At 41.3% G+C, this 288,358-nt stretch overlaps 1 protein-coding gene across 2 annotated transcripts; it reads left to right on the forward strand.

Moving 5' to 3' along the window:
* The first annotated feature begins 3,271 nt into the window (after positions 1 to 3,271).
* Positions 3,272 to 221,649, forward strand: LOC126297775 (neogenin). Of its 2 annotated transcripts, none has more exons than XM_049988952.1 (25): positions 3,272 to 3,706; positions 38,221 to 38,383; positions 45,321 to 45,460; positions 62,741 to 62,905; positions 64,664 to 64,783; positions 73,464 to 73,614; positions 80,155 to 80,297; positions 80,434 to 80,709; positions 81,115 to 81,364; positions 88,330 to 88,612; positions 96,678 to 96,887; positions 108,639 to 108,930; positions 111,856 to 112,014; positions 112,098 to 112,303; positions 127,224 to 127,379; positions 130,869 to 131,031; positions 146,156 to 146,350; positions 158,152 to 158,281; positions 158,393 to 158,652; positions 169,233 to 169,328; positions 182,434 to 182,550; positions 199,452 to 199,530; positions 199,619 to 199,770; positions 211,168 to 211,292; positions 214,606 to 221,649. In XM_049988952.1, the coding sequence occupies exons 1-25, from the start codon at positions 3,622 to 3,624 to the stop codon at positions 214,702 to 214,704; spliced, it is 4,215 nt and encodes a 1,404-aa protein (XP_049844909.1). In that variant the 5' UTR covers positions 3,272 to 3,621; the 3' UTR covers positions 214,705 to 221,649. The 2 variants fall into 2 exon arrangements, with proteins under 2 accessions (XP_049844909.1, XP_049844910.1); XM_049988953.1 differs by having other exon boundaries at positions 3,283 to 3,706; positions 81,187 to 81,364.
* The last annotated feature ends 66,709 nt before the right edge of the window (positions 221,650 to 288,358 follow it).

The raw sequence follows: 288,358 nt of genomic DNA on the forward strand, positions 1-288,358 counted from the left end.
AGCGGGAGCACCAGAGTTGAGGATGCACAGTTCTTCAGACATCATGAGGCTTTCCAGAATGCGACCCCTGGGGCAAGTAGTCGGAGAGCCCCATAAGACATTATGAGCATTGAAGTCCCCCAGAAGAAGAAATGGGCAGGGGAATTGGTTAATAAGGTCTGTGAGAACCTCATAGTCTGTTTCATCCTGAGGCGGTAAATAAACTGAACAGACTGTGAGCCTCCGACCCACAAGAATGTCAACTGCAACTGCTTGCAAGTCGGTGACGAGAGGGAGCTCAGATGAGGGCTGCATGTCACGGACAAAAACCGCAACACCACCCTTTGCCCTTTCCTCCGTCAGATCATCTTTTCGATATACAGTATAGCCCCGTAAAGAAGGAGCATCAGTGGCCCAGAAATGTGTCTCTTGGAGACATAAGCATAAAGGGCACTCTCGTACAAGGAGTTGTAATTCGGTCACATGCGTCCTGAAACCATTCAGGTTCCACTGTAATATGGGAGCCAGTGATCAGGGTCGCTGAACCTTCACCCTGCCTCTGTGCTTTAGAGGAGAGCCCGTACTGGCCGGAGATTTATTCCTGGGGCGAGAAGATCGCCCCTGGTCGACATCAATGTCCATAAGCTTCGATGACGACCCACGAGAGATGTCAGATAGTACGATGGCCTCGTCATCGCACCCACCCTGACTAGTCTCCTCAGGTGGCAAAACCTTCACTTCCAGCGTCTTTGTCTTGGGGGGCTTAGAATGCAGAGCCTAGTCAACAGTTGGAGATTTACTCGCCTGGGCAGAAGGCGCCATATGTGGAGAGGCAGGAAGTACCCCAATGTTAGCAACCACAGTCTTGTCCGACGTAGCGGGGAGAACCGCAGGTTGCAAAACAACCGCAGCAGCACAAGTGCAGTGGCAAACGCAGGTATTAGTGCTAACACTAGCAACCTCCATTTGTGTAGCAACAGTGGCCATTTGTACCGGATTTTTCAGAGCGGAAGCGAAAGGTGTTAAAAACACAGGAGGTTGCATGGCCTTAAAGAGCTTCTTGGCCTCACCATAGGGGATGTGCTTAGATGTTTTAATCTCCTGTACCTTCCGTTCTTCGAGATAGATGGGGCTGATCCGGCTCCAGACAGGGTGACTCCCAGAGCAATTCACGCACTTCACAGGCGATGAACAATCGGCTCCGTCATGGGCAGGCTGACCACATTTACCACAAGTGGCTATCCCATTGCACCCCAACGTAGTATGCCCAAAGCGCAGACATTTAAAACAGCGCATTGGGTTGGGGAAATATGGCCGTACTGGCGAATGTAAGAACACCACTTTAACATGCTCTGGGAGTTTCAGGCAACTGAACGTGAGAATAAACGAGTCAGATTTGACGAGGTCCCCATCGACTTGTTTCATAATTTGCTGCATGTCAACAATACCTTTGTCAGCCAACTCAGATTTTAACTCGTCTATGGGGATATCCACCAAGTCCCTACACGTCACAACACCCTTACTATAATTCAAAGTGGGGTGGAACTCGGTCTCGATAGCGTACTCTCCTAGACAGGTTGCTTTCCTAAGGGAAGCGACATGACGGGAACTAGAAGTCTCAACTAACAGAGTCCCATTGCTCAGTCACTTCACAGATTTCAGTGTTCCTGCAATTCCCCCAAGACCCTTGTGGATGTAAAAGGGAGAAACCCTCTCAAAGCTACCCTCCTTCCGTTTAATAATCAAAAACACATTCTGATTATCAGTATATGCTCCGTTACGACAGTCTGTTAAATCTCTAGCAACACCAGGCGCTGGAGGACTCGCAGCGCGTAGCCGCTTTTTCGATGGTGTGTGTTTTCCTACCAGTGGCCCACCCAAGCCACTGGTAGGGGGAAATGTAGAGGTCGAAGGGTCCATTGCGGTCCCACGAGCAACTAGGGAACTAAAGGTCCGCTGAGACAGAGCCCCGCGTGCCTGAGTAGGCCTTATACAACTGGGGTGCGGCAGGTACCCCAGAGGTTGCCCGCTTGCGACTGTTCCACCGCAACGGCCATGCATCGTCTAGGCGCGGAGCACACTGAAAGATTGAGGTTTTTTTTATAGAGGTTGGCCTTCCTCGCAATCCAGGCGGTCAAGCCAAGATTACCATTCCTTTGAAAAAGATCGAGATGTGGTATTCTAAAGTCTTGTATTGCAAGGATAATTTCTGCTATTTTATGGGCATGTGTTTACGAGACAAGTTCTAGATATTTTGCAAGTGTGTGTGAGTAAACAGCGAGTCAGTGTGTAGATACTGATGCTATGTTCGTAGGCCGCTAAAGTTTTTGCATGGCAGTCTGATTAATACCCTCCAGTTTACACAGGTTCTCAAACTCATGTCTGTATATAAGTATTTAAGCATGAGGCAGTCCCCTATACAGTGTCACTGGAAAGTAATTAATTAGAACAGATTCGACGAAATGAATCAGTGCAATAGAAAACCTAAAAAAATATTATTGGGTGTCACTTCTTTTATTACTCCAAAATTAGAGGACTGATCTTGTATTTTTTATGTTTTATGCGTAGCATATTCTTTTACTTTTCTGATGACATGGCGAAAAAATGTTATGGTAGATAAAGAGCAGAAGAGTAAATAAAGAAGCGGTGATAATAATAATGCACAAGCAGGTGATACAAATCGCTTACTGTATTTAATGTACCAATTTCATAGTTCAGCTGCGTTGTTTTTTCGTCAAACTTTGGCACCATCTACGACGTAATTGTAACGTAGTTAATTAGAACAGAGACTCGACAATATAAATAAAAGCAATAGAAAAGATAAAAAACATTGTTGGCTGTCACTTCTTACGCCGAATCTGACATATGATACTACAGCGAAAAAGCACAGTACCATAGCTCTTCACATCTTTAGCCAACATTAGTTCCTGGTATGAAATTGTTAAGACTTCTGAAAAAGGCATACACAGTTTCACAGTACTTTTGAAGGAGATCTGTCTGTAGCAGCGAAATAGTAACTCTCAAAATAAGCTAAGCTCTATACTGGCTACAATGCCCCATCCCAAAATCACACGACTTGAGCTGCAGAAGATGTTGCAGACATAATTGTCGTTGTTTGTATCCGAATGCTCACTCCATAGATATTTATACTCTGTGGTGAACCCATGGAGGTAAAAATCTACCTCCATGGGTGTACCGCATAGTGTATGGTGTATCCTCCCGTTACTTATACTAAGCTCTACGAATACCAGAGATGTTTAGGTGTGAGAGTAACTAGTTTATCTCTGTGACCATAGATCGCGCTTGCATCGGTTGTTGCAGTAATCAAAGAGTGTGTTGTGCGGGTTCTGTAATGTTGACGTTTGTATTATTTAGTTATTGTTTGTGGCAAGAGAAAAGAAAATGTGTGTGTTCATGTTAGTTTTTTTAAAATGTACTTGTGAACAAAGCTGAAAGCATATGAATACAATGTACGAAGTGAGAGTGTGGAAACTGAAGTGTGAAATAGTAGTCGAGTGCAATGGACGCTGTTTACCCCTATTCAAATTGTGGAATTTTGAAATTGTTTACAAATGAGAGCTGTCGCGTTGTATGCAATATTATCTAAATGCCACCTTACTGCCGTGAACGTCTTTAACCACAATGAGGTGGCTAGTGAAGATAATAATAGTCATGAAAATATGGACAGGCATGGTAGAGTTCGGTCCCTCGTCGCTAACGTATGCAGGTAAGCGATAAAAAATGATTAATCTTTGTACTTTTGCCGTTTGATTTCAGGCAAATTTACTTTCCAGTGCCACGTCTGATTTGGGCTACCAGGAAAGATCCAAACATAATAGCAATCTATTCCGTTATTGAAATATTAATCTATATATTATGTACTTCGTTTAACATTTGACGTTTGTTAAGTTGAATTGTTAATACACTGTCGAGTGTAAAATAAAAGCTTGTATATTATGGGGTTCCAAGCTCCTAAAAGTGCCCAGTATTTTTGTCTTGTGATTAAGACCCTTATAAGTGACACTAACAGTGCTGCATTTAAAAAATACCTAAAGTCGAAGGTAGATGTACAGTTCGCTAAGTAAATTCTTGGCCATGTCAATTACAAACCGGTGCATACTATGTTGACGATTATAGTCGGCAGTTTTTCACCTGGCAGTTCACTAGGTTGTTCTTGCTCTTCTTGTATTCCTTAATAACATACAAGTGCTCTACAAAAATATGTCTTGTGTCTTGGAGTAGGAATGGAATCTATGTTCTTCCTTTTCTTCCCAGATGAGCGTAAGAACAGATTCAGTTAAAATTAAATTGTGGTTAAGTAACCGCATCTGTTATCGCTACGAGTGTTTGTTTACATGGAAACCCATGTAGCGTCGTGGTTAGGGCCCTGCGTCAAATTTGTAGACATCCATATAACTGGCTGCGTCGGTAATTTCAAATGGTTGAAAGAGGTTTTTACCTGCCATTGGCAATAAGACTCTACTTTGTGAGGCATTGTGGTATTCAGACAACCTCAGATTGACAACAGCTTTACCATGTACCCTTATGCAGTGATCAGATTTGTTCTCCCAGATACGATAGCATAAAGTAGACCTATATATGGTAATTGCAGTGGACTATTGTCACATTATTTATGGAGGTGATACAACATTCTCGTACAGTTTTGTAGTATGGCACCTACACTAAAGCAAAGTGTGCTTTTCACATTCAGTTGAAAAATTAATCTGAGATGCTTGAGACATAAGTACTAGGCCTGCAATTTTGTGCAAACAAACAAATGTAGTAAGCTTTCATTCTTCCCAAATATATGGTACTGAAAAGTCAAACATGTTTACTGTACCAGGAAGTTTGCCATTCTTTTTATTTGAAGTAGGCCTGTATCACTGTTGTGGTTTCCTTTCTTGTTCCACTCGCAAATAGAGCCAGAGAGAAATGAATGTGTATATGCCTCCATAATTCTCTAAATTTTCCCAATATTTGTTTCTTGAAAAGAATGTCACCTTCCATCCAGGGACTCCCATTTGAGTTTCCAAAGCATCACGTTAATATTTTCATTATGTTCGAACCTTGTGCATCTTTTATTCTGAATGTGTTTTCAAACTAACAAGGTTTTTTTGGAAAACTGGGAAATATAAAGTAATTGTACTAGATGCAACAATTCTACTGTAACTGTACCCAGATGAAATATTCAGTCGCGTAAATCTTCAGAAAGTTAGAAGTCATCATTATTAACCTGGTAAAGTCTTTGTGTAGAGTTATACCAAACTGTTTAATAAATGTTATGAGTGTTTGTTGAGTTACAGTCAAACATGTGGCTAGGTGAGTATTTAATTGCAAGAAATTTAACTGTGGGCATTGGGGTAAAAGCTATGTAGTACACTGTGACTCACAGTTTTTGCAGTTTATCTATTATGTTTGTCTATAATGTGCCAGAAAATACTTGTCAGAGACTTGCCCATTATTTAATATACATTTTCTGAATGTTGCTTAAACATAATTAGGGGCCTACTAGGTTATGCTACAGGTCAATCTTTTACCACAACCTTTATTTGGCATTCAGATTTCTTGGCTTTGCCAACTCACAATCAACCTTTCAAGCTAACCTAGACCTCTGGCTATGCAATAGGTCAGTGTGTAATTTCAATTAAGATTTAAGAGGGGTTCAATCACACTCTAGCAGAATGTTGGTATTTGTTAGATGTATAAAAGATCTAGAACATAATGTTTATCTGGGTCCTCAAGATTGTGTGTCATCGATTATATGTTAGACAGAGGAACAATCTCTTAAAAGAACTGTTATGGAATTCACAAAATAATGTAAATTTGACATAGTTATTGTAAATAGGGAACCACCCCAACATTATTTGGCTACAGCCTCACTGATAAATCACTTTGGTCAGTGACATGAGTCAAATAAATGGGATTGAATGTTCACAACCATATCAAGTGGAATGAACATTTTGGTATGGAAGGGAAATCACAGTGAAACTGTAGTTATGTGGGAAGATGTTGGGCATCTGCACCCAGTTTGAGTAGATAGTATTATATGATGCACATTTACACCTAGTATGAATATTACTTGTGTCAGCCTTTCTTATAATGATCAAATGATTGAAGAAATTGAAAAAGTTCATACAAAGTTGTTTTATTAGTGCTGCATTTATTTGGTAGTCATGGGAATTATGGAGATGTTCAGCAAACTCCTGGAAAAAATGCTAACAGGAAAGTGAAATAGATCATTTTATTGGCCACTTTTAATTCAGAATATCTGCCTTCACAACATATTACCTCTTTTACACACACACACACACACACTTACACATACACTTTTTTACCTAAAATCTGTGAATGGCACAGGAAACCAGGATAGTAGTGCTAAGCATCCTTGGCATGTAGTACAGTGTCATGAAGAATTTATATGTAGGTGCTGCTCAAGTAACTTTCTTGGGGGAGGGGAAGGAGAGGTTGCCCCCCTTCAAAGAGAATAGTGGAAACTTGAGGATTCTTCTAAGTAACTTCAAATTCTTTCATTTGACAATTTTAATTTCTTGAGGTCTGTTGCCATTGTGGTTTGATGCATAATTGTGTTTTTTTAAAAATCACATCCATATTGTGTAAGTTTTTATACAAAAGAGCTGTAGCCATTACCATTAAGCACGGTAAGGCTATATTGTTACTACTGCTATATGTATGGTTTTTTGTACTTTTAATTGTTACTTGAACTAGTCATTTATGTGTATCTGTATATATTTAAAATTACAAATAATACACTTCACACATTTAAATATTTATATAATACACTCATTACATTTAAATAGTCTTCAGTGGTGTAAAAGCAGTGGTGCTCTAAATATAATTTTATCAAAGATTTTCCAAACATTTTGAGCTGATTATCTGCTTTTATGTTTTCAGGAAGATTGTAGTAAAGTTTAACTCCGATGTGAAAAGTACCTTTTGGCCCAGTGATGTTCTTTTTTTGGTCATATATAAGTTTTTGTTTTGTCTGGTAAAGTTATTGTGAATACCACAGTTGTTTTGCACTTATTGTTCTTATCTGTTCCATATATTTTATAGAATTTAACAGTTCCTATAATGTAAAAACATGTCAAAGGAGGAATACCAGAGGTCTTAAATAGTGCTTTACATAAGTATCTTAGTAGTTTACATCAAAACACAGTTCTAATGGCCATTATGTGCAATTCGAATGTACTGATAGTTGCTTTAGAGTTTTCAAAAATGTGAACCCATGATTAAGGTGATATGCAGGATATGCACTCTTTACCACTTTCTCAGTACAGTAAGGTTTTAATCTGCTAAGAAGATAACAGCTCATGCTCAATTATCCATTAAAATATTCTATATGCTTATTGTGTCGTACATTGCTTTGCAGCCATAATCTTAAGAATTTCATTTCTGTGCTGTTACAAACTGGTTCATCATTGATAGAGAAAAATTGGTTGTGAATGTCCTTGTTCAGACCGTTGTAAAATCTAAGTGCAGTGGTATTTTTTACTGTTTATTAAAAGCTGATTTTCCTGTGCCCAGTCATTTTTCATACTTCAAATGTAATGGTAGCTATGTAATTTAATACATTATTTCCAGCATCGTAAGTTCAAAACAAAGAGCTTAAGGTGCAACTAGCATAGAGAAAAGATCACTCAACAGATTATTAACATCTTTTTCACACCAATAGAATCTTACTGTCCCCACTTAACGTCGCAAACCAGTTTTGCTATTTTTCACGCTCTAATGCTCCATCCTCTGCATCATCTTGATTCCAGTAACCTATACTGATTGTATATTACATTTAAACTTAATTACTGAGCCATGACTTCTTACAGTATGAGTTGAGTATATTCAGTTTCAATGAAAATTTTCTTGGTACATGACATGGTGACTTATCTGGAATTTTTTAAATTGAAGTCTTCATAGGATTGTTTTGTAATCTTTAACTGAAGAAGGATGTACCTGCATGTTGGTAGACCCCTGACCACGGCAACTAAGCTGGAAACTTTCTGCGTATGCCAAGGAGTATGTGCTTGTCATGCCTGAAGAATGGGGTCTCCAGATAGCAATTAACCGGCCAGATTGCCATTGCTGTGGCTGGGTGGTGCCCATGGGGAGAGCCCCTGAGTGAAGGGAGTGGCAGTAAGATGGATGATTTGCAAATGCAGTGGATCAAACTTTCTTCCACTTTTGGCCTCACGGCCCGAAGAGTCTCTTCTGAAGGAAAGGACTACTACAATGTGGAGACATATGAGCCCACAATGTTTCATTCCCTGGCTACATCGTGGGAGAAATATAGAGCTAAGAGAGAAAGGGAGACATACTCCCCACAATACTTAGTTTGCTCTAGAATTGATGAAGATTCCTTTTTAACCACAAAGCTGTTATTCTTTATTGAACACCTTGAGGATGGGTTTGGGGAAGTACAGTGATTTTAGAAATAAAAAATGGTTCTCTTCTGATTGAAACGGCATACACCTTTCAGTCGTGGGTACTTCTTACCTGTAACAAGGTGGGTGACCTTCCTGTAACCATCACCCTCCGTCATCCTGATATCAGCCTCATTATGGTACAAGGTATTATCTTCCACCGTGACTTCCTTTTACAGACTGATGATGAGTTAGGTGCCAGTTTATAGCAATGGGGTGTGCATTTCATCCGTTGTATCCAGCGGGGACCAAAGGACACTAAGGCTTTATACCGGAGCCTTCATCTTTGCCTTTGAAGGCGACTCATTGCCTGAAAAAGTCAAGGTGATATTGTATCTTTGCAATGTGAAACTCTATGTTCTCCTTCCCACATGGTGCTTCAGAAAATGTCTGAGATTCAGGCACACGTCTTTGTGTTGTAACACCAGCTCCGTCTGTAGGATTAGGGATTGTGACTGTCAGTTGCACACATTTGCTCTTTGTGTGTCCCCCTCTGCATCAGCTGCGGAGATCACCAGACCCCCTGGTCACCAGACTGCACTGTCTTCCAAAGAGAAAACAAAATCCAAGAGTACAAGACTCTTCTTCACTGACTCATATATCAGGAGGCCAGGAAGATATATGATCATTTGTATCCTGTACATATGACAGTGATGTTAGCTACAACTTCAATGATGTCCTCTTTTCAAGCAATGGTACGCTCACTCTTTGTGCCTTCTATGTCACCCTTGGAGCTGTTCAACTACACCCCTTATTGTGGTGGTTAGGGCCCTCCTACTGTTTCCCCCATACCCACTTTGGGCGTGCTGACTCACAGGAGATGTCGATCCCCCCACACCCAGCTGGAAACCCAACACCCTCCTCTGGCATGTCACGTGAGAAAGGTGTCCCTTGGCGTGCTCCCCTCCCAGGATTCTGCTGATCAGTAAGTGGATACCAGCCAGCAGCTAAAAGAGGAGCAGATTGCTGGTTGTAGAGCTTTGCATTCGTCCTCTGTTCCTGAAACTTGGGCAGACAAGCTCTTGTGGATATCAAAATCATCTGAGGAAAAGAGGGACTGGACTCTGTGTGTTCCACCTTGCAGAGTTCCTGGTGGCACCTGTGGCACTAGATCCCCCCACATGACCAGATTCAGAACCAATGTGTATGGATGTCATATATTTGTGCTAGGTGGTAGCAGGTGACTCTGGGGCACGACCTGCCTCCTTGGTTCTTGTGCATCCCCCACAGGATACAATCAGTGGTGCTTACTGTGTAAGAGCACGTAAACACCCTAACTTTCGACACTTCGTGGATTTATTGGTTATTTTGTTTGAATGCTGTTAAACGCAACATAGATGCTGCAGTCTGAAAGATACGGCATTTAAATCTACCACGCTGCTGCTCTTCTACACTGTGTGAAACTTGGCATCAGGGCCATGAGCACACCTTCGGTTGTGCATGTTTGAGGAACTTTTGCACTTGTGTAACTTGCTTGGCGTAATTATTTATAAAGCAAATAAATACGAATTTGATAAACTATGTGCACAGTTCACTCAGCTAAAAATATGTCAGTGTCACCAAGTTGTAGCACACTGCTGTGGACTTTTATCCCCACTCACTCAGTGTAAACGCTGCTACATCATAGCACACTCCTCAGATATGCTAATTCGCTCACTATATACTGTAGTAAAATTAAATTGGATGTCAGTATATGTTAAAGCTGTACTGACAGTAAACATATTTTATGTGTTTGTGAATGAGTTATAGTGTACTAAGTTATGAATTTTATCATACAATAATGCATTTGAGGCATTGAGAACCATAAGAGCCTAAAGCACATGACTGTAGATGGTGAGATTGTAGCATCTATTCATGTTTCTGAAATCTGTTTAACTTATGGTGAGTCAGGTTTATCTGTGCTGTAGGCCCACATTTCATATATGAAATTTCATGAAAAGCTGTATCACTGATTTCTCTGGTAATCATGTAAATGTGGGGTCGACGGCGATGTGCTTTAGGCCCTTATAGATCTCAGTGCCTCATTTGTATTCTATTCAAGTGACTATGTTGGTGGACATTACTACTTGAATTTAATAATTTCCACAAATGGCTCTTTGTGTTTTGAGTTGCTTGTTTACTGTGCGAGAATTGGCTTTCGTATTCAGTGCGAACATGAATTATGTTGAATCTATTTTAAATTCTAACAGAAAAGTAAAGCTGTGAGGAGAGGTTGCGAGTCGTGCTGGGGTAACTTTCTTGATACAACACTTGCCCACGAAAGGCAAGGGTCCCAAGATTGAGCCTCGGTTGGGCACAGAGCTTTAATCTGCTAGGAAGTTTCATATCAGCGCACACTCCTCTGCTGAATGAAAATCTCACTCTGGGAACAGAGAAGTAAAGTACCAGGAAAAGTTAGCCGCAAATGAACCAGGACCTCCGAGAATAGATGTTTTGATTGAGAGAGTGACTAAATCAAATAAGTGTGACTGTAAGGAAACATTTAACAAGGAAGTGTACAGTTCGCACAAGTTGTTGTGTGGATGCAGCGTAAGAGTATCTGATTTTCACCCCAGAAGTAATTTCATGAACTAATACATGTGTTAGGGATCTTATACATTTGTCCAAAAAAATAGGAAAGCACGAAAACTCCCACTTACACAAAAATTCAAAATGGAGAGTTGCAAAAGCTTACTCATGATTTTGTTATAGCCCTATTATTTTGTTATTGCCCTAAACTGTACTTAATTATGTACAAAACAACAAAATTCCACAAAAAAAGTTCTTTCTTTTGTCAGGTGCAACTTATTATTATTATTATTATTATTATTATTACTGGCAGTGGCTGTAGTTGTATAAACTTGTTGATAAGCATAACTGTTATACAGTCACATTCTCAAATTTATCTAAAAGTTTGTGAGCACCCAGCATGTATACTCACGAGCTGCCACTGATACAGATAGTGTGATCCTCCAGTGGAACTGTAGTGGGTTCTTCCACCATCTAGCTGAGCAACAATGTATCTCATGCATTTCCGCATTGTCCTCCAGATACCTGGTTCCTGGCACTCTGAACCTCTACCCTGCTTGGCTATCTGTGCTATTTTAAGAATTGAGGTGACTGTGACAGTGTTGGCAGAGTTTGCAAATATGTTTTGGACTCGTGTCTACAGTGAACACATGCCGCTCGATATGAACTCAAAGGCTGTGGCTGTTCTTGTGAGGATGTCTCTGGGCCGGCCGGAGTGGCCGAGCGGTTCTAGACGCTAAAGTCGGGAACCGTGCGACTGCTATGGTCACAGGTTCGAATCCTGCCTCGGTCATGGACGTGTGTGATGTCCTTAGATTAGTTAGGTTTAAGTAGTTCTAAGTTCTAGGGGACTGATGACCTCAGCAGTTAAGTCCCATAGTGCTCAGAGCCATTTGAACCATTTTGATGTCTCTGGACTTTACCATCTATAATGTGAAGTGTCTCAGATCACATTGTTTGCACTGATTTCTCAGCTCCCCCCCCCCCCCCCCCCACACACACACACACACACACACATGCACTTCCTCATTTTAGGTGACTTCAGTGCCCACAGCCCTTTGTTGGGTGGAACGGCGACCACTGGCTGCAGTAAAGCTATTGGAACTTTGCTTGCAAAGCTCGATCTTTGTCTCTTGAATACCAGTGCCCTCCACACACATCGGTGTGGCATATGGATCTTATTTGGCCATTGCTCTTTCCATTTTCAGTCTTGGTCTTCTCCCTTCCATCCATTGGAGAGTCCATAATGACCTGTGTGACAGTCATCATTTTACAGTTTTCCTGTCCCTCCCCCAGCATTACTAGCCTGGGCATCCACCCACATGGGCTTTCAACGATGCTGACTGGGTTGCCTTTGCTGTTCGATTCTGTTGGAAGCAGACTTAATGATCCCCTATTCCTTGGGATCTGCCCCCCCCCCCCCCCTCCCCATTCTCAGAAGATAGTGCCTTGGTGGACTTTGGGGAGAACCTCATTGCCTTTAAATGCCTCTGTGCCAGGGTGAGCTACTTAATAAAAGACAGAAACAAGAATGCTATGTTACTATTGTTGGATAGTGTACCCCTCCTTCGGACAAAGATTCGACACCTCTGTGTACACCAGTCCTCCACAGGTGTATTCAGTATTACTGTGGATGGTGTTGTCTACACTGACCCAGATCCTGCCGCTGAACATTTTGCTCTGAATTATGCTTGAGCCTCTTTGTCTGACAGTTATCGCCCTGCATTTCGTGTCCTCAAACAGTGGGTGAAATTGATTCACTTATCTTATACTACGCATCACCCTGAGCGGTAATGCTCCATTTCGAGAGTGGGAATTTAGTCCTTTGCCCTGGCACAATTTCAGAATCAAACAGCACCCACAGTCAAATGTTTGGACACCTATTGGTAGATTGCTAACATCATGTCATCACCATTTTCAACCGTTTCAAAGCTAGTGTGAGTTCTGATCTACGTTGTGAGAGTCTGTGATCATCCCGGCACTGAAATTGCCGAAACACTCTCTTCAAATAGACAGCTATTGCCCAATTAGTCTTACTAATATTCTCTGCAAGTTTCTCGGACTTATGTTGAGCCAATGGCTGCATTGGTACCTTGAGTCTCGGTATATTTTTGACCCCATGTCAGGGTAGTTTTTGCCAAAGTCATTCTACTGCTGACAATTTGCTCTGGCTGTAGTATGCCATCCTGTCCACTTTTGTCTGGCATTGACTTATTACTTTCTTCTTTGACTTGCAAAAAACTCATGATACCACATGGTGTCATCACAGTCTCATTACCCTACATGAATGGGGCCTCGAGGTTGTGCTCTTGATTTTTATCTGGAACTTCTTGTCATGCCTTACTTTCCAGGTTCAAGTTGGTACTTTCCACAGTACCCTCAATACACAGGACAATAGATGCTGCGTGCTCTGTATTGAATGTCCCCATATTTCTAGTGGTTATCAGTGGTCTAGCTGTAGCTGTGGGGTATACAGTGTCACCCTCCCTGTCTGGTGAAGATTTCTGCATTTATTGTTGCTCCTCCACTGTGGATGTTGCTGTATGTAGACTGCAGGGTGTCGTATGAAAATTTCTGGATTGGAAATGGTATACACTGACTGCTCTGTGGTTTGTCGACGAAACCAGTTTTGCCTACACACATGCAAGGTGCAATGAACAAAGCTCCCTGCCTAATGGATGTAGTGTATCAGCACAGAATTGGTGGCAGTTGCTCGAGACCAGTCACATTTGTTCTTGCACTGGCAAAATTTTCTTTCTCGACAATCACTCCCTGAGTAGTCTTCACGCTATTGACCATGCTATCTTTGACATCCAGTTGTCATAACTATCCAAAATCTCCTTCTTGACCTCCATGAAGCTGGGCAGTCGGTTATCTTTGTTTGAACTCCACGTCATGTTGGGATCCCTGAGCTTGAATATGTTGACCAGGTGGCCACCAGGATGCATATTTTGGAGATATGGGTACCAGAACCAGACCTTCGGTCAACTGTATGTTGTCAACTGTTGGAAACTTGGAACACGGATTGATGTGCGCTGGTTTCCCCGAACAATCTATGAGCAATGAAGGGGATGAGGACAATATGGCAGTCTTCCCTTCATGTTTCTTGTAGGGGATCTTCCGTTCTGTGTCAACTTTCTATTGGTCACATTTGGCTGATCAATGGCCACATCCTACGTTGTGAGAAACCTCCTCACTGCCAATGTGGTGCCCATCTGATGGTGGTCCACATCCTACTGGACTAGGCCACTTTATGGTGAAACCTTAGACTTTCTGACACACTTCATCTGGTGCTAACAGACGACACCAAGTGAGTGATCTGCTTTCATCAGCATCATTTGATATTGTGATGTTATACATTAGCAAGCTCACAACTGTTTTTAACAGTAGCAGAATTTTTGAAAATGTATGCACCATGAAGTTCTTTGTGTGGGCCTAGTATTTGTTAATTTTACAGTTAAGTGAAGAGATATTCTTAATTATAGGGTATGCCATTTTTTCTTGTTTGTGTATTATTGTCAGTGGTCTTTGGCATGGGATATGTGGATTCATCATTTTTAGCTGATCCTCCCCCTTCTCACCTCTCTGTGAGAAGGAAAAGAGTATTGTCTATCTTTCATTTTAGATTGCTGTGAATACTTTTCATTGGATCTTTCTGAACTTCGCTGATACCATTGTGCAAAAACAAAATTTGAGTTTTCTTTGTATAATCTACATCACAGATAACCAATGCTGTATTGCCATTATCCACTATCGACAGTTACTTTTTTTCATCCCCAAGCTTTATGTGCAACATCTTAAGAACATGGTTCTCAAATTTTCTGTGTCAGTTGTCCTAATTGGTCCTGGGGTAATACATTTTTCAATTTGGATTCTACTTGTACAGCTTCTTTACACAATACATCTGTACTTTTATAGAAGTTGCACATTTATAGTTTCAACCCTCAAATTTTGCTTTCATTATTTGATCCATCTTAGATCTGTTGCCTATCTTAACCCTTGTGTAGTTTGGTATGATCTGCAAATCCAAAAATGTTTTATGAAAACTGATTTAATCTGTTCTTTGGCAATTTTCTGTCTAAACTTCAAGAGTTGTTTGGAATCTCCATTCGCCTGACAGGTTATGTTTGAGTTGTTTCCTAGCTTGGTCAGGATAGAGACAAGCAATCTATGAAAATGTTAAATGTTACAGTGTTTTATATAAAATGCTTTAATAGTCCAGTTGGCAATATTTTAATGATCACTGGTTACCATTATCAGCTGAGAATCAGCTGTCTTCAGATCAATTAATAAAGTAAGTGCAGTGTTTTATCACAAGATTGGATGCCCCCACTTTGTCATCAATATAACTTATGCTTATGGACAAAAGTAACCACAGAAAAAGTTTTGCATTTTATAGACAGGGGGAGGGGGGGACAAAACTCAGTAATAGCAACTGTGACACAGTGCGCCATTACACCACTATAAGTTCATGGATACAAACCTTCCATGTTAAAACACGTAAGAATGTCATACACATTGTATGGTAACATTGTACTACTAGTAGCAACATGTGTTAATGTACACAATACAGGACAGTGAAGAAACTTATAGCTGTAACAGAGTATCAGTCAACAACAGTGATGTGCACCCAATTTGGAGCAATGAGCAGATTTCTTCTTCTTCTTCTTCTTCTTCTTCTTCTTCTTCTTCTTCTTCAACTTTTACTTTCCCCACAAACACTACTACTAGAAGGAGAAGAAATCTGCTCATTGCTCTTGTGGTTAGACACTGCACTCATTTTATTGCTTGATCTGAAGATGGCTGCTTGCTCAGCGAAAACTGGTAATCAATGATTGTTAAAAATTGTAATATGGACCATTAAAGGGGTTTATATAAGAAATCTTTAATGTTTAACATTTTCACAGATTGCTTGTCTCCACCCTAAGAATGTTAGGAAACAACAGATTCTTATTCATTCTTCAATCCAGTTTGTCACTGGTCTTGTGGTGACCTCATTCACAGGCAGTACTTCCCATTTGCTAATTTTAGTATGTGTATGAGTTTCTGTGGAAAATGATTGATGGATTTATATCTCCCTTTTCGAAATCCTTTTTGACCCTTTGGATCCTGGATACGGTTATGACTTGTTTTATGCACGTCACAATTTTGCAAATCTTGTTGAGAGTCTGTGAGTATGTCTATAAAATTTCAGTTTTTATTGCTGATGTCTGCCATGAGATTGGATATATTGTCATGTAGAAGAAGGTGTAAGTAGCTGAATGACGAACACTAACTTCACTTAACGAAGGTTTATTCAGCTCTTGCACATACAAGAGCGCGGAGCGGACTGCCTCTGACCAGAACACACACAGTATATATACAGCTACAGAACATTCCAGTACAATGATTCTTGACATTTGTGGATACTTCTAGAATGTACTCGAACCGAATATAGAAATTAAAATTTTACAGTCCAGGTGAGTTTTAAACTCGGGACCCTCTGTGCAATAGTTTAGCATCATAACCACTACACCGCAATTCTACTCAGCTTCTTCGTTTGTTTGGCGCCAAGATCTTTCTCAGAATTTTGCTTTCTTCTTTGAGGAAATCTTCCATATCATCTTTCCTCTGGAGTATAAGCGTTTCACTAGTGTAAAAGCATGACTGTGTTTTATGATTTGGTGTTCTTGTGTATGGGCACACAGTTTTTGTTGCAGAAGATGTAGGTTTTACCACAAGCTCCCTAAAGTTCTTGCATGCAAATTTTTGTGCCATTTTCTCTCCCTGTAGGTTTAAGGATTTTGCTGAAATACACTTAATTTGCCCATATTTTGTAATTAGTTTTTGAGTAGGATGTTTTGAGTAATTGTATTTTGTTTTCTTGGAAGGATATTTGGAGTCCAGCTCTCTCATTGCATTCCGGGAAAGTTTCTGTCTGTCTGATATCTGTTGTCTCGCAGTCTGTGAAATCTTGGCAAGAAGGTTGGATGTTAGTTTTAGGTCTTCCAAGTAGTATGGTTTTCCGACAGTTTTGATTTTTAAGTTATTTTTCCCACTCTCAGATGACTTTGTCCAAAACCAGATTACAGATGACAAGAGTCAGACTGTCTTTCTGCTGAACACCAGTATCAAAAACGGTCCTGATACCTCACCCAGAGATTTCACTTTGGAAGTTGTTTTTGGTGGGTGTTTCATGAGAATTAGGGTTTTCAGATCAAGTCCTTGTTCTTTGGGAATGATGAAGAGGGGTTGATGAGCGATTGAATCAGCTGCCTTCTTGAAGTACAGAAAGGAGCATATGATTGGGTTGTTCCCGAGTGCTTTGTATTTTACTGTCACTTTTACATGGAATATTTATTCTATACAATTTCAACCAGTGGCAAAACCAGCTTGGTATTCACCAATTTTGTGATCGAGTTGCTCCTGAACTTGCTTGAGCAGACAGGCTGACAGAATTTTGTATGTAACTTGAAGAGAGATTCCTCAATCCACTTTGGCACCATTTTTGTGCAGTTGCTGAATTGGGGGGGGGGGGGGTACATTTCCAGTCTTTTGGGAGTTTTTCTGTCTGCCAAATCTTTGTCATGATTTGTGAGAGTTCTCCGAGGAAATTTATCTCAAGATTTTTAAGCAGTTCTGCAGTGGTATCATCATCTCTCTGAGCTCTGTTATTTTTGAGTTTGAGGATATCTTGTGACATTCTTCTTGTGAGGGTGGTGGGGTTCATTGTAGGTTTAAGTGTAGCTTTCCCTGTGGAGTCTTGTAAAGGAGGGGAGGGGGGGTGGGCTTTGGATCAGTTGAGTTCAGGAACGTATTGTGCCAGTTCCCGACAGTTTTACCGATTGGTCAAGGGAAGCCTTCTGTCAGATTTTCTGAGCCATAAATTTTGAGGGGTGTATCGTTGGATTATTCCTGTAGAAGTCCTGTAGAAATACCACATGTTGTAATTGAAGAATTTTGTTTAGTGAAGTCCACTTGTTTCGTCATGTATTTCCTCTTGGTTTGTCTGATTAGTTTTGGGTCATTTGTACCTGCTTTCATAGAAGTGTTGATTATTTTTTACTGTTACACTTAAGAAAAGCTTCTTTGAATTCTTCCAGCAGTTTTTCACATTTGGAATCCCACAAGGGACGTATGGAGTTCTTTTTCAGTGACATTAAATGTTTGGCGTTTTGTATGAATTTTTTCCCATTCTTCTTTGAGGTTGATATCTCTGATTTTGCTTGTGTTGAATTTTTGCAGGTATTCTTTTTTCTGATGTAGTTTCTATGGGGTAAACATCACTTCAGTTGTTGTTAAATAGTGGTCTGGGTTGATGTTTGCCCTCTGTGGATGGATTCCTTTGTGTAGGAGATATTCATCATTTTTTTTTTATATTGGGGACCTTAAAGTCTCTTGTTTCCATGCAACTTTTCTCAGAGAATGAAATCACAGTGAAATCCAGACCTTTGTAGCTGCTTACAGTCATTGATAAATATCAACGGGGACAGTTGAAAATGTGTGCCCTGACCGGGATAGTGTGACTGGCACATTTCTTATTAGACCCACATTCCCAACTTATTGTCAACACACTACATTTGTAGTGCCCCTGTTCACTGTACTCATTACTCAATCTTCCAAATCCCGTAAAAGTTTGAGCAATGTGAGTGCATCAGCACTACAGATGATCATTGGCCGGTAAGCCCCATCTATATGAATGTGGTGTCCGAAAGAACAGACACCATTAGTGATCTTGCAGCTCTCAAAGAATGAACTTATAGTGAAATGCAGACCTTTGTAGTTGCTTACAGATGTTGATAAATATCAACAGGGATAGTTGAAAATGTGTGCGTCATCCAGGACTCGAACTCTGGATCTCTTGCTTACATGGCAGATGCTCTATTCGACTGAGCCATCGAGGACACAGAGGGTAGTGAGCAGGGGCACTACAAATATAGTGTGTGGACAATAAGTTGGAAATGTGCCAGAAATAAGTCCCTGTATTTTTGTTCTGATTTTGCACTAAAAGTGTAGTTTTACATAATGTGTTTGTTCTCACTCCCGTTTTTACACATGATCAGAACCAAGTCATCATTTACATCTCCTATTCCTAATGATTTTTTCATATTTAAGAGAATCTTATGGTTAACAGTGTCAAAAGCCATTGAAAAGTCAAAGAATATGCCAGTGACACACTCATCCTTGTCAAGAGCATCAGGTACCACTTTTGTGAATTCTGTTGGGGCTGATTCTGTACTTCTGCCACTTCAGAACCCAAGCATAGTCGCTTAGAAGGTTGTATTTATTCAAGTAATTCATTAATATGTGATTCATAATTGATTCTATTATTTTTGAGAACGATAACAGCAAGGGAATGGGCCTTAGTTAAAGTTCCTCTTCTCTTGTAAAACAAAGCTGTCATTTTTACATATAACCCGATACATCCTTGAATTACTGCTGGAGGATCTGTTAGTTGGTGTATTTAAGCATTTAATTTTAGTCATTTCAAAAACTGATGTTCAGTATTATAATTGGTATATAAACTCTTACTGGTTTTGTTGTTCAGTGAAGGAAAGTAAGAGTTCTGCAAATGGAATAAATCACTTAAGTGACTGTGTGTGTGTGTGTGTGTGTGTGTGTGTGTGTGTGTGTGTGTGTGTGTGTGTGTGTGTGTGTGTGTGAATTGTTGACAAAGAGAGAGAAGAATAAAGCAAGAGTATCCCATATTAAATGAGACTGTTTTGTGACAGCAGCTTTGGTTTTGAATTGTCATAAAAAGTCGTCTACAACATCACAATTGTAGCAATGTTAATTGCACTGCACAATATAGAACTTCACTGGACAGTTATTTCGCTGAGAGTTTTAGGTTGTCTGATTCTTTTGGTAAAAATTAATTCAAAAAAAGTTAATTCACTCCTGTACACAGATAACTACTCTGAGAATCCATGGGAAAATCTGTTCAAGGTTATTATGCATAAGTCACCAAAGCATCTTACAGAACTCTGAGATTCAAGTTAAAATAATTACTGCTTTAGTCTATAGCTAGGGTATGTGGAGCAAGTCTTATCAGACTATCAGAGCTGGTATTTAGCTGTTTCTGTAAAGCCTTCCAGGGCTCAGCATTGATTTTCTGGGTACAGGCTTGATGACCCCAGGGCTCCTGAGATGTGGACTGGTGAGTGCCGCCAACCCTCTTTGTCACTGTAACCTCTGGGCATGCTCCAGTGACCACCATGTGGTGTGGTGGTTGAATACTGTATGTCAAAGGGACCTGGTGATCTCAGCTTAACCATAAGGGTTGTGATGACAGTAAAAACCTCTCTAAAACAAACCCTCAATCTTAAGGTTTGCTGCACGTCAATGAGAAGCATGGCTATTAAGATGGTACAGTCATTAGCGCTCGACCTCTAGGGACTTGCTGCACCCCAGTTGTGTAAGGCTGACTCAGGCCCTTGTGTGAGTGGACCCCACTTACCTACGTGCTTGTGGGACCGAGATGGAACCCTCGAACTTAAACTTATCAACTTCCAGCATGATAAGTGTACCATTTGGGAGTACTCATGCCCACTCATGTAAACAAATGTGGAAGCTAGTCCTGATAATCAAATTTTATTTAGTAATGGGGCTCAAGGAATCATAAATCAGAATGTCTTTGCAGTGATAAAGCAGGAGGAGGGAACATTTGAAAAAGTGTCCCTCTTCTTTATTCGTAAAGGCTTGGAAGGGTTTGCTGGTACCTTATAGAGTCTATTAAGTGGTTATGATGTGGTTCCATATTGGGTGGGGTCAACAGGGCAAAGCACGTGGGAGTTATTAGGAAGTTAAAAAAAAAAAAAAAAACTGGATGACTATGACATAATTGTTGAGTTGTATAACTCACCCAAATCAAGCAACGTGTGGTTACATGCTGTGATATTGTGGACATAGACTTCTCAGAACTTAAAAAAGAACAGGCATCACAGGGTATATTGGATGTGGAACAAAGGACACAAAGGTATAACAGAGAAATTGTGAAGACTGTCACCTTCATTGTGACCATCAGTTCTCCAATGCTGTCTGAATCTATTATGACAGGGTTTCTCTGACTTTGACTCATGCCTTATTTACCTAACCCTATGTGGTGCTACAAATGCTACTGATTTGACACTCCATGTTGTGGAGGTGAAGTGACCTGTGGGAAGTGTGAAAAGGCAGCCCATGAATCTGGGACTGACTGCCCATCTCCAGCAATATGCATTAACTGCTCTGGGAGCCACCCAGTCTGGAGCCAAGACTGCCCTGTTTCTACTGAGTAACGCAAAATTCAGCAAATAAAGGTGACCAAGCAGATCCCCTACGCAGAAGCCAGAAAAGAATATAAGGCAAAAATAAACCCTGTGTTTGCCACTTCATATGATTCCATGGTGCAGAAACCTGTTCCCAAGGTGGACCCTTCGACCCAGATGATGTACAGCACACCACCACCACCACCAGTGCCTGTACTTGTACCTGTATGTACCAAAACAAAGAGAATAAAGGTGCAGTGATCCAGGCAGCTATGGCAGAAGAGACCAGGAACATTTTGCAGTGAGCATTGAAAAGGCACTCCAAAAGCAGAGTGCCTGTCAGTGCCTCAGTTCCTTATCGTCCTCAGAAAGGGAGCAGGAAAGGGTCATGGCATTCAGATCAAAAGCTGTGCTGGGTGCCATCAGACGTCATTCTGGCACAGCTGACTGATAGAGGAGAATATAATGGGTTTTGATGCCATATCACTGGACCAAGGCAGCCCCTCCACTCCCTCTTGTTCTACAAATGCCTCAAAATCACAGTGCACGTATGGGAGTAAATCAAAACCACTCCACTGAAATGGCTCCCATGCTCCAATGGAATATTAATTGGCACATGACTCTTCTGGAGGAATTGAGACTTTGTGTACAGGACAGATCTTTTGACCTCAATCTCTGAGACTCATTTTAAACACACTTACTTACCTTTACTTGGAGGTTATCACCTCTACAGAAAAGACAACCCTTTACTTGTGATACGGAGAAAGGTGGGGTAGCAGTGTTATCTACATCTACATGACTACTCTGCAATTCACATTTAAGTGCTTGGCAGAGGGTTCATCGAACCACAATCATACTATCTCTCTACTATTCCACTCCTGAACAGCGAGCGGGAAAAACGAACACCTAAACCATTCTGTTCGAGCTCTGATTTCTCTTATTTTATTTTGATGATCATTCCTACCTATTTAGGTTGGGCTCAACAAAATATTTTCGCAATCGGAAGAGAAAGTTGGTGACTGAAATTTTGTAAAAAGGTCTCGCCGCGACGAAAAACGTCTATGCTGTAATGAATTCCATCCCAACTCGTGTATCATATCTGCCACACTCTCTCCCCTATAATGTGATAATACAAAACGAGCTGCCCTTTTTTGCACCCTTTCGATGTCCTCCGTCAATCCCACCTGGTAAGGATCCCACACCGCGCAGCAATATTCTAACAGAGGATGAACGAGTGTAGTGTAAGCTGTCTCTTTAGTGGACTTGTTGCATCTTCTAAGTGTCCTGCTAATGAAACGCAACCTTTGGCTCGCCTTCCCGACAATATTATCTATGTGGTCCTTCCAACTGAAGTTGTTCGTAATTTTAACACCCAGGTACTTAGTTGAATTGACAGCCTTGAGAATTGTACTGTTTATCGAGTAATCGAATTCCAACGGATTTCTTTTGGAACTCATGTGGATCATCTCACACTTTTCGTTATTCAGTGTCAACTGCCACCTGACACACCATACAGCAATCTTTTCTAAATTGCTTTGCAACTGATACTGGTCTTCGGATGACCTTACTAGACGGTAAATTACAGCATCATCTGCGAACAATCTAAGAGAACGGCTCAGTTTACACCCAGGTCATTTATATAGATCAGGAACAGCAGAGGTCTCAGGACGCTTCCCTGGGGAACACCTGATATCACTTCAGTTTTACTCGATGATTTGCCGTCTATTACTACGAACTGCGACCTTCCTGACAGGAAATCACGAATCCAGCCGCACAACTGAGACGATACCCCATAGCTCCACAGCTTGATTAGAAGTCGCTTGTGAGGAACGGTGTCAAAAGCTTTCCGGAAATCTAGAAATACGGAATCAACTTGAGATCCCCTGTCGATAGCGGCCATTACTTCGTGCGAATAAAGAGCTGTGTTGCACAAGAGCGATGTTTTCTGAAGCCATGCTGATTACGTGTGAATAGATCTTTCCCTTCGAGGTGATTCATAATGTTTGAATACAGTATATGCTCCAAAACCCTACTGCAAACCGACGTCAATGATATAGGTCTGTAGTTAAATGGATTACTCCTACTACCCTTCTTGAACACTGGTGCGACCTGCGCAATTTTCCAATCTGTAGGTACAGATCTATCGCTGAGCGAGCGGTTGTATATGAGTGCCAAGTAGGGAGGTATAGTATCAGCGTAATCTGAAAGGAACCTAATCGGTATACAATCTGGACCTGAAGAGTTGCGCGTATCAAGCGATTTGAGTTGCTTCGCAACCCCTAAGGTATCTACTTCTAAGAAACTCATGCTAGCAGATGTTCGTGTTTCAAATTCTGGAATATTCCATTCGTCTTCCCTGGTGAAGGAATTTCGGAAAAGTGCGTTCAATAACTCCGCTTTAGCGGCACAGTCGTCGATAACAGTACCATCGGCACTACGCAGCGAAGGTATTGACTGTGTCTTGCCGCTTGTGTACTTTACATACGACCAGAATTCCTTCGGATTTTCTACCAAATTTCGAGACAATGTTTCGTTGTGGAACCTATTAAAGGCATCTCGCATCGAAGTACGTGCCAAATTTCGCGCGTCTGTAAATTTTAGCCCATCTTCGGGATTTCGCGTTCTTCTGAACTTCGCATGCTTTTTCCGTTGCCTCTGCAACAGCGTTCGGACCTTTTTTGTGTACCACGGGAGATCCGTTCCATCTCTTACCAATTTATGAGGTATGAATATCTCAATTGCTGTTGCTACTATATCTTTGAATTTGAGCCACATCTCGTCTACATTCGCATAGTCAGTTCGGAAGGAATGGAAATTGTCTTTTAGGAAGGCTTCTAGTGACACTTTATCCGCTTTTTTAAATAAAATTATTTTGCGTTTGTTTCTGATGGATTTGGAAGAAATGGTATTGAGCCTAGCTACAACGACCTTGTGATCACTAATCCCTGTATCAGTCATGATGCTCTCTATCAGCTCTGGATTGTTTGTGGCTAAGAGGTCAAGTGTGTTTTCGCAACCATTTAAAATTCGCGTGGGCTCGTGGACTAACTGCTCGAAATAATTTTCGAATTTTCGGAGAAAGCATTTAGGACAATCTCGGAAGACGTTTTCTGCCTACCACCGGTTTTGAACAAGTATTTTTGCCAACATACCGAGGGTAGGTTGAAGTCCCCACCAACTATAACCGTATGAGTGGGGTATTTATTTGTTACGAGACTCAAACTTTCTCTGAACTGTTCCGCAACTGTATCATCGGAGTCTGGGGGTCGGTAGAAGGAGCCAATTATTAACTTAATTCGGCTGTTAAGTATAACCTCCACCCATACCAATTCGCACGGAGTATTTACTTCGACTTCACTACAAGATAAACCACTACTGACAGACACAAACACTCCACCACCAATTCTGCCTAATCTATCTTTCCTGAACACTGTCTGAGACTTCGTAAAAATTTCTCCAGTACTTATTTCAGGCTTTAGACAGCTTTCTGTACCTATAACGATATCAGCTTCTGTGCTTTCTATTAGCGCTTGAAGCTCAGGGACTTTTCCAGTGCAACTACAACGATTTACAACTATAATTCCGACTGTTCCTTGATCCAAGCATGTCCTGTAATTGCCAAGCACCCTTTGACATTGCAGCCCATCCCGCACTTTCCCGAGGCCTTCTAACCTAAAAAACCACCCAGTCCACGCCACACAGCCTCCGCTACCCGTGTAGCCGCCAGCTGAGTGTAGTGAACTCCTGACCTATTCAGCGGAACCCGAAACCCCACCACCTTATGGCGCAAGTCAAGGAATCTGCAGCCAGTACGGTCACAAAACCGTCTGAGCCTCTGATTCAGACCCTCCACCCGGCTCTGCACCAAAGGTCCGCAGTCGGTTCTGTCAACGATGCTGCAGATGGTGATCTCTGCCTTCATCTCATAAGCAAGACCGGCAGCCTTCACCAAATCAGATAGCCGCTGGAATCCAGAGAGAATTTCCTCAGATCCAAAGCGACACACGTCATTAGTGCCGACATGTGCCACCACCTGCAGCTGGCTGCACCCTGTGCTCTTCATGGCATCCGGAAGGACCCTTTCCACATCAGGAATGACTCCTCCCGGAATGCACACGGAGTGCACACTGGATTTCTTCCCCTCCTTAGTCGCCGTATCCCTAAGGGGCCCCATTACGCGCCTAATATTGGAGCTCCCAACTACCAGTAAGCCCACCCTCTGCGATTGCCCGGACCTTGAAGGCTGAGAATGATCCTCTGAAACAGGGCAGGCAGCTGCATCTGGCTCAGCCAGAGACAGTGCCTGAAACCGGTTTGTCAGACTCACCGGGGAGGCTTTCTGATCAACCTCCAGGGACGCCTTTCACTGCCTGCCACGCCTTGGAACGACCTCCCAATCAACCACAGGCGAGGGCTCAGCCCCACTGCGGGCAGCAACCGGGGCAACCACAGCGGCAGACCGAACTGGGCCAGACGGGACGAGGTTGACATCCCCGTGATACCCAAGTCCGGCTCCCCACAGTGGTGCCCATTGGCAACAGCCTCAAGCTGCGTGACCGAAGTCAGCGCCGATTGCAGCTGTGAGCGAAGGGATGCCAAGTCAGCCCTCATCCAAACACAGCAATCGCAGTCCCTGTCCATTCTAATCGATGTTGAACAACAGTTACTGAAACACGAGTCTGTGCCTAGATAATGCAAGCGAAACACGCAAAGAATGTATCAACTAAGCTGTACAAATGCCTAACGACTGCACTACAATCTGCTGAATTTACGATTACAGTAACTAAAACTCGAAATTGCACCTCCTATACGAAACTCACACGCAATTTAAATAAGAATCTACCAAGTAAACACTAAAGCGCGATGCTACAACTGTCAAATACTATAATACGCCCGAAATATATGAATTAAACAATGCAAGTACCCAAAAACACGCAAAGAAATTAATTAAACTATGTAACAAATAAGTAAGCTAGGGTTATACGACTTGCTGCTGCAGCTGCTTATCCAACGGCTTATCCAAGGACACATTCCACTCCTCACCTGTGCCCATAACCACAGCACTACAATTGGTCGCTATATGAATGGTGGACCATATTGCTGTCATGGTGTGCCCTGCTTATTTACTACCCCAGGAGCCTGTTGACCGTGAGGCCCTTACACAACTTCTTGATGAACTACCCTGTCACTTTCTGCTTTGGAGACTTTAAAATGCACATAGTGCACTATGGCATTCTAACGCCACTTAACTGGAGCAGTTGGCTACTTGAGGATCTGACATAAATTATAGACATTGTGTTAATGAACATGGCTCAAGCTACGAATTTTAATACCGCTACTGGCTTGTTTACGGCCAGAGAGTTCTCCTTCTGCCCTCTCCCCCTTTCCCTACCCTTGCAAACATGACCATCATAGTAGTGACCACTACCATATTTGGATCCATCTGTCCGATGGAGAAGATCCTGAAAGGAAGCGGCCGAGATGGTGGTTCAGAAAGGCTAACTGGATGCTTTACAGACAGTTTGTTGTTTTCAAGCAGTGTGACGACGTCCAGGACTGGATGGATTACATTAGAGCCATGATCCACCATACCACTGGTGCATCCATCCTGAGGTCAGCAGGAGCACGTAGGAGGCAGCCTATCCCTTGGTAGAATGATGTATGTCATTCTGCAGTCAGGGACAGGAGGTCTGCTTTTGGAAGAATCAATTGGTGACCTATAGATGCAAATCTTGCAACCTTTCAAATGGTGCGGCCAAAAGTGAGGAGAATAAGCATAGGACTTGGCAAGAGTTTCTGAACTCCATCGATAGAATAGGTCTACGTACACAAGTAAACTATGAAAAGACATCTGGAGGATCTGAAGGCGGATTTCGCAACTGTCAATTGCAGCTTTATGGGGGCAGGAGTGTCTCTTAACATCACCAAGAGACATTGTTTAGATAATGACTCAATCATATAGGACCATTATGGCCCATTCTAGCCAGGATCCAGCTTTCCACCAATATCTGAAGACACAGGAGAGTGTTGGTTTTGATTTCCATTCCACCAACATTGAGGAATACAACCAACCTTTCTCTCTGTGGGAGTTGGATTCTGCATTGTCAGTAGCACGTGATACTGTGCTGAGGTGGCAAAAGTCATGGGACATGATATGTACATACATGGATGGTGTTAGTATCATCTACACAAGATATAAAAGAGCAGTGAATTGGCAGAGCTGTCATTTGTACTCAGGTGATTCACATGATTATGGCCATACAGTGGGGATTAAGAAACTTTGAATGCGGAATGGTAGTTGGAGTTAGACACATGGGACTTTCCATTTCAGAAATCTTTAGGGAATTCAATATTCTGAAATCCACAATGTCAAGAGTGTGCTGAGAATACCAAATTTCAAGCATTACCTCTCACCATGGACAATACGACCGAGAGCAGTGGTGTTTGCATAGTTGTCAGTACTAACAGACAAGCAACATTGTGTGAAATCATTGTAGAAATCAGTGTGGGACATACAATGAATGTATCCATTATGACAGCAGATGACTGACACGAATGCCTTTGATAACAGCACGTCACCACCTGGAGCATGTCTCCTGGGCTTGTGACCATATCGGTTGGACCTTAGATGCCTGGGAAAACTGTGGCGTGATCAGATGAGTCCTGATTTCAGTTGTGGCCCAGACCCGACGAAGCCGTGGACCCATGTTGTCAACAAGGCACTGTACAAGGAAGTGGTGGCTCCACAATGGTGTAGGCTGTGTTTACATGGAATGGACTGGGTCTCTGGTCCAACTCAACTGATCATTTACTGGAAATGTTGCGTTTGGTTACTTGGAGACCATTGGCAACTATTCACGGACTTCATGTTCCCAAGCAACCATTGAATTTTTGTGGATAACAGCACGCCATGTCACCAGGCTACAATAGTTTTGATTGGTTTGAAGAACATTCTTGATATTTTGAGTGAATGATTTGGCCACCCAGATCGCCTGACATGAATCCCATCGAACGTTTATGGGACGTAATTGAGAGGTGAGTTTGTGTGCAAAATCCTGCACGAGCAACACTTTTGCATTTATGGATGGCTATAGAGCCAGAGTGGCTCATTATTTTTGCAGGGCCTCCCAACAACTTGTTGCTGCACTACACCAGGAAAGAGGAGGTCCGACAGGATATCACGAGGTGTCCTATGACTTTGGTCACATCATTGCATGCTTGATCATGACCTGCTAATATACAGCATGTTGAAACAGTTGGACCCGCGGTCAAAGGAGGTCTTCCTTCTGTGTTTTAATGAAATTTCCGTGACAAGAGACTTTCCTAAGTTGTGGGAAAAACATATTTTTATCCCAGTTTTAAAACCAGAGGAGGATAGGACTAACCCAGGTAGTTATCGTTGCATTAATTGGTCAAGCTGTGTAAGAAAGACACTTGGAGAGTAAGGTCAACCAGTGCCTAGTGTGGGTCCTTGTAACCAGGTCCCTACTAAGTCACTCTTAGGGCAGGTTCAGGAGGTATCATTCCACACTTTATAACCTTACCCTTCTCAAAGTAGCAATTCAAAAAGCTTTTGTGCAGAAGAAACGGGTGCACAGTACTACCTGAAGGCATAATAATTTGCTGCAGTTCTATCAGTAGGTGTTCTGTCAACACGTACTCACTTTCACATGGTCCTTCCTCCTCGACAGGTTGTTTTTGATACAGGATTTGAAATGTCTTGTATGACCATTTTAAGCTGGAGAATGATGTCCCGCAAGGGGTCATTACAAGTTCACGGCATTCGCCATTGTGATCAGCAGTATTGTGTCTGCAGTATGGCGTCTTGTACTGTGTTCCTTGTTTGTGGACGACTTCTCCATCTTCTGTGTGTCCTTCAACCTTGCAGTGACTATTTAGCAATTGCATTTGATGATCAGACAGTAGAAGGAATGCTCTAACACCACAGGTTTTAAATTCTCTTTGGGGAACTGTTTGTGTTGATTTGAATCGCCCCTGCTGTCTTTTTAATTTACACATTTTAAAACGGAGGATTCTGTCCTCAGTTTTAAGGAAAACATTAAATATCTAGGCCTCACTTTTGACAGGTTAACGTGGGTGCCACAACTTAAAGAACTAAAACTTGGATGTCTCAAGGTTGCATGCATCAGTCATAGGGTTTGGGGAGCTGACAGGGCACATCTTCTTCAACTTTATAAGGCCTTTGTGTGACCCTAGCTTGAATATCGATTCCAGGTCTATGGATCAGCAAGCCTTTCCTACCTCAAAATGCTGGATGTGATTCATCATGATGGTATTAGGTTGTCAGCAGGGCTTATTGCACGAGTCAAGTTGCTAGTGTGTGTACAGAGGCTGGTGAGCCTCCACTGTCTATTGTATGTAAGCCAAGCATAAAGGGCTTCATTCTTTCCAAAATCATGAACATCCATCTTTGTTGCACAGCCACCACAGCCATTTCCTCACTGCCCACAGGCATTGAGGCCATTTGGTATCTGTGCAAGAGAGAGCCTTGATTTACTGCAAGTTGGGAGGGAGGGGGGGGGGAGTCATTAAGGTCCAAAATTAGTGGTAGAGTATGGGATCCCTCTGGCTACTACACAGGCGCAGGTTAATTTTTGAACTGGCTGCTTACAGGAAGAATTGGACATCAGGCTGTGTTTGTAAAATTCAGTTTAAGGGTATTTTACATCGCTACCCAGATTTTATTACTGTTTAGTGGATAGGTCTAATCTGGCGGATTTTATTGGCTACTCTCTTATGTTACCCCTGCATTGTCCTCAGGATAGGGCTCTTAGAGCAGTTTTCATTTAGTACGCATAATGTTTTGCTGTTAACGAGCAAGGTGGTGCTGTGGTTAACACACTGGACTTGCATTCGGGAGGGCGACAGTTCAAACCCATGTCCGGCCATCGTGATTTAGGTGTTCCGTGATTTCCCTAAATCATTGGAAGGAGCCACCAGTGTGTTACCGATGTGGGACACAGTTGTCAGTAAGATTTGTTTTAATTGAGTGTGTTTTATATGATGATGTGAGGGCTAATCTGGGTCTCCCAAATGACCTGCCTTCTATCTTAAACTGACTATGAGGCAAGTGTGGTTCGTGTTTTAACATCCTGTGTGATGTCTGCGATTCTTATTATCTTACCAAGAACAAATTAAGCTGGTCATATGTCTAGCAGTGCATGTAGATCAGTTTGCAGGCAAATTTTGTACACTAATATAAAAGCATTATGTTGTGCACAAAAAAGAAAACCAACTACTTATATCTCAACCAGTAAATTAAAGCATTCAAGTCTCTAACTCTCAGTTTAAATGTTAAAACATTAACTCCCGAAAATACCTTACCCAGCACTTTGCCACCTAAATGATGGTTCGATATCGGCATCCACTGACAAAGACCCTGAAAACCCCCTCCATGCTCTCATCTTGGAGACCAACTACTCTAGTCAAAAGTACATGTGCAGCCAACCACATTTTATCACACTCGTTTATTCTTAACATTTCAAATATATCTGTTGAAAATCATTTAGCACAAATATTTAAACGTTCTTTCGTTTTTATAAAATTCACTTTCTCATTATTTTTTAGATTATCATGTCACTAGAATCGATGCACACTAGTCAAGACACTTACTTTATTTACTGCTACAATTTCCACACTGCATTATTCAAGTGTCTTATTTTGTAACACTAATTTCCAACTTTTCATACAATAAACATAAACTCAAATGTTATTCTTGTACCGATAATTGCAGAACCCTAACTGTTTGTGGATGATTTGACTTGCCACACAAGATTAGTATTTATGTTTTTTGTTTATAACAAACTAACTTATTTTATTCTGTTGTTGATATACTTAGTTTCTGAGTCTTATGCATTGACAGTTTTGATTTTAAGAGCATTGGCAACATACTGTGTTGGCACTTATTATATTTCCAAATCAGTTTCTCCTCCTCTTGTTGGAAAGTTCTTGGCAAAATTCCCCACACTACACACGTTCAGCAGACGACACAGTGCCGTAGCTGTGATATCTGTGTTGTTCGCACTACTGTTTCCTGTTATCTTTCGTGTTTATTAATCCTATACATTCAACTTCTTCCATTGAAATCAGCAATATAAATAATCCTCTTAAAAACAAAAATTCTTAACCATTTGGTAATATTTGTAGTAAAAAATTGAAAGCATGTTTTTTTTCTGATCTGTCTGCTGTACTGAGCCATATATTTAATGCATTTAGATACCTTTCCAGATTTGCTAAGGTATGTCATTGTTAGACCCTGTTTGATGAAGATATTACGACAGATATTAATAACTCTTGACCCGTTTCATAACTTTGGTCTCAAAATGCTTCCGTAAAGATAATGTATTTGAGAATGATTGAGCACTTTTGATAAATATAATATTCTAAGTCAGTGACAAGTTGGCTAAGCAAAAGGGTCTCTCCACTGAATATGCCATCTACCATTTCACAGACTGTGTAGTAAAATAAGGGGTGTGCATAAAGTCCTGGAACACGTTCAATTACTTATTGCACAAGACCTAAACATTGTACATGTGTCATACAGATTGCATTTTGAAGAGAAACTCGGAATGTTTTTCTTTACAAACATTCGATATATGAACCACGAGTGACCTGGCAGACATCAATATGGGAATCGAATTCTTGCCATACCCGTCGCAGCATGGCATTGTCAACTGTGGCAGTCACTTCCTGTATTCTCTCCCGGAGCTCTGCTACATCATGTGGTAGAGGCGGTACATATACCAGATCTTTAATGTGACCCCACAGAAAAAAGTGCCACGGGGTGAGATATGGTGATCAGGGAGGCCATTTCATGAAACAGCTGTCCTCTTCTGTAGCACAGCCGATCCATCGATGCAACAGCTCCGTGTTCAGGTACCCATGAACTTTACAATGAAAATGGGGTTGAGCCCCGTCCTGCTGAAAGATGAATGGAGAGTCTGATTGCATTTGAGGCATCAGGCATCGCTCCAACATGTGCAAATAGGAATATCCAGTATCAGTGCTCTCGGCAAAGAAGAATGGCCCGTGCAGTTTTCAATGTGACAAGGCACAAAAAACATTTACTTTTGGGGAGTCACACTTAAATTCAATGCCTGTTCACTTTCCCATTAGTGTGGAAAGTCGCTTCGTCGCTAAAAATTAAGCAATCAACAATGCAATCCCCATCCTCATTCAGTTGTTGCAAAAAAAAAAAAAAAAAAAAAAAAAAAAAAAAAAAAAAAAAAAAAAAAAACTCAAAACGCTTGTCTTTGTCGTCATCATTGAGCTTCTGTGCTAGCTCCAATTTGAATGGTTTCGTAGACAGCTTCTGTCGCAGGACTTTCCACACTGTCATTGGAGCCATTTTCAGTTCATGGGATGCACGACGCACCAATTTCTTTGAGCGCCTTATGAATGTCTCTCGTACGTGCTCCACATTCTCTTCACTTCCACTGGGATACGCGCTTTTCTTTGTCGGGCAGAAGCAACCTGTCATAATGAATTTTTTGGGACAGTGGTAAATGGCCTTCCTTGTTGATGGCTTCTTACCATACTTGGTTCTAAACATCCATTGAACAGCTGTAGCACACTTATTTTTGTTGAACTGTAACACACAGAAAGCTCGCCATGTTTGCTACTTGTGCTGACTGTCGGCAAATTACCAAACTATGCTATGGCACTATACATGGAAAAAAAAAACTTTCAGGGTTTTTCTTCAAAATGATGTATACACGATATCTGTACAATGTTTGGTTTCTGTGCAATAAATAATTGCAAGTGTTCCCGAACATTATGTACACCCTGTATTTGAGTAACAAGATTTCATCTGCTGTAAGTTTTTTTGGTCTATCATAGGCATTGGACTGTGCAAATCACAACATTCTTTCAGAGAAACTTTAAGTTTATCTCTTCTGAGGTATGGTAAATAAGTGGTTCAATTTGTATTAACTGATGAAGTAAAGTGTCATGCTAGTTAATTAGCTCCTGTAGCTCTCTTGATGAGTGGAGACAAACTACTACTGGTGTACCATGGAGTTAAACTTTGGGACTGCTGCTATTCTTGCTATATGCAGAGTGTTTGACTGTTATAGTTACAGACAAAAGTAGCAAGCAGAGGATAATGAAACAAGCAAATAACCCAATAAACATAGGTCCGGAAACCAATGGTTTTCCCAATACAACATATGTACAAGTGCAGTCATGCTACAACACTGTTAAAGTCAAAGGGTCTGTTTATGCTGCAGCTTCACTGCTGGCTCATCACTCTCAGTTACTTGAGTACATTACTTTCATTGATATGAAGTGAAGAGGAAAGTTGAAGCGACTAATCTCAGCTGAAGCTTTGGGCTGTACTGGCAATACATGAGCAGCAAGGCTGCAGCATAAACATGGCCTTGTGTTCCATGTACAATTCTCTACTGTGAATAGCAAATACAGTGTGCACATGCACCATTTGAAGTGGTTGCCATCGCTCCACACATGTTTTCAAATGAAGAAATGGCTGACATCCATGTTATACATGGTCATTTTAATGTGCGTGTGTGGGAGACAGCACAGTTGTATCATCAAGTGTGTCAACAGAGATGATGACCAAGCAGCAGAGTATGTGTTAGTGCCCATAAGTGTATATGAGATACTTGTTTATAAATAAACCCGACACGCAGGTGGGCTATGAATGGAGGAATGCAAATTGTAAATGGATATCCTGGGCACAAGTACCAGAAGGACTGATACAGCAGAATGTATTTCACCCTCCACCATATGGCAAATATTACATGAGGAACAGTTGTACCCATGTCATATGTCACGTGTATCATCCTTGGCTTCAACTGACTTTCCACCTCGTGTTATCATCTGCCAGTGGATCCTTACACAATGTGGGAATGATCCACATTTCCTCATGCCTTTGTTATTTGCAGACAACTCATGCTTTACCTGAGGCGGTATTATGAACATCTACTACATACACATTTAGGCTTAAGAGAACCAACATACTACCACTGAGAAGCCACATCAGTGGAGATTTTCCGTAATGTTTGGGTAGATCCCATAGGTGATCAGTTTATAGGGCCACATTTCCTATCTGGCGTACCTGACTGAATAGTCAGATATCCTGTATAAATGACTGTCTTCATTACTAGAGTAGATGATGGAATCATAGGAATCAATCCCAACAGTGCCACAACACCTGAAGTAGCAGTAAATGACTGTAACTTACAAAAAACCACAAATTACTCAGTTCTGCAAAAGACAAGATTGATGATGGTACTTGCCAAAAACAATACAGCATGAGGGAGCAAATATGTGTGAAACTGATTTTTTCCAAATTTGTGGGTGTGCTTATAGACCAGAACTTGAATTAGAATCTCATATTACAGATCTTCTCAAACATTAGTAGATTACATTATATTTGCTCCATCTGTAGTTGTTGATTTTGATGGTGAAAGCATTAGAATATTAGCTTACTTCGTGCACTTCTATTCTTTGATTTCATATGAAACACTTGGTACATATCCACACCTAGACAAACAGTATTTGTTGCATAAAAACATGCTATAAGAATAATACCCAGTGTCCATCCCAGAATTTCATGAAGTCAACTGTTCAAAAAATTTGGTGCACTAACAGCAGCCTCACAATACGGCTGATGACGACTCAAGAACAGTTTTTTAAATAATTGTAGCATTCACAAATATATCACTATGAACAAAAATAGCCTCCACGATCCACAATTTAACTTAACTCTATGACAGAAAGGAGCGAAGTAGATATTATACTTAAATTTATTTGCTTTCAGTTCATGCCCATACAGCCATCTCAGCAGTTGGAAGACGATGTGACAGTGTGTTTGAGGCAATTTTCTTGTTAGTAATGACGATACAAATGTAAGGACTACACAAAACCTAGTTCCCAAAGGTAGAAAATTTACACAGCCATAAAGATATTTGACCACTTGCCTAGAAAATTTATTTTATGTGTAAACTTACTGACCATTCCACATCATATCAAGTTATTGTGAATATGATCCACAGAACATGTAAAAACGTGAACTGAGCTAAACTTAGGGCATGGGAGTTCAACAAATGGAGATTTTGTCCAAGTGTAATGCTATTCAGCTGTAATTGTTGTAAAGGTTTTTTTTTCATATTAAGTGTGCTTGTCACATGGATCATTTGGTTGGTGTTTGCATTACAACACTTGTGTAGAATATGTGATTATGTGAAGATCCTCTCTCCTGTAACCACCTTTCTGGGACTGTATTGTCAAATGTGGCTTGTAAGGAAATAATGAGTACAGCATCAAAAATCTGATTTAGAGATAATCAACAAAATGTGTATAGCACTTATACAATAGCAGTATAAAATTTGAGGCTCTCCGCACAAACACAAAAACTAGATAAACTTCTTGTCATATATGTGTTTTTATTGTATGTTAGTAGGTTTAAGACAATAGATACAAAATTTGAAGAAAATGAAATGTTCTGTGTGCAGTGGCTTTAACATAATGATGCAAAATTCATGCCCATGTTTCACTCATTTCACAAGGTTCTCAAAAAACCACTTATTCTCCTCTTTTACAAATAAGATCACTTCAGCTAAATCACTTCTCTTTTCTTCATACAACCAAGGTTCACAGAGTAGTGTTCCAAGCTGCACCTGTTGAAGATCAGAAGGCTGCACGTTGCTCATCAAGATGCAATATTCCTTGAGCTTTTCAGTTGCTTTGAAAGTTGACCAAACTTGCAGTACTCCTAGCCTTCAACAGTCAGTCTGATCCACTGTCGTTTTGAAATGTGGCACCTTGGTGAAATTCATATATTTTTCAGCAGCTGACTTAAAGTCATAAAAATCTACTTCTTGCATGACAGTCACTGTGAATGATGTTGTATGCTTAGCTTCAGTGATGAGGTGAACTAAACCTTTTGGAACTTCATATGTAGTTAGCCTCTTTCTTTTCTCAGTGTGAACAAAGTCACAATCACAAGAAGTAAAAGGATGTCCTTTCACAGAAACTTGTGTTCTATTTCCTTTAAGTAACTCTTTACTGTTAGGTAAACCCAAAGAAACATTTTATTTTGCTCTGCCCACAGCAGTTGTCACTCCATATTATCAGTTTTTTACAAGTAAGTTTCAGTGTAAAGGATTAGCACACACGGGAAACAAATTCATTCCCATACGTGCCACATATGGCCTCGTGTCAGAGAAACATGTGACTGGTTTGATTACCACAATGTGAAATCAAAAGTTGTAATTTGATAGTGGCCGTAAATACTACATTTCACTGTGCCTTAATGAAGGAAGAGCAATCACTTCTTGTAAATTCATTGCAGCTGTACATGCTTCAGAGTTAGGCCCTCGGCTCTTGGTTGTGTCAGCTTTCATGGAATCCCTAGCTTTCTTTGATTATCAGTAATGGAATTCTAACTTCAGTTTGTTGTCTTTATTATTGGTGCCACACCTCAATTCACCTTTAAGATGATCACATGTAGAACATGGGTTGCTTGACAAATGCCGAAATTTTAGTGTGGGGAATTTGTCTTCAAAGACTTTAACATAGAAGTGGTATGTGACTTTGGTGTCTACATGTTGTTTTAGAAATTCCTTGAATAAACTGAAAACAGTTAGGTCTTCACTTAAGTGTAACATTTTTAAATCAGGATATTTAGTTATTTGCAAGTAAGTAAATGATTCCATGCAAGCATTAACTGTAACCTCATAATAAGAATGATAATTTTTGTCAATAAGAAGTTCATTTCAATTATAAATTAAATGCATTGAAATTCTTGAACATTACTTACGTTGATTCCACACCTTATAATATATGTAAAAATGACAGTGAAGGCTTACCTGGGGCTTTGGAGCCTCTTTGGCTGGAATCACAATATTGCCTTTTCGTGTATATTCCTTTCCTTCAATGTGTAATTTCTTCCTTTCACTTTGAGCGCTACCTTCACCTGTCTTCTTCCATTTTCATGCAGTTTTCCCTACCATTTCACTATATTGTGTATTATGTGTCTGCTGTAATTACTTCAGCAATGTGCTATTGTTGAGAACAAACCACAGAGCTGCTTCAGTTGTCAGTAATTCATACAGCTTGGCTCCAGGACACTAATAGAGAACAGAGTGTTGGCACATGAATCATTATTTAGACATCAGTGTTGGTGTTAGACCCAAGTGCCATCTTGTAACAGATGTAAACACTTTTTCTGGCTGTTCTGGCACTTGTGTCAGAATATATATAACTGACTTTTGTGTTTATAGTGAAACTTCACTATTTCACCATTTTTGGGCACTTGCACATACTGTTTTACAAGGGGAGGGGCATAGGGCAAGCAAAACCATGTCGTCTACTTGAGATTTCACCTTCCTTCAACCACACTTCATACATACCCACAACAGTAGCATGCGAACTGCCAATGATTTACTGTTTAAGAAATGCTCCTTCTTAAATGCCAAACCATAACAGTCAAAATTGCTTGTGTCTGTGAACTTCCCCATTTTCAGCTGGTACCATTGCTAGAATGATTCCCCATTTGTCCCTGCTCTGCTTATATACTTTATTTATCACATCATGTACCCACAGTGCCACCAAGTGGCATTCGAACTTGCAGTGAACATTGGTCATATTGTTTTGTCTCATCAGTGTAGGCATTTAAAATAAGTATATATAGCACCATTGTTATCATAGGTGAGATTTAAAAATTCAGTTATGCTGATACTGTAGTTTTGCAGACTCATAAGACAAAGCGTACACTGTTAGAGTAATATGATGTCTTTTCCTTCATTTGCTGGAACAACAGTGACCTTATGTCTTGGCGCTATCGTCATGCACAGAAATGAACTATATTACTGTGATTTAAGGAAGAAAAAGTTCAGAACCAAGAAGTAACTGATAAGTTAAAACCTTGATTGGTAAAATATTAAGCAGTTTAATAAGACAATCTAGTATTAGATACGAGTAGTGAGAGCAATAAACTTGCCTGATTTGGGTTCTTTAATAAAGGAACTGCAGGAAATAAAGTGTGCATCAACATGAAAATGTGTCCAGAGTGTTTTTCTTTTTTGCAGCGGATCTTCGTTTAACAATAGAGCCAAAGGACACAGTTGTCGTTTTGAACGGTACAGCTATTCTTGATTGTGCTGCTGAGAGTTCAGATGTGACTGCGGTGCCAGAAATCAAGTGGAGAGCAAACGGTGACCAGCCTTTGACATTTATTGGAGACACACACAGGTAAATTTTTAATTTTTATGTTTTTTCTTCTTTTACAAAGCAGTTAAGTCTTCATTTTACTCTTAGTGCAGTGCGAAAATATGTAGTTAGATTGGTGTTGGTGTGTGTGAAGCAGGGCTAGTGTGTGATGTCTTCTGTGTCAAAATAGACAGAGACTGCTTTACAGTGATGACAGTTTGCTGCTTATCTTAGTCCAGCATGATTTGCCCTAGCTCATTTCTCCCCAACTAACTGGCAGTGCTGAGACATGCTTTGTGTAGATGTATTGTTTCTTGCAATTTTGTCATATGGTGACATGTTGGAGACCGTGTCTGTTTTTGAAGACAAATGTTATGATGGTGTTAGGACAGCAACCAGCCACAAATTTACTTTGAGTTCCTTTATTCAAAGGAAACCGTTACTGGTTTCGAATCGTTGTGATTCATCATCAGACGGTTTACACGCTTTCTTTCTGACATTTGGTGTATTTTTATAGATTAATTGTCCTAAAATATAAATAAAACATAATTATAAACACGCCACATACAGATGGTTGCCTTACAGATTTTCGTTGCATGTGACTTACGTGAAACGTCGGTTTCGAGTGATTGTTTTCATAATGTTCGTCCAATCGATGTAAATGCATTCCCACTGCATCGATTGGACGAACGTTATGAAAACAATCACTCGAAACCGACATCCAAATAATCGTAGCTAAACTTCAAAGTACATAGCAAATGTAATTTACAACAACTGTCTCTTCACTTCTAAGAGTTCACTAAATGATGTTCCCTGTCTAAGTCAGCCCTGGATGATGATCTATAGCCAAGTGAGTGAGAGCTGCTTTTCTGTCTTTTGAGTAGGCTTTTGTGCATAGTTGTCCAGTCATTGGCATATTGTACTTGGTGGGCAGTTGGCCGAGGCGAAGGCGATATCTTCATCTTCAGCGCCGCCGTGACACTGGTGGAACTCACAGAAGTGGCGAGTCTCTATGGCACTGACACCAGCTTGCATCTTTGCGCCTGTGGTGCTTTTTTCCTGTCTTGTTTGCATGACACAGCACTTACTTTCTTCTGATTGCAGATCCTAATTCCTAGTAAAAAAGTTAATTAAGTGGGACATATACGTCTCACTAGACTCATGGAGGGATGAGTTTAGGGAACCATTTATCCATCCTTGAATCCAGTGGGGTATTTATGTCTCGCTTAACAGTAATTATGAAACTATTAACAACAATCAAAATTAAGAAACCAGGCCTGACTCAGTATCCATTTCAAAAGCAGGACTCCAATTTTTACAGTAATATGTGAAAGTTTAATTAATTTAGCCATGAAAAGAATAAGAAACAATAATATTTTGCAGACGGTTAAAAGTTTCATGGAAGAACAAAGTAACTACCAGCCTTTGTAATGACTATCAGTCTCTGAATGAAATATCACAGAGCTGCTTATTTTTATAATACCATCTGCTTCATAATTAAAATTGACATTAAAAAAATTTGTCAACACTGCCATGAATATTGCCAGCTAAAAAGTTAAAAATTTCACAAAAACAAAACAGTCCTCAAATTATTCTCAGTTAGCAGTTAGCATAGTGATTCTAAGGAATTGTCCTGATATCATAGACTAGGTTCGAATCTGGTATGCTTCATTTGTCCAAGAAGAGGTTCTCTGCTGTACGGAAATTTCTTTCACTAGCCATATTAGAAAGTGAAACACAAAACACTTTTCTCATTGAAATAGATAGGTTTCGAAATAATCTATAGTTCCATATCTATCATTCTAGCAGATCATCACTGTTATCACCAACAGTTTGTGTTGAAGCAATTGATTGGGCATCAATTGGTCCACAGTGTAGCCATTTGGAAAACAGAAATCATTTTTTGGCTGGTGAGTGTGGCTGACTCTATGTAGATTACCCTAAATAAATATTTATGATTGTCACAAAAGCAGTAAGTTATTACTGTCATATTATAATTAAATATAGATTATTTCGAACTGATATTTCATCACACATTTGACACACAGAATTTATGCCTCACTGGAATTTGCAGTGGACACCATTTTTTAATAGTTAAAAGTGTGCCTGGGAGTCTTTCGTGGCAGCATGTCTGAATAAAATCTTCTTGGGATTCCAAGCCGAGTCAATTCGAATAAAATTTTTGAGCTTTTGATGGCTCTCTCTGCCACTGTTGTCAGAAGTAAAACTACTGACTGCCGGGGCTGGCATGATTTTCTGCTTATTTAGCCATGATTATGCTTACTAGCACCAGAGATGGCCATAGTGTTGTGGGTGTGGAAAGTGAGTTGAACAGCTGATAGCAGCTGCGGCCAGCCGCGGGACCAAGTGACGTCAGGTGGCGCGAGGGTCGGGTGACACATTTGAGACTGCTGCTCCTGCCTCCCCATAAGTGTTAAGCATCAGTTATTGCTTCATTTTGGCATCCAAAGCCCGCTCCCACCTTCTACTCAGTGTGTACCCGTGGTCTCTATTAAAACTGTTGCTATTCATTCTAATCTCAGCTATCTCTTTTATTATGGAATCTCACTATGTTGTCACATGAGTCAAGACTCTCGTGTTCGATTTACATACTGGTCTTGTGGAAAGTGAGTACATCATGTAATGTTCCTTGAAAATAATGTAGTGACAGCATGTCTGTGCTCCTCAGATTGCTGCTGAACTGGCGTAAATAAATCACTTGATATGCTAAATCTGGCCTTGTACCTGTTGCCGGTATTGAAGACTTCCAATTGTGTTTCTGTATTCTGATGCAGCCTGTTCCGTGAGCTGGCCTTCATCTGTCACATTTTGTATCTTTACGTTCATGACAAGAGGAGTTCCCACAGAGTTGCAGTTTTTCATTTGGAATTCCTTTTGCACATGTTGTTTGGTCTAAAATCTCTGTTCCATCTAGTGCCATAACTTGAATTGGCTGTACATGTCGCACTACTCCAAGGTCTCTTACTTCATATCCAGTGCCTAGGATATTTCATTTTCTTTACTTCACTTTTCTCACCATACAACATTATGTCATCTGCATGTACAGTTGCTATGAGTTCAGGGTGTAGGTTATAATAAATGCATGTGTCAGCTACTGATAGCATCATCCCTTGTTCGTGCAGGAATTTGTGGAGTGTTTCATTGCACCTTCTGCTGCTGGGCTGATGCAACCCGTAGATGCACTTTTCAAGTTTGCAGATCCACTCGCCATTATGCAATTCCTCTTGATATAGGATTTATGAATAAAAATGAGAACATTCTTCTGAGAAGGTTCTCAGAGCAAAAGAACATTCTCTGAGAAAGTTGTCAGCATATTCTCAGATGAGGGAATTCTTTCTTACTAATTCCTCCAGGTAATTTCAAACACACCAGGGAAATGTCAGTGAAATTTGGAAAAAAAGAAAGAAAAGAAAAACAATGGAAAATCTCGTTTTTGTCTCAGTAGATGAAATGGTTTGTTTACTGAGGTATTGTGCATCGTCGCTGGCTGGGTGCAGCTGTGTACGTGTGCCACTTCCCTACTCCCTCATTCTTGCTTCTTCTCCCCTTTCTATTGCTCCCCTCAGCTTGCAGTCAGTGCTGCCACCACTTCTTGTTGCTAGCCTAGCAGCTGCTGATGAAAGGCATGAGGAGTGATTGGTTTTGATCTGGTTCTCAGTGACTGTAAATGCAGTGGCCTTAGACAGTGGTCATGTGTGCATGAGTTGCGTCTGAGTGATTGTGTGAATGTATGTGTGCACTTGTTTTCTGACAAAAGCAGTGGCAGAAAATTTAGTTGTGTGAGGATGATGATGTTTTCTACATGCCTGTCTGTGGCTCAGCAATCATCTTTACAGTGAGTTGCTACCTATCCTCATTATTATTGATTCTCAAAGTATTTGAACATGTTACCTGTTGCACGGATTGATTACCATAGTCTCATTTCATCGACACACTGTCTGTGGCCCGTGAATAGCTGGCCGCATGAGTGGATTTCTGCGATGGGCTAAAACTGCAGGTATCTGTAATGGATCGGGCCTGCCAAATTGAAGCCATTCGGTTCCCATTAATGTGCATTCCCTGCCTGTCAGATCTATTGTCACTGATCTGCCTGCAGGCTGGGTCTGTTTGTGTGTTGAGTAGTGCAGCGGATTTTCGTGGTTTATCCATGGACCAAGGACCGCCGTGCTTCTCTGCAGGCCAGAGGCCACAGACTATGAATTTCAGGAATTGTGACTGTTTTTCCACAAGTACATTGTACAGTGTGGCATTTTATAGACTTTTATTCCTTTGAGTACATTTTGGCACTTTGAAAGTAGTTTATATAATAGAAAGTATGGTGGTTTGTACGCTATAGTCTCATATATTTCTCAAAAGAATAATCACACAATAACTGTAAAGTAATAGATATAACACAGTGGGTAATAACTGACAACAACGAACATAGTAGATTCGACATTTTATTGGCAGTCACTTACAGTGTTGGTTTACACAATTCTTCCCAGCCTTATTCACTTCTTTGAAGAGACCTACTTTCTGTAAGGTTATTTCTGAAATCGGCGAAGATATTTTAAATCTGTTTTGCAACTCCAAGGAAATCTGTATTTTTGTCACCAAATGTGTTTTGTTTTATTGAAATAAAATAACATCAGTGGTCTTAATGAAACATAACTATTTGGATTGCTTTCTCCATCTAAAAACAATTCATTATAAAAGATGTTGATGTTAGTACTTAAGATTTTTGCTCACCTCAGGAAAGGCCACTTGCTTGCATGTTTTTTTCGATATTTTCTCATTTGCACTATTGTTTCTTGTACCATATCAGCAAAGACAGATAGTTAACTTACGTCTTAACTTAACTTTGGACTCTGAAAATTTGTCAGGGAAAAATCCAAAAAATTGTCTGGAAACCAGGGTAAATATCAGGGAATTTCACTTGTGGATACTTGTGGCAACCCTGACATCTCATTTTTATTGTGGTGCAACTTTGATAAAATTGCTTTGAATCTTTCTCAATATCCAATATTTGCAGGAAAGGAATTATGAAATACTGATGCTTTTGACCAATAGTCACTGATTTTTAACTTCTTCAAAAGGCACTTCTGAAATATTGCCATGAGAAACAAGTAATTATCATCAAATTTTGCCATCTGCTCTTTTCCCGAACACCGTTTGGGTTTGACTTATTTTATCTTCTTTGCTGGACTGTTATTAATTCAGCCTACTGATTTTTAATGGGTTTTTTTCCATTTTCATTGGTATATCTGTGAGAAATAATTCATCTGTGCACAAGTCAATTCAATTCAAGTGATGCCTTCGCACTGGCAATTTACTGAAAAGGGTCCATAAGAAGAGGGTCATCAGCTGCACACCATCCAAGTATCTCATCTGCTGACTACAGTCTCTTAGGCAGTTATGGTGGCAGCTCAAAATACTCTACACTGTCATTTTCCTACCCATAATCCAAAATAACATAGTTTACTAACATAATAATTTTGCAAATGTTCATTTAGAGACTACATTATTCCTCTTTGTTCTCTTTGTTACTCAGCTACATAGAAATATGGATTGGTATCAGAATAATCCACTTCTCCTTTTGGATCAGAATCATCGAGCACAACTTCTAGGTCATTGAAAATGTGGCATCTAATTTAGTTATTTCAAAGCTATAGTTGTTGGAACAGTGGATCAGCAAAAAACAAGTAACTGCCAAAAGTAACATGAAACACCATAAAGGGAAGCAACACACAAATTAATGCTGTGAAGTGCAGGTACTTTAGAATCTGGTAACTAGGCAGTAGCACAACCTTCTGCAAACTAGATAATTTTCAACAAAGAACATGAACCACAGTGACAGCTAAATTTTTGTGCCTGACTAAGTGCTATCACCCAAATCCTACTTAGGTGCCATCCAAAATGTTTTAATTTTGTTTTCTTTAAGATATAATGACAGTCAGTTGAAATTTTGCTCTACCTACATTGTTAATCCTACACATATCATAATGAATCTTCCACCACCCAAGGGCTTCAGATTTTTTATATTATTGCTCTGATGAGATACAATTCTTGAGTCTGGAGTATGGGACTGTTTTGTCGCATTTCCTTCTATTCCTTAGTGTTGAGTACTGTGTGGCTCAGTGTGTCAGTACCAGACTACGAAACCAAAACTCTCTGGTTTGAGCCCCGATCAATCCTAGGGTTTTTATCTGTGACTTATTGCTTCTTTCACCTCGGCAGTGTTTGTTGACATGAAAAATGGTGAGTTGCACCATGGTTCAAACTCCACGTTAAACTGTGGGTCCCCCATAACTGGCTTGATAAATCAGTTCAGAGGTCAGAGGCAGGCAATAGCATACCATCTCTACAGGGCCATGCCAAGTAAAGCACTGTGGTGTTTGATACAATCTTCGGATTGATGACTGCTTTACTTAAGTATTGAATAATCTTTAGTGTGCTTTGAAGGACACTACATCTGCAAGACTTTCAGGCTCTTCATTACGTTGAAACCCAGTTCATGAGCTCAGAAGTTCACCAACATCAAATAGTTCATGCATGTGAACTAATTATATTTACACACAGTTCCTCACTCTTATTACTGATATTTATCTGTTATTAACTGGTCACTTGTTGTAATATCATTTTAAACTTTCTTCATTTTTGTAACTTATCATTTCTTTACATGAGAAAGGTAGATATCATAAAATTAACCATTTCATTAGAATAATGTAAAATTTATTTTAGACTTACATAAGGTGTTTTAATTTTCATGTGATTGTGGTCATTTATAGTTACATTCTTGCCAGGACTTGTGTTCTTCATTCTTTACTTTAGAGAGCTATACACTTTCCTTTACCCTTATTTTCTGCATGTAGACAGCTTCACAAACAGAGGTGCAAAACTGACTATTTAGTGTTTTAACCTCAAGATCAATTCTTGTCCTTAATATTCCTGATCTTGTGATATTCTTTTGTGTTTAAAGGTCACGGCTTGATAATGGGTCATTGTCAGTGCACATTGGATCAGCTGCCTATGATGAATTACAGGGAAACTACCAGTGTATTGCTTCACTTCCACATGTTGGATCAATTGTTAGCCGAAAGGCATCACTCACTCTGGCACGTAAGTACAGTATTTTAACATTTCAGTGGCATCTGTTGCCTGTACTAGTTGTATCTGCAAATCCTTACCCCACATAGCAATAATTATTATGATAACCTCTGGATTCCTGAGAAATAACTCTAATTAACATGCTAAAATGATCATATGTCAAATGATTAATTGGCCAGATGAACCATTTCATCCTCATAATGCCTGTGATTTTTTTTTTGCCCTGTCCCAATAAATCATAAAGTGAAAAGGCAAGGACGAAGTATTGACTGAAATCAGGTGAATGGAAATAGAAAAAGGCAATAGAATTTAAGGGAAGGATGTACGAAGGATTTGAGAAATTACCTTACTAAAGAGGACAGTTATCAGACATTATGTCAGTTTTCCTGAATTAACATTCTCACATTTCTTGCATGATGCTCTATACTGAACAGTATCACTTACAAAAACTATTACTTTTTTAGAAATATAGATTTTTCACAACCAGTAATGTTGATGATGACTGATGCCTAAGTAGCGAATACTTAAACATTTGACAGACAGCAAATATTACCCAACATACATACAAAACTTGGCTTATCCAAAACACCTTGAAACATCGCAAAACTAAAAATTAATACTGTGCTGCACAGAAATAATTAGAAAGTGAGAGTGTTCTATAGCTAGTGGGAAGAGAATGGTGCCCAGCCTTGAGTTGTTTCTCCAGCCACCGACTCTACACTTTCTACAGTAGCTCATTCAGGTGGTTGTTTACTTCTGTTATACATGTGTTTTTTGTGCTATGCCACCTAAGCGGGATTATAGTGTGACTATTTTTCCTGATAAATTAGTTGCTGTCAAAGAAACTGAAAAAGGAAGTTTATTGAAAACTGTTGTTGCTAATTATGGAGCTGGTGTTTCTGTTGTTTCTGAATGGGTGAAGTCTAACTTTCTAGAGCAAGCTGTAAAAAATCTTCACAGAACAACCCGGAAAACATCTCATCTACATCTACATGACTAGTCTGCAATTCACAATTAAATGCCTGGCAGAGGGTTCAGTGAACCACCTTGAAGCTGTCTCTCTACTGTTCCACTCTCGAACGACGCACGAGAAAAACGAGCACTTAAATTTTTCTGTGCAAGCCCTGGGATCTCTTATTTTATTGTGATGATCTTTTCTTCCTATGTAGGTGCCAACAGATTGTTTTCGCAATCGGAGGAGAAAACTAGTGATTGAAATTTCTTGAGGAGATCCCCACGCATTGACAGACAGTATATATTACCCAACTCGTGTTACATATATACATACATACAACATACATATGTACATACAGTAAAGTTTTTGTTTTAATGATTGCCACTGTAATTCACGTATCATGTCTGTGGCACAATCTCTCTGATTTCGTGATAATACAAAATGGCCGCCCTTCTTTGAACTTTTTCGCTGTTGTCCATTCCTCCTACTTGATGCGGATCCCACACTGCAGAGCAGTTCTCAAGAATGGGCGGACAAGTGTAGTGTAAGCAGTCTCTTTAGTAAATCTGTTGCACCTTCTAAGTGTTCTGCCAATGAATCACAGTCTTTGGTTTGCACTACCCACAATGTTATCTATGTGATCGTTTCAATTTCGGTTATTTGTAATAGTAATCCCTAAGTATTCAGTTGAATTTACAGCCTTCAGATTTGTGTTATTTATCGTGCAATCGAAATTCAGTGGATTTCTTTTAGTACTCGTGTGAATAACTTCACACTTTTCTTTATTCAGGGTCAATTGCCACTTTTTGCACCATACAGATATCTTATCTAAATCATTTTGCAATTTGTTTTGGTCATCCAATGACTTTACAAGACGGTAAATGACAGCATCATCTACAGATAGTCTAAGAGGGCTACTCAGATTGTCTCCTATGTCGTTAATATAGATCAGGGATAATAGAGGGCCTCTAACACTTCCTTGGAGATCAGTGGATATGACTTCTGTTTTACTGGATGACTTTCCATCTGTTACCTGTTACTACAAACTGTGACCTTTCTGACGGGAAATCACAAATCCAGTTGTACAACTGAGGTGATATTCCATAGGCATGCAGTTTGGTTAAAAGACACTTATGAGGAACGGTGTCGAAAGCCTTCTGGAAATCTAAAAATATGGAATCAATTTGACATCCTCTGTCAATAGCACTGATTATATCATGAGTATAAGGAGCTAGTTGTGTTTTGCAAGAACAATATTTTCTGAATCTGTACTGTGTGTGTGTCAATAAATCATTTTCTTCGAGGTACTTCATAATGTTCGAATACAGTATATGTTCCAAAACCCTACTGCAAATCGTCATTAGTGATATTGGCCTGTAATTCAGCGGATTATTCCTACTTCCCTTTTTGGGTATTGGTGTGACTTGAGCAATTTTCCATTCTTTAGGTATGGATCTTTCCGTGAGCGAGCAGTTGTATATAATTGTTAAATATGGAGCTATTGTACCAGCATACTCTGTGAGGAACCTGACTGGTGTAAAATCTGTCCTGGAGGCCTTGCCTTTATTAAGTGGTTTAAGCTGCTTTGCTACACCGAGGATGTCTATCTACTTCTAAGAGGGTTGAATGAAAAGTAATGCCTCCACCTTCATTAGCTGGGTTTGGATGCGTATATTTTAATAAATCAAATGCAGAAATAATCCTTAGAATGTCATCTTTAATTACCGATATTCACTTGTCCACATAATCACCAGCCAATTGGATACATTTCTGCCAATGCTGAACAAGTTTTCTGAAGCCGTCATGCAAAAAGTCTACATATTGTTTCCTCAACCACAGTCTCACAGCCTAATTTTACTATTAATAGGGTCTGCAAGGTCATTAATATACAACTTGAACAGCAAGGGTCCCAACACACTCCCCTGAGTGAGGCACATCTGAATTTCTACATGCAAGATAACCTGCTCTGTCCTCCCTACCAAAAAGTTCTCAGTCCAGTCACCAATTTCACTTAATACCCCACTATGATCATACTTTTGACAATAAGCATAGGTGCAGTACTGAGCCAAATGCTTTTCGGGAATAAAAAAACACTGCATCTACCTGGTTGCCTTGATCCAAAGCTTTCAGTATGTCATGTGAGAAAAGTGTGAGTTGGATTTCACATTTTTAAATGCTAGTTGGCATTGAGGAGGTCATTTTGTTAAAGATACATTCTCTTTGAGCTCATAATATGTTCTAAGTTTCTACAACAAATCAATGTCAAGGATATTGGGAGGTAGTTTTGTGGATCACTTCTACTACCCCCATTGCAGATTTGTATTACCTGTGCCTTTTTCCAAGAACTGGGCATGGTTTTTTGTTCAAGGGATCTATGATAGATTATAGTCAGAAGAGGCGATAACTCGGCCACAAATTCAGTACAGAATGTCAAGGATTCAATCGACACCTGGAGCTTTGTCCAATTTTAATGATTTCAGCTGTTTCTCAACACCACTGACACTAATACTCATTTCATTCATCTTTTCAGTGATATCGGGATAAGATGGGAGCAATTCTCCTGGATTTTCCTTTGTAAATGAGCATTTGAAAAGAGAGTTAAGCATTTCAGCTTTTGCTTTGCTACCCTCAAGTTCAGTTCCTGTCTCATTCACCAGGGACTGGAAACTAACTTTGGTGCCACTAACAGCATTTACATATGACCAGAGTTTGTTTGAATTTTGGGAAATGTCAATTGACAGTATCCTGCAGCAGTATTCATTGAATGCATGATGTGTTTTTCTGTTGACAGTCAAACAGGTTTCACTCAGCATATCTCTATCTATGGTCCTACACTTTGTTTTACATATATTATGCAGTAATCTCTGTTTCTTTAGAAGTGTCTTTACATTGACTGTATTCCATGGAGGCTCTCTCCCATTATGAACTGCTCTACTGGGTACATATCTATCCAGTGCTTGGTCAACTATTCTTTTAAACTTGAGCCAGCATTTCTCTTTGTGATCCTGATCTGTGCTGAAAGTTTCAAGTTCTTCAGTGAGATATTGACATTACTGATTCTTTTATCTAGTTTACACAAAATATAAATCTTTCTGCTTGTTTTTCATTGTTGTCACAACTGTGTCATGGTCACTGATACCAGTTTTGATGTGGAAATCCTCAAAGATGTCATATATATTTGTTGCCATTAAATCCAATATATTTCCATCATGAGTGGAGTTCCTAACTGTCTGTTCTAAGTAGTTTTCAGAGAAGACATATAGTAAAGTTACACAGTATGTACACTCCTGGAAATTGAAATAAGAACACCGTGAATTCATTGTCCCAGGAAGGGGAAACTTTATTGACACATTCCTGGGGTCAGATACATCACATGATCACACTGACAGAACCACAGGCACATAGACATAGGCAACAGAGCATGCACAATGTCGGCACTAGTACAGTGTATATCCACCTTTCGCAGCAATGCAGGCTGCTATTCTCCCATGGAGACGATCGTAGAGATGCTGAATGTAGTCCTGTGGAATGGCTTTCCATGCCATTTCCACCTGGCGCCTCAGTTGGACCAGCGTTTGTGCTGGACGTGCAGACCGCGTGAGACGACGCTTCATCCAGTCCCAAACATGCTCAATGGGGGAGAGATCCGGAGATCTTGCTGGCCAGGGTAGTTGACTTACACCTTCTAGAGCACGTTGGGTGGCACGGGATACATGCGGACGTGCATTGTCCTGTTGGAACAGCAAGTTCCCTTGCCGTTCTAGGAATGGTAGAACGATGGGTTCGATGACAGTTTGGATGTACCGTGCACTATTCAGTGTCCCCTCGACGATCACCAGAGGTGTACGGCCAGTGTAGGAGATTGCTCCCCACACTATGATGCCGGGTGTTGGCCCTGTGTGCCTCGGTCGTATGCAGTCCTGATTGTGGCGCTCACCTGCACGGCGCCAAACACGCATACGACCATCATTGGCACCAAGGCAGAAGCGACTCTCATCGCTGAAGACGACACGTCTCCATTCGTCCCTCCATTCACGCCTGTCGCGACACCACTGGAGGCGGGCTGCACGATGTTGGGGCGTGAGCGGAAGACGGCCTAACGGTGTGCGGGACCGTAGCCCAGCTTCATGGAGACGGTTGCGAATGGTCCTCGCCGATACCCCAGGGTCAACAGTGTCTCTAATTTGCTGGGAAGTGGCGGTGCGGTCCCCTACGGCACTGCGTAGGATCCTACGGTCTTGGCGTGCGTCGCTGCGGTCCGGTCCCAGGTCGACGGGCACGTGCACCTTCCGCCGACCACTGGCGACAACATCGATGTACTGTGGAGACCTCACGCCCCAGGTGTTGAGCAATTCGGCGGTACGTCCACCCGGCTTCCCGCATGCCCACTATACGCCCTCGCTCAAAGTCCGTCAACTGCACATACGGTTCACGTCCACGCTGTCGCGGCATGCTACCAGTGTTAAAGACTGCGATGGAGCTCCGTATGCCACGGCAAACTGGCTGACACTGATGGCGGCGGTGCACAAATGCTGCGCAGCTAGCGCCATTCGACGGCCAACACCGCGGTTCCTGGTGTGTCCGCTGTGCCGTGCGTGTGATCATTGCTTGTACAGCCCTCTCGCAGTGTCCGGAGCAAGTATGGTGGGTCTGACACACCGGTGTCAATGTGTTCTTTTTTCCATTTCCAGGAGTGTATTATCATGACCACCACTAACAAAACTATAATTTTTCCAATTAATTTTTGGACGATTAAAGTCTTTACCAATGATTACTGTATGATTATGGATCTTACGTACAAGTTTTTGGTTACATCAGGAGATGAGTATGGTGGGCGATAGAAAGGTGCAATTATTGTATTATAACTACCTGTGATACTGAGTCTTGCCCAATTAGTCCCACATGCAGCTTCAATTCCTATCTCGGTTGATTTGAGCTTGTCTACTGTGACAAATACACTTCCATTTCCCATTTTCCTATCTTCTCCATATACACTTAAATTTCCCCCAAAAGTCTCACTTCTATCAATTTCATTTTTCAGCCAGCCTTCTGTACATAGTATTAAGTGAGCTCCCCTGCTTTTCATAAGTGCTTCAAATTCTGACACTTTGTTGCGAATGTTGTGGCAGTTTACCATGAGGAATTTAATACTCTCCCCTGTGTGATGCATTTATTTCACTCTCATGCTGATACTTTTGCATTTTCTACAGCTATTGGTATCTGAATTGCATGGAGAGTCGCCTAATCTAAGAAATCCTTGCATGCGCCCTACACAGTCGGCTACCTGAGTGCAGCCTCTGATGTTTAGGCACACCTGTCCTATTTGGGGGGGATTCTACTGTTCTCAACCCTATAATGAAGCACTTTTTTCATTTTTTCAGCGAATCCATAATGTTTTCGTGCGGCGTATAGGGAAAATAAAAGTCTGTCGACCTTCTGTATTTCTGTTTTTCAGTTTTATTTCCGATACTTGCCGGAAATGAAATCTGAAAACCGAAACATCCGACATTTAATAACCGTTAATTCCATACACACATTTGCTTCATTGCTATAAGTGTTAGGAAGAAGAGTCCAGTCTATATCCAGTCCCTCTGCCATGAAGAGAAAATATGTGTTTTTTTATTTTTATTTTTTATTTTTCACAGGTCAAACAGTTGCTAAGTGCGTCTTTTCTTATGTGTCTGTTGTATTTATTACATAGTGTGTGCTACCATATGTAGTCTTCCATGTTCAAGTTTGAAATGAATTTTTGTTAAACTTATATTTCATCTTTTATACTACATACATAAATAAATTAATAACATTTATGTAAACATCTTTTGTTTTTGTTTTTTATTTTGTTATAGCAAGGTGTATTTCCTCAGTCAATTATAAATCATGTTACAGGTTTCAGAAATCATTTTAGTTAAAAATTGTAGGGATACAACAGCACTGAATTCGAAGTCCTCTGAACTTCTGCCACTTGCTAGAAATCATAAAGTAGTTAACAGCCTCTCCTTGCAGCTAACAGCTTCTCTCATGACTGCATTTTTGTTCGTTAAGAATGGTCTGATGATGTCCAGCAGCTCCAAAATGCATGGTTCATCCATTCTTAGATAATTAAGAAAATCGTGAGACCCAAACTTCTTAAGTAATAGAATGTGTGTGAATTTCTTTCCTTGCATTAGCCACTTCTTTGCCTACATCCTTCTCTCAGCTTTTTTGGCCTTGTTACCTCTGAAACACCCAAGCAAACCCCATTTTTGTTTCGATGTAAAACCAAGCAGAATCTCGTAGAACATAAACACATTGAACTTAAAATAAACAAATCACAACAACATGACTGTGCTGAATCGCTGAGTGCAGTCAGTTGGGATGAAATTGGTCAGTCAGTTGGCCAACAAATATCTGTGTGTGTGTTTGTGTGAGAGGGAGGGAGAGAGAGAGAGAGAGAGAGAGAGAGAGAGAGAGAGAGAGAGAGAGAGAGAGATGGCTGCCTGCTATGAAAGGGAAAAATACTGTTGTGCTTAAGAACTTCTGTCTGAAATACAGAAAGCACATGATTGCTATTTTTGTAACACACATGTCCCCATTGTAGAAATAGACACAAAATTAGTCAGTAGTCAACATTTGTTGTAACATATGTGGCCCCCCTGCGGGTTCGGGGGTACGAATAGGCCCGCGGTATTCCTGCCTGTCGTAAGAGGTGACTAAAAGGAGTCTTCAAAGTTTCGGCCTTATGTGATGGTCCCCACTTGGGTTTGACCTGCCATTTTCAAAATTTCCGTTGTTAGTGCGTGCCATTTGGGGAAGGACGCCTTACGTGGTGTTTTTCTATTGGTCCATCGTGCACCTCCATCTTGCATGCTATCTATTGTCGTGTGGAGGGATTTACACCCCATGTCTTCTGGGTTGCCTCCTCGTCTTGTGCTCAATCCCCTTCTTAGCGCCCACGGCAACTGTGGACCCTTTCAACACCTAAAATCCAGCACGGTAGCCAGTCCGTTGTGGTGGGGTCGTCATGTACCCTCTTGGTGGTAGCCCCCTGACCACGCAGGGATCGCACTACAGATGCCAGAGCTGTTTCCTCCCCATGCATGCCAAGGAGTATGTGCCCATCTTGTCTGGGGCACGGGGACTCCGGGCAATGGGATATCGGCCAGGTACCTGTTGCTTTGGCTGGGTGGCGCCCTTGGGGAGAGCCCTCATTCGGAGTAGGTGGCATCTGGGCGGATGTGGCGCAATGAAGCGCAATAAATCTCACCAAGCTGGTGGTCGCACTGCCACCAGCGTCTCTAAGCGAGGAAAAATTGAATTCGATGCTGCACAATATGATCCTCAGTCATTCCCCTCGTTGGCTGCGCCATGGGAGGGACGCAGATCTAGTGCCAAGCAGGAGCCTTATGTACCACAATACCTTGTCTGCAGCAGGACTGATGGTGACTCCTTTCTTTCGACAAAGCCTATGTTTTTTGTGGAACACCTGGAGGATAAGTTTGGGGAAGTGGCGGGTTTGTCTAAAATGAGGAATGGGTCCATCCTCCTCAAGACGTCCTCCCCAGCCCAGTCACGGGCGTTGCTCTTGTGTGATAAGCTGGGAGACGGCCCTGTTACCGTCACTCCCCACAGTAGCTTAAATATGGTCCAGGGGATTATTTACCATCGCGACCTCTTGTTACAGTCCGATGACGAGCTGAGAGCTGACTTGGAACGACATGGTGTGCATTTTGTCCGTCGTGTGCACAGAGGACCCAAGACCAACAGGGTGGCCACCGGTGCCTTTATCTTGGCCTTCGAGGGTGCTGTATTGCCTGAGAAGGTCAAGGTAATGGTTTACCGTTGTGACGTCAAGCCATACGTCCCTCCCCCGATGCGGTGCTTCCAGTGCTGGAAGTTTGGGCATATGTCCTCCCGTTGCCCATCCAGCGCCACATGTCGAGATTGCGGACGCCCCTCTCATCCCGATTCTCCATGTGCGCCTCCACCTGTCTGTGTCAACTGTGGGGAACAACACTCTCCATGCTCGCCGGACTGCCCCGTTCTTCATAAGGAGCGGAAGATTATGGAATTTAAGACCGTGGACCGGCTTACTTATCGCGAGGCAAAACTGAAATTTGAAAGGTTGCATCCTGTCCCTCTTCAAACTTCTTATGCTGCAGCTACGTTATCGTCGCCCTCGCGGGCGGCAGTTGTCGCCTCCTCTGTGCCGCCTTCAGTTGGCCCTCGGGGCCGTCCATCTCTGTCTGCCCCAATCGTGTCTGGGGGCAAGCCTTCCTCTGTTGCCCCCTTAGCAGTTGGGGGCAAACCCCCTTCTGTCACTCCCCCCGCACATGCTTCAGGAGTGACATCTGCTCCAAAACCAGGGGGCTCGATCCCTCCCCCTCCCCCTTCTCTGCCGGCGTCGTCTCCGCCGGCGTCGTATCTGCCGGCTCCTCTCTCGCGGAAGGGGTCCCTCGGGGCCCTCCCTTCTTCCGTTTCTTCTGCTACCCCGCCGGATGTCAGCCAGTGGCTGAAGGTTCATCCACCTGCTGGTCGTAGGGCTTCTGCGTCGTCGTCAGCCTCCGACGCTCCTTCAGAGAAACTCTCCCAGCCCTCTAAGCCAAAGGACAGACGCGAGAAGAAGGACCGGAACGTGTCCAAGAAGAAGGACGCTCCGGCAGTTTCAGTACCGCCTGCTGTCAATAGCTCTGGCTCTGGGGATGCGGTGGAGATCCTCGCTTCTGCCGCGGATCTCGCCCTCACGGAACCCTTGGGGACCTCTCCTATGGACACAGCTGACTCTCGCTCGGTGGCGGCCGTTGACTCTGCGGCGCCGTCTGCCTCTTAGTCCACTTAACGCCCTCCCAGTCCCTTTCTGCTTCCATTTTCCAGTGGAATTGCGGCGGTTATTTCCGCCACCTGCCTGAGCTCCGGATGCTTCTGAGTGTTTCCCCTGTTCTGTGCATTGCTCTTCAGGAAACTTGGTTTCCAGCAATGCGGACCCCTGCCCTTCGCGGTTATCGGGGATACTATAAGAACCGCGCTGACTGTCAACGAGCTTCAGGTGGAGTTTGCCTCTTTGTTCACCACTCTGTCTGTAGCTCACCAGTACCCCTTCTGACGCCTTTAGAGGCAGTCGCTGTCAGGATTGAGCTCTCGCCGGCTATTACTGTTTGCTCTGTTTACGTTCCTCCGTATGGGCAACTCCCCCGACATGTCTTGGCTGCGCTGCTGGCTCAACTCCCGCCGCCATTGCTGCTTCTGGGCGATTTCAATGCTTACAACCCTCTATGGGGTGGGATTGTCTCCGATGACCGCGGTCGCGCTGTGGAGCATGTGTTGGCTCAGCTCGACCTTAGCCTCTTGAACACCGGTGCTCCCACGCATTTCAGTGTGGCCCATGGCTCGTTCTCGGCCATCGATCTCTCTCTTTGCAGCCCCGGACTTGTCCCATCCCTTCACTGGAGAGTGCATCCTGATCTGTGTGGTAGTGACCATTTTCCCATCTATTTGTCACTGCCCCAGTGTCATTCTTCTGGGCGCCTGCCCCGCTGGGCTCTCAACAGGGCTGACTGGCCGGCTTTTACTTCCGCTGCCACCATTGCTTCTCTCCCACAGGGTGACATTGACGAGGTGGTCCGTGTCTTGACCTCGTCAATTATTTCTGCGGCCGAGACTGCCATACCTCGCTCCTCTGGACTCCCTCGGAGGAAGTCTGTCCCCTGGTGGTCGCCGGAGATTGCTGAGGCTATTCGCGACCGTAGGCGGGCTCTCCAGCGTCATAAGCGGCACCCGTCTCTGGCGACCCTCATCGCCTTTAAGAAGCTCCGTGCCTTGGCCCGTCGTCTTATTGCACGGCGTAAGCAGGAATGCTGGGAGAGGTACATTTCATCCTTGGGCTCCCGTGTCTCCCCGTCGCTCGTGTGGTCCCGCATCCGGCGGGTTTATGGATACCAGACCCCTATGGGTGTCCTTGGAATCTCCCTGGACGGCGCTGTATGCACGGACGCTGCCACCATTGCTGACCACCTTGCCACGCACTTTGCTACGAGCTCTGCGACTGCAACTTACCCTCCTGCCTTTCGCTCTCTAAAGGAGCGCGCCGAGCGGATGCCGTTATCGTTCCACACACGTCGTTCTGAAAAATACAATGCTCCTTTCAGTGAGAGGGAATTCCTCGCTGCCCTCGCCAATTGCCCTGATACAGCGCCTGGACCGGACTGCATCCACGCGCAGATGCTGAAGCATCTCTCCAGGGACTGCCAGAGACACATCCTCACCATCTTTAACCGCATTTGGAGCGAGGGCGTGTTCCCGTTGCAATGGCGAGAGGGTGTTATCGTTCCCATCTTGAAGCCCGGTGCGGACCCTCTGGCGGTGGACGGCTATCGTCCCATTACACTAACCAACGTTTTGTGCAAATTGCTCGAACGTATGGTGGGGCGGCGTTTGTGTTGGGTCCTTGAGTCGCGCGGTCTCCTCGCTCCATCCCAGGTTGGCTTCCGTCAGGGCCGGTCTGCTGCGGACAATTTGGTGCGGCTGGAATCTGCTATCCGTACGGCCTTTTCCCGCCGTCAGCATCTCGTTGCTGTATTTTTTGATCTGCGGAAGGCATATGACACAACATGGAGGCATCACATCCTTGCTACGTTGCGCGAGTGGGGTCTTCGTGGTCAGCTCCCAGCTTTTCTTCAAAACTTTTTATTGCGCTGCTCTTTCCGGGTGCAAGTCGGTGCCACCTCTAGTTCATCTTATATACAGGAAAATGGGGTCCCGCAGGGCTCGGTTTTGAGCGTTTCCTTATTTCTAGTGGCCATTAATGGTCTGGCTGCAGCCGTGGGGTCGTCGGTGTCTCCTTCTTTGTATGCCGACGACTTCTGCATCTCATTTAGCTCAACGACTACGGGAGTCGCCGAACGCAGGCTGCAAGCAGCCGTTCACAAGGCGGCATCATGGGCTCTGACTCATGGATTTCAGTTCTCTGCGGCCAAGACTCGAGTTATGCACTTCTGCAGGCGTCGGACGGTCCACCCTCATCCGGAATTTTACCTCGACAGTCACCTACTTGAAGTGGTGGACACTAGCCGCTTCTTAGGACTCGTCTTTGATGCCCGGCTCACATGGGTTCCTCATATTACTCAGCTGAAGCAAAAGTGCTGGCAGCACCTCAACGCCCTCCGCTGCCTGAGCCATGCGTCTTGGGGTGCAGATCGCAGCACGCTGTTGCGATTGTACAGAGCCCTTGTGCAGTCCAGGCTTGATTATGGGAGCCTGGCCTATGGGTCTGCATCGCCCTCAGTGTTGACGTTGTTGGACCCCATACACCACTGTGGGGTTCGGCTTGCAACTGGTGCTTTCCGTATGAGCCCCGTGGATAGTCTGCTGGTGGAGGCCGGGGTTCCCCCGCTGCGGATTCGCCGCCACCGACTGCTCGCCGACTATGCTGTCCACGTGCATTGCTCACCGGGCCATCCCAATCATCGCCTGCTTTTCCCTGCCAGGGTCCTCCCTCTGCCCGACCGGCGACCTAGGTCTGGGCTTTCCATTGCTGTCCGTGTCCAGTCCCTGCTGTCGGAACTGGGGTCGTTCACTCTTCTGCCGCCCTTCCGGGCCTGTGCACCCACGCCTCCCTGGTGTATGACCTGTCCGTCCGTCCGCCTGGACTTGGCACGGGAACCCAAGGACTCGGTTCCGCATGTGGCCCTCCGTCACCGTTTTCTTGCGCTCGTCGCCTCATTTTCAGGCTGTGAGCCTGTCTACACTGATGGTTCCCTGGTGGATGGTCGTCCTGCCTACACTTTTGCTCACGCTGCCCATGTTGAACAGCGCTCCTTGCCGGCTGGCTGCAGTATTTTTACTGCAGAGCTGGTGGCCATATTGCGCGCTCTTGAGCATATGCGTTCCTGCTCAGGTACGTCCATCGTCATCTGCAGTGACTCCCTGAGCAGCCTCCAGGCTATCGACCGCTGCTATACCTCTTCTCCTCTGGTATCCTTTATTCAGGAGTCTGTTTTTGCCATTACCCGCTCTGGTCGTTCGGTGGTCTTTGTTTGGACGCCAGGTCACGTTGGCATCCCGGGGAATGAACGTGTCGACAGGCTGGCCAAAGGGGCGGTCGACGCCCCCACTTTGGCGATCGGCCTCCCGGCTCGTGATTTGCAGCTGGCGTTGCGCCGTAAGGTGCTTCAGATGTGGCGTGACGAGTGGCGTAGCCTGACTTCTCCGAATAAACTGCGGGCTGTTAAGGAGACGACCGATGTGTGGCAGTCCTCCCTGCGGGCTTCTCGCAGGGACTCTGTCATCCTGTGTCGGCTCCGCATCGGCAATACCTACCTGACGCACGGACATCTTTTGCGTCAGGAGGATCCCCCCCTGTGTCAGTGTGGGTCCCGGTTGACGGTCGCCCACATTTTGTTGGAGTGTCCCCGCCTGCGCATCCTCCGGCAGACTTTTAATCTCCCGGGCACGTTGCCTTGGGTTTTATGCGACGATGCCTCCATGGCTAACGACGTTTTAAATTTTATCCGTGGTAGTCCTTTTTATGGTTCCATTTAGGGGGGACCTGTCCCTTTCCCTTTCTGTGTATCTTGTCCTCGAGTGTCTCATTGGTTGCAGATTTTAATGTGTGTATTCGGATGGTTGACTCTTTCCCAATTTTTGTTCCCATGGTCAGTCAACCAGTCTCCGACCCTCTTATTTTCTTCCGTTTCTTTCTGTCCAGTGTTCGTCTGTACTCTTCTTGTCTCTAGCGTTCGCTGCCACATTGGTGTTCTTTCAGTGACTGGGGGGAGGGGCGTCTCCTCCCCCCTTGGGGTTTTACCTGTTCCGTAAATTTTGTTTCGCCGGTTTTTTTGGAATGGGGGACTGATGACCTTAGCTGTTTAGTCCCCCTTAAACATCCCAACAACAACAACAACATAACATATGTGGTCAAGTTCATTGTCATTGTCCGTTAAATACTGAGAAATGTATTACCATAAAGTGGGGGTACTTTGCCCATAGGGGGTTAAAATTTTTCAAACTCTAACAGAAGATTCAGCCTTGCCTGGTACATATTCTAGTAAAGATTTCTGAACGGTTTTGATTCTGTTCAATAGTTGAAAGTTCCTACTAGCTCATATGTTTGAGTTATTCTGCGACTCACTATCTTGGATATTTTCTGCTAACAAAATGTGTACTGCTGTATTTTTGAGGTAATTGTTGTCAATAAAAAGTGGTATTTTCTGCTAGAAAACCACAACAGTATTTTCATTATTTTGTTTTATATCTGATTCAACTTGGGATGAATCTTATTACATTGAAAATGATTACTACTAAGAGATTAATGTTGTCATAGTATGATGTAAATGTAAATGGGAGGTAGGACCTCATCAATATGCAGTTTAAAGCACTGAAAATGTGAAAGACTGCCTGGAATCTGTATGATATGGAATACTTACTTTGGAATGTCACAAGATTTCTAAACTGGTGACAGATACTAGTAAACGACTTAAGACAAGTAAAAATACAGCCAGTGCATGATTATTCTAGTGATGAAGACTTATTAGAACAACAAATTCATGGGTAAATTTGGATGAAGATTGGGTACTGTACAGAAGAAATCAAATGGAAGTGTTAGCAACATCTACAGAGAATGAAGAGAGCCTATCAAAACCATAGGAAAAACTGAAACCAGTCAGAAAGGAGATTGGTGTGTTTGTCTTACACAGTGAGAAAATAAATATTAGCATGGTATTATTGAAAGTTTTAATGCACATAGTGCAACCATAAAAACTAGGATGCCATCTCTTGATAACTGGAAATGGCCTGTGAATAAAGATGTGTTTTTCGGAAATGAGATGATATAGTTGAAGGTATAAACCCCTCAGAATGGTTAATAGTTAAAGGTATAAACACCTCAAAATGGTTAAGTGAAACAGGCATTTTCTCAATTCTAAAGTTGGTTGATAGTGATGAATTTGTGCAAAATATTTTCTTGGTGTAGTCACTGACATTTTGATACACCAACATACCCAGTGAAACACTGACCTTTTCTTTGATAACAAAACAAAACTAAATTTTATTCATGTTTGTTACTTTTTTACATCTTAAATAAAATAAAAAGTTGCACGATCCTGAATATTCATTATTTTTGTTCCTTTAATACCAAAAAATACATAAATGTTGGTCCTATAAGATAACATTAAAAGCTGTTATCCTGTCATAAAGTAATGCTTATATTAAGTGGAGCAAAGTAACTCAATCCAGGGGCTATTTTGCTTCAATTTTTAAAACATTATAAAATAAAAAAAATAAATCTCTGATGTCTTTGTCTGTTATTAGATGGGTTTTTCTTTGTTTAAAAATAGATTTACCTCAATTTCAAAATTCATTTTACAAAAGTACTCTGTATTACATGATTTTGTTTCAAAAACTGTCTAAAAGTGGAGCAAAGTAACCCTGCTTTGCGGTACAACATTTAAGCTTTTCTCAAGACCATACCATATGCTACCAGCAAATTGGGGATTGCCTTAAATTTATTTATACAGATATTTTAAATGTAATTATTACTCTGTGCCCTTAAATTATTTTAATAGTGTATAATTGTTTGTCTGAACCTAGTGAACAACCTGCATATTTCATAAACACTTCTCTGTTATCACTTGGTGTGTGACACGAGACTCTCTCATTTGTCTAGGTGTCTACATCACTGTTACAGGTAGTTCATTGATGTCTCCATCCCAGAAAAGTGAAAACTATGAGGATTTATTCAAACTAAAATCAAAATCTCGATTATTATCAAATGTAGGGCCATGTCTGTGTTCATCACGTCTTTATGATAATGACTCATCCAACTTTTATTGCTTTTGGAATGTTTTTTAAGCATACTGTGGTAATACAATTAATGTCATAAATCATTGAGAAGGATGGCCTATCGTATATGATTCAATCACATATTCAATATTTCTTTGATAGCTCGTGCTGTTATCTTTTGCCACTGGAATACTGTTAATGTACAGGCTGGTTTCCACAGAGACTAATACAAAGAAGAAATTTTAAGAGAAGAAAGTGTAGCATGTAAACAACTGTTTTTCATTTACATAACTGTTTTTCACTTTCACTGGTTCCTAATTTGTGAAGGATCAAACCACTTTTAATAGCTTCCTTTATATCTGCTGAGTGTGTGCCAACCATGTCAGTTTGGGATGTAAGTGTATGACTAGCCGTCTGTCTGAGCATGCTTATTAATTCCGTCACTTAGTTTAGGATGGAAAATTTAGATAGCACCAGCTTCGATGCTACCTAAAATATTGATGTCGTCTGTGTGTGTGTGTGTGTGTGTGTGTGTGTGTGTGTGTGTGGGTGTGTGTGGAGGGGGGGGGGGGCATTTAAGAGTACCTATTATGGCTTATTTCTTTCCCCACCTTTAATATGGGCCATATTCCAGGGTAATTTGGCAACATCTTAGTAGTAGTAGTAGTAGTAGTAGTAGTAGTAGATTACCACATAAAACATAAATAAAAAAGGGAACAAGATGAGAATAAGCAAGCATAGTGGGAGTAGACAAACCTAGCTTCTTTGAAGCTACTTTCAGGATGGTAGATCACATACAACCAGTTCTCTGAAGTCATGTGGGCACATTCACATGATGACAATTTCCGGTCCAGAATGTGAGTGCAGCCAAGTATTTTACTGGCATGAGACACTCCTGACTGCTGTCTGAATACATTTGTGTGTGCTTCCATAGTGAGTGGTGGGTACCGAGTGCTGCTCATGCTGTTTCACCACACGGACTCTACTACTTACAGTTACTTTCATGAACAGACATACTTGACAATCATTCCATTAAAACAGTACAATTTCTGAAGTTATGATTAACATTTAACTTATCACTTACTTGGAGACAAGAAATCAAGAGCTGTAACTTTTGTTGTATCTATACATATTACAATTTGAGTCCCTCACCATGTTTTTCTGTCTGTATGTGAAGGCTTATTCTGGAAACTACTCTAGGAGTTTTGATATGGCTTTCACTAACAGGCAGGCTGATTCATGAGGAAGGTTTGTGTATGCAGTTTATTACCACTATGTCAGACAAGTCGCCTGGCTGTAGATACCTGTGCAAAGCTGGGCCAGGTTGCTAGTCACTGTTGTTACTGTTACAGGATACAGTAGTAGAGTCATGTTTGCTAATGTATAAGTGATTGTATAAATTATTGTTGTGTGTTACTGTATATATTCTAGGATATCTTGAATGAAACATAAGAGGATATGTTAATTATATAGCCTCACCTGGAGACATTCAGTAGAATAAAATTTTGTGCTTGTATCACAGTTCATAATCATGTGTACTTATATTTTCATTTGATATATACCATTTTCTTTTCTCTTCCTTTTAGCACAACTGCAGATATCAACACCTCCAAAAGACATAATTGTGTTTCCAGGGCAAACAGCTTTTTTTAACTGTTTTGTTGATGTGTCTTTAGAAGTCAGTGTCATGTGGTTGAAAGACAATCGGCCTCTCCTCTTGGATGAGACAAGAATGCTCATTTTGCCTTCTGGTAAGTTTGACAGTAATTTTGTTTTATGATGGATCAGTAATCCTAGCAGAAAAACGGAGAAGTGAACATTAAGAATCAGACACATTTTCATATAGGTAACATGATTTTGCTTGACTATATAGTGAATTATAGCTCAGTGGAATCACAGAAGCTGTAAAACTTGTCATGGTTTAACTGAAATTAATTTATTAAAATTTTGATGGTTCAGAAGGCAAATCTAACATCTGAAAAATCTGTAGGTATTTTACTTACATAAATTTGTTTTTGTGCGTAATGTGAGTAATCCATAAAGTGAAAACAATTTTCATCCAAAAACTTTCAGACCCACCGTTGATAAAAAAAAAAATGCTCCAATCATTCCCAAGACATTCTATGTTGCATGTGGTGTATTTCATAAAGTGCTTTTTCACAAAGCCATGTACACCCATGAGAAAGTAAATTCAACTGTCATAAAGAATGGCAGTACATCATCTTGATATCATACCAGTCCAGATCCAGTCTCTAGCATAATCCTTATTCTTGTTTATGCATATAGTTGTTCATTCTTCTCAATATATGTCAATCCCTGTTAATTGTAGCATTTGAAACCCATCAGAATAGCTATTTTCTTTCAAACATGCTTTGTTTTTGTTCCCCTAGCCAATATTAGTGATCCACCTGGACACCTAACAAAATTTGTTATCTGGTGGTGGGATGTCTTTGTTTTTGTTGGAAGGAAGTCATTGCAGTGCTTCTGTGTGTGTTCAGTTTTAAGCCATTTACACATTGTTGTTGTCTTCAGTCCTGAGACTGGTTTGGTGCAGCTTTCCATGCTACTCTATTCTGTGCCGCACATAATTTACAAGATTGTAGATCATCCCATGAAACAGTTTTTCCACATTTGCACATTCATGTTTTACACTCAAAATTGATACCAACTTTGTTGATAGATCATGCTCTGTCCTTCTGTTTGGTGCACAAAACTGACTTATGAGCTGTTCAGATTTCATCCATTGCACTATTTGTTTCTGCGTTGAGATTTTGTTTTCACATGAAGCACATTTCATTGACTCATGAAGCGACTCTGTACTATGTATACCTATTTTGACATCTCTGAAGTGATCATAGGCATGTGGTGCATGGCTTTCTGTTCACACAAAAAAACTCTGATTTGCAAAATTAATCACTTTTATATTATCAGTAATTCATATCTTAACACAGTGTATTTTAATCACATCAACAGAAAATTGTCATATTTCTGACATGCATGTATTTACTCTACAGTATATCATTGTGTCTTGTGGTTGTAAGCCAGTCACTGACTCGGCTTGAAGATCACTGTGCAGTTATCAACAAAAATATTGATAGAAGAAATATTGCTGTCCACGCACGAAAGATGATTGAATATTCTATCCACCTGGAAAACTGCAAGAAACACATTTTATATACCTACTAATGATAATTTTTCAACCTTTAAATTAAGAAATGAATGATTAAATTATAGCTGGTTTTTGTGACAACTTTCGATAATATGATTTTTATTTCTCTTAGAGACCTTTAATATTAAATATAATAAAACAACAGCAATATTACCATTGTTGATAATAATAATAATAATAATAATAATTAATAATAGTAACATAATGTCTGAGAAAGGAAAGAAATAATAATAATGTTCTGGTTTTGTGTCGGGAGTGCTAGTCATGAGAATGAATGGAAACATCTCGATTTCTTTTCATAGTGAGCTGTTAATAAGGGTGATCACATTTTCTGTTTCAGGTGCTTTGGAAATAGATGAAGTGCAACTGTTGGATGAAGGAAATTATCAGTGTAATGTAACAATGTTAGGACAAAATCAGATTAGTGAAAAGGCAGTTCTTAAAGTTGATAAAAATGCAGGTGAGTACCATGTAAGTGGGCCAAAAGTTGTAAGTAACTGATTTTTTGTGAATTCCATTTGTAGCTACAGTAAAACACCTTTTAATGAATCTCTGGGGACCTAAATATTTTTTCATTAAATAGGGGTTTTCCTTAAATGGTAGTTTTGCATAGGTACATGGAAGAAGTGACCATCATACGTTTTGCATAACATGTTCTTTATTTTCTTTAATCAATAAGAGTTGTTTGTTTTCTCCTTCCAGCATACTGTAATGACAGAAGTTGCTCCAGTTCGTTGATGTTTGTTATAACTGACTCGTCTACATTAAAAGGGGAAAGATAGTTCCTGACAGTGTCGGATCATTGCTCAGCAGCTGCAAAACTTGGTGAAGTGTCTTCCTTCACCTCTTCTTATTCACCACCACCACCACCACCACCACCACCACCTCCTCTTCCTCCTCCTCCTCCTCCTCCTCCTATGTAACTGTGTTTCTTCGCTAGGATTTCTCACATCTCACTCATATTCATCTTGGGTGTGGAAGTCAAATCATCTTCATCACAAGAAACAAAGTCCTAGAGTGTCACATTCTCATGAACATCTGTGACTCTACTCCATTCTTCTCATGGAACATGTCTTTTTCATCGCAGAACAGTTTAACACAGTCTGTTGTGTCACACAGTTCAAGGCAGCAGTAAACATGTGTATGGCCTGTAAAATGTTAAGCCTCATCAATTCCTTCCTCTCAAGGAATGTAATTGATTTCTGGACAACTGCTACCATGTATTTGGTTTTAACACAGTGTATTGTGCCCAGGTCCAAAGTCTGCAGATGACTTATGCAGTTTGGTGCAAGAAACACAACATTAATATTCCTCAGAAATGTTTCCTTGGGGTATACAGGGTGACAGTCAATCATAAGTACTATTTTCTTACTGCTGAACCCATTTAGGCATCTAAAGGGCTGAGAAATTTAGTGAAGATTTCCAATGTCATTGCTGTTGTACTTGTAAGTGCAAGGTAGTGTCTTTATGTTTTTAATACACCTGAGGATTTAAAATTTCCCTGTTAACAATGGAGGCAACTTCTCATTCCATCTTTATTTACACGCAATTGTGAACTCATTCTTTCATTACTTTTTTTACCTCTATAGCATGTTTCTCCCTTAATGAAATAAGCTTTCAAAGGAAGTAAATTGTAAAAAATGCCAGTGTCAGCTACATTAGAAATGTCTTTGGGCTCATAACTGTGAATTAATCCGGGCAAGGTAATGGGCTGTACAAAACCTGGGACAACTAGGAAACCTGGGAAAACTATGGGAATTTCTTCATTCAGGAAAAACCTGAGAATTTTTTAGAATCCTGGGAATTTTTCATTGTTTTACTTCTCAGTTAAATTTTTGTAATTTTTTCTCGTAAGAACTGATACGCTGACAAAGAGTTTTATTTTAGTCTGCTACTGCAAACTAATAGGGCATCAAAAACATAAGCAAGACAGTAACACCAAAATAAAACTTAAGTTGCAAAGAAAATACACCATTTACAATAACAAAACACAGTCTGCGCACAGTTGTCTGCCTACAGCTAAATGTGTCAGAGGCTATAAAGACCATGCAATACTCCGTAACAACCCAAAGTTTTTGATGAACGTGATGTGACACATGTTTGACTTTCTAACAGGTCGCAGAAAATATTGCAAATGGTGGTTTGAGAAGCATTATTTTCAAAGTAAATTCCTTTTACACAAGATGACTTATGTTATGCGAGAGGATCGGCAAGGAATTTCTGAAATCGTGAAGTGTTTCGCAGTCTTTAAAACTTAATGCTTTGAAGACCAGCCATAGAGAAAAATTTTGGGCACAGAAGACCAGCCATTTGTGTCATTTTTTAAAATTTTACTGGCACATTTGTGTTTGATATATCTTAAACCATAATACATGCTAAAAATACCAAGCTTCATGTTAGTTTTTCATCTTTATTTTAGTTCTTTCATGGATTACAAATTATGCTATAACAGTGGCAAAATATATTATCCTTAAAAAAAGGAGGTGTGAGGTGAGTTCTTGAACAGCTTCACTTACAATTGGCTTTTCTATGGAAAAGTCTAAGTGCTAGATGGAACATGTACTCATCTAGATAATCCATGAAATGTTCAGTGTATAAAAGTGACATTGATAACTGTTCTTGCCAGAAATTTCAGCTGCTTCAAATTTAATATGTGCTCTTAGGATATTGTCTAACTACATCCTTAAGGGGGGGGGGGGGGGGGGGACCAACAACCAGTATTGCATGTGAAAACTTAGCTTTTCTTGTAGCTATATTGTATGCATATTAACTTAAATAATTAACTTTTCGTACTTGTGTGTTCATGCTACTTAACAGTGATGTTCCTATTATCTGACTACATCATGTGTCTTACGCTCTGAATATTTGGACAGGGACATTGCTGGTGAGATCATGTGATATAAGCTACGATTGACTGACAAAAGCACATCACAATCTTGATTTCATTGCTTCGTAAGCTATTGTGCTGTATTTGGTGAAACTCATATTTATACTTTCGTAATATCAAAATATGCAGTGTACATGTTGCCATGCATTAAAGGTCTTTCCAAAGTGGTTTTTTTTTTTTTTTTTTTTTTTGCCAATTTTCATTTCCTAAAGTGCTGGAAAGTCTTATGCCAATGTCTAAAACCTTTGACACTCATAGGATTGATAAGTTTTACAGCTCCAAGGGAAAGTATATTCTCACTTACCATGGGGAAAAAATGTACTTTTACCCAGCATATACAGTATTTTCACCCAGGAAAAAGTATATTTTTAACTGGAAACTCAGGAATTTGTTTTTCTTGTCTACTTGTACACCCTGTGTAAAGTTCTTTCAATGGTTTACAGTTTCTATACCCATAGCCTCACTCTCTCCACTTACACTCGGAAATGAGAGATTATGACATTCCTTAAAATGATCTAACTAGCCATTCGATGCACTGAAATTTTCAACAGTGATCTTCAGGGCAGTTTGCTAAGCCTTCTCTTGTTGAATGCTTCTACTAATAGGAATGCTGCCTTTGAGACCATTTTAAAATAATTTTTCCATGTCATTTTGAATGTTGACATGTAAATGGTCATCTGTTTGCAGCCAGAGGAACCATTATGTTCAACATTTAACAACACTCTTGTTTTTGAGAATGCCGGACAACAATGATGAGCCAAGTCGTACTTTTTCAGCATGTCCGAAAGTTTTATGATGTGATTGTCTTCGACATTGTAGATGATCATCAGCTTTTGCTCAATCATAAGCTTCCTACATTTGAGGGCCATAACTCCACAAAAGTATAAAATTGTTAAATTCAACTATAACAAAGAGCACTTCATGGGTCATGCTTTGTAACTCCAGTGACTGCTATATCAGATCATGTGGCCAGAGTCACGTGGTAGGCTGGATGGAAATTGCTTTCCAATTTGTTCAAAGCATTTTTAGATATTACTACAATCAAATTTGATTTATACACATATCAACTGAAAGACTCAATCATCATAATACTGTCACCACATGACACAAAGTATAACTGTGCAAGACAGAAATGAATCAGAATCTCACACGGACATGTTAGGAATTGCATAAAAACTGGGGGGAGTTTCATTTCCTTAAAAGTGAGTTCGTTAATTTGTGGTTCGACTCTATACCAGTCTGAGGGGACAAGGGGGGGATGATGTGACTTACCAAACGAAAGTGCTGGCATGTCGATAGACACACAAATATTGTGTGTCAGCAAGAGACCTGAAGAAAAAAGAAGTGTTTCAGGTGTTCCTTCTTGCACTTGGTATAAAGAAATACTTATAGTATAGTCTGATGCATTAGCCCCCAAAATTAAGGGAAAAACTGTTGAAAGATGAGTAAGTTTAGTTTCTTGAATGATTTCTCTGCTGTGTCAGTCCATGTGTGAGACTGACTATCCTTCCTCTTGGTATTCTTGCATTAGTTAAAGAAAGCTTGTTGGATTTCTTCAGTATATTATGGTATCAATGGCCTAAAAATTCACCAGCCCTAAAAAAAGAAAAGAATAGTACTACTAATGTTTTAAGTGGAGGAAAGTTTCTGAATATTTTTAGGATATCTCTTTAACAAGTCTCAATATTTGTGCTGTGAGTCCATCAAAAACACTAAACTGGCAGCATGTATGAGCGAAGAGCCTGTCCTAGCAATTAAAACTTGTTAGTGACACAATTTTTTTTCAACAGATTGTAATAGCTCAAAAATTCAGCACCAGTAATTGGTTGGTGAAGATCTACAAGAAGAAATAGCCATGGATATCTTCTGTTTCGAAGTTCAGTAGACATTCGCCATATTTGTGTGTTACAGAACCATTTGCAGGATAGACTTGCTATTTTTGAATGTTTTTGCTATCTAATACTGTTGCTGGCAATATGGAAAGATTCACTCCGAAATCTATCAAAAATTGAAGAGTTGTGTTGCAATGAGTTATGAACAGATGGCGAGCTGATTTAGCCTTTGCAGATTGTTCTGTACCTAGAGGGAAACATACTAGTTTAGTGTCTGAGCATTAGTGGACTGTTGAGAAACAAATGAACATGGTGGAGCTGATTTAGCCTTTGCAGATTGTTCTGTACCTACAGGGAAACATACTAGTTTAGTGTCTGAGCATTAGTGGACTGTTGAGAAACAAATGAACATGGTGGTGCACATTTGTACATGTTCTGCCTGAATTTATGATGATACTAACACGGTATGTTTCTATGTATGCCACAGTGATTTTGATCTGTTTCTTGATTGTGTCCAAGTCCGCAGCTTCTGAATCTGGCTATTTAGTTCTGAAAATGGATTTTCCAGATGGGAAAGTATTTCATCTTGAGCTTATGGTGAAACTGTTCCAGCACTATATATATGAACTAACTGGGTGCCATGACCTCTAAGATTTTACCAGCAATAGAAGCCATTACATTGAGACTTACATCTTGACTTGCTGCTCAATTAGAATGTGCACGTGATTGGTAGTTGCTGAAGAAATATAGTTTTTAAAAAAAGTCTTTTTAATTGTGTTCAAGGAAGCATCTCTCTGAGCAAAGTAAGGCATGTTTTTAAGCCTGTATATGGGATAACAGTTTGGGCATAAAACCTGAAATTAGCTAGACAACTTCGCTATTTAGTGATTGTAAAATTTAATGATATTTTATCACTTCATTGCTTATATTTGCAGTAATGAATTGAGAGCCGTTCGAGGTGGTCTAGCGGTTGTAGGCGCTCAGTCCGGAACCACGCAACTGCTACGGTCGCAGGTTCAAATCCTGCCTCGGGCATGGATGTGCGTGATGTCGTTAGGTTTAAGTAGTTGCAAGTTCTAGGGGACTGATGGCCACAGATGTTAAGTCCCAAAGTGCTCAGAGCCATTTGGATTGAGATGCCCCTTTCAAAAACAATATTCCCTCATTTTTCCACCAGGAAGGTGGCATTTGCATAGCCATACATGATATTTTCATCTGGGTTTTGTTTGTCATGGAATCGTGTATTTAAATTGATTCAGGGAGAAACGCAATAATGTCAGTGCTTTTTGAGTACTAATGATCATGACACGGGTTCACCAGTTGTGGTTCCAGTTAAAATAACTATTTATTTAGCAACACGAAACAAAACTATAATGAATGCATGTATATTCTTACAGTCACATTGCAGTAGACACAATATACAGAAACAAAAGACTAACCACTCCGGAGTGTAGTGAATTTTTAACAGAGTTTATATTTCACTACATCAGTTACAGCCACACTGTACATTAGCTCTTCATTTTCAATGGTTAGGAAGTAGATGGCAGTATTCAAATGTATTTGTAATTTTCCTGGTGATATTCACATGAAGAACATCCAAGCAGTGCAGTCACAAATGAAAATGTCGACAAGGTGCACAATTTGATATTGGTCAATTGGCTATTAAATGTGTATGAAATAACTTGTGCCATAGGCATGTCAGTGGAAATGGTATGATGTATTTTACATGATGAATTATCTATAAGAAAGTGTGGTGCAAGATGGGTGCCTCATTTGTTGACTGCCAACCAAACAAAAATCCAGAAACTTAATTTCTCCACAAAGAAAGAACCTAACAGCTTTTGTGTTGTGACTTGTTATGAGTGATATCAGAAGGGTCAATTTCATCTGTTTGGAAATGTTTCTGGAAGTGGTATTGAGATTCTTCCTACTGATTACTTCGCAGACAAGAATAATAACTGATGAATACTATACTTGAGTCTTCCGTGCAAAATAAATGAAAACTTGGTTAACAAAAATTGTCATCTTCCTTTAGGTCCATTTTTTTTAGTAAGTTGGGCTCGTTGGAACAGAAATTGCTGTAAAATTATTTTATGGTTACATGTGATCTTATAGATTTTATTGTATTCATGATTTACAGTGAAAATTCACAGAGTAGTTGTAGGCATTCTTGGAATAGGGCAAATGAATGGTTATTTTGGAAATTTCAAATTTGGTGTTGAACATTTAGGTTGGAAATGTTGCACCAGTGAATGTAGCACACTGAGGTGGCTCATCCACAAACAGGCAGCTAATGCACTGAAGGATGAAAAGTTCCAGCTCCAACATGTTGCACCAATAGGCAGACAACAGAAAGTTGAAGCTGTGACCAATCACAACTGTGTGTGTGTCTGGGAGAAGACAAGTTGATATTGCGTAAACACTGTAGGTCACCATGACCATCGTAACCGCAGCCAAGCTAATTTTTTGTGTCTCATGCAAATGCTAGAATGGTTACTTCAGCAAAGGCGTGGACACATTCCTATGCTATTTTTGTTTAGGTGAACTGAAATGAAATTATAAAATGTTACTCATCATAAATATTGACTTTTGAGTGGACCAAACTATCCATTACAGACAATTGGTGTACAGAACCAGTGTGCTCGACTGCATTGCATCTGAACTGCATTTTCACTATTCCTCTGTATTTATTAAGATTAAAACAATAGCCAAGACCACAATATTTGTTTATTATTACCAGTTTTGGCTTATGTTAAAGCCTTCCTCATATTTTTTAGGTCCTATAAGGGTAGGAACAGCAGAGTTACAAACAATGCTACTATATGTGGCGTTAAAAGAAATTATAGAAATGCTGTAGCGTTTACCACTATGGTTGATGCTGGTGGCTCCGCAGGTCTTCTCGTGATACCACAGTTGTACACTGTGACTAATGGCTATGGAGCCACAGGTTAAATAGTGTGCATTTCCTGCGCCCACTGTCATGTCAACTTAAATAATCATGTGTACTTCATATGCTGCTCCAGATGTTTCTGTATGTCAATGTTAGAATGTTGTGTTATGTTTTTTGATAGTGGCTCTATGACTGTTCTTCATGATGTTTGAAAATGAGAATGAAACACTTGAAACTAATTGTCTCTCAAATTAACAATTTAATGCTAGTTCTTTGGAGTAAATTTGCAGCAAGTATCCAAATTCGAATTTAAATTCTTGAAAAAATACATTTGAAGAAATCTTGTCTGCCATTACCATATTTACCCAATTACAAGATGAGGTTTGTCCCCAAATTTGCCATTCAAAAAATGCAGAATTGGTCTCACATTAACAGATTAAAAAATTGCTGTTCAGGTCACAATTTTTACTTTGTGTAATACATTAATATATGGATTGTCATACATTTACAGATGAAGCTTTGACAATTGAGATCACATGAAGATTTATTTTGAAGAATTCAGAGGGATTGGACTGGGAGCAGTGACACTTGTTTGTCTGAGAACTAGGATGAATGCGATTGGAGGGGGAACAGTGACACCAGCTTGGCTGAGAACTAGGAGGGATTTCTATAGGAGACAGTAAAAGTCTAGATAGGGACCAGTGGAGTACTTAAATGTTTTGTGCAGCACTGAGATATGATGGGTGTCAGCTCGTGGTTCTATGCAGTCAATGAGAGAGTAGTAGGTAGACGACATTAAGGAATATTGTCACACTTTCGTGTGTATATAGACGCAAAATCCACCATGTATTTGGAAAAAGACAGTTATATTACTAGATTCCACCATAAGCACAACCTAAGAAATTACAACATATTTGGACGAAACGACCAAAAACTGGTGACAAAAGCAAGATTATAAATTTAATTCCTGCTTGTGTACCGAAATACATTGCCTCTTTTCTCACCTCCCATTGGTTAGGTGAAACTGCTATCCCATATGACAATACTAGTGATTGTGGTGGAGGTGATTGAAAATAGTGATACCGCAGATGGCTGGTTTAGATATTAATCAAAAAAGGAAGTGAAGATAAAAATTGATGTAAACCATTTTTTGTTTGTTATATTTATGCTTGTATTATCAAAATGTAGACAACCAATAAATAGCGTAAGTATAATATTAACTTTTTTTAGGCTGATACTGTACACCAATAAATGAGTTAGTAATTTTGATTGGTCAGACTATGTTAAAAATATCTTATATGTTAAAAATTAAATTTTCTCAACAAATCTCTTAAAAAAAAGTGGAGGGTTGTCTTATATTCAGGGTTGTCATATACTAAGGTAAATATGGTACTTTAGAAGAGAATAACAAAATGAAAACCCTTGAAACAGACATGTGTTGAAAGGTTTATAGTTTCATACCACTACATTTTTTGTTTTGTTTTATATTATGTCTATCATTTATTACTGACTGTGTCTTTTTATTTTTCAGGTATTCATGGTGTAACACCACCTGTTTTTGTAGCACTGCCCCGGCCGTCTGTTGTTATCGCAGGTAGCACTGTGACTCTTGACTGTGCAGCAGTTGGGAATCCTAATCCATCCATCATCTGGCTGAAGGATGGAATTGCTATTGATATGTCGTATGTATGATGCTACCATTTTGTGTGTTGCTTTATTTTACAAATCCCTTTTCTGGATGCATATATGAGAGTATTCATTCCAAATGACGAGCTAGTACATTTCGCTAAGGCAACACATTGTTAATTTTTTTTCAAGTGTAGTAACACATGAAGACACTTGGACCACTACTACTGGTTTTCTTATATCGAAGTAGCGTCTCCCAGAGTATCTACATCTTCAGACAATTGGAAAACCTAGGAAAAACTCGGATTTTTTTAGAATTCTGGAAATTTTTCGTTTGTTTGATTTTCAGTTAACTTTTTGTAATTATGACTTATGAGAACTAATTTTCTAGCAAAGAATTTTACTTTAGCCCATTACTGCAGAATAACACTGAAGCAATAAAACATGAAAGATAGAAAAAAATGAAACTTACAGCAAAATGCAGTGCACACACAAGCATCTGCTGACACCAAAATGAGTCAAAGGCTTTAGGATGAAAACTATGTAATACTTCGTAACAACAAACTGCTTTCGATGAAGTTGACGCCACAACTGTTTACATTACTTTTGTTTGATCGGTTGCCAGCAGGGTCATGTGCACGTGCAGAGCTGAAGTCGCATATGAGCAGTGCTTTCTCTTGCTTCTGGCTACTTGAAGTGTGTCTGTTAGCTCTATAAGCAGTAGTAGCAAGCAGTTGGATGCTAGCCCAAAAATTTTTTTCTTGCACCTCCAAGCTGTCGGAACTGCACATGCACAGAGCAATCCGAGTTGTAGAGGGGGTAGCCTCCAAGTGACCTGTGTTTGCATTTTGTTATTTTGCAGTATTGTCTTTGTTTACAGCTCTCACGTCCAATGAAAACAAAATGAATTTCTGTGGCTCGGAGCTATCAAGTGTGTTAATATAGAGTCACATAATTACAGAATTTATTGAAATTTTCTGATTTTATTTTATTTCCACATTATTGGCAATCATTAATCGTCTTGCTGTACAATGAAGTTATTTTTGATGGTTTGCTAAAGAAATTTCGCTTTTATTAATCTGTTCTGCAGAGGCAGCAAATTTGTTTGAAATGGTGTTTCAGTCCACATTATTGGCTAATTTCAATTGTTCACAAAATTTCAAATGCACATTTTCATCTTCTGGTACATATGGCATAATGCCATAATAGTGAATCAAACATGAGATAATACATTACTGATACTCATGAAAATTGTCATCCTGTAAACCACACTGTAAAGCTTAGCATCAGGCAGGGGCCTACTTCAGTGTGAATCTCGTCATATGAATGTGCACTTTTAGCTGAATTACGCATTTTGGCATTGTTTATGAAATTACGATGCTTTTAGAGCATTCTTATGTCCTGTTTCTTTTATGCTGTAATTTAAGATCTGTTAATGGTATATACATGCGAACATATGTAAATGTTCCCTTGAGGGTGACCAAGTGGGTGAATTTAGTCAGTAGTACTGAATAAAATGTTTTGTTTCAAATATATTACAGATCTGCCTTCCGTGAAACACTATGTTTCTTGATCAAAAGATGTGTTTCAACACTTGCCTGGTCCCTTCTCTAGGCTTGACATTATTTCTTAATTTGTGTTTACATCTTAAATTTACAGAACACCATTCTTTAGTAAATTATAGACTGGCAGCACACTATGTTTTATCATTGTAATTCCGAACAAGGCTTTATTCTTACACCTGGAGTAGAATATGAACTGCCAGTTATACATGTTTTTTGGCTTCAGAGATAACCTTGTTAATTTTTTACTCCATTAGAAAAAGTAATGAAAAACTTACTGTCCTTAGTTTTAGCATATACAAACAACTGTTTTTATTTAGTTTTATTTTTGCAAGAAACTTTTATTTCTTCTTCCTGGCTTTTTGCAGTGCTGTGTGGATGTAAACCTGATTGGATGCTAGATAACACTATTGCAAAGTATGAATAAAAAAAACCTCTATGTTTATGTCACCACATAGCAAAACATTAGGGTACTTTGAGTTGTAGAGTCTACTTTTGAAATGAATATTATGCCAAGGATTGCTTTCTTATTTTGCATTTCTTATCTGGATGTGATGTGATAAAACAATTGCTCTAAATACAATAACTCCATATGTTCTTTCCAAACAACATGGTGCAGTGCTGTGCATGGTCACATGCTGCCCCACTATGCACGAAATTCCAAACAGAAATGCGACAAAAGGTGTATGAACAGAGCAAACACCAAACATGGGCTTCCTAAGTCATTGTGGCTGTGCACGCACAGTAACACCTGTTTCTGGTTCTCTCTGGTACCTGTTCAAATGAACATATTTCTAATGGGCTGCAGGAAAATATTGCGTATGGTGTTTGAGAAGCATTACTTTCAAAATAAATTTCCTTTTACACAAGATGAATTATGTTGTGTGTGAGAATGTGCAATGAATTTCTTAAATCACAGGCTGTCTGACTGTCATTCAAAACTTAAAACTTTGAGGACCAGCCACGTAGAAAAATTTCAGGCCCAGAAGACCAACCATTTATGTCATTTTTTTTTTAAATGTTGCTGGCACATTTGTGTTTGATATATCTTAAAGGGTAAAATAAGCAAAAAAGGACCAATATTATATGTGAAAGCTTAGCTTTGCTTGTAGCTATAATATATGTATATTTAAACTTTTATTTTTTCCTCTTTGTGTGTTTGTGCTACTTACTGTAATGTTGCTATTGGCTGACTACATCGTGTGTCCTATGCTCTGATTACCAGTTATTGGCTGGTGAGATCATGTGATACTAGCTGTGATTGGCTGACAGAAGCACATATCAATCTTGATTTCAGTGCTTCGGAAACTAGTGTACTGTATTTGGTGAAATTTCTATTTACACTTTTGTAATAAGAAAGTATGCAGTGCACATGTCACTACACATGAAAGATCTTACCAAAACATATTGTTTTTTGCTATGTTTAGTTTCTCAAAGTTCTGGGAAGTTCTACACTGGTGTATAAAACCTTTAGCATTCAAAGGATTGAAAAGTTTTACAGCTCTGAGGGAAAGTAAACTGTTACTTAACACAGAAAAAGTGTATTTTCACACTAGAAAAAATGTATTTTGACTCATGAGAAGTGTTTTTTTAACCAGAAAATCTGGGATTCTTTTTTTCTTCTCTTGTCTGTGCAAACACCCTGGTCTCTGTTTACAGGAGTTACTTTACATGACTCTTTATAACTTATTGGTAACAGTGTCTGTGAGAACATTGTGGCACTCTTTGAACATCTACTTACTTTGATGTACTTTTTACTCAATAACCATTACTTTGAGCATGTACATTTGGTTACAATGGGAAGTGTTCTGTCTCCATTGGTGTTCAACAAGTGAAAAGAAAGCACTATACTTGGCAGCCTAAAAACCCTCTTGCTTTTATGTCTGTGCTATATGATGGCATTTGGGGCGTGGCCTCGTGAAGCAGACATATTAACCATGTTTCTTCAGCGTCTGAATTTAATTTTATTATTCAGGTTACAATGATGGTAGTAGAAGATTGCACATCATTGTTTTTGGATATTTTTGTATGGAGGAAACGCTGCATAATACTTGATATTAGCATTCGCAGGTAATGCAGTTGCACCAATATACATACGCAGACTTGTCACCACCCTCCACACTTTGGTGATGTATTGTGTACCTCTAGTCCAGAGAAGATATATTTTTCTGGTTCAAAAACCCTTATGGTTCAGCGTACACGTGCAATTATGATTTTTGTACAAAAAGAGTATTCAGAAAAACAAATTCACTACACATTCCAACTGAAGCTAGTCCAGTACACGGAAAATTTTGAAGAAATGGGAGCACCCATCATCTTGACGTTCTTACTGTAATTGAGTAAATCTTCAGGCTCTAGAAAAATATTTAATAGACACAACATTAAAAGTGTGTTTCATACATCTGTAGAGCTGAGGAATTTACTGAGTTATGTCAAAGGTGATACCATCCCTGTGCCATTTCAACATTCCAGGACTGAATTGTAAAGGAGATAACACATATTTAAATTAATGTGAACTTCATAAGTGAGCATTCTAAATTCCAATAAACCACAGCCTGCAACCCTGCATTTTCTACCATCAAATCACAACACACTTGACAAGAATTTCTGTCACATCATAGTGTAGGACCTACATAGCAGTCTATATTGTTTTAGCTCCTACCCAAAAGAATGCCTGATAGCAGCACTGGTGATGCTGCTGGTGGGTGGAAGGGCTCACCTCTGTTGTCTGTAGAGGGCTCTTGACATACTTCTCTGTCGTCAGTCTGATAGGATCTGAGTTGTCCTGCTCTCTGTGTGTCATGGCTTCCTTAAGAATACTACCACAGTGCTGACACACAGTTGCTGCTTTCCAGTAGTCATCAGCAGCAACCCCTCGAAAGTGTGAGGCATTTTTCTCATTGAAATATTTTGAGCTACACAATTTGACCCAGCAGCAGACCTAAGCACTGTAAATTTGGTAGAGCTGCTAAAAGAGTCGAAGTGTTACAGTTCTAGGATGAGAAAGAAGTGACAGCTTATTCTTGTAATAAAATGTCTAAGTCTTGTATGTAAGTGGACTTGCATATGGTAGTGTGCTCCTGATTAGGTATATTAAAGTATATTGCTCTCAGATCTGACACCAGATTGCATGGTGAGAGTTTCACTCTATTTTATTGAAACAATTAACGGGGACTCTCACTTAACTGTCCACAGAATCGCCACTGCTGCTACCTACTATGCATCACTTTGCCCATTTCATGATTCAAAATTTATGGGTTATGGGTTGTCCACTATCCTGTGACAGGGTGTCTATTGGAAAGTGTTGCCTTACTCATTGAAATCTGCTGTGACGAAGGGACAGCTGTGTATGAATCCGTAGTCCCTGTAACGGTACAGTCTTTGTCATCTTATAGATCTTACGATGCACGGTTGTAAAGTAATGTTCTTTATTACTCCCCCTGCTTTATGAGTAAGTGTCCGTAGCATTATTCCTGCACTTTCCAAATGTTTGGACAGTGTATGACAGTCTACATTGGATTCAAATCACATATACAACTTCTTTTCAGAGAATGTTGTTGTCTTTGATAGGGTCCACCAGTTTCTTGTGTACTATTTTGTCACAAAGGGCACATGGGTCTCTTAAGTAGTAGAATTACCCTCAAAGTGCAACAGAAAGGTACATGGCGGATGTCTCAGTTCTTTCACAGTGTTCCCATGGCCTAGACTTGCTTCAATTGGAATGCGTGATTAATTTGTTGTTGTGAATATAAGTTTTGCTGCAAAACCATCCTAGTATTGAAACTCACCGGGAAACAACACTTACTTTCTGGACCATAATGTGCAATGCACATCCACATTGTGCAGAATATTGACAGCTGAGTGCATGCTGATACAGATCAGTGTTATTTGATTTGTGATAGTTGCTGTATTCCAGCATTTTTTCAACTTACCTTTGCACTAACATTGCCAGAAATTGTAATTTACAATCTTTTTGTACCCCTTTCCTAAACTGAATAATTGTATGGAGCAATTTTAGATGTTGATCTATTGAGATAATCATGTGTTTTCAACAGCATTTGAAGTGAACAGTCGAAGAGATTTAAACAATTCACACGCTCATAAATAGATTGCCCCTGGGCATTTAAAGTTGATGTCATTTTCAACAAGTATAGACAATACTGACATTACAGAATAAATCTTTCACTCTGCAGTCAAATGTATGCTGACATATGGGGCTTTGACCAGATGACCTGTTCAGTCATGGCTCACCATAGGTTAAATTCTACTAACATATTTTTCCTACTTTCCAACTTTTCGGAAGCTTACCTGCAAATCTTGTTGGACTAGGTATTTCTGGCAAAAGTGAAGGATCTGAATTTAGGTCCTGGTCTGAGACAAAATTTTGATCAATCAAGTCATTTTTATAACTCTTCATTGGAGGAAAGAATGGCATGGGTGGTGGCTCCCACTCTTTCATCCTTCCATGATGACTTCATGGCATCTTTTGCTACTTAAACCAGTAATTTTGACAAGGCATGCACAGCAGCAGTAATAGCGACTTTCATTCCAGATGCAGAGCATAACAGTGACCATCAAAACACTGGATGATAGTTCACAATTTACATGGCTAGTATACATAGTCTTTTATATAATTTTGTGTTGTTTACTAACTACCTTTCCTATCTTTTAAGCATTGAAAGTTATTACCTTACTGACTCTTTCTGTGGTCACATTCACCTGCAAATCGTTCATATTTGTTTTCCTCATTTGGCTCAATATTTCCCTAGTCACATCTAGACAGTATTAATTTGCGCTTTTCATCATCATTAGAATAGACCTGTGTGTGTGTGTGTGTGTGTGTGTGTGTGCAAGAAGTATCATGCTGTTTTTGAAGTGTGGTTGCAAATTGTTAACAGACACTTTAGCAGTTAAGTTCTTTCATTGTTATGGCAAAATTTTTGTCTTAACCCACCCCACTCTCTTTCTCCCTAAGCCTTCATTTGCTCTGTAAATTACTTTTCTCATGTATTAATATTTTTTCTGTTGTTGAAGGAATTTGGATAGCCGATTCCAAAAAATTGGTCAAGGCAGTCTTCAGATATCTAATGTTCAGGAGGCAGATGAAGGAACATACCAGTGCCGAGCTGAAAATGGAGCAGATTCTGTAGATGCTGCAGCCACCCTTGAGGTCCAAGGTAATGATACATTTTTATAGATTTTTCAGTCTTACATAGGATGTACACAGAAAATGGAGAATTTAACACTGAATATAAATGGAAAGCAGTAAATTACCAGGTTGTTTTGTATAATGAATTACCTCCTTTATGTCAGTTCCACCACATTTTCTGAAGCGGCCTGCTGATACTCATGCTTCTGAGAAACAAGATTTGGAACTTGAGTGTAAAATGTATGGCAAGCCAGAGCCTAAGGTACATTGGGAAAAGAATGGTGATGTGATATGGCCAAATGAATACATTCATATGGTTAATGGCTACAACCTCAAAATTCTTGGACTCATGACAATGGATGCAGGAATTTTCCAGTGCATGGGATCAAACCCTGCAGGAAACATTCAAGCAGCTGCTCAGTTAACTGTATCACAGTCAGGTATGATTTATTTCCTACTTTCCAAACCATTATTCATTTGTATTGTATTGTATATTTTTCCTTATATAACAAATTATATAAATGTAAATAATATAGCTGATTAATTTTAAACACTTATTTTTACGTGAAACTATAAACAAATGATTAATTTTTTTTTCTTTTTATTTCCCCTCCTTCCTGCATTCTTTGCTTTCCATCTTCATGGGCATTTTCCTCACTAACTCTCCTTTGCTGTACAAAAACTTCATACTTTTAATTGTTTTGTACCAATTTCATTTTCCTTAATAATTTTAAAATAACTTTTTTTCAATTAACTCAAATTCTTCCATCAATTATCTGTTAAACTTGTAACCATCATATCCAACCCTTTTTCCTGTTTATTGCAATTGTTTTGCATGTTAACAGTGGATTTCCATGACAACTCTCTCTTTCATTCTGACGTTGTACTAACAAATTTCACCCAATCCCCACATTCAGCAGCCCCTCCCATAGATGAAGAAAGGGCACCAGTGCAAGATGTTCCATCAGCTCCACAATTCCTTGAAGCAGTCATTGTTTCCACGCGATTTGTTACATTGAGCTGGAAACCTCCGGCAAATGCTCGGGGTGAAATTCTTGCATACTCAGTTTATTATCGGCGTGAGGGATCACAAAGGTGAGTAATGAACTAAATTTTTGATGTACAGATGTGCAAAAGACTTCATGATGAATACTTTTCTAACAGTTTCCTGAAATGTAGCTATGTTGTTACATGTGTAATAATTAATTATCTATTTAATTAACACTTACACTATTTCTTCCGCATCCATACTAATTTTTGAAAATGTAGTGTGTGATGACGTACTGATCTTTAGCACAGCACAACGTTTAGGTTAGGCTGAAAGATGAAAGTTTGGTAGTGATTTGGCAAAGTCAACAATTGGGAATACAAAATCTTATATTTGATGACAAACTGATGTGTTGCATAGCACAAGTCTAGGTTAGGTTAAAATGTGACAGTTTGGTTGTCAGCTGGCAGAGCAGCATTGAACACTTCAGTTAATGTGCGTGTAATAGTTTAAACTGGTAAAAATATGATTTTGTCCGACAATAAGAATTATTATATCATGAGAAAAGTGTTTGAACTGATGAATCTGCCCAGATAACTGCACATTAGCATGCCCCTTTAGGGATTCAAGGAGGAGTGTCAGTCCCGAATCGAATCTACCTGGCAAATTAATGACAAGGGTTGGTGTGCTGTCCAGCGTGGATGTGTTTTTAGGGGATTTCCTACATCTGACTAGGTGAATACCGAGCTGGTACCCATGTGCTGCCTCAGCTACACAATTTGAAAATATTCTCAGAGTTTCACATGGGTCGACACTAGATACAGATAAATGGGGTACACAAATCTCATCCCAGGAGGGGGGAAGGAGTTTTGACAGAAAGGGCATCTGGCCACCCTCTACAACCAATATTGTCAAATTCAGAACAACATGCCAATACCATCAAGAGACAGAATAAGACCAGGAATAAGAAAAGGAAAAAATTATTTGAACTGATAAAGTAAAGCATATATCAATGTGTAAATACTTTAAAAAAACTGACAGTGGAGTGACATGATCCTTTAAATTATTAGAATCTGTTAGCCAATTACTGAGAATTAGTGAGTATTTTCAATTTTATGAGAACAAAGTCTTGTGCGGTGCCAAATGTAACACATTCTTGGACTTCTTTCCATGTTAGTTCAGGGTAAAACCCCAAGCTTTTGATGATTACTCCCATTGATTTCTTCAGGTGCCACTGGTTGTCTAAACTGCTGCTGTGGTGGCATTACGTAGCCCTTAGACGGTTTCTGATTGGTCAGTAACTATGCAATGCTGTTGCAGATGATGTCAGTGTCTGTGCAGGGGGTGCCACCACTCCCGTAGTAGCAAAAACATTGTGATGAATATCTCTGTCTCTTCTTTGCATTGAAAGCTTGCTTCCATGCACTGCTAAGATTATATCCACTGCCACTGTTAAAGTTCCTCTCGCACATTCTTGTTTCTAGAGCCTCTTTTATTACAGAATCCCTATATATAGGAGCCTGGGACAAAACTTTTGTTTCCATGAACAGTATTTTGTGTTTGTTTATGAGACTCTGCTCAGCAACTGCAGATTTATCCAGTTCTTGATTTTTAATATGCTGTTGATATTCTGCACAGCAGTCAAAACAGTACAGATGGGCTGACTGGTGTAATTGCTTCCATACTCACAAGGGATGTTATAAATCCCAGGGATTCTGAGGCCAAGTAGCATCTTATTTTGTACAGATTACCTAAAGTCCATGAAGAAGGTATTCTATTGAGACCAGTTGTTAGTGCTATTGATTCTCCAACCTATAGGCTAGCCAAATATATAACTAAGTTAATGACTCTGGTGGTTGACCACTGCGAACACCACATCGAAAGCTCCCATTGACAACATTAAATAGATAAGCATTGGTCCAAATGATATTTCAGTTAGTGTGCATGTGGTCTCACTATTTGCAGAAGTTGCTGTGGAGGATGCGTTGAAACTGTTGGCAGAGCATTTTCCTCCTGAAACGATAAAGTTTTTCTGAAATTTTATGATGTCCACCTACTTTTTGTGATCCACCAAATTTTATGAAATGACAGATGGAAAGGCCATGGGTTGTCCATCGTATCCAGCACTAGTCAACTATTTTATGGAACATGGGCAAAATTTAGCTCCTCTTCGTCCATTTTTGTTTTATTGTTATGTTGAATGACACATTTGTGGCTTGGCCACACAGTATAGAAGCTCTTGAGTGCTTCTTAAGCACATGAACAGTGAGCACTCAAACATCCAGTTCACTTTGAGATAGAGAAAGAAGGAAGGCTGCCCATTTTACATGTTTTGGTACAATGAAAGTCGAATGGAAATCTCAGCCACTCAGTGCACCACAAGCTGATGTACACTGATTTATATCTTAATGCCCAGAGTTTTTGTCATTTGGTCCAGAAGAGAGCAGTTTTAAATATGATGGTAAACATAGCAAAAACTGTTTCTGATGGGGACTACTTGGATTCTGAAATTAATCATCTGAAGTACATGTTCTGAAAGAATGGCTATGGTTCATATGATGTGAATTGAGTGGTCTCCAAGAAAAAGAAATGCGAAAATGTTGAACATTCATGTGATGAGCCACCAGTTGTATTCCTTCCTTAAGGACAGTCGTGGCCTCATAATCCCTGGGAAATGTGTCTGAGTGTATGAGTTATGCCACTTACTGCTCCTAATTAATAACTAGACTGAAATGTATGAAGGACCACGTGCAGACAGAACACCTGTTTATAAAGTGATGATGTATTCCTGCACAGGTTTTTTCTTGATCAAGCAGGTGGAAGCACTGAGGACTGTGTGCCATGATTCCCCTGTGGTGATTTTGGACTTCCTAGCCTAATTTTATTCCTGACTAGCCTTACTTTCCCCAATACTTCAATATCTCTTGTCAGATGAAGGAATATCCTATTGCAAAATCATTCGGTTTTGTCCTATATTGTTCAAGAATGTTTCTGTTGTTATCTTAGAAGGTTAATTGTGTCTATTTTGATGTGGGGGGTGCTTTTTCTAATTGCTTTGTATGATTTGGGAACTCCTGAAGTAGTGCAATGTGTTCTAATCCCCATCCAGTGGACATACTGCAATAGATATTTAATAGCAAAAGATAGAAATGCATTGTGATGTGGACAGTGTACATTGTAACATCCCAGCAAAATGCACAGAGTAACGTGACTGTTCTTTAGTGAAAGTAATACTGGTTATCCCAAACATCTAATTTCTTGTGAAATGTATAGACTGTAAGCTATTATTTCAGAGTCACAGGAGTTAAGAGCACTAAGATTTGTGGCAAAATTGGTAAACAATAAACCCTTGTCATAAGTTTTATAAATAGGATTACATTGAGATCAGAGGTGTGTGTCCTTTTCAAATACTTGCAATGATCAGCAGGTGGAAAATCGAATCTTCATTTAATTGTGTTCCCAGATTGGCTGTCATAGTACTGAGGTCACATGATTGTTCAGCAATTAATTTGTAGTACAATATGAGAATACTCAGAAGACTGACTCAGTGACTTTGCACTGCATACTTGCTGTTGTGCATTGAATGTTATAGGTGTGTTGCAGAAGAGGATCGATGCAATTGAATAGGAGCTGTTGTAGTACAAATGAAAGTTATGGATATGTAGCAATGGCTGTAATGTTATGGTGTAGCTGTATAGCTATGCTATCACACCAGTGGGCACAGTTGCTGAGAGGAAGAGAGCCAAATCTGTAGTCACGGGTTTCTTGCATAAAAGCTGGGTTGGGTTTCTTGCATCAAAGCTAGGCTGTCGTAGCACTAGTTACGCTTTATAGAAGAAGGCTTGTAAATCAATAATCGTAATAGTGTTGATGATATCACAATCTACAGTGCCGCCTAAGTCGGTGTGCAAAATTTCAGATAATTGTAATAATTGAGCTTCATTGGTCACATAATAATGAGTTCTCGTGGTGACTCAGGATAACTGTGTGGATTTGTGTCATTGAGTACTCTGGAGGCATGCTGCCACAGAAATTACATTCCTGTTGAGTAGGTCATGGCTATAACGACTGACATGTCATCAGTAGTTTTGGAAACACTACCTCCCCCAGTCATTCCCTGATTTGTTCCAGATTTGGTAAGGAGGGGAGGAATTTATGACAATTCAGTGCAGGCTCCATTTTGGTATCCTCAGTAGTCAGCAGCATGGTGCTGGCGGTGGCATGTAGTCAACTTCCATTGGCCCATAGGAAGGGTGACAGTGGAGTGCTACTGTGCACATCAGCCTGAAGCCATACTAGTGGGTGCTGGAAATGACCAGAACTTACGGTGTGCTTGCAGCAGCAGCTATTGGCTGCAAATAGGAAGTGGCATATGCAAGCAACTACCCTGTATGGCCATTAAATAATAATGCCACAGTTGTAGGATACTGTAGCTTGGGTTAATCAAAACTCATGGCCATTAAATAATAGTGGCATAGTTGTAGGATACTGTAGCTTGGATTCATCCAAGTTAATGATTATGTGTATATGCTCAAAGATAAGTGGCCAAACCATATCTGTGTGACTGGCACTGGATAGGCTCTTATAGCCAGTGCCACAGGAATGCTGTAGTGGATGGTGCTATTGTCCATGTAGGATCTATATCACACTCTTTTTCACCAACTGTTGTGGATCTACATAATTTAGAAACAGAGTCAGTGTTACTTTGTGGCTGTCTTTCACTACAGGTACCCTTTTTTGTCTGCCCTGTAGAGCAGCACATCGTTCACTGTCTCATCATTAAATTTAGGGTTATTATCTGGAACTAAGGTACCATACAGAATCTTAGCTAGTAGTCCTGTATTCTCGGTTATACTCCCAAGTCTTCCAAGCCAGAATGTTTGGATCAGGAAAAGCTTCAAAGCCACCACAATCTACATAACTGCCTCATACAACAGCCAAGGTCAACCAAGTACTACCTCCAAACACAGCTGAGACATCACAGGTAAATTGCATTAGCAGTCCACAGAAGACACATGGACTTTCAATAAACTCCTGCTTATTGAACTGCCCACTATGGTCAATATTTACTGCCTTCAAAGACTTGTACAGAGGAACACTGCGACGCCAACGTCGACAATGATAATGTCAAACAGGCATTGCAGCAGTACGTTAATACAAAGTGATGTTGACAAAGAAAGTGGCTTATCAGGAACCAAGGTACCATACGAAGTCTTAGCTAGTAGTCAAACATGCATGTCAATGTGGAATGTAACATGCCACATGCTGGAGAATGCAGTCCAAACTTTGGCAATAAGGGATGTAGTTAATATATAAAGTACTGATTGATTACAAAAATTCCTTATCTATCTGGAAACAAGCTACTTCGTGCATGTTGAAACTAGTGTCTTAACCTAAAGAAAGCCACAGAAAGGCATCTTTGGTAGGAGACACTAATAGACCACGCCGTTCTGTCCACAAAAATCTTCAAGATATGGGGCTGTAAACTGATGGTCATTAACAAAAACAGTAGTGAAGTGTAAGTCTTTATTACAAAAATTTCCATTGTGGCGGCTGTTGTGGTCTCGGCCGTAGTTGACGACAAGGTCTCCACATAAAGAAATTAATTTGATGCATCACTCACAATGAGTCCTAGTAAATGCTGACAGAATTGAAATTTAGATGTTGTCAGGGTTCTATTCGAACTGACCATTGTCATCATAAAGAGATATGGCATGTCAATGTGGAATGTAACATGCCATGTGCAGTCCGAAACTTTGGCAATAAGGGATGCAGTTAATGGAAATTACTAGCTGATTATAAAAATTCCTTATCTATCTGGAAACAAGCCACTTCGTGTGTGTTGAAACCAGTGTCTGAACCTAAAGAAAGCCACATAAAGGCATCTTTATTAGCACATTGGCTTATGAAGCATTTTTTAATGGTATCTGCAAAGATAATGAGCCACTTGAAGTGAATCTTCTTTTCTGGAAACTGGATTTTGTGGCCAAACAAAGCTATTAATGGCTCCTGATCTAACACCAGTTACAGGTTTTTTTGCATAAATGTTTCTATTTCTTCTTTTTGATTCCACAAATAATTTTGCTGCATTATCGTTAGTGTCTCTGATGCAAAACATCATTGATCTTGCATGACAGAATGCTCCTATGCTGGGCTAGATGCATCTGTTCTTAAAATAACTTGTTATCCCAGAGTTGTATTTGGCTAATCTGCCTTATATTAAGATTGATTTGAGGGCTTGTGATTCTTTCATATAGAGTAAATGACTATTTATCATCAATGGCGATAGTATCTCTTGCTATCAATATTGTTTTGCTTGCAATAATATCGACATTGATTGAACATTACACTATTAGTACTAAAAAAGCTCAGTTGCTGAATTTATTGTGCCTATTTTTGTTTTCTATCATACTCTGCATATATAGAACACAGCATATGATCAGTTACAATGGCGGCACCACAGAGACTGATGGAACAAACAGGTCAATCATTGGCAGAGTTTGCAAACTGAATGGCTAGCCAAAAAGTCCAGAGTGCTACAAGATCATAGTAAGCATGCACAAACAGTCCAGGGAGCAATCTGAATTGAAAACATCAAACGGACAAGATCAGTTACTCTACTGTTAATGTTTCATATTCAAGGCTTCATAGAATAGCAAAATGGGCTAATAGAAATGGAATAAATACATAACCGGGCAATCCCGCATACTCAGCTGGTATTAAGATAAAATTGACCATTGGAGCAAAACAAGATTTGAAGTATTATGACAGATTAAACACATGTTGTAATAAAATTCCATTTTATGATACTACGTTTTTGAATTAGTATTTCTCATTATCTTAGGCTGTTGAGCATTCCTGTTTAAATGCAACATTGCAGCACATAACAAGGAAAAAAATCATTTTTATATGTTCAGCTGGATTTGTGACACAGCACCATTATTAAGAGCCTTTTACCATTATTCATATTTCAAATTGTGAACATAAGTACAGTTAGAAGTTTTAGATTTCTTCAGTGAACATATTAATATTTATCTGTCGCATTGTTATACAACAAACAGTTTAATTTCAGGGAACGCATAATGAATACAACACGATCACGACTTGAGGAAGTCAACATACCTGGACTGATGCCAGATAAATTATACCATTTCCGTGTTGTGGCATATAATGAGCATGGACCTGGTGCAAGTTCAGATATTTTAAGAGTGAAAACTCAAGCTGAAGTGCATGTACCAGGACCTCCCAGGGGCCTAACAGTGATTGCAACGAGTCCTACAAGTCTTCTTGTTCAATGGCAACCACCAGATTTGACAAATGGGCTTGTACAGCACTACAAGATGTTTTACATGCAGGTGCAGTAATATGGAATTCTGAAATAAGCAGTATTGATTGATATTCATTTCAACTTTATGTCCTGTACATACTAGTTTTTCAAAAGAAATAAGTTTGTTCATTTGGACAGATGCTACCATTCCATGCGCAGTATTTCTGCACTTTTATTATATGACTGTGACATGCTACATGTATATAGTGAACTGTTCTTGCCAACCGTGTTCCTAAAAATACATGCTTCATTATTTACCTTTGATTATTTGTTAGTGTTGTCATTATTTGCTTCATAATTGTTTATAAACAAACTTCTTGCCCGTATTCATGTCTGAGAGATGCAATCCCCCACTACAAAAATAATGGTTAAATGCCAAACTGATACTACCTCAGCACCAAATAAGTGTTTTACTAAAGAATTATTTGTTGTGGTATATAAGTATGCAATTAAGTATGCAACTGTTTCATGACCCTGAGCTGTGCCCTAATACTGTGACAGGTTTCATGAAAGTCGATCAACTCAGTGACAGTGGGTAAGCAGTTTACTAGAAATATGTTATGTTCTGCCAGAAGTGTCAAGTAAGATGTCTGACAAAATACACCAGACCAATGCTGCAAATCTGTGTATTTAGCATCATAGGCAGACTAAACCTGTCGGAGATCCAGGGCAACAAAACTAAATGAGACCCTTGATCTGCTTAGAACTTGATCTGTCTGTAGCGTAAAGTTTGTAAAAAATGGTTATATGGTTGTAATGGTTGAGGAAAAAAGGAACTATTTATTATGTGTGTACTCTACATTCTAGTAATTGTAATATATACATATTTAAAGTTATTGGTGAGAAACTTAGAATACAAATCAGCATTTAGCATAACCACCATTAGGTAGAGTGCAAAGAAATAACAAAGAATAGAATAAGCAAAGTACCTTAGATCTTATTTGTCTGGAAGCAAGGCTTGTTCAGTTATAATATGAGTTTACTTTCCTGATCTTAGCACAAGATAGTAATTATTATTGATATTATTATAGTAGATGTTTTGGTGCCTTTATTTTTACAAAAAATCACAATAATGCCTGAAATTTATTTAATTTGAAACTTTTTTTTCAGTTGATTAAATGGACAGATTGTGTAGTTGTTCCAGATTCATTGTAGAGCAAAGATAATTTTTTATTAGTTTCAGTTAAGAGAAACTTTCGCAAAATGTGACTGAGAGACAAATTTTCAAGAATTTTGGATTTGTAAGTGGTGTACAGAGTAATGATTCACTGAAGTCCCATTTAATTATAAACTAAAGGATATCCTGGGCTGCCCACCTAGCAGCATGGTCTACACTCATATTCATTGCATGTAGATACCTATGATGCCTTTTTATTTCTTGCAGCACCTGCTCCTTCTCAAACTCACCATAAATTTCCACCAGATTCTCCAGTGCTACAATTAGAAAGTTTCATGTAAAATAATTTTGTTTAGCAAACAACTGATTATCTTTCTACAGTTTTTAAGTTCCATGGAATGTTTTACAAAACTTCTAACAATTCTGAACACTCACATTGACAAATGCCCTGGCCTTATAATGGGTAGATCGGTACCTAAGTTTATATTTTGCATATATATGGGGCCTCCTACACCTAACTGCCTCTTATTTATTGAACATATTTTAACCTTGTTGTGACTTTTAATGCCTTGCCTGTTGCAAAGACGCTTCTCAGATTTGCCTCCGTGTAGTATTGTGTAACTCGCACAATATTTCATCGATGCAACTGCTCAACATCATCAGGTGGGGGTAGCTGCTGCTGTCACTGCTGCAAGGCGCAACTGATGATAATCACACATCGTCGTCGAAATTTATCGTGCTGAGAGCACGCAATACGCATGCGCAGGAAGACGCTCGTAGTTGGACGAATCGGGCACTCCAAGTGCCACCTGCTGGGAGGCACAGAAAGACCATCCGAGCATGTGTGCTGTGGGCAATGACTGTGTTGCCAGACGCTTCTAAGGTTAAAAGCTGAATTAAATCTCAGTAGTGTGTTGTGTCGCATGATGAATCAGAAGTTCTTGTTTTTCCGGTTTTCATTTAATGGCAGCCAGGCGGCACTTAGTTGAAAACCTGCACCCCTGTTAATAAGATTGTTTGCCAAATGGATATGTGTGGCCTCCTTAACAACACAGTCCCAGACATGTCGCCAGGGGTAAAATTTCAGTCTTTTCGTAAAACATGTGGTGTCCTATGTCCAGACAATGCTCTGTTACTGCAAATATATCAGGTTGCCCCAGGCATGTATGATAATGATATTGAATGCAACATTCTTGCATGGTTTGGCATGTCTGCCCAATATAAGATTTTCCACATTGGTACGGGATTCCATACACGCATCTTTTCCTAAGGTCAAGTTTGTCTTTGACTGAACACAATAAATTTCTCAACTTTGCTGGTGTCCAAAATACTCACATATGTCGTGCCTTTTGTGGATTCTTTCTGTTCTTGAAGACATGTTGCCAAAATCGAGCAAGAACGCTTTTGCAGTTGGTACCTCCGCATCTCCATTTACATCCCTGCTTCAAATTTGCTTTGAACGGAATGCATGGCATATTTGCCTATCAGAATAGCCATTCTGTTGGTACGAGGGTGAGTCAAATGAAAACCTTAAATTTGTAATAACAAATCGAAATTTTGCACTGTTATCCTGTAAGTTGGTAAGCGTGCTATAAACAGTGTGCAGAATGGCCTGTAGGTGACAGAATAGTGCAGATGCACACATAATGTCACAGTATCAGTATAAAGATGGCTGCCCCACTTGCGACTTGCACCAGGGAAGAACAGCGTTCTGTTATTCAATTTTTGCATAGTGAAGGTGTGAAACCTATTGAAATTCATCAACGAATGAAGGCTAATTACGGTGGTGTATGTTTGTCACAGCAGCAAGTCTACGAATGTAGTAGGAAGTTTGCATATGGTGTGACTTCAGTGGAAGGTGATTCTCGTCCAGGTCAGTCACAACGAGTTGTGACTCCACAGAACATTGCAGCAGTTGAAGCCAAAGTGAAGGAAAACCGCCAAGTGAAACTGAATGACATTGCAGCATGTTTACAGATTAGTCATGGGTCAGCACACCACATTGTGCGTGATGTGCTCCAGTTTCACAAAGTGTCTGCAAGATGGGTGCCAGCAGCTGACTCCTGAAATGAGAGAATAATGTGTTGATGCTTGTGAAGAACTTCTTCAGCACTTTGAACGAGAAGGTGATGGCTTCCTTGCAAGAATCATTACTGGGGGCAGAACCTGGGATCACTTCCACCAACTGAAACCGAAGAGAGTGAGCAAGGAATGGCGCCATTCCTCATCACCAAAACCAAAGAAGTTTCGAACAAAACAATCAGCAGGGAAGGTTATGCTGACTCTCTTTTGGGATGAAAAAGGCATCATTTTGGAGCATTACATGCCTAGAGGGACCACTGTCACCAGTGCGTCATACACAGATCTAAAAAATCATCTGTGGCCTGCAATCAAATCAAAGCGACGTGGATTGCTGTCAGCTGGTGTCCTTTTGCAACATGACAATGCAAGGCCCCACATTGCCTGTACAACAGTTGCAACAATCACAGACCTGCATTTTGAGTATCTTCCTCATCCACCATACTCAACAGACCTTGCCCCAAGTGATTTCCATATGTTTGGACCACTCAAAGACGCAATGGGAGGAAAGAAGTTCTGTTCTGATGAAGAGGTACACCACGCGGTGCGTGAGTGGTTGCGCGGACTACCTAAAGAATTTTTTTCTAAAGGAGTTTATGCACTTTGTAAGCGCTGAAGGACTTGCATTGAGTGTGGGGGAGATTATGTTGAAAAGTGATACAGCTTTGTACCACTTCTGCACAATACATAATATTTTAAAAAATATTTAAGGTTTTCATCTGAGTCACCCTCGTATATTGTTCTTAGGTGTTGTAGTTCACCAGGTAGACTCTCAGCATCTGAGATCACATGTGCTCTATGCAGCAGAAAGCGTAATACACTATCATGTTGCACAGGGTGATGACAACTTCCGGCCTGCAAATATAGCTCTGTATGAGTTGATTTGCGATAAACGTTAGGTCCCAGTGTACCATCTGCTTTTCTTCTGACTATGACATCCAGGAATGGTAAAATTCCATCCTTTTCCACTTCCATTGTGAATTGTATATTGGCATGGAGTGAGTTCAGTTGCCAGAGAAACACAGGTAATGTCTCTATTCTGTGGAACCACACCACAAAAAACTACTTCTGGAGGACTTGTTAGAGCTTATCAGCAGCCAGTTTGATAAAGACATAGTGGCATTATATAAATTTGTGCTTACTTCAACTTATTTTGAACAAGTGGATGGTGTTGCCATGGGAAGTCCTCCATCTCCCATGGTGGCCACCTATTTTAAGGAAGACTTTGAGGAGAAAGCACTGCAATCGGCAAGTCTCAAACCTTCCTGCTTCTGGTTGTATGAAGATGATACTTTTGTGGCATGGCCCCATGGGATAGAGACATTACATGTGTTTGCCCGGCATCTGAATTCGCTCCATCACAATATACAATTCACAATGGAAGTGGAAAAGGATGCTGTTTTACCATTCCTGGACATCTTAGTCAGAAGAAAAGCTGACGGTACACTGGGACATAGCATCTATGGCAAAGCAACTCATACGGAGCTATATTTGCAGGCTGCAAGTTGTCATCACCCTGTGTAATGCTTTAGCGTATTACGCTGTTTGGTGTATAGAGCACATGCAGTCCCAGATGCCTAGAGTCTACCTGGTGAGCTACAACACCCAAGAATGGTATTCCAACAGAATGGCTATTCCGATAGGCAGATACGCGATGCATTCCATATTAAGCAAATTTGAAGCAGGGATGTAAATGGAGATGCGGAGGTACCCATTGCAACAGAGTCCGTGCCCTATTTTGGCGGCATGTCTTCAAGAATAAAAAAGAATTCTCGAAAGGCACGGCATTAAGTGTGTTTTTCGGCCACCAGAAAAATTGAGGAATTTATTGTGCTCAGTCAAAGATGACCTTGGCCTTAGAAAAAGTGGCATGTATAAAATCCCATGCCAATATGGAAAATCTTATATTGGGCAGACATGCCAAACCGTGCAAGAACATTGCATCGAACACCATCGTCATACATGCCTGGAGCAACCTGATAAATCTGCAGTAGCAGAGCGTTGTCTGGGCACAGGACACTGTATGTTTTACGAAAAGACTGAAATTTTATCCCCAGCGTCATCTTTCTGGGACTGTGTCATTAAGGTGGCTATGCATATCTGTACGGAGGACAATCTTATCAACAGGGAATCAGGTTTTCAACTAAGCACTGTCTGGAATCCAGCATTGGCTGCCATTAAAGGAAAGCAGGGAAAACAAGAACTTCCGATTCATCATGCAACGCAATGAACTACTGAGATTTAATTCAGCCTTTAATCACAGAAGCATCTGGCAGCATAGTCATTGCCCATAGCACATGCACTCGGATGGCCTTCTTGCGGCTCCGAGCAGGGGGCACTAGGACCACTGCTTTCCTCCCAACTACGAGCACCTTCCTGCGCATGCTTATTGCCTGCTCCTGGAATGATAGATTTTGACTCGCTATTATTGTCAGCTCCACTTTGCGGCAGTGACAGCAGCAGCTACCACCAACTGATGATGTTGAGCAATTGCAGTGATGAAATATTGCACGAGTTATACAATACAATCTGGCAGCAAACCCAAGAAGTGTATTTGCATGTTTTGGCCTTGTTTGGGATTTGATTAAAAATGTTCTGGTCCTGGAGAGAGCTTCTCGAAATTTGGAGGCCCCACAGGACTAGAGGCCTTCAGTGGGCTGCCACCTCTGCCCTGCCTCCCCCTCCCCCTCCCCAACTCCTCACTCTACCCTACCCCACCCTGTGCACCCCTCCCCCTACTTTGCCACTGCTTATCAGATATGTTTGGTAGGGGCGTTTGCCTTCAAAGTAGGATGGATTTAAGTCAACACTGATCTGAATTTCTTTTACTACTGCACAATACCTCTTTCTTTGTTGTTTTATACCTGATGGTGGAGTACTTTAAATTACTAAAGCATTTCCAATGAGTTGTGTGATTTTCATGAAACTTGTCACAGCATAAGTACATAGTTAAAGATCGATAAACATTTCTGCAATACTATGACACTGCAACTATTTCCTTACTATTGTGAACATTTCAAAGGAAATGGATTTCTCATTATGTGTGCCATCTGCTTGGCCTTATATGAGCAAGCTCTCCATTTCTGCTACAGGATATTTGTTCTTTCCTGGTGGTCTAAATTCCTGTCATTGCCATGAGTCAAATTCATATGTCACGAGCATTATTCAAAAGTCATTTTTTCATTTCCTTCATCATGTTCCTTAGAGCCCATCAAGAAGAACTTTCATGTATGTGAAACTGGTCAAGATAATAATTGTTGTTAAAAAAAATTTAAAAAAAACTGCTGGCCATTAAAATCGCAACACTATGAAGAAGCCATATAACAGCCATCAAATTGGCATGAAATATGATGTGTGCTTCAATATGCAACTGCGCATTCGGGAGGACGACGGTTCAACCCCGCGTTCGGCCATCCTGATTTAGGTTTTCCGTGATTTCCCTAAATCGCTCCAGGCAAATCCCGGGATGGTTCCTTTGAAAGGGCACGGCTGACTTCCTTCCCCATCCTTCCCTAATCCGATGGGACCGATGACCTCACTGTCTGGTCTCCTTCCCCAAAGAACCCAACCCAACCCTCAATATGCAACTGACACGTGTTTTAGCATAACCCCAGAAACTAGGCGGTGAGTAATGCCATCTACATTCTGTATGTAAGGAAAGATTGTGCAGTTGGTTTCTCATGCAGAAATCACAGATGAACATTTTTTGTTTCTGAGATTATGAGTCAGGAAGTGGACTTGTTTGTATTAGGAAATATATCCACACGGACAGTGTGACAGTGTGTCATGTATAGTCAACATGGTGGCCATTTTTGTGATTTCCCTTGACACAACAGCCAAAAGAGATGCTCCAACAATGAGCAGGAGTGGCACTTCATCATGTTTTCACTTTAGATCCAGTGTTATGTACAACATCACAGTCGAAATATCTTTGTTTGGAGGCTCTTAAGGAGAACAAATGTTGCCATATTGCATTTGTTATTGTCATGCAGGTTCAACACCTGGTGTGATGGTATTTGGTGGTGTTGGGTGCATTACTCAGTCACGTAGCTCTGTTGTTCACATGGCTGATTGTTTGTACAACAGCTGCTGCATTTCTGGCGTGTTTAGGCTGGAGGTTGTGCCTAATCTTTGAGATATCCATGACAGTATCTTTCAGAAAGACAATGTAAGGGTGCATGTTGCGCAAGTTGTGTTGACATGAATTGATACAGAGAGAGTATGACTGTTGCCCTGGCCAGCACACTCTCCAGATCTCTCACCCACTAACACTAAATAATTCATCTGAATTGGTCTAATACAGCTATATTTTTGTTGCTGCTGGAAACCAATTACTGCTTGGTAGTCCAGTTTATCAGTGGGGTGCGCCCCCACCCCCACCCCTCCCACCCCCAATGTGCTGCAGCACTTCAGCATAGCGATTTCAGTATTTACTAGGATTTCAAACAAACTAACTAACTAACTAACTTTATTTTTTGTGGTGATAGTTAAAAGTCAGACTATCCCTCCTGCACATGGTAAGTGCAAGGTAATGTCCATGACAAAGAAAGAGTATCAAATTGCAGAATTAGTGGAAAACTTGTAGAATACATAACATCATTTAAATATTTTAGGGTTAATACTAAGAAGAGATACAAAATTGGTGAACACATGAAATAAGTAGTATGTAAAAAAATAAAAAAATAAAAAATGGAAGACCTAAATTTGTTAGAAGAGTTCTGGGTATGGGCAGTGCATTTGTAAAGTCCACCAAGGACTTCCCAGTGATTAGCAGAGTGTATCTGTATATTTAGACCACAAGAGCTAAAAAATCTTACTTTTACTATAGGATAATGTGTGAATATATTTATAAGATGATGTATGAAATTTATTGTAATATAATCAGTTATGCTTTCAGGAAGGTTCGGTAGAAGAGCACCACATTGTTACACCAGACTTGCAGTATGAGCTGACTGATCTCAATAAGTTTACCGAGTACAGTGTTTGGGTTGTTGCCGTTAATCAGAATGGCCCAGGGTCAAGTACAGAAGAGAAAACAGCAAGGACATTGTCTGATGTGCCAACAGAGCCACCCCAAAACGTCACACTGGAAGCAAGCAGTTCTACCGTATGTCTCTCTCTCTCTCTCTCTCTCTCTCTCTCTCTCTCTCTCTCTCTCTCTCACCCACTTTTTGATTTCAAAGTTAATTGTTATTTCTGTGAAGAGCAGCTATGTTGTGTGCATTAGCAAGTGAACTGTAAAAGTGTTATAGCTTCACTACTTGTGGTAGCTTTGTCTTGTGTTTTCTGCTCAGTGCTACTAACCAATGCAGTACTACTACTACTACTACTACTACTACTACTAATAATAATAATAATAATAATAATAATAATAATAATAATGCTGTCACTGCCACCATCACAGTGTATGGCTGTTTGTACGGACTCTCATTGGTCTACTCATGAATGATATGGATTGATTTTGTCCAAAATTGTAGTTAGTGGCAGTTTTCCACTGTAAAGCTGTAAAATTCTTGTTGTATTTATTTTACGAAAATGAAATCTGGTATCCAAATACAGTCTGTGCTCTTTCTCAGAATGTACTTCATGACATTGTATGATGTATTTCAAACAATGGAAAAACCAGGATGGAACATAACAATATAAAGAAAAGGAAAGTTGCCACTCGCCATATAGCAGAGATGCTGAGTAACAGATAGACTCAAGAGAACAACTGTCACAAATAAAGCTTTTGGCCAGTAAGGCTTTCATCAAAAATAGATGACTGCTGCCACCTGCCAAGAAATCCCTTTCATGCAGCTTAGCCACCCATTATAATCGCATCTGCAGTGACAAGCAGTCCCTCTCGAAATATACCGAGGGTATCATTAAAGCATTCACAGACTGTAATTATTCTCCAAACCTTGTACAAAGCAAATCTCCCGTGCCTTATCTTTCCAGTCTCCAACCACCTCCCAAAGTGCCACTGTCCAGCCACAGGGGAGTATTCTCCTCGTAACTCAGTACCACCCAGAACTGGAGCAACTGAATTACATCCTCCGCCAGGGTTTCGACTACCTCTTGTCCTGCCCTGAAATGAGAAATGTCCTGCCCACTATCCTTGCCACCCCTCGTACAGTGCTTTTCTGCCCTCCACCGAACCTACACAATATACTCGTCCATCCTTACACAGCCCCTGCTCCCAATCCCTTACATCATGGCTCACACGCCTAGATGCAAGACCTGTCCCGTACATTCTCCTGTCACCACCTACTCCAGTCCGGTCACTGATACCACCTATCTCATCAAAGGCAGGGCTACCTGTGAAACCAGTCATGTGATATACAAGCTAAGCTGCAGTCTATGTGGGCATGACAACCAACAGGCTGTCTGCCCACATGAATGGCCACAGACAAACTGTGGCCAAGTAATAAATGGACCACCCTGTTGCCGAGCATGCTGCCAAACATGACATCCTTCATTTCAATGACTGCTTCACAGCCTGTGCCATATGGATCCTTCCCACCACCATCAGCTTTTCTGAACTGCGCAGGTGCGAACTTTCCCTGCAATATATTCTATGTTCCCATAACCCACCTGGCCACAACTTTTAGTCATTGTCCTCACCCATCCAACCCCTTCCCTATTTCCATTCCAGCACTACACAGCACTCATTCCACCGAGTCGTTTTAGTTCTCTCCTTTTCTGCTACCCCCCCCCCCCCCCCGCCCCCCTCTACCTCTCGCCTGCTCTCTGTGGAACCTGCAGCACTTCACTGTCCGCCACTCCCACCATTCTGTCCCTCCCCCTCTCTGCCCCAGCCTCCACGTTATCCCCACCCAGTCACTACTCCCATCATGCACTGGTGCTGTTGTTTGCTGTGTGGCCTCAGTTGCCTGAGACTGCAGTCGTGTGTGTGTGTGTGTGTGTGTGTGTGTGTGTGGTCTATTTTCGATGAAGGCCTTACTGGCCGAAAGCTTTAAGCTTTATTTGTGACAGTCTTCTTCTTGTGCCTCTCTTCTGCTATATGGCGAGTAGCAACTTTCCTTTTCATAATATTGTATGATATGTTTGTTGTACAACGACGGTTTTGATTACACTAAGATGATAAGATTTTTCTCAGCTGACAGTGCCAGTATCCATAGGCATAGGTGGTTTATGCTTCCCCTCACCCTCCCCTCCCCTCCCTCCCTCCCTCCCATCCTCCTCCTCACCCTTCCCATCCCGCACTCCATGTCACCCACCCTACCCCTATCCTCTCCACTCCCACACTCCAATGCACTCTCCCTACTCCCTCTCCAACGCACTCTCCCTACTCCCTCTCCAACGCTCTCTCCCTATTCCCTCTCCAACGCACTCTCCCTACTCCCTCTCCAATGCACTCTCCCTACTCCCTCTCCAATGCACTCTTCCTACTCCCTCTCCAACGCACTCTCCCTACTCCCTCTCCAATGCACTCTCCCTACTCCCTCTCCAATGCACTCTTCCTACTCCCTCTCCAGCGCACTCTTCCTACTCCCTCTCCAACGCACTCTTCCTACTGCCTCTCCAACGCACTCTTCCTACTCCCTCTCCTGCCCCAACTACACCTCACCCACCGTAGCACTTCCTCCTCTTCCCTACACCTTCCCCCTTTCTCTGCACCTCCTCCTCCCTACCCCTTTCTCCCCCTCCCTCCACCACCTCCTACCTACCCCTTCCCCCTCTTCCTCTCCCTCCACCTCCTCCTCCGTACCCCTTCTCCCTCTTCCTCTCCCTCCACCTCCTCCTCCCTTCCCCTCACACACCACCTCCCAACCCCTTCTCCTCTCCCTCCTACTCCCAACCCCTTCCCCTCTCCCTCCACCTCCCAACCCATACCCTTTCCCCTTACCCTCTCCCCCTGCCTCCCTCTCCCCCTGCCTCCCTCTCCCCCTGCCTCCCTCTCCCCCTCTCCCTCGTTCTTCTCCCCCTGCATCCCACTCCCCCTCAATCCTCTCCCCCTGCATCCCTCTCCCCCTCTCCCTCAATCCTCTCCCCCTGCCTCCCTCTCCCCCTGCCTCCCTCTCCCCCTCTCCCTCAATCCTCTCCCTCAATCCTCTCCCTCAATCCTCTCCCCCTGCCTCCCCCTCTCCCTCAATCCTCTCCCTCAATCCTCTCCCTCTCCCTCAATCCTCTCCACCTGCCTCCCTCTCCCTCAATCCTCTCCCGCTCCCTCAATCCTCTCCACCTGCCTCCCTCAATCCTCTCCCGCTCCCTCAATCCTCTCCACCTGCCTCCCTCAATCCTCTCCCCCTGCCTCCCTCTCTCCCTCTTCCTCAATTCTCTCCCCCTGCCTCCCTCTCTCCCTCTTCCTCAATTCTCTCCCCCTGCCTCCCTCTCTCCCTCTTCCTCAATCCTCTCCCTCTGCCTCCCTCTCTCCCTCTTCCTCAATCCTCTCCCCCTGCCTCCATCTTCCTCAATCCTCTCCCCCTGCCTCCCTCTCTCCCTCTTCCTCAATCCTCTCCCCCTGCCTCCCTCTTCCTCAATCCTCTCCCCCTGCCTCCCCCTCTCCCTCTTCCTCAATCCTCTCCCCCTGCCTCCCTCTCTCCCTCTCCCTCTTCCTCAATCCTCTCCCACTGACTCCCTCTCTCCCTCTCCCTCTCCCTCTTCCTCAATCCTCTCCCACTGACTCCCTCTCTCCCTCTTCCTCAATCCTCTCCCCCTGCCTCCCTCTCTCCGTCTCCCTCAATCCTCTCCCCCTGCCTCCCTCTCTCCGTCTCCCTCAATCCTCTCCCCCTGCCTCCCTCTCTCTGTCTCCCTCAATCCTCTCCCCCTGCCTCCCTCTCTCTGTCTCCCTCAATCCTCTCCCCCTGCCTCCCTCTCTCCCCCTCTCCCTCAATCCTCTCCCCCTGCCTCCCTCTCTCTCCGTCTCCCTCAATCCTCTCCCCCTGCCTCCCTCTCTCTCCGTCTCCCTCAATCCTCTCCCCCTGCCTCCCTATCTCTCCGTCTCCCTCAATCCTCTCCCCCTGCCTCCCTCTCTCTCTGTCTCCCTCAATCCTCTCCCCCTGCCTCCCTCTCCCTCAATGCTCTCCCCCTGCCTCCCTCTCTCCCTCTTCCTCAATCCTCTCCCCCTGCCTCCCTCTCTCCCTCTTCCTCAATCCTCTCCCCCTGCCTCCCTCTCTCCCTCTTCCTCAATCCTCTCTCCCTGCCTCCCTCTTCCTCAATCCTCTCCCCCTGCCTCCCTCTGTCCCTCTCTCCCTCAATCCTCTCCCCCTGCCTCCCTCTGTCCCTCTCTCCCTCAATCCTCTCCCCCTGCCTCCCTCTCTCCCCCTCACCCTCAATCCTCTCCCCCTGCCTCCCTCTCTCCCCCTCTCCCTCAATCCTCTCCCCCGCCTCCCTCTCTCCCCCTGCCTCCCTCTCTCCCTCAATCCTCTCCCCCTGCCTCCCTCTCTCCCTCAATCCTCTCCCCCAATCCTCTCTCCCTGCCTCCCTCTCTCCCTCAATCCTCTCCCCCTGCCTCCTTCTCTCCCCCAATCCTCTCCCCCTGCCTCCCTCTCTCCCCCAATCCTCTCCCCCTGCCTCCCTCTCTCCCCCAATCCTCTCCCCCTGCCTCCCTCTCTCCCCCAATCCTCTCCCCCTGCCTCCCTCTCTCCCCCAATCCTCTCCCCCTGCCTCCCTCTCTCCCCCAATCCTCTCCCCCTGCCTCCCTCTCTCCCCCAATCCTCTCCCCCTGCCTCCCTCTCTCCCCCAATCCTCTCCCCCTGCCTCCCTCTCTCCCTCTTCCTCAATCCTCTCCCCCTGCCTCCCTCTCTCCCTCTTCCTCAATCCTCTCCCCCTGCCTCCCTCTCTCCCTCTTCCTCAATCCTCTCTCCCTGCCTCCCTCTTCCTCAATCCTCTCCCCCTGCCTCCCTCTGTCCCTCTCTCCCTCAATCCTCTCCCCCTGCCTCCCTCTGTCCCTCTCTCCCTCAATCCTCTCCCCCTGCCTCCCTCTCTCCCCCTCACCCTCAATCCTCTCCCCCTGCCTCCCTCTGTCCCTCTCCCTCAATCCTCTCCCCCTGCCTCCCTCTGTCCCTCTCCCTCAATCCTCTCCCCCTGCCTCCCTCTGTCCCTCTCCCTCAATCCTCTCCCCCTGCCTCCCTCAATCCTCTCCCCCTGCCTCCCTCAATCCTTTCCCCCTGCCTCCCTCTCTCCCTCAATCGTCTCCCCCTGCCTCCCCCTCTCCCTCAATCCTCTCCCCCTGCCTCCCTCTCTCCCCCTCTCCCTCAATCCTCTCCCCCTGCCTCCCTCTCTCCCCCTCTCCCTCAATCCTCTCCCCCTGCCTCCCTCTCTCCCCCTCTCCCTCAATCCTCTCCCCCTGCCTCCCTCTCTCCCCCTCTCCCTCAATCCTCTCCCCCTGCCTCCCCCTCTCCCTCAATCCTCTCCCCCTGCCTCCCTCTCTCCCCCTCTCCCTCAATCCTCTCCCCCTGCCTCCTTCTCTCCCCCAATCCTCTCCCCCTGCCTCCCTCTCTCCCCCAATCCTCTCCCCCTGCCTCCCTCTCTCCCCCAATCCTCTCCCCCTGCCTCCCTCTCTCCCCCAATCCTCTCCCCCTGCCTCCCTCTCTCCCCCAATCCTCTCCCCCTGCCTCCCTCTCTCCCCCAATCCTCTCCCCCTGCCTCCCTCTCTCCCTCTTCCTCAATCCTCTCCCCCTGCCTCCCTATCTCTCCGTCTCCCTCAATCCTCTCCCCCTGCCTCCCTATCTCTCCGTCTCCCTCAATCCTCTCCCCCTGCCTCCCTCTCTCTCTGTCTCCCTCAATCCTCTCCCCCTGCCTCCCTCTCCCTCAATCCTCTCCCCCTGCCTCCCTCTCTCCCTCAATCCTCTCCCCCTGCCTCCCTCTCTCCCTCAATCCTCTCCCCCTGCCTCCCTCTCTCCCTCAATCCTCTCCCCCTGCCTCCCTCTCTCCCTCAATCCTCTCCCCCTGCCTCCCTCTCTCCCTCAATCCTCTCCCCCTGCCTCCCTCTCTCCCTCTCCCTCAATCCTCTCCCCCTGCCTCCCTCTCTCCCTCTCCCTCAATCCTCTCCCCCTGCCTCCCTCTCTCCCTCTCCCTCAATCCTCTCCCCCTGCCTCCCTCTCTCCCTCTCCCTCAATCCTCTCCCCCTGCCTCCCTCTCTCCCTCTCCCTCAATCCTCTCCCCCTGCCTCCCTCTCTCCTTCTCCCTCAATCCTCTCCCCCTGCCTCCCTCTCTCCCTCTCCCTCAATCCTCTCCCCCTGCCTCCCTCTCTCCCTCTCCCTCAATCCTCTCCCCCTGCCTCCCTCTCTCCCTCTCCCTCAATCCTCTCCCCCTGCCTCCCTCTCTCCCTCTCCCTCAATCCTCTCCCCCTGCCTCCCTCTCTCCCTCTCCCTCAATCCTCTCCCCCTGCCTCCCTCTCTCCCTCTCCCTCAATCCTCTCCCCCTGCCTCCCTCTCTCCCTCTCCCTCAATCCTCTCCCCCTGCCTCCCTCTCTCCCTCTCCCTCAATCCTCTCCCCCTGCCTCCCTCTCCCCCTCTCCCTCAATCCTCTCCCCCTGCCTCCCTCTCTCCCTCTCCCTCAATCCTCTCCCCCTGCCTCCCTCTCTCCCTCTCCCTCAATCCTCTCCCCCTGCCTCCCTCTCTCCCTCTCCCTCAGTCCTCTCCCCCTGCCTCCCTCTCTCCCTCTCCCTCAGTCCTCTCCCCCTGCCTCCCTCTCTCCCTCTCCCTCAGTCCTCTCCCCCTGCCTCCCTCTCTCCCTCTCCCCTCAGTCCTCTCCCCCTGCCTCCCTCTTTCCCTCTCCCCTCAGTCCTCTCCCCCTGCCTCCCTCTTTCCCTCTCCCCTCAGTCCTCTCCCCCTGCCTCCCTCTTTCCCTCTCCCCTCAGTCCTCTCCCCCTGCCTCCCTCTTTCCCTCTCCCCTCAGTCCTCTCCCCCTGCCTCCCTCTTTCCCTCTCCCCTCAATCATCTCCCCCTGCCTCCCTCTTCCCCCCTCCCTCAATCATCTCCCCCTGCCTCCCTCTTACCCCCTCCCTCAATCAACCCCCCCACCTCCCTCTTCCCCCCTCCCTCAATCAACCCCCCCTGCCTCCCTCTTCCCCCCTCAATCCTCTCCCCCTGCCTCCCTCTTCTCCCCTCAATCCTCTCCCCCTGCCTCCCTCTTCTCCCCTCCCTGAATCCTCTGCCCCTGCATCTCTCTTCTCCCCTCCCTCAATCCTCTGCCCCTGCATCTCTCTTCTCCCCTCCCTCAATCCTCTGCCCCTCCCTCTTCCCTACTGCTTCACCACTGCTCTCCTCCCCCTTCCCTACTGCCTCACCACTGCTCTCCTCCCCCTTCCCTACTGCCTCACCACTGCTCTCCTCCCCCTTCCCTACCCCTTCCCCACCCCTCCCCCTCCACTCCCTCATCCCTCTCCCTCCCCTCCCTCATCCTTCTCCCTCCCCACCCCTTCCTCACTCTTCCCTCTCCTCTCATCCTTCTCCATTTTCCCTTACCCTCCCACCCTCCTCCATCTTCCCTTGCCCTCCCACCGTCCTCCATCTTCCCTCCCCCTCACTCTTTGCTCCCCCTCTGCTTTGTCACTGCCATTGTCATGATATTTCATGGGTAGTGTCTGTTTAACACGTATGAAATGATAGATTGGATAGCAAAACTATAGAAAACAGGACCTCAACACAAAATTTCTTCTGTGAACCAGAATATATATGTCTGTTAATGCTGGGGCATATCGTCCAGTGATGTATTAGTGCGTTAAGGGGGGTAGGACGTCAAACGGGCCGACATGGAATAGGAGAGGCATCACAGGACATTTTAATTTTCAGTGTCTATACTTTTACAAATGAATTCATAAAACTTTGTCAGCATCACCAGGAAGGATTCAGGATTCACACTCATTGCAGTGGAAGTTCGAAAACAACAAAATAAAAAAATTTTACGTGTGTAATTTTATCATTTTTTCACTTACTAATAGCTGCATTTGTTGCTGTAGGTACACTTTTCTTCATAAGTTAGAGAGATTCTTCGATGAATTTTGCACATCACACATACGATACTCACAGGTGTATGAAACTGTAGAATTTATTCAATTTATGAAAAAACAAATGAACTGTTATATTTTAAACTTCATGTTTAGGAAAAACACAAATTTTATAGTTAATTACCTCAATTTTTACCACAGTTTTTAATAGATCAAAAATTCTACAGTTTCATACTCCTTTAAGTATGGTTTGTATGCTGTGCACAATTCATCGAAGAATCTCTCTTACTTATGAAGAAAAGTGTACCTATAGCAACAAATACTGCCATTAGTAAGTGAAAAAAATGATGAAATTTCACATGTAAAAAAAAATTATTTCGTTATGTTTTCAAACTTCAACTACTATGAGTGTGAATTCTGAATCCTTCCTGGTCATGCTGACAAAGTTTTATGAATTTATTTGTAAAAGAATAGACTGGAAATTAAAATGTCCTGTGGTGCCTTTCCTGCTCCAAGTCGGTCCATTTGACGCCCTACCCCCCTTATTGGTTTTTTTTTTTTTTATCGCTGAAGGTGAACATTTTGGATTGAAGAAATGCCTGAAGCTTGATTCTCTATGATCCACTGTGTGTGTTCATATGGTTCACTTTTAAAGTCTACAAAAAAAAATTCAGATGTTTTTACCTATATTTTTATCATTCATAAACCATATTTGCCTAAGTATAAGACTACCCTAAACTTAACACGACGCCCTTTTTTTTTTAAGAGGCCTCTTGAGACAATTTATTTTCAACATAGTCGTACTAATGAAAATTAGTAACTGTTTTATGGATCTAAAGTATGTCACTGAAAAGTTGGCATTATACTTATTCTAAACTTCTGCTATTATTGATTGTTTAGATTTTGATAATAAAAGGAGAAATAAACAAAAAGAAGGTTTACCTCAATTTTTATTTTCACTCCCTGTGTTGCTCACTAGCTCTGTGTTATTGGTAGTTTTAATCGTCGTCTTCATCACTGGTATCACAAACTATCTTCATTTGAAAACCTACTGACATTTCTTCCTGCCTAACACTTCTCCCATAGCCAGGGTTACCACAATATCAGAAAATTGTTTGTTTGCTGAGATGTTATGCTTCACCGCTGGCTGGGCGCAGCTGAGTATGTGCGATGATTACCTACTCTCTCATTCTTACTGCTTCTCTCATTCCCTTCCCTCCACTCACCTTGCAGTCAGTGCTGCCACCACTACTTGCTGCTAGCCTAGTAACTGCCAATGAGGGGCAGGGAGGCATGAGGAGTGGTTTGTTTGGTTCTGATTCTCAGAGATTGTTGACACAGCGGGTGGAGACAACAGTCATGTGTGCTGAGGTGTGTCTGAGTGATTTCATGAATGTGTGTGGGCTCTAGTGTTCTGACCAAGGCTATGGCCAAAAATTTAGTTGTAAGAATGTGATAGTCTTTTTTATGTGCCTGTCTGTGGCTCAGCAATCATGTTTACAGAGAGTTGCTACAGCATAGACACTGAGTCGCAGATAGGCACAACAAAAAGAGTTTCACACTTACAGGTTTCGGTCAATGGCCTTTGTCAACAATTCACACACACACACACACACACACACACACACACACACACACACACACACACACACACACACACACACACGCGCGCGCGCCTATTGTTGACAAAGGCGATTGGCCGAAACCTTTAAGTGTGGAACTCTGTTTGTTGTGCCTATCTGCAACACAGCATCTCTGCTATATGGTGAGTAGCAACTTTCCTTCTCATGATATTGTTACATTCCATCCAGGATTTTCCATTGTTTGATTTTAGACTTTGAGATATATATACCTCTGATCAGGGACTATTATTTGTGTTATTACTGTCTTTAGTGGTGATGCGACAATAAATATACATTGTAAGACTATTTTTGGAGTCGTCACTCTTCATCTTGACATTACTCCACTCGTACTGGATTGCATGTGAGGTTCAGATACACTAAACTGTTTGAACTTTGTTCTTGGTTATGCTACAGATCTGCAATGCTATGCTGGTCTAGAATGTTGTTACTGATTAAGGATCGCCTTGAGTTATTGCTTCCCTGTTGTTGTATTCTGTGCTGTCTGGCATTTGGCTCCATAAAAAGGGAACTGTTCTGCATTCTTTTGTATTGTGTGATGTAGTTGACGATGAGGATTATTGGTTTTACGATGTTTTTCACAGTACTGACTTCATGATTCTTGGGATTTCCTATCTTTTGTGCATTTCAGACTACGGTCCTCACAGTTGCTGAGTGCGAACTCAGCTTCAGGCCCTTTGAACTTTGCATGTGTTCTATCATCCAGCCTGTGACAATTTTTTGTACACTTTTTAGAACTGTGAACATTGATTGTCTGCTAGGACCTTGAATTCCTTAGTGCAGTGGTACGTGGACTGTGAACGTTTCTATAAGAAGTGGAACTTGGTCTTCTATGTTTTGTATGGCAATCAGTACATTTTTGTTTTCCCTTCTTTCCAGTCACCATGTACAAACCACCTGGCAGCTGTTCTGCCACAGCTGATTGGTCAGCAGATGGAAAGACATAAACTTACTGACGAGTTCCTGACTGAGGTACTGATTCAGAGACAGGCAGGCAAACCTTCACCATGGCCCGCTGCTGCACTTCTACTTCAGCAGCTCACCCCCACCCAGCTGTGACCCATCACCAAACATGGACACAACGACTTCAGACACTTTGCATTTTCAATTACACTTTAGAGCTGTGATCTGCCTTCGTTGATTGGCTCGAATAATCTTTTGTAGCCTTTGCCATCAACGAGGACTGTTGCCAACAAGGTCTTGTCCTCTCCTAGTCCGATGCTTTTATCACTTTCTTCTCTCTCTTTGTTGTGGAGTCAACCTTTCTTCCCTCTGTTACATTCCACTTGTGGGACCAGCTCGCTGCTCGTTATGCTGCCCCTGTTATCTCATACTTTGGCATCCCCTTGCTCTTTTGAGACATTGCCTCTCTCCTTTCAGGACTCCCAAGCACCCTTTATGCAAGTTCTGCTGCTGGTTGTGATTGGCTCCATCATGGCCAACTCTACTGCCACTCAGATGCCATGTTAGGTTCCTGCAGTCAATATTCTTTGTCTCAACATTCAATGCCATCATATCATGTCGCATGCAAAATTTAGATACACTATTTTGTTTGGACTTTGCTGTTCATTACACTATGGATCTGCAACACTACTCCGGCCCAGGACATTACTGCTGTCTCGGTATCACCTTGCTTCTATGTTGTTGTATTTTGTGCCATCTGATGTTTGGATCCATAAACAAGTAACTGGTCAGCACTCCTTTGTATTGTGTGCTGCAGTAGGTAATGCATCAAATATAGGTAGCATTGTGTAATAGAGTTGTGAAGCTGGGTTAATACAACAGTGTTGCTTTTGCATGTATCTTAGTAAAGGAAGAAATGAAACAAAACTGAGTGTTCTGTGTTAGCAAAGTTGGCAGGAGAAAATAAGAAACTTTCTGGAAGATGAAATATCTTTGCATTAAACTGAGCTTTACCACTTTATACAAGGGTGTAGGTATAAATACCTTTAAAGCACTATATGACTCTTTCAGTGTCTTTGTAAGGTGCTAAGTCAAATCAGAAACATAGTTTGATAAGCTGTTAAGTTATCCCTTGAGAAATACAGCAACCTATTGCAGCATTTAAGATGCTGACATCAATTGGATGTTAGGTTGTAAACTAATTACCTTGTGTAGCAATAATCATTGCTAAATAGTTTGTGTCTGCATTGAGGGGGGGAGCGTGTTTTCTCTTTCTTTTCTTTTCCTAAATCTGCTGATTTATAGTATTGGAAAGTAGTTGTTTTCTTCTTCTTCTTAGAAAAATCATATAAATACAAGCTGATGGGCTTCCTGCCACATTTGCTAATCAATGTTATGACCTCTCTCTGTTTTACAGAGTGTTATTGTACGATGGGAACCGCCTCCCAGAGAAAGTCAGAATGGAATAATCACAGGTTACAAGTTGAGATATCGTAAAAAAGACCGCAAACGTGGTGACACTGTCACAACACCTGGTGACAGGCGACTCTATGCACTAATAAATCTTGACAGGCGGTCTGTATATCAGGTGCGACTTTGGGCTCTAAATGTAAATGGTTCAAGTCCACCAACTGAGTGGCACACTACTGAGACATTTGAGAATGATCTGGATGAATCACAAGTACCGGACACACCTGTGGGACTCAAAGGTTGGTATCACCACTAAAAATAGATTCAAAGACCTCTCATCATATAGCTCTCATTGTTAGTGAGTGCAAACTAGCTGTATATTACATCATTTTATGTATCTTCTGCTATTTATTAATTCCAGAATGGTTATTAGTATCTTCACATTGTACAAGAGCCATTGTTGCAACTAAATAAAACACTGTATGTATGATTGCTAGACACTTTTCAACTTATTTTATTTTCTGAACATCCATAGGAGCTTGTAATGCATATTTTGCTTCTTGCTACAAGTGTATAAAGGTATCTGATGAAATACTTCTGAATATGTTTATTATTGTTGTTTTTGCTATTGTTAGGTTTAAAATACTTTTTTTTCCACAAGTTCCCCTAGGATTTAATGGTTTATCAAAAAACAGAAGAGTGCACTACAGCAGTTTGCAATGCTGCAGACAGCAAATGCACAGAGTATATCTACATTTTTGAAAATACTGAATGCATGTAATGAAATGTGCTTGCATTTATCAAGAATACTGTGTATGAACTTCATAGAACAACTATGCACAGCTCCTTCGTGGCACATATGTGAGGAAAGGAAAACACAAAATTGTGAATGGAACCAAAAATTGTTTACATCAGAAAGTGTTTTTAATATAACAATAGTGAAAACAAAATCCACTTTATTTTTGTATTCATTAATAGTAAGTGACAGCTCTTAGTCATTGCACAAACTATTGATTTCAATCCTCATGAATTTCACAAGAATTTTCATAGGATTCCACCATCTGTAGATAAAAGCACTATCTACAAACACTCGTGGTTAGATGCATAAGATACCTTATCTCAGTAATCTATATTGTAAACAACTGTGGATATGGAACTTTCTCTGGAGACCTATTTGATTTCATGCTCAGTGATAACTTTTTAAGTTCAGAATGACATTCTTCACTTATTCTACTTTCTCGGAATCTTGTATGCATTACTACTATTAGCTTTTTCTTCCTTATTTTTCTTTCTCTATTCACTGTTATTCTCTCTGCCAATGTTGATGTTCTCAGAAATGAAAATATGGTTTTGTTTTTATAATCTTATTTTGTTCTTGATGCCACTTATAGATTATACTATTATGAAGATTCTCTTCCTTCCTTCCTTCCTTTTCCTCTTTCTTTCTCCAATCTCCCCCCTCTCACTTTGTTTGCATAGCTTTATAGCCTTTAAACCTTTTTATTCAAAGTACACACTGTGTCGCGTATATGTCTCTTATTAGTCATGATGCATACTGGAAATTTGTTAGCTATGCATCTACCTCTTATACAATGTTTGTCTGGAAAGTAACAGAAAGTATTGCTGAGATAGGTTTAATAACTTAAAATTCATCGAAACGAGTAAACAAAAAAGAAAATTCCATTGGAGCCATGTTCAGACTATAGGGCAGCTGTGGCACTGTATTCACACCGATATGGATCAGGTAGGCCACGGCAACAAATGTGGTGTGAGCCGGCATGTTGTTGCTGTGCTGTTTTCACAATGCACAAATCTTCTGCATCACCCAGTCATCTTATACAATCTTACGAACAATTGTTTTTGGCAAGTCAATTAATTCTAACATCAGGTGAACGCTCATTTCACCGTGAGAATTCAGTAACTGGTGCACACGAGTCACATGGTCATCTGTTCACGAAGTTGATGAGTGTCCTATTCTGGCCTTGTCAGTGACCTGCTCCTGACCTCCTCTAAACATTTTGTGCCACTTGTTCGACTGCAGACTGGATAGGCAGTAATCCGCGAAGGCTTCCTTAAACATTCCAGAAGCTACCTGCACCATTTTCTTGAGCTTCACACAAAACTTAATTGCATAGTGTTGCTCTAAAGTTTTCTCCCATCATATGTTTGACAGAACCACTATGTAGAGGTTCACATAAGAAGCCATCCTAACCTTCCAAGAGCATGGAGACAGTTAAGTAACCTACTGCTGGGGACCCCTTGCCCAACAGTTCCAACCACTCTGTGTTGTATAGTCACGTCACCAAAAAAATGCAACATATTACTTTCCGGATGCACCCTGTATCTAACGCATCCAAAACCTTGGGTCTATGTATGCTTCAAGAAAAAGTATTTAATAATTGTGTAAAAAGTGTCTTCTGTAACTGAATGTAGTATCTCTTTTACTTAATTACTTTCACAGAAGTCATTACATCAAATAAATGGCTACTGGTATTAAATGTATTTCAGCTATTGAAAGTATTGGTGATAAATTGTGTACAAATTGTTTTTCTTAAGTTTTGATTGTAGTGAATGTTTAGTGCTCTTTATTATTTTAGCGTCTACTTTTTACTCTGATGTCAAAGTAGGTCCTTATGCTGAATGCTACTTTTTACTTACCTTTTATTTGTTATTACTGCATATGAGCAGCTAGGCCTCTTGTAAATTGCTGCAGGGTTGGAGCCGTTAGTGGTCTTCACAGTGTTTATTAAGATAATGACCTTTGGTTTTCATATATTACAGTAAATTACAGTAATTACTTCCATATTTTTTTCATTTCTTTGTCCAGTGTGTAATTTTTGTACAATTAATATTGTTACCCTAGATTATAATTTATAATATCCTGCAATTCCATGGACTCTTTGTTAAACAATTGTAGTAGTAAAACTGAAGTAATTAAATAGAGTGCACACATGTTGAAGATGTGTGTTTGTGTAAGGAAGAAATACACCCAAACAGTGTCCAAAATTTTGTTTCTATGATTAATGTGGAGGTTTTAGCTCATGTACCAGTGCTGTGATTGGGTACACAGTGGCTGCTCTTCGAATTTCAGGACAATTCTGTGAAATAGCCATTAAGTATTATATAAAACATTCCTTACAATTTAAATGGTGTCTGTTATTACAAATCATGTTTTTCTAAAAGAGTGGAAAAAGCTTTTATCTATTATTTTTTTGTTTCAACAGCAAGGCCAATGACAGATAGCATTACTGTCTCATGGAACCCTCCACGTAACCAGAATATTATGGTACGTGGTTATACTATTGGCTGGGGAAAAGGAATCCCAGATGCATATACACAGCTTCTAGATGGCAAACAAAGATACTATGTTATAGAACAACTAGGTAGGTTTATTGTATTCTGCTCAGTACTGTCATATACCATTTCTGTTGGAGATTATTGCCTGTATTGTAGTTTCTTTTTTCAGCTCCAAACTCAGAGTATGTAATTAGCCTAAGAGCCTACAATGAAATGGGAGATGGTCGACCTGTTTACACATCTGTACGAACGAGAGAAGAGATGGCCCCAGAACCACTCACTCCACTTGTTCCTCCTGTTGGGCTTATGGCTATCGTTCTATCTTCTAGATCAGTTGTTGTTTACTGGACAGATACAACACTATCCAAAAACCAGGTCTGTTTCATTATTATGTTATGATGGAAACATAACACAACCTCAATTTTAGCATGTAGTAGATAGTTTTTTATCTTTCTATTAAGATAAATCCTTTTGGACTAAAGGAGACCAATCACTGAAAACTCAGCACATTGAGTTGCCAATATGCACAAACAACAGGAAAAAAAAACTTGCTAGCTTTTGGAGTTATAGTTTGACTAACAATCCCTCCTCTCTCTCTCTCTCTCTCTCTCTCTCTCTCTCTCTCTCTCTCTCTCTCTCTCTCTCTCTCTCTCTCTCTCCCTCCCCCCCCCCCCCCCCCTCCCCCCCACACACACACACACACTCACTCAGACACCTACACACATACAACTCTGCCCCATACTTGGTGCTAGCTGGACTAATAGTGCCAATGTTTTATTTCTCTGCAGTTGGACTGGTTGGTGGGGGTAGTGTCAGGTGGGGTGGGAAGGCGGAGAAGGAGCTGGGAAGCAAGGAGAGGACTGGGAGTGGGTGACTAGCGGCTTGTCGGAAGGCAGTCGATTTGCCAGCTAGGAGTGCAGGAGAGATAGCAAGTATATGGACTAGGCATGTAATGCAACATTGTAGGGACTGGTAGCTATACAAACTAGCTAACCAAAAGAATAAATGGCCATTGCCAAATTGTTGTCAACAACAAAGCTGACCACCTAGTGACACAACACAAAGCTGAGCCTATCATGCTTAATTTCAAATGCTGCTTCACAAACCAGGCCATGTGGCTCCTTCATCACCAGCTTCTCTGAACTATACAGATGAGAGGTATCCTTACAACACACCCTCTGCTCCTACCTGGCTTCAATCTCAGGTAACCCACCTTCCCTACACCCTCCTCTCAACAGTTTTCCCTTCCTCCATCCTGTCACCCCCTCCCAGTTCATGTTTCCACTCCCCACCAGCCCCGACAATTGTGCATTACATGCTTGTTCAATATACGTGCCATCCCTCCCACCTGCATTCCTGACCAGTAAACTGAGTGCCTCCCTCTGAGCCACTAGCCACCCTCCCCCTAGTTCCTCTCCTTGCCTCCCATCTCCCTCTTCCTCTCCCTCTACCCACCCTACCTCACCCAACACTACTCCCCCACCCCACCCCCACACTCACCCTTCCCCCCACAACCATTCCACTTGCCAAGAAATGAAACATTGGCACTGTGTGTTTGTTTTACTTTAGCTCATCAAAGGATAACTCTGAAAGCTAGCAAATTTTCCTGCTTTTGTGTGTGCCTATCAACAACTTAATGGTTTTGCTTTTCAGTGAGTGGTCTCCCTTAATCCAAAGATATTTACGTGCTCCAAGAACTGTCTTATAACTTTTATTTAATAAGATAACTTTTGTAAATTTGTTTGAGACAACATTTTAATATTTGTCCACATACTCTACAACTTACCGTATGTTGCACAGTTCATTTAATGTTGTTATTAGTCACTCCCTGTCCTGGGCTATTTCTATATTGAATCAGAGGAAGATGACTGACTGTCAGCCTCTGTACTACAGTGTCTCTTAAGTTATTCTCGTGATCTGTACAAGAGATATGTGATGCAGGCAGTACCCAAGGGCATTTCTCTTACCCAGTTGTATGAGCAATAATAATTTCTTCCAATCCTGGCAAAGAATCTTTTAATTTTGTTGCTTCTGTTTGGGTAACTTGATAAAATTCCCAAATCTATAAGGTTGCACTCATCTTGTATGTGGGTTGCTTAACACATGGACTGCACTTTTTCCAGAATTCTCTCGGCAATTGTAAACTTTCTATGTGCCTTTGGTACTACTAATTTCTTGTGTTCATTCCATTTCATATTGCTTTGTAGCTTTACCCCTTGGCACACAGTATGACAGTCTGCAAAATTTCCCCACAAATGTTTTAATCTGAGGCTATCAGGTCTGTTCTTTTGTTTTTGTTTCTCACTGTTCAGTAATCAAGTAAAAATACTGTCTGTAGGTTTTTTTTTTTTTTTTTACAATCAGCCATAACATTATTTTCATAAAGCCAACTGTCATCAACAAACAATCTATAAATTCTACAGACTCTATCTGATTTAATGTCTATTTATTTGGAGAACATTAATGTTGCTATCACATGTGCAAACCATGAGTATCAATGTGGCAAGCTACACACCTGCTGTTCCCCAAATATGATACATCCAATAAGTGTGTTGTTGCATTATCTGTTAGCAGTGGGTTACATTTCTTCATCAGTTTGCAGGAGGAATCCATGTTCAAACTTAATGAATATCTTTGTCAGAAAGGTGTGAAGTCTCAAGAAAAGAATTGTTATGTCTAGCAGTTTGAATGATGCTATCAAAGATGAAATATCAGTATATGTGCTGTAGATAGTAATGCTAAGTTATATAAAACTATATTTTGACTATATTATATAAAATTATACTAGTGGGTGTTTATGCAAATGAATATTACTACACATTTTCTGTGCGGAAAATGCTCATGGAGATCATCCGTGAAGTGGTCAACGTTTTTATTGTTTTCCAGTTCTAAAGACAATGACAGATGGTGTTTAGAAAGGATAGATTGCATGCAACTGGTGGTGGCTTGTTTGTCGCTGTTAGTAGTAATAGTTTGTCCTGTAGTTAAATAAAAGTGGATAGTTCCTGCGAATTATTATGGGTGGAGGTTATACTCAACAACCGAACTAGGTTAATAGTTGGTTCCTTTTACCAAGCTCCCAACTCAGCAGCACTAGTGGCAGAACAACTGAGAGAGAGTCTGGAATACATTTCACATAAATTTCCTCTGCATGTTATAGTCTTAGGTGGAGATTTCAATTTACCAGATATAGACTGGGACACTCAGATGTTTAGGACAGGTGGTAGGGACAGAGCATGGAGTGACATTATACTGAGTGCACCATCGGAAAATTACCTCAAGCAATTAAACAGAGAACTGACTCGTGAAGATAACATCTTGGACCTACTGATAACAAACAGACCCGAACTTTTTGACTCTGTATGTGCAGAACAGGGAATCAGTGATCATAAGGCTGTTGCAGCATCCCTGAATATGGAAGTTAATAGGAATATGAAAACAGGGAGGAAGGTTTAGCTGTTTACCAAGAGTAATAGGAGGCAGATTTCAGACTACCTAACAGATCAAAATGAAAATTTCTGTTCCGACACTGACATTGGTGAGTGATTATAGAAAAAGTTCAAGGCAATCGTAAAATGTGTTTTAGACAGGTACGTGCCAAGTAAAACTGTGAGGGATGGGAAAAACCCACTGTGGTTGAACAACAAAGTTAGGAAACTACTGTGAAAGCAAAGAGAGCTTCACTGCAAATTTAAACACAGGCAAAACCTCTCAGACAAACAGAAGCTAAAAGATGTCAAAGTTAGTGTAAGGAGTGAATTCAAAAGTAAAATTCTATGTACCAACTTGACAGAAAATCCTAGGAAGTTCTGGTCTTACGTTAAATCAGTAAGTGGATCGAAACATCATATCCAGACGCACTGGGATGATAATGGCATTGAAACAGAGGATGACACGCATAAAGCTGAAATACTAAACACCTTTTTCCAAAGCTGTTTCACAGAAGAAGACCTCACTGCAGTTCATTCTCTAAATCCTCGCCCGAACAAAAAAATGGCTGACATCGAAATAAGTGTCCAAGGAATAGAAAAGCATCTGAAATCACTCAACAGAGGATCGTCCACTGGACCTGACAGGATACCAATTCGATTCTACACGAAAGAACTTGCCCCCCTTCTAACAACCATGTACCACAAGTCTCTAGAGGAATGGAAGGTTCCAAATGATTGGAAAAGAGCACAGGTAGTACCAGATTCCAAGAAGGGTCGTCGAGCAGATGCGCAAAACTATAGGCCTGTATCTCTGCCAATGATCTGTTGTAGAATTGTAGAACATGTTTTTTGCTCACGTATCATGTCATTTGTGGAAACCCAGAATCTACTCTGTAGGAATCAACATGGATTCTGGAAACAGCGATCGTGTGAGACACAACTCGCTTTATTTGTTCATGAGACCCAGGAAGTATTAGATACAGCCTCTCAGGCACGTGCCGTTTTCCTTGCCTTCCGGAAGGTGTTCAATACAGTTCCGCACTGTCGCCTGATAAACAAAGTAAGAGCCTACAGAATATCAGACCTGTTGTGTGGCTGGATTGAAGAGTTTTTAGCAAACAGAACACAGCATTTTGTTCTCAATGGAGAGACGTCTACAGATGTTAAAGTAAGCTCTGGCATGCCCCAGGGGATTGTTATGGGACCATTGCTTTTTGTTATATATATGAATGACCTAGTAGATAGTGTCGGGAGTTCGATGCGCCTTTTCGCAGATGATGCTGTAGTATACAGAGAAGTTGCAGCATTAGAAAATTGCAGCGAAATGCAGGAAGATCTGCAGCGGATAGGCACTTGGTGCAGGGAGTGGCAACTGACTCTTAACATAGACAAAAGTAATGTATTGCGAGTACATAGAAAGAAGGATCCTTTATTGTATGATTATATGATAGCGGAACAAACACTGGTAGCAGTTACTTATGTAAAATATCTGGGAGTACGCGTACAGAACGATCTGGAGTGGAATGATCATATAAAATTAATTGTTGGTAAGGCGGGTGCCATGTTGAGATTCATTGGGAGGGTTCTTAGAAAGTGTAGTCCATCTACAAAGGAGGTGGCTTACAAAACACTCGTTCACCTATACTTGAGTATTGCTCATCAGTGTGGGATCCTGTGGTGTATCGAGAGGTTGTAACAATGGAAAATTGTACTGAAATGCAGGAGGATCTGCAGCGAATTGACGCATGGTGCAGGGAATGGCAATTAAGTCTCAATGTAGGAAAGTGTAATGTGCCGCGAATACGTAGAAAGATAGAGCCCTCATTTAGCTACAGAATAGCAGGTCAGCAACTGGAAGCAGTGAATTCCATAAATTATCTGGGAGTACGGGTTAGGAGTGATTTAAAATGGAATGATCATATAAAGTTGATCGTCGGTAAAGCAGATGCCAGACTGAGATTCATTGGAAGAATCCTAAGGAAATGCAATCCGAAAACAATGGAAGTAGGTTACATTACACTTGTTCGCCCAGTGCTTGAATACTGCTCGACAGTGTGGGATCCGTGCCATGTGGGGTTGATAGGGGGGGGGAGAGGGTCCAGTGCGCTTTGTTACAGGATCATTTAGTAATCGCGAAAGTGGAAGACTCTGCAGGAGAGACGCTCAGTAGCTCGGTATGGGCTTTTGTTAAAGTTTCGAGAACATACCTTCACCGAAGAGTCAAGCAGTATATTGCTCCCTCCTACGTATATCTCGCGAAGAGACCATGAGGATAAAATCAGAGAGATTAGAGCCCACACAGAGGCATACCGACAATCCTCCTTTCCACGAACAATACGAGACTGGAATAGAAGGGAGATCCGATAGATGTACTCAGGGTACCCTCCGACACACGCCGTTAGGTGGCTTGCAGAGTATGGATTTAGATGTAGATGTAGAAACTGCATTATGGGATGTCATTAATGATACTTCTGATACCACAGTCTTTTCCACCCTTTCTTGTTCCATTCACACATGGTGTGGGGAGAATACCTGCTGGTGAGCCACTGTACGAGCACAATTTTATCTTATTTTCTCATTGTGGTCATTTCAAAAGAAGTATGTGGGAAGAAATAATATGTTGCTTCTATTAGCATTTGGATGTACAATCTCTGTCCTAGGACAATTCAAAATAAATTCTTTTGAGTGAATGCAGGCACAGACATTACTTTCACTAACAATAAGATTCTGAGGCAGCTGAAAAATAAACTTCCTCTGTTGACACTGACTTCTGAAAGCAAATATTGATAGTGTACAGATTAGTGTCAAATAAAATAAATTTTGTCTCTTGTAATACAGTGTGTGATACAACAGTCCATTACCACCATACAAGTCATAGTTTGTGTCTTTCTGCTCCTACTTTTTGCCAGTGTCATTGAGGAGTGAACGTTATGTTTGTATATACTACCTAATTTTCTTCCTTTTCACCTTTTTTCATTTGCGTTATTATTTAATATATCATTACCTAAATACAGAAACATAGTTGACGCAAGAACAGTGATATGATCAGAAATTTTTTGGACTGGAAATAAGCCACCCCTCTTCTGTACCTGTGTTCATTATATGAAATGAACTAAACATCCAATAGTATTTTGTCTTCTGAATTTTTGGGATGCTGAAACAGGAAAAATATGACCTAGGATTAACAATGTCAACGTGCGTAGAAAGTTACACATTGTACCGTCTAGATACGTTTAGTCTGTAGCCAGCGCAAGGCATTGAGTACGGAATGATTATGTGTTTTTCTCAGAACAACAGCATCAGAAACTTGATAACTGTAACATTACCACTTCGAGTGATTTCAGTATAGAGATACAAAAAGGGGGCTTTGAAATTAAATAGGTGTGTTCAGTGTACACAAGTATAACTTATTAGTAACTGGATGAAACACCTATACATCAACTATAAATCTATTTTTAAAAGAGTTTCTCTTGAAGAGGAATGTATGTCACATTTTGTTTAGATGTGCAGTAAATATATAACAGGTTTACCTGAGTGCTGCTGCTCAATTTTACTGACATTGGCCTCAGAGAATGGTCAGTAGCATAGTAATTACTGAAGAATACAACAAATTATTCACAGCCTGCACTACTCTGGCAAACACACAAAATGATTTAGTAAACCATGGAATGGTCAGGATATGGCTTTCACCCTGCATTTTACAGCATACAGTACGAGATATTATAGCAAAGTTCTGCAACACCCCTGTATTAGTGTATGTCTTAAAAATGATTTCATCTGCATTTATTTCATTTCTTTACTCTTTGAAACCACCAAATTAAAAATCCTTATAGGGTCATATTGTATGAAGCAATAGCACAGAAAATGAACCTGGATCAATCTTGACTTGTAAATATGTGTTGTACAAATGGTAATCTAAGATTATTTCACTGTAAACTAGGATCACCTTTGACTAAAACATTTCACAGACCATGTTCAGTTGTAGTCTTTAATCATAGTGACACTGAAGAGAACAAATTTCGTTTTGCACAAATGTAATATGGAAAGCAGTAAATAACAAGGAAGTTTTTGTTAACATTCTCAGACTGCTGAAGTTCGAAATGTTTCTAGCGATCTGTAAGGTAAGGTTAAGGAGAATGTTGGCAGTGTAATTAATGATTGCAAATAATAATTGCTCCCATACAAGCTCTTGTGGATAACTCATAATTAATGTGAAAAATCTTAAAGGCATTTCATAGACATTTAGTGGCGGGCCGAGAAAGAGAAATTTGAGCTATTTATTGTAAACAGTTAACTATATAGTATTCAGAGGCAGCTAGTAATGACCGAACAGCTACTACAAAAATGCTCTCTAGGCGTGAATAGCAGTAGCTACCCAATTCATCTTAAATTTTTAATTATCAAATGTTCTTAAATTGCTATGAGAAGTTCACGTGCATTGCTGAACATAAATAATAAGCACATAAAACTCAATGAACAATTGTTTATTGGATAATTTATGACTGAACTGTTTCTCACTAACTCAACATCCACATACAGGGCTGTGGTTGCAAAAGGCTGGAGTTCATTTCCAGGTCAACCCTTTCTTCTTAGTCGTATTCTTCCCCAACCTCCCTCCACCCCCACCCCCACCCCTACTCCTACTCCTACTCCTTTATCATTTCATTCATGTTTGGCCATGTTTGTTAAAGAGCAAAATGGCAAGTTGCATCATGGCTCAGAAATTTGAGGATGGCAAGAATATACCTCCAAAATGATTATGCCTAGTAAATGACTATAGTAGTACAGCCAACGGGTTCGGGGCTGAGCAGACAATGTGAATGGTATATCTCCTCCACTCTCTGTGTCGATAATTTCGTTAGTGTTGAAGAACAATGTCTCAAAAATGATGGAACTATTGAAACTTTTGTACGCACAAAAAGCTTCCAGTATCCTTCGCCAGCGTTCTGTAAGATGTTCGTATTCATAATGCTTAGCAAATTTCTGAAACACAGATGTAATGCCACTGCCTTCTTTAGGTTGTGTTCATTGTCAACTTAGCTCTGCCACCTAGGCAGTCATTGGTTATCAGTTGTCCACCCATTTATTCTCTATAAACATAATAGTGACAACACCCTTTTTTTCCCCCCAACCTCCTGAATATCCCACATGCTGTTCTCATTCTGTTGTAGACCATTGTGGTGAGCAGCATTCTATGTTCAAGATTGTTAAGTGCTGCGAATTATATTGTTTCTTTGTGTTTATTTTACGGACATCTAAATGTTTCAGTATTTTTTGGCTTTGGGAGAAGTTTCTTTCACTTATTTTGGTCCACCTTTACAACACAAAACCTTTAAGAAGAAATACTGTATATCTGCAATGTATGATTAACATTTGTGGCAGAAGCGTGATAATTTTGTTGATAGCTGACTTAACAGTGTTCTTAAGTGTGTACCATGCTATTTCATATCAACACTGAACCTTGCTCATATAATCCAAATGCAGTGTTATACAACATAACGTGTTCATAAACTGGCTTCATCTTCTGAACCGTTGTTGTGGTCTTCAATCTGAAGACTGGTTTGATGCAGCTCTCCATGCTAGCCTATACTGCAAAAACCTTTTCATCTCTGCATAGCTAGTGCATCGTACATCCATTTGCACCTGCATGCTAAATTTAAACTTTGGTCTCTGTTTACAATTTTTACCCCACACTCTTTCTCCATTACCAAATCAACAATTCCTTGATGCCTAAGGATGTGTCCGGTACTTCTTTTTTCCCCAGTTCATTTTTTATTTGATCTGCTCATCTAATCTTCAGCATTCTTCTGTAGCACCACATTTTAAAACAAATCTATTTTCTTCTTGTCTGAAATGCCTATCATCCATGTTTCACTTCCATATGAGGCTACCCTCCAGACAAATAACTTCAGAAAGGACTTCCTAGCACTTACATTAAACTGGATGTTACCAAATTCCTCTTTTTCAGAAATGATTTTCTTGCTGTTACCAGTATACATTTTATATCTCCCCTACTTCAACTATAATCAATTATTTTGCCACCTAGATACAAAATACATCTACTGCTTTTAGCATCTCGTTTCCTACTTCCCCCCGCATCATCTGATTTTGCGATCTGAAGTTTTCCTGACGTATTTCCAATTTGAACAGTTCTCGAGTATCCGACTGGGTAGTGTGCAGCTGGCGCGGCGGCTACTAGAGGTGGTGGGGAAAGTGGCACCTGGGTCTGAACTGGGGTCTGCAGTCTCCCTGCTGCCACCGTCAGGGGCGGTCCTCGATATCTGGGACTGCATCTTTCTCTCCAGTCTGAGTGCAGGGTTCCATGTCTGACTAAGTTGCAGGCAGCTGTCTTTATTAATTAGATCATCCTGTAGTCTGATTTCAATGGCCTCCTTAGTAACGCAGTTCCAGAAGTAGGAGGATTGACAGAGTATTTTTGTTTTTTCATAGTTCATAGTATGGCCAGTCTTTATACAGTGGTCAGCCACGACTGATTTAGTGGCCTGGCGTAATTCAGTACGGCGCTTTGGGGCTTGTGTTTGCGGCACCTCTCGTCTACAGTGCGGACCGTCTCCTCAATGTATGATTTTACGCACTCTTGTGTCGTTGGCGTGCATTCCGTTTGTCGGAAACACCTCAAGAAAAATTGGCAGAATCATGGGGAAACACAATGTGAAATGTGTATTCCGATCCCCTGCAAAAACCTTGACTCTACTGGGTTCACTGAAAGGCCTTTGAAAACCAGGCGTTTATCAAATTCCCTGTCAGTGTGGAAAATCATACATTGGGAAGACAGTCCGCTCTGTAGAAGAGAGGTGCCACAAACACAAGCGCCAAAGCGCCATACTGAATTACACCTGGCCACTAAATCAGCTGTGGCTGACCACTGTATAAAGACTGGCCATACTATGGACTATGAAAAAACAAAAATACTCTGTCAATCCTCCAACTTCTGGGACTGGATTACTAAAGAGGCCATCGAAATCCGACTACAGGATGATCTAATTAATAAAGACAGTGGCCTTCAACTTGGAACCCTGCACTCAGCCTGGAGAGAAAGATGCGGTCCCAGAGATCGAGGACTGCCCCCGATGGCAGCAGCAGGGAGACTGCAGACCCCAGTTCAGACCCAGATGCCGCTTCTGCCACCACCTCCAGTAGCCGCCGTGCCGGCCCCACCAAAGACACAATGAGAGGAATGGTGGAGGTGGTAACGGCTAGAATATATAGGGCGCCGAAAGGAACAGCACAGCATTCGTCAGGAACCACCTGAAGATGGCAGCGTGTATGTCTGCCGAAATATTGTGGAGAAATTACGATGCTACTCGATCGGATACCCGAGAACTGTTCAAATCATCTGATTTTATTCACTTTCCAATACCCTTGTTTTATTGACATTCATCTTCCCAAGAAACTATCCATTCCACTCAGCTGCTCGTCCCAGTCCTTGGCCATCCCTGAAAGAATTACAATGTTATCAGCAAACCACAAAGTTTTTATTTATTGTCCATGAACTGTAATTCCCTTTCGAAATTTCTCCTTGGATTCCTTTACAGCTTTCTTAGCACTCAGACTGAATAATTTTGGGGATAGGCTACAACCTGTCTCAGTCCTCTCTCAACTGTAGCTTCCTTTCATGTCCTTCGACTCTTGCACTTGCAGTCTGGTTTCTCTACAAATTGTAAACAACCCCTAGTTCCCTGAATTTTATATCTTCTAACTTAAATATTCAAATCATGTTGACCAGTTCACATTGTCAATATCTTTCTCTAAATCTACAAATGCTATAAATATAGGTTTGCCTTCCTTCATCCTATCTTGTAAGATAAGTCATAGATTCAGCATTGCCTCATGTCTTCCTATACTTCTCTGGAACCCAACTCATCTTCCCCAAAGTCAGCCTCCCAGTTTTTTTCTATTTAATGTAAATAATTTGTGTCAATGTTTTGCATCCATGAATTTTTAAACTGGAGATTCCATAGTATTCACACCTGTCAGATCCTGTCTTCTTTCTGTGGAAAAGGAGGACTAAGATCAAAATTTGATCTCCAGCTGGCAATGTTCATACAATCAACCTGAAGGTTCTTCTTGTAGAGGAGGATAACTTTTGCTGCATATCTGCAGGGGCTCTTGGAAACAAGTCAAAGTCACATGAGCTATGCATAAGGCTGCAAGGGGTATGGGTATGTTCAAAACATTTCATGTCTTCTGCTGCTGCTGCCAGTATGTGAAGCAGTGGAAGAATGTTCTGTTGATTCTCGATCTCACATGGATGCTTTTAAAAATGGGTGGCTTGAGGCAGACATTTTTCTATATATCCCTCTCTACATACAGGGTGATTAATAAAATTAAACTTTGAAAACACTGTATAAATAATACCACTGCTCAAAATGTCATCAAATTGCAACAGAATATTGTCGGAGAAGGGGAAAAACTTATGCCAGAAGAAAAAAAATAGTGTGAAAATTGATCAACAGATGGTGCTGTATGTGTCAGAAGACGTAAACAAAAACACATGTCATGCGCACGACCCATTGAAGTTGGTATTAACACGCCGGGTACACAGCTTTTCCTCCTTTCGAGTCTGCGATGTTCACCATGGCTTTCTCAATGCAGGATCGTGTTCTGCTTGTAAAGCTGTATTGCAAGAATGATGACTGTGCACACATTGCTCTGCAGAAGTACCGGACACCGAAGGGCTTCAAAAAAGCCGTTGGTTCGATGGGTATGGAGAAAATGATTCGGAAATTCGAAAAGACGATGTCTTTTGGTGTGCAACCTGGTAGGGAGAGGAAACGAATTGATTCAAAGTCAGTGGAAGCAGTGGCCACAGAAATGCAGGAGGAGATGAGCGGTGGTGTGCAAATGTGTAGTGCATGGAAAATTGCCCGAACATTGGACATACCAGTGAGCGTGGTGCTTAAAATCCCACGAAACATCCTTCTTTGTTATCCATTCAAAATTACCGATGTGCATGAATTGCTTCCTGTTGACCTGCCTGCAAGAGAGACCTTTACTTTAGAATTTCTTGCTCACATGGAAGTGGACAATGATTAGCCATGGAAGATTTTGTGGACAGACGAAGACCCCTTCCGTCTGACAGGATATGTCAATACACAGAATTGTTGAATATGAGCAACAAAAATCCACACGCGAATCAATCGTACCATTTCATCCTGAAAAGGTCACTTGTTGCATCATTTATTATAGGGCCATACTTTTTCGAAGAGGCAGGTGCTTCCGGTCCTGTTACCTGCACCATCACTGGTAAGTGCTCTGAGTGTCTTTTCTGCAACCATGTCATTCCAGCTTTCCAACAGCATGGATGTGTGGACGGGATCCTTTTTATGCATGATGGCGCACCTCTGCACATTGCAAATCCAGTTCAGCTGCTGAAGCGCCATTTCGGAATTGCCAGAATTATCAGCTGCCGTTTCCCTACAGCCTGGCTGTCCCGATCACCTGATCTTAATTCATGTGACGTCTGGCTGTGGGGCTACCTGAAAGATGTGTTCAGTGGTCCGATTGTAAACTTAGCTGCATTGAAGGCATGCATTGCGCAACACATTCTGAACGTGACCCTGGAAACACTTCAATCAGTTGTGGAACATGTTGTTTCTCGATTTCAACTTGTTGCAGAAAACGGTGAACAGCAATTGAAAAGGTTTTGCGCCAGTCACATGGAGATCAATTATCCGATTTGATTTTGATTGATGCATTTTATGTGGTTTTTGGCCTCAGGACAATTAAAAACCAATGTGTGTGATGTTTTTATAAGGTTTTTGGCCTCAGGACAATTAAAAACCGACTTTTCCCATCCGATGTTATATGACGTTGTAGTGGTGGATGGGCTAAAGTAACTTACAGTATCGCACCTGAACACCCATGTACACTGAGTAGTACAGTTTGTTTAATGTCAAACGTACACCTTAGGCATTGTTGTACGATTCGTTTGTCATGTGCAATCGACCACTATTAAATTATGATGCTTACAGTGTCATATATTGATACGTTTGGAAACTATTTATTTCTCTTGTGCCGTATGTTTTCCCCCTTCTCTGATAATATTCCCTTGGAATTTGACGTCATTCTGACCAGTGGTGTTATTTCTACAGCAGTTTGAAAGTTTAATTATAATCACCGTGTATATTGACTCTCCCGTTGTGGTGGTGGTGGTGGTGGGGGGGAGGGGGGGGGGGACTTGCTTTACAATAGTCACTATTTTCAGCTGTTATATAGACTCCTCTCCAAATCACCCAACCTCCATCGCCCTCCTCACCTCTCCATCTTCAGACATCAGCGTTTGATCAGAATGTGGTAATGATGTGAACTTGTCAGTCCAATAAAAAAAATATTGTAAGGTTACTCACAGCTTTTCTTCCATCTTCTGAGTACTCTTCAGATTGTAGCTGGTCAGTGGCTCTAGCAAAATAATTAAGAGTGACAAACTATTTTTATAGTACAGATAATGAATAGCTTTAAGTGGCCTGAAGTACGTTCTGACTTGTCCACCCCAAGTTTCACAATTCAAAACTTCCATTGTAACAGTTGTACATAACCTTCTCGGAGTCCATAAGTGTGGATGTAATGTTGCAGCCTGTCTCTCACACATAAATTACTTTAGATGTGATGGTTCATGAAATGTGGCTTCATGAAACGTGGCTTCTTGAAGACCAGTGGTTCCCAACATGAAGGTAATGACCCCCTTGGGGATAAAATGGAGTTTTCTGAGGGCTGAAAACAAAAATGGTTTGATTATGGTTTAACCATGACTAAATTATTTAAAAAATAATCTCTGGTATTACTATTTCATTAGGCTGTAATATATATTGGATCCTCATTGTCACCATAATCATCATCAGTCATTTGGTAACCGCTGCTTGATAAAAGCCTTCTCAAAACTTTTCCATTTTTTACAGTTTTCAGTTATACCCAGTAACATTGATAGTGTGTTTTTTAATGTAATCTACTCGCCTGTTTGTTCATAGTCCTGCTCTTCCTTTGTCTTTTAGAATGTGGCAAAGACCTTTTTGGCCTGTCCATCATCCATTTACCTGTTTACAAATCCTGTCCACCTGCGATTCTTTGTCATAATGGTTATAATTACATCTTCTTTCCTAGCCTGGTCCTTGATGTCTGTTTTCTTCTCTCCCCTAGTAACTTCCAACATGTGTGTGTGTATTGATCGCTTAGCAACCCCTCTTTTTTTTTTGTGTTAGAAGGCCATGTATCACTGCTCTGATTCAAAACTATTAATACACTCTGATTGTAAATTTCAATTTGACAAAATTTATGCTTGTTTTTTAAAACTGCATTCAATTTATGAAAAGAACACCAGGCAATTTTTACACTTTTCTGTTTATTTCTTTTGGTGTGTATCATCTTGTGGTAGTCAGCACCTGTCATCGTTAATTATTTTTATTAGCAGCTTTTCTCCTGGTTTAGAAAATCAACATTTTCATAGACTCCAAGACTAGATTGCACTGGAAATAGATTTTGTTAAAGTGGAGTAGACACTATTTTGGTGAAGCATTGGATATTGCAGCAATAAATACAAAAGTGAGGTACCAGACGAACATTGTGCACGACTTATGATGTGTATTGACCAATGCCAAACTGATTACAAAAAAGTTACATGGGATCAATTAGCACAAAACTTCTCATTGCCTCATTATTTCTTTGTTTAATCAAGAAACCTACAAAACTTATCAATTTTATTTGTTTCAGTTAAAGATTATTGAGTCACTTCAATTATAAGCATGTTAAACTTAAAACATTTTATATGGATTTGAATTTGTGACTTACAAACATGTTTAACCCTTTAATTTTTAATGCTGTGTTAATGTTGCACTTTTCATTTACAGTTTGTGACTGACAATAGGTATTATGTAGTAAGATACACATCTTCACATCATTCACCTAACCCTCGTTACAAGTACTTGAATTCTACAGACCTGAATCTAATGATAGATGATTTGAAACCAAATACGCAGTACGAATTCACAGTGAAGGTGGTCAAGGTAAGTAACTGTGGAAACAAAATTGTAAGCACAGTAATTTATCTTTGAGCCATAGATTGTCATTAACATTTAACTTCCAAAGCTTATCTTAACATGATACTGGTAATTACAGTAAATATGGGAAGTACCCCTGGGATACCCCTGTGGACTACATTTGTGGGTATCCTCTTAACTACAGTATCACTCTAGTTCAGTACTGATAATTTAATGTTGTGACATTTAAGTTATGCCATATTTTGTGATTATACATTTTATTCTGCTCCCGAAGTGAGAGTAGTCAATTCAAGAAAAAGTAGAGATTTCTCTAACTTATAGTGATAGACAATGGAAAGTTACATCTATGTAGTCTCTTCATCTTGGTTGTATTTCATTAGTAGACTCCTATAGCAATATGAAAATTGTTATTTTCATTTTTTATTGCTCTGGACTATATGGATGCACTTTTGAGTGGCAGACAGCCACGTTTAAAGTACATTTAAAAGTAGAGTAAGCTATCAGACAAAGTCCTCCTTCAAATCTTCAGATATGGAAAACATACATTTGCGTCCTCCCTTTCCTCCCACACATACACGCACAAGCAGCCACTGTTGATGGTCTCCAGTAGTTAAGGCGGGTCCAACTGTGGTGAGCAGTGATCTCAGCTGAGGTATGTGTGGAGCTTGAGAACAGGTGTGGAGTAGGGAGGGTATGGGATAGTAGGGTAGGGGTGTGGAGGAAATGCTGTAATAGTGTGCAGGGATGTGATGGGGACAGTATGGTGGACTGCTAGCTGCAGTATCAGTAAGCTGTGTTGCAGGCATGGGGAGAGTAGAGAATCAGAGAAGTGGAAAGGACTATGCTGGTGCACTGAGGGGCTAGCAGGTGTGTGTGTGTGTGTGTGTGTGTGTGTGTGTGTGTGTGTGTGTGTGTGTGTGTGTGTGTGGTTTTCTCCTCAATCAATCCTGTTCTGTATTATTGTTATTTCAGCCATGGTTTTTAATTATTGGGTTTTGCAGTTGCATTATTGAATTTTTTGGAACATTATAACTTATTTCTGAAATGTAATTAACCCTAGTAATTGCTGTCCTCCAGCTCGCTGTGTGCCGCTACTAATGTTTTGTAAGTATCAGATTACCCAGTAAACACCAGTGCTTGGATTATGGCAAGGAGTATCCATTCCTCCTACTAAAGCCTAGAAAATTTGCACCCGATAAATACAGTGGCAAATGTACAAAAATATTGACATCTTATACATTCGTTTTAAAGACATCCTTCTCACATATAGACTTGATTAATTCTAACCACAACATCAAAACTAGTCATCAATTTTTGTCCTGTCGTGGTATTTGTTAACTGAAAATTCACCAGAACTCTGATTTTCTTAAGTGAAGTACTGAAATAATGTTCATCATACTTTAAAATCTGATCTATAAATGACCTTGTTTGACATTATGATGGCCCTTCATTGTTTTCTCTGCTTCCTGTTTCATCTTCCAGTGAGCTTTTTGTGCATAACATGCCCAATACCATGAACGTATTTCATCTGTGAGGGGTGGAAGATACACTGCAGTACATAGGAAGTGATAGCAGTGCAGATATCCCTTGCATATACCACGAAATGCCAAAAGTCATGGCTTGTCTTCCTAATATTTTTATGACCGCTTTAAATGTGCTAAAATGCAGTATGTGGCATGGATTTTGCAATTTAGCAGTAGAAGTATTTTTACAGATTTTTGGCCATTCCCTCATTTAACATCATTAGATCACACATTTTAAATTAGGGAATTATTGAAATCATCCTTCCCATTTTTATCTTTTTGAATACAAACACAAATTAATAAACAAAACTTTATTCAGTGCACAGTCTGATGCAGAGTGAAAATTAATTCTGGAAAACTGAATTTACTTCACTCTTTCTCTTTTCTCTGTGGATACAATATTAACAAAATAATTTTTGTGCGTAAGTCAGCTATTTCTAAAGACAGAGAATTTGCGGTACATGTTTACAAAAACTCATTCATCAGTGAAAAATGCAGAAAATCAGTTTTAATTAGGGCAACTGAACTACCTGTTTTGAACTTCAGTTTAGTTGTGTGGTGCAAATTCTTTCCCTCTGTCTTCTTTTACTCCCTTCCCCTCTCCGACCTCCACACCTGAGATAGAATTATTATCTACCTGTTTCCCTTTTATTATTCCTCTCTATTTGTAGTCACTGCCTTATTTTGTTATTTGGTATCACTCATACTGTGCTGTGGCATCACTCGTACATTGCTGGCATTGCTGACATTGTAACACCATGATGCACGAAACAGACATCAAATTGATGTAAAGTGTGCTACATGATATGATATGCAAATGACTAACATTTCAGAGCAGCTTCACAAGATAGATAAGTGTAATGCCATCTACATTCTTCATACAAGGAAAGATTATGCATTAGGTTTCTCATTGAGAAAATTGTTTCGAGAAAATCAGTTTATGCCTTGTTTACCCCTATGTGTCAGAATTAAACAGCGACAGGGTCGTGGCCTATTGAGAGTGTGGTTTATCATTCATGATATTTATACTAACGTTTGTATGGATGTCAAGACTGTCATGAGCACACTCAACATCATGCAAGATGTCAACAGCTCAATGACTAGCACGTGAGAAGAGAGAGATATTATTCTCTCATCTGTGCGGGATTGTTGTACAGATGGTCACATACCAAGATTCAGAAAATGACCTATTTTTCAGGGAGACAGGTATCCATGATGACGTCTCGAGTGCCATGGACTGTCAGTACAGCATACATTGTTGCGCCTTACTTGAAGTGATGTTAGAGAAAGGTACTGACAGTGCCAGATCCAATTATAACTTTGGAAGTAGAAGTGGCACCATTTAATCTTTTTAGACGTATCGTCGTTCTATGTGGAGCTTCACAATGGACATATCCGTATGTGGAGGCTCTGATCAGGATGAATGTTGCCAGACTGTGTTCATTGTCAGTATACAGGCCCAGCTCCTGTCGTAGCGATACGGATTGCCTTTGGGTACATAACACGATCACCTCTGTTTCACACAGCTTGGAATTTGGATAGCAGTCATTACACTTCTAATGTGTTAAGGCTGATGGCTGTGCCCTATCTTTGAGGTCTCTGTCATGTTATCTTTTAACAAGATAATACAAAACAGCATGGTAACTGACTGACATACATACAGAGGGATATCGACTGTAGCTGTGGCAAGCATGTTTCTCAGATCCCTCTCTTTGGAAACATCTAGCTATTTGTTACTGGAGACTTACACACACTTACGAAACAGTAAGATTGATGAACTGTAGCATAGAGCTGAAATAGTGTGGAGTGACATATCTGTATTCTTAATATGAGCTTGGTATGACTTGATGCCCAGCTTGGTTAGAGCCATTGTTTTTGCCAGAGGTGACAGTTCTGGTGTTGTAATGTTGTGGCCAGCAATGTAGATTCCATATATAAAATATTTAAAGTCTTTATAAATCTTTCCTGATAGGGACGACGATCTAGTCCGTGGAGCATGGTTGTTATGAATATGACGCAAGAAGAAAGACCATCATCTCAGCCTCGAGATCTAACTGTTGTTCCTGTTGAAGACAATCCAACAGTTGTGAATTTGAACTGGCAGCCACCAAAGCAGTCAAATGGCCCAATAACAGGTACGTGATATTGTATGTCCATTCACCCTCTTAAGTCAAATCCCTCCTTTACAAGTACTGAGAAATACATTGTAGGGAGTATCTGTACCATTCAATAGTGTTTCCTTCTAATTTCATTTACAAAGGCCTGTAGGAAAAATGTGTGCTCCACCACTCTCACCTCAGCCTTCACAGGATGTAATTATCTCAACAGCCTAGTTGAAAAGCAGATTTCCTGGGCCACCACAACCAATCCTCGTATTGCTGATCCCTCCGAAATACCACTTTGGACCGCACCACTTGTCACCCAGTATTATCCTGGTCTTGAATGTATTAATCTGCTACTTTGACAAGGCCATGACTTCCTAAAATCATGCCGTAATATGAGGTCCATTCTGTCTGAGATTTTGAGCACCACACACAGAAAACCTTTTTGTTGCCCTTCCAATCTCTGCAATATCCTTATCAGACCCTGTGCTTCCTTCTCCACCCATCTCCCTACTCTATAACTCCCACTCCTGTGACTGCCCCTGCTGCTAGACTTGCCCTATGCACCCCCTACCACCACCCATTCCAGCCCTGTAACTGGCAAAACATATAGTATCAAAGGGAGAGCCACCTGTGAAACTACACGTCATATACCAGCTGTTATGTAAAAACTGTTCAGCCTTTTACATTGCCATGACCACCACCCAGCAATCAATCAGGATGAATGGGCATATGCAGAGGGTGTACACCAGCAACACACAATATCCTTTTGCAGAGCATTCTCTACAACATGATGAGCAAGCTCTACAACATGACAGTCATGACCTCGGTGTCTGTTTCACCACACGTGCCTTCTGGATTCTTCCCCCAGACTCCAGTTTCTCAGAACTCTGCAGGTGGGAACTACTGCTACAACATGTCCTTGATTCTTGCCATCCACCTGGCCTTAATTTATGTTAATTCCTTCCATCTCAAAATTTCCTTGCAGTAACTATCCATTTCATCCCTCCATTTTAGTTTTCCACATCTTTCATTTTCTGACTGTCTATATTTGACTGTCCCTCTCCCACCTCTACTACATACAGTGCACTTAGCTTTTCACTCTTATCAACATGTGTACAACGTTTTAGTAGTAATTTCTGTGTTGCATATTACCCTGTCTTCCACTTTTAAGCTCTCAGGCTTTCAAATCTCATCCAGTGAAGTCTCCAACAATAATCCGTCTGGGAATCCTCCCGTGACCTAGAGTTTTGGGGGACTTTTCTTAACTGTAGACTTTCCCTAAACCTCTCTGGTCCTTTTTCTTCACCCCTCTTCCTTCCCCTTCAGGTCTTCTGCCAGAAGAAGGCGCCATTGGCTTCAACAACTTGTAAAAGTTTAACCTTTCTGTGTGTGTGTGTGTGTGTGTGTGTGTGTGTGTGTGGTGAGTAGATTTACTTTACAGTCATGTTTGTGAAAACTTGGAAACCAAGAAGCATATTTGTGACTGAAAAGAACTTGATACTGCAAATTAGAGATGTGACAATACACTACTGATAAGGAATATAGAATTGTACCTGATCTCTAACTTTGAGAATTCAGTGGAGCATGAAGCCCTTCTGTGTGCTTAAACTGGGACCTGTAAACTTTGACCATGCAGTCAAACAAAGTGTGGAAATATCCTGAGAGATATCCCACTGTAAAATTTGTTTACATGTCAACAAAACATCAATGGTGGTTGTTGGAGAAGCATGAAAAACAAGTTGCAAAGCAACAGAATCCCAGATATATTAGTTGGTGACAAGTGAGGCCAGGAAATGAGTGGTACTGTTTTTCCTTTGAGGATGACCTGCAAGGTTCACACATCACGTGACTTGACATTATTCCACTGAAACATGGCATGCAGTGCTGTCTAAAGGACTAAAGGAGCAACAGTTTATTGAGCTGTGAGACTTCATTGATATAGGGGTTGCTGTTCGAATTGCTCTCACTATAAAATATTAAAGATCATGAGTTGTATCCAGTGACACACAGAAGCATCATATTTGACATTTACCCCCTATGCTGCTCATTATTGTAGTCTGCCAGATTGACGGTACCATAGCACGTCATGATCACTGTGCTCACCTTGTGCTACCTACGATTTTTGGGTATTTTTAATTTCACTTTTTGTCACTCATAAATATAAATGACAATATTTGAAAAATTCTAAGATTTTAATTTAGGATATTTTTCCTGTTTCTGTTATAGATTCTGAAGATGACCAATGTATAGCTATAACTCGTCATGATTACACTGCTTGTTCTACTGTTTCAGAACATGTTTTCACAAGGAAACTATTATTTTACTCTCCTCTTTTAGTGTCTTGCAGAATTAACTCAAGAACAAATTTTGGCTGCCCAATACTTACCTTCAGTTAACCAAATTCCAAGTACTGATTGTTATATTATGTTGCGATGTGTGGGTTCTAAAACGGACAGTGAACAACACAACAACAATTATGTAAAAAATGTTTATTTAACTCAGTGAATTGAACACAAATGCAGTGAGATTGAAACAGTGTATTCTAGAGAGTGCCAATGTTCATAGCTGAGTCCTTTATACTGTAGTCAGTGATGGAGAGAGGTTGAGTACTCACAGGCATTGTTCATGATACAGAAGGGGCCGATGATAGGCTGTGGTGGCCTCTTATCCAGTTTGATAGTAGTGACGTGTGTGCTAGTCGAGAGGAGTGTGTCTATAGGACTGTCATCATTGAAGAACGTGATTGCTATATGGCTGTCTTTGGTGGTGTAATGCCTGTTGCCAACCTGTGAATTTTGTATTGACATGATGTTATGTTGTGTGTCAAAGTAGACAACACTGATGATAGACTGTTAAGAACCATCTCATTTGCTTGGAAGAGAATAAAAATCGAAAACAGAAATGATCGTAAACTAACTATGGAAACTGTAGGAAGGCATTAATTAGAATATTGATTATTGTCAGTATATCATTGATGATGTGTTAGAAAACTTATAAAACTGAGAAAAAGGTATCATTGTTGAAGACATGCATATATTAGAAATGTTATGTGTTCATGAACAAGTCAGGTGAAAGAGCATTCTTTTAATAGAAAAACTGGATAACTGAACTGGAATTGTGAACACCCAAGAAACGGCAAGCTTTTTCACCTCACTCCCTCCTTGATTGTGTATATAAATCTAAAGACACTGTATCATAATTTGTTTTGGGTGAGATGTAGCCCCAGTTGCATTTTACAACTGTTGCTTCAGGCTAGGTTTTCCATTATACTTGGGGAGGGGGTTTTATACTCACTAACAGAGGATACAGATAGTCGATCTGGGGCACTACAGTTAACACTTGTCAGTTGCTACCAGAGGCGCAATCACAGGGTCACTTGAGAGGACCCAATGGCAGCACAGAGCTAAGCGTGTGCCTGTGGGCCAGTCCCCTTTAGTACGCCACGTGACCTCTGTTAAGTCTCGCCTAGGTGCTGTTTGGATATCTACCCTGCTTTGGACATAGACTTTCCAGCTTACGTTCTGGTGTCTATACAGTGCTCTGCTCAGGACAATTTCGGCTTTGTTCCCACATTATGCATTCATGCCAAGGGCGGTTACTTTAGTGGTGATGAGTTTTAACCCTACTGTGTTTATGCTGACATGTTTGCTTCTGGTCCCTGTGTTAGAGACACCAACATTATGTAACATTAGCAGCAACAGATGTCACTGTAGTAGCAGCTACAACACCAGTATTTTGAGGCTTATAAGCAATGACACAAAGAACACCAGGCCACTCTTCTCCAGCCTGTGTCTCGATAGCAGTGACCACATCAGTCGATGGCTGTATCTACACCCCACCACTATATGCTGCATTTGACGAGTTGTTGAAGAGCTAGGAAGTCAACCTCCATTGCTTTGAACTCTACCGTTTTGCTTACAACATTTGTGGTAGGCAGCAAAGTGCTTTGTTTTTGTCTTCGAGTAGTTGTTTATACGAAATGGTGCAAAAATTGAAACCACTCTCAGATAGTAGTGTATTGTCTTTCAGCCATCTGTGTTTCCTGTTAAGCAAATACCACAGTCAGCAGACACATCTTTTTGCATCTAGATTGCAGATTAATCAGTCTTAAGGTACCTTCACACCGAAAACCAACTCCAACAAACAAAAACATGTAACTGTTGTAAGTTTGGCAAACTTGCAATGCTGTGAGTTTGGAAAACTTACAACTGTTGAAAAATGTTGACAATAGTTTCAAGCTCTTGTAAACAAACGTTCAGCGTTTTTATTTTTTGCTACAAAAAAGCAATGGAAATGGATTCTGACTGTGAAGATCTGCCATTTGTTATAGTGGGGGATGATGCTTTTGCTCTTTCAAAGTACATGATGAAACCATATGCAGGGTGGCAAGAGAGAGGCAGCTAAGAACGAATGTTTAATTACCGAATATCTCACGCTAGAAGAATTGTGGAGAATATTTTTTGGAACGTTGTAAGCAGTTTTTCGGTGTCTTAGAACAATTACACCCTTAAGTCCTCAAAAAGCAACATTAGTGACTTCTGCAACTGTGTCTTTGCACAGTTTTCTTAGAAGACATAAAGAAAGTGCCATAGTTTACTCACCACCTTGCAGTTTTGATGTGGAAGATCCAGAAACAGTCAAGAGTTTCAGATATCAGTTGAAGGATTTCTCAGCAAAAATAAATTTCTTCAGAGAAAGGGAGGCAACACAGGAAGAACCACAAAGAATGTAAAGAACGAATTTGCTATCTGCTTTGTGTTGGATGCTGGTAAAGTGGAAATGGCAAGAGAAATATGCATACATAAATATCAAGTGAAAAGGCTAATGTAATAAAAAATTTCTGAACAAAACCTGTATAGCTTTAGTTATTAACAATATATGCCATTAATTTGCAAACTACTTTCTATCAGATGTTGACAAAATGATATGACAAGAGAAATAAATTAATTTACAGCGAAAATAGAGATGTATTTACCAAATTTCCAACCAAAAGTCTTACAGCTTCTGTTACGCTATGAATGACATTTTTCTTACGATTGTAAATATTTGTCTTCCTGGCTTGTTCATGCCTTCCAAAAACTTCATATGCTCGTAAAATATCCATTTCAGAACATAGATCTCAGTTGTCCCAGACCCACTTTTAGTTTTGAGCATTTTACAATGGGCATGATTGTACTGTGTTTTCATATTTGTCCATTTCCTTTCACACTCCACAAGTGGCACACCAATTTTATCCGAAACTCCTTTCAACAAATCTTTCCTTTTATATCTGTCTTTATATGCAGAATCAGAAGGATCCTGTAGAGGTTTTCTCATTTAAATTTCTGATAAAAACTGAATTGTTAGATCTGTTGACAGCTCGTGAGTTGCCATTGTCGAAAGAAACACAGCAGACAAAGAAAGAAACACAGCAGACGATATGGCAAATGTGCATGCACAAGTCACACAACCCTGCCATGTGTTTGTTCATTGAGCATAAACTGCAAACTCAAGACAAAAGTTCCTTCAACTAGTTGTTCAGACTCGTGACTTTAAACAACTGTTGACAACAGGTGAAAACTAAGTCGAACTTCCAGTTGGAAACAGTTGCCAACCGAGTTGGTTTTCAGTGTGAAGGTACCTTTATAAACAATGTGGACAGTCATATGCAGCATGTGCTGCTGACTTACAGGGTCCCACACACGTGCAATTTCATGTGTCAACTGTAAAGTCTCCTGTGCAGAATCATTTATTTGAAATGTGATTGTGTGCTTTACCCCTCACAGGGAGATCACCACAAAGGCTTTAGCTAAACCTGATTGTAGTCTTGGTGAAGTACTTCTAATTGCTAAGTTTTTTGAAGCTGCCTCGAAAGCTAGCAGGTTTTTACAACCTACACTCAGGTTTCCCAAGTTGTTAGTAACTGTCGCAAGCACTGGGGAGTCCAGATCACTGGCATTTTATGAGAGACTTAAGTATGTCAAGGATTCTGTTCCTTGCTCAGTATCGAATGACCGGTTTTTGTAATGTTTGTGGCTCAGTAACGCCGTCCCTCCTTGGTGTTGCAATTTGTATCATGCACGTCGAAGAACCTTCAGTGCTGTCCAGAATGCAGCCGTGAGCATAACAGAAGCTGAGGCCCGCATCATGCAGCAAACTGTTGGTAATCACAGTCACGTGGCCATCGTCTGTCAACAGATTGCCAACCAGCCATGTACTCAGTGGCTATATGAAGACAAAGCTGTGGTACATACAGTCACGGCTGCAGAACTGGTGACCTCCTTGCTGCCATGAAAGCTCACTTTGGCTTTTACACTGCTTGATCAGTCTGTGGAGTTCCAACTAGACACAGGCACAGCCGTTTAGTTCAATCAATGTGGACACACATTGCTGGCTCAGTTTGCCTCCTTTGTGACAGGCCCAGAATGGTGTCCTATCTTACAACCAAAGGTCCATTCCTTTCCTCAAAGAGCTGTTGCTGGCAGCTAAGTACAAAAACATTGAATGCGTGCTAACTTACTCCCATACCGCTACAATTTTTTTTTTTTTTTTTTTTTTTTTTTTTTTTTTTTTTTTTTTTTTGGAATAGGCACCAATACCTGTTTTGGACTTACAGTATAGGACCAAGTTAATTTAATGTCAGCCACAGTGCCTTTCGGCTGTTCAGGCAAAACTCGCATAGCTTCAGAACCAAACTGTTTTCTCCCAGCTTCCACCAGTTGGTGGGAAACACCTGTGGTGGTCATTAACACTCTGAGTGCCAGTCACTTTTTGTAAATCTAGCTTCTTATCGCCATCTCCTTCATCCAGTGCTGGAATTTGGATTATAATTCGACTCCCTGGTACAGAATCAAGAAACAACATGAAACTATTTTTCTTACTTTGAAATAAGAGTGGCTGAATATTTCAGATAGTTCTTTTTTGTGTGATAGAGCCAGAAACACAAAACCTCACTTTGCATACATACCACACTGAAATTACATATTTCATTTGTGCTCCAGTGATCTGCAATAGATGGTCACTCACTGATGATTATATGCAAAATGCCTGCAATAAATTTTCAAATGTCATCCAGGCTGACTGTTTCGATTCCTGAATTAGATGAATCATAAGTAGGCTCTTCATCCATGTCATCAACATCAAAACTATTGATACAACCTTTCTCAGATTCTTCAAGAATGCAAAGAATATTTTCATCACTGAGCGTCCTGTTGCCTCGAGTGCACAATCTCCTTAGACTGCATTGTCATGAACCACAGTGGCAGAAATGTATAGTAGGAGTATTTATGTGCCTTCTTGTATTTACAAGACAACTAATATTACTCATGAGAGCTAACAGTTGAATGAGGAATCCTGACTGTAATATTATGGGCATGGAAGCCTGTAATATAATGGACATGGCATTCTTTCCATCATTGAAGACAACCTAATATTACGAGCATGTCGTTACGTGTTTGTGGTAAACTTGAAGTCTATGGTTAATTCACAGACTAACATTGATCTGTACCTACTCTATTGCCCAGAGGAATTGTCTAAATTAGCTGGAGGACACGATTTTTAGAAAATTGTTTTAAAGTATGTATACTTCCAAGTGCAGCTTGATGAGTTGTCTTGGCAGATCCTAGTTTTAAATATGCCGTTTGTCTTGTACAGGTATAATTGATTGCTGTTTGTGGTTGCAAGTGCATTCACCATTTCCCAAAAGTATTTGGAACAGTTGATTCAAGATATTCCGCACTATGTCAACTATTTGGACGATATTATCATAACAGGGGGCGGGGGTTACATGCATAACACCGCAAGAATCTTGAATCCCTTATTAAGCTGCTCCAGGAAAACTGTTTACATTGCCAGTTGGAAAAGTACAGTTTCCTTGCCCCCGTCATCAGCTACCTGGGGCACATTCTTAGTCATGAAGGTATTATGCCCACATGTGACCATGTCAATGTGATGATAAAGATGGCAACGCCAACCAACCTTTAACAGATGCAGTCATTTCTAGCGAAAATAACTTATTACGCCAAATTTATTCTCTAAGTATCACAGATCACACACCCTCTCAATCGCCCCCTCCGGGTCTGGGGGTTAGAATAGGCCCGAGGTATTCCTGCCTGTCGTAAGAGGCGACTAAAAGGTGTCCCTCCCCCTCAAGGGGGTAGTTAGTGCCTGCGCCCTTTCGTTATCCAGAAGGGCGTAGATGCCATAGCCGGATCGGTCAAGTCTTGTACCAGGTTGCGTAACGGTACCTTGTTACTAGAAACTGAGAGCGCCTTTCAGGCACAAATACTGCTTCGGGCCACACTCATGTACACGTTCCCTGTCCGGGTGGAGGCTTACCACACTTTAAATTCGTCTCGTGGTGTGGTATATACTAGATCATTCGACGGATTGACTGACGAGGAGATTCAGTCTTTCCTCGCTGAGCAGGGCGTGACATCTGTCCATAGGGTCATGAAAAAGGTCAACAATGACCTTGTACTGAACCAGACACTTTTCTTGACCTTTAATAGTGTTCAGCTGCCGTCGCGCATCAAAGCGGGCTACAAGGTTATTTCTGTTCGCCCCTATGTCCTGACACCTACGCGCTGCTACCAGTGTCAGTATTTTAATCACACTCGCCAGTCTTGTTCCAACGCGGCTAAATGTGTCACTTGTGGCAGGGATGCCCATGAGGGTGACTGTCCACCTCCGTCTCCTCGTTGTGTGAACTGTCAGGGTGACCATGCAGCGTCCTCCCGCGACTGTCCCATCTACAAGGAAGAATGCTGTATCTAAGAAATTCGGGTCAAAGAGAAAGTGTCCACCTCGGCTGCTCGCAAGCTATTTGCTAGTAGGAAGTCCACACTGCTTCCAGCAGGGAAATACAGTACTGTCCTCGCCTCTCCTCGGACTACCAGGGAGGTGATGACGCAGACATGCAATCTGACCTTCAGCACTATGGTCGTCCGTTCGGCCAGTGCTAAGATCGCCTGGTCGATGTCTCCTCTTCCTCCCGTCACCCCTCAGACAAAAGCACCTTTATCAGCTTCTGCCAAGACGAAGACCCAGAAGTCAGATGCACGGGCTTTCAAGAAGGAACCGTCTCGTGCAGACTCTCAGCCATCGACCAATACTTCCACAAAACGACCTTCCAAGAAGGCTCGTAGTAAGCACAGTTCTCCTTCCCTGCCACGGCGCATTTCTTCTCCTGCGCCACCCAGCGGTTGCCGCCCCAGGCCATCATCCGTTTCGCCTGGCCTCACCGCTGGTAGCCGAACATCTGGCCGTTCACCAGCGGAGGGAGCTCCCCCTCCCGGCCATATTAACAAGATGGGCGATGAACCTATAGAACAAATGGACGATGACTGTCCACCTACTGCTAGCGGCGGCAGTGCTCGCTCGATGCCGAGCCCTCAGCGGTCTTCGAGATGACCCCTTCTTGCATCTTCTTCTTCTCACAGTGGCACTTATTCACTGGAATATTCGCAGCATTCGCTCCAACTGAGAGGACTTGAAATTGCTGCTCCGCTTGCACCGTCCGCTCGTCGTAGCCCTCCAGGAAACGAAGCTGCGTCCATGCGATCACATTGCCTTGGCACACTACACCTCTGTGCGTTTTGACCTACCCCCTGTCTCAGGTATTCCGGCTCATGGAGGGGTTATGTTGCTGGTCTGGGATGATATCTACTATGATCCCATCACATTGCACACCGGCCTGCAGGCAGCTGCCGTCCGCATTACTCTCCCCACTTTTACATTTTCCATTTGTACCGTTTACACTCCATCGTCGTCTGCCGTTACCAGGGCAGACATGATGCAAATTATTGCTCAGCTACCTGCACCATTTTTGTTAACTGGAGTCTTCAGTGCTCACCATCCTTTTTGGGGCTCTCAAGCATCCTGTCCGAGGGGCTCCCTGTTAGCAGACGTTTTCAACCAGCTCAATCTTTCTGCCTCAATACTGGCGCCCCTACTTTTCTTTCAGACACATCTCACACCTATTCCCATTTAGACCTCTCTGTATGTACTACCCAACTTGCATGCCGGTTTGAGTGGTATGCACTTTCTGATACATATTCGAGCGACCACTTCCCGTGTGTTATCCATCTCCTGCATCATACCCCCTCTCCGTGCTCAACTAGTTGGAACATCTCGAAAGCAGACTGGGGGCTCTTCTCTTTCCGGATCAAACCTTCACAAGCTGCGATAGTCAGGCTGCACACCTTACGGAAGTCATTCTCACTGCTGCTGAATATTCCATCCCTCACACTACTTCTTCTCCATGTCACGTACCGGTCCCCTGGTGGACTGCAGCATGTAGAGACGCTTTACGTGCTCGTCGATGTGCTTTACGCACCTTTAAACGCAATCCTACAGTGGCGAATTGTATCAATTATAAACGATTATGTGGGCAATGTCGTCGTATTATTAAAGAAAGCAAGAAAGCCAGCTGGGCTGCTTTCACAAGCACCTTCAACAGTTTTACTCCTTCTTCTGTTGTCTGGGGTAGCCTGCGTTGGCTATCTGGCACTAAGGTCCACTCACCAGTTTCTGGCTTGACGGTTGCGAATGACGTCCTTTTGGCCCCTGAGGATGTCTCCAATGCCTTCAGCTGCTTTTTCGCAGAGGTTTCGAACTCCGCTCATTACCACCCTGCCTTCCTCCCCCGAAAACAGGCAGAGGAGGCTAGGCCACCTAACTTCCACTCCTCGAATTGTGAAAGTTATAATGCCCCATTCACCATGCGGGAACTCGAAAATGCACTTGCCCGGTCACGGTCCTCCACTCCAGGGCCTGATTCTATTCATATTCAGATGCTGAAGAATCTTTCTCCTGCGGGTAAAGGTTTCCTTCTTTGCACTTACAATCGCATCTAGATTGAGGGACATGTTCCTGCATGCTGGCGCGAGTCTATTGTTGTACCGATTCCTAAGCCGGTGAAGGACAAGCACTTGCCTTCCAGTTATCGACCCATCTTGCTTACCAGCTGTGTCTGTAAGGTGATGGAGCGAATGGTTAACTCTCGTTTAGTTTGGCTGCTCGAATCTCGACGCCTACTTACCAATGTACAATGTGGATTTTGTAGGCGCCGCTCTGCTGTTGACCATCTGGTTACCTTGTCGGCCTTCATTATGAATAACTTCTTGCGGAAGCGCCCGACCGCGGCTGTTTTCTTTGAGAAGGCTTACAACACCTGTTGGAGGGTGGGCATTCTCTGCACCATGCATACATGGGGCCTTCGCGGTCACCTCCCTCTTTTTATTCGTTCCTTTTTAATAGATCGACAGTTCAGGGTACGTGTGGGTTCTGTCCTGTCAGACACTTTTCGCCAGGAGAATGGGGTGCCACAGGGCTCAGTTTTGAGCGTCACTCTCTTCGCCATAGCGATCAATCCAATAATGGATTGCCTCCCAGCTGATGTATCAGGCTCCCTTTTCGTGGACAATTTTACCATCTATTGCAGCGCGCAACGTACATGTTTCCTGGAGCGCTGTCTTCAGCGTTCTCTTGACCGTCTTTACTCCTGGAGTGTCACCAATGGCTTCCGTTTTTCTGCCGAGAAGACGGTCTGTATTAACTTCTGGCACTACAAAGAGTTTCTCCCACCGTCCTTACGACTCGGTCCCGTTGCTCTCCCATTCATGGAGACAACAAAATTTTTAGGTCTTACATTTGACAGGAAACGTAGCTGGTCTCCACATGTGTCATATTTGGATGCCCATTGTACCCGTTCTCTAAATGTCCTCCGTGTTCTCAGTGGTATGTCGTGGGGAGCGTATCGAACTGTCCTACTTCTCCTATATCGGTCGATCGTCCGCTCCAAGCTGGATTATGGGAGCTGCGTATACTCCTCTGCACAGCCGTCCATCTTACGCCTCCTCAACTCCATACAACATCGGGGTTTACGTCTTGTGATCGGAGCGTTTTATACTAATCCCATCAAGAGTCTTCATGCTGAAGCCGGTGAATCGCCACTCACCTACAGGCGCGATATACTGCTTTGTCGTTATGCCTGTCGGCTACTGTCAATGCCCGACCACCCATCGTATCGTTCCTTTTTTGACGACTCTCTCGACCGTCAATACGGGTTGTATGTCTCTGCCCTGCTACCCCCTGGAGTTCACTTTCGTTGCCTCCTTCAGCACTTTGATTTTTCACTCCCTGCAACCTTTAGAGTGGGCGAGAGCCACACGCCACCTTGGCTCCAGGCTCAGGTTCGCGTTCACCTTGACCTCAGCTCGCTCCCAAAGGAGGTTACCCCTGGTTCAGTATACCACTCCAGTTTTGTTGAACTTCGTTCGAAGTTCATTAATATGACCTTCATTTATACAGATGGCTCTAAGACGAATGACGGGGTCGGGTGTTCTTTTATTGTCGGGGCACAAAGTTTCAAATACCGACTACATTGCCATTGTTCGGTCTTCACAGCTGAGCTCTTTGCCCTCTACCAGGCTGTTCTTTACGTCTGCCACCACCGACATTCTGCTTATGGCATCTGCTCCGATTCTCTGAGCGCCATCCAGAGCCTCAGTGATCCGTATCCAGTTCACCCTTTCGTGCACCGGATCCAACACTCTCTTCAGCAGCTGGTGGACGACAGTTCTCCAGTTAGATTTATGTGGGTTCCTGGCCATGTCGGTATCCCTGGGAACGAAGCTGCTGATGCCGCAACCAAGACTGTGGTCCTCTAGCCTCGGATGGCTTCTTGTTGTGTCCCTTCATCAGATTGTAGCAGGGTCATTTGTCGGCACATTTTATCGCTGTGGCATGCCGATTGAGCTGCACTTACAGACAACAAGCTTCGGGCCTTGAAACCTCTTCCCGCAGCTTGGACGTTCTCCTCACATCCTTCTCGGCAGGAGGAGGTCGTTTTGGCCTGGATACTAATTGGACACTGCCGGTTCAGCCATCACCATCTGCTGACGGCTGCACCGGCACCGTTCTGTCCATGTGGGCAATTGCGGATGGTCCGCCACATTTTAACGTCCTGTCCGGATTTTACTACACTGCGTCTTGATCTTGGCCTGCCATGTACTCTGGATGCCATTTTAGCGGATGACCCAGGAGCTGCTGCTCATGTTCTTCGTTTTATCAACTTGACACACCTGTCTAAGGATGTTTGATTATGCTGTTGTTTTTTAATCCTATGCCTGTTAATACGTCTTTTATAGGGCTGCCTTTCAACAGGCTTTTCGGCACCTTATGGACAGTCTCAAGGTGGCTTCATGACTGATGCCTTATATGCTTGGTCTGCTGTTGACTCTGGCTATAGACATGTCCCAGTTTGCTGATTGTGGTGGTTTTGTCAGGTGGTTTGGAGCACCTTAAGTGCTTTGCCTACAAAACTTTCAGTGCTGAGCAGCTCAGCTATTCCCTTATTGAGAAAGAGATGTAGCGATCATTTATGGAGTCAAGAAGTTGTATGTATGTGTGTATGCCAGCTATTTCACCTGTTGACTGACCACAAACTATTGATTTCCTTGTCTAGGCATCAGTCTAAGTTTGAATAAGAATGTGTAGCAACTGCAGTGCTGGATACTGTTTTCAAGAGAATACCATTATGAAATCCATTTTCACCCCACAGCCCAATACGCCAGTGTCCTGCCTTCCTCTTGGGACCAATATGGAATTTAACCGTCAGAAAACTGTGTCGTCCCGCCACTCCCAACCCAGATCAACAGCTCCAAACAGCCTTGGATGAATTCCCACTGACAACTTGCAAGGTCATCTTGGCGTCCTTCCACAACCCAGTCCTGCACAAGACCAACTCAGTTTTTTTGCAATTATTTTGCACTGCGCTACCAACTCAGCACCACACAGGGTGTCTTAAAATTGGACATGAAGGACTCTGACTGCCAGGTTGTCATTCTGCCCTCCCTTTGGGTCGCACATCCTCCAGCTCCTCCATGCATCATGTTGGGAGACTAGCTATATGCCTGTGATTCGCAATGTAAGTTAAAGAAGAGTCTTTGCATAGCATTGTTATTTAGGGCTCTGTACCTCAGTCGGTAAAAATGGAACCCTTACAGGATAGCTGTGTCAATAAATTCATTTTTCTTTGCCATGAAGTCAAATATAAATTAACCTCATGAAAGAAGCAAAGCAGTTTTGTTAAGCACGAAGCAAAATCAGTAAATCGATGTATCATAGTAAACTAAATTCAATATTAATTGCTATTCATAAAGATAAGATTGCACCTGTGAAAACCCCATGAAAATTCATCTTCTTGTTTTGGAGGGTAGCCTATGCAAAGAGACAGACACCATTTTACAGTATTGTTATTTGTGTAGTCCACATGACTCATATGTTAGAAAGGAAAAAAGAAACGTACCCGCAAAATTACAGACCAATATCCCTAACATTGGTTTGCTGCAGAATCCTTGAACATATTCTCCGTTCGATTATGATAAATTTTCTGGAGACCGAGAAGCTCGTGTTCATTAATCAGCATGGTTTTAGAAAGCATCGCTCATGTGAAGCTCAGCTTGCCCTTTTCCCACACAATATATTGTGAACTATGGATGAAGGGCAGCAGGCAGACTCCACATTCCTAGATCACAGTTTGGGAATGCATGGAGGCAGAACCAATCTCTCTATTCCTTACCTCAATGGTCCCTGAGCAACCCCTTTCCTTGGGCATACTGCCGCCTCACCCACGTGGGTTGAGCTCTGTTAAATCTCACCTAGCTGGTATTAGGATATCAGTCTGGCTTACATTCTTGATGTTTATGCATTGCTCTGTCTGGTTAAGATGTGAGTATCAAATGCCAGAAGGAAGAAATGTTGTAAATTTAAAATACTGTAACGATAATATGTATTTCTTTTCTAATAATAATCATAAATGGTTCAAGATGTGCTATATACATTAATGTAATATATCCTCTAGTAAAAAATGGATTCAGAATTGAACTGTAAATCGAACTCTGTTTTGCTGGACTGTTTTGAATGTGCCTTACAAGCTTGTGGGAGAACAACATGTTACGGTAAGGATTTTACAAATTTTAGAGTGACAGTCAAGTTGAAACCTCTCCGTATCCTGACAATTGCAAGAGCACTTGTTTTATAGTGTTCTCAGAGATACTGAATCCTGTTTTATTCCCTTGGAATCTTAAGAGCTATCACCAAAAATAATTATAATTAATTGTGTTCTCTTTCATTTTCTAAATTTTTTATTTAATGTTTTGTTCTATTTTAGGCTATGTTATTCTATATACCTCTGATAACACATTGAATGATCGTGATTGGGTGGCAGAAGGAATTGTTGGTGATAAAATGACAACGTCAGTGAAGAATCTTAGTCCACAAACAACGTATTATTTTAAGATACAGGCACGTAATAATAAAGGATATGGGCCTTTTTCTGCAGTTGTAACATTTACCACTGGAATAGGTAAGTCAGTAATGTATATTGTCAGAGCTCACTGATCTGCGTCCTGTATTATTTCTCATGATCCAAACAATATTTGTCTCAGTGTATCTTATGTGGTTACAGCCTCTGGTCGCTTAAATGTTACAGTTAAACAACACATATAACTGTCCATTTCCTCATAAGTTGTTCATCACAACTGCTGTTGCACACAGATATATTCAGAAGATCCATTCACACATTAATCTAATTTTTAATTAATTTATTGATTAATTCATTCTATTTATATTCACGGTGCACCCTTTTTTGAATTTGCAATAGCTTGATTGACAGTTTGCTGGCCTCATTAATGCAAGATGGGAGCTGTAAGTTTATTTCATTCCTTTCTTCTTGTTCTCTCTCTCTCTCTCTCTCTCTGTGTGTGTGTGTGTGTGTGTGTGTGTGTGTGTGTGTGTGTGTGTGTGTGTGTGTGTGTGTGTGTGTGTGTGTGTGCACGCGCATGTGCGCGTAGGAGTGTGGTTGTGTGTGTGCGTTCACTTGCGCCGTAGCGGCATGGCCTCCAGCAACGTAAGCAATACATCAATGAGAAAGTCCAGATAATGCACCCCAGTTAACGTTTGTGATGGCATGTATGGCCATATTAATCTATTGCCAAGTACTCCTGCCTGTCTATTGATTGAGAATCGGTGTTGATGCACTCTTTCCTGAATTGCTTGAGGATTTACACTTGCCCATACGTGCTGGTTATGGAAATTCACAACACCATGTCTTGTGAACCCTGCCTCATCGATAAATAAAATCTGGATGTGAACAGTGGATCTGCGGCACACTTCTGCAACAGCCATTGACAGAACCGCCTCTGCCATGATAATCCTGTGACCTTAGGGCATGAACGTGCTGTAGATGATATGGTTATAGCAATTGTTCATGAAGTACCTCCCAGATAAGAGAGTGAGACACTCCTTCTGTTGCTGCTAATCATCGCACACTGTTCCCAGAGGTTTCTTCCACTGAATGTAGCACACGATCCTCCATGACAGGCATGCAGACTGTGCAGGGCCCTCCAGTGTCATTCTTTCCAGGTTGCAAGGGTACCTACATCCCTCAGACACTGGATAAGTCTGTTGAACAGCTTATCGGGGGGGCATTTTTAAGCGTAGAGGGCAAAGGCTCACAGGCTACATCCACTTGCTAAACCATAACAGAATATCATATCTGCCTTTTCACTTATCGAGTAGTTGCCATGAATGGATTACACATGGTGGAAGAGAGAAAATGTAAATGTGATACACAGTTTTTATGTACAAACAGTGCAATAAGTGAATCTACGTTTGGAAGAAGGAAAAACACAATGATGCGTACCGAGGGTTGACAGTACTGTACAGTAGGTCACACTAACATAATGAAAACTAACATAGCCAACAACAAGATTCGAACCACATAACTGACAGCAGATCACCGTATGGTAGATAGTGTACTGTGAGTAAGACATCATAATACCCTGCCAACAAGTTTGAGGGAGCACCAATGCATTGACTATGCAAATATCTGCAACCAAGCATCACAGAGCCCTTTCTATAAACACTTGTTTATCTTGGAAAGTATGTATTTCCAAATCCATGTTTATTGGACTTGTTTTTCTTGTTTCAATGAATACTACCATCTCTCAGAGTATTCGACACCTTTTTTTCTAACACCCTGCACACGCACGCACACGCACGCACGCACGCGCGCGCGCGTGTGTGTGTGTGTGTGTGTGTGTGTGTGTGTGTGTGTGTGTGTGTGTGAAGGGTAACTTTGTGTGTGTAGTGTAACTTTGTTACAAGTGAAGCAGGTCAACACAATTATATTTGAACATTACAACTGGTGTACAGAACTCTTTCTGTTTATTGTGCAGTTCCTCAACAGTCATGTATAAGGTTGGTAAAATAGATGTGCTCGTATTTGAAGCGACTGTACAATTACTTGTTTATATTTTCAGTAAGTGACCTTTTGTCGAAAAGTGGCTTCATTAGTTGAGCAACACTGAGCAATGTGACATAGATAAGATTAGATTAGATTAAGATTTCATTCCATAGACCCAAAAAATGAGATGATTCTCATGGGTGTGGAACATGTCAGAAAATATAACATAAAAAACATAAAATATTTGAATATAATACTTATTACACTGGTCATTTGACAGGAGATTGTCAAAATAGGTGAATACATTACAGTAATCTGTAACTGCTAATATTTACAGAATTCATACACTGTCAGAATGAAACATTGTAATGCTCTTTTAATAAATTTATCATACACAAAATCGTAATTGTGACTGTTGCAACAAAGTGCTGTCAAAACTGAAATTTTAACACACATTTTTACTTAAGCTGGTGTAACAGTCCCTGCTAAGATATTCACCTATAGAGTAGAAGGAGTTGCCTATCAAAAAGTCTTTCAAACTCTGTGTAAACCATGCTTTATCTGAAACCAAGTTGTTAATAGTTGCTGGAAATTTATTGAAAATGTGTATTCCTGATTATTGGACCGCTTTTTGGTCAAAGGTAAGTGATTTTAGGTATTTATGTAGAGTGTTCTTATTCCGAGTACTGATACTGTGTACGAGGGGCGTTTGAAAAGGCCATGTAAAAATAAAAACGACTTATGTCTTTGGGGTAAACCTTTTTTATTTTTTGACATAGTCTCCTTTTAGACTTATACAATTCGTCCAACCCTGTTCTAATTTGTTGATCCCTTCCGAATAATAGGAATTGTACAAGTCAGCAAAATAGCTATTAGTTGCTGCAATCACTTCCTCCTTTGAATAAAATCTTTGTCCCACCAGCGAAGTCTGGAGAATAGGGGGAATGGGAAACAAGTTGGAATCCTATTTTCATTAATTTTGTGACCACAACTGCTGAGGTGTGTGCTGGTGCATTGTCGTGATGGAAAAGGACTTTTTGCGGTCCAGTTGCCAGCGTTTTTCTTGCAGCTCGGTTTTCAAACGGTCAAATAATGATGAATAATATGCATCCATGTTTCATCCAATTGATGAAACGATGCTTAAAGTCCTGCGGATTCTTCCTGAACACCTGCAAACCATCCTTGCAACACTTCACATGATTCCGTTTTTGGTCAAGTGTGAGCAATCGTGGAACCCATCTTGCGGATAGTTTTCTCATGATCAAATGTTTATGTAAAATAGTATGTAACCATTCATTCGAGATGCCCACAGCACTAGCAATCTCACGCACCTTAACTCTTCTGTCATTCATCACCATATCATGGATTTTATCAATGATTTCTGGAGTCGTAATCTCCACAGGGCATCCAGAACGTTTAGCATCGGTTTTGCCCATATAGCCACTCCAAAAATTTTGAAGTCACATATAAACTGTTCTAATCGAAGGTGCAGAGTCACCGTAATGTTTATCAAGCTTCTCTTTAGTCTCCTGAGGCGTTTTGCCTTTCATAAAGTAATGTTTAATCACCACACAAAATTCTTTTTTGTCCATTTTTTGACAATCGCTAAACTTCCTTGATTCACACAAATGCCAAACACAAAGAAATAGACCAATTTGGCTGAAACTTGGTGTGTGTTCTTTTCATAGATGCTACTAACTAAACATGACCAAAAAACTAAACACGACCTCAATACCCACCGGTGGTGCCATCTCTCGGACTTTGCACGTACTTTTCAAACACCCCTCGTATTAAGCTACTGGTTGGAAAATACAGATATATTACTTGCAACAAATTTCATTAAGGAATAAATATACTTTGAAGCAGTGGTTAAAATACAAAGTTTCTTGAACAGGTTTCTACATAATGTTCTTCAATTTACACCACACATGATTCTTATTACACGCTTTTGCACGCAAAAAATTTTTGGTTGGTTTGATGAGTTACCCCAGAAATATAATCCTGTATGACATAATAGAATGAAAGTAAGCAAAGTGTGCAAGTTTTTTATATGCATATCTCTTACATCTGACATCATTCTCACTGCAAATGCAGACTTTTTTAGGCACTTAAGCAATTCTGTGGTATGCCATTCCCAACTGAATTTATTATCGAGTTGTAATCCCAGAAATTTAACACTGTCTTTGATCTGCATGTCTTCATGTGTTATACACCTGTTGGAAGGAAATCTCTTACAAGTTGTGATCTGCATATAGTGGGTCTTCTCAAAGTTTGATGACAGTGAATTAGCTTTAAGCCATTTATTAATGTCAGTGAAAATTTGATTAGCACCTATTTCTAAATCTGTACTTGACATGCTACTTAATGCAATGTTTGTATCATCTGCAAACAAAACAAACTTAGCATCTGGCAATGTAACAGATGAGAGGTCATTAATGTACACAACAAAAAAGCAGTGGACCCAAGATGGTACCTTGAGGAATACCACATTTAATTAATTCCCAATCAGATGAAGACTGACTGCTTACTGCACAGGTATTTCGCTACGACACCCTTTGTTTCCTGTTAGTTAGACAAGACTCAAACCATTTTGCAGCATTGCCGGTGACATCATAATATTCTAATTTACTTAAGAGAATGCTGTGGTTCACACAGTCAAAGGCTTTTGACAGGTCACAGAAAATGCCAGTAGCCTCTAATTTATTACATAATGAATTGAGTACATTCTCACTGTAAGTGTAAATAGCTTTCTCTAATCAGAACCCTTAAGAAATCCAAACTCTGACTTAGACAATATATTATTTGCAGTCAAATGCTTAAGGAGATGCTTGAACACAACCTTTTCAAATATTTTTTGAGAAAGCTGGCAAAAGTGAAATTGGTCGATAGTTTGATGGTATCTCTTTATCCTCCTCCTTGTAAAGAGGCTTAAGTTTGGCATATTTTAGCCAGCCATATTGGTTAAAACTCTGGAGTTTCATTCTCTAAAATAGTTCATACTGTAACAGGAAAGGGAATGACTAGCAGTGGTACTAGGTACCTTCCGCCAGGAACTGTATGGTACTCTGTAGAGTACTATGTAGATTTAGATATAAATGTAGACGTGAAGATCAAATCTCTGACCAGTGTTTTTTATTTAGGTTTTTGTGGTTCCCTTTAAAGTGCATCAGGGAAACGTTAGGCTGATTCCTTCGATAAAGACATCCATAATTTCTTCTCCCATTCTTGTCCAGTGAATCTAGTGTTTCATATCAAATTGTTAAACTCTAACCTCTCTTCCATTGAGCTACCACATTACCCTAATGTGTGTTTTCTTCCGGCATCGTAATTTACTTTCCAACTCATGCCAATACATCACATAATGGCTCTTGTAACTGTTACTGAATGGTTCTTAATGTTGATAAATCTCTACTATCGTGTATGTTCATGGCAAATGATACATTTTTGTTATACTTTAATACTTTGAAAGCCTTTCGATTGCATAAGTTTTCAAGTGAATAACAACATTTTTATCATCCAGCTGCTGTCATGACTTTCTGAGTTAGGCTTAAGCACTTTGTTATTATTAGTTCCAAGTTGCCAAATTCTAGTAGTAATGTATTAAAGGTGCCTACACCAAAAATGGTGTAATTTATGAGGCTTGTGTAAACCTCTATTTAACAAACTGGGAATTCTCATAGTAACCTCACAGTACATCTACTCATAATGAGATTTTTTGTTAACAATGTGAAGGGAATATTAAAGATTAGAGTCTGACATCCCATCAGTAATGAGGTCTTTAGGTGCAGGTTGACAACATGAGCTTTTTTCCTCTCTCACCCCTCTACACCTGTCCCCCTGTTTCTGTCATATGGTGCCGCTGCTCAGTTGTGAAAGGTTGTCATATTGGTGTCAGTGTCAGTCAGTTGGTCAGTCAGCAACTCTTTTCAACCATGTCACACGTCCTCAGTCTGAGGCACTATAGGCAAATTTGAGATTTAATACACAACAAGTAAGTAAAACCTATGTAGTTATCAGGAAATGTATGCTACCACTTCTCATTTCCTTTCTGGCCAATTCTTCTTGTGTTGGTTTTGTCATTTTTTCCACTTGTTTATGGAAACCAGGATAGTGTGTATTATTGTTCTGTTAAATTTACATAGTGTCATTTTAAATGTTGATTTAACGCAAATGAAATTTTCTTCTCTGTTTTTGTTTGTATGTATGAGTGTGCATGTATCAGGCAGGAGATGTGAGAATGTTGCCTAAAAAGTTGAAATACTTGACAGTGAAGTGAAAGGTCTTTTGTTGTTGGTGACCAAGGAATCACCAACAAAATTATGTACTTTATTGTGGGCTGCGGTCTTCTTGTACAACTTAATCTTTAAGTTGACACGTGTCCCTGACTATTGTCCAGACAAGTTTCCTGTACTCTACGAAATACATTTTCAATGTGCTTACAGAAGAGTGGAAGTCTGTTAGTCACAGATTTTGGGTTCTTAAATCCCCATTCAAATCTTTTCTTCTGGAAAGGTCTTATGTTAAGAAATCTCCTCCTGTTTCCTTCAGAAATGCTTTTTGACCACCGATCTTTTTTACAGCAATGTAGTTTGTTTAAATGAGTTGTATACTACACTAGGAAAATATTAGTAATGTGTCAGTACTAGTAATTTTGGCATGCTAGATTGTGTTTTTATAATTGATGTCATCAGAAGCAAAGAGGTATAAATATACTTCTTGTAGTTTTGAGAAAACTGAAGTTACAGTTCACAAGGTTTCAGAATTATGCTGAGATTGCAAAATGGAATTTAAATTTTTCATATATTAGACATAAAAATACTTTGTAGCATTTTCTGTTCACATGTCGGAATTTGTAAAATTCTGTATGCACTTGTAGCCCTTTGTGTCCAGAATATTGTGAACTCAATAGAATGTGATTTATATTTTCTCTACAATGCTTTATTATTGGTTATTATAAATTCATTTGTCATAAAATTGCTATTTAGAGCCAAAACAAAACAATTATATAATGCTACATGGACACCATATCTTTTGTGGCTTACAATAGTGAAACAAAATAAAAAAGAATACTGTTTAATGCATTAACCCATTATTGAAAATAATTCATGCCACTTTCCTCTTCTCCGTGTATCATAAAAAAATCAGTATTGCCCTACAAGTACGTAACTGTTTTGTGACATCTTGTAACTAGTTTTCTTTTTGTTCACCATGTAGCAGCACAGAGTGGAGTTTCACTTGTATCCCTTTGCCACAATAATTTTATATGCCTTACCATGCTCTAAATGCTCTTGTCTCAGTTTTCTGGAAAATGCCACTTGTACCTACCATTTTGCCTCTGACCCCCTCCATTGTGAGTCACAAAAATGTATTCGGAAGTAAGACATTTATTCATGTAAAGAGAACACAAACTTGGTAACTCGATTCAGCCTATATGATTAGGATTTTTCACTGTTTTCCCAATTCATTTCCGACCCTTGAGGAACGGATTCTACTAAGAGGCTACAATGAACATTCCCCATTTCAATGCCCATTATCAATACATGTAAATTCAAGTACATCATTACATTGTATGTACATATGATTATTTTTTCAGGATTTTCACTCAGTAATTTTGCAGTTCCATATTTAATTGTTCTGTGCTCCCTCCCTCCTTTTCCTCCAACCCCCTCCCCCCTCCGTCCTCCAGTAGAATGCTAAATAAACATGAAAAAGAAAAATGTATGTTTTGCTACTGTGGTATGCTCGGCTGTTGATTCTGCACAACAGTGTATTGCATTTTTCCATCAGTTTTTCCTGGTGTTAGCATGTGAATTATTCATAGTATCCTTCTAGAACAGGTAATGGGTGCATGCTCCTTGACTGCTTTGGCTAGATACTGACTTCATATTTACACATTTATCTATTTATTTAAGACACTATGTTTATGTTAACCATTTAAACAAAAATCTTAGTTGCATGTCAGTGTAGCAGTTAATTCATTCTAAGTAGATTAGATTAGACCTGTTGTGAGGAAATGCTCAAGGGTATGGAATATGTCATAAAACAAGAATACATAATACCTGTTCACTAAAAAAAGAGATGTGTTAATGATTTTACCACAAATCTTAAACAAAATGATTCTCATGGACGTAGAACAAGTCAAAAATCTGTAATATATTTTCAGTTAAGAGGTAATACCACACTTGTCACAAACATATAAATCTGTACACAATGAGGAACATAAAAATATATAATTATTTTGCTATGGAAGAATGTATGTTTCTTTATTATACATTACAAATAATTTTATATTACAAAAATATTTGAACAATTTTCATTTCACTGACTTATTACCATGTAAATGTGATAAAAGTAGTTTCCAGTCATGTTGATGTGTTTGGTAACAATATCTTGTAGAAAGTACTCTGTCTGTCTCTTTGGCATAAAAATTATTAAAATGGAAATACAGGAGGGAAGCTGTTTTTATTTCCTAAATGATTTGCTTCTGCTATTTCTTTTATGTTCACACAAAGAAGAGATCCTCTTTATATCTGTTTCTGGGAAACATAATCAGGGCTGTATACCTTCTACACTGTCAAGTCTCATTATTACGATCAGTTAATTAACATGAGTTGCGGCAGTTTGCAGCACATACAACAGTTAAATTGGCTGTGAGTGAGTCAGTCATATGCCGATAGATCTCATTAGGTATCTGGGCAGTGCTGTCTGAAGTGATTCCCAAACACTAGTGAATTGTGTGTGACAGAGGGGTTACACAGAAAACAATATGGTCACAATGATCTCACATTTCTTGTTTGTTAAAATCTGGGGAATTTTGGGGTAGTCTTGATTGCGTTTGTACAGTCATTTTTAAGCACTTCTAGGCTTGTAGTCAGACATAGTGTGTTTCAAAGAGATCTCATATTCCCTAAGGAATATTTAGTGAATTTGAAAACCAACATGTAGGCTGAACTGCTCACAAGGCAAAATTTGCATTTTAGCTTTGAAGGTGAATATAGCCGTGGCCTCACATCTAATCATGGATAAAATCAAATATTTAGGGAAAATATCTAATACATAAATATGTATGACAGATGGTGATTTGAATCTCATCCTCAGAAATCTGAGTTTAGTGGACTGCAATAAATGTTGTGGTAGTGTTGGTTATAGTGAAGAGCTTATTCCTTTTAAGTTTACCAAATAGACCAAGTATTATAATACCATTGTTGACAGGAAACCAATACTTTGGAAAGTCAGATAACAATGCTGCCACTCTCTTTGTTATATATGAACCACTTGCTGGCTCAGCAGAGGCTTCCAAAAAATGACACCATCCTTAAAAGTTTTACTTCTGCCATAGTGTGGTAGGAGGCTCACCCCCTCTCCCCCTTTTTTGTGGTAGGAGGCTCACCCCCTCTCCCCCTTTTTTCTCGCCCCTGCTCCAACCCCCATCCCTCGCCCCTGTCCCCAATTTCTGTCTTATGGTGCCTCTGCTCAGTTATGAAAGACTGTCATTATTAGTTAATATACAATTGCGGTGTCTGTCAGTAAATTTATGCCACGACCTCTCATTTCCTTGCTGGACAATTCCTCTTTTGTCATTTTTCCCCCATTTATGGAAACCAGGATGTACAAAGTCCTAATGTACCTTGATGCAAGAGGTGTCAGTGTTTATTATTGTTCTGTTAAATTTGACTTGTATTATTGTCGATTTAGCTCAAAAGAAATATTCGTCTCTGTTTTACTTTATAAATGCAGGGATTGGACAAAAATACGGAAACACTGTGAGAAGTGCATGCTTGAACATACATGCAGATGCTAGCCCAGTCTACAGGTTTCACTGTTGTATTTGGTCATGAACAGCACCTGTGCAATGTCCCCAATACATTGAAGTGTCAATCATGATCAGAACAGTATTCTGGGTGTTGAAGATGATAGATACCAACAGCTGTAATTTTATTTAGCTACCGTGCCAGCCAGAGTGGCCGTGTGGTTCTAGGCGCTAGTCTGGAACCGCGAGACCGCTACGGTCGCAGGTTTGAATCCTGCTTCAGGCATGGATGTTTGTGATGTCCTTAGGTTAGTTAGGTTTAAGTAGTTCTAAGTTCTAGGGGACTGATGACCTCAGAAGTTGAGTCCCATAGTGCTCAGAGCCATTTAGCTACCAGTTTTGGTGCTGTATCGGCACAATCTTCAGGTTCCTACAGATGGGGCTAGGTAGGTCATCTAATCGTTTAATTGTTTGTGTTATTGTAGGAATCACTATATCCAACTGGTTATTGTGGACTTTTTCTCAGTGGACATGGACGCTTCACACCTCTAAAGAAAATGAGTTGTCATTAAATGTGTGAAAGGTCTATGCCTACTAAGAAGAAGTCTATGGAAACCAACTGGAAATAGTGGTCCCTATAATAGCACAAATGATTAGATGATCTATTTAACTATGCATATAGGGGGCTAAAGATGGTGCCAATGAGGCTGGTAATTAAGTAAAATTATTAAATAAAATTACGGCTGTTGGTATATGTTTTCTTCAAGTCTTCAACCAACCATGGTCCCATTCCATGTAAAGTAGATAAATCATGATGCAGACAAAAGTGAGTGTTCAGCAATCATGACAGAAGAGGATTGTGATGAAAAATAATAGGATGGCAGCTAGAAAAGTCACTGCAGAACTAACTGTTGCAATTGTGGATCCTGTTAGCACCAAAACAAAACAAGGGGAGCTCCCTAAGCAAGGACTTGCGGGGTGAACTGGAGTTCTGGCAACACTCATCAATGATATAAATGCCTGTAACAAGAAAACGTGGTGCCCAAGCTGTAAAACCTGGACTAAGGAGCAATGGAAAAAAGTCATTTGATCAGATGAGTCTTGTTTCACACTGTTTCCAACTTCTGGCCGAGTTTATGTCCCAAGAATGAAACATGGTGGGGGTTTGGTGATAAGTTGGGCAGCCTTGTGGTGGTATTCCATGATCCTCATGGTTTCTCGGCAAGCTTACATACTGCCAAGGATTATGTGACCATTTTGGCTGATTATTTCCCTCCCAGGATACAATGGTTATGTTGTGTTCCAAGGTGACAGGACCGCCTTTTGCACAGTTCACATCATCCAAGATTGGTTTTGTGAGCATGAGGATGAACTGTTGCATCTGCCCTGGCTACCATAGTTACCAGATCTCAATATTAGCCTTTGTGGTCTACTTTGGAGAGAAGTGTGAGAGATCGCTATTCACCTCCATCATCATGTGTCTTGATTCATAATGGCCGCAGGATCAAAATGGTGTCTGTTCTTTGAGATATGTCTGAAAGAACAGACACCAAATATATAATGAAGGAAATGATGGCCAGTGATCCCTTCAGTGCAGATGCTGCACACCAAGCTCAAACTCTTACAGGAATCGGCGAGATTTCGTGGGTAATGAGGTTAATGAGCAGGAGCATCACATTAGCAGTGTGTGGTATAAGTTGAGAATTTGGGTCTGTTGGGAAGTGTGCTAAGGTTGTCTGTGCAGTTTCGGTGACCACAGTGTCCAAATGACATAATGGTGAGCCCATCTGCCTTGTAACCAAGAGGCCGAAGTTTAAATCCCAGTCTTGCACAGATTTTCAACTTACCCCATTGATATAAATCAATGCCCACTGGCACTTTTGAACATCTCTGAAAGAACAAGCACCACGTATATAAGAAGAATGGTATCAGATTCTCTTGAAATCCATAAAGAGCATGCATTTATCCATTCTGAGACAATTGGAAGCTGTTTTGAATGTCAACAATTTTCCTGCACTGTATTAGGCGTGGTAAGGTGTTGTGTTTTTGGTGTTTCCATATTTTTGTTCACCCCCCTGTATGTGTGTGCATTTATCAGGTAGGAGATATCAGAACGTTACTTAAAAGCTTGGAATTGTTTGACAGTAAAACAAAAGGTCTGTTGTTGTAGATAACCCAGGAATCACCAACACAATGATGTACATTATTGTGGGCTGCAGTCTTCTTTTAGGACTGGCAGTAACTACAGCACTAGCTGTTATCTGTTGCAAACGCAGGAATACTGAGCGGAGCAAGAAAGGGTAAGAATGGCATTCATAATATGAAATATGTTGGTGTTTCTTCTCTATCTCTCATTTAATCTTTTCCATTTATAATTGAAAAAATAATTCATTGTAACATTTTCCTTTTAGGTACATAAAAGGAAATACCAAGAGTAAAGCAGGAAAAACAAATATAAAGCCCCCTGACCTATGGATCCACCATGATCAGATGGAACTCAAAGCCCTGGAGAAAACACAGTCGTCACCAGCAACAAATGAGATGACTGCTGCTGTAGCAACTTTGCCCCAAAGTTCACGGGAGTATGAGCCAGAGCAGGAATCAAAGTTCCATCAGCCAAGTACTGCTACAAACTCTCTTGATAAGAGAGCATATGTTGCTCCATATATAGGTATTAATCTCCAATTGAAGTACAGAACTGTCATGTATTTCTTTTTTACTCACAATTGCAGTATGTATGAGATGAGAAATGTGGGTGATACGAGACCATGAGTTCATTAAGATCAGATGACAGGACCTGTGGATGATTAGTGTCATACAGGAAATAGTCTTTGTGGTTACTGATGCAATCTGATGATGTTACTTACAATGAAATCAATCCAAAAGAATGGTTGGCACCACTGAACCAACTTTACTCAAATACAGTTAACATTTTAGCGAAGGTTTAGTGTAACAAAACACACCCTCCACCGCTGACATAAGTCATAGCTGTGAACTGATGTGTATGTGCATGTCAGTAGTATGGAATCACCACAGTAAGGTAGGTCAACATTGATGATTGTATAAAGGACCTATCATGTTCAGACTTGCGCATGATCACACCATGAATGAAGTTACCCAATTTGTTGACATATAAGTGCAGACTGTCCAGTGTGTGTACAGGGACTGGCGTACCACTTGCAGCTGAGTCATGTGCTGTAAGAATAGTGACAGCAAAAAGATTCTAACCAACTAGGACTGGAGATGTGTGTCACGCCTTGTCACTGATAATCGATTTCAAACTCAACAGGAATTGCTGCTGTCTGTGAATGCAGGTCCATCTCAACCAGTTTCTGAGTGAACATTGTGGAGGGAACTGTGAGCAATGGACGTTTGCAATTGAGTACCTTGTGAAGGCCATTTCTCACAGCGGCACATAAAGCAACAGGTCTTCAGTGGACCAAACAACACAAGCTCTATAACAGTTGACTGGAGTTGTGTAATGTGATTTGACAAGTTACGATTTGGCCACTATTCAGATGATGCATGGTATTGAATGAACTGACAGTCTAATGGGGTGTTAATTTAAAGTTTGAGTATAATTGTAGTTGGAAGTGATTTTTGTGAGGTTTTGGGGATGTTTCTCATAGCATGATTTTGGTCCAATCGTGCAGGTTACCATGCACATGAACCTGGATTACTTTCAACATTCCCAGTGATGTTAGTGTTGCCCTTCTTCTGTATCTCCATGGAGAGTATGCTGTGGAAACACCCATCTTCCATGATAACAGCCCCATTCACAGGACTTACCTGCACACATTCCCGGTTTGATGAACACTCATGCACTCTTATCACACCTTGACTGGCCTGCCATATCACCCAGTCTTAATCCCAATGAAACTGTCTGGTACTATTTGGAACAGTGGGTGAAACATAGCAATCAGCATTACCACAATTTTGTAGCTCAATGGCATCTAACCATCAATGGGTGGCTTCATCTGGACATGGCATAGCTGAGAGAACTTGTGGACACTCTTTCTTGCTAAATTTAAGCCGTTATCAAGGTTAGAAGTGATATTACATTATATTTTGTCTAGTGTGCCCATATAGCAAAATCCTGTTAGTTTAATGGCATATAGTTATTCAGTTATATCGAGTTGAATTATAAGGCTTGCTATTTAATTAAAATAAGAAAAAGAATAGTGGTGGGTTACTAAACACAACTCAATGGATGAAATAACTAAGTGATTCCTTATAAATGCATGCTGTATTTAGATGCAGGGTATTCCGACACCCAATAATTCGAGGATTTGTAACCCTCTATCTCAGACTTTCACAAAACTTTGCACATTTGCTTATATTTGTAACATAGGAACTTCAGCAAATTTTTTTTGGTCTCACACTGCAGCTTTATTTTATATTGAATTTTAAATGTGGTGATACTCTGATAACTGGGCTCTGCAAGAATGTCAATGCAAAATGGTATTTATCTACATACGCACCCATAACTCAGGTGTTTATGAAGCTTTTGACTTGGAATTTTTTCAGAGATTAAGTAAGGCATATAGTTAACATATGTCCAGTTATTGAAGCAGTAAAGTTACAAAGAAAATTTAAAAAATCAATGTATTTCAATTTTTGATTTCAAAAAACTTGCGAGGGTGTGGAAAAATGCGTATATCACATTTCTCCAACCTGATGGTAACCTTATTTTGCTCTTAAATAATCCCCTAAATTCTAAGCTTTCCAATAAAATAAAAAATTTTAGTGGGTCTTCTGCTAATTGACGCACACATTGAAATCAAAATACTTTTTGCTGTGATGGAAAGGGGTAATTTCAAGTAAGTTCATCCAGTCACTGTCTCAATGCCTCAGGTGCAAGGGTATCAGATTAGCATATTTGAATATAACTCATTCTAGGCAGGCAAGCTAACTTTAAGTGTGAAAATTTATTTCCTTTGATTTTCCTAATTAAGTAATTAATTTTTGGAAGGTTGTAATGTATATGATTTATATGTTCAGCCAATCACTGCTCATAGTGATAAAAAAGTGTTCTTAGACAGCAGTAGCTTGTTTAAAACCTTTATAGGTATGAAAACAATGCAACAATTGCTGAAATTCAATGTTGAGAATAACTGGAATGCAACAATTAGTCTATTTGGCCTCAGTTGCACTTTGTCGTTCTGTGAGACAGGTCATATCTGTTTGTGGTGTGGCCCTATCATTCCACTTGCATAAAATATGCTTTAAGTGAATTAGTGCTCAGTTAATTGCAGTGGAAAATGTGAATTCATGCACTGTTGGAAAATTACTAAATTACCATGTCATTTGACAACCTCTACCTTAGTAAAAACTGTACAAAAAATAGAAGAGCTGAGTGAAGACCAATGAAATTTGATATTACTGCAATCCAATATAAGATTTCCACAATATTAAGAAAGTGCTACTATATGTGGACATCACAGATACTATTACTTAAAAGTTTTTGGAAGTCATCAAAGAAGTTGTTGTGATCCTTTCAAAAAACACAGGCAAATGGTTAAGAAATCTTTGAAGTCAGTTTGCTTGTCTTTGTCCAAAACATTAAGTGCTAAAAGAGTATATGTAAAACCAGGCCAAAAACTATGCACAACATGTTGTAAGATTTGTGAACAGAAAACTGACATCAGTAATAGAAATGAAAGTGATGCAGTCGACACGGAGGTGACATTTCACAAAACAGTACTAAAAAGTCAAAGTACTGAGGATGCAAAGAAAACTTTACATGATTTGTGGTGCTCTCTATTAAAACTTCACTCCATTCCAAATCACACCAAGGCTTCATATGGCAAAAAGAAGCTAGAAAAAGTGAAGCATGTTTTGGAAAGAAAGTGTGCCAGATGTTAGATTGCAATATTGAAGATTCTGACCATAGAGAAGAAAAATTTGATAATGGAATTGTTAAGAAAGTCAAATATTTTGGTGCCATGATATTGTTAATGAAAGAAAAAGTGTCTAGTGTAAGAGCATCTGAAAAAATTCAAATTTTAACTTTAGCTCCACTCTCTGGGTCAAAAGAAAACGTAATGTCAGAATTCAATGTTAGTGAGTACGTGGTTCGACAAGCAAGAAAACTGAAAACAAAAATGGGTATTTTATCAATTCCTAAACCAAAAAAGAGGCAAGTTACAAACTGTCAGAATTATTAAAACAGAAGTTACAGGGTGTATACAACCTGGGACAACTGGGAGATTCGAGAAAAACCCGGGAATTTTTTCATCTGGGAGAAAACAGGGAAAAACGCAGGAATTTTTTTATCTGGGAGAAACTCAGGAATTTTTTCAACTGGGAGAAAACTGGGAAAAACCCAGGAATTTTTTTGAATTCCAGGAATGTTTCATTGTTTTTGTTTTCTGTTAAAATTTTTGTAATTTGACTGGTAAGAACCGAACTCCAACAAAGGATATTACCGTATCCTGCTACTGCAGAATAATACTCCAACAATAAAACATAAACGAGAGAAAAAAATGAAAATAAACTGCAAAGGAAATGCGCCATATACGGCAACGACACACAGTGCTCATGCAAGTGTCTACCAACAGGAAAATGTATCAAAGGGTTTAGGAAGACTATGCAATGCTTCATAACAACAAATTGCCTCCAATGAGCGTGAAGTTGCAACTGTTTACATTAGATTCGTTTTAGCAGTTACGCGCGGGCTCGTGCGCATGGACAGTTGAGTCATGTTTGAGTAGTAGATTCTCCTGCTTCTGGTTACAGGAATGTGGCTGTTGGCTGTGCAAGCAGCAAGTAGCTAGATGCTACCGGGAAAAGGAGGTGCCAAATTCATATTCTTGAGGAAGAAAAACTTGTTTCACAAAGCGCCTAACATCCAGCGCACGTTGGACTATCGATTATTCTTATGATTTTGAAATGCATCCCATTTGTTTTTTGAACAGTTTTGAACACATTTTAATTTCATTTCTGAATGAATCATAAGTTGATTTTTGAATGCGTAAATAGTGTATGTGATGTCTCTGTCAGGAGAATCCTCATCACATCTAGAAATAAACTTTCTGCAGACAAAAGGGGACGGGCCTATATGAGCTGAGCAGAGTAATGCCAATCTTTGTCTGATTATGTGGTTGATTGGGTTTGTGAATTATCAGCGTTGTTATAATTACTAAAGAAATCCATAGATTCAGACTACCAGAATAGAAATAAACGACTAACAGAAATAACAGGTGAGGAAGATTACATATTATCTTCTCGGTGTATCCAAGAAAATGAAATTTTGGCAGAAAATTTTTGGCCAGATCACTACACTAGTAAGGACCAGTTGTACAGTCCCCAGCTAGCAGTAACTTAAGTTGTATTCTGGAAGTAAGGCGGAAAACGGGTTGTACGAACATGTAACAATGCCTAACTGGAGAATAATCGCGGGATAACTAAACCTGTGATTATGGCAGGATTAGTGAAGTTAAAACATTTTGAGAATGGCAGGAATAGCTACAGAATTGGTGATGACAGGATTGTTTGCTAGAACGAGGAAGGAGAAGAAATGGGGACATCATGTAAATTATGGAAGGATAAGATGATTCCAAATGTATATAAAAGTTTCATAATAATACTTTTCGATCTCATACTTGAAAAAATGGTGCGTATGAATGAAATGTGAAACTATTTCCTAACATAAAGCTTTTTGCTTGTAGTAGGCCTAATAGGCATTTCATATTGGTGCTTCAGGAATTATATTCTGTTGTGTTATAAAAATCACCATTTGTGCCAAAACAGTCTCATTTATTTGATGTGTGTTAGAAAACTGCTGCAATATTAGACAGGCCTATTTTGTTTTATCTAGCAGACAGTGACAAAATAGACATAATCAGATCGAGAAACCACACCTGTCTTGTATATTATTTGTATTAACAGCTTTTTCAGTATTAGGTAACGACATTTTGATTTTTCATGTAGCAAAATATTTGATGAACTTTGACGAGGTAATAGATTCTTTCGCAGAAAGAAAAGCATGCCATGTAAAACTGTAGCAAGATTAGAGAGGAAAAAATGCCAGGAGCTAAGGATTGAAGAATTGTGTACTTTCTTGGTATTCTCTTGTCTTTATTGGTTTTATGTATCCTATATTTAATTTTATGTCACACAAAACAGCAAGTTATTAGCTAATAGGCAATAAAGAGTACAAATTTTCTGAAGAGTTCTTGTCCTCCCAATTACAAAAAATCCCATCCGCTATTAATATCAAGATTTTTTTTAAAGAGGGGCAGGTTGTCAAACCGGGCGACTGGGAGCAGGAGAGGCACCACAGGACATTGCAATTTCCACTGTTCTGGATATAGTTTGATGACATCCATTACAAAATACACGCGTTTCAATTCCACAGTGCGAAATACAGTGATTTCTGATAGAAGAATGCTGTATGAAGAGGTGTGGCACTGCACTTTGGCACACTTACAACCAAGTAACATGTCTTACATTTCCTCGAACACATATGTCTCATGTTTCAGACTTTTCAGAAAGATGTGCAATACAAGATGAACATATTTTTGAAAATTTGATTTTTTTTAGTATTGACCTGGTTAGCAAATATCGTAGATCCGGTGATGATGTGCAGAGCAGTCTGAGCTATAGTCTCCACGTGACCCGTGTTTACATGTAGTGATTTTGCTGTTTCCCCTTCGTTTACTCTCACATCAAATGAAATCTTTTTCTGGAAATGGGAAAGTGACACATTACATTTTTTGTAGTGTTATTTGCAACTTTAATGCTTAAATAATTACATGCCTGTTAAGTATGTGCATCTCTTAACTTATGCAAACAACTCCAAATCAAAAGCTTCATAAACACCTGGGTTATGGGCATTTATGTACATAAGTGCCATTTTTCATTGACATTCTTGCAGAGTCCAGTTATGAGAATATCACTACATTTAAAATTGAATATAAAAAAGTTTTACTCTGATAGGAAAAAGATTTTGCACAAGTTCTTATGTTATAAGTCTAAGCAAATGTGCCAAGATTCATGAAACTCTGACATAATGGGTGACATCACCTGCATGATTTGACATGGAATAACCCTGCACCAACAGTACAGACATAAGAACAAACAAAACTTAATTTAATTTAATTCGGCGACATATGTATAGGAAATATTTTACTTTAAATTAGTGTAATACTGGTGAATCATAAAGTCCACACAGCTTCAGATTCACAATGAGCAAAGATTAGTTTACTGTAAGATTCTGCACTCTGCACTGTAGGAGCATGAGAGTATGAAATGTCAAAAACATTGCACACATTATTCCTAGAAACGCATATGCCGTAAAGGAATATAATTAAGGATAATGTTCAATATTGGAATGGCCTACAGAGAACAATTTAGACATTGTCGCATTAGAGCTCATAACTTTAGATCTTGTAAAGTAGTGTCTTTTTTACAGAGATCATAAACTTATTAAGACAAGCATTACTAACGTTTCTTGACAGATATTTTTACAAATGGATGTTTTATATATCAATATAATTTTAGGACCTTGTCTAGATAATGATAATTTTTAAGGTAAATAAAGTTGTGAGTTAAATTTATTTTTATGTTCAGTTTAGTAGTAATTTGATCTTTGATCCTAGAAAGTTGTGCAGTAGCTACTGGGACCACGATTTCAGCAGTTATGTAGAACACATTGCATACTGCATGAAAGATAAGTAGAAAAGATAAGATACAATATATATACTGAAGTGTAACATTACAAGGAGTGAAACAGAAAAGGTAAATTTACCAGCATTTCCATTTAAATAATCTGAACTGTGTGAAAGAATTGAAGAAAAATTTAAAAGTGTATTGGTTCCCATCTATATGGATCTCAAGGGCAATGCCAAGCTGTGATCAACAACAACATGCAGTTATCAGACCATCACAAATTTCATGCCGTACATTGTCATCATGCATGTATAAATATGAAATCCTTTAAGGTTTTCCAGTGTGAGTCATATTAGATTAATTTTCAGGCCTACGTCGAAGTTTGAGATTTAATTTGGAGAACAGTATTTTAATGGGTGAATGAAAATGTTTGCTAAATCAGTGGCTATTTTTATATTTAATTTTATTTCATCAGCATTAAATATTTTGAGGGGACATTTTCATTACCACGAGCATTTACATTAAATTGTGTTTATATGGTGGCTATTTATGCAGTTTTGTGCTGCTTTAGACCATTGAAGGTAGTGCTGAAGATCAAAACATTTTTGAGAAAGAAATAAAGTGAAAACTGATGGACACAGTTTTATGGGGACTTTAAATAAGGAGTCTGTGAAGTTCAGAACATCGTGAAACCAAACAAAAGGAGGTGGGATGGCTTCAACTAAAGCATAAAGATATGACATTAAATGTAATATACTGTATTTACCTGATTATAAAATGAGGTTTTTTCACTAATTTATCATTAGAAAAATACAGGGTCATCTTACATTAGCAGATTAAAGTACTACCACTGAAATCAACATCTTTAGTTCATGTAATAGATTATTGTAGGGGTTGTCTTACATTTACAGATGAAGCTTTGGTAATTGGCTTCATGTGTAGATTTGTTTTGAAGGATTCGGAAGAGTTGAAGAGGGAACAGTGACACCAGCTTGGCTGACAACTAGTTTAAATGTGGTGAAGGGAGTGGTGAGTGGGCAACAGATTCTGTTGTACTGCCAATCATGTAAATATATGCTGTGTACTTTGGCTTTTTATGAACATCTACCACAGTTAAACTGCAGTTTGCCTTTATCCATTTGTAATGGAAATTGAATTTGCTTTAAAATTTCACAAATACTTCACAATAGTATACATTTCTGTTGGAGACACTAAAAGCTTAGATAGGGGCCACTGGGATACTTACATGTTTCATGCAGCAGTGTTGTCAATGCTCAGTGTGATGTATGATGAGAATGAAAGGGGGTGTGTCAGATACTGGTTCTACATTGTCAGTGAGAGAGCACAGGACAGACGACACGTTCGGAAGCAAGAAGAAATATTGTCACATTTTCATGTCAGAGCAGATATAAAATCCACTATGTATTTGGAAAAAAAAAAAAAAAACAGCTACGTTCTCAGGTTTCACTGTAACCACAACCTCAGTAACCGCAATATGTTTGGAGAAACACACAAATATTTATGACAGCAAAGATTATAAATTTTATTGATGCTCATTTCACTCGCAGCAATCTAAGCTGTGCTAGTGGGGGCTCCACTTTGGAAATCAAAATGTACTAGAAAGATACAGCCAAATATGTGTGACAATCAAGATTATATGTATCATCACTGCTCATATGTAGAAATACATTGCTTCTTTTCTCACCTCTTATTGGTTAGGTGGAACTAATATCCCAGATGAGTATACCAGTGATGATGATGATGATGATGATGATATGATAACAAATAGCAATGCCACAGATGAATAACTTAGTTGGTAAACAAAAAAGGAAGTGAAGGTGAAAATTAATTTAAACCATTTCTTTATATTGATTTTGTTTTTAATTACATTATCATAATGCAGACAATCAATAAATGGTAAAATTTCAGAATAGGTATACTATTTAAGTTTTTTAGGCAGATACTTTATTTTAATAAAACAATTTATGATTTGGATTAGTCAGAAGATGTTAAAAATAAATTTTTTACAAGAAGACTCAATAAAAGATGTCTTATTCTTGGCATCCTTTTATTCTTGGCATCATCTTATATTTGGCATCATCTTATTCTTGGGTAAATGTGGTAATCTCACTAGAAGGAAAGAAGGAAGATGAGCATTTAACATCCTGTTGACATCAAGGTCATCAGAGACAGAATCTCACTAGAAGTTAGATCCAGCTGACTTAACCATATCTATGGGAGTAGAAGTCACAAGGGACCACACTGAAAATCAATCATTACTAGTTCAAATCAGCGTGTGTCAAAGGACATCTCACAGACTAGTTGGAGCCCAGATGCTGAACACACAGCTCATTGTGGCAAACAAAGGTGACTGTTGCAATAGTCGAAAAATTGTGTCAGAAACATGTGGCTCAACTAATCACATTGAGTAGAGCATGCAGTGAAGTGAATGGTACCAAAGGATTAAAACTGTCTTACCACATCAGGACCTGAATACATACCAAGGCCTCTTTGTGCTACTCTGTACCATCTAAAGTTATTCAAGCATCATATGTAACCCAGCTTGAAAATTTTGATGTCGATACATCTCCCTTACATAAGCAAACTCTGCAGTCACACTCTTATATATCTTGGTCATATTTAACTCTCTGAAAGAGGCTTTCAGAGAATGACATGACCGTAGCTGAAGATTTTGTTTCAGGATGAAACTTTCACTTTTCAGCAGTGTATACACTTATGTTATTGAATGTTGCCTGTGGATATAAAGATTTTTATCGCTGTCTTGTAAACATAAAATCTGTAGGGCTCATACTGGAAAAGTGAAAGACAGCATCATTTCACTGTAGGAGGAGATTTCCAACAGTGCATCCAAGTTCTCCCATAAGAAATATCAGCTATGTTGTGTATGAAGAACTGAGACAAATCAACTATTTTTGTGAATAAGTGTGTAAATGTGTGGCATAGCCATGTATAATTTTTTCCCAAATAAATGCCAAGAAATTCTGTAGCATCTAACTGCCCACTACCAGAAAGATGCATGACCCTTGATGTACAACTACCCGACACAACTGATTATGACAGTGTGTTGTTGAATTATTTATACAAATGTAGACATAGAACATAGACATGTCATACTATTAAAAACAACCACTCAGCATATACTTGAGCTGTAGACAGTTACATAATCGTGTAGTCATACTTTGTAACAAGGCTTTCGATTTTCTATTCTTTTTCGAAACACATTGAGTAATTCTTTCAGTTGTGCAGCCCATCTGGGGCCCATTTAGGCTATATTATTGGGAAAAATTGTGTGTGTGTGTGTGTGTGTGTGTGTGTGTGTGTGTGTGTTTGTGTGTGTGTGTGTGTGTGTGTGTGTGTGTGTGTGTGTGTGTAATCACAGCTAAAACAGGAAATTACAGTACAATAATTAAAATTATTTTCATAATGGAAAATGTGAAGTTTCTTCATTTGTTATTTCCTGCATTTTATTTGTAAGTAATATAAGTTGAACATGATGACAACCAGCATATCTCATACTACAGGCTTCATGGTATTACAGAAATATGTTATGTTATTTGAACATTATGTAGCTGTATTTTTGCCTCTGTCACTGCTTTCTGCTTGTTTCATGACCACCAGTTGGACCAAACAGTGATGAAAAAACTTCAACAGCTAGGAGGGTGATCAAACCCAAGCCTATAAATATAACAGCAAGCAGCCAGCCTTCCAGGGAATGTGAGTATAATAAATATTGCAGTAATTTTGTTGGAAAGTTCTGGTAGAATGTAAATACTTTCAGATTAAAGGGGGCCACTCACCAAAAACCGGGGGTTGAGTCATCGGCAGGCACACACAAAAATGAAGAAAACTTGTCAGCTTTTGAAGTAATCCTTTTTCAAGCTAGAGTAAACACAAACGCCTGGACACACAATGCTGCATTTTGGCAGATGGGCTAGCTTGTGGTGTGGGTTCTGTTGGGTGGGATGGATCAGAAGAGAGATAGTCAGGAGGCAGGGAGAGGAGTTGGGGGTGGGTCGCTAGTGGCTTGGTGGGAGGCAGCTGGTCTGCTGGGTAGAAATGCAGGAGGGAGGGGTGGCAGATTTACAGGCTGGGCATGTGATGCACAACTGTTGTAGCTGGTGAGGATTGGCTCACGCTGAATGTGGCATTGGGACATTAATTTGGGAGGGGGTGACGGGATGAAGGTAGAGGAAACTGTTGGACGGAGGATATGGGCAAAGTAGGTTACCAGAGATTGGGACCAGGATAATTATGGGAGCAAAGGATGTGTTGCAAAGATAACATCCGTCTGCATAGTTCAGAGAAGCTGGTGGTGGAGGGAAGGATCCACATGGCTCAGGTTCTGAAGTAGATATTGTCATTGAGTGTGTCATGCTCAGCTGCATGTTGTGCTACTGGGTGGTCAACTTTGTTCGTGGCATCAGTTTAACAGTGCTCATTCATCATGATGTACAGCTTGATGGTAGTCATACTGACTTGAAAAGCTGTGCAGTGTTTGCAGCAGTGCTGGTATCTGATATGGTTGCTTTCACAGGTGTCCTAGACCCTGATGTGGTAGGATAAACCTGTGACAGGACTGGAGTAGGAAGTACTGGGCGGGTGGAGTGGACAGGTCTTTCTCCTTGGTCTTCCACAGGGCTATGATCTTTGTGGCAAGGGATTGGGAGTGGCAGGGCATAGGGATAGACTAGGATGTTGTGCAGATTGGGTGGGTGATGGAACACCACTTTAGGAGGGGTGGAAAGGACCTGGGACAGGATGATAGATAATTAAAGCCCAGACGAGGATATGGATCAGTTGTTCCAGTCGAGAGTGATATTGAATGATGAGGGGAGGCGCTCCTTTGTAGTTGATTCTTGAGGGTCCTGGAAGGATGTGGCATGGAAAATCTGCAGATTAAGTTTTGGGTGTAGGGCCTGTCTGTAAATGGCTCCATGTGAGACTTTTAATTTAGTGGACAAGGGAGTTCTCGTCAGTGCAGCTGCATCATCCACAGGTGGCCAGGCTTTATGGGAGGTTATTTTGGTGTGCAAGGGGTGGCAGCTGTCAGTACAAGTACTGTTGATGGTTAGTGGGTTTAGTGTGGACAGAGGTGTGGATGGAGCATCAGAAATGTGTTCATGTCCAGGAAGGTTGCATGTTACATTAGGGAGGACCAGATGAAATGAATGGGAAGGAAGGTGTTGAGGTTGTGAAGGAATGAGAATAGGGTATCTTGGCCATGAGTCCAGATAATGAAGATATCATAAATGAACCAGTAGCAGACTACTGATTGTGAGTTTGGAAGATAACTCCCATCTGGTTAGTTTAGAGAAGCTGGTGATGAAGGAAAGGACCCACATGGCCCAGGTGGTGAGGCAGCTAGTGAAATTGAGCATACTGTGCTCAGCCCCATGTTGTGTTAATGGGTGGTCAACTTTGTTCTTGGAACTTTTGGGAGGCTAGGAAGGTTTCCTTTAGGTAGCCCATAAACACGTTGGAATATTAGGGTGCCATTCAGGCTCTGATGGTTGTGCCATAGATTTGTTTGTATACCTTCCTTTCAAAGGAAAAGTAGTTGTGTGTTAGGATAAAGTTGGTAAGGTGTATAAGAAATGAGGTAGTGGGTTTGGAGTTTGAAGGATGATGGGAGAGGTACTATTTGATAACGGCAAGGCCATGGGCATGAGGGATGTTACTGTATAGGGAGGTGGCATCAACAGTGACAAGTAGAGATCCAGGATGTAAAAGGGGTGGGGAGGATGTGTAGTCAGTGAAGGAAGTGGTTAGTATCTCTAATGTGGAGGACTAGGTTTTGGGCAGTTGGTTGGAGTTATTGGTCAACAAAAGCAGAAATTATTTCAGTGGGAGCACAATAGTCACCTACAGTGGGCATGCAGAATTGTTGGCTTTGTAGATTTTGGGAAACATTTAAAGGGGGAGTAGGTGTTCTGGTTGTCTACATCTACATCATACTCCTCAAGCCACCTAATGGTGTTTGACAGAGGGTATTTCTGGTGCCATTAACTGATCCCCCAACCCTGTTCCACTTGCAAACGTCGTGTGGGAAGAATGATTGTCGGTAAGCCTCTGTATTGGCTCTAATTTACCGAATTTTTTTGTCATGGTCCAAATGCAAGATGTTTGTGGGAGGAGGCAAAATGTTGTGCTAATCTTACCAGAAAGTGCCCTGTGATGCACAATGCCGCCCTTGTAATGTCTGACAGTGGAGGTTTTTGAACATCTCGGCAACTCTCCCGCACCAGCGAAATGATCCCGTGATGGAACACACCACTCCTCATTTTATCTCCTCTCCCTCTTCTATCAGTCATACTTGGTAAGAAGTCCATAGTGATGAACAGTACCGAAGAATTGGTCAAACAAGTGTGTTAGAAGTCACTTCCCTCATGGATTTGTTACATTTCTTTTAAGATTCTTCGTATGAATCTCTGTCTGTCATCTGCTTTTCTTACTATTTGTTTTGTGTGGTCATTCCACTTAAGATCACTCTGGATAGTTAATCCTAGATATTTTACGGCAGATAATGTTTCCAGCAGTTGCTCATCTATAGTGCAGTTGTACAGGCGTCCCATATATGCACAATACTTTACATTTATTTACATTCAGGGTCAACTACTGGAGCCTGCAGGTCATTTCCATTTTCAAGATGGGCCTTACAACAGGTGAAAGAAATATGAGCTTATTGAGTATTGGACCAAATTTGCAACTGGATTCAAGACTTCCTTTCAGGTAGAACTCAATATGTTTCTTTTAATGAAACAAAATCAATAGAAGCACAGGTAATTAATCCTCTACAGATCATTCTGCAAATCGATAGTGTTTTCTGGCATTACTAATTTGTTATAGATAACCACATCATGTGCGAACAGTCGTAAAGAGCATCTGACACTTTCTACTAGATTGTTTATGTACATTGTAAACAGTAATGATGATATCACACTTCCTTGGGGTACTACAGAAATTACCTGTGCTTCTATTGATTTTGTTTCATTAAAAGCAACATATTGAGTTCTACCTGAAAGGAAGTCTTGAATCCAGTTGCAAATTTGGTCCAATACTCAATAAGCTCATATTTCTTTCACCTGTTGTAAGGCCCATCTTGAAAATGGAAATGACCTGCACTTTTTTTCAGTCGCTAAGTACCCTTTATTCACCCAGCAATCTGCGATAAACTGCTGCTAGAAGCGAAGTGAGTTCTTTTTCATACTCTTTGTAGAATCTTACAGGTATTTCATCGATTCCTAATACCTTTCCACTACTAAGTGATTGTAATTTCTTTTCTGTTCTGTGACCAGTTATCTGAATATCTGCCATCTTGACATATGTATGAAGTAGGGACTGTGTCACAATCTTCCATGGTGAAACAATTTTGGAAGACCAACTTCATTATTCTGATCTTCTCTCCGTTCACTTCCATTTTGGTGCCAGTATGAGCTCTTGAACTGCTTACTGATTTTACATGAGACTAAAACATTTTTTAGGATTTTTATTCAGATCAGTTGACAAACTTACTTTCAAAGTTATTGAATGCTTCTCGCATTGCTATCCTTACGCTCATTTTTGCCTTTTTCAGCTTTTGTTTGTCAGCTAGATTTTGATTTTTCTTGAATCTGAGATAAAGTCCTCTTTGCTTACAGACCATTTTGCTGACATGGCTATTAAACTATGGTGAGTCTTCCCGTTCCTTAAGACCTTGCTCAGAAAGTGTTTGTCTAAGGCATATTGAACAACACTTCTGAATATTTTTTTTTCCATTTGTACTCTGCATCTTCAGACTTGTCACTGAATCTTTGGTGCTGATTACTCAGATACTTCACAACTTGTATCCTGTCACACTTGCTAAACAAAAATATCCTCCCACTTTCTTAACATTCCTATTGAAACCCATAGCCCTAGTTGCCATCATAGTCTTATGTTGACTGATACCTTCTTTTACATTAACTGATTCAGTAAGTTTAGTTTGGTTTGTAGTTAGGAAGTCAAAGATGTTACCTGCACGAGTTGGTTCTCTTATCATCTGCTCAGAGTAATTTTCAGACTAAACATTCAGAATAATGTCACACGAATCGCTGTCTCTGGTCTCAGTTTTGATAGCATGACTGTCCCAATTTTTAACTGGCAAGTTGAGTCACCCTCCGTTACACCAGCATGATCAGGAAAATTATGAACAATATTCTGTAACTTCTCTCAGAACTGCTCTACCACTACAGCTCCTGAACCCAGGTGGTCTATAAATGTATCCAATTACCATTTTTGAATGACCTTTGATGCTAACTTCACACATATTAATACATATTTGGGATCCGTGATAACCTCACTAAATATTATCAAGGTATTTTTTGCAATAAATACACTGCCACCATTGGCAACTAACCTATCCCTATGATAAATATTCCATGTTAACAGAATCTTCCGTCAGTTCTTGGTAGAACAACATTATAATAAATGAAAAGCACCAGTTTGCTTTTGTAGGACAAAAGCAAACTGGTGCTTTTCATTTATTATAAATATTCCAATCTGAACTTACAATTTCATTGTCTTTAACGTACGGTTTCAGCCAACTTTCTGTTCCTAATAATATCTGTGCATTATAACCTTCAGTAAGTGACTAATTCTGGGATATTTCCTTGAATGCTTCTGTAGTTTACTAAAATCATAACAACCTTTTCTATCTCAGATCTGTTATGACAAACATTCTCTGAGAACATTGTGGCTAATTTAATATCTCGTATCATAATTATGTGTGTAAGATAGAAGTCATTTCTAAAAATCATGTCTATAAATTTCATTGTACCTGGCTGCAAACAGCACAAATGAGGCCTGCTTGGGTTCTGAGACCACCCTCGGTACATTTTGGTATATAACTGATTCGGTGAAGGCAGCTAACATCACACACAGGGTGCAGGACAAGCTATTTGTAGCATCATACCCAGGGTCAATCACAGTCCTCTGACCTGGAGCAGAGTGGAAGGTCTAAACTAGTGCCTCAAGACAACTCTGCGATGGTATCAGATATGAATTTCTCAACTTCTTCTATCAGGCTGAAAATGATCAAAACATGCTAGATGCAGAGAAAAACAAATCTCACAGTGCTGTGACAAGTAGCGATGGATAGAAGCCTAACAAGAGAAAAATAAATGAAGGAAATGAAAGCCACCGGTAAGGCCTCCTTCATGTCATGGAAAATACACCCCCCTTCCAACCAAACATACTTGAGTGCACTCTGGCATTATTTCTCGCCCTGCATGCAATTGCCTTGATGGGTTCCATCACCTTCCTAACACTGGAGCTCCCAATGGTTAGCATACCCACCCTCTGCACTTGTCCATACTGGACGGGAAAATTGGCTGCTGACCCAACAGAAGAGACATCCTGTTCTGTTTCATAAGTATAATCAACACTGGGTAGCATCTTGTACCTGTTGCTAAAGTGTAAGGAGCAAGCTGTGCAGCCCATTCCCTCTTTTGCCTTCTGCCCAATGGCGCGCGCGCGCGCGCGCACGCACGCACGCACACACACACACACACACACACACACACACACACACACACGCCACTGTCCACCACTAAACCTCAAGTAAGGACAAACCCATCATATGTTGTATATTGGCTGACGGAGTGACAAACAGGTCACCAGGGTTTCCAATAGCACCAAAGGTGTCTCAGGTCTCATCACTGGCACTCTGATGTCACCGAAGCCTTGAGAATTAGCCAGAAGCCTATTGCCTGTAGCCAATGCAGCTTCCAGCTGTTTATGAGTGTCAGCCAACAAACAAAGCAGTCAGTATGAACTTGGATAGTTCTAACAGACAACCCCTCCCAAGAGAGAAAATTACATGCCTGTGGCACTACTGAGGTTGGAATGTATGCAGTATATAATGAGGAGAACAAACAAACACTATTAGATGCTCTGCAGTGTTGTAACTATAACCTGATACTGCAAGTTCTTAAAACAGGTGTAAATTTTTCTACTGGTAGCGGATGTATCAGTAGTTACTTTTTACTAGAAACTCTGCTTACCCAAAAGCTACTGCAGGAAATAAATATGCAAACTCCAGTGCACTGATCTAAACTATATACTATGTACTAACATGAGATTTAAATGTAGAGATGTGATTTGGCACCTTGCTAAAGTCCGCATGGCTCCCTCCATCGGAGGTTCGAGTCCTCCCTCGGGCATGGGTGTGTGTGTTGTCCTTAGCGTAAGTTAGTTTAAATTAGATTAAGTAGTGTGTAATCCTAGATACCGATGACCCCAGCAATTTGGTCCCATAGGCACTTACCACAAATTTCCAAAATTTTTGTGATTTGGCACTCCTGACCATGGAAAATACCACCTCACACAAGAGATGGGATGGACTTGCTGGAGAAGTTCTGGAAAAGCCTATGGATTTCAATGATGCTTGGAGGTTATGTTCAGTTGGTGGAGGCTTTTCATCAGGCAGTAACTGTGGTTCATTATGACAGTGGTAGATCCTTTGTCTGCAGGGAGGATGATTAGGTCAGTATCTGTTTTAAGGTTGTTAATGGCTGTCCTTTCGTTTCTGAAAGGTTAGTGTTCTAAGGAAGCGCTGTCAGAGAAGTATGGTGAGACCAAATGCAAGATAAGGAATTCCTGGAAAGTGATCAGGGGAGAGGGGGGGGGGGGGGGGGGGTGATTAGGTAATGATCAGTTGGTGGTATGAACTGAGAGAGGCAAGGTTCAATGTTGGAATTACGTTGGTTTTGGTAGGGATTTGTGGCCAAGAAATGTTTCCACTGTATGGATTGGGAGAAACAGATTAGGTCTCTGACAAGCCCAGTGTGGTTAAACTTGGATGTGTGGCTCAAGGTGAGGCCTTTGGATAGGACTGAAACTTGTGTGTGGCTGAGGTTTTTGGTGGAACTGTTAACAACAGTGTTTGGGTTTGCATGGATTCTGGATTTTGTGGAGTGTTGGGAAAGAGTTTTGAAAGATATGGTAAACTAAAAGGGTCAGCTATGCAGGTTCCAGCAGTGAAATGTAATAGTTTTTGGAAAGTGTTTTAACTGTGGTCCAGTGGTCAGGTGGTACATAGAACAGTGAATGATGCAATTGTAACAGCTCTGACTAGTCGGCTCTATAGGGTTTCACAAAACATGCATGCGATCTTATTGGTCAGAACTGGCAAAGCGTGTGTGTGTAACAAATGAGAGGGGAGAAATGTAGGCAAAGATGTGGATGGACAATGCAGGAGAGATAAAGTAGATGTAGACTATGGGACAGCAACAAATGGCAGATGATGTGAAGTTGAGGATGGAAGGAAGTTACTAGTTGGTATAATTTTCTGAGAAAGTTGTGGTAGAAGTACCTGTGGTGAGGTGTGTGGGAGGTCTCTTGAAGCCCTTCACAGACAGGTGCCATCCCCCCTGAACGTAGTTCACAAACAGATTTCCCATCCCATATCCTCACACACCACCATTCCTCCCATTGCCCCCAAGAATCAGCTACAAAGAGTGTTCCCTTCGACATCCAGTACCACATTGGACTGGAACAACTGAACTATATCCTTTGTCAGGTCTTTGATTAATGAGGGATGTCCTACCAAAGATCCGTACCACTGAAAGTAGTTTTCTGTCGTCACCTACAAACATCGTAGTGCATCCCGATGCCTCTCTCATTCCCAACCCCTTGCTGCAGTGATCCCTGTGGAAGACTAAGGTGAAAGACCTGCCCAATCCAACCATGCAGCAATTCTTACCTCAGTTCTGTGACAGACTTATCCTACCCCATCATACATTATATACCAACTCCGCTGCACTGACATAAAAAGCTATCAGTATGACTACCAACCAGCTGTCAACCATGATGAATGGCAACTACCAAACTGTTGCCAAGAACAAAATAGACCATCTTGTAGCACAACATGTAGCTGAGCGTAATATGCTCAATTTCAGAGGCTGTTTCATGATCCACGCCATGTTGATCCTTCCCTCCACCACGAGCTTCTCTGAACTACCCAGATGGAAGTTGTCTTTGTGACACATCCTTTGCCCTCATACTCGTCCCTAGCCACGTTCTCGAATAACCCACTGTGCCCACACCCTCTACCCAACAGTTTTTCCTTCTCATGTCGTGTCACTGCATATCAAATTCACCTCTTACCGTTCCCTCCTCCTATCCCCCCCCCCCCCCCCCCCCCCCCCCCCGCGACACAACCTGTACCGTAACTTAGTTCATGTGCTGAAATGCGGCATTGTGCATCAAGCTGGTGCCATGTGTTGTCATAGTTTCGGTGTGCAGTATTGTCGTTGTGTGTGTGTGTGTGTGTGTGTGTGTGTGTGTGTGTGTGTGTGTGTGTGTGCGTGTGTTTGTTTGTTTTTGTGTACTCTAGCTTGTCGTTTTGTGTGTGTGTGTGTGTGTGTGCGCGCACGCGCTTGTTTGTTTGTTTGTTTTTGTGTACTCTAGCTCAAAAAAGGATTACTTTGAAAGCTAGCAAGTTTTCTTTCTTTTTGTGTATGCCTGTCAACGACTTAGCACTTACGCTTTTCAGTGTGAGTCTTTCACCTTGGTCTTTAACAGGGATCACTGCAGCAAGGGGATGGGGGTGGGAATGGCATAGGGATGAACTATAATGTTGTGTAGGTGATGACAGAACACTACTTTCAGTGGTACAGATCTTTGGTAGGACATGCCGCTGAACTGATTGCGTTTTTAGCATTATCTTCACCCTCATAGTGCAACTAATCTATAAATGAGAGATAGATGAAAATTCTTACACACAATTAGGGTCAATAGTCAAAGCATTTCCCAAAAAATCATTGAGATATTTATTATATTTTGGTACTGACAACAATATTTATAATAGTATAAAAAACGGAACACTATTTCCACACTATTTCCATTTTCTTTGGAACCACTGACTGCACAGCTTGGAAAAAAGAGTCAGAGTACAGGCAACATTCACATAAGTATTTTATGCCTCCAATTTCCTTCCCTGATTCTGATCTGTAAAAAAGACAAGTAGTTTATTTTACTACAACAGAAATATTTAAAAATGTAGCTCAAATATCACCGACAACATCATCATGTTATGAATGTTTCAGGAAGTACTAGGCAAGGGAGGTAGAGGAGGTCATTATAAATACCTGTACTAATTTTTATGAGTTTAACTTCAGTCATGTAGGAGAAAAGTGTACCTGAATTATGAAAATTCAAGTTTACAATAAATCGCAAAAGAAGATTTACAGATTTATTAACTTACCACTGTGCTTGTTTAGAACATTCCAGCTGCATACTCCAGTTGTCCTCCTGTTTCCTTGTCCTCCATACATTCCTTTGTTGTGGATGGCCAGATGTGGGGATCCAAGAGACATCCAACATATTCCACGTATCCACTGATCATTTCACTGCTGTGGTCAGACTGGTTACTCCCCATACTGAGATTACACCTCACACATGGTCATGTGAGAAATTGTTTTAAGGTTTGGCAGCCAGCAAAAGGCATTCCAGGAGACCAATCAAAAGGCCTGCTGCTTGTGCCTGATAAGAGATCATGTGCCAGCTGCATTTGTTTGTCCTGATTCAGAGAAATCCTCTCAGTGTGTGAGGTCCAGGCATTCACAGAGGGTAGGGATTATTGATGATTGGGAACTCTGGTGGTAGCCATGTGATTGAGCCCCCTGAGAGATATGGATGCCAAGTAGAGAAAGAAATCCATCGGCACTCTTTGTGGGTACCAGGTGGAGTCATCCCAGGTTTGGAGTGGATCTTTGCTGATGCCATGATAAGTAAAAGATGTAACCAACTGAAGGTGGTGGCTCATGTCAGTACTCAGTGATGTACGTTGCTTCAGATCAGAAGAGATTCACTCTGGTTTTGTGGTGGCTGTCTGAAGTAACGACAGTCAGTCATGTGTGCAAGATGAAAATGAAGCTTAACATCTGCAAAACCTTTGACAGATCTGCTGGTACAAAACCTAGTGTAGGGTCTGAATCAGAGGCTCAGGCAGTCCTGTGACCATGTTGACTGCAGATTGCTGGACATGCTTCAAAGGACAAGAGCTATTGGGATCTACTTACTATATCAAGGGACCTTTACACACTGCATGTGGCCGCATGGGTAATGGGTGCTGTTTGGAATGGATTGGGCAATTTTTTAGGTTAGAGGCTCTGGGAAAAGTATAAACAGGGGTGTGGACTCGAAGGGGACAGGTCATACACAAGATGAGGACAGACCTAGGAAACACAGGTATTATGGCTGTAAATTGTTGTAGCTATGTTGGGAAAGAATTAAAGCTCCAAGCACTCATAGGAAACACTAAAGCAGAAATTTTATTAGGTAGAGAATGCTGGTTACAGCTGGAGATAAGTCCAACCAAAGTTTTTACCAACAACGTAACAGCATTAAGAAAGAACAGATTAAAACTGGTTGGTGGTGGTGTGATTATTGCTATTAGTAGTATTTTACCTTGTAGTGAAATTGAAGTAGACAGTTGCTGTCTGGAGTGTCCATATGACAGTTTGTAGGGGGGGGGTGAGGGGGGGGGGGTGTCAAGATCTGGAGGTATAGAGTATTTTTAGTCTTTTCGAAAATGTCTTGAAATGTGATAAATAATTTCAAGATATTCTACTAGTGTGTAAAGTATACCAGGAACAAGATACAACCACTGACAACAGTGGCATTAAAGCAGAGTTACTAAACACAGTTTTTCGAAATTTTTCACCAATATTCCAGAATTCAAATCAAGAGCAACTTCCATCATGAGTAATTTGGGAGTAGATACTCTCAGTCTATCATAGCAATTTAAGTCACTTAATAAAAATAAGTCTTCCAGTCCAGATTGTACACTAATTGCTTCCTTTTGGAGTTGCTGATGAAATAACAACATTTTGAGCAAACATATGCAACTGTTTGACTGATGGAAGATCCGTACCTAAAGACTGGAAAGTTCCACCAGTCGCATCAATACACAAGAAAGGGAAGAGAAGTGATCTACTGAGTTGTAGATTTATATCATTAAAATTGTTTTGTAGGAGTATTTTGTAACGTATTCCGTGTTCCAACATTATGAAATACCTTGAAGAACATAATGTATTGACACACAACCAGCATGAGTTCAGAAAATATCATTCTTGTGAAACACTACTGGCTCTTTATTCCCTGAAGTAGTAGAGTGCTGTCAACAGGGGTCTGAGGTTGATTCAATATGTTTAGATTTCCAGAAGGCTTTACACATCATTCGTTACACACAGCTTTGAATTAAATTACATGCAAGTGGATTATCAGATCACTTGTGCAACTGGATTTGTGATTTCCTAACAGAAAGGTCGCAGTCCCTAATCCTTTACTCCCTATTAAAGTCATCAGAAGATCAAAATGAATTGCAAAAGTATTTAGACAAGGTATCTGTATGGTGCAAAAAGTGGCAGTTGACTTTAATCAATAAAAAAATGTAAAGTCAGTCACATGAATAGTCAAAAAATTCTATTAATTATTGATTACATGATAAATCATACAAATTTAAAGGTTGTCGATACAACTGAATACCTGCAGGTTACAATTACAAACAACATAAATTGGTACTATCGCACAGAAAATATTGTGAGAAAAGTGAATCAAAGATTGTGTTTTATTGGCAGAACACTTACAAGGTGCAGCAAATCTACTAAAGATACTGCCTACATACACTACACTTGTCTGACCTCTTCTGGGGTATTGCCTTGTGATATGAGATCCTTACAAAATAGATTGGTAGAGATCAAAAAATTTCGATGAAGGACAGCTCATTTTGTATTACTTTGAAATAGAGAAGAGTATTCTGGATATGATAAGTGTAATGGGCTGACATTCATGAAAACGGAAGCTTTTTCACTGCAATGAGATCTTATCATGAAATTTCATTCATCAGCTGTCTCCTCTGAGAGCCAAACCTTTTGAGTCCAACCTGCATGAGGAGAAATGACTATCATAATAAAATAATAGAAATTAGAGCTCACACAGAAAGATTAAATTAATTTTTTGCACATGCTCTTCAAGAATGGAGCAGTCAAGAAATAGTTGTGAAGCAGCTGTATGAACCCTCTGTGAAACGCTGAAATGTGAGTTGATGGATAATCGAGTAGATGCAGGTGTAGATGTAGTAAGACAAATATTGATTTTAGTATTGTGTGAGACAATCATGGTGGCTGGCTCATCTGGACCATCTGTAAGTGATAGACCAGTAAAACTGTCCTGTGTTGTTATTTTAGATTTCCGATTGGTACACTACCCTGATTTTTAATCACATATGTCTCATGCAGTTTAGCAAGAGCATTAATAATGTCACTGTTGAGCATCCTAAAAACATACAAGCTAGAAATTTATTGTCTTTACTTTTAATACCCATATCAACTATGCAGTTTAAAATACTAGTGAGTATGTGCTCTCATAATATCTGAAGCATTGATGGTCTTTGTATGTTGCTTTCATAATGAGGTTAAGGTGACCTCTACCTGAAGTTTTTTTTGGACACAACAGTGCTTGTGGTATTACAGAATGTGTTGCCCTCCTCTGACCTTTGAATCGATTTTCCTAGATAGTTGTAGCAGAGCCTACAGTTTCATGTGGGCTTCAAACCATAGTCCTTTGATAATATGAAACCGACATTAGAATCTATGGAGAGGTGTGTACAGTTAGTTTCTTCCTCTCAGATCTGTTATGCTGAATGAAGATGTTGTTTCTTTTTACTGACATATTCCACTGACAAAACCAATTGTTGTTTACTGTAACTCATCCTTTAGTACAAGTAATATTTGTAAGTATCTGTAAGTAACAATTCAGTAATTTCTCTGTTTAAATAGTTCACCTGTGATGTTTGCAGTGGCCAGTGGTGGTGCTGCTGCAGGGCAGCCAGCAGTTGCTACAGATGTGAGCCGACCACAGTATCCTCGTACTCAATACAGTATTTCTCGAGCCCATGTTACACTTGACCAGTCAGGTATATATGTTTTCCTTTTTCTTCGTCTCATACATTTTACTTTCATTCTGTATTTATATGATCCACAAACTTAACTGATGCACATCACTTTTTGAAATGTACAATGCGAGTGTCGTGTCATGGAAACAGGAGTGGGTTTGATGTGCAGAGTTCATTAGCAGCAAAATAGATGTGCACAATGAGCAGAATTGCAGTCAGATAGTCACCTGTGCTGAAGGTCACAATGTTCTATAAAGATCGGATTTATTGTAATTACCACATATGAATTAGTGATATTAACAATAAACTTGTAACATGTAGCCTTTGTTATTTTTAGTCCATTTCTTATGTTGTGTTATGCTCAAATCAGAATTTCTTACCTCAGCTAATGAAATGAGAATAGTTACAAAGGCTTTTACTTCACAAAGTTATTTACATAGTTCAGATTAACATATCATTCAACAAAACAAAAATTAATACTGCAAGTTATTGTGTAGTATCATTGGACAGCAACTATGTAAAGACACACATAATCTCCCACTCCATTTTTGAATGTTTCTTTACAAAGGAGGCTCCAGAATTACTGTTGCGATCCAATTCTCAGCGCCACTGCAGAGATGAGTGATGTGGATGTTAGTGTCAGTAATGTTGAGAAATAGCTAACATTGTTGAAATTGAACTGTGCACCTGGGCAATTTTACAATTTAAAATTTTAAGAGAGAAAGAGAATGACCTGCAAAAAGGAATTTATATCTAAGCAAAACAAACAGACTATAATATAACTGTAACCACAAAGAAAATTAAAATATGGTTTTTATAGGAAGGGACCTCATAAAAAGAAAAATAGCAGTGACCAGTGCAGTAATATCACAGGCCAGTCATTTTAATAATCTGTGATGTAGTATCACATATAAATACGACAAAGATATAGATGAGAAAGTAGCAAAATTTGGAATAAACATGTACTTCAGAAACGAGACAGGAAAAAAAAAAACACATACACAGATGACGTTTTATAAAGTAATGGCTGTCCCCACACTACTCCAGGGAACTGACTTGTGGATTATTTACAAATGATGAAAAAGTAAGCTCCAGGCAGCTGAAATGAGATTTCTTAGTGCTGTGAGTTGCTGCACCATAGAAGACAAATGAAGTAGTAGTGACATTAGGAAGGAATTAAACATATTTAATGTAAGAAACAAAACTGAAGATGCCAGATGAAAATGGAGTGAACATCTTGACAGAATGAACTGCGGCAGATTACCTTACAGAATCAGAACTTACAATATGGCTAACCAAAGGAGCCTAAGAAGGCCAAGGAAAAGACAAGTGCCATAACAGGCAAAAGAGAAATACTTGAACTGCAGAAGAAGACCACCACAAAAATGAACCTACTTCTTAAACAGCACACTCAAAATCATTAAACGTGAAAAAAAGAGGATTATGTAGAAAATCCAGACTGCTGTAATTACAGATACACTTTCGCTATAGTAACTGCTTGTCCTTTTTACAAATGGGAAATAAACTAAAAGCATGATCCAGCGATATATGATCTTATCTCATTGCAATTGAAAAATTGTATAGAACATTCAGTCAGCAAATGTAGCGTCTTGGAGTCATCTAAAGCAAACCATACACCAACTCAACACAACTATTTGGTGGTCTCCAGGGTGCAGTTGCTCCACTATATTAGATTTGGCTTTTCATCATCACTATCATGGAGCAAACTTAGGAATGGCTTGCCTGTCTCAATATTCTTCCGTGTAAGGCAACTTAGTACTTGTGGTTACGTAATAGTTATACTTTGCCTGCTTGCTTCAAGATGTGATGCATCAGTAGTTTCCACATTCAAAAGTAATGGTATTTTTTCCCTCAGAAAAATCAGCTTGTACTGAGGTTACAGTAAGGTACAATACAAGTTAAAATACAATCAAGTTAAGATACAATTTCATAACCAGTTAAGTTTCATCATGCAACGTTAACAATATTTCTTTTACAGTTGAGAAACAATGCATTCAGAAATAATTAACGCAAAAAATAGCACTCCTAATGTGCTGTACAAAACCCAATAAAAAGTTTACATAAAATAACATTAACAGGAATAGACAATGTGATCTGTATATGTTTGGGTGTAGTGTTGTTACATTACAAACTTATCATTACTGAGTGTGATGTGTTCTCACTATAATTCTTTATCAGTTCCTCTCCTGGAGAACAAGTTTATACTATGTGCCATGCCAACAAAGGCTAATGAGATTGTCATATTTACTTCATCTGATATCATGAGTAAAATTTATTCTTCTGTCACATCATTTAATAATGATATTGAAACATTGGTATATCTAGTGACACTAGAAATAAACTGAGTGCAGAAAGTACTGTAAAATGTGTTTTGTACTTGTGGCACTCCACATCTTGCAACCAGTACATCAAAATTTGTTTCGGTTGTCTTGTAAAGCGTTAGTCAGTGGCTACAATCCATTGTTTTACATACTCTAATGACACAAATAAAACAAATTAGAAACAAAGTTACATAATCTGTGACCGGCTATTCCAGTGCTGCCTCGTGGGCGCAAGCACTCGTCAGCTTGTCCACACAGGTTGTGTAGGCTACCTTCCATCTTCATCTACATACGTACTCCACAAGCCACTGTACAGTGTGTGGTGGAGGGTACCCTGTACCAGTACTAGTCCTTTCCTTTCATGTTCCACTCACAAATAGAGTGATGGAAAATAAGCTGGTTATATACCATTGTATGAACCCTAATTTGTCACACCAGGTTTTATTACTTAAGAAGTCTTTGAGCCACTCACATATCTGGGAACCTATTCATCATGTTTGTATCTTCATTAACTGCCTACAGTGGGGCACTTTGTCAAATGTTTTCCGGAACTCTAGAAATATGAAATCTGCCTGTTACCCTTCATCCATAGTTCACCATATATCGCAAGAAAAGAGCAATCTGAGCTTCACACAAGCAGTGCTTTCTAAAACCATGCTGATTCATGGACAGGAGCTTCTCAAGAAAGTTTAATGTATTCGAACTGAGAATATGTTCAAGGATTCTGCACCAAGGTGACATTAGGGATATTGGCCTATAATTCTATGGGTCTGTTCCTTTACCCTTTTTATATACAAGAGTCACCTGCATTTTCTTGCAGTCATTTAGGACTTTGCGCTGAGTGAGAGATTTGCGATAAATGCAAGCTAAGTAAGGAGCCAATACTGTAGAGTACTCCTTGTGAAACTAAATTGAAATTCCATCTGGACCTGGTGTCATTTATTTTCAACTCTTCCAGTTGTTTCTCTACACCAGGGATACTGTGTCGTCCATACAGGAGTTTGTTTGATGATCAAATGACGGTATGTATGAGTGATTCTTCTGCATGAATGATTTCTTAAATGCGAAATGTAAAACATTGGCTTTTGTTTTGCTACTTTCAACTGCCATGCCAGAATGTCAGACTGGTCAACAAGTGACTGGATTGAAGCCTTAGACCTCCTTAGCGATTTTACATAGGACCAGAATTTTCTCAGGTTCTCAGCAACATCTTTTGCTAAAGTGTGGCAGTTGTAGTTGTTGGATGCTTCGTGCATATGTCTTTCACAGATGTATGTATGTGTACTAACCTTTGCCTGTCATCATTTGTGCGTTCTCTTTTGAGCTGAAGAGTGCAATAGCCTTTCTGTTGCTTCATCAGCATTTTCCAAATTTTGTTGTTAAAGCATGGTCATTCTTTTCTGTCTTTAACCCACTTACTAGGCACTTAATTCTCCAGACCACTATTTACTATCTGTTTAAACTTTCCCCATAATTACTCTTGGGAGCCGATTGTACACATTCTGTGCACGCATGACTTACTTGGCCACCCCTGTCTGTGTGAGCTCAGCCAGGACAGTACGATTGCACAGACTGTGGCCCAGCTGCCTGACTGCTTACGTTGCCTACTGCTGCTTGCTGGCACTTGGCTGCTTGCAGGTGGGGACTTTAGCTGGAGCAGCCTGATCTATGGTATCAACATATAATTCTTAATATACAAGGTACTACCCAAAATATCCGAGAAATTCATTGTACTCTTTAAACCAGTATCAGTATGACATCTAGATGTCTCGAGGTACATGTCTTAGCTACAATGGTACAAAATTGCGTCACCTTTGGTGCATACAGTTAGGTATTGTAATGGTGCATGCCAGAACACGTTTCAGCACTTCTGCAAATTGTGAAATGGATAACATGCACATCAAATTCTGTTTCAAGATCAAGAAAACTGCAGCTGAAATCCACTGCATGCTGACAGAGGCATTTGGTGAGAGTGCAGTGAGTCAAGCACTTCAATGTAGGCTGAGAATCTGTGGAAGATAACAAACATTCTGACAACCGTCAACATGCACAACTAGAAATGATCATGAAAGTGCATGATGTGATCCGCAAAGACCGAAGACAGACAATTCACGATGTTTGTAACAGTCTTGGGCTGTTGTATGGTACATTTCATTGAAGTCTAGCTGATGAACTGAACATGAGACAAATTGCAGCAGAGTTTGTTCCTCACATTCTTAGCATCAACCCACAAAACCTCAGGCTTCAGATGTACACTGAGCTGCAACAAAGAGTTTGAGTATGTCCAAAACTTTTATCCAGAGTCATAACAGGTGATGAGTCATGGGTCTATGTTTATGACCTTGAAATGAAGCAGCAATCATCAAATTGGAGAACACCATCTTTTCCAAGGCTGAAAAAAGCTCAACAAGTTTATTGCAACATGAAGTCAATGCTGATTGTCCTTTTTTCCCATTTGGGGAATAGTGCATAAAGAGTTTTGTTCCATCTGGTCAGATAGTGTATGGGCAGTTTCCTGCGAAGTTTTTAGGTGACTGAAAGAAAATATTTAGCAGAAATGGTCAGATTTGTGGGAAAAGGAGGACTAGTTGGAGCCCCATGATATTGTACCCATTCACACCCCACACATTGTGAAGAAATTCCTGGACAAAAACAACATGGAAGTGGTGCCCTGCTCTCCCTACTCACCCAACCTAGTGCTGTGCGACTTCTTCCTATTCCCGAAGATGAAAACCATGTTGAAAGGGTGACATTTTACTTCGATTGAAGACATCCAAAGGGAATTATAACGACTCCTGAATACCCATCACCCTGCAGACTTTCAGAAGCACTTTCAAAAATGGGAACAATGCTGGAATCGTTTCATACATGCCTGAGGTGATTACTTTGAATGTGATAGAAAAAATTAGGTCATAGGTATAGTTTTCTCATTTGTACTGTGAAATTCTCAGATATTTTGGGTGTCACTTCGTGTGGATGTAACGGACATTGCTTTTTCCATGTGCAGATCATCTAAATTTATATGGAATCGTGAATCTTGGTAGAAATAGGTTACTACTCTGCAGTCAAGTTGTTGGCAGCCTGACTCACAGTCTGTGTGTGTGTGTGTGTGTGTGTGTGTGTGTGTGTGTGTGTGTGTGTGTGTGTTAAAGCCTTGGATAAGTCACAAATATTCAATTTGGTGACATATTGTCATTAAAAAAATGTGTGTTTAGTGAAATACTTATGTTGCTGTATCAGGAAATCAGCTCTTTTGATATCAAAATTGTGACTAAGTGTCCTTTTATTACTCATGCAAGCTGCCTTCAGTTCATTACCTTCTCAGAAAGTTTCTACAGCAATGTTTGAAAAGAGACTGGCCCATAATTACTGACCTGTGTGGAACCATCCTTCTTATAGAGGCTTAACAATGGCATATTTTAATCTGTCTGGGAAATTATCGTGAGTAACTTATGTCTACAGATCTGATGAAGAACATTACATATTGTACAGCAATACCTTTTGGGTTCCCTGTAGGAGATGTTAACAACCCAATATGAACTTTTTCATTTGAGGGGCTATTTTCATATTATTAGGGGATGTGAGAGTAGGGTTGCCATAATTTCTGTCTGACAAAATGGGACATTTCTCATAAACTGACTAAAAATTGACATAATTTGGGAAGTAGGGACTGGGACAAACCAGGACACTTCGTGTAAACTTAAGAACTGAAATAATTAATGGAAATATTTCTTCTTGTGATTACTACTGTCTTTAACTATACCAAAATATCAGACCTCGGAAAGATCATCTCACATTAGTTTGACAGTGTCACATGCTAACACTGTTTTCAAAATTGCTGTTGATTTTATTCTGCCAACATCACATTTTTTGCTGCTTCAAAATCATTTAAAAGTTTGGAACTTAGTGTAGAAGTATAGTCCATTCATTACAAAGACATATGATGTTTCAAGGTATGGTAGCACATCACTAATTCCATTGCTGTTACTAATTTGTGCTGTTTAACTGTCCACTTTTAAAGTGCATTCAGAATACATATTTGATTTATGCTTTACACCAGCTAAAGGATCCTCAGTATCTGATCTTTCTCCCACGTGCTGTGGAAAAACAACACAGATTACACATTCTGCTTCATAGTGACTTCTTCTTTTCTGAAGAACCATTCTTCTAGATATTTTTCTTGGAATGAACACTTTCTCTCTGGCATCTTGAATTCACTTGAAATAATCAAACACTTTTAACAACAAATTATCCACGATATGACTCAGACAGGGAAACAGAGAACCATGTTGCTGTAAAGCTTAAACTGAACAGAGCTAAGCGACAATAATGGAAATTATGCAGCATTACCATGCAGTAATTCTTAAGGGACTCAGTCAACTGTGATTATGAAAACTTTTGTTATTTTGCTCAACAGCCAGAGTTGAAATATAGATCCAGACAAGAATGTGGAGGAAAAATAGACAGTATGAGAATATTTCTCTGAATTCCAAAATCCAAGGCAAATTGCCATCCAAAAGAATTTTTGGGACACCAATTTCTTCCATGTGAAACTGGCACTGTCCCAGAAAGCCAGGACATCTGGCAGCCCTAGGTGAGAGGGACGTTACTTCCACTAAATGTTCTCTCCACCCATGTTGCTACTGCAATTGCACAGATTTTCTCATCTCTTAAAGAAAATATTAAAAATATCTGCTACACATGAATTGTCTTTCATAAAGCTCTTTTTCTTTTTGACAGAAATAGTGCCATCTTCTGTTATTTATTCTCTTTAAAAATAGTGCATATTGCCAAAGTGGTTAAATTCAGACAAAATCTGCTTTTGTTAGTTTTATACCTGTAATATGCTAAGACTATTGTGTTTAATATAAAAGAACTACAGGATCATTACTTATTATACTGGTTGTGTTGTCGTCCATTTTTTGCTCTCAAGACACTGAGACCTGTAGTGATCCAAAGTTTCATTGATTGAATTTTTAGTATTGCGTTCAGTTCTTTTTTGGGAGAAAAAAGTTGTATAATTTTAATAGTACATACACTGCTCTCTGATCCTCTGTCATTTACCTGCATTTATAAGAAATCTGTACTGTAAATGTTACTTGAATTTACCTGTGCTGGAGATGTAAAAAATTTTCACATATCCAGACAGCACTTACTTTCAATTTATTATTTTACTTGAGGAAGTATGTTGGACATATAAATCTGTTACCAGGCTTATACTTGATGTTGCAAATGTATATGTTCTGTTTTCCCCTAACTTCATTTGTGAAATTTTTTTTAATGTGCAATTTTCAGGCCATTGCAAGATAGCAGTGGTCTTGGAAAATATGGGGCTAGCAACAACTAACATTTGAATTCTGAAAGATATACCTCACCTTTAAGATGCCAATATTATACACAGCTTCCCTGTTGATATAATATTTCCCTTGCCAGGATTTATCTTTTGGAAAGGAAAATAAAGCTGGTGTTACATTTCTTTATGCTGAGTTTAGAAGAAAAGGAGGATGATTAGTGTTAAACGTCCCATTCTGTCATTAGAGATGGAGCACAAGCTCAGAATGTTTCAAGGATGGGGAAGGAAATCAGCCACGCCCTTCCAAAGGAACCATCCTAGAATACACATGAAGCACTTTATGAAAACCACAGAAAAACTAAATCTGGATGGATGTGGGGGTTTGAACGTTTGTCCCCCCCCCCCCCCCCAAATGAGAGGAGTCAAGTGTGCTAACCATTACACCACCTCGCTCGGCCTATGTTTAGAAATGTGGTTATTTATTACTTGTATAAATGTACAAACCCAAGTGAAAATTTCCTCAGACAAAAAATTCAACTGAAGTAGAGTTCTTGCAAATACGCTACTGGCACATCATATTTTTCCTTGATGCATGTAAAAGTACTAGGATGATTCAAAATGACATGTATCAAAAGCTCTCACGGTCCAACTTTACTCAACAGGTATTTATATAGACTGCAGTACGACATTGGTTCTTATTATTTCTCAATATAGTCAGGGTGCTCATCCAAACTTTTTTTTTTCATAAGTTTGCAAAGCTGTTGATACCTGTGCAACACGAGGATGTAAAACTAACACGATTTCCCTATGATAAATGGATTATCAGACCATGATGCACAATTGATTACCTTACAAAACCTAGCCTGGTGTACAGTTCAGAAACTATTAAGTAAAAATGTATGGCTGGTCAACCCAGAATCTATAGAGCCCTTCAGAGAAAGTTTAAGAAATGTTAATTGGGGAGATGTATATAATGAGCCAAATGCTAATGATAAATGCAACATATTTCTTGATAAATTTATATCCCATTTTGAATATTGTTACCCCAAAAAAATTTCTAAATGTAACACCAAACAGTTAAAAAAAAAAAAAAAAGTTGGCTTACTGCAGGTATTAAAGTGTTGTCAGAAAGAAAATTATGAGACAGCAAGAATTAGTAAAGAGCCAGAAGTAATTTTACACTATAAAAAATATTGTAACATACTAAGAAAATTTGTCAGAAAAAAAAAATGTATATTAGAGATGAAATTAACAACTCGGGCAATGAAATCAGATCTGTATGGAATGATTTTAGAAGAAAGACAGAGGGTAGGTAGTATTGCTATTAAAGAGAATGAGACCATCTTAACCAACAGTACACAAGTGGCTAATGTATTTAACAACCATTTCTTAAGTGAAGGTGAAAAAATTGGCGAGAGTAGTTCGAAAGAAAAAGTCAAGCAATACATGGAAGAGTCACTTTTGAGAAATCCTTGTCAGATTAATTTTCATCTAACAACTCCTTGAAATAAGGAAAATCATTAAATATTTGAAAAATAAATGTTCTTTTGGTGTAGATTTTGTCTCTAACCACATATTAAAGCAATGTGGAGCAGTTACAGCTGATGTTCTGAGTCACATCTGTAATGTATTACTAACTCAAGGTATAAATAAAATAGAAAGAAACTTCCACATGGGAAAAATATATTAAAAACAAAGATTCCTAGACTTACCAAGCGGGAAAGCGCCGGTAGATAGGCCCAATAAATAAAACACACAAACACACACACAGAATTTCTAGCTTTCGCAACCGACGGTTGCTTCTTCAGGAAAGAGGGAAGGAGAGGGAAAGACTAAAGGATGTGGGTTTTAAGGGAGAGGGTAAGGAGTCATTCCAATCCCGGGAGCGGAAAGACTTACCTTAGGGGGAAAAAAGGACAGGTGTACACTCGCGCAGACACACACATATCCATCCGCACCCAAAGTTTGGTACAGATTTATTGACGACATCTTCATAATCTGGACTCACAGTGAAGAACAACTCCTGAATTTCCTCTCCAACCTCAACTCCTTTGGTTCCATCAGATTCACCTGGTCCTACTCCAAATCCCATGCCACTTTTCTTGACGTTGACCTCCATCTGTCCAATGGCCAGCTTCACACATCCGTCCACATCAAATGAACCAACAAGCAACAGTACCTCCATTATGACAGCTGCCACCCATTCCATATCAAACGGTCCCTTCCCTACAGCCTAGGCCTTCATGGCAAACGAATCTGCTCCAGTCCTGAATCCCTGAACCATTACACCAACAACCTGAAAACAGCTTTCGCATCCTGCAACTACCCTCCCAACCTGGTACAGAAGCAAATAACCAGAGCCACTTCCTCATCCCCTCAAACCCAAAACCTCTCACAGAAGAACCCTAAAAGTGCCCCACTTGTGACAGGATACTTCCCGGGACTGGATCAGACTCTGAATGTGGCTCTCCAGCAGGGATACGACTTCCTAAAATCCTGCCCCGAAATGAGATCCATCCTTCATGAAATCCTCCCCACTCCACCAAGAGTGTCTTTACGCCGTCCACCTAACCTTCGTAACCTCTTGGTTCATCCCTTGTAACCACCCCCAGTGTAAAACCTGTCCTATGCACCCTCAAACCACCACCTACTCCAGTCCTGTAACCCGGAAGGTGTACACGATCAAAGGAAGAGCCATGTGTGAAAGCAACCACGTGATTTACCAACTGACCTGCCTACACTGTGACACTTTCTATGTGGGAATGACCAGCAACAAACTGTCCATTCGCATGAATGGACACAGGCAGACAGTGTTTGTTGGTAATGAGGATCACCCTGTGGCTAAACATGCCTTGGTGCACGGCCAGCACATCTTGACACAGTGTTACACCATCCAGGTTATCTGGATACTTCCCACCAACACCAACCTATCCGAACTCCGGAGATGGGAACTCGCCCTTCAGTATATCCTCTCTTCTTGATATCCGCCAGGCCTCAACCTCCGCTAATTTCAAGTTGCCGCCGCTCATACCTCACCTGTCTTTCAACAACTTCTTTGCATCTGTACTTCCGCCTCGACTGACATCTCTGCCCGAACTCTTTGCCTTTACAAATGTCTGCTTGTGTCTGTGTATGTGCAGATGGATATGTGTGTGTGTGCGCGTGTGTACACCTGTCCTTTTTTTCCCCCTAAGGTAAGTCTTTCCGCTCCCGGGATTGGAATGACTCCTTACCCTCTCCCTTAAAACCCACATCCTTTCGTCTTTCCCTCTCTTTCCGTCTTTCCTGAAGAAGCAACTGTCGGTTGCGAAAGCTAGAAATTCTTTGTGTGTGTTTTATTTATTGTGCCTATCTACTGGCGCTTTCCCGCTTGGTAAGTCTTGGAATCTTTGTTTTTAATATAACTCAAGGTATATTCGCAGACAGGTTAAAATATCCCATTGTCAAGCCTCTCTACAAAAAAGGGGACACCACAGATGTCAATAATTACTGGCCGGTATCCTTACTTACAGCATTTTCAAAAATTGTTGAGAAAGTGATGTAGTCAAGTGTGGTTAACCATCTCAACAGTAATGGGATACTTAGTAAATCACAGTTTGGATTTTAAAAAATGCTGTTCTCCTGAAACAGCAATATACAATTTCACTGCCCACATAATAGAGTCTTTAAATAGTAAAATGTCACCCATAGGAATTTTCTGTGACACATCCAAAGCATTTGATTGTGTGAACCTTGACATTATGTTACAGAAATTGCAATTCTGCAGCATAGATGGAACAGCAGATGAGTGGCTTAAGTAATATCTACAGAACAGCAAGCAAAAAGTTTCTTTATATGGTTTAAGTGATTTAAGGACGTTTACCACTTCATCTAACTGGGGTGAAATTACAGTAGATGTTCTGATGGGTTCGATCATGGTTCCCTTCAATAAATATAACACGTCAGCAGAAGTCAGTAGCCAGGGTAGAGCATACTAAGTTTTTGGGTGCCCATATAGATGAGAATCTTAATTGGAAAATTCATATTTTGGACCTCTTAAAGTGACTAGGTTCAGCAACTTTTGCAATCAGAATAATTGCTAATTTTGAGGATATAGAAATTACCAAGTTAACATACTTTGCACACGTTCACTCTCTGATGTCATATGGAATAATATTTTGAGGTAACTCAACAATTAGGCAAAAAGTATTCACTGCTCAAAAGAAATTTGTTAGAATAATGTGTGGGGCTCATAGTTGGCACATCTTGTCGGCATCTGTTTAAAAGGTTAGGAATTCTTACAACAGCCTCACAGTACATTTACTCAGTAATGAAATTTGTTCTCATCAATATGGACCAGTTTAAAAACAACAGTGACTTTCGTGATTATAATACTTGAAGAAAAGAGAGATTTACTCTATCCTCTACTTAACCTATCTTTGACCCAGATAGGGGTAAAATATGCTGCTGTAAAACTTTGCGATAAATTACCAGATGAAGTAAAATGTCTGACAGACAGCAGTAATAGCTTCAAATATAAATTGAAATCATATCTCCTCGACAACTCCTCCTATACCATAGATGAATTCTTCAATAGGAATAAATTGCTCTATAGGTATAATACAGTGTATACATATTTTGCTATTTAAGGGAATGGGGTTGGTAATAAAAATTTCAAGCTTAAAAGAACCTCGATTCATGTGTGCATTTCTTATGCACGTGACACATTCCACATCATAACGGTTACCATCAGATTGATCAGTGAAATACGTAACTTAGAATAATAAAACAACAGAATGTACTCACTGACTTATGTTTTACAAGAATACTGAAAAAAATGTTGATGAACTGGTTGCAAGGTGGATAATGCCACAACTTTTACACATGTTTTACTGTACTTCCTAGTCTCAGTTTACCTCTAGAGAGAGAGAGGGGGGGGGGGGGGGGGGGGAGAGTGTGTGTGTGTGTGTGTGTGTGTGTGTGTGTGTGTGTGTGTGTGTGTGTGTGTGTGTGTGTACTGCTCAGCACCTCTTGTACTTGAGAAGTATCAGTGTGTCTTCATGTACACATACCATTCCTCTACATTAAATATTAGAGACATTACATTTTTATAGAATAGAAAGAAACAGGCTCTAAAAACATACTGTACATCATTCGATTAGGTTAGAGATTAGATTAACTCTTCATTCCATTGATCTGTATTGAGGATGTCCTTCTGTATGTGAAACATGTCAGTTTCTTTTATTTACTATTTGGGGGAAAGTTAGAGTGGATATTCCACGAAATTCTCTATCACATGTCATTTACTGTTCGTGCAGTATGTTAAGATCTACAGTTGTATTTGGACATGGAGACAAGCTTAATTCTTTTTGGTTATTGTGGCAATGTTATTGTCATGCCTTGCTAAGAAGCATCGACAGACAAAGATTTAAATGATATTTTGTTGAAAGTTATTAACTGATTTAGCAAAATTGAGCTATCTTTAAAAAAATACAGTTTATCCATTTGTGTACTATGAAAAATACATTTTTGATTAATAAACACTCATCAAAATTCAGTTGGGTTTGTAACATGTCAAACATACTTTTTGACCCTGATGACAGTAGTGACATGTCATGACATAGGCTCCACAAGACACTAAAGACTCGAAGATCATCCTGATCAGAAGGCCTGGTGAAGATTCATCAGAACAGGGTCCAAAGCATGCACATATCATTTGTTGATATCTCAGATGTGCTTATGAAACTTCTTGGCAGATTAAAACTGTGTGCCAGCCTCGAACTCAGGACCTTTGCCTTTCACGGGCAAATGCTGTACCAACTGAGCTGCCCAAGCATGACTGATGACCCATCCTCACAGCCTCAGTTCTACCTGTACCTCATCTCCTGCCTTCCAAACTTCACAGAAGTTCTTCTGCGAACCTTGCAGAACTAGAGCACTTGCACGCGAAGGGCAAAGGTCCCAGATGTGCTTAGTAGGACTGAGGTCAAGGGGCCTGGGGTCCACCCAAGCACAATAATGTACGTGAGTACTTCCATAAACCATTCTGAGAGAATTCAGGGCTTGATGAGCTTGGTGCATTTCTTGTTGAAGATGCAGGTTGCCTGTGTCATATTGTAGGAGAAGATAAGAATGTATGTGTTTAAATTGTAGGTCCCTATAATCATTTTTCTTTGAGAGATGGTGGTAGACCTATCAGAGCTCCCACAGCATTCAGGGTTAATATTTTCCATATGAGAATACCTTCACCACTTGTCTAAATGGTGTCCAGTTGGCAAGCATGGTCCATTTCCTCATATGGTTTTTGTAATACACATCCCCTAGCATGTGGCAACATGTATCACTTGTCATCAGTCTAGGCAATCTTTTTCCAAGCATCGAGTATCCAGTGGCCCATGGTAGTTGCTGTTCTCTGTGACATGCGGTGAGAGAGGTACATGTGTTGAGCAGTAGCCGCTGGCCGCAGTGGCCGAGCGGTTCTAGGCGCTTCAGTCCCGAACTACGCGGCTGCTACAGTCGCAGGTTCAAATCCTGCCTCAGGCATGGATTTCTGTGATGTTCTTAGGTTAGTTAGGTTTAAGTAGTTCTAAGTTATAGGGGACTAATGACCTCAGATGTTAAGTCCCAAAGTGCTTAGAGCCATTTGAGCAGTAGCCTCTTATCCCCATGTCACTGACATTTGTTTATATAGTATTATTGTTAATGTGTTGTTGTTGTTGTTGTTGTTGTTGTTGTTGTTGTTTAGCACTGAACTGGCAAGTAATTTACTGCATGGTAACCTGTCTATCTACCGTTACTATCCACCTTAGTAAATTGTGACACCTATGATCTACCTGTTGTTGTCCACAGTAACTGAATTTGACTGTGACAGTTATATCTGAATCTAAGCACTCACAGTATGTTTCGAAAAGCCCAGTACCTACATGACTTCAGAGCTGTAGTGTGCTGAAAGTCTGATATAGATCATATAGCCTTAATCAAATGCACTGATACAATATGTTAGTTGTAACTTCAGTGGCTAGAATAATATTAGACAACATTGCATTCATGTGATGTGCTGAAGCATTCCATTCAGCTTTGTGATTCATTCTCTCTCCCTCCCTCCCTCCCTCCCTCCCTCCCTCCCTCCCCCCCCCCCCCTCTCTCTCTCTTTTACACTACGTTTATCTCTCATTCACCACCTATGCCTGAGTGTATTATACCAGTAAGAAAGAAAGAACTGCACATAGACAGTTCAGAGCTCATGAACATCCATATTGATGAAAATTAAAACTGGGAAAACCATGTAATACACTATATTTTCCTTATCATAATTGCCAACCTTGGTGTTATTGAAACCAGTAACTTAACAGATTTTCATATTTTCATTCATTGATGTCCTACAAAATAATATTTTGATGTAACTCCTTATTTGGCAAGAAGTAATCATCATAATAAAGAAATATTTTAGAATTGTGCTTGGGCTCACATATGTACATTTTGTAGCATCTGCTTAAGCAATTGAGGACATGATTGCAGCCAGACAGTATTTGAAAAATTACCTTCACTGTACAATTTATTTGAATACAGGAAGAAGTGAAGAACGTTACTACTGCATGTCACACATTTTTATTTATATGAGTAGACTGTCTAAAAGATTTATGACTGGGATGCACAGTCATAAAACCTCTTTAACAGTTTACCCATAAAAACAGAAATGTATGACAGACAGTAGTAATGTTTTCAAATGCAATTTAAAGTTGTTTATCTTTGACAGCTCATTCTATGACAGAGAGAAATTCATGAACAGAAATTAGTGGTAAGTTAACTTGTGTGTGTGTAAGTACATTCTATCTTCTGTTCAGTGCAGTAATGTGTTCATTGTAAATAAGTATTATAGTAGTTGTATTACATGTTTAGTACCTTATAAATAAATAAAAAAACTTTTTAATTTTAAATTCAGTGCATTAGTATTTGTAAAATGACTCATTCATATAGTGTTCATTAAAAAATGATGATCATTCCACTTGGGACCTGTAGAATGGTACATTAGCTTATTTTGTTTTAGTTGTAAATATTAGACCACCTCACTACGGATCAATTGGAATGAAAGTAAATCAAATTTAATCTCTAATCCAAGTATAAATAGCCAAAATAGGAAGACTCATATTTCTTTTAGACATTAATTTTTAGTTCTGTGTGATGCAATGGATAGCCTTTATGATACATTTAAGTGTGTTTTCAGTTACTGTTTCAAGATTTGTATTGAACATCTGATATGCAGGAGGCATAAATTTTATAAGGGGCATAATATCAATGCAAGCTTCCAATCGCTCTGCTTTGTAAACATTAGAACCACTCACCATTTTTGTGTGATTCCTTGTCCTTCTCATCAGAAGACACTGCACATGTATGTGCTGTCTTTCTGGTCACGGCATTCTTGAAGAGAGCAGTAGTAATACTATAGTGCTGTAATTGTCAGAACTAAAGAAAACCCACATTGTTGCATGCCATTGAACTGAAATAGTGTTTATGTAACCTTTCATTTAAATAGTATCAAATACCATACAAATGCTGGAATTTTTAATAAATGGACACAGAAATAAGCTGAAATTTTGTCACACTCAAGTTTCCTTAAAACACCTCAAAATAATATTAACTCAAAATGTTGTTGGATGTGGTTTTGTGCAGCACTAACATGATAACAAAATACTCAACCTTTGAGTTACTTTGTTTTCCTGAGTTATTTGTGTTTTGTCATTGTGTCTGAATTGAAGGAAACCAGTGTACATTAAAGTAATTAACTTTGAATGCTAGACATTTCTCATACTAACTGAAGCAGACATGTATATTTTGTAAAATAACAGAATAGACAGCGGGACCAAGTCCTCTGGTGCCAAAGCTATGTAGTAATTTCTGCAGGCCTGACAACCACTATCACTCACTACTGAAACAATTTCTTTTTTCTGTGTAAAGAAAGCCATATCTATAAATAGGGCGAGAGGTTGTGTAGCTATTATGGCATGTAAGTTATATAAGTGCTTCAGGTATAGGTCATAATTTACTTTGAAAAGTGGCAAAAGTATTGTGTTGCTGATTTTGTGCAGGGACGTTTCTGAGGGTTATTAATTTAAGGATTCCAGTTTCTTTTCTTTCTTTAAGAAGCAAATCCTCTCTTATTTCTTCGTTGCAATTAATTCCTTTGCTCGTGCAAATTTTCTTGGATAGGTTTTTTTTGCTAAGTTTTCTCTATATTTGTTAGTATAAACTGCTGCCTCACAAAATATTTTTGAAAAATTGATGATTGTTTTATGTACCTGATTTTGCAGCAACACAGTCTCCGGAAAATCCGTATTCTTTGCAGAGCAACTATGAACCATCAACTTCACACCAGCAGGGTCCATACAGGTTGGTTACATTACTGTCATCTTTTGAATCCATTGTTTCCCTATCAGTACAGTGCATATGAATAAAGAGCTGTTGTATGATATTACAGTGCGGGATTGCAGCAATCAGCAGCCAGCACCCAGGAGCCTGGTGGCTCAGGTACAATGGGGAAAAGGCTTCAGGGTCATCCACTGAAAAGCTTTAGTGTTCCTGCTCCCCCTCCACAATCTGCACCATCAACACCTCAACAGAAACATATTAGTAAGATTTGTTTGATTACTCTAAATTGTATTGTTTATTGAATAGTTAAGTTACTCTTATTTAACATATTACTGATGGAAGAGTCTGCACATAGACTGATAACAGAGAGAGAGAGAGAGAGAGTGTGTGTGTGTGTGTGTGTGTGTGTGTGTGTGTGTGTGTGTGTGTGTGGGCGCGAAGGGGGAAGGGGGGTCTTTGTTTCGCTCATTGAAAGGTGTCAACAGTATTCGATGTTGATGTATCAGTTTTATTTCAGTTCCAGTGAGTTAGCGTGACGGCTTACTCTCTTGAAGATGGTGGCCATGTGGACTGCTGAAATATTGTGTCAAGATGACATTATGTTCCAGCTGTAGACCCAATATGAATATCACCTGGGAAATATTTTAGTGTTAAATAACTGGTTACACAAGTAACTTAATATAGTAGACTCACAAGAATACCTTTTAATTGACTTTGTTGAATTTCCGTTACAATTTCTATAATTTTTAGTTTTAAAGATTGTTCTGGTGATGTTACAGTTGCTAGTAAAATGATAGCCGTATCCATATTAATAATGTTATTTGTCACTATACACTTGTGTTAACCAATGAATCAATTACTCTTAAAGCTATCTGTTTCTTCTCCTTTCTGGTTCTACCTGTCACCTCCTCCACTATACCCCATAATGTTTTTACTTTGTTGGCTGATGTGACCACCTTTTTACATTATGTGTTTGCTTAACAATGGAATACTGTCTTCAGTTTTCTACAGTACTCACTGTTATGCATTACCTTCTTCAAGTTTCTGCAGTACTCATTGTTATGCACTACATCATCAGCATGAGAGATGATCCTCCCAAACACATACAGTTGTCTTTTCTCATTAAAAGTAGCTTTGCTCATAGAGTAATCTATGAGATTTACTTTTAGTTTTCAAACTTCAGGTAAAACAGACTATTTTGGGTTTTGGGGGTGGGGGCAATTGCCATGCAAGACATATTTGTAAGTGAATGTGCTGTACTTTCCATTCATACACGAGTGCAGTAAATACTCTCTAGCTTATTTCTTTGAGCAATCTCCTAAAACACTCAGCTTTTAGATAGATTTTCTATTTTGTTTACTATTAATACTAGGTCTTAAAAGGTAATTGATTGTAGGTCATATGATTGTGGTCGTTTAACAGCTCCATAAAAATGTTGTCAGTTATTGTTTTAGAGTATTTAGCTATTATATTTATAGTCCTCCAACAAACTATAGACATTGATGTGATGAGATGCTTTGCGGTCCTCAACGATACAGGTCACTGCCCAGTAGGTGCAACCACATAATAGGAGTATCTGTGGAAAGGAAGGAAGGAATACTATGGACTGATCATCTTCTGATAATTTAGTATCTCTCCTTGATGTTTGGTTTGTGGGGAGCGCAACTGCGCAGTCATCAGCGCACATACAAAGTCCCAATTTTTACACAGTCCAGTTGTTCTACACAGTCCAATTGAGCCACTGTCACGAATGATGATGATGATGATGATGAAATTATGAGGATAACACGAACACCCAATCCCCGGGCAGAGAAAATCTCCAACCTGGCTGGGAATCAAACCTGAGACCCCATGATCCAGAGGCAGCAACACTAGCCACTAGACCACAAGCTGCGAACTTTAGTATCTCTGTGTTTTTGTTTCTCTGAGGTCAGGGATCTAAGAAACAAATACTGCAAGACCAGCTAAAGCACTCAAGATATTAAGTTAACCAACTATAAGAAACAAAAAAAACAGAGATACTCAATAATCAGATGATGATCAGCCCATAGCATTTTCCTCTTCCTGTCTTTGGAATTGCAACAAATAAAACAGGCAGAGTCCTGGGTAGACACAGTATTCATTCCATTTTCTGAACACGCAAGAAAATTAGATGCTGCCCCAGTAAAAGACAGCCTTGGTCTCAGTGTTCTTCGAATGTGTAAAATACTTAGTGAATGTGGTAGCATTTAGATTGGTCAGTTGATATGAACAATTTCAAAACTCTGCACAGAGATGCCACATTAAATATCATGATTTTGACAAATCTGTTGTTGCGGAACAGCATGTGAACAAATATACAAGTAAGGTCGATGAAATGGAAATGTTGTCCTCTTCTGCATCTGCTTACTGGGATTTTGTCATGAAAGAAACTGTTCAGTCCAGAATGTGTAGCAACAACTTCAACTGAGACAGCAGCTAGTGGTGCATGGAAACATGTGCATGAAGCTGAAAGGCAACAGAGAAATCAGTTGAATCATTGGCCCTATAACGAATCATTTAACTACCAATGTTCTTTAGTCATAGACATCAACACATAATGTTAGCATATGGAAGTTCCATGTTTTTGTGACATCTCTGTGACATAATTTGGCCAATTAAAATAACTAACAACCTATTGAAATCACGTCTCCTGACAGTGACAGTGGAGGAAGTTGTTGAAAGCTCGATACTGACAAATCTGATGTGGTAAGAACTCTGTGAAAAACTTACTCAAGTATAATTAAAATGGTCAAAATAAATACAATCAAAGATTAATGGGTAGCTTGGAGAGATGAAATGGAGATGACAGTGGAGGATTAAATAGCCAAAAGAACAAGACTCAGCAGAAATCCTTTGATAACACACAATATTAAATTTAATTCATAAAATATAAAAATACAACAAAGGAAGCAGGCAAAAGAGGATACAAACATCTAAAAAATGAGATTGGCAAGAAGTACAAAATGGCTAAACTTGAATGGCCAGAGTAGAAATGCAAAGCTGTAGAAGAATACATGACCATGAGAAACATAGATGGTGTGTATAGGAAAGTTAAAGAAACATTTGGATAAAAGATAAGAAACTGTATGAAATATAGAACTCAGCTGAATAGCTTGTAGTAAGCAAAGAAAGGAAGGCTGAAGTGAGGAAGGAATGTATAAAGTGGCTATATAAAGGAAAAAATTCAAAATAATGTTATGAAAAAGGAAGAGAAGTGGATAAAGACAACCTGTAGGAAGTGATACTGCCAGAATAATCTGATAAAGCACTGAAAGACCTAACGTGACTGGATAAGACATTATTACATCAGTATTACTAAAACCCTTGGGAGAACCAACTTTGACAAAACTGTTGTAGTGGTATGTGGAATAAATACCCATAGACTTCAAGAAGAATGTAGTACCAAAGAAGTCAGTATCTGAAAAGTGTGTGTATGACCAGTTGTCAATTCAATAAGTAGTGGTTGCTAACACAGATTATCTGCAGAAGAATGAAACAGTTTGTAGAAGCTGATCTGGAGGAAGATGAATTTGATTCCAGGAGAAATATAGAAACAGGTGAAGCAGTGCTGACCCCACAGCCTACTGTAGACGATAGATTGAAATAAGACAATCATCATTGATTAGATTAGATTCAGTTTTAGTTCCATAGACCCAAAAAATGAGATAATTCCCGTGGGTGTGGAACATGTCAGAAAGTATAACATAAAAACATAAAACATTTTAATATAATACTTACTACCCTGATCATTTGTGAGGAGATTGTTGAAATAGGTGATTACAGTGTGATAAATTGAAACAGCTAATATTTACAGAATTAACGCTCTGTCAGAATGAAACATTGCTATCCACTATTAATAAATTTATTATACACAAAATACCTAATCTTGACTGTTGTGACCAAGTGCTGTCGAACCAAAATTTAACAGACATTTTTACTTAAGCTGGCTTAACGGTCTCTGTGAAGATATTCATCTATAGAGTAGGAGGAGTTGCCTATCAAAAAGTCTTTCAAACTCTGTTTAAACCGTGCTTTATCCAAAACTAAGTTTTTAAAGGTTGTTAGGGAATTTGTAAATTTAGAAAAAGCTTTTAACAGTGTTGGCTGATACGCACTCTTTGGTATTTCAGAGTTATCAGGTATAAAATACAGGGGGCAAAACATTAACTAGAGAACAATAAAGGCACCCAAGGAGAAATTTGGAAAAGGAAATGTCAAGAAAAAGAAATAAAATAGTTAACATTTACTGATGACATAGTAATTCTGTCAGAGATAGCAAAGGATGGAAGTTCATTTGTACAGAATGGATAGTGTCTTGAAAATGAGGTTATAAAATGAACAAATCTAAAGTCAAACAAGAGTAACAAAATGTAGTTTAGTTAAATCAGGTGATGCTGAAGGAATTTTTTTAGAAACTGAAAGCAGTAGCTTAGTTGTGCAATTTGAGTAGCAAACTAACTGATGATAAAAAAATATAGAGAATATAAAATTCAAATTCCTAATAACAAGATAAGTTTTTCTAAAAAAAAAAAGATTTTTAACATCTAGAATTTAAGTTTTTAGGTGTCATTTTTTGCAAACATTTGTGTGGTGTGTAACACAGTATTGAAGTGAAACGTGGATGGTAAACTGTACATACAAGAGAATTTTAGGTGTAGGTCAGATAACTAATTTAGATGTGACTATAAAATGAAAAAAAATGATAGGATATTTCCAGGGGCATCAAGGAGTAGTTAATTTGGTAATGGTGGGAAGAGTTGCCTAAAATTGTAGACTTTGACTACAGTAAGCAGATTTAAGTCAGTGTAGGTTGCAGTAGTTTTCAGAGATGAAGAAACCTGCACAGGATTCATTAGTGTGGAAATCTGCATCAAACTAGTCTTTGAACTGAAGATGTCAATACAAACAATAACATTTCTAGAGTTTATTGTAGGAATTAAATTGAATTACAATGTTACTGAATGCAATAAATATTTGTTGGGCAGGTATTACTTGATACTAATGGTATCTTTACTAGGTGTCCTTTGATGGTTCTCTCTCTGTGCTATTGCCTTTCCACCCACTGTAACAATATGACATCTTCCTTTGTGAAATCTATACATATCCTAAAGCTCAAGATTTCAAAGACAAATTTTCCAAACTGTAGTAATTACATATACACTATTTCCTGTTAATACACTCCTGGAAATGGAAAAAAAGAACACATTGACACCGGTGTGTCAGACCCACCATACTTGCTCCGGACACTGCGAGAGGGCTGTACAAGCAATGATCACACGCACGGCACAGCGGACACACCAGGAACCGCGGTGTTGGCCGTCGAATGGCGCCAGCTGCGCAGCATTTGTGCACCGCCGCCGTCAGTGTCAGCCAGTTTGCCGTGGCATACGGAGCTCCATCGCAGTCTTTAACACTGGTAGCATGCCGCGACAGCGTGGACGTGAACCGTATGTGCAGTTGACAGACTTTGAGCGAGGGCGTATAGTTCGCATGCGGGAGGCCGGGTGGATGTACCGCCGAATTGCTCAACACGTGGGGCGTAAGGTCTCCACAGTACATCGATGTTGTCGCCAGTGGTCGGCGGAAGGTGCACATGCCCGTCGACCTGGGACCGGACCGCAGCGACGCACGGATGCACGCCAAGACCGTAGGATCCTACGCAGTGCCATAGGGGACCGCACCGCCACTTCCCAGCAAATTAGGGACACTGTTGCTCCTGGGGTATCGGCGAGGACCATTCGCAACCGTCTCCATGAAGCTCTACGGTCCTGCACACCGTTAGGCCGTCTTCCGCTCACGCCCCAACATCGTGCAGCCCGCTTCCAGTGGTGTCGCGACAGGCGTGAATGGAGGGACGAATGGAGACGTGTCGTCTTCAGCGATGAGAGTCGCTTCTGCCTTGGTGCCAATGATGGTCGTATGCGTGTTTGGCGCCGTGCAGGTGAGCGCCACAATCAGGACTGCATACGACCGAGGCACCTCTGGTGATCGTCGAGGGGACACTGAATAGTGCACGGTACATCCAAACCGTCATCGAACCCATCGTTCTACCATTCCTAGACCGGCAAGGGAACTTGCTGTTCCAACAGGACAATGCACGTCCGCATGTATTCCGTGCCACCCAACGTGCTCTAGAAGGTGTAAGTCAACTACCCTGGCCAGCAAGATCTCCGGATCTGTCCCCCATTGAGCATGTTTGGGACTGGATGAAGCGTCGTCTCACGCGGTCTACACGTCCAGCACGAACGCTGGTCCAACTGAGGCGCCAGGTGGAAATGGCATGGCAAGCTGTTCCACAGGACTACATTCAGCATCTCTACGATCGTCTCCATGGGAGAATAGCAGCCTGCATTGCTGCGAAAGGTGGATATACACTGTACTAGTGCCGACATTGTGCATGCTCTGTAGCATGTGTCTATGTGCCTGTGGTTCTGTCAGTGTGATCATGTGATGTATCTGACCCCAGGAATGTGTCAATAAAGTTCCCCCTTCCTGGGACAATGAATTCACGGTGTTCTTATTTCAATTTCCAGGAGTGTATATTTTAGATAATAAGGTTATTAATGTTATTTAGTTATCTTTGTATGAAAACAGTTAACTGAAAACTCCCTCTAATGTAAGCATGCAGAGTCTCATGGCAGTAACATTTAATAAAATTTTCTTGAGCTTCCAGCCATGTCAAGTTGTTAAAATGCCACAAGCTTTGTGGAGGACAGTTACCAGATCAGTTTTCAAGATACATGTGTCATACCTCCCTCTAACAGCTTTTTGAACTGTGTTGTTAATTTTTATATTTATATTATATTTCTGTTTGTTCTTAGTCATGCCATTCTTATTTCCTTACTTTTATAGGTTTAGAAGCACTTTGTTGCTCTTCTGTTGATATATTTTTAATCAACATATCTCGTTCATTAGACTCCACTATGGTACACAAATGTTAATTTTATATATTTTTATACAGTTTTTGACAGTCAAGAAATGGCAGTACTGAACAGAGTAGTTAAATAAATGAATCTTTTATTCATACTCACAGTTTCGACATAAGTGGTGTGACCACAAGGGAAGAACCATCACTGTTCTCTTCCTTGGATCTGGAACTGGTACTGGCACTGACTGAAATTACCATCTCTTCAGTCTGTTCATCCAGCAGTCCTTCAAAAGTACAGGTCTTCTCAACTACCTTCTTGGTGACCACACGTGACCAATCCTGTGGAGTAGCATTTGCAATGGCTTCTTTTGTCGCAAACTTATTTTGTTTTATGCCACATTACCTTTCACCTGGGCCCATGTATTCTCAGTCGATTTAAATGACTGTGGTATGGCGGAACCCTGGTTACATTATGCCCTTTATTGTTAGCCAGTTTGTTGACCTGCTAGCATGGAGTTTTGGCTTGTAAAGCACTACAAGTTCCATTAACTTCATCTTATTCATGCCAGGTTCAACTTTCTCTGATGGAACATTTCTTTGCCGCAGAGCAAAATATCTTCTTTCTTCCGCTGCATTGTCAAAGCTTTATCTATTACAGCAAGTGGTATGGCACATTTTCCATTACCATTGTCCAATTTGGAGGAATATTTTACAGCAGAACAGTACAAAAACTACTCCATGAAAACCTTGGCATTCATTTCCTCAAGATAGTCACTTTGCTTCCTGGGATGGAATAACAATAAACAGTTTGGAATGATGCAGCAAGCAGAGCCAGCATGGAAGATGATTATCATGCCACCCTTGCATGTTGGTGTTTTTGTCATTCCTTGTGCTCTGTGATCCATCCACCCCTTTGTAAACTTGTGACAAGCATTAACCCATGTCTCATGCAGCAACAAAATGTCTTTGAACAAAACATTTCTCAGTGCATACAGATATTGGCATCTCCAGGCCACTATGTCACCTCTCTGGATGATAAATGTCTGAGACAAAAACTTTTTGTGCTGGAAACCAAGCTTGTGAAGACAATTTTGTAATGACAACCTACTTCCAGTGAACAGATCTGCTTCTTTAAGGCTGAAAAGAAGTTTATTTGAAGTAGGGTATTCCTCATGTTGATGATAACCGTACATATCTTTGCACTGCATCCTGCTGCAACATGTTCATCTTGGTTACCTGTCTCTCATAACTTCTTTTCTTGGCTGGAGTTTCTTGTAAAGAGCAACCTGGTGGTGTTTTGTCAATCACGTTTTCCTTTCGTTCCATTTCCTTCCTAATTCTCAGCACTGTAGACCATGAATGTTACGTGCTGCAGCTGTTCTGTCCACCACTGTTGTAATACCTAAAATTGGACCGCCATTATTGCACTCGAGTTCAGAATAAATGAGCACTGAGAGCATAAATTTGTGACGTTGTCCACAGATCGGAATTTCCTTTCCTGTGCTCAGTGTCATTGGAGCCAGTTAATGCATCCTTGGACAACCTCATTTATTGTGAATCTCATGTTCAGACATGCTGCACTACTGTTATTAATGCAACTCCAAGGCAAAAACCTGACAACAGGGACACTTTCGCAGCCAAACTGCTGACGGTAGGGAAAGGCAGCTCACCATTGGTGTTACCTGGGCAATGTTGTCACACCCCCTTCACTGAGGCAGACATCAAAAGTCACAACTTTACATTCTACCAGAACTTTCCTACTATATTTGCAATTTGCATTCTACCAGGCTACTATATTTGTAATTTACATTCTACCAGAACTAGCCTACTATATTTGCATAGGGTGCCCCAGGAGGAACGGTCAGTATTCAGGGATACAACAGTAACACTCATTTGTTTTTGGACTAGTGGCATGCATGTATTTGTCCTACCCCACAACCTCTCTGACATTTTATTCTAGTCCTGCCTACCTCCTCGGAATATCTTCCTGCCATTAAACTAGCCCATTGACTGTACCATTCCCTATGGTGTGTTTTGAGTGCAGCAGTGCAAGGGATTGAGAGTGTATCAGAGAGAAGCATTGCTCTAGCTAAAATGCTGTACATTTGCACTAATGAAGAGTATGCAGATATCGCATGTGCTTGTGGCGTCTTCAGCGGCAGTGCTCTTACTACAATCAAAGACTAATATCGGTACTTTCCACCATGTCTAATTCCTGATCATAGAGTGTTTACCAGAGTTTTCAGCACGTTGTGTGTGTAATAGGTATGCATAGAAGTTTCTATTTTTCTTCTTAATGTGTAGTTAACAACCTATGCAGGAACAGCTACACATTGAATGGTGCAGCACAGTCCTACTGCCAACACTCAGTGATTTTCTGCAGGTATCAATGTCCTATGAGCACGTGTATCGCAAACATTACATGTGGAAAACTTGTACCCATTTCACATACAGCTTGTCCACAGTCTTCACATTTGCAACAATGCCTCATGAATTGAGTTTTGTCACTGGTTAAATGACAATCATTTCCTTCCATTAATACTGTTCACTGATGAATCCATGTTTACGTTGAATGGAATCAACAGTGGATACACAACAATCAATTATGGTAGCAGGATAATTCACGTGCTACTGTGTAAACCAATTTCCAAGTTCATTTTTCAAACAATGTTTGATGTGGCATGATTGGTAACACATTGATAGATCCAGTCATTTGAGAACCATGAATGACTGGAAGGAATTACTTGTACTGTTTGTAAAATTTGTTTGTTAAGCATTTTGAGGATGTTCCTTCGACCGCATGGACTGCAATGTACTTCCTGCATGACAGACTCCCTCCACGTTTTACCAGACATGTGAGGGAACATATCAACCGCACTTACTCTAATCGCTCAATTGGGTGTGGTATTGCAATTAACTGCCCACCAATGTCACCAGAGCCTATGCTATTAGATTTTGGTTCATGGGATTGGATGAAGTCTGAAGGGTACAAATAAAGGGTGAATACACGAGATGAACTGCTTGCTCTCATCATGGCTGCTGCTGGCCTCATTAGTAAACATGTAGAGGCATTCAGAGAAGCAACACATTCTTCCAGGAGTGCACGAATGCATTGAAGTTGATGGTGCGAAATTTGAACATTTATTGTGAACCGTACAATAGATGTAATGTGATGTGAATGATAAAGCTTAGAGGTGAATGTGTCAAAAATGTGTATTTTACATTTGATACTTTGTATAACACATGTTGTAATGTGTACTAACTGTTGTAAATGCGTAAACCTGACAGTGTACTGAATAATCCAAAAAATAAATAACAATGTTCATTAAAAGTGTTCTAACTCAGAAACCATTTAGAATAGGGTGTATGTCCATATTAAGTTTTTTGCTTTAAGTGATTATTCCTGTCATATACCCGAATACTGACTATTCTTCGTGGGACACCTTCTATATAAAAAATGTATTTGATATTGCTTCTCTTCTTTCTGACAGTGTCAAGCAATAAAATTAAAGAAACCGTTGAAATAAAAATTATGAACAGCACCCTCAATAGACAGTGACCTACAGTGTAGTTAGTGCAGCATGTGAAGTGGAATTGAAGTGCTGTGAATTTATATGTGATCGGGATGACGGATCCTGCGATCGGCAGTATAATCCTGCATCTGCATTGAGGAAATTAGTTCCAGATATCAAAGCCCGCTGTGGCAGCTGATTTCAGTAGCAGAAGATGAAACTAATGCTTTGACAGCCTTTTAGTGGAAGCAGAAATCATCTCATATTGTGAGTGCCACCTGGGTGGAACTTGGTGTGGAGCCATGACTGGGGTGCCTGGATGGTGTCACCCTCTGGTGCTTACTGCAGTGTACAAGGGACTAAGTACAGAGCAAGAGACTTACACAGAGGACTAATTCATGTACCTTCTTTGTAATACTCAATTCAGGTACCACAAGGACAATTTTGTGCAAGTCGTTTGTTGAATTTGTGGTGTCATTAGATGAATTCTTAGTAGCTATCAGGACCAGAAAGAAAATTGTAGTTTTGTTTCTGAAATACTAGTTGAAAGCAGCTATCAATAATGAATCGTGCAAGAACTCTGCCAAGATTTGTGTATCAATTTAGTGATTTTTGCCCTTAGCATGTATCACCTAGCTTTGTGAGTAAAGTAATGGAGGCACCTTAAGACTGTAGGTATGCTACTCACCTAGGCCTGTGTGACTCAAATTGTTGTCAGTGTTTGTGAATAGGGGAGTTAGGTTGTAGTAAGGCTGTAGTAAACTAAACAGCAGAAAGAGAGAAATGGATATGGAATGAGAAAGAATAGCTCTAAATAACACTAATCATGTAGGAGATTGAGAAAGAAGTCCATCCCAAAAGTGGGATATAAAATAATTTTCAGAAAGGGTAACCACAGAGCACGTCGTCAGACTACTCAGCATCAGTTATGATCATGGTGATTTGATGCTTTCACTGCCATGTTTGTCTACATGAATTCTTATCAGCAATAAGTAATGCAATACGTCTGATCCATTAGTTTCTTTGAAAATTGATGCGCCTTTAAAATCTCATTGTGTCATATAATTTATTAGGTCTGCTTCTATAATTTCATTTGTTATTTCTATTAATGTATTCACATAGATGTAAGTTTCTTTTTTAGTGTCAAGGTTTCTTCAGTTCACAAGTATTAGATGAACCAGCAAAATGTGCAAATCATTAACTGCTATGACTGAGAGTCAGCATAATGTTATATATTAGTGTCTTGTTCTTCTGCAGTGCGACCACAGGGGTCATCAAGTCCATACAAAAAAGCAGGCATTTTAACCAATACCCCTGCTTCATCCGTTGGTTCGGTGCCAAAAGTGAGAACGGCATCTGTAGAAGATCCTAACACTATCCAGGTAAATTAGATAATGTTGTTCTCCTATGGTTTCCATGACAAGTGTGTGTCCATTGCATGTGTTCATTATCAAACATATCACCAGGAAGTGTTATATGTTAAATTTCCTAATAGCTTAAAATTGTGCGAGACTGTAACCCAGATCTTACTTTTCATGAGCAGTACCCTACTGATCAAGTCTCTGGTATGGTGCTAATATGAATTATAACATAACCAAATAGATTTGTTTTAAAAATCCTTCAGTAGTTAATCTCCTATGAACTAGATGAGGTTGCCCAACAGAAATTTCTTTAATTCACACGTAATCACCATTATAATATCCACAAGAAATTTAATATGCTCTGCATATTTACACACACATATCAGACTCCTTCCTATTATAACAACACTTTGGAAACCCAGCCAGAACACAGCTCGGGCTACAACAAATCTTTCAAATGAAACTCCCAGAAATTACTCGGATCACTGTGTTACGCAACATAGGATCTAGTTATAAGACAGAACTAGGCTGCTTTCATATGAGAGCAATGTACAAATTTCCAGTTGTTATGTGTTATGAGATACTTCCATCTGTTTGCAGTTGCTTTAATGACTTTGAAAGAGGCAGTTGTAAACCCAGAATGGTTGTAGAATGCCCTTTGTATGCTGATACGACCATTAGGTTTGTGTTTGTACATGGTAGTTTTAACTGTTTCTTATAATTCATTTCACAAATATGTTACATTTGCTACAGAGGAAACAGGTGAGGTCATGGAAGAAACTATTGTTCCATATGTTCCTTTTGTAATAAATTTTGCATCTAACTTGGTGACTGACTTATTCAGAATTGCACAACACTCGCTCAAGAAGGTGTCCCCATGCCAACAGACAACAGTAAATTTCTAGGAAGACATGTTCCAGAAAAATTTCCAACTAAACTTAGTAAAATTTGTTTGGGAAATTTGAAGTAAACTACATGCAAAATTAGTAGCAAGAAAACAAGCTGTTGGTGTCCTGACAGTAGTATGCATCTCTATATATCAGAATGCTTCAAAGTATTTCATATCAAAACCTGTTACTTCTGAAATTACAGAAAAGCTAGTGAAGCTGTAGTGATGGATACTGCATACTAAATCTACACTGTGGATTTTCCAAATCAGCTGTGATCTAATTTTAATCCCAAAAACTGCATGGTATCCATTTCCTGTATGCAGTTGTTTGAATAGAGTACAGTTATAGTTTCTGTTTGTGAAATAGTGAGCTGTATTTATTGAGTGTTGTCAAAATGTAAACTATCAGGAAATTTCATAGCAGCCTACACTCCACTATAGCATGACAGAACCGTTTTAGTGTAATGTATGTTGCAAACTAGTGATATGTTTACACTACCTCACAAAAAAAGTGAAACACCCAGAAGACATTGTTGGATGTCAGTATAAATTTGTACACGTACACACCATTGGTGGGTATATAAATGTTTAGAGTTGCAATCCTCTGTAACAGGTAGAACACTCACCAGAGAGCATTAGTTTTGTTTGTGTTTAGTGTTGTTACCAGGCCTGGTAAGCTATATAAGAGGTGAGAACAGTGTTTGTGTTGAGTGATCACTGTGAAAGAGGCAGAGAGGACGTATACTTGTGTGAGACAGTGTTTTCAGCACCTGCCAGAGTTTGAAAGGGGCCTCATTGTGTGTCTCCATTTGGCCAGTGAGTCGAATCATGCAGTATCCAGATTTGCGGAACATTTGGATGAGACAGTGGCCCAATGTTGGACTGCAGTGGAATATGAGGCAAGCATATGTGTTGTCAATGTTCCAGTCTATCACATCTGACTACCACAAGGGAGGACCGTTGTTTATTGTGCACTGAGCACATCGTAACTCCTTAGCATCTAGATTAGCCATCCAAGAATGACTACTTTACTCCCTGCAACATTATGTGTAATCTGGCACCATTGGTGAGAAATGAGCAGCAGTTGTCACACATATATGCTGCCATTAATTCCACAATGCAGATGGCTGCATTTGGAGTTGTACCATGACCAGTAAACATGGACTACTGACAAATGATATCACATTGTGTTAGCAATGAATAGCAGTTGTGCACTACTCCAAATGACTATTGTCAGTGAGTATGGTGGCAGCCTGGTGAGAGGTCCCATTCTTCCACTGTTTTGGAAACGTACAGCAATGTTATTCCTTGAATCATGGTGTGGGGAGCCCCTGGATATAACTTCATGTCACAGCTGGTAGTGATTGAGGAAACTCTGATGGCAAACAGTATGCCAACCTGCACCAAAACTCTGATGGCATAACAGTATGTCAACCTGCACCCTCATGTGTTTCCCTCATGCAACAGTGTCATGGTGCCATTTTTCAATTAGACTATGTTTGTCCTCACATAGGCTATATGACAGTGTACTGTGTATGTGATTTTGAGATACTCTTGTGCCAGCAAGATTTTCAGATCTGTCCCTGGTAGAACAAGTATGGGACCAGCTCAGACATCAACTCTGTTCAAGTCCCAGCCTCCAGTATATCAAGGAGCACTTAGATCATTTGTGAGCCAGCTTCCCTCAGAAGAGAATATAATGGTTTATGACACCCTTCTCAAAACTGAATCCATGCATACATCCAGGCCAGAGGGGAGAGGGGGGGGGGGGTCGTGCAATGCGTGCTTAACCCCCCCCCCCCTGCCCCCCCACCCCTGAGACAGTGTAGATAACTAATTGGTCTCTCTGTCATCAGTTCAGATTTGCTTAAATGTGTTTGTATTTGAAACATATAATGTTTGGTTTAGATCTCTCCACATTATGGAGTTGTCATTCACACTGTTACAGAAGCTTAAATGTGACAGAATGGAATTTCCATAATACTAAAGTGTAACTCAAACAGGTTTCACTTCTATGTTCTCAAATTATTACTGTATCAGGTTTAGAATTCATAGAATTGTGTACTTGAGTTACCTAAAATGGTATTTTTGTGAAGCTAACCAAAACTCTTACTCAAATGCAGTATATTTAGTTAAGAATGGGCTAATTGGGATAACACATTAGAATATATAAGATACTGTTTGTGACATTTTGTGTTCAACAACACTGTTCATTTGTGAACTGATCGGTGTCTGATCATGGCATGTGTTCTTGTTGCATCCATAGTATGCTTTTTGCCCATTTCTTTGGTATACTAGGTAACTGTAAAGTTAATTATATTGAAAATTTGCTTGCGTAACTTACTGACTTTTACTGCATAGAAACATAAGGAATTTTTAATCGGTGTTAGCACTGTAGGTTGAAATTCCTTAAGACTGTTACTAATGATGTGGTGTTATCCCTAGCCTTCCTATAGTACAGAAGAGCTGAACCAAGAGATGGCTAATCTGGAAGGTCTAATGAAGGATTTGAATGCTATCACTGCCTCAGAATTTGAATGCTGAGAATGGATCTGCCACATCATTCAGGGAATGCTTCTGCTGAAGTGCAAGATGTACACAAAATACAGTTGCTGCTTAAGTACTGCAAAAAAAACATTATGTGTTTATCTTTTAATGAGATTAGTCAATAATGGCAGCTCCTGTATTGTCTCAAGAATGAACTCTTGTGGCTTGCAGTTTCAATAATCATCTCTAATATTATGTACGATTGACTTCTAGTACCCTGCTGTTTTTGTTATAAACGGAAAAGATGTTTCCGCATATTTTCAGTGCGTGTTGGTCAGTCTGGTGTATATTGAATGAGATATGTTTGTGAAGTGTTGTTCAGTTGAAAGTTGTCATAGATGAATGTGGCCTAAACACTGAGAAATTGGTTTTTTATGTATTATGCAACTTACAACGAAGCAGTAACTAGTCCGCTTCTGTTGTATTTGTGAGAAAATGTGAAAAGGATGGGATATATTTGAATGAGTTCTTTTGCTGTTTTCATAGGTGCTTCAGTTCAGTCTTCCACTGAGAGTAAATCTTGCCAAGATATAATATTAAACCACATTAATAAGTACAATCATGGCTTCATGAGCTTTGAAAAATATATTAATGATCTCAAATCTTGAAGCTTGTATGCATTTTCAGATTGACACTAGACAACTCACAGTACAGTCCTGACTTGTAATGGTATCTGACCCCTGACCCCCCCCCCCCTTTTTTTTGGGGGGGGGGGGATCTGCAGGCATTGAACCTCTTTTATTCTTGTAAATTTGTTACAAATAAATAAGGGGAAAAATACAAATTATATTTGTGCTTCTGATGTTTCGTATTGTGTTATTTCCAGAAATTATAAAGTAGGGCCTTTGTAAAATATGAGCATACTTCTCTTACATTTCTGAAAATATTGCTTCCTTCATTATCTTTGTGAGAGTGGTGATCCATGGGAAGGCTTATTAAAAGTATTGTTTTATTTTGTAGTTAAATATTTCTGGGACAGTGATATTAAGATACTAGAAAAACAGCCTGTTTAACTGGATTGACATTTGCATTGCTTCCGTATATGTTTGAAGAAAAGTCCTATATGTCTTTCTTTTCCTTTTTGCTTTTGTATATGTCTTTCTTTTCCTTTTTCCTTTTCTTTTCCATTTTGTGAAATGACTTGAATTAATTGCAGAAGCTGCTTTAGAGTTACTCACACTCATCTTGCAATTCCCGTTAATGGTTTTAATCAGAACTTTTGTGCATTTATGGTTTGTTTTTTTTTATTATCACTTTGCTTGGCAGCATGTGTTTGGATCTTCAAGTCTCATATCTCCTCAAAATTCATAGCAGTGGGATTGCCATTCCAAACATTTTAGTCCTGTAAATAGTTCATTATTTGTTTTATAGAAGTTGTGCTATCACTGTGAACTATTGGTTGATTGACTGGTTACAGAGAGTCCAGTAGTTTTGTGCAGCTTGAAAGCCAGTTTTGGCCTAACAGTTTCCTTTTACTTAAACTGTCTCCCCTTCTCTGTGCAACAAATGTTACTCAGTTTGTTATTCTTTATCCAGCCTTAGTAAAATATTCAATATGATTTCAGATTTACTCTGAAGTAATAACCTGTTATAACATCCTTGTTAGCCCAGTTGGATTGGTTCACAAGGACCAATGACCCTAATTCTGTGTGCCATATTTATCTATACAGAGATGAGTGAATCTGCTCTGTTGTATATCCATAACAGCAATGCCATATGAATTTCACTTGCTAGTTTTAAATCTTCATAATTACAGTGATTACAGACAATAAGATCTTTCATTGATGTCACTTAACAACTTCAAATTAGTCCAAGAGGGGTACAGATGAATATTTTTCATGTAAGTTATTTAGCAGTCTTGGTATAGACTGTGTGTATTTTATGGTACTTGTGATAATCATCAATAGATTGACTGATTATTGAGAGTCATGATTAAGATGATAAGTCCTAATTTGCCTTTTCAAAGCAGATTTCTCCCTGTTTGTGTAGTTTATATACATTTTCGTTGTGGTTTTACAATTTTAAAAAATGTACTTTTATTTAATGCCTCTGCATTTAGAGTCCTACAACCTCAGTATTAGTTGAATGCTTTTTTGTGATTAACTGATATGTGCAGTATTTACATCAGTGACTGGTATTTTCATTAATAAGCTAACTTCAGTTTGTGCCATTCCATGTTTCTTTCCATTATTTCTTGCTATTTATAATAATTGTAACTGCCTCTTTTTCAGTATTATGTTATAAAGTGAAATAGTATCATTGTAGACTGTGCTTTGAATATGTTGAAATCAATGTTTTGCTTTGTATTTTTTGATACAACATAAAAATAGTGTATAAAGCCTAGTAAGATCATTGTGTGGTATATTTTTGTACTAACTTTATACTTCATCTTATTTTCTTTTACTTTGCTGGATACATCATTGTAATGTGTAGTTTTTCAACTCTTTATGAATTCTCTTGTTTTCTGTGCAGAACATTGAGTAGAAGTAATAATTATTGAACAGTGAGAAATTCATAATGGTTGACTAATTTAGTAAAAGATAGTTAAGGCCAAATATCTGCTCACGTTATTTATGAATTTAATGTAGAACTAAACCCTCTTAGCAGTTCATGCTGGAATAAGTCAGCCTACATAACTATGCACAAATTCCTTCAAAAGGACTTTCTTTACCGATAACTTTTCCACATGTCGCTGCTCCTGTAACTTCTTTTGCCATAAAAATTATGAAGTTTCATATTCCACTACTCCTGCAGCTAATTCTATTTCGGTTCCTGAAAATCTTTTAGTTTAGTTTTGCAGCATTACTGCTCATACTTTTGGATTTCTTTTAAATCTTAAATTTAGCTCCAAATGTGAATCCATATGTAACATAATGTGTGAGTATTAACATAATGTGTGAGTATTTAATGTATAGCATAGTTCTGGGGCCAATGAATAGCTTTGTCAGTATGTCTCTCTTTCCATATGGATTGTTAGTGTAATAGATCTATTCACATTTAAGGTCCATAATGACCTGCTGTTCAAGTGGATGGAATAGGAATCTCTACAGTAACAGACTTTTTCCCATTAGTTTAAGGTGAAGGCCTGAAGGCAGCTCTGTGTCCTTGTCTTGACACACAAATTACTTTGTTAACATTGGCAGCTAAGTGAACATCTTTGTGGTATATGAATCTCTTATGTTGACAGCTTTTCACTAATTTTAAGGGCTAGTAGGTTACTTTCTGTCAGTGTTGTCTCATAAATCATTAAGTTAACAGATCTGTGCAGAGAGGTTTTGTCTCCCATATATAAACCAACCTCTGTAACACATTTGCATAATCCATAGTAGTGTAGTGACATGGAACCCCAAGATAGGCAGTATGAACCCTGGTGGTGGAAGCAACTTTCATTGTCTGTATTTGTTACGCAAGGAGAGATGTACAAATCTTGATCAGCAGACTGTGACACCATTGACTGTCATCCATTGGTGAGTGTGGACATGGTGACTTCATTGGTGCTGCTTGATGGATTGTCTCATAACCAGGACATCACCCTTCTTTCACTCTCCTCAGCAGCATATCATTATTACTTTCAACAACAAAAAAACCACCACAAACCTTCTTCATGCACTCATCACTCACATATATGGAAACAAATACAGTAAAGATGTCTGATACACAAGCCATGAAAGTGACGTATCATTTAAATATCTGTAGCATAGTATTAGACGCATGAATTTATTATTTATGCCAATGCATGATGATAGTAACTGATAAAAATATGTTTTCATTTACTTTTTGTTGAGCATATGGTGTTTTTTTTAATTCCAGTTATTTATTGTACTTAAGTATGGGCTGGAGGAAGTGGCAGCTCTCTGTAGATAACGTGTGCATCCGGAAGAGTCATACTATTCGGTGTCATTTGTGTGTGGTTGAAGCAACAGTTGAGGGTTGCCATTCTTTTGTCTCCAATGCAGATAAGTTTCACCATGAAGTATAGTTGGCTTTACTGAATTGCTTCTTTTGAGTCATCTGTATTTCACTCACGATGCAGTGGTTACGGCAGTGAAATTTTGCTGCTCTTCTGCATAGGGTACGCTGTGTTTCTGGTATGTGATGTAATCTTTAGTTCCAATGTTTCCTGTTCTACCTGTCCTCATCTTATGCCCCTTCCCTAGTAGTTGTCACACAAAAAATTCTTGTAGGTTTTTAGTATATTAAATAAATGATACACATTCTTGTGAATTGTGACCTATTCGGAGTGGAGTGAGCAATAGTGAGTGCTGTACTCCCCTATTCTGACTTTGAATTCAAAATTACTACATTGATGAAAGTAGATAATTAGAGGCTGTTTCTCTGATTTGATTATTTCATGATACCATACGCTAGGTTGAAAATGAAACTGCACTGTATTCTACCACTAAGATTGCCAGATGAATTTCTACCCATAACTTTTAGATCTACCACTATTGTCTCCATGTGAATTTCTGCCCCTAACTTGTAGGATGAAGTCTACGGTGGCCAGTTGTCCTAGTTTTTAGTTCATCCTGGGAGCATCTTATGATAGTGTAATGATGAAATACTGGTCATCAAAGTCAAGACTTTTGCATGCAAGCTGCAGTGTAGTGTTCAGTTTTAATCTGCCTCAAAAGTTTCCTATCAAAATGTATTCCAGTACTGAATGCAGATTTCATTCTGTTTCATTGCTGTAATGATTGGATGCTTCCATCACATAATTGTTTGGTCCTATCAACTTTAGTCGAACAGTAGCAAGAAACATTCTTTTTTGTGATGCCAGTTAATGTCATTGTGTGTTACTGTATTTGGTAATTGAAAGAGATTCAAGTTATGTAAAATTTAGTTGTTGTATTTAAAGGATTGATATATAAGAGATGTTAGGTGAAGACATATTTAACAAGCATGGGACAAATAAATAGAGAAAGGATAACTGGATGAGAAATAACATGAATAGTATCGAAAACATTGTGATGGGTAGTTTTATGATTAGGTATAATGAAAATGTGCTTTGTCAGCTGCACCTTCAATGTTCCTGTGGAAGAAACTGTATATTAGCTTGAATGATTCGATGTCATATGTACAGTCATGTAGGAATCATAAATAACAGTGCAACTGTTTTCGATTAGTTCACTGCAGTTCATTAAAAAGGACAATTACTAGTGTTCTGTTGTGTAAGTAATTCAATACTTATTGTCAATTCTTGTAGACTGTCGTCTGTGTGATAGTATCTTTTGTTTTTCTTCTGCATTTGGAGTATCATTTTGAATGAGACTGGTATCATAAGTATTACGTCTTTTTAAACAAAAGTGTTCTTTTTTTATTTATGGAAACTAAATTCCTTTTCCAATATTACATAAATGCACTAATGTTGTAGTTACTTAGTTCAGAAAGCATTCCTGTTGTTCTATGACAACTATTCTGCAATTACATCACCACTCACATTCTAATTTTGTATAGCATGCCCTTAGAAGTGTTTTGTCATATCCTATGTATTCTAGTCCAGACTTGGTGTAAATACAAGAAAAGTTCATCCAATCTGGCTTCTTCTGCAATGCCTTTTTGCACACTTGTAGAGACTGTTACGCATAGAAATACTCCACTCTGCAAGATTATTTGTTTCCTTAAAATTGTTTCTGCACTTCATACATGTGGGTTTTGATCTTTGTGCCTTTCATATACGTTTCTCAACCTGAATACGATGTTGTTATGAATCAGTATATAGGGAAAATATGCAGCACACTTGCTCTTTACATTCCTCCATAATTGCTTCTACTTTCAGATATGGACAAACAAATGTTCATGTGTGGTTTAACTGGCATACCTCTCTGCACAGTGCCTAGTGGCATTCTTGTTAATGTTTTTACTGGTTTCTTATAGTCCACTCCCCACCTCCACACCTCCCACCTCCCACCTCCCACTCTCTCTCTCTCTCTCTCTCTCTCTCTCTCTCTCTCTCTCTCTCTCTCTCTCTCTCTCTCTCTCTCTCTCTCTCTCTCTCTCTCCCTCCCTCCCTCCCTCCCTCCCTCCCCCCCCCCCCCCCCCCCCCCCACACACACACCTCCCCATCCCTTCTCCTCTCCCTCCCCCAATCATTTATAAATAATAGTAGTATTACTTTAAGAAATACAGCAGTATAACTTTCTTTTCTTTATTGCATCTGTTATTTGCAATGATTTCGTAGTGACTATATTTGATAGGACAGTGCAGGTGTTACAAATCCAAATTGTCAGTTATTAGTACAACAATTAAAAAATCATATGCTCACACATTTCACAACACATAAGATTATATTGAATGTACATAACTGTAATTATGACATTTTCATAATAATAAGTTATTCTAATGAATACTGTAATGGAAGGTGGTGTATTGTGAAGAGAGAGTTATCCAATATAAAATACTCAGTTACAGTAATATTTCCAAAAGATGAAGAAATCAGAATACACTGTAGTGTGTATTTTCTGTGTTAATAAATCTAGCTACACATTTATGTGGTTAAGTTTATGATTATTGCTCTTTATCAGTTTACATGATTTAAGAATGTGTTTGAGTTACAAATCAGTGTGTTTCTAAGTTTTGTGCAATTTATATGTACATCAGACACTACTTCATTCCTGTCACATGAAAGTAAGTGTATTTTGTCATACATACTTGCATAAGAAAGTGTTGATTAGAACAGTTGACTTTTTGAAATATTTTGTAAGAACAAGAGAATGGACTAATGTGAAATATCTGTTGTGTGTGTTGATAAACACTCGAAAATGTGAAATATGAGTGAAAAGCCCTTTAAGGAGCTCATTTTTCTAAAGTTTATGTGCATTGACACATGTTTAGTGATAAGCTTTTCCAGAACTGATTCAAGTGTATTTTTTATTGTCATAGAAATTTATAAAAAGAAATTGTGTATGACAAGTAAATATATGCTTTTATACTATTGATACAAAGGACCTGCTTTTATTGATTTCCTCCTTTTCGATTTATGTGTTTCACATATCATTAGTATTTTGTGTTAAAAAATTAGGAATTTACAGAATTGTGACAGGCAGAATACATGCAGACAGAAGGAATAATTGATTATACTAATGATATTACCAATCATTGCTTGCTAGAAGAGTCATCCATAAAAGAAGACATATTTGGGGCATATAATTTGTTTGCCCTTTTTATGATTTATCTCTGATCTGTTTAATTTATCAGGTAATCATGTGATCCATGTTCCAAGTGACATAGTAATGTGACAGCCTTTAAGGCATAGCCATTGGCATCATTTAATCTATTACCTATGTTTGTGTATGATATCCCATGGATTGGAGTGTGCTAAATTTGATTCTCCTGTCAAAAACAACTTCTAGCCTGTTTTCTTTTTATTTTATTGAGGATTACTTGTGAAACATAAGATTTTATTCTTCCACTTGTTAAAAACACCACAAAAACCAAATGAATATGTGTCATTCTTTTTTACTAAAGTTCTTGATCAAGTTGTAGTAATTCCAACTATTAGAGTGGTTACACCAGTTCCTGATTGTTGGCCTTTTTGTTTTTATGATAACAGAGGGTGTAACAAATCCAAATTATGTCCGTACACTCATTCCAAAAACAAAGATAGTTAACCACAGTGTTCCTCATTCTGAAATTACTTTGAACTCTGGTACTAGCAAACCCATGTCTCACCACTGACAACAAATCATCCCAAAATTAAATTTTTGTCATTGTTTTAATAAGTGAAATGTGTTTACTTCATTTCATTTTCCAAAGAATCTGACAGTATACAGAAGTTTAAAGATGTGAGTTCTTTGATATAAACTGGTCTTTGGAAAATGACACACACACACACACACACACACACACACACACACACACAAAAGAACGGGACTTAATGTTGTAGCATTACACATAACCAGTGGGTGATGCTAAGTACTGGGCAACTGTAGGTCATCTGTGTTTGTAAGTGAAAGGTACTACTCACCTGTCATCTCTCTGGTAATCATAGTTCTCGTAACACAAGTCCCCCTCCCATTTTTCGTCTTAAGAGACTTAAATGTGCACAGCATGCTATGGGACTAATTATGTACTTGCTCTTTTTAATTCAACCTTTTGAGGTCTTAGGATTTGTGTAACTTCAACACACCCAGTTTATTACTAATTCAGGATCCTCCTCTGCCGTAGACCTATAGATCTGTTGTCTAGCTCTCACAGGCTCCACTCAGTTGAAAGATGCTGCGACTCTCCATTCCACAGACTGCATCCCTACACCCTAGATTCTTCTACCAGATAACAGTTTCTGACACGAAGCTAGCAAGATAGGTGATTAGCGAAGTAACCTGGGCAGAGCACAGCCAAATGATTTTTCCGCAACTTCTTAGTAGTGCCCAGGACTGGGTGCATCATATTAATAATGTTGTTTATCAAAACACTAGGCAGCAGCCTTGCCGCAGTGGATACACCGGTCCCCGTGAGATCACAGAAGTTAAGTGCTGTCGGGTGTGGTCGGCACTTGGATGGGTGACCATCCAGGCCGCCATGCACTTTTGCCATTTTTCGGGGTGCACTCAGCCTCGTGATGCCAATTGAGGAGCTACTCGACCGAATAGTAGCGGCTTTGGTCAAGAATACCATCTTACGACCGGGAGAGCGGTGTGCTGACCCCACGCCCCTCCCATCCGCATCCTCCACCGAGGATGACACGGCAGTCAGATGGTCCCGCTAGGCCACTCGTGGCCTGAAGTCGGAGTGCTATTATTATCATCAAAACACTACCTCATCTGTCTTTCATCTTAGGAGACAGCCTCTGTGGAGAATTAGTGTATAACTGGAATCCAAGTCACATTTGTGTCATCACGTAAGGAACCATCCGGGTACAGAGAACCTCACAGCCTTTCATTCTGTGAGGGCCATGGCCAGTGAACGATTTTTGGATCAAATCGCTTGATACGGGCAAGTCTTCAGGTCCAGATTGTATACCGATTAGGTTCCTTTCAGATTACGCTGATACGATAGCTCCCTACTTAGCACTCATATACAACCGCTCGCTCAACGATAGATCTGTACCTACAGATTGGAAAATTGCGCAGGTCGCACCAGTGTTTAAGAAGGGTAGTAGGAGTATTCCATCTAACTACAGACCTATATCATTGACATCGGTTTGCAGTAGGGTTTTGGAGCATATACTGTATTCAAACATTATGAATCACCTCGAAGGAAACGATCTATTGATACGTAATCAGCATGGTTTCAGAAAACATCGCTCTTGTGCAACGCAGCTAGCTCTTTATTCGCACGAAGTAATGGCCGCTATCGACAGGGGGTCTCAAGTTGATTCCGTATTTCTAAATTTCCGGAAAGCTTTTGACACCGTTCCTCACAAGGACTTCTAATCAAGCTGCAGTCCTATGGGGTATCGTCTCAGTTGTGCGACTGGATTCGTGATTTCCTGTCGGGAAGGTCGCAGTTCGTAGTAATAGACGGCAAATCATCGAGTAAAACTGAAGTGATATCAGGTGTTCCTCAGGGAAGCCCCCTGTGACCTGCTGTTCCTGATCTATATAAATGACCTGGGTGACAATCGGAGCAGTTCTCTTAGGTTGTTCGCAGATGATGCTGTAATTTACCGTCTAGTAAGGTCATCCGAAGACCAGTATCAGTTGCAAAGAGATTTAGTAAAGATTGCTGTATGGTGTGGCAGGTGGCAATTGACGCTAAATAACGAAAAGTGTGAGATGATCCACATGAGTTCCAAAAGAAATCCATTGGAATTCGATTACTCGATAAATAGTACAATTCTCAAGGCTGTCAATTCAACTAAGTACCTGGGTGTTAAAATTACGAACAACTTCAGTTGGAAAGACCACATAGATAATATTGTGGGGAAGGCGAGCCAAAGGTTGTGTTTCATTGGCAGGACACTTAGAAGATGCAACAAGTCCACTAAAGAGACAGCTTACACTACACTCGTTCATCCTCTGTTAGAATATTGCTGCACGGTGTGGGATCCTTACCAGGTGGTATTGACGGAGGACATCGAAAGGGTGCAAAAAGGGCAGCTCGTTTTGTATTATCACGTAATAGGGGAGAGAGTGTGGCAGATATGATACGCGAATTGGGATGGAAGTCATTACAGCAGAGACATTTTTCGTTGCCGCGATTTTTTTTTTTTTGAAATTTCAGTCACCAACTTTCTCTTCCAAATGCGAAAATATTTTGTTGAGCCCAACCTACATAGGTAGGAATGATCATCAAAATAAAATTAGAGAAATCAGAGCTCAAACAGAAAGGTTTAGGTGTTCGTTCTTCCCGCGCGCTGTTAGGGAGTGTAATGGTAGAGAGATAGTATGATTGTGGTTCGATAAACCCTCTGCCAAGCACTTAAATGTGAATTGCAGAGTAGTCACGTAGATGTAGATGTAGATGTAGATGCATCTGCCAACATTGCCTCGAGATATCTCCCAAGCAATGATGAACCACATTGGCAAGACAACCAACACTGCCATCTAGGAATCCAACATTCCACTGTATCCATGCAGTTTTGAAGATGTGTGAAATAGCTTACAGTTCCAATAATAATGAGCTGTAAATCACCCTTTCTCTACATGGCAGCTGGATTCAGCACTGTCTGAGCCTTTTGATATTGTGCTCATTCATAGCTGAATCCTGTGCTGCTTGCTACAGCAGACACACACTCTTAAAATGTTTTCATATAATATTACAGGTATGACAGTTTACCAGTTTATGGTAAGAGAGAATTTTGGTTCCTCTCTTCATATCAGGAAAGAACTTAACATATCCCAATAGTTACTGAAGTCTAACCATTGCAAACACTTTCAGTGTGGGTTCAGTAGGTGTTGATCTGTCTTTGACAACCTGAGGACATTACAATACACTTACCGAAGAAATAAGCGTATCATGCACGCATTTTTTTGCGTGAGAAGTGTTTATCATATGACTTATATTACGTGAAGCTACAAATATTTTCAGAATATATAATCAGTGAGTAATATTTTTGGACCGCATATTTTGTTCTAAGCTGTCCCAGTCACCATACTGTAGGATCTGAAGACACAAAGCATGTTTACGTGACTGTTACAATGCATATCTCCAGTTCTGCATAGTTTTTTACTTATTCTGGCTATATTATAAATGTACAATGTTCAACAAGACCTACATTTCTGTGCAAACTATTGATTAAGCCGACGATGAGGTGTTAGCCTAGCCTAAGGTGCTTTCAGGACTAGCTTTATAGCAAGTCCGTTGAGGAGAGTGGGTGATGCACTGCTTGACATCTGGTAACAACTGCTTGTGATGCATCAAGGGGATAGGTTGTTTTCTGTTCCCAAATTATCCATACAGTTACTTGCTCTGTCACAGAATCACTTTTCATAAATTTCCAGCAAAGAATGATACCATTTGTGATCTACATAAAACACATCTTAGTGGCCCTTGTTGTGGGGTAGATTCTGCACATAATTCACTGAGATGTAGGATAGACAGCACTTCTGGAAATGTTTGAAAAAAGTACATTATCACATTTTAAATGAGAACTCAAATGCAGAATGATTTAACAAGGGTGTGTCTCTGATATACTATGCGGTTTTCCCTGAGAATGGCCATAAGATTGATTTACTAAATTAATTTGTGGCATGGGACTGTACAGGACTACATTGCCCAACAAAAGAGAGAAGCAGCCAGCAGACATGGTCAGATGTCAGTGTAACACTGTACAAGAACACACCATTGGCAGATACACTACTGGCCATTAAATTTGTTACACCACGAAGATGACCTGCTACAGACGCAAAATTTAACCGACTGGAAGAAGATGCTGTGATATGCTTCAGAGCATTCACGCAAGGTTGGCACCGGTGACGACACCTACAATGTGCTGACATGAGGAAAGTTTCCAATCAATTACTCATACACAAACAGCAGTTGACCGGCATTGCCTGGTGAAACATTGTGATGCCTCGTGTAAGGAGGAGAAATGCGTACCATCATGTTTCCGACTTGATCAAGGTCGGATTATAGCCTACTGTGATTGCAGTTTATCATATTGCGACATTGCTGCTCGCGTTGGTCGAGATCCAATGACGGTTGATTGATTGATGTTAACAGGAGAGCTAAGACAGCTTAGGTCTAACCCGCCACTGCCCACACCGAAACTATGTTTATTGTGCGGTATCGCTCCCTGTATATCTAGTAAAGCCAACAAGTGCCCTTAAATAGTGCAAGGAGTCCCTCTACCAGTTGTTTGTTAGACACAATTTCTTCAGGTCTGGTTGTCCCGAAGATTCTGTATCTTTTACTCTCCAACGCCATGCATTCAAAGATTAGGTGTGATGCAGTTTCTTCACCCTCATCACAGATCCTACCTTTAGGGTCCTCTTCCATTATACCCATTGCGTGTAGGTGTTTTTTGAAGTTCCCAGGGCCGGTCATCAGTCCAGTCATGAGTTTGATCTTTTTCTTGTTCAATCCCAGGATTACAGAGCTTCTTTTAAAACATGGCTTGGGCATCATTACCTTACCATGTTTTTGTTTATGGACATTGGTCCAATATCATACATGCTGTTTCCTAAGCCAGTTCCGTAGTTCTAATTTGATCATAGCCTTGGTGATTGTCAAGACAGGTTCCGGTCCAATAAATGTAGTTGTTGCCCACATCCTAGCCAATCTATCGGCTTGTTCATTGCCACAGATCCCTGAGTGGCCAGGGACCCACACTGGGTACACCCTATTGCTTCCCCCTAGCTCCATCAGAGCCCTGTGGCAATCTGCAACAATCTTAGATCTTGTTGCAAGAGCTGCCAATGATTTCAGGGCTGCCTGGCTGTCTGAATAGATGTAGATGCCACACTCATTGTAGCACCTACTCATATTCTCTTCCACGCATGCCCTGATTGCAGTAATTTCGGCTTGAAATACAGAGGCCAGTTTCCCTAGAGAGATGCTGCTCTCCAGTCTTAGCTGAACCCCGTACAACCCTGCCCCAACGCCTTGATCTGTTTTCGACCCATCGGTGAACCAAATGGTGTCCCCCGTACGGTCTCGAACTGCTTTCTCCCTCTGCTCCCTACTTCCAATTATTATGTTGTAAGGCTTGTCGAAGCAGTTCGGAGTTGTTATATAGTCAGCCGGCATTGCCCCAGCCATACCTATATTTACGTCACTCACTATGTTAGTGTGTGATTCTGGATATCCGAATGAGACCCAGTTTTGGTCAGTTTTAAGTCTGTATGCCCCAGCTTAACCAAAAGGTGAAGTGGAGGCATATCCAGCACGGGTTCCATTCCAGCGGTTGGTGTGCTGCTAATTCCACCCATTATGGCTAAGCAGGCCAATCTCTGCTGTTCTACCTTCTTCCACCACGCTAAGGCCCCATAGGAAATCCTAGGTATAACCACTGTGGTGTATATCCAGTGCATATCCCTGGGGCTTAGGCCCCAGTTTTGCCACAAGCCCTCCTAGTATTGACTAAAGTGATTTTTGCCTTGGAGCAGATACTCTTAATATGAGGGGTTCAAGTTAGCTTCTCATCCAAGGTTACCCCTAGATATTTCACTGTCCCCTTCACAGGTAGAGTTTCATCGAAGAGCCTTAGATTCCAACCTGCATGCTGAATATGTCTCTTTGTAAATGGCACCACAACAGTGTTCTTAGGATTAACTCTCATAGTGGTCCCCAGGTCATGCACCTCTGCTGCCCTTGCCATGGAATCGAAGGTCTTGTTACTAAAGGCCCCTTGATATCTAGGAAGATGCAGAGGGCTATTTCTTGGAAGTGAAGTGCTTTTTCGACCTTCCCGACGAGTTGGTGGAGAGCTGTCTCACATGATTTACCTAGTTGGTATGCGTGTTGGTTCAGGTGTAGAGGGATCCTACATAGCCTCCTCTCCCCAACATATACATTAACCAGTTTTTCCAATATTTTGAGAATGAAGGAAGGCAGACTGATTGGTCTCATATCCTTGCCCTTGGTATGATCAATTCTCCCTGGCTTTGGAATGAAGACAACCTTCACTGACCTCAAAACATTGGGAATGATTCCTACTGCTAAGCTAACCCTAAATAGCCTGCATAGGATTCTTATAAGCTTTCCTCCTGCCTGTCGCAGGAGAGCTGGGAAAATTCCATCTGGGCCAGGTGACTTGAACGGCTGAATGTTCCCACCGCCCAATGACTGTTAGCAGAATATGGAATAGGAGGGTAATACGGAACGCTGTGCTGGATCCCAATGGCCTCGTATCACTAGCAGTCGAGATGACAGGCATCCTATCCACATGGCTGTAACGGATCGTGCAGCCACGTCCCGACCCCTGAGTCAACAGATGGGGACATTCCAAGACAACAACCATCTGCACGAACAGTTTGATGACATTTGCTGCAGCATGGACTATCAGCTCGGAGACCATGGCTGCAGTTACCCTTGACGCTGCATCACAGACAGGAGCGCCTGCGATGGTGTACTCAACAACGAACCTGGGTGCACAAATGGCAAAACGTCATTTTTTCGAATGAATTCAGATTCTGCTTATAGCATCATGATGGTCTCATCCATGTTTGGCAGCATCGTGGTGAACGCACGTTGGAAGCACGTATTCATCATCGCCACACTGGCGTATCACCCGACGTGATGGTATGGGATGCCATTGGTTACACGTCTCGGTCACCTCTTGTTCGCATTGACGGCACTTTGAACAGTGGACGTTACATTTCAGATGTGTTACGACCCATGGCTCTACCCTCCATTCAGTTCCTTAAAAACCCTACATTTCAGCAGGATAATGCACGACCGCATGTTGCAGGTCCTGTACGGGCCTTTCTGGATACAGAAAATCTTCGACTGCTGCCGTGGCCAGCACATTCTCCAGATCTCTCACCAATTGAAAACGTCTGGTCAATGGTGGCCGAGGAACTGGCTCGTCACAATATGCCAGTCACTACTCTTGGTGAACTGTGATATTGTGTTGTAGGTGCATGGGCAGCTGTACCTGTACACGCCTACCAAGCTCTGTTTGACTCAATGCCCAGGCATATCAAGGCCGTTATTACGGCCAGAGATGGTTGGAAGTACTGATTTCTCAGGATCTATGCACCCAAATTGCATGAAAATGTAATCACATGTCAGTTCTAGTATAATATATTTGTCCAATGAATACCCTTTTATCATCTGCATTTTTTCTTGGTGTAGCAATTTTAATGGCCATTAATGTATGTAAAAGATTAGAGTTGCATTCTCTGTGACAGGGCCACTAGAGTGCATTAGTGTCATTCATGTTTAACATTGTTATCAGGCCTGGTGTGGTGTGTATTGGTCAAGTCAATGAAGGAAAATTAGAGGACATATTTTGTGTAGTCACATATTTTTGGGGTGTGGGGTTGGAGTGTAATTAATAACACACTAAAAATCTTGACCGGTTGTGGGGGTGGGGGTGGGTCGGTGTGTAATGGTCAATTTTTAGTTTTTGTTGGCTGTCTCAAAAACCACGGCTTCTAGCAAAAATGTCTTCCCGTACAATATTAAACTACGTTATTAAATTTACTACAAAAAGCTCCTATTTGTTTTTTCTCCAGGACTAATAGTTTGCATGTTGCAGAATGATGGAGAAGTCATAGATTCTTAAAATTAGGTTTTTAATGGTATTTATTTAATGTATATTGTTAAACGACATGATTTTGAGTAAATATTAAATATCTGTGCCACATCTAAGTGCAATGGAACCACAATGGGGGGTATGTTGTGTTCTGAGGGTGTGTGGGGTTGAAAGGCGGGAGTGGAGTTTAGAAGTGTGACAGATGATAGGTCACCGGATCGTGGTCATGCACGTCCCTCCTTCACTAGTTTGCAAAATGAAGAGTGAGCAGGCAATTCACCATTCCGTCTACTGCCCTTTGTTACAAAAAGCAAGTACAGGGTGTTTCACAATGTTATACTCATCCTTCTGCAGCTAATCCTGTGCACCACTAGTGAAGCAGGGTGTTTATTTTTGACAAAGTTTGTTAACAATACAGGAAATACAAATATGCATTTCTAATAGTACTAATACAAGAAACATATACATAAATCTCTGCACATTGATTAACAATGCTACAGGGCGTTACAGCAGATAACTCTTCTAGACTTACATGTGATGAGTCCTATTCCATCAGATGCATTGACACTCACTTTGGAAGATATATTGTGGATGTGGGGTAAGTGATTCCACTCAGTGCAGCTCATTCTACAAGTACCATCAATTCCTGAATGGAAGAGGTCTGTGCAGTCTACCAGTAATGGAATTAATGGTGAGAGAATGGTAATAACTTTCTGCTCATACAATAATTTTACAGGTTTACAGCATGTTGTCAACAGTAGACAGTAGCAAGGTGCCATATTTACCAATCCATTTTCCACAAACACTCCAAAGATCACTGATAACATCACACTTTACAAATTATATGCTTCTCGGCCATTTTTTATGAACATGTTTTATGTAAAAGCTCACTTAACAACTGCAAATAAGTACTCATTTAATAATGTTACTTATGATCCATCTTGATAGCAAAATTTTTTATTCATATGACAGGTTTCGGTTCATTCAGAACCATCTTCAGATCTGATATTTCAGTTACAGGAGTAACCCGTACAAATCCAGCATGTGAAAGTTGCTGGATTTGGACGGGTTACTCCTGTAACTGAAATATCAGATCTGAAGATGGTTCTGAATGAACCGAAACCGGTCATATGAATAAAAAATTTTGCAATCAAGACGGACTATAAGTAACATTATACAATCACTGATTGCTGCTATCCCATCGGACATTATGTCTGTTTTTGCAAAACACTCATTTAATAAACTGAAATTTTTTCACTGTATAAATGTGAGCTCAGTGAAGTTATTTTGTTTGCTGACATAAGAGAACTGGACTGGAAATGCTGGGAAGATACTGTCTCTCTGTAAACTGAAAGTTGAACAGCACTCATGCTGGAGGAAGTCACCTTTCTCAGAAGAACACTACAGCTGTCTTACAGAATGATTAAGAATATGTTTCCCCTCTAACAGTGTAGAACAGTCTGCAGAGATTTGCATAGATTCTGTCCGTATGTGATATTGTCATTAGTATTATTAGTAACTCATATCTGCATTCCATCTAGTGTTAATGTACTTTGTGGAAAATAAACACTGCAGGGGCACATCTATACACTGAGTTATCAGTGATTCGTGAAGTGCACTATTTAGGTCAGTATAACTTTGTGAAACACCCTTTAGTTGCTTCTTGTGACGTAGTGTGGTAGTTAAAGTGGGAAATAACCTGCTCACTTTTCGGTTTGCAGACCTATGAAGGAGACCTTATGCTTCTTCCACACACACCCTCACCCCCCGCACCCTGTTACACCCCCATAATACAGTTTATCCCTAAGTAAGGCACTACTGCACTTAGACATTGTATACACATTTAATATGTGTGTTTAACTGACTTCATTTAAAGATAAACATCAATTTCATACAGTTGAAACAATATTTTTAATAAGCTTCCTTTTTTTCCATCTCCTGCACTGCAGAAACTATTAGCCCTAGAAAAAAAAAAATAGGAACTTTATTGTAGAAAATTTAGTGTAGTTTTATTTTGTACTGGGAAACATTTTTTGCTGGAGGCTGCGGTTTTTGAGTTATTAAAAAGACAACATAAAAAACTGACCTTTACAAATGCCCCAGCACTCACAGACAATCAGTCAGGACTTTTAGTATGTTGTTCATGGTATTCCCTTCTACCACTGCACAAAAATTTGTGACTACATCAATCTTTTCCCCTAATTTTCCATTATTGACTGGACTACCAGGTGGCGGGGGCATCATTCGTGCTGACATAAGCCAAGATTTGCAGCTGGTTGCATCCAGAGCTCCCGATCACTACGGTCAGAGCTGCCTCTGCATCTTGGTTGTGATATCCCAGAAAGTTAACAGAGTGGACATTTGCCTCCTTTCCAAACTACCCACTATTTTCTTAAGGGGCTCTATCACCCACTAATATTGGAGCTTCCAGTACAAACAATCCCACCCTCTGCATTTGTCCAGACCTTTCAGGAAGGTCAGCTCCAGTCTGAACAGATGAGGCTCAGATGTACTTGCAGCAGTGGAAAATACCTCTAACCTGTTTTTAAGGTGTACAAGTATAGCTGTATGGCCGGTACAGACTTTTTTCTGTCTCCCAGAGATTTGCAATCTTGCTACTGATTGGGATTCACCATCATGTAAGTATCAACTGGTCAGGACTTGTGAATCAGAAGACCCTGTGACATCAGCGATCCCAGGCAATGCTATAGGCACTAGAGAAGCAAAAGTATTCATCTCGATGCCCCAATGTCAATGCAGCCCAAGGCAGCATTCTGAAGCCTGTCAACTATGGCAAACACAGCTTCAAGCAATTTACAGACAGTGGACAATTCCCCCTGCATCCAAACACATCAGACACAGTGTCTGTCCGCTTTAATCAATGTTTGTATCACACAGAACATAACAGTAATTCAAGCAGTCACTAGATGCAATCTAAGTACTGCTGCTACATTACTTGTAGCTTTTAGTAGACTCAAACGATGATTCACACAATCCAAATACACAAACATTTATGCAAAAACGTACACTAAGTTAGTATACACTAGACAGCACAGTAAAATACTCAGACACAATTCACTTCCTCGTAGAACCAGGTGAGAACAAAAACTAAACTAAATTCTGTATATAAATAGAAACTGTTGCTGCTCCTGGTGCGTCTGCTCTGTTCTCCAGTTGCAGCTACACTAAGAGCTCCATATACTTCAAATAATTTTCTTTAAGATGAGTTTTCTGAATTTCACTTTCAGCCTTGTGTTAAGGCAATGGTGTCAAGGTATGATCGAGTTGGACACCTAAATATTTAGGATATGATGTGGCCTCAGATTGCACTCCTTGATGTGAAACCCTGATTTCATGATATACCGTTCTATTTAAACCACATAGCTCAGTACTTAAATGCAGTTGATGTTATTGTGCTAAATACAACTCTTCTTCAAAGTATTTCTCAGGTGTACTTTCACTTCTGCAAATACCTTGCCTTGAGTTGCCAAAGCTAGATAATATGTGTAGAAAAATCTCCTGGTGTGCTTTAGAAGAGGTTAGTCACTAGCACAGATGTTAAAAAGAACAATGACCAATACGCTTTCTTGTAACAATTCATTTTTCAGACATTGCCATTGACTGCATTGTACTTGAAAGAACATATTGAATCTTCTGTTTCTGTGTAATTTTTCAACAAGTGTTAGTGGAACTGTAATTTGTTGTAAGCTCATTGATTCTTTTTAATCAGTATACGATGATTGACAGTACTACAACCAGCTGTCAGGTCGATGAAAGCAACATCTGTAATATTATATGTTTCAAATCCATCCTCTGTTAAATTTAATAATCTGAGACGTACGATTTTCCCATGTTCTGAAATGTGTTTTAAGTGATTCAGCAATAGTCTTGCAAAGATTTTGTGTGAGTGACATAATAGTGATGTTGGTGTATCACTTTTAGCATCTGTTGGTGGTTTGCCTGACTCCAGATTCAATATTACATCTGATTTCCTTCAGATTTTTGTGATATTACATGTTTTGAGGCAGTTATGATAGATATCTGGGATCCATTCTCTCACTTTCTTCATGAAATGTTTTAGCTGCTTAACTCTGATGTTATTACTGCCGACCGCTTAGGTGGCAGTGTGGCTACATTGTCAGGATGGTGAACGGCCGAGGGTTCAGGCTGAGTGGCAAGCCACTGAAGGCTCAGAGAGAAGTGACTGTCAAAAGTCAATCATTTATGTTCTACTTGTATATCAGCACTGCATCAGAATTGGGAAGTGACCACACCCATACCTCACATAAAAAGGGCTGGTAGGTGGCCTGGGGCCTACGAGATGTGCTCGTGCCCTGGTTTGTTGACACATGCACTCAGTACCCAGTGTACACCCCTGTTGCGTGAGCCACAGCACTGGCATCAGTAGCACATTGAGACATACACTAATCTTGCAGAGGTAACCAACTCTGCAATGAATGATCACACGCAGCTGGCCAAGGTGTGGAGCGAGGTGGTGTGCCCACCACGTTGTCGGAAGCTGGCTGCTGTGCCTGGGATATGACCTGCTGCCCCTGGGCAGGAGTCCGGCTGCTGCTGGAGTGAGCTGGTAAGGCCCCCCACACACTGATACCAAGGCCGGAGGGCAGACTTAATGTAGGAAGCCGGTACTGTGGCAGGGACTCGAACCATGGCTGCTGCTGGCGGCTCTGTGTCATCTCCTCATGTGGCATAGCCACTAAGTCCTGGTAGACCACTGAGCTCCTAATGATTCTGCTACAAAATTGACAACTTTATATTCCAGATGGGAGTGCTTCTGTTATATACCAGTGCACCGCATCTTGTTGTACTCGGCAACATCACCAAAACTCCAATGATGGAAAAATCCTTTTACCTGTGCTGTCCATTACTGCTGTGCTGCCAAGTTACATCACGTAAGCTTAGCTCATGTCACACTAAATGAACATTGTTGTTGCCTTAGCCCAAAATAAAACACACTGTGCTCATCAGCTACCGGCAGCTAATGCCATATTCCACCACAACTTGTCACAGATGTTGCAATTAAAGTGGTAGCAGCGCTACAGTACACCCATCCTCAGAAAAGAACCAGCTCCTCAGGCATCCCTTTAGGCTGGGCTACACAGTACATCACAAGAACACATGAGTTTCTATTGCACACGTCTGGCAGCTCACTGTATAGAGCTCAGAGCCATATTTAACTTATGAACAGTATGTGCTAAATTTATTTTCTGTGGTACTTAGTTGCTCATGATTACCCAATTAACAGTTCATTAGTTCCCCTGAAACATTAATTATTTGTGCTTTTATACTTCTCATGCTCTGCCTATCATATGCCCGTGGCAGTTCTTTTTGCAAATATTCACAGCTTATTCCATGGCCACATACCCTCTTAAATACTAAGAAATCCCCCTGTGGGTCTGAGGGTTAGAATATGCCCAAGGTATTCCTGCCTGCCGTAAGAGGCGACTAAAAGGAGTCTTTCACTTTTTGGCCATATGAGTTGAGGTCCCATTCTAAGGTTTGAATTGCCAATTTCAAAATTTTACAGAAGTGTGGGCCATATGTGGAAAGACGCCTTACGTGGTGCAGGAGTGATCCATAGTGCCCTTATATTCAATCTCCTGAATGTCTTGTCATGACTTTGCATCTCCACCTGCGATTCAACTATTTGGGCGAGGACACTTTCCGTGGTATGTCATCTTCTTCTGTTGTCTCCTGTCCTCTTTCGCCCCCATGACAATATTGGATTTCTCTGCACCCAATACCCAGCACGGTAGCCAGTCTGTTGTGGTGGGGCCATCATGTACCCATTTGGTGGTAGCCCCCTGACAACACAGGGATCGCACTGCTGTTGCCTGAGCTGTAAACTCCCCATGTATGCCAAGGAGTAGATGCCCATCTTCTGGGCATCAGGACTCCCGGCAATGGCCATCATGCCAGTCAGCTGCTGTGGCTGGGTGGCGCCCGTGAGGAGAGCCCCTAATTGGAGTGGGTGGCATCAGGGCAGATGACCCGTAATGACGTGGACTATGTCACCTTTTGCTGGTGACCATACAGCACCAGCAGTCTCTAAGAAGGGCAAGATCGAATACAATGCCGACATGTACGGCCCTAAATCGTTTCCCTCCCTTGATACACCATGGGAGGAACATAGGGCTACAGAACGGTGAGAGCCATATTCGCCTCGGTTTTTAATCTGTAGCAGAACTGATGGGGATTCCTTTCTACCTACGAAGCCTCAATTTTTCTTTGAACACCTTGAGGATAAGTTTGGAGAAGTGACAGCACTGTCCAAGATGCGAAACGGTGCAGTCTTGATTCAGACAGACAGCCCAATCCCAAGCGTTACTCGCCTGTGACAAGCTGGGTGATATTCCTGTCTCCGTCACTCCCCATAAAATCCTCAACATGGTCCAGCACATCATTTTCCATCGTGATCTTCTTCTGCAGTCTGACGATGAGGTCCAGCCCATTAAGAAGGGTGGGGTGTTCATTTCATCTGTCGTGTTTAAAGGGGACCCAAAGACAACAGGTTTGCTACCGGTGTCTTCATCTTGGCTTGAGAAGGTCAAGATGATGGTTTACCGCTGTGACGTTAAGCCCTATGACCCTCCCCTGATGCGGTGCTTTAAGTGCTCATAGTTCAGGCATATGTCTTCCCGCCGCACTTCCAGCTCCACATGTCGAGAATGCGGACGTCCACTGCATCCAGATACTCCATATGCGCCACCTCCCACTTGCATCAACTGTGGAGAGCACAACTCCTCCTGCTCGCCAGACTGCCCAGTACTCCAAAAGCAGCGGAAAATCATGGAGTACAAGCCCCTGGACTGGTTGACTTACGACTTCAACGAATGCTGCATCTACATCACCATTGACGTCCCAAGTGCCAGTGGTTCCTCACTCTGTACCACGAACAGTGAGCCCTCTGGGCCTCCAGAATATATCCGCCCCCTTGGTGGTAGAGGGCAAATCTTCCTCCGTTGCTCCCAAAGCACCTACTTTGGGAGCAAGGCCTCTCCAAACGCTGGGGACATCGATCCTCTCCCCCCTGCCGGAGAAGCAACAGCCTTGGGACCCTCTCTCCCAAAGTCTCCACTAATGCCATGGCAGACACTCGCCAGTGCCTGAAGGAGCCAAAAGCTGCTGGACGAAAAGCTTCACTGTCTTCCTCTATGCCTGAAGATGCTTCAGAGAAATCTTTCCAGTAAGTCCCTAAAGAAAAGCGAGAGAGCAAGCAAACTAAGAAGAAGTCTGATTAATAAAATTCTTTTCCGAGCTATTATGCCGTGGTCTGATGGATTTCGCATTGTAACCCAACGTTTCGGCCCCCTCTGCGGAGGACATCTTCAAGGGGGTTCGTGGCTTCTGTTAACTTCCGAAACACATTCTGTCTCACTACTGACTGCAGCAAATTTTTGTTTTCGCGTGCTCCCGCGCATAGGCGTGACGTCACATGTTTTGAATACGCGAGCGCAATTGGCCGTTGTCGGTTGCCGCCGTCCGCTGTTGCTATCATCCCATGGCGGAAGACTGGTACACATCTTCTTCAGCACCGGCATCCACATGTCATTCAATTTCACGCCCTCCTATTAAAATTCCTGGGGTGTTTCATAATCTCTATAGCCTCTCTGTAAAGCTTTTCATGATATCCGCTTGTGGCTGCCAGTACTTGAGTTCTATCAAAATAAATGCGGTGGTCTCCTGACTGCAAAGCGTGTTCCGCAACAGCTGATCTATCAATCTCTCCCCTTCTACAATTGCCCTTGTGCTCTTCTAGTCGTTTTTTGACCGTTCTTTTTGTGGTACCCACATATACCTCCCCACAACTACACGGGATCCTGTAAATTCCTGCTTTTTCCAGCGGTTTACGAGCATCCTTAGCCAATCTCAGGTGTTCTTGTATCTTCCAGGTAGGTTTGTAAATCACCGCGATATTCCGTTTTTTCAATATTTTCCCTATGCGGTCAGTGACGTCCTTAATAAAAGGCAGGAAAACTTTCGATTTTGCAAGCGCTTGTGCATTGCTATGATTTTCACGCGGCGGCCTTAACGCTCTTTTTATCTCAGCAGCCGAGTAACCATTCCTGAGTAATGCATCAGTGAGGTGTTCCAGTTCCGTATCCAGTAGCCCAGGTTCACAGATGTTCCTCGCTCTATCCGCCAACGTTTTTACTATGCCTCGCTTTTGTTGTGGGTGGTGGTTCGAATCCTGGTGTAGATAACGATCCGTGTGCGTGGGTTTCCGGTAAACTGTATGGCCTAAGCTACCATCCTGTTTCTTGTAAACTAGCACATCCAGAAAATTTAGTCTCCCTTCTGCCTCCTCCTCCGTGGTAAACTGAATCTTCGGATTAATACCGTTTAGATGTTTGTGAAAACGGCCTAGTTCCTCTCTTCCATGCCTCCACAACACAAACGTATCATCTACGTAGCGGAACCAGATATTTGGTTTTTTGTTGGCAGTTTCTAGAGCCTGCGCCTCGAATTTTTCCATGAAAAAGTTAGCTATAACAGGGCTTAAGGGGCTCCCCATTGCCACGCCATCAGTCTGTTCGTAGAACTCATCGTTCCATTTGAAATATGTGGTCGTAAGGCAATATTTAAATAGTTCTGCAATGTCGGGAGGAAAAATTCTATTCAGCTGTTGCAACACCTCATTGAGAGGAACCATAGTAAATAGCGATGCCACATCGAAACTGACTAACATGTCCTCCGGCTGGACCACTATGCCGCTTAATTTACTGATGAAATGTGCAGAATTCTTGATATAGGAGTCCGATCGTCCCACATGCGGCCGTAATAGCGTTGTCAAAAACTTGGCAATAGAATAGGTGGGCGAGCCAATGGCACTCACTATAGGTCTCAGAGGAACAAGTTGTTTATGAACCTTCGGCAAGCCATAGAGTCTTGGTGGCAGCGCAACTGAATTGAACAGACTTTTCTGAACGTTCTGTTCGATAGAGGACTTCTTAATTAACCGCGTAACCGTTCTAAGAACTTTATCAGTCGGGTCTTTACTCAGCTTCTTGTAAGTCTGCGGATCTAGTAAGTCATTTATCTTGCTGTGATAGTCAGTAACATTCAAAACCACCGTCGCATTTCCCTTGTCAGCGGGGACAATGATAATACTATCGTCCTCATTTAGGCGTTTTATTGCATTCCTCTCACCCATGGTTAAATTACTTTTTGGAGGCTTTGCGCGAGCTAATACTCTCACAGTTTCTATGCGGATTTCTTCGGCTGTAATCGCGTCCACACTACGAATGCCTGCTTCTACACTGGCGATTATCTCCTCAGTGGGCACAACTCGCGGACTAATGGCAAAATTTCCACCCTTGGCAAGCACAGATCTCTCATCGTCAGATAACAAGTGTTCGGATAAATTGATAACAGTACGGGAAGCGTCTAACTTGCGGATCGTCTGATTAGGATGCAAATTATCAAATTTCTTCCTCTGTCTACTAGACGTTGTCAACATGTGGTTCCTAATCACGCCATGCAACAGTCTGTCAATTCTATCCCAGTCACCACTACACAATTTATTACTGATAGTAATATGGAGAGACATTAACTTACAGTTTGTGCTTGCTAAGTCCCGGCGGGTCTGTTGAATCCGCTCTCGTAGTAAAGCGTCTTCCGTCCGTTTGAAAATACGCTGCGCCTTGGCCGAGCTGCATAGTCGCTTAATCCTCAAAAACTTTGGAATAACACCGACCGCTCTGCAACGAGACAGAAATGTGAGTGAACACAAAAGCCGCACTCTCTTCTTCTGGAGATTTTCCATGCGTCGCACATTCCTTGACATCTCCTCCCCGTAGAGGCGTCTAATTGTAAAATGTAAACTTTCACGGCCGGAACTGTCATGATTAATAAAATTCTTTTCCGAGCTATTATGCCGTGGTCTGATGGATTTCGCATTGTAACCCAACGTTTCGTCCCCATCTGCGGAGGACATCTTCAAGGGGGTTCGTGGCTTCTGCTAACTTCCGAAACACACACTGTCTCACTACTGACTGCAGCAAATTTTTGTTTTCGCGTGCTCCCGCAACTGCGGACGGCGGCAACCGACAACGGCCAATTGGGCTCGCGTATTCAAAACATGTGACGTCACGCCTATGCGCGGAAGCACGCGAAAACAAAAATTTGCTGCAGTCAGTAGTGAGACAGTGTGTGTTTCGGAAGTTAACAGAAGCCACGAACCCACTTGAAGATGTCCTCCGTAGATGGGGACGAAACGTTGGGTTACAATGCGAAATCCATCAGACCACGGCATAATAGCCCGGAAAAGAATTTTATTAATCATGACAGTTCCGGCCGTGAAAGTTTACATTTTACAATTAAGAAGAAGTCTGCTAAGAAACAGGACCCTCTGGTGGCCCCAACACCACCACTTCCTATTAATTCTGCATCTGAGGATGCAGTGGAGATCTCAGCGTCCCATACAGACCTGGATCTCACTGATGCCTCATTCATCATAGAAATGGCTACAAATACTCAATCGGTAGCAGCAGGTGACCCTGAGGCATAGCCTGCCTCCTTGTGTGCTTCATTCCCGGCAGGGGACTAGGTGTTGTGCGTCCTCCATAATTTACATCACCATTAATATGGAAGTCGACGCAGTGGCATCAAATAAAAAGACTTGCAATACAGTGGCCGAATCCCGAAGGGGATATCCCGGCCAATAAATGCCATGCTATCGTGTCATTTCATTTGCGCACTTCATGCCTTCCCAATCTCAGGATAACGCCATCTTCCAGTGAAATTGCAGCGGTTTTTTCCATCATCTGGCTGAGCTACGGCAACTCTTCAGTTTTACACCTGCTTTCTTCATTGCCCTTCAGGAAACCTGGTTCTCAGAAATGCGGACCCCTGCCCTCCATGACTATAGGGGACATTACAGGAACCGTAGCAACTATAATCAGGTGTCAGGTGGAGTTTGTGTCTATGTCCTGAACTCAGTATGCAGTGAACCTGTGGCCCTTCAAATCTCTCTGGAAGCTGTGGCTGTCAGGATAAGGACAACGCAGGAAATAGCTGTGTGCAATATATACACTCCTGGAAATTGAAATAAGAACACCGTGAATTCATTGTCCCAGGAAGGGGAAACTTTATTGACACATTCCTGGGGTCAGATACATCACATGATCACACTGACAGAACCACAGGCACATACACACAGCCAACAGAGCATGCACAATGTCGGCACTAGTACAGTGTATATCCACCTTTCGCAGCAATGCAGGCTGCTATTCTCCCATGGAGACGATCGTAGAGATGCTGGATGTAGTCCTGTGGAACGTCTTGCCATGCCATTTCCACCTGGCGCCTCAGTTGGACCAGCGTTCGTGCTGGACGTGCAGACCGCGTGAGACGACGCTTCATCCAGTCCCAAACATGCTCAATGGGGGACAGATCCGGAGATCTTGCTGGCCAGGGTAGTTGACTTACACCTTCTAGAGCACGTTGGGTGGCACGGGATACATGCGGACGTGCATTGTCCTGTTGGAACAGCAAGTTCCCTTGCCGGTCTAGGAATGGTAGAACGATGGGTTCGATGACTTTTCTGGAGACTAGAAATCTACTCTGTAGGAATCAGCATGGGTTTCGAAAAAGACGGTCGTGTGAAACCCAGCTCTCGCTATTCGTCCACGAGACTCAGAGGGCCTTAGACACGGGTTCACAGGTAGATGCCGTGTTTCTTGACTTCCGCAAGGCGTTTGACACAGTTCCCCACAGTCGTTTAATGAACAAAGTAAGAGCATACGGACTATCAGATCAATTGTGTGATTGGATTGAGGAGTTCCTAGATAACAGAACGCAGCATGTCATTCTCAATGGAGAGAAGTCTTCCGAAGTAAGAGTGATTTCAGGTGTGCCGCAGGGGAGTGTCATAGGACCGTTGCTATTCACAATATACATAAATGACCTGGTGGATGACATCGGAAGTTCACTGAGGCTTTTTGCAGATGATGCTGTGGTGTATCGAGAGGTTGCAACAATGGAAAATTGTACTGAAATGCAGGAGGATCTGCAGCGAATTGACGCATGGTGCACGGAATGGCAATTGAATCTCAATGTAGACAAGTGTAATGTGATGCGAATACATAGAAAGATAGGTCCCTTATCATTTAGCTACAAAATAGCAGGTCAGCAACTGGAAGTAGTTAATTCCATAAATTATCTGGGAGTACTCATTAGGAGTGATTTAAAATGGAATGATCATATAAAGTTGATCGTCGGTAAAGCAGATGCCAGACTGAGATTCATTGGAAGAATCTTAAGGAAATGCAATCCGACAACAAAGGAAGTAGGTTATAGTACGCTTGTTCGCCCAATGCTTGAATTCTGCTCAGCAGTGTGGGATCTGCACCAGGTAGGGTTGATAGAAGAGATAGAGAAGATCCAACGGAGAGCAGCGCGCTTCGTTACAGGATCATTTAGTAATTGCGAAAGCGTTACGGAGATGATAGATAAACTCCAGTGGAAGACTCTGCAGGAGAGACGCTCAGTAGCTCGGTACGGGCTTTTGTTAAAGTTTAGAGAACATACCTTCACCGAAGAGTCAAGCAGTATATTGCTCCCTCCTACGTATATCTCGCGAAGAGACCATGAGGATAAAATCAGAGAGATTAGAGCCCACACAGAAGCATACCGACAATCCTTCTTTCCACGTACAATACGAGACTGGAATAGAAGGGAGAACCGATAGAGGTACTCAGGGTACCCTCCGCCACACACCGTCAGGTGGCTTGCGGAGTATGGATGTAGATGTAGATGTAGATGTAGATGACGGTTTGGATGTACCGTGCACTATTCAGTGTCCCCTCGACGATCACCAGAGGTGTACGGCCAGTGTAGGAGATCGCTCCCCACACCATGATGCCGTGTGTTGGCCCTGTGTGCCTCGGTCGTATGCAGTCCTGATTGTGGCGCTCACCTGCACGGCACCAAACACGCATACGACCATCATTGGCACCAAGGCAGAAGCGACTCTCATCGCTGAAGACGACACGTCTCCATTCGTCCCTCCATTCACGCCTGTCGCGACACCACTGGAGGCGGGCTGCACGATGTTGGGGCGTAAGCGGAAGACGGCCTAACGGTGTGCGGGACCGTAGCCCAGCTTCATGGAGACGGTTGCGAATGGTCCTCGCCGATACCCCAGGAGCTACAGTGTCCCTAATTTGCTGGGAAGTGGCGGTGCGGTCCCCTACGGCACTGCGTAGGATCCTACGGTCTTGGCGTGCATCCGTGCGTCGCTGCGGTCCGGTCCCAGGTCGACGGGCACGTGCCCCTTCCGCCGACCACTGGCGACAACATCGATGTACTGTGGAGACCTCACGCCCCACGTGTTGAGAAATTCGGCGGTACGTCCACCCGGCCTCCCGCATGCCCACTATACGCCCTCGCTCAAAGTCCGTCAACTGCACATACGGTTCACGTCCACGCTGTCGCGGCATGCTACCAGTGTTAAAGACTGCGATGGAGCTCCGTATGCCACGGCAAACTGGCTGACACTGACGGCGGCGGTGCACAAATGCTGCGCAGCGTGCGCCATTCGACGGCCAACACCGCGGTTCCTGCTGTGTCCGCTGTGCCGTGCGTGTGATCATTGCTTGTACAGCCCTCTCGCAGTGTCCGGAGCAAGTATGGTGGGTCTGACACACCGGTGTCAATGTGTTCTTTTTTCCATTTCCAGGAGTGTATCTTCCTCTAGATGGTGCAGTACCCTTGAACGCATTGGCTGCACTGATTGATCAACTCCATAAACCTTTCCTACTTTTGAAAGATTTTAACGCTCATAACCCCTTGTGGGGTGCCTCTGTGCTTACTGGCCAAGGCAGAGATGTCGAAAATTTACTGTCACAACTCGACTGCTACCTCTTAAATGTAGGTGATCCCACACGTTTCAGTGTGGCACATGGCACATATTCGGCCAGTGATCTCTCGGTTTGCAGCCCTGGCCTTCTCCCATCTATCCAATGGAGAGCACATGTTGACCTGTGTGGTAGTGACTACTTCGCCATCTTCCTGTCAGTGTCCCAGCGTAAGGCCCAAGGATCCCTGCCCAGATGGTCTTTAAACAAGTCAGACTGGGAAGTCTTCACCTCTGCTGTCATCTTTGAATCTCCCACACGTGGTAACATCGATGTGGTGGTTGAGCAGGTAACTACAAAGATCGTTTCTGAGGCCGAGGCCGAAAACGCGATCTCTCGTTCCTTAAGGTGCCCCTGGCGAAAAACAGTCTTCTGGTTGTCGCCGGAAGTCTCTGAGGCAATTAAGGAGCGTCGGCGAGCTCTACAGCGGCATAAACGGAACCCTTCCCTAGAGCACCTTATAACCTTTAAACGTCTCTGTGCCTGCTTTCGCCAGCTTATCTAACGACGGAAACAGGACTGTTCGGAGAGGTATGTCTCGACCATTGGGTTCCATACGTCACCTTTCCAAGTTTGGGCAAAGATCAAACGAGTTTTTGGGTACCAGACCCCGAAAGGTGTTCCCAGTATTAACATAAATGGCATGTTATCTACCGACGCAAACACGATTGCCGAGCACTTTGCTGAGCACTATGATTGTGCCTCTGCGTTGGAGAATTACCCGCAGCCTTTCACACTCTCAAACAACGAATAGAAGGGGAAGTCCTCTCTTTCACTACATGCCATATTGAACCCTATAACGCCCCATTTACTGAGTGGAAGCTCCTCAGTACCCTTGCATATTGCAACACAGTTCCTTGACCAGACCGGATCCACAGTCAGATAATTAAACATCTCTTGTCTGACTACAAGGGACATCTCCTCGTGATCTTCAACCAAATCTGGTGTGATGGCGTCTTTCCATCACACTGGCGGGAGAGCACCATCATACTACTCCTCAAACCCAGCCCATCAGCTTCACCACCGTTCTTTGTAAGCTGCTGGATCATTTGGTGTGTTGGCAGTTCAGTTGGGTCCTGGAGCCACGTGGCCTACTGGATCCGTGCCAGGGCGGTTTCCGCCTGGATCGCTCTACCACTGATAATCTTGTGTCCCTCTAGTCTGCCTTCCAGACAGCCTTTACCAGACGCCAACACCTTGTTACCGTCTGTTTTGATTTGCGAAAAGTGTATGACACCACCTACCGACGTCATATCCTTGCCGTGTTATATGAGTGAGGTCTCAGAGCCCTGTTCCCAATTTTTTCCAGAATTTCCTGTCGCTTCATACTTTCCGTGTTCAAGTTGGTGCCTCCCATAGCCCCCCCCCCCCCCCTCCCTCATATCCAGGAGAAAGGCGTTCCGCAGGGCTCTGTACTGAGTGTATCTCTATTTTTTAGTGGCCATTAACGGTCTAGCAGCAGCTGTAGGGCCGTCTGCCTCACCTTCCCTGTATGCAGACGATTTCTGCATTTCTTACTGCTCCACCAGTACTGGTGTTGCTGAACGGCGCCTACAGGGAGCCATCCACAAGGCGCAGCCATGGGCTCTAGCCCACGGCTTCCAGTTTTCGGCCACAAAGTCATGTGTTACGCACTTCTGTCAGCGTCGTACCGTTCATCCGGAACCAGAACTTTACCTTACTGACGATCCCCTCACTGTAGTAGAGACATATCGATTTTTAGGACTGGTTTTCGACGCCGAATTGATTTGGCTACCTCACGTTCGTCAGCTTAGGCAGGAGTGCTGGCAGCACCTCAATGCTCTTTCTGCCTGAGCAACACCAACAACAGGGGTGCAAATCGCTCTACGCTGCTGTACCTCCAGAGAGCCCCTGTTCAGTCCTGCCTTGACTATGGAAGTCTGGTTTACGGTTCGGTGGCGCCCTCAGTATTGCGTTTACTCGATTCAGTGCACCACTGTGGCATTTGACTAGTGATGGAAGCTTTTAGGACGAGTCCAGTGACCAACGTCCCGGCGAAGTCTGGAGTCCCACCATTGCAGGTCAGGCGTGCACAACTGCTCACCAATTACATTTCACACGTTCGTAGTTCTCCGTAATATCCGAATTACCGTCTCCTTTTACCACCCACAGCGGTTCATCTCCCACGTCGGCAGCCCAGGTCAAGGCTTACAACTGCAGTTTGCATCCGACCCCTTCTATCTGAACTGGAGTCCTTGCCTTTACCACCTATACTTGAGGTACATTCGCGTACACCTCCATGGTGTACACCTAGCCCACAGCTTTGTCTGGTCCTCTCACATGACCCAAAGGACCCTGTGCAACTCCGTTGTCACTTCCTCTCGATTCTTGACATGTACCGAGGCCATGAAGTGGTTTACACCAACGGCGCGATGGCTGATGGCCATGTCGGCTTTGCGTATGTCCATGGAGGACATATTGAACAGCATTCCTTGCCCAATGGCTGCAGTGTTTTCACTGCAGAACTGGTAGCTATATCTCTTGCTCTTGAGCACATCCATTCATGTCCTGGGGAGTCGTTTCTTCTGTGTACTGACTCCTTGAGCAGCATACAAGCTATTGATCAGTGCCACCCTCGTCATCCTTTGGTAGCGACCATCCAGGAGTTCATCTATGCCCTCGAACGGTCTGGTCGTTCAGTGGTGTTGTGTGGACCCCAGCACACGTCGGAATCCCAGGCTGGCCAAACAGACTACACGGAAACCGCTTATGAGGATCATCATTCCAATAACTGACCTGCGTTAGTTTTTATGCGCCCAGGTTTTTTAGCTTTGGGAGACGGAATGGCATAGCCTCAGTACGCACAACAAACTGTGTGCCGTTAAGGAGACCACAAATGTGTGGCAGTCCTCCATGCGGCCTCTCGCAGGGACTCTGTGGTTCTCTGCCAGCTCCACACTGGCCAAATTTGGGCGACCCACGGCTACCTCCTGTGCCGTGAAAACCCGCCTAGTGTCGATGCGGCGCCCGGTTGACAGTGGCTCATATTCTGGTGCACTATATCACTTTGACTGCCCTGCGAGTAAATCTTTTGTTACCGGAGTCGTTGGCGCTAATTTTATCTGAAAACGTCTCATCGGCTGATTTAGTTTTACATTTTATTTGTGAGGGTGAGTTTTATCATTTCATCTAAGTTTTACCACATGTCCGTTGTCCCTCTGTGTCCTCCACCCAAGTGATTTTAGGGTAGAGGTTTTAATGTGTTGCAGTGTGGCTGACTTCTCCTTTTTATTCTCATTGTCAGCCAGCCATGGTAATCTGTTTTGTCGTTTTAATCTCCGCTTGTTTCTAGCGTTTCTGTGGTTTTCTTCTCCCCTTTTGTCCATTTAAGTGTTTGTTGCCCTTCGTTCTTGTGGTTTTTCCTTCCTCTCCAGTTTGTGTTGTCAGCCTCGCTTGTTTTATTCTCACCCTTGTGGCATTGTTTGGAACAAGGGACCGATGACCTAGCAGTTTGGTCCCTTCCCCTCTCTTTCAATCCAACCAACCAACACTAAGGAATACACCTCTCTCTGAAATTTACGTTACAGTATTTTTCAGTAAATCGTTTTCATGCTCTAGGGATCTAGTCTATCTGGATTCATATTACTGGTGGACCGGATCGCTAGGTGGCTTTCCACCTCAAGTAAATGAACGTTATGCACAGTAGAGATAGAGCCACTATGGTGCTAGGTATTGTGATGTTCAAGGGCATGGTTACTCGTTATTGACCTTCCAAATATTGTTTAACACGCTACAACAACTGTTCTAAATTCAACACCCTCCCCCACCCCCTCTTATGTGGTTATTAACCATTTCAGGAAATGGTTCAGGTCTGGTTTCAAATGTATGTTTCTGAAAGGTAAAATTCTCTTTCGGAAGTATCTCCAGTGGTTCATCTGGCCAGTAAAGCTGCAGCTGTGGTACATTCAAGTGACCGGGTTACCTTCCATTCGCAAGGTGGGTGCACTCAGCGACTGTTATATGGCTTATAAATTATAGAGTGCAGCAGTCAGTCGTCCTAATTTAAATTTTATTAGACAAATTCAGATGCACTATTTTCTATTCTCGATGCATGAAAATCCCTGTTGTTCGGGCATCAGTCACATTTCTTTTAATACTGAGTTACTCCTGTCACCATCGTTGATAGATGAAAGGCTGGCCCTGTTGTGTCACAAACTGTCCCATTAATCTAAAGCCCACAACCTCTTACTTCTAATCGTATTGCTCCTGTTAACTGTCCTTGCTCTAAGCATCTAGCTACCACTACCATGCTGTTGAACACAGAATAAATCCAGTGCACACCTTCTTACTGTAAGTAAGGTCCATGTTCCACAATATTCATCAGAGAATCTTCAACCCATGAGTAGGTGCACCATTCATACGTTTGCACCAGTTGGAATCACTCAAGTTGGGCACACTGTAATCCTGTCCCTCCAACATTGTCGCAGCACCTCCTCTGTTATCATCACATGTCTGTCCCTATCTTCAGAAATCAGTAGCATATCTCCTGTCCCTATGGTTCTCCATTTCTCCAGGTAGAGCGGAATGGTATAACACCTAAATTGTGCATACCTGCCCATTGCCGGGATCCAATCAGTTTGTACAACCATGCCTAGTCTGTTGTCACCTCTGCTAATGCCATATGATAACAAAAAGGTAAACTCTGCTTACCGGACTCCGCTACCAATCTCAGCTCTGATGGTAGTTCCCCATGCACTCTCCTCTACCCCAACAGATGCTGTTCTGGTGAAAACAAGATGAGACTCAGCTGCCCATGCCATGCATGATGAATAACCTCTCGTACGCTCATCATTTCCACTCTCATGTGCCAGACACTGTCCACTACACTACGGTCGCAGGTTCGAATCCTGCCTCGGGCATGGATGTGTGTGATGCCCTTAGGTTAGTTAGGTTTAAGTAGTTCTAAGTTCTATGGGACTGGTGAACTCAGATGTTAAATCACATAGTGCTCAGAGCCATTTGAACCATTTGAACCACTGTCCGCTAGTGATTGCAGCAGTCTTGTCATTGAGACTTGCAGCCAGCACAGTATCCTCTCATGCCTTTGTGCACTCCATCCTTCATTTGTCAGTTTTCAAAGCTTATGGATGTTGTTTAACACTCCGTTTTCCAAGTTCGCTATCTGAATGGTATGCCGTTTCATCACTGACTTCTTATGATCCGCCAACTCCTTCACTCCCTCCATTGTTCCGTTCAATTCTCTTACGTCACTGACATCCACTGTTCCAAATACAGTCTTCAGAATCCTTCCCTCAGCGTCTATGTGACCTCTCTTGTGTTGCCATAGTGGATGCAGCACAATCTCCACTGCTCGTTGCATCTGTCCTCGTAATTGCTCATACAACTCATGTAACTTATCACACCCTCCAAACTTCCCCAGGTACTCCTCTGTTCTTGGCTACCCATCAAAAACCAGAAAATACCTCCTTCAGCCTCCTTAGTCCATTCCAGAATTCCCATTCATTAAAAACGAAACTCAGTGTCTATTGATGGCTAACACTCACCACATTTTCTTGTGTGGCAAACAGAACTCCTCCAGGTGTTGGCGTTCAGCAGCACTCCCACTGTGCCCCAGGCAAAGAGGTACCCACAACTAGCACTCTTCCCATCCTCACCTTGAGTGTACAGTAACCTGAGGACAGGGACTGCCCTCATCTTCTCCCCCTCCCCCCACCCCTGACTGGTCAGCAGTTCATATAAAAATAAAACTAGAGCAACCCTTATTCCAACACAAAACCTATTCATTTACCCTTAACAAATTACAATTCGATACCTCGCACATAATGACCTAAATAAGCACCGACAAACACGATACAAAAATACCCCTGTTACTTCCTTGATCTTAATGCATATGGTACTTCTCCAGCAAGTTCACCTATTCTTTCATGTGTGCTCTTCCACTTCTTCCTTTTTGCCTCTTACTCTGGCTCTACTCTGACTACTCCTGGGACTGCCTCCAGAGTGCCTCTGAATGGTTGTCGACCTTATCAGCAACTGTAGCCTAACACTGATTGGCGACAAAGTCTCTATAGCTCGTCAAGGCCCTTGAAACTTCGTGACAATTACTCTTCTGCGTGTGAGAGCTGGGTAACATTACACACTTCCCTACTCCATAATGCAGTAAGGTCCCCAGGCATTTCACAGCTTCCTCTTGTTTCTCTAATGCCTTTCTGTTTGCCTTCTGCACCCGCTTGCATACATCTCTCACCGTATTTGCCTCTTTACAAATGGTTCAAATGGCTCTGAGCACTATGGGACTTAACATCTGAGGTCATCAGTCCCCTAAAACTTAGAACTACTTAAACCTAACTAACCTAAGGACATCACACACATCCATACCCGAAGCAAGATTCGAACCTGCGACCGTAGCGGTCTGTGGTTCCAGACTGCAGCGGCTAGAACCGCTCGGCCACACCGGCCGGCGCCTCTTTACACCTTCATCATATTAAATGGCAACAGTATTTTTCTTCTGTACACCATCTCTTAGGGAGACACCCACGTGCTGGTGTGGATCTTTGAATCACACACAGCCATGACAAATGAAAAATACACTCCTGGAAAAGAACACAGACAGCTTTTTCGTTACCTCAGTATGTAGAGATAACTTTTATTCCAAAATAACATGCAGTTACTGTTACACAAGCTATGGTCAGAAGCGGATACTTTAGTTAGGGGTAATGGAAATGATTATTATGGCTCAAGGGACAAATTTTATGTTAGACTTGCTGAATAAATTATGTTGCTTGCTATATGTGAATAAATTAGGAACTAGTCCGCTCCACCAACAGTCGAATGGTAGGATGGTACAGGTGCATTGGACAGTTGGAAGGATGTCAAGTTACTATGTGACTCATCCCATAATGATTGGGATATATACACTCCTGGAAATTGAAATAAGAACACCGTGAATTCATTGTCCCAGGAAGGGGAAACTTTATTGACACATTCCTGGGGTCAGATACATCACATGGTGTCACTGACAGAGCCACAGGCACATAGACACAGGCAACAGTCCATGCACAATGTCGGCACTAGTACAGTGTACATCCACCTTTCGCAGCAATGCAGGCTGCTATTCTCCCATGGAGACGATCGTAGAGATGCTGGATGTAGTCCTGTGGAACGGCTTGCCATGCCATTTCCACCTGGCGCCTCAGTTGGACCAGCGTTCGTGCTGGACGTGCAGACCGCGTGAGACGACGCTTCATCCAGTCCCAAACATGCTCAATGGGGGACAGATCCGGAGATCTTGCTGGCCAGGGTAGCTGACTTACACCTTCTAGAGCACGTTGGGTGGCACGGGATACATGCGGACGTGCATTGTCCTGTTGGAACAGCAAGTTCCCTTGCCGGTCTAGGAATGGTAGAACGATGGGTTCGATGACGGTTTGGATGTACCGTGCACTATTCAGTGTCCCCTCGACGATCACCAGAGGTGTACGGCCAGTGTAGGAGATCGCTCCCCACACCATGATGCCGGGTGTTGGCCCTGTGTGCCTCGGTCGTATGCAGTCCTGATTGTGGCGCTCACCTGCACGGCGCCAAACACGCATACGACCATCATTGGCACCAAGGCAGAAGCGACTCTCATCGCTGAAGACGACACGTCTCCATTCGTCCCTCCATTCACGCCTGTCGCGACACCACTGGAGGCGGGCTGCACGATGTTGGGGCGTAAGCGGAAGACGGCCTAACGGTGAGCAGGACCGTAGCCCAGCTTCATGGAGACGGTTGCGAATGGTCCTCGCCGATACCCCAGGAGCAACAGTATCCCTAATTTGCTGGGAAGTGGCGGTGCGCTCCCCTACGGCACTGCGTAGGGTCCTACGGTCTTGGCGTGCATCCGTGCGTCGCTGCGGTCCGGTCCGAGGTCGACGGGCACGTGCACCTTCCGCCGACCACTGGCGACAACATCGATGTACTGTGGAGACCTCACGCCCCACGTGTTGAGCAATTCGGCGGTACGTCCACCCGGCCTCCCGCATGCCCACTATACACCCTCGCTCAAAGTCCGTCAACTGCACATACGGTTCACGTCCACGCTGTCGCGGCATGCTACCAGTGTTAAAGACTGCGATGGAGCTCCGTATGCCACGGCAAACTGGCTGACACTGACGGCGGCGGTGCACAAATGCTGCGCAGCTAGCGCCATTCGACGGCCAACACTGCGGTTCCTGGTGTGTCCGCTGTGCCGTGCGTGTGATCGTTGCTTGTACAGCCCTCTCGCAGTGTCAGGAGCAAGTATGATGGGTCTGACACACCGGTGTCAATGTGTTCTTTTTTCCATTTCCAGGAGTGTACATACATACTCATTACATTTAATTTTAGTAAAAACACCTTTTGGTGGACTTTCGGTTCCTTCTTACTTTAATGGCTGCTTCTTTCCTCCCTGTCCACCCCTACTGCCGTTACCATAACGCTGTTACTGGTAAATATCCCTTTTACTCCCCCAAGGCTGGAGGCACTATCTCTGCACATGCCCTATACGCCAGTTCCATAACACCTCACATTCGCAGATAATACATGATGCCTATCGCACACATAAATCTCTCCACACCACATCGCCAACCTAACAGCTGAATTGATATCGGTAGGTGCCTGTGTACACCCTTTTTGACATATGTAGTGAGAAGCCTCTCAAGAAAACATTGAGCACCCTTTGCTCAGCCTCCTGCACCAAAACTTCCTTTGCTTAGTCAATCTTAGCCTGCTCATATGTTCGTATATTCACTTCTCTTATTCTATTGGCAAAATCCCCTACAAATTCCACTAGCCTCTGCCTCTTTGTAATAGCACTGATCTGCTCCCAAAACAACTTGAGACTATTCTGCTTCTTGTATCTCTGCAGAAGCATTCTACAAAAGTTTTTGCCTCGCCTGCCAGACGTAATTTTGCGACGTGCGACAACTGGCCTTCGGACGAACCATCAACACTCGCCGACGTAGTCAGGTCCTTCATGAACAACATCACTCCTCGGACGACCATCCAGAAAAGCGACTGGCTAGACTAGCGGCAGAGTGATGTATTGTAAGGTTCAGCGCCTGGAGCAACGCAGTTTCCTCATACTTAGCTGCAAGCTTGTCCCAGAAGTCCATATTGTCTGCTCTCCATTGCACTACTTCATTAACCGTTCTTGAACTGCTTCCCAGCCAGTAACACCTTGTGTTTCTGACTCTGCCAATGCAACACCTTTACCTCTCATTCACACAAAATATAAACGCAGAGCAATTGCCAAACTGAAAAACGAATAACAAATTATACCCTGCACCTGAGCATAATCTGTTTAGATTCCCTATACTGCCTCGCAACGTGACCAAAATGGTGGCGTGTGAAACAACTAACAGATACTGATCCCGCACATGACTCAGAATACCCAAGCAGTCAGTCTGCGAACATCTAATAGGCTCCAAATACTGCTCCCTGCTGTTGCTATGAAACTCAGACATATCAATCACTCCTTCTGGTCTAAACAAAGTAACTTTCATTTTGGTCCAGATGTCGCGCTGCATGGACGACACACCCTCTGCTGCCCACTGAAGACGACACCAATATTTATGACGCCAATTTATAGCTGGCCCCAGGGGTGGCTACGCTTTTAGGATATTCAACGGCTGAGAGTTTAGGCTGGGTGGCACGTTGATGAAGGTCCAGAGAAAAGCGGCTGTCAACATCAGTAATTTGTTTTCAACTCATACATCAGCACTGCTCCGCAATGGCCAGGGCGTGCGGCGAGGAGGCGCGCCCACGGCATTCTCAGGTGGCTGCTGTGCCCGGGGTGCGAACTGCTGCCCCTGAAAAGGAGTCCAGCTGCTGCTGGAATGAGCCGGGAAGGCCCGCCGCACTGTGCCACCAGGTTTGGAGCGCTGACTGAGTACGGGAAGCTGGTACTGCGACAAAGACTCGAGACCGTGGCTGCTGTTGGGGCTATGTCACCGCTTCATGTGGCGTAGCCACGTAACCCTGGTAGACTTCTGGGCTGCTACAAAATTAACAGCTATTTATTCCAGATAGCAACGCAACTATCATGTCAGTGTACCGTATCTCATCATGTACTCGGCAGCGCAACTAAACCCCGATGATGGGAAAATCGCATTGCCTGTGTGTTGGTGAGTTACACCGTGCAAGCCTAGCCTGCCTTAGCTGATATAATGGCATTCCATGCTCACCAGCTACAGGCGGCTAACACAATATCCACTGCACTTTCTAGCAGCACTACATCATCTACATCTGCCGCTTTACCATTCTTGGAACTGTCAATAACTCTTCAGTTCAGCTATATTTAAGGCCTCGTTAGTTTCGTGTTATTTAGTCCAATTTATTTTACAGCATGAAACTCTTATACAGTTTTCATATTTGCCATTCATAATGAGGTGAGGGGTAACTGATTGGCAGTAAAAGTTGTATGTTCTATAGAAGTTGCTGAATCGCTGATGCGTCTCGTAAAAAGTCAACAGTTTTTCTGGCTATTCTTGGTCACGTATATTTCCTCCAGTATTGTTACCCAGGCATCTTGTATCTTTAGATATTGCTGTTAGGAGTTCTTCTTCCAAAAGATCAATGAAACTGTTTTTATTATAATTGTTATACTCTTTGAGACAAGGCAAATATCCACTCGGATTTTTGGAAGACACTAGAAATTTTGCCGGAACTGCTATTCCCTTTGCCAGTCCCCCTTTTGAATGTGACAGGGTGGGTGGGGAGGGGAAAGATTTTAAAAATGTGCAAACGCAGTGCGACACTTTGGAAAGCTCTCACTACTCAAAGTTTTCAAAGACCTTTTCCTGACTTCATGGGAATTTTTCTCCTAATTAGTTGTACACTGTATGGTTGCTATTGATTTGGCCAGGTGGAACACCTTGACTTACGAGAGTTCTTATTAGTTACATAGGCGACTGAACTAATTATAATGAATGAATTCGAGAAATACACCAATCATTCTGCAGCCACAGCGTTGACTGCCGAAAAGGCCTGAAGTTTTAACATACACTGACGGAAAAAATTGCAACACCAAAAAGTGTAAAGTAATGAAATTTCGGGCTTTAACATTGCAAGATCGAAGGTTAATGTAAGTGCAATATAAACCATTGCAAAAGTGAAGCGCTAGTACATTAATAACCAATGTAACCTCCAGAATGTTGAATGCAAGCATGCAAACGTACATGCATTGTGTCGTAAAGGTGCTGGATGTCAGTTTGTGGGATGCCTGTTGCACTTTGTCGGTCGATACAGGGACGATTAATGCTGGTTTTGGGTGACGCTGGATTTGTCGTCTGATGATGTCTCATTTCTGCTCGGTTGGAGACAGATCTGATGGTCGGGCAGGCGAAGGCAACGTGTCGACAATCTTTAGAGCATGCTGAGCTACAGCGGTGGTATGTGGGTGAGCGTTATCCTGCTGGAAAACACCCCCTGAAATGCTGTTCGCGAATGACAGCACAACAGGTTAAATAACCAGACTGACATACAGATTTGCAGTAAGGGTGCGTGGGATAACCACGAGAGTGCTCCTGCTGCCATACGGCATTGTACTCTAGACCGTAACTCCAGGTGTAGGTCCAGTGCTTTTACCACGCAGACGGGTTGGTTGTGAGCCCTCAACTGGCATCCTCCTAACCAACACACGGCCGTCAGTTGCACCTAGGCAAAACCAGCTTTCATCAGAAAACACAGCAGACCTCCACCCTGCTTCCCCACCCCTCCATGAGCTCTCGCTTGACACCAATGAGCCGGCCGCGGTGGTCTCGCGGTTCTAGGCGCGCAGTCCAGAACCGTGCGACTGCTACGGTCGCATGTTCGAATACTGCCTCGGGCATGGATGTGTGTGATGTCCTTAGGTTAGTTAGGTTTAAGTAGTTCTAAGTCCTAGGGGACTAATGACCACAGCAGTTGAGTCCCATAGTGCTCAGAGCCATTTGAACCATTTGACACCACTGAAGCTGCAAATGGAGGGGTTTGGGGTCAGTTCAGTGGAATGCACACTACAGAGTGTCTGGCTCGGAGCTGTCCTTGAAGTAACCGATTTGTCACTGTGGTGCCAACTCTACATCTACATCTACATCCATGCTCCGCAAGCCACATGACGGTGTGTGGCGGAGGGTACTTTGAGTAACTCTATCGGTTCTTCCTTCTATTCCAGTCTCGTATTGTTCGTGGAAAGAAAGATTGTCGGTATGCCTCTGTGTGGGCTCTAATCTCCCTGATTTTATCCTCACGGTCTCTTCGCGAGATATACGTAGGAGGGAGCAATATACTGCTTGACTCCTCGGTGAACGTATTTTCTCAAAACTTCAACAAAAGCCCGTACCGAGCTATTGAGCGTCTTTCCTGCAGAGTCTTCCACTGGAGTTTATCTATCTTCTCTGTAACGCTTTCGTGATTACTAAATGATCCTGTAACGAAGCACGCTGCTCTTCGTTGGATCTTCTCTATCTCTTCTATCAATCCTATCTGGTATGGATCCCACACTGGTGAACAATATTCAAGCAGTGGGCGAACAAGTTTACTGTAACCTACTTCCTTTGTTTTCGGATTGCATTTCCTTAGTATTCTTCCAATGAATCTCAGTCTGGCATCTGCTTTACTGACGATCAACCTTATATGATCATTCCATTTTAAATCACACCTAATGCCTACTCCTAGATAATTTATGGAATTAAATGCTTCCAGTTGCTAAAATGCTATTTTGTAGCTAAATGATAAAGGATACTTCTTTCTATGTATTCGCAGCACCTTACACTTGTCTACATTGAGAGTCAATTGCCATTCCCTGCATCATGGGTCAATTCGTTGCAGATCTTAGGAACTCTTCAATCCAATCACAAAATTGGTCTGATAGTCCATATGCTCTTACTTTGTTCATTAAACGACTGTGGGGAACTGTATCGAACGCCTTGTGGAAGTCAAGAAACACGGCATCGTTCTGCGAATCCGTGTATATGGCCCTCTGAGTCTCGTGGACGAATAGCGCGAGCTGGGTTTCACACGATCGTCTTTTTCGAAACCCATGCTGATTCCTACAGAGTAGATTTCTAGTCTCCAGAAAAGGCATTATACTCGAACATAATACGTGTGCCAAAATTCTACAACTGATCGACGTTAGAGATATAGGGCAATAGTTTCGCACATCTGTTCGACGTCCCTTCTTGAAAACGGGAGCCGGCCGGTGTGGCCGTGCGGTTCTAGGCGCAACACTCTGGAACCACGTGACCGCTACGGTCGCAGGTTCGAATCCTGCCTCGGGCATGGATGTGTGTGCTGTCCTTAGGTTAGTTAGGTTTAAGTAGTTCTAAGTTCTGGGAGACTGATGGCCACAGATGTTAAGTCCCATAGTGCTCAGAGCCATTTGAAAACGGGGATGACCTGTTCCCTTTTCCAATCCTTTGGAACGCTACGCTCTTCTAGAGACCTACGGTACAGCGCTGCAAGAAGGGGGGCAAGTTCCTTCGCTTACTCTGTGTGAAATCTAACTGGTATCTCATCAGGTCAAGCGGCCTTTCCTCTTTTAAGCGACTTTAATTATTCTTCTATCCCTCTGTCATCTAATTCGATATCTACCATTTTGTCATCTATGCGACAATCGAGAGAAGGAACTACAGTGCAATCTTCCTCTGTGAAACATCTTTGGAAAAAGACATTTAGTATTTCGGCCTTCAGTCTGTCATCCTCTGTTTCAGTACTATTTTGGTCACAGAGTGTCTGGACATTTCTTTTGATCCACCTACCACTTTGACATAAGACCAAAATTTCTTCGGATTTTCTGCCAAGTCAGTATACAGAACTTTACTTTCGAATTCATTGAACGCCTCTCGCATAGCCCTCCTCACACTACATTTAGCTTCGCGTAATTTTTGTTTTTCTGCAAGGCTTTGGCTATGTTTATGTTTGCTGTGAAGTTCTCTTTGCTTCCGCAGCAGTTTTCTAACTCGGTCGTTGTACCACGGTGGCTCTTTTCCATCTCTTACAATCTTACTTGGAACATAATCATCTAATGCATATTGTACGATGGTTTTGAACTTTGTCCACTGATCCTCAACACTTGAGCCGTCAAGTACTCTGAAATCTGCTTTTTGTCACTTTTACTAAACAGAAAAATCTTCCTACCTTTTTTAATATTTCTGTTTACGGCTGAAATCATCGATGCAGTAACCGCTTTATGATCGCTGATTCCCTGTTCTGCGTTAACTGTTTCAAATAGTTCGAGTCTGTCTGTCACCAGAAGGTCTAATATGTTATCGCCACGAGTCGGTTTTCTGTTTAACTACTCAAGGTAGTTGCTTAAATTGCTGCTGCAGATGGAGCACGATGCATCAGAGCCATAACACCGATTATAATGATCTTGTCTCTTGGTAATATACGTGGCCCTCTGAAGCAGTCATCTTGCGACCGTAAATTCTCGTAATTACTGCTGCCAGCAGTCATGTACCGTGGCTACATTGCTGCCAAGTCTTTCTGCAATATTGCAGAACGAACACTCAGCTTCTTGTAGTCCCACTACACGACCTTCATCTACATCTACATCTACATCTACATGACTACTCTGCAATTCACATTTAAGTGCTTGGCAGAGGACCTTGTTCAAACTCTGTGAGTTGTTGATAATGGCGTCTTTGTTTCCTTAACTAACATCGGCTCACCGCGTTCAATCTCAAATGTAAGTAACGCTCACGACTGTTGTAGCGTATATTTAAAGCGAACCTAATTTGCTTCCTCACAGAGGTGCTACTAGCGCCAATGTTATGCGACTGGTGCGAAATCTGAATACACGATCTTTGCGATTTAGGAACATGCCTACCAACTTTCGTTATGTCGCACAACTCCTTTTTGGTATTGCTATTGTTTTCCGTCAGTGTATTTGAAGAGTATACGAAATGTATTCGCAGATGCGAATATGGACAACCATTAATTATATAATGGAATGGCGACATTGAAAAATCTGTGCCGGACAGGGAATCGAACCCGGATCCCCCTTCCCCTATCGCGAGCAGGATTTTTATTGTCGTCATTCCATTATACAGACAATAGTTGTCCATATTCGCAACTATGAATACATTTTGTATATTTCATAACGGTGTGGCCACCACAGTGCTTGTTCCGTACTTCTGAATAACGCATGCATTGCAGTATCGTATATGAAGAGTAATTCCAGACTTGTGATATCGGGGAGTTATAGTCGCTGATCCCTGCAGAGTACCTCAGGACCAGAATGTGGATTGTTATCGTCAGATCCCGAAATTCATTAATGAACTTTGTCTTTTAGTGTAGTCACGAGTGATTTCACGGCAGTAGCTTTTCCTTTGTGATAGCTGAACAGGAGCTGTGACTTTCTAAGTCGAGTGTACGATGTTTTAGGTTAGACTATGTTGCTATAATTATCAGGTGGCAGTTTTATGACAGTTCAGGGAGCTGGAAGAAGTGATGGCCGAAGAAACTGACTTGGAGAAGTGTATGAAAGTGGGAATGAACTATATTTATAAAAGACATCATGCAACACTACAAGCTGCTTCTGAAAATATCCGGAAATAAGCGACCGGTTTCAGTCAAAGACCATTTTCCAACACTACAAACGTCATCAGTACCGAAAATACCGTGAAAAAATATATTTCAACATTATAACAAAAATATAAGCCATACTTGCAGCCTGAATGAACAGAAAGACTTATACTGGAATACAGTGGCGTCAGAAAAAAGGCCGCAATGTCACAAAGTAGACTGGAAATTAGAGCAGGAAATAAAAATTAGCAGCCAGAAGATTAAACATGTGAATATGAGCTGTGGAATAATCCTCATATGTAATGTTGTCCTCTTATTATGTGAGCTCTATTCGTTTTTAGAACTGCTTCAGATTTTGACACTTAGTGTCGAATACTTAGGCAGTTAATCTCTGGGGTCTTAATATACTCATATGCATTTTACGTTAAACACCGGATCGCCTACATCTATAGTTATCTGGACTGAAGGAATGATTGTCTAAATTTTTTTAAAAAATAAAAATAAAAACCTTTTGTAAAACCCACACTCATTGAGCAACCTGCCTCGCAGCTTCTGATATGTAGTGCACCTACGACCCATTTAGGTAGACTGTACAGTTCTCAACCCTATCGTGCACGTCTAAGACATTGCAGAACCTTCGAAATCTCTGCTTCAAGCCTTTCAGTCGACTCAGAACGATGGGGCCAAAATAAGTTCTGGGAACAATGCTACAGAATGTGAGCTTTGTCGAAATTCGTTGAGGAAGGTTGATGTTCTCAACGTCCTCTGCCAGTCGTTGGAATGATTCAGGTATTATCTTGGAACCCAACGGTAGCATAACCTGTTGTAATGTGTGTCGCAAAGTGCAGTTGATTCTACATCTACTGCACTTTGCACTTAATTGTTCGGCACTTTCAGACAATTTCTCGACGGTTCAAGTTTCAAATAGCACATGGGAAAAATGAATAACTATATATTTCCGTGCAAGGTCCAAGTTCTCTTAATTTATATCAATGGTCAGTTCTCTCTGTGTAAGTAGGAGTCAACAAAATATTTTGGCATTCGGAGGAGAAAGTTGGTGATTGCTATTCCATGAAAATATCTCGCCACAACGGAAACGTAATTTTTTTAATGGCTGTCACCCCAGCTTGCCTATGACATGCATGACAACCTCTCCCTGATTTCGTGATAATACAAAACGATCTGTCCTCCTTGGGCGTTTATCCTCTGTCAGTTCTATCTGGTAAGGACCCATACCGCACAGCAGTACACTAGCAGAGTACAGAAAAGCATTGTGCAGGAAGTCTAGTGGATTTGTTGCATCTTCTAAGTGTTCTGCGGATAAAACGCAGTATTTGGTTCGCCATCCTCACAACATTTTCTTTATGATGTTCCAAATGAAGTTGTTTGTAATCTAGATTTTAGTTGATTGCACAGTACTCCCTTAATACCTGCCCTAACAGCCTCTTCAGCATGATGAATGAGCCCTCCAGGCATAAGCAATGAATGTGTAAGGTGATCCTTTCCATATCTCGTAGCCATTTAATCATACCATTATTAGCTGTACGTTTGAACCTCCGTCAATTAACAGCCTCTCATCCATTTGTGCTTGGAGACATGGATTCAGCAGTTTTACTGACAGGCTTGCTTCGTTTTCAGTTTTGTTTCCTGTGCCTTTGCAGGGGTACCAACGCAAGCGCTCACTTTGAGTCTACGGGCGGATTGTTTTCGATCCACAACTACACGCTGGGCGCCCCAGGCCCCTAAATTCGGAGGCCAATAACTCAATAAATATTCGCCGTCGCAATATGCCACTTAAAGAATCCCGAGAACACTCCTTTAGTTCAATAACGAAACATGAAGCTAGATTGACGGTTCGATTAGGAGATTTAAGCAGCTGAATATGGCAGAAAGTACGCGCCTCACGCCCTCGGCTGCTACCTTCGGAGATCAAAAACTCAATAAATATCCACCGTCGCAGCATCTCGCTTGCAACATCCAGAAAAAAACTTCTTTAGTTCAATACCGAAACATGAAGCAAGATTAATGGTCCGATGAAGAGATATAGGCAGCTGATATAACAGACAATGCGGCCTTATCGACCTGTGCTCCTAAGTTCGGGTGTCAATAATTCAATTCACATCCATCGTAGGGTTGTGAATGTAGAAAGAGTATTAGACGTTACTTTGTAATTATGGCCGCGGTAGTAATGTGCATGAAACACGTAACTTTCTTTCTGAAACATCGATAGCAACGGAATGTAAAGGACGCAATGTTATCTGGAGATCGTACAGTTCAGTGCGTAAACAGAGATAGGGATTATTTGCAGTGTCTCCGCAACCAGCAGAGAAAAATGAACTTAATATTTACGATGTTACTACACAAAGTTAAATTCAATTTGAGATTACTACAGTGACACCTTTTCTATTTTTGCAATTTGAAATAAGTACAGAGATAACCGAGAAGAAGTTTGAGTAACATACGCAATTAGAAAAAAATAGTAATAAAGCAAAATAAAAATAGTTACGCGTGTATAAGGTAACTAAAATTAAGACATGACAATAGATAAGTGTAATGTAATAACAGTAGAAAGCACTAATGCAAAAATGATTACCGAATTATTACAGATGTAAATTAATATTCCAGGGATTAAACGATGTTACACTAGTTTGGTAGCAAAACAGAGGCAAACGCTGTTAAGTTTACAGTTTTGCTCGCTCTGATTTAGTTAATATTATTATTCAGTTCTTTCCCGCTGCAGTCTTGATAAATATTTTGCCATCCTTGGCCCTCTCATTCAAAAGACTGAAATAGCACATGGTGTTGAAAATCTTTGGCTATCCTCGTGTTAGATCCTTTGTTACTGTACAACCAGTTTTTGCTAATTTCTTCTTCAAACTAAAGATCGTCGCCTTTATTCGGTAGGAGACAAAATTCATAATTACTGGCCGCCGTTTTGTGGCGCCTAATTCTCTTCGTCACAGCTGGCGGCTTTTATCAATATGACATTTTTATGTGCAACCTGCATGTGTAGGAAGTCGGTGTGTTCCATCTCATTTTCTGGTATGCCGAACGGAGGCAGGCTATTTTGACTTTGATAGTGTTCTAGTCTGACAGTGTAAAGAGACAATTTTGCTTCCTTAATCTCGTGTCTTCTTTTCGTACTCTACACGCGGACCTTTTTAAGTCACTAATTTCTGCAGAATTTTTTGCAGCAGTTTCTAGAGTTTCGAGCAGAACTACATCCTCGGCAGTGAGCCCAATCAGGTAGAGGGTGTCTTTTCGGTGGATCGCGTCAGTTCCCAGAGCGGAACGTGCTATATCTGGAACCGAACGGAGGCCTAACTTTCCACTGAAGACTTGTGCGCCTCCACTGTATGCGCTGTTTTGTTTGCTTTCTGGTTGAACATTTTCCCAGTATAGGATGGTGATGTTAAACTGTGCTACTACAACTTAATGGCCTCCAAAGGATTTCCGGACATTGTCTGTGCTTCATTTCACAACGTGCAGGTGGTTAAGAGACGAGGTGTGAGTTATGAAGACGTCGAAGTGTGTCGACTTCATAAATAAGAGCAGAAAGATGTGGGTGATATACAACAAATGGTGAAAGGCCACCTACAAGAAGTAAATGCAATTCTTTAAATGAACGTGACTTATCGGAATAATCAGTCAGCGTCATTTAATTATTAAGTATGCATAGTTGATTTAGAATTTGTCACCTATGGTCTTATAAGTATGCACACTATTGATAAACAGAAGTTCGCGATGACCCTTAGACTAAAGATTTCTGAGATGAAGTTACCTTGTCACATATGTTTCAATGAACTACACCAATGGAAGGCACAATGCAAACCGTATTTCAATTTTGTTTACTATGGCAATTGCAAATACAGCAACTGTACGACTTTAGAGTTTGGCTGCATTTTTAACAACAGAATTTTCGGTATTTTTGTGACTCTAGCTGATGAAATCGGAAATCACACAAACCAGGTTAAAAAGTTCTATACTCTCAGAGACGCCGAGAAAGAAAGGATGAAAAGCATTCTAACATATGTCGCCTCAAGGCAGTTGTATCTCAAATTAAATTACTCTGCGGCACAAATCTTTCTTCGAGTGGTGATATGAAAGATGTACGATGTGTTTTGCAGAAAGCCAGACTGGAATTTTTTTGTGATTATGATTTTGATAAGAACGATTATCTAGATATGGACTACGGTACCTCAATCAAAATGCGGAAGACGTACATTCAGCGTGTATTGGTGCCGCTTCAGGTCTTCATGTTTTGGTCCGAACAGTTTACATTGTTAAGAATAATAAGGCACGCAACTTATATTTCGATGCAACAGGATGCACAGCCAGGAGAGAAGGAAAACAGACTTTATTACAATGCTGGAGTTATAAATATTTACAGAAGAATTCTACCTGTACTCGAAAGGTAAGTGCTACGCATGACGCAAATTCAGTGGCAAATTTGTTTGAATGTTTTAAACAATATTGTGTTAAAGCAGGTGCCAAACGGCCAGGCGTACCTAGGCTCTTAGTGGACTGGAGTTGGGCTAGTATACAAGCTATTTTATAAAATAAAAATGTTGTGTTAACTTAGGGGTATACAAGGATACCCAGTACATTACATTGTATTCAGTACTGCCTCTTTTCAGGAACAGTGTTCAGTTACACTGCATGTTTGCTGCACTCATTCTATGAAGATTATATATGTGGGTCTGAAGAAACGAGGGCTTTCGAAGTGGTGCGTATAGCTACAATGGTTTCTGAAAAGAAGTGGGAAGAACTGCTCTGCATTTTTCAACATTTTATCACTTCTTGATGAACAGCGCAATGATGTTACTTGTGCAGGAATCTCTGGCTGTGCTAAATTAGTTTCACATAAATGACCATTCGCTGTACTCTACAGATTCATCCGAAAGCGAGTCTGAAGAACATACGCCAGCACCAACATTATACGGACAGAGAAGGTTTTACTGGCTTTTCAAAACGAAGGTAGAGGAAATAGGAGAACAAATATAGCTGGAAATTGATACTGCCAAGGACCCTTTTTATGTCGATGATTTTGTTACGCATATTGGAAGGAGATATGTGCCATTTGTGACTTTGTGGTCTGGAATTGTCATAGACTTCCTGCCCCGCGAAGAAGACATTAAGAGGGTCATTAATGCAGCAGTGAAAAACTGGTTCGTGCAGATCAAAATGGGACCACTTCTTAACCTGAGGAAACAGACGGTCGGACAGTTCATGAGGACCCATGTGCGATCTGTTTTCAGGAAGATTAAAATCAATGCTTCCCATTCAGGGGAATAAGTTGCACGAGAGTTGAAAGGAAGAGAAGACAGAAGCAATTTAAAAATAATGATGTACCAACTGCGGAATAATACTGGCAAAGGAAAAAGAAGACAAAAGTTTCTTATTTCAGACAGAATTTTGATGTCGCAGCCATTCAGTCTTCTGTGCATGGCTACAATGAAATTAAATGCACAGGAAGTAACAACCAGGGCGTCCAGAGTCCGGAAAACCTAGAAAACAGCGAAAACTCAGGGAATTTTCGCATTTTGCCTAAAACCCTGGAAAAGGCATGGTGTCTCATTGGATTTTGGGCAGAGGCATTTGCTTGCCTTCTGCTTGGCTTGATGTAGTACTGTGCTCAACTCAGTACTGTGTGACCACCCTCCACCAGGGTTTTGGCATCCTCCAACCCTCCTCCTTGCTCAATCCTATGCAGCGGCCACCCAAGTAGTTTGACAAGCTGTGATGAAGTTTGTTGTTGTTGACATGGAACTGCTTACACCCCTGCCACTGCAGCCTGGCCGCGCTATGCTGGTCTGCTGTGTCGTGATTTTGTGTGTTTGCGACACAATGTGACCAGCAAGGACCTGTGATCTGTTCGGTGTGGTTTAATTTATATCTGTTCAAATTTACTGCCTAGTTGCCGACACAGTGTTATCAGAAAGACTTGTGCTTTTAGGGGATTTTGTGTCCTATTCGAATCCTTTCCTTTGAAACAGGGATACTAGGGTGTGATGGGTGGCATACAGTACATTTTTGGATGTATATGCAAAAATTACTGTTGTATATACCAACAGGTATCGATCGCATTTTGTACAAATAAGATTGATTATAGATCTTTAGTGGTAGCCATAAAATAGTGTTAGTTGGATACCAATAAGCACTCATTGGGCTTTGGCGTGCTGTTGTTGGTTTAGTTAATATTGAGCTAAAGCCTGCAGTGCAGCGCAGGGGTCGGAGGGTGAGTGGGGACTGGAAATAGGTGCCCGGGACATGAGAGCGGGGGGAGGCAAATCTTTGCGTCATTTCTGTCCCCCATGGCCAACATTTCTGATGCTGCCATGGCTGCTAGTCAACATAAACTACTTTCCATTACACGAATGCAAGGAAGATTTTATTGCCTTATTTTTGATCCACTCAGGTGAGGGGGCGTGTTTGAAGTGGCTCATAGCAAAGATAAAAGCGCAGGTCGCGAAATTTTTTGGTGGCTTCACATCTATGTGAACTGTTGCCCACATCTTATTATATTGTTTAGTTGTGATCCTGTCTAATCCATATGTTACCTGAGGGCTAACTCAATGAACTGGAAATGTACGTTCAACCCTCGCTCGACTCAATATCCAGAATTCTGGTGGTTCGCGAAGTACATGTCTGAAAAATTTAGTGTTTGGTTCGTGCTCTGTAAAACCAACTTGTTGCTCGGCAACATAGGCAAGCAGGGCTTGACCAGTCGTGCAAGGGAAAGTAGCATACTTGGTTCGAGGCTGCTAGGAAGGTTACGTTGTCTTTATCCATGCTAATCGCTACAAATAGCCATGGCTCCAATGATACTGCATCAGACGTAGCCTGTGCGGTGCCGCCTGCCAATGCTGGATGCACTCCACTGACCGTCAACCCCGACAATAGAAAGGACAATCCTGAAGGCGCCTTCGATTGGGCAAGTGCACTGGAAAATAAAATTACAAATTTCAGCTAAGAAAAGTAGTATTTCTAATTAGTTCAAATGGTTCAAATGGCTCTGAGCACTATGCGACTTAAATTCTGAGGTCATCAGACGCCTAGAACTTAGAACTAATTAAACCTAACTAACCTAAGGACATCATACACATCCATGCCCGAGGCAGGATTCGAACCTGCGACCGTAGCGGTCACCCAGCTGCAGACTGTAGCGTCCAGAACAGCACGGCCACTCTGGCCGGCTTCTAATTAGTCTGCGTGTATTTTTAGTTTACTGCAGTGCAGGCAGGAGTGCATCATGGAAAAGTTAATTTGATCCTGGCTCGGAGGTAAGAAAACGCCACGATGGTCAATGTAGTCGGACTCTGAAACAAGCCGCTACGCGGAAGTATACAAACGCGCGCTCGCTCGCAAGCAGCACAACAGACTAGACCCAAACAGGCGTGTACGACTCACCACAGCCAAAGTCCGACTGTAGTTGAGCTACCGAACAACTGGCATGTAATTGGGTAAAACGACAATTTTTGCTAGGAGTTTAATTTCGTTGAATAACGCTATTTTTCGCTGTAACATTGAGAAAGCATATTCCGGAGGTAAATTAATGTTAACTTCACAGTGTAACACCTTGTTAATTAAATTAGTGAACCTGTGCGTCGACGTGGTGGCAATTTTCTGATACAGTGCAACCACATTTTACGCATCCTCTCACTCTTTGGAACACTCAAAAACAACTTTTCAGGAGTTTTTATACATGTAATTGTACAGTATGGTACTGTATATCATCTATAACCAATTTTCCGGAACGTAAATTCCAAAACAAGACATCACTGTGAATTGACATTATGACAGTAGAAGCAGCAAGCTAGCCAGTGATTTCACAGGCATCACATGACTCGAATGTAGCATTTTAGCGGACTTTCAAATTGTTTGAATTTCATTTCGGTTTTTTATAGAATAATACTGAAATTACAGTGAAAAAACGTGTTAGGAGCATAAAATGATATATCAGAAAATAGTCAAATACCCTAGTGGGACGTTAGATCGTCAAAATACCGGGCTTCTGGAGGGCACTGCCCGTAATGCTCCAAACGTTCTCAGCTAGGGAGAGATCCAGCGACCTTGCTGGTCAAGGCAGAGCTCGGCAAGCATGGAGACAAGTAGTAGAAACTCTCGCCATGTGCGGCCGGACATTATCTTGCCTAAATGTAAGCCCAGGAAGGGTTGCCATGAAGGACAACAAAGTGGGATATACAATATTGTCGACAGACCGCTGTTCTGTAAGAGTGCCATAGATGACAACCAAAGGAGCTCTGCTTTGAAAAGCAGTGGCACACCAGACCATCACTCCTGGTTGTTGGCTGTATGGCAGATGACAGGCATTTATTTCAAAAAAATGGCTCTGAGCACTATGGGACTCAACATCTTAGGTCATAAGTCCCCTAGAACTTAGAACTACTTAAACCTAACTAACCTAAGGACATCACACACACCCATGCCCGAGGCAGGATTCGAACCTGCGACGGTAGCAGCCCCGCGGTTCCGGACTGCAGCGCCAGAACCGCACGGCCACCGCGGCCGGGGTATTTATTTAAAAAAGCGGATAAAGTGTCACTAGAAGCCTTCCTAAGAGACAATCTCCATTCCTTCCGAACTGACTATGCAAATGTAGACGTGATGTGGCTCAAATTCAAAGATATAGTAGCAACAGCAATTGAGAGACTCATACCTCATAAATTGGTAAGAGATGGAAATGATCCCCCATGGTACACAAAACAGGTCCGAACGCTGTTGCAGAGGCAACGGAAAAAGCATGCGAAGTTCAGAAGAACGCGAAATCCCGAAGATTGGCTAAAATTTACAGACGCGTGAAATTTGGCACGGACTTCAATGCGAGATGCCTTTAATAGGTTCCACAACGAAACATTGTCTCGAAATTTGGTAGAAAATCCGAAGGAATTCTGGTCGTATGTAAAGTACACAAGCGGCAAGACGCAGTCAATACCTTCGCTGCGCAGTGCCGATGGTTCTGTTATCGACGACTGTGCCGCTAAAGCGGAGTTATTGAACGCAATTTTCCGAAATTCCTTCACCAGGGAAGGCGAATGGAATATTCCAGAATTTGAAACACGAACAGCTGCTAGCATGAGTTTCTTAGAAGTAGATACCTTAGGGGTTGCGAAGCAACTCAAATCGCTTGATACGGGCAGGTCTTCAGGTCCAGATTGTATACCGATTACGTTCCTTTCAGATTACGCTAATACAATAGCTCCCTACTTAGCAATCATATACAACCGCTCGCTCAACGATAGATCTGTACCTACAGATTGGAAAATTGCGAAGGTCGCACCAGTGTTTAAGAAGGGTAGTAGGAGTAATCCATCGAACTACAGACCTATATCATTGACATCGGTTTGCAGTAGGGTTTTGGAGCATATACTGTATTCAAACATTATGAATCTCATCGAAGGGAACGATCTACTGGTACGTAATCAGCATGGTTTCAGAAAACATCGTTCTTGTGCAACACAGCTAGCTCTTTATTCGCACGAAGTAATGGCCGCTATCGACAGGGGGTCTCAAGTCGATTCCGTATTTCTAGATTTCCGGAAAGCTTTTGATACCATTCCTCACAAGTGACTTCTAATCAAGCTGTGGGCCTATGGGGTATCGCCTCAGCTGTGCGACTGGATTCGTGATTTCCTATCAGGAAGGTCGCAGTTCGTAGTAATAGACGGCAAATCATCGAGTAAAACTGAAGTGATATCAGGTGTTCCTCAAGGAAGCGTCCTGTGACCTCTGCTGTTCCTGATCTATATAAATGACCTGGGTGACAATCGGAGCAGTTCTCTGAGGTTGTTCGCAGATGATGCTGTAATTTACCGTCTAGTAAGGGCATCTGAAGACCAGTATCAGTTGCAAAGCGATTTAGAAAAGATTGCTGTATGGTGTGGCAGGTGGCAATTGACGCTAAATAACGAAAAGTGTGAGGTGATCCACATAAGTTCCAAAAGAAATCCGTTGGAATTCGATTACTTGATAAATGGTACAATTCTCAAGGCTGTCAATTCAACTAAGTAAAATTACGAACAACTTCAGTTGGAAAGACCACATAGATAATATTGCGGGGAATGCGAGCCAAAGATTGCGTTTCATTGGCAGGACACTTAGAAGATGCAACAAGTCCACTAAAGAGACAGCTTACACTACACTCGTTCGTCCTCTGTTAGAATATTGCTGCGCGGTGTGGGATCCTTACCAGGTGGGATTGACGGAGGACATCGAAAGGGTGCAAAAAAAGGGCAGCTCGTATTGTTTTATCACGTAATAGGGGAGAGAGTGTGGCAGATATGATACGCGAATTGGGATGGAAGTCATTAAAGCAAAGAGTGTTTTCGTTGCGGCGAGATCTATTTACGAAATTTTAGTTACCAACTTTCTCTTCCGAATGCCAAAATATTTTGTTGAGCCCAACCTACATAGGTAGGAATGATCATAAAAATAAAATTAGGGAAATCAGAGCTTGGACAGAAAGGTTTAAGTGTTCGTTTTTCCCGCGCGTTGTTCGGGAGTGGAATGGTAGAGAGATAGTATGATTGTGGTTCGATGAACCCTCTGCCAAGCACTTAAATGTGAATTTCATAGTAATCATGTAGATGTAGATGTAGATGTAGACAGGTTGGTATCCCACCGCCGTCCGGGGTGTCTCCAAACACATCTTCACTAGTTATCGGGTCACACTTCGAAACGGGACTCATCACTGAAGACAATTCTACTCCAGTCAATCAGATTCCAGGCCAAAGACGTGTCTGGATACGCCCCAGACAGTGGTGGGATACCAGCGTGATTGCCTCCAACCATACGGCCCAACACCCAGGAGTGTTGATCTGGGGTGCCATTTAATTTCATAGCGGGATCAATTCGGTTGTCTTCCACAGCACCCTTACGTCACACCATTATGTCGATGATATTCTACATCCTGTTTTGTTGCACTTCATGGCAAGCCATCCTGTGCTTACATTTCAGCAAGATAACGTCCACCTACACATGGCGAGAGTTTGTGCTGCTTGTCTTTATGCTTGCCAAACCGTACCCTGGATAACAACGTTGCCAGATCTCTCCACAGCTAAGAACGTTTGCAGCATTATTGGCAGGGCCCTCCAACCAGCTCGGGATTTTCACGATCTAACGTGCCAATTGAACAGAATTTGACACGATATCCCTCAGGAGGACGGCCAACAACTCTGTCAACCAATGCCAAGCCAAATAACTGCTTGCATAAGAAGCAGAGGTGGGTCAACTTTGAAGGATATAACTTGAATAATCATCAAAGGCATTGTATTCCTCCTCACTCATTCCTGGGTTATTTGCCTTAGTGTATATGTGCACACAGATGAATCCTGCACTTGAAAAACAGTAGCATGTCAACATCGGTCAAAAGCTCAATGCTGACACGCCAGTTCGGTAACATTGCATCCCACAAAAGCTCAGGCTTGGTGTAATAAAAGGCAGGATTCAGAGAGTATTTGTCCAGGATACAGTCCAAAACTTCTCTGAAATGTACATGTGTAATCGTACATTGTTATTCACATATAATATTGCATACTCCCCTAAATTAGGGGTGTTGAACTACTGCCAAACATTCACCATGTGCTCATACTCTGAATCCATTATCGCAGGGACTGCGAGTCTACCAAAGAATGGCAGTTATGTCAGGCAAAGTGGTTGCGCTGAGTCCCTCCTTCGAATCCAGGTATTGATAAGTAAAGACCTCTTCTTCGTAACGAGCTGAAACTTTACATCACAGGATATGAGGCTCTGGTGATATGCGTATCCTTTTAACGCATCATTCCAGCGTCTTTCTGAAAGGATGCACGCCAGAAACGAAGAGAATTCAGGTAGTAGAGCGCAGTTTTAGGTGTGATCTACTTGGAGAATGAAATTTACCGTTCAGCGATGATGGGTATGACACTTACAGGGTGTTTCAAAAATGACCCGTATATTTGAAACGGCAATAAAAACTAAACGAGCAGCGATAGAAATACACCGTTTGTTGCAATATGCTTGGGACAACAGTACATTTTCAGGCGGACAAACTTTCGAAATTACAGTAGTTACAGTTTTCAACAACAGATGGCGCTGCAAGAGATGTGAAAGATATACAAGACAACGCAGCCTGTGGGTGCGCCATTCTGTACGTCGTCTTTCTGCTGTAAGCGTGTGCTGTTCACAACGTGCAAGTGTGCTGTGGACAACATGGTTTATTCCTTAGAACAGAGGATTTTTCTGGTGTTGGAATTCCACCGCCTAGAACACAGTGTTGTTGCAACAAGACGAAGTTTTCAACGGAGGTTTAATGTAACCAAAGGACCGAAAAGCGATACAATAAAGGATCTGTTTGAAAAATTTCGACGGACTGGGAACGTGACGGATGAAGGTGCTGGAAAGGTAGGGCGACCGCGTACGGCAACCACAGACGGCAACGCGCAGATAGTGCAGCAGGTGATCCAACAGCGGCCTCGGGTTTCCGTTCGCCGTGTTGCAGCTGCAGTCCAAATGACGCCAACGTCCACGTATCGTCTCATGCGCCAGAGTTTACACCTCTATCCATACAAAATTCAAACGCGGCAACCCCTCAGCGCCGCTACCATTGCTGCACGAGAGACATTCGCTAACAATATAGTGCACAGGATTGATGACGGCGATATGCATGTGGGCAGCATTTGGTTTACTGACGAAGCTTATTTTTACCTGGACGGCTTCGTCAATAAACAGAACTGGCGCATATGGGGAACCGAAAAGCCCCATGTTGCAGTCCCATCGTCCCTGCATCCTCAAAAAGTACTGGTCTGGCCGCCATTTCTTCCAAATGAATCATTGGCCCATTTTTCAGATCCGAAACGATTACTACATCACGCTATCTGGACATTCATCGTGAATTTTTGGCGGTACAAACTGCCTTAGACGAAACTGCGAACACCTCGTGGTTTATGCAAGATGGTGCCCGGCCACATCGCACGGGCGACGTCTTTAATTTCCTGAATGAATATTTCGATGATCGTGTGATTGCTTTGGGCTATCCGAAACATACAGGAGGCGGCGTGGATTGGCCTCCCTATTCGCCAGACATGAACCCTGTGACTTCTTTCTGTGGGGACACCTGAAAGACCAGGTGTACCGCCAGAATCCAGAAACAATTGAACAGCTGAAGCAGTACATCTCATCTGCATGTGAAGCCATTCCCCCAGACACGTTGTCAAAGGTTTCGGGTAATTTCATTCAGAGACTACACCATATTATTGCTACGCATGGTGGATATGTGGAAAATATCGTACTATAGACTTTCCCAGACCTCAGCGCCATCTGTTGTTGACAATTGTAACTACTGTAATTTCGAAAGTTTGTCTGCCTGAAAATGTACTGTTGTCCCAAGCATATTGCAACAAACGTTGTATTTCTATCGCTGCTCGTTTAGTTTGTATTGCCGTTTCAAATATACCGGTCATTTTTTAAACACCCTGTACTCTGTCATCTTTGAAGCCGAAATCACCCAAGTGTCCAGCAAGGAAGTGAACATCATACTCGCTCAAATTATGAAAGAAAACGGGTATTTATCATGGTAATTGGTACTTCAAGCTGCATGCATTGTGAGCTGCACTGCAAAACATCCCCATGAGATGACAATGGTCTCTACGAGCAGTTTCCCCATCTTTATCCAATGGCTGTCCCCTGATATGACAGACAGTGACTTTCCTGAACAATTTCTCGTTCTCCTTTGAGTTGGCCATCGGAAAGGTGTCGCTATAATCATGACCAACCTCGCATGCGAGGTTTTAGAGCTCAGTGAGCAGCTGTCTTGCAGGATTATCCTTAACATATGACACGAAACGAGTGATATTTGAATTGTACATGCACGCAACTAGGAACACTGCCACATATGGTATGTGTCAAATTGTGATGGTTGTATGAAAGGCAGCAGGAGCAAGAAGACACTCGAAGTCAGTGTACGCTATGAAGGGACATCAGTCCTGGTGGTGGACATTCGTTAACTTTAAGGATTTGTCTGCCTCACTAAGATTTCCAGTGCACTGGTTCCTTTGTTGAACAGTCAGTCAGATGTGTAGCTAAATGTTCATTTGAAGTAAACAAGTTGAAACGCCCCCAAAAAATGCCTTGTACCTTTTTTTGGGCATTTGGATGGAAAGGAGGTGGACATACTTTTGATTCAGATGTGGTGATTAACAGCAGTATGTCTGGGGCCCTGACAGGCTACTCTTGAAAAATTGAGGTTCAAGGACTTTATGCATCACATCCTCATTCTCTTTTCTTTCCACAGTATGCTCAATTTTTTCTGGCTTGACTTCATCCAGGTCATAAACATGTACAGAAGAAACAGGATTCTGCCTCCCAAATTTTGGCAGATCCTGGATTTTGACAGAGTATGATGTACTGTTGAAGTTGTAATGCTCACGGGCATTTTTCTTTTCATATTTAGTACAATGCACTGCATGCTCATCGTAATATCTGTCGTAAGCCAGAAGCGACAGTGACAAGTAAAATACAAATCCCTTAAGCAGTATTTTGGACATTGACACACGCCTTTTAGCAGCTATATCTTTTGGAAGACATATGAAGTTGGACCCTCCATTTACTTCATCATAGGCATATGAGAACACATTGAGGTGGAGTACACAATTGAACACCTTACTGACGCAGTGTGACACTTGAGATAAAAGTACCAAAACACTCTGCAGTTGAATCACGCTGCAATATCACGGTCATATGCCTTTTCTAGATCTATAAAGCATAGATACAATTCCCTGTTCCATTCATAACACTTCTCCATTATTTGCCGTAAGCTAAAGATCTTGTGCTGACAACCTCTAAGAGGCCTAAACCCACACTGATTTTCATCCAATTGGTCCTCAACTAATACTCGCACTTTCCTTTCAACAATACCTGAGAAGATTTTACCCACAACGCTGATTAAAGAGATACCTCTGTACTTGTTACAATCTTTTCTGTTTCCATGTTTAAAGATTGGTGTGATTACTGCTTTTGTCCAGTCTGATGGAACCTGTCCCGACTTCCAGGCCATTTCAATTATCCTGTGTAGCCATTTAAGACATGACATTCCACTGTATTTGATGAGTTCCGACTTAATTTCATCCACCCCAGCTGCTTTATTGCACTGCAATCTATTGACAATTTTCACCACTTCCTCAAATGTGATCCTATTTCCATCATCATACCTATCCCATTGTACATCGAAATCTGAAACATTACTGATCGTATTTTCACCTACATTGAGCAATTCTTCAAAATTTCCCTCCATCTGCCCAAGGAATCTACAGGATTCACAAGCAGTTTTCCTGACCTGTCCAGAATACTTGTCATTTCCTTCTTACCTCCCTTTCGAAGACTGCTAATTACACTCCAGAATGGTTTTCCAGCAGCTTGACCCAAAGTCTCCAACCTGTTTCCAAAGTCTTCCCAAGATTTCTTCTTGGATGCTGTAATTATCTGTTTGGCTTTGTTTCTTTCTTCAACATAACTTTCTCTGTCTACCTGAGTTCTAGTATGTAGCCATTTTTGATACGCCTTCTTTTTCCTTTTACAGGCTGCCTTGACTGTGTCATTCCACCAAGCTGTTTGCTTCATCCTACTTATACACACTACTGTTCCCAGACATTCTTTAGCCACTTCTAGTACTGTGTCCCTGTACCTTGTCCATTCCTTTTCCAATGACTGTAATTGACTACATTCAACTAACTGGTACCTTTCTGAGATCATTGTTATGTACTTGTGCCTGATTTCCTTATTCTGAAGTTTCTCCACTCTTATCCTCCTACATATGGACCTGACCTCCTGCACTTTCGGCCTCACAATCCTAATTTCACTGCAGATTAAACAAAGATCAGTGTCATCAAAGAATCCCCTGAATACACGTGTGTCCCTCACAGCCTTCCTGAATTCCTGATCTGTTATTATATAGTCAATGACAGATCTGGTTCCCCTGCCTTCTCAAGTATACCGGTGAATGTTCTTATGTTTAAAAAAGGAGTTTGTGATTACTAAGCCCATACTGGCACAGAAATCCAAGAGTTGTTTCCCGTTCCTGTTGGCCTCCATATCCTCTCCAAATTTACCCATAACCATTTCATATCCTTCTGTTCGATTTCCAATCCTGGCATTAAAATCACCCATGAGCAGAACACTGCCCTTGTCCTTTACTCTAACAACTACATCACTGAGTGCATCATAAAAACTATCCATCTTATCTTGATCTGTCCCTTCACAATGCGAATATACTGACACAATCCTAATTTTCTTGCTAGACACTGTCAAATCTATCCACATCACTGGTTCGTTTACATACCTTATTGCAACTACGCTGGGTTCCATTTCTTTCCTGATGTAAAGCCCTACACCCCATTGTGCTATTCCTGCTTTGACTCCTGACAGGTAGACCTTGTATTCTCCCACTTCCTCTTTTTTCTCACCCCTTACCCGAGTGTCACTAACAGCTAAAACATCCAGCCCCATCTTACTTGCAGCCTCTGCCAGCTCTACCTTCTTCCCAGAGTAGCCCCCATTGACATTAATAGCTCCCCATCTCATTACCATTTGTTTGCTGAGTCGTATCTTAGGAGTCCCTGGTTTGTCAGTGAGAGGTGGGACTCCGTCACCTCCAAAGGTCCGAGGCATTTTGCTCTGATTGTTGCCAGCATCATATTTAAAGTACCAGGGAAGCAGGTTGCTAGCCTTACTTGCCCCGAGTCCCATTGAGTTTTTCCTCTAACGGTTGAGGGACTAACCGGTGGATTTGGTAGTCTTCGCCGTATGAGCACAAAAGTGACCACGACTCAAAATATGTCTGAGATGCCCAGCCTTATTCCAAAGTAACTGGTATCCCGACTGTCGGGCCCACTTACTTGGCCACTCATACGTTGCCCGTGGTTCATGAACTAGGACATGGCTACAGGAATCCACACCATGAACCACCATAAAATTACTACAGCAATTTAAATAGAACATATAAATAAAGCACTTTAATTGAATCTCCGATATATGTTAGCACTAAAATTCAGGCACTAGTTGATTTGTTATAAACAAATTTAGAAATGTAATTGTTACCTGTAACATAATTAGTCAGAAAATGTTATATTAACTCGTAGTTAAGTTGAAAATAGGTTCACTTTGTTCAGTACTGAGATTGTAAATTTTTAGCAATGTGTAGCTCATATTTGGTTAAACTTTTAATTGTGATTTTACTTAAAATTGTAATTTTCATTGTAGGTAATTGTTAACAAAAGTATAAATAGAGGTCACGCAGGCGCCTTGGGGCACTCGTTTTTTGGCTAGGGTTGCGAGCAAATGTATTGTAGGCTCACTCGTTTGTTGATTGTTGTGAACTCTGTGTCGTTTAATGTCAACTTTGGGTACATCTGATGTAACCGGTACAGTTCACCAGGCTCGAACACCAGAGTCCTGGAAATATATTGGTATTAAAACTGCACTGAATTTTGGAATTTATTTGGGAGTCTTCCGCAATCCTTTTCATAGGCTGCACAGCGACGAGACATGAATCCAGGAATTTTACAAAACCCCGAGAACTAAACAACTCTCAATGTTGGTAGAATTGACGTGAAAACAACAGCGCATCGACTGGGCATTTCACTCAAAACATATGTAACGCGGAGGTGCAAAAATATAAACATCTCAAGGTATTGGCTTCAATCAAGAAAACTAAAAATTTTTCTATTATGGTTGACGAAACAAGTGATTCTTTGATTTACGAACAAGTGTCATTTTGTATTCGTACTGTCGATGATTCCTTAATCATCAATGAAGACTTCATTGGCTTATATCAGACCCCAAGCACTGAATCACAAATTTTGTTTAGTATTTTAAAAGACGTTTTTGCTCGTTTTGATTTGTCAGAGGATAACTTAAGAGGACAGTGCTATGATGGTGTCTCGAATATGAGAAGTAAGTTCAAAGGACTAAAAAAAAAGCTAGTTTTGTATATACAACCGAAAGCACGTTATGTGCACTGCACTGCTCACAGCTTAGACTTGGCAGTTGTAGACAGTCTCCACCATCTTACGTCTATGAGGGATATTATGGCTTTAGCCAAGGACTTAATAAACACTGTAAGTGAATCCAACAAAAGGGTGGGACTTTTCAGAAGTATACGCTGTGAAAGCGCCAACGACCAAGCTCGTCTACGACCCCTTTGTCCGACTTGATGGACTATGTGAGCTTCTAGTATCTTGAGAATATTGAAAAACGTTGAAGAATTTCTAGAGTTTTTCGAAACATTTAATGCAGTGGACAAAACATAGGCAGGTTATAAACGTGGAGGCTTTCTTGAGTCAATGTTACAATTCAAGGCTTATTTCTTTTTACGTGTTTATTGCCATGTAATGAACCCAGTAGAGGATGTCAATGAAAGAATTCAATGCCCTCATCTAAGTATTGCTGATCTGGAAATGAGGGCTGGATTTGTATTTTGAATGGAAGGCATGATAGTTTTGAACACTTTTGGGAATTGTGTTTAAAAGAAAACCTTCACAAACTGATGATACTTTCCTTCGTCGGAATCGAAGTATGCCGGGAATCGAACCCGGGCGCGGGAGCGAGAACGCTACCGCACGACCATGAGCTGCGGAATATATATATATATATATATATGGAAATTGAAATAAGAACACTGTGAATTCATTGTCCCAGGAAGGGGAAACTTTATTGACACATTCCTGGGGTCAGATACTTCACATGATCACACTGACAGAACCACAGGCACATAGACACAGGCAACAGAGCATGCACAATGTCGGCACTAGTACAGTGTATATCCACCTTTCGCAGCAATGCAGGCTGCTATTCTCCCATGGAGACGATCGTAGAGATGCTGGATGTAGTCCTGTGGAACGGCTTGCCATGCCATTTCCACCTGGCGCCTCAGTTGGACCAGCGTTCGTGCTGGACGTGCAGACCGCGTGAGACGACGCTTCATCCAGCCCCAAACATGCTCAATGGGGGACAGATCCGGAAATCTTGCTGGCAAGGGTAGTTGACTTACACCTTCTAGAGCACGTTGGGTGGCACGGGATACATGCGGACGTGCATTGTCCTGTTGGAACAGCAAGTTCCCTTGCCGGTCTAGGAATGGTAGAACGATGGGTTCGATGACGGTTTGGATGTACCATGCACTATTCAGTGTCCCCTCGACGATCACCAGAGGTGTACGGCCAGTGTAGGAGATCGCTCCCCACACCATGATGCCGGGTGTTGGCCCTGTGTGCCTCGGTCGTATGCAGTCCTGATTGTGGCGCTCACCTGCACGGCGCCAAACACGCATACGACCATCATTGGCACCAAGGCAGAAGCGACTCTCATCGCTGAAGACGACACGTCTCCATTCGTCCCTCCATTCACGCCTGTCGCGACACCACTGGAGGCGGGCTTCACGATGTTGGGGCGTGAGCGGAAGACGGCCTAACGGTGTGCGGGACCGTAGCCCAGCTTCATGGAGACGGTTGCGAATGGTCCTCGCCGATACCCCAGGAGCAACAGTGTCCCTAATTTGCTGGGAAGTGGCGGTGCGGTCCCCTACGGCACTGCGTAGGATCCTACGGTCTTGGCGTGCATCCGTGCGTCGCTGCGGTCCGGTCCCAGGTCGACGGGCACGTGCACCTTCCGCCGACCACTGGCGACATCATCGATGTACTGTGGAGACCTCACGCCCCACGTGTTGAGCAATTCGGCGGTACGTCCACCCGGCCTCCCGCATGCCCACTATACGCCCTCGCTCAAAGTCCGTCAACTGCACATACGGTTCACGTCCACGTTTCGCGGCATGCTACCAGTGTTAAAGACTGCGATGGAGCTCCGTATGCCACGGCAAACTGGCTGACACTGACGGCGGCGGTGCACAAATGCTGCGCAGCTAGCGCCATTCGACGGCCAACACCGCGGTTCCTGGTGTGTCCGCTGTGCCGTGCGTGTGATCATTGCTTGTACAGCCCTCTCGCAGTGTCCGGAGCAAGTATGGTGGGTCTGACACACCGGTGTCAATGTGTTCTTTTTTCCATTTCCAGGAATTACGGCAATCAGTTGCAACAATTATGCATATAATAAGTTATTGAAAGTCGTTTGTCGTGGAAAAACTGGCGACTTCGAACATCATTATGTTTTCCGCAAACAAAGTTGTATTTCACAAATGTTATTAATTGTCTTCATAATGTTAACCACGTATAGTTAACGGTAGACGTAGAAACGATATTCCGATACGAATACGGATAGCGTAAGTCAAACGTTCGAATTAGAACAGATACCCCACGAACACAAATTTGCTGTGGCAGGTATGAAACATAAACTCCGTTACTCGCTCGTTACACTTGAAGGACAGATGTTGAATGGGCCGAAACGAGCCGCCGCATAACAGCGTAGTTGCCTGCTAACTTGGAAAGAAGGTAGACGTTGTCCCTAACGCAACTAATAACATTGTGGAAAATCAGTGCGGACGTGAGAGCTTTGGTACACTCTGTTAAACAAACGGAAGAATGGAGGCGGTACAATTGGAGAGCAATCCACCTTCACCAACATGCATAAGCAATTCATTAATAGTTTTTATATATATATATATATATATATATATATATATATATATATATATATATATATATATATGAATTACAAATAACTAATAATAAAAAAATTTGCATGGCGCGAGATTCGATCCGGCGACCTTCGGATTACGAGCCTGAGCGCTTACCTTTGCGCCACGACGTTGTAGAAATTTGTTAATCAATGAGAGTATTTCAAGGCAACGGTTTATTTTAAGTGTCGATTTTCTCGACAACGGCTGAGAAGTGCATCTTGGTGCTTTGCCACATTACACCTCTGGCCATGAGCTTTTATTATGCGCAGTATGAATCGAATCTGAATTACACAATTGGCGGCCTCCCCTTGTTAGTGAAGTCTTGCCCTTAGATGTTAAGCTCGCCATGAAAGACAAGACTGTCCATCACGTAACGCAACGTGTTACAAGTGTGGAAAAAATGCCATGTCCAAGCAGTTTGTTTGCAATGGCACAAAAACGCAAAAAAATAAAAAAAATGCTTCAAATGGCTCTGAGCACCATGGGACTCAACTTCTGAGGTAATTAGTCCCCTAGAACTTAGAACTAGTTATACCGAACTAACCTAAGGACATCACACACATCCATGCCCGAGGCAGGATTCGGAAGTGCGATCGTAGCGGTCTCGCGGCTCCAGACTGCAGCGTCTAGAACTGCACGGCCACTTCGGCCGGCCAAAACCGCCAGTTTTGCCCACTCCCAAAAAATACATTCTCTTGCACGTGCAGTGAACGTTGTGTTTTCTAAAGCTACAACAAATTTTGACAAAAGTAAGATTAAAGTTGAGCCTCATTCTCGCCCTAGTGCTGTGCAACGATCTTCTAACAAGCTATTTGTCTCATTACGCATTGCTGGCGATCGTGTTCAAAATGATTCAAATGGCTCTGAGTACTATGGGACTTAACATCTTAGGTCATCAGTCCCCTATAACTTAGAACTACTTAAACCTAACTAACCAAGGACATCACACACATCCATGCCCGAGGCAGGATTCGATCCTGCGACCGTAGCAGTCCAGCGGTTCCGGACCGCAGCGCCTAGAACCGCACGGCCACCGCTGCCGGCGGCGATTGTGTGAACTTTCAGTTAGACACAGGTGCCTTAGTAACTTTGCTTAATCGCGCCACGTACGAGCAGTTAGGCTCACTACGCCTTCTTAAATCTAGCAAGCACCTCACTGCTTACAAGGGACAGGAAATTCCAGAGCTTGGACAGTGAAGTTTGACTGCCACCTACAAATCTCATACTAGGACAGTGAATTTTACTGTGCTAAAATCCAGAGAGAGTGAGAACATTTTCGGTTCAGATGCCTTTCATTTGTTTGACTTTAGCATCCAAGACAACGTACTTTCCATATCGACGTCTGGTCCAAAAGGCAGTGTCGTTAGCTTACTTAAGGAACTTCTGAAAATGTTTTCAGCAGTAATGGGAAAAGCTAATAACTTTGCAACGCATGCTACATTCAAAGACAATGTACTGTCTAAGTTTTTCCAGGTCCGCCCATTCCAATCGCTTTAAGAGACAAAGTAGCCAGTGAACTGAAACAATTGCAAGATAATGGTGTAATTGCTCCCATTCAAGCTTGTCAAAGCGCAAGTCCACTAGCTTTGTTGCCTAAGCCTTCTGATCGCATTTGCATTTCTGTTGACATCAAGTCTACAGTCAACCCACAGACAGAAGTTGACATTTATCTGTTACCTCGCCCTGAGGAACTCAGGGACAGGCTTGATGCAGGACGTTAGTTTTCTAAGATAGGTTTGCGTGATGCCTACTTGCAAATTCCACTACAAGAAGAAGCGTAGAAAGTGTTTGTAGTAAATACAGACTTAGGAGTGTTCAAGTATTTGCGTTTGCCCTTCGGCTGTTCTTCCGTACCCGCCATTTTTCAACGTTACTTGGAACAGCTGATGGCAAAAGGGCCATTTTGTTCAAGCTACCTTGACGATAATGTCGTCTCAGGTCGTACACCAGAGGAACGCATTACCAATTTGCGTACTCTTTTTCGAGTGTTGTCAGTAGCGGGACTCAAGTGTCGTCTCGAAAAGTGTGACTTGTTTCCAGACTAAACTACAGTACTTAGATCGTGTGATAAACATTCAGGGTGTGCATTCTCTCCAATCTCATTTCCTTGCAATCTGTGACCTGCCTCTTCCTTGCAATGTGTCTGAATTGCAGTCAGGACTAGGCAAGATGACGTAGTACATTCGGGTCATACCGAATGCCGCTCAGATCGTGCCTCCATTGCATCGCTTACGTCACAAAAATGTATCTTTTCTGTGGACTAAAGACTGTCAAGACGCATTTCAGAAACTCAAAAACGCCTTGTTCAGTGATAGATGTTTAGTGCATTTTGATCCTCCCAAGCCAGTTTCGCAAATTGACGCTTCTTCCTACGGAATCGGCGCTGTGCTCTCGCATAGAAGTGGTGCACAAGACAGACCTACTGCTTTTGCCTCAAACTCAGTGCAATTATTCTCATACAGAAAAAGAGCCTCTCGCTATTGTGTATGGTGTGACTACATTCCATGACTATTTGTATGGTCGCAAGTTCCGTTTATATAGTGACAGATCACAAGCCTTTGCAGCCCTTGTTTCATCCGTCAGAGTCGGTTCCTACACGCACTGCTCATAAATTGTAACGGTGGGCTTTGTTGCTCTTGCAGTAGCGGTATGAAACTGTGTACAGACCTACGGCAAAGCGTGACAGTGCACACGCCCTATCTCGCTTTCCGATTGGTCCAACTCTGATTTTGATGCATCTGCTGCATCTTGTTGCCAAATCTATGTGCAGAACTCTGAATTGCTGGAATCTTTTCCCTTGCACTACAGAAAAATAGCACAGGTTACATAAGCAGAACAAGACCTCAAGATTTTGTTGCATTATATTCGCATGTCTTGGCCTTATTCGTTGAACAGTACCCAGAATTCAGCTGTGTGCCGATACGTTGCTCATCAGCATAACCTTCCGGTACAACAAGGTGTGATTCTAGTTGAAAATGACAGTGGACAATCCCATATGCTTATCCCCAAAAGTGATGCGAAAGGATGTGTTGTGGTTGCTCCACCAACGGCATTGGGGAATTGTTCACACTAAACAGTCAGCGTGATGGCACTGTACTTGGCAGGGCATGGACGCCCACATAGAACATATGATGTCACAGTGTCACGCATGCATGGAGAACCAATCTGCTTTGCCACAGACATTCACAGCTTGGCTTAAGACTCAATCACCATGCCAACGAGTGCACACTGACTTTGTAGAACCATTTTGGAACACTCGTAGCAGTAGACTCTTTTAGTAAGTTTCCACATGCGGTGCCTATGAAGTCTACCATGTCATGTAGCGCCATTCTAGCATTGTCCTCAATATTTTTCATAGAAGGTTTCCCCAGAAGTACTTGTGTCAGACAATGGTCCACAGTTTACTTCACGTGAGTTTGAACAGTTTTGTGAACGCAGTGGCAGTTGTCATCTAAAAAGTTCTCCGTTTCACGCGCAGTCCAATGAAGGAGCAGAACACTTAGTATGCACTTTCAAACAACATATGGCCAAGAATTGCACCACACACACACGCACACACACACACACACACACACACACACACACACACACACACACACACACACAGGAACATGCTCTGCAACTCTTTCTCGCCTCCTATCACTCCCACTCACGAAAAGGATCATTACCAATCAAACTTCTACATGGCCGCCGAAGCGGATGCTACTACATTTGCTCCACCCAATGCACAATCCGGCATTGCCAATGGTCCGCAAGTATCGATTTGCACCGTGCGATCTTGTTCGTTTCAGGGTTTATGGCAAGCCTGGGCGCTGGGACAGATGCGTGATCCAGGGACGCATTGGCTCTTGTATGTACTTGGTTACAGGTCACAATGGTTTGTAGTGTCGCTACCAGCACCAAATTTGCCCATGTCATTTGCCCCATGATTCTCCTGCTTTTCTTCCCCCAGATTCACAGCTTCATGGCACCACATGGCCTTCACAGCTGACCACTGGTGCCACCAGGGCACGGTCGAGACTATACCGTCATCCACAGTCACGGCTCCTGGCCCATCTTTACATCCAGCATGCTGCCTCCCTCCTTGTTGTCGTTTGCAGCCTCACTATGTGACAAAAGTGCAGAATTGGGGGGGGGGGGGGGAGGAATGTGCTGGCATAAACTGGCACCGGCACACCTAGCGGCAAAGGGGCTGCAAGAAGATCGATAAACGCCAACGACAGACTCACAGGAAACGTGCCGCCAACGCCCTCTCGGCAGCCAGTATTTAGAATGCTGCTGCAGACCGGAGGGTCAGTCTGTCACAGTCTGTCGCACTCTGTCGCAGTCTGTCGCACCAAGATAGTTCCAGTCTGTCATAAATTGCAGCCAGTGGGAGTCGCAGTAGTAGGTAGCTCCAGCACTACCTCAGAGACAGGCAGCACATAGAGACCAGAATAGTGTCCATAACGAACTTGTACTTCACCAGCAGCGAGGCTAGCGTGGACTAGAACGGAAGAGCTTGTACCACAACAACTATCTAGGGTTAATTAATTTTCTTATTCATAGGAATAAAGAACCCAGTTAATATTTACATGCAGTCTGTGTTATAGAAAGAGAATACCGGCCACCAAATAATATCCTCTCCTTGCTACCTTGATACAAGCAACACAGACAACAAGATATAAAACTATGTCTATCTTACTGAGATTTGTACAAATGATATGGTCGACCTGCAACATGATCTGTGCACCATACCCCTTACATTTACTGACAAAACTTAACTTACCAGTGCCCCTCACAATAAGGTCGCTGGGCGGCGAATCATTACATAACACTGTTAAGCCTTCGTCTTTTGAGCCTACGTACAACCGCTCATTGTCTTGTATCTGCATCCAGATAATTTCGTTTAATACAATGTATTTAAAATTGCAGTCTTTGGGAATTTCTTTTACTAGTTGTAACATACGAGCTTCACATCGCTCGTGATCGTAAGTGGACAATAGGACATAATTTTGTTTACAGATCTGGTTTATCGAAGTGACCGTTTTACGGTGAAGCCGGCTACTGGACAGTTATGCATACTGTCGTTTCACTTCGTCTGTAATTAGCAATTCCTTTTCTAGTGCTAACGGGTGATCAAAAAGTCAGTATAAATTTGAAAACGTAATAAACCACGGAGTAATTTAGATAGAAAGGTAAAAATTGACACACATGCTTGGAATGACATGAGGTTTTATAAGCACAAAAAAAGTTCACAAAATGTCTGACAGATGACGCTGGACAGCAAAACGTCAGTGACTGCTACCGTGACGGGTGAGAGGTACGCCAATATGTTGCAGAATCACATCATCCCCAGCCTGGCTGATAAACACCTGCTGGAACGTACGATGTTTATGCAGAATGGCGCTCCATCCCATATTGCTAGACGCGTGAAAGATCTCTTGCGTGCGTCATTTGGTGATGCTCGTGTGCTCAGCCGCCACTTTCGTCATGCTTGGCCTCACAGGTCCGTGCGATTATTGGCTTTGGGGTTACCTGAAGTTGCAAGTGTATCGTGATCGACCGACATCTCTAGGGATGCTGAAAGACAACATCCGACGCCAATGCCTCACCATAACTCCGGACATGCTTTGCAGTGATGTTCACAACATTATTCCTCGACTACAGCTATCGTTGAGGAATGATGGTGGACATATGGAGAATTTCCAGTAAAGAACATCATCTTTGCTTTTTCTTACTTTGTTATGCTAATTATTGCTATTCTGATCAGATGAAGCGGCATCTGTCGGACATTTTTTGAACTTTTGTATCTTTTTGGTTCTAATAAAATCCCATGTCATACCAAGCATGTGTGTCAATTTGTACCTCTCTATCGACATTACTCCGTGATTTATTCGGTTTTCAAATTTATACTGACTTTTTGATCACCGTATACAAGCGAACAATTTCTTTGTCTTACCGTACTCAGTTGGTAGTGGCCATAACTTATACAGCGTATTTACATTACTGTGAACTACAGGTACATTTGATACTCGTACAAAACTTAACGTATTACGGGCTAAAATACATCTGAATTTGTGATACGAAGTAACTGATACCTTTGGTCCTCCGTGAGTTCAACTGGGAATTTTTTGTCTTTCATTTCTCTTTTTATTAGTTCCAGGTACTTAACTACCTGCACAGGATTTATCAAGTGTGGTTTCTGAGAGTTCACCATTGCAGAAACCAACAAGTCATATTCTCGTTCCGATTCATTAAACATGGCCGTGATTTGCACTAACTGTTCCGTGATAGTTATTAGAATCAGGGCCTGTTGTGCCTTCTTGTTGGTTACTGTTTTCGTAATCTTCCACATGTGAGCTTGTTTTGATCTCATCAGCGATAATTTGAGCGTTCTTGGTTGTTGCGTTTAGCGTTTGATTTACCGCTGTCAGTGACGCCCTTACTATAGTCACTTGTCCTTCGGATAACCGCAACAGCCTCCTCTGTTGCTCCTCTGATACATCTATTTTAGCTTTAAAGAATACCGCATTTTCTTCATCTAACGTACCGAATAGTGTCTTTCTCATCTCACCAAAAAAGTTTACTATTCCTTGTGTAGCCCTTGTTAGCTCGTGCCTAGCCAATTGCTCAATCAACCCTTTCGCCTCCGTAATTTTACCCACACGCCATTTTACCGTTTTCTGAACGTTCTCACTCTCTCCAGTGTTCACCCTTGCCTGAAGCATCTTCCTCACGCAATGCAATACTGCTCTACTGGGCAATAGTTGCATTTGTTCAAATTTTTCGTGCAGTTCCCTATATTAAAATAACTCACAATTCCCCAAGTTGTACTATACTGACCAATTGTACTATGGTCGTCGTAATATATCCCCGGTGCCTAATGAAACTGTTGCACTCGTATGTCCGGCGGCGGCGTATCTCGTTCCTCGAGGCCGGCCAGCAACATACTCCCCACAATGGTTGTTACCCACAGTGCCGTCACTCCTAGCATCTGGAATAGAAAAGGCGTTCTCAGCCTCCCAATTCCATTCGCGCAAACCGATCTTGCTGAAAACTAATTCACCCTGTCATGCATTACACTTCATATTGCTAACCCAAGCGTGAGCATCTTCCGGATATTTTTGTAACTGTCCCCAGGACTCAAAAACACTCTTTCAAGCAATTTGCATGCACTTTTACACAGTTCTTTCCTTTTAATCTAATTACTACATTTGGTCTCTGTACATCAACCAGTGACAGTCATCGCCATTGGCTGACCAGCTTCTTACAGCACTCTATGTGCACACTCTCATCAAACGATAACTCGCGGTCATGAATCCTAAATTCTTTTGGGTTTTTCGTTTCTTTCGTAATTGTCCTTATATATTCCTTGCTTGCCTGTGTCGCCATGCGGCCATCCTGATGCAACATCTGCAACCGTTGTCGGATCTCAGTCATGTAATCCTCGTAGCTATAAACTATGTCCGCGGGTTTTTTCTGTAGCCATCGGTTAAGTTGCACTTTCTTCCGAAAAACAGTTCGAACGGAGCGTAGGCTGTGGTACTGTGCGGGATCCTGTTGTACACGAATGTCGCGAAGGGGACTCATTAGTCCCAATCGTCCTGCCCTTGAATAATATAGCGCCGTAACATATCGGTTAGTGTACGATGAGTACACTCTAGTGCGCCGTTTGACTGAGGATGGAAGGCGGTTGTCAGCACTTTGTCCATTCTCAACAGTTTACGGACCCGCTTCATAGTGTCGCTTGTGAAATTACTACCTGTGTCACTGAGCAGGGCCGTAGGGATTCCAAATTTCAGAATCAGGTTTTCCACTAACTTACGCTCGACTGCGTGGGCGTCCTGCCGGCCAGTTGACTCGGCCAAGACAAACTTAGGGAGTGAGTCATAAAACGTCAGGATGTATCGGTTCCCGGATTGTGTTGATGATTAATTCTAATGGTTGCTTTGTTTTCGTCTGGGTTATTTTGTTTTTCTGACAACTCTCACATGAATTTATAAATTTCTCTATATCTGCCTTCATTCCAGGCCACGTACAATGTGTCTCACCCACTCACAAGTTCTCCCCACGCACTGG

The sequence above is a fragment of the Schistocerca gregaria genome, chromosome X, assembly GCF_023897955.1.
Source record: "Schistocerca gregaria isolate iqSchGreg1 chromosome X, iqSchGreg1.2, whole genome shotgun sequence".
Classification (NCBI taxonomy): domain Eukaryota; kingdom Metazoa; phylum Arthropoda; class Insecta; order Orthoptera; family Acrididae; genus Schistocerca; species Schistocerca gregaria.

Bases quoted from the DNA above. Each gene is read 5' to 3' on its own strand.
- LOC126297775 (XM_049988952.1), top strand. From the start codon at position 3,622: ATGAGGTGGCTAGTGAAGATAATAATAGTCATGAAAATATGGACAGGC. The intron at 62,906-64,663 runs GTAAGTTTGACA...TTTCTGTTTCAG, and splicing joins AATGCTCATTTTGCCTTCTG to GTGCTTTGGAAATAGATGAA. The intron at 73,615-80,154 runs GTATGTATGATG...CTGTTGTTGAAG, and splicing joins GGAATTGCTATTGATATGTC to GAATTTGGATAGCCGATTCC.